The 288,358-nt window shown below is 43.0% G+C and overlaps 3 protein-coding genes, 3 long non-coding RNA genes and 1 pseudogene across 7 annotated transcripts; all 7 read left to right on the plus strand.

Moving 5' to 3' along the window:
* Positions 1-724: 724 nt before the first annotated feature.
* On the plus strand, positions 725-60,111 carry TEX35 (testis expressed 35; the record flags this gene model as incomplete). Its single annotated transcript, XM_082655748.1, is given in 11 exon segments — positions 725-763; positions 1,485-1,643; positions 2,147-2,215; positions 3,162-3,218; positions 3,924-3,983; positions 13,416-13,480; positions 13,708-13,900; positions 14,256-14,276; positions 14,278-14,300; positions 59,831-59,891; positions 60,052-60,111. Coding segments are annotated over 11 exon segments (807 nt in total).
* A 10,463-nt stretch (positions 60,112-70,574) lies between these two features.
* On the plus strand, positions 70,575-74,067 carry LOC309823526 (uncharacterized protein; the record flags this gene model as incomplete). The annotated part of the gene is made up of 7 exons (XM_082655878.1): positions 70,575-70,611; positions 70,912-71,010; positions 71,129-71,250; positions 72,112-72,233; positions 73,165-73,287; positions 73,725-73,847; positions 74,012-74,067. The coding sequence occupies 7 exons, from the start codon at positions 70,575-70,577 to the stop codon at positions 74,016-74,018; spliced, it is 633 nt and encodes a 210-aa protein (XP_082512004.1). The 3' UTR covers positions 74,019-74,067.
* A 219-nt stretch (positions 74,068-74,286) lies between these two features.
* LOC309837499 lies at positions 74,287-75,151 on the plus strand. Its single transcript, XR_014298259.1, has 3 exons — positions 74,287-74,413; positions 74,451-74,584; positions 75,027-75,151. It is a non-coding gene; the product is annotated as an uncharacterized lncRNA (long non-coding RNA).
* An 8,276-nt stretch (positions 75,152-83,427) lies between these two features.
* On the plus strand, positions 83,428-85,910 carry LOC309823591 (annotated as a pseudogene). Its single transcript has 3 exons — positions 83,428-83,574; positions 83,726-83,813; positions 85,403-85,910. The product of its transcript is annotated as an uncharacterized misc_RNA (transcript).
* A 7,208-nt stretch (positions 85,911-93,118) lies between these two features.
* On the plus strand, positions 93,119-134,163 carry LOC309824809. The gene is made up of 4 exons (XR_014296972.1): positions 93,119-93,223; positions 108,386-108,420; positions 132,622-132,793; positions 133,679-134,163. It is a non-coding gene; the product is annotated as an uncharacterized lncRNA (long non-coding RNA).
* A 43,450-nt stretch (positions 134,164-177,613) lies between these two features.
* On the plus strand, positions 177,614-186,854 carry LOC309837923. The gene is made up of 3 exons (XR_014298307.1): positions 177,614-177,724; positions 184,278-184,368; positions 186,787-186,854. It is a non-coding gene; the product is annotated as an uncharacterized lncRNA (long non-coding RNA).
* A 62,098-nt stretch (positions 186,855-248,952) lies between these two features.
* Positions 248,953-287,252, plus strand: LOC309823658 (uncharacterized protein; the record flags this gene model as incomplete). Its single annotated transcript, XM_082656137.1, has 5 exons — positions 248,953-249,150; positions 250,798-250,886; positions 269,459-269,592; positions 276,591-276,681; positions 286,566-287,252. 4 exons carry the CDS (start codon positions 248,953-248,955, stop codon positions 276,659-276,661), a joined length of 492 nt encoding a protein of 163 aa, XP_082512263.1. The 3' UTR covers positions 276,662-276,681; positions 286,566-287,252.
* Positions 287,253-288,358: the final 1,106 nt, after the last annotated feature.

Here is a 288,358-nt window from a genome sequence, read left to right on the forward strand (position 1 = left end):
TCATCGCCCGTCATCTGGGCTTTTCACCAACTGCACTGTCCACATACTGCTTCTTGCCCTAACGCTCTTCCAGGATAGTAGAAAAACCAGGAGGAAAGAATGGAGTTGGGTGTAGGAGGGGAGAGGGGACAGAGCCAGCTGTGCAGTCAGGCCTGGGCATCAGAGATCGTCCTGCCGAGACTGGCACCCCTCCCCCAGCACAGAGAGCCCCGGATTAGCACAGTACGTGCACCTTGAACCGGAGAGACTTCAGGGCATCCCAACCCAAAATAGCTTTAGGCTCAAGGAAGGGTCAGGAGAGCAGGTGTGTGGGCTTCCAGGAGAAGCTCGTTGTTGAGGGCAGACACCTCCTCCTGGTCTTTGGGTGGGTCCCTCTGGGAAAGGAGCCGGCAATTTTTGCTTCTCCTGGGGCGTCCCTTGTGCTTGGCTGTGGTCCTTCAGGGTGGGCTTTCCAGGACAGCCCCTCTCCCCTTGCAGGAGGGAGACTTCGTGGCTTTGGAACCCGACCTGAGGTCCTCTTCTCAGCGGCCGAGGCACCCCAGGCTCAAAGTTGCAGCGACACTGCGGCCAGCATGCAGGTTCTTGGCATTGTGACCTCAGCTGTTCCACACACAGAGAGGTGGGCATCCTGCCCTCACCTCAGCTTGTAACCTGCAGTGGCCTGGTCCCGGGGGCCCATTGTGGGGAGGTTGGGAAGTTGAAGAACACTCTGGCCTCCTCCATCATGTCGGCCAAGAGGGCAGAACTGAAGAAAACAAACCTGGTAAAGGAGAAACGTTGCTGGCCAATGTGGGGCCTCTTTGAACTCTCACTGGATGGAGTTGGGGGGTACAGAGAGTCCCCAACGAACCCTCGGCTTTTCTTTCTACCTCTGAGCATGACGTGGCCTCTCAGGCGGGAAGGAGGGTGGGGAATGGACCCCTGGGCTTGGGGTGGGAAGGACCCCCGCCAGGAAAAGGAGCACCGAAATGCCCCACCCCTATCCCGGCCACTCCGGAGCCATGACCCCAGCCAGGCCCGCATCTTACCCGCGTGTTTAAGGCACACAAGAACCTCATCAGATAAAGGTAATTATCATCCACAATTTACAGACGAGGAAGTGAAGGCTCAGAGAAGCTAAATAACGTGCCTAAGTCAACACAGCTGGTAAGGAGGGCAGCTGAGACTAGAATTCAAGTCTGTCTGTCTACCTCCAAAGTCAATGCTCCTGAAAAAATACTTAGACGGCTTCCTTGAGTTATCTTAAAGTGTCCCCGCCAGCCCTCACCCCCGCCAGCTCCCCAGGGAGAGGGCTGCCTGCCAAACAGGCAGGTGTCACTCATGAGAGGAGTAGAGCATGAGAAAATGTGAGTTATCTTGGCCCAGGCGCTGGGGGTATGTGGGCCTGAGCCTAAGCGCAGTTGGACAGGCAGGGTCGGGTGGGTGGAGGGTCCTCCCCAGTCCTGATGCCTGGCAGCCTGAATCCCAGCCTCCTGTCTCTGCAGAACAAGAACTACAAGGCAGTTTGCCTGGAATTGAAGCCAGAGCTGATCAGAGTAAGAAGCTTGTTTGAGGCCATACCGGCAGCCAGGCCTGAGACGCATGAGGAGGTGACTTGGAGTCAGGGGTCATTCGCTGTCCCTGGTGGCCAAGACTTGTCCCAGATGCTGGCGGATATATTGAGAGAGAGACAAGCTCTCTGCTCTCACAGAACAAAGCGGATACCTAAATAAATAAGGAAAAATTCAGCAGTTTTACCTATGATGCAGGGAATTAAAATAGGGAGATGTGACTGGGGGGTCTGCTGGGGGTTAAGGGCATCAGGAAGGCCTTCCTCTGAGCTGAGAGCTGTAGGACAAGCCTGCGGCCCCTGGAGGGCTGAGGACAAGCGCTGTGGGCAGAAAAAGCAGTGCGCACAGAGGCCCTGAGGTGGGAATGAGTATGTCTGTGGAGGGGACAGAAAGCTGAGGCCCAGTGGGCCAGGAAGGGAGTGGAATGAGATGAGCTCAGAGAGGGGAGAAGGATGGAGGAAACTCCTGCACAGGTGAGGCCAGGTTACCTCTGCGCTGACCCAAAGGGAGGAGCAGAAACTCGGGGTCATCCCTCCTGCCTCACCCTCCCACGCCTGCAGTTTCCAATATTCTGTGTCTCTGTTTCCAACCAACAGACATATGACTACAAAGGAGCTAAACAAGAAGGGCCATTTACCAAACCAGGAGGGACAAAGGAGCTAAAGGTAGGTGTGTGGACCCAGGAGACAGGAAGTTGGATCAGCCCAGTGAACAGGTGGGGCCAACAGAACAACTTCTGCAGCAGGTGAACTGCCAGCATCTACAGTTCTGCTCCAGCCCCTGTGACTCCTTTCCTTCTGGTTCTCTCTATTTTAAAATAATTTCAGACTTACAGAATATTTTCCAAAAAATGGTACAATGAGTTCTAGTATACCCTTCCCCCAGATTCCCAAATGTTGGCATTTTATCTTGGGTTTTTTTTCTCTCTTTCATATTCACACACCTATATATAACATATATATTTCCTGAACCATCTGCGAGCAAGTGGTTCTCTCAAATTTCGGTATATATTTCCTCAAAACAAGAACACTCTCTTACACAGCCACAGTACAATTATCCAAACATCAAAAGCAGGAAATTAATGTTGATACAGTTCTCACCTACAGCCCTTATTCTAATTTCACCAGTTATCCCACTAATGTCTTTCATAACAAAAGAGAAGATAACTTTTTTGGTCTGGGATCCAATCCAGAATCACACCTTGCATCTAGTTTCCATGTCTCTTCAGTCTTTTTTTGTCTGGAACAGTTCTTCGACCTTGTCTTTTGGGACACTGTCATTTTTGATGACAAATCATTTATCTTGTAGAATGACCCTGAATTTGGGTTGTCTGATGCTTCCTCACCATTAGACTTAGACCATACATTTTTCGGTTCTCACACCACAGGAGTGAAAGTATGACCTTTTCAAAGTGCATCACATCTGGAGGTACTGGATGTCTGTGTGTCCCACTATCCTATTTTCTTAATAGCATCCTTTCTTTCCTCCCTGCTGGCATCTATCTCTCTGCTCCTCTTTTGGCAATGCCCCAGGATCTTTCCTTTCCTCCTTTTGACTGTTTCCCTTCCATCCAAGACATTTCTTCACTCCTTCTCTATTTTATTTTCTCAGAATGAACTCAGGGAGGTGAGGGAAGAGCTCAAGGAAAAAATGAAGGAGATAAAACAGGTAACAGGATGAGACTTTTCAGCTCACGGAGAAAAAGTGGAGCTTCAAGGAAAATGCAATGCCTAACTTTGAATAGTAAAGAAAATCAGAAATTGCATGGAAAAAGCAATCAAACCAACTGAGCCCAAATCCCCTAGAATGTTTAAGTGTCAGCAGCTTAGGTTATCTGTTTCTTACTTGTTTCGTGCTTAAACCCAAATTTTGAATGATAAGGGCTCTCTAAGATATCTCATTGATAAGGGTGGGGAGATACAACCTTAGTGACAGAGTGAGAGGGGCTGACCTGGAATTGGGGGGCAGTCAGGGACCAATTCCATTGTCCTAATACTCCTCCCCTGAGCGAGCTGCAGAGCAAGAATCCTCTTCTTGTTTCTCTGACGGAATCACTTATAGCATATTTATGAACAAAGGAAATGCTCAAGCAAGAACGTGTAATTGAAGCTGTGGTCTGAGCTCCACATGGCAGCCTTGCAATGACCAGATCCAAGCTGTGCCAAGGCTGCTGCTGGTGTTGACTTGATGATACACTCACCCTAGTCCCTTCACAGACTCTTGGGAAGAAAGTGGCTCTAGTAGGCCATTATTAGAACATTCCTTAATCTTGATCTAGCTCATTCCAGGGGAGCAGCTGCAGCCCTTAGCTTAAAATGCCTGAAAGACAACTCCACATTCAGTGATGTGCTCTTTGCCTTTCTTCCTCACTAGATAAAAGATGTAATGGACCAGGAATTTGAAAAACTCCAGGAATTTGTGGAGATTATAAAGGTAAGCATTTACTGAGTGCCCTCCATGGGCCAGTACCATACGAGGAATCATGCAAGGAGATGCCAGAGCCTGCCCTGCAAGTGCTTACAGCTTAATAAGAGACCCAAACTCTATTGCAAAAAAGAATTAAATAACAAGTAAGTACCAAGCTAAATGATGACTGGTTGTCAACTAACCAGGGGTTTAGAGAAGTGAGTAACGAATGTGGGTTGGGGTAACCAGAAAAGTCCTTTTAGAGGAAGTGAGCCTTAAGGTGAGTCTTAAGGCAGCATTGGAAGTTTAATGTGAATCTAACCAAGAGCCCAGTAAGATTATTTTTGAACTCAATAATTACTAAAAGGATCATCTAGATTCTAGAATAACAGTTTACAGACGTTGGTGGGTTTCAGAATCACCAGGAGCACAAATATAGGAAACAGAGCTCAGGCCCTGTGTTGATGGGCCTGGCACCCTGGGGTTTTGTTCGTGTTCCCCAGGTAGAAGTTTGAGAACAACAAATGCAGAAGCATAAATAGACAAAAGCATTTATTTATAAATTTTTCAAGAGTTGTAAGGGGTCATTACTTCTACCAGATATTAAAATCGTAATGAAGCCAACTTAATAATCAAATTAAGGTGGTACAGCCCAAGGATAACCAGACAAATGAAGAAGCCAACATAGATAATCCTGTAACAGCCTCTCTGCCAGGGATGCACTGAGAATCACTTCGGAGGATTTCTAAAGTCCATTTACCCAGGCCCTGGCCCAGATGAACTGAATAAAAACCTCCAAGTTTGGGCACAGTTGCTCAAAACTCTTCAGTGCTTCAGATGCTTGCTCCTGATGAGAACCAGGTCCTTAGCACTTTAGCAGTAGTTATTAACATTGGCTATGTGCTGAAATCACCTGTACTGTGGATTTGAACAGCTCCTCTTTACACTTGGCTGCACCCCATAGCAATTATATCAGAACCTCTTAATATGAGGTCTGCGGACTTCCCTGGAGGCACAGTGGTTAAGAATCCACCTGCCAGTGCAGGGAACACGGGTTTGACCCCTGGTCCAGGATGATCCCACATGGCGCGGAGTAACTAAGCCCGTGTGCCACAACTATTGAGCCTGTGCTCTAGAGCCCTCGAGCCACAACTATTGAGCCCACGCACTGCAGCTACTGAAGTCCATGTGCCTAGAGCCCGTGCTCTGCAACAAGAGGAGGCACCGCAATGAGAAGCTTGCGCACCTCAACGAAGAGCAGCCCCGGCTCGCCGCCACTAGAGAAAACCCACGCACAGTAACAAAGACCCAACGCAGCCAAAAATAAATTAAAAAAAAGAAAGAATGGAGGCAAAAATCGAGACGATGCAAGAAATGTTTAACAAAGACCTAAAAGAATTATAGAACAAATAAACAGAGATGAACAATACAATAACTGAAAGGAAAAATACACTAGAAAGAATCAATAGCAAAATAACTGAGGCAGAAGAACGGATAAGTGACCTGGAAGACAGAATGGTGGAATTCACTGCTGTGAAATGAAATAAAGAAAAAAGAATGAAAAGAAATGAAGACAGACTAAGAGACCTCTGAGACAATATTAAATGCAACAGCATTAGCATTATAGGGGTTCCAGAAGGAGAAGAGAGAGAGAAAGGACCAGAGAAAACATTTGAAGAGATTATAGTCGAAAACTTCCCTAACATGGGAAAGGAAATAGCCACCCAAGTCCAGGAATCACAGAGAGTCCCATACAGGATAAACCCAAGGAGAAACACGCCGAAACATATAGTAATCAAATTGGCAAAAATTAAAGACAAAGAAAAATTATTGAAAGCAGCAAGGGAAAAATGACAAATAATATACAAGGGAACTCCCATAAGGTTAACAGCTGATTTCCCAGCAGAAACTCTACAAGCCAAAAGAGAGTGGCATGATATATTTAAAGTAATGGAAAGGAAGAACCTACAACCAAGATTACTCTACCTGGCAAGGATCTCATTCAGATTTGATGGAGAAATCAAAAGTTTTACAGACAAGCAGAAGCTAAGAGAATTCAGCACCACCAAATCAGCTCTACAACAAATGCTAAAGGAACTTCTCTAAGTGGGAAACACAAGAGAAGAAAAGGACCTGCAAAAACAAACCCATAACAATTAAGAAAATGGTCAAGGGAACATACGTATCGATAACTACCTTAAATGTGAATGGATTAAATGCCCCAACCAAAAGACACAGGCTCACTGGATGGATACAAAACCAAGACCCATATATATGCTGTCTACAAGAGACCCACGTCAGACCTAGGGACACATACAGACTGAAAGTGAGGGGATGGAAAAAGACATTCCATGCAAATGGAAATCAAAAGAAAGCTGGAGTAGCAATACTCATATAAGATAAAATAGACTTTAAAATAAAGAATGTTACAAGAGACAAGGAAGGACACTACATAATGATCAAGGGATCAATCCAAGAAGAAGATATAACAATTATAAATATATATGCACCCAACATAGGGGCACCTCAATACATAAGGCAATTGCTAACAGCTGTAAAAGAGGAAATCAACAGCAGCACAATAATAGTGGGAGACTTTAACACCTCACTTACACCAATGGACAGATCATCCAAACGGAAAATTAATAAGGAAACAAAAACAGCAGATTACACTTTCTTCTCAAGTGCGCACAGAACATTCTCCAGGATAGATCACATCTTGGTTCACAAATCAAGCCTCAATAAATTTCAGAAAATTGAAATCATATCAAACATCTTTTCTGACCACAATGCTATGACATTAGAAATCAATTACAGGGGGAAAAAAGGTAAAAAACACAAACACATGGAGGCTAAACAATATGTTACTAAATAACCAAGAGGTCACTGAAGAAATAAAAGAGGAAATTAAAAAATACCTAGACAAATGACAACAAAAACATGACGATCCAAAACGTATGAGATGCAGCAAAAGCAGTTCTAAGAGGGAAGTTTATAGCAATACGAGCCTACCTCAAGAAACAAGAAAAATCTCAAATAAACAATCTAACCTTATACCTAAAGGAACTAGAGAAAGAAGAACAAACAAAACCCAAAATTAGCAGAAGGAAAGAAATCATAAAGATCAGAGCAGAAATAAAGAGCAAAGATCAATAAAACTAAAAGCTGGTTCTTTGAGAAGATAAACAAAACTGATAAACCATTAGCCAGACTCATGAAGAAAAAGAGGGAGAGGACTCAAATCAATAAAATTATAAATGAAAAAGAAGTTACAACAGACACCGCAGAAATACAAAGCATCCTAAGAGACTACTACAAGCAACTCTATGCCAATAAAATGGACAACCTGGAAGAAATGGACAGATTCTTAGAAAGGTATAACCTTCAAAGACTGAGCCAGGAAGAAATAGAATATATGAACAGACCACTCACAAGTAATGAAACTGAAACTGGGATTAAAAATCTTCCAACAAACAAAAGTCCAGGACCAGATGGCTTCACAGGTGAATTCTATCAAACATTTAGAGACGAGCTAACACCATCCTTCTCAAACTCTTCCAAAAGATTGCAGAGGAAGGAACACTCCCAAACTCATTCTATGAGGCCACCATCACCCTGATACCAAAACCAGAGAAAGATACTACAAAAAGAGAAAATTACAGACCAATATCACTGATGAATATAGATGCAAAAATCCTCAACAAAACACTAGCAAACAGAATCCAACAACACATTAAAAGGATCATACACCATGATCAAGTGGGATTTATCCCAAGGATGCAAGGATTCGTCAATATATGCAAATCAATCAATGTGATACACCATATTAACAAATTGAAGAATAAAAACCATATGATCATCTCAATAGATGCAGAAAATAGATGCACAAAATTCAACACCCATTTATGATAAAACCACTCCAGAAGGTAACCTACCTCAATATAATAAAGGCCATGTATGACAAACCCACAGCAAACGTCATTCTCAATGGTGAGAAACTGAAAGCATTTCCTCTAAGATCAGAAACAAGACAAGGATGTCCTCTCTCTCCACTATTATTCAACATACTTTTGGAAGTCCTAGCCATGGCAATCAGACAAGAAAAAGAAATAAAATGTATACAAATTGGAAAAGAAGAAGCAAAACTGTCACTGTTTGCAGATGGCATGATACTATACATAGAGAATCCTAAAGATGCCACCAGAAAACTGCTAGAGATAATCAATGAATTTGGTAAAGTTTCAGGATACAAAATTAAGGCACAGAAATCTCTTGCATTCCTATACACTAATGATGAAAAATCTGAAAGAGAAATTAAGGAAACACTCCTATTTACCATTGCAACAAAAAGAATAACATACCTAGGAATAAACCTACCTAAGGAGACAAAAGACCTGTATGCAGAAAACTATAAGACACTGATGAAAGAAATTAAAGGTGATACCAACAGATGGAGAAATATACCATGTTCTTAGGTTGGAAGAATCCATATTGTGAAAATGACTATACTACCCAAAGCAATCTACAGATTCAATGCAATCCCTATCAAATTACCAATGGCATTTTTTACAGAACTAGAAGAAAAAATCTTAAAATTTGTATGGAGACACAAAAGACCCCGAACAGCCAAAGCAGTCTTGAGGGAAAAAAACGGAGCTGGAGGAGTCAGACTCCCTGACTTCCGACTATACTACAAAGCTACAGTAATCAAGACAATATGGTATTGGCACAAAAACAGAAATATAGATCAATGCAGCAGGATAGAAAGCCCAGAGATAAACCCACACACCTATGGTCAACTAATCTATGACAAAGTAGGCAAGGATATACAATGGAGAAAACACAGTCTCTTCAATAAGTGGTGCTGGGCAAACTGGACAGCTACATGTAAAGAAATGAAATTAGAACACTCCCTCACACCATGCACAAAAATAAACTCAAAATGGATTAGAGACCTAAATGTAAGATCAGACACTATAAAACTCTTAGAGGAAAACATAGGAAGAACACTCTTTGACATAAATATCAGGAACAACTTTTTTGATCCCCCTCCTAGAGTAATGGAAATAAAAACAAAAAGAAACAAATGGGACCTAATGAAACTTACAGCTTTTGCGAAGCAAAGGAAAGTACAAACAAGGTGAAAAGACAACCCTCAGAATGGGAGAAAATATTTGCAAACAAATCAACCGACAAAGGATTAATCTCCAAAATATATAAACAGCTCATGCAGCTCAATATTAAAAAAAACAAACAACACAATCCAAAAATGGGCAGAAGACCTAATAGACATTTCTCCAAAGAAGACGCATGAAAAGCTGCTCAACATCACTAATTATTAAAGAAATGCAAATCAAAACTACAATGAGGTATCACCTCACACCAGTTAGAATGGGCATCATCAGAAGATCTACAAACAACAAATGCTGGAGAGGGTGTGGAGAAAAGGGAACCCTCTTGCATCTTTGGTAGGAATGTAAATTGATACAGCCACTATGGAGAACAGTATGGAGGTTCCTTAAAAAACTAAAAATAGAATTACCATATGACACAGCAATCCCACTACTGGGCATATACCCAGAGAAAACCATAATTCAAATAGACACATGCACTCCAATGTTCATTGCAGCACTATTTACAATAGCCAGGTCATGGAAGCAACCTAAATGCCCAGCGGCAGACAAATGGGTAAAGAAGATGTGGTACATATATACAATGGAATATTACTCAGCCATAAAAAGGAACAAAATTAGGTCATTTGTAGAGACATGGATGAATCTAGAGACTGTCATACAGAGTGAAGTCAGAAAGAGAAAAATATTGTATATTAATGCATATATGTGAAACCTAGAAAAATGCTACAGATGAACCGGTTTGCAGGGCAGAAATAGAGAGAGATGTAGAGAAGAAATGTATGGACGCCAAGGGGGGAAAATGGTGGTGGGGGGAGAGATAATTTGGGAGACTGGGATTGACATGTATACACTACTATATTAAAGTATATAACTAATAAGGACCTACTGTATAGCACAGGGAACTCTTCTCAATACTCTGTAGTGACCTATATGGGAAAATAATTTTAAAAAGAGTGGATATATGTATAGGTATAACTGATTCACTTTGCTGTACAGCAAAAACTAACACAACATTTTAAATCAATTATACTCCAATAAAGATTAATTTAAAAAAAAAGAATATTGCCTGACTATATAAGGGAAAAGCTTAACTCAGTTAACACTATAAACTGAAATAGTATATAAAGTGAATTTTAAAAATAAAAATAAGAAGTATGTATTTAACTGGATGGTCCAAATATAATTACGATGGAAGAAATCACAAAGGAAATATTGTTAATGTTTAACAATACAAAAAATTTAAAAATTATAACAGAAAAGCACCATACACAGAGTGAAAAAGTAAGCAACAGTTTTGGAGAAATAATTTTCCACAAATATGATAGACATAGAAAAAAAGCTTTTTATCTGTAACCTACAAAGCTCACACAATCAATAAGAACCAACTAGGAAAATGGGAAAAGGGTATATGTGAACAGTCCACAGAGGGGAATCTTACTAAAAAGCAATAAATATATTAACAAGTTTTACCTCATGAGTAATCAAATAACTGCAAATGAAAACAATACTTAGATAACTGCCACATTCAAATAAGCCAAGTTGTAATTTATGACAATTATAAAGCAAGATAAGAATGCTCTTGTACTGCTGATTGGAGTACAAGATTGTACAAAACTAAAACGGAATTAGACAATAGGTATCAAAAATATCAAAACTCCATGACTTATCAACTCCTTGACTTCTCAGAATTTAACCTATGAGAATAATCAGAAATGCCAGCATGGATATATATAAAAAGAAGTTCATCACAGGATTATTTATAATAGCAAAAAATTGTAAACAACCACTATTTTCAAAAGTAGAGGAATAGCCAATAGAATTACGATACATCTATATAATGAAAATTCACTATAGGAGACAGAATTTAGAAAGAATACTTTTAATGAGAAGTAAAAAAGCAAGATGCAAGTAATATATACAGGCTGATCTCAACAGGTGAAAAGAAATTGGTAAGTAAATATATAGAAAAAAGACTGGAAAGAAATATACCAAAAGGGTTAATTGCTGTTATTGAAAGGTGATGAGATTAATTTTTTCTTTTATATTCCTCTGTATTGTCCAAATTTTCTGCAAAGGGCATGTCTTATTTCTATATCAAAATGCAAACACAGTAAGTGTTTTGTTAGTGGGTAGGACTGGGTATCACAAGGCACAAAGGAGGCTATTTCGGGCACGGGAACAGCTTGCACACAGCATGGAAGCAGGATGAACGCGAAGCTTCTCAGTCAGTGGGGAGATCGGTCATAAAAGAGGGATCATGGGGGGAAACTGTGAGAAATAAAATGGAATGGGCACAAAGGCGGTGGATAATGAAGGCTTCTGAAAGACAGGCAGACAGGTTGGACTTGGTTGTGTAAGCAGTAAGAGGCCTCTGGAGATTCTTAATCAAAGAACATGCTAGGAGCAGCACTTCAGAAAGCTGAGCTGGCAGCTGCTTGCAAGGTGGCCTGGGGGCGCCGGGGGAGTCGGTGGGGGCCGTCTGGAGCAAGAATATCAAACTGGAAGCCGCATCTCTGCTCAAGGTGAAGAAAGCTGGACCAAGTGTAGAAACAGAAGGAAAAGGGTAAAAATCTGAAAGATGCAGCGAAGGAAAGACAACATTCTTGGTGATTGATTCAGTATAAAGAATGAAGGAGAGGCAAGCGTGCATGATAACACCAAAGTTTTAATCTGGATGATTAGAAAAAAGTGGTGACAGTGACAGGCTAGTTGGGAAGCAGCTAATTTAGAAGAGAAAGTGAAGAGGTCAGTTTGGAACGTGATGAGTTTGAAGTGATGGTGAGACTTTTAAGAATATGGGACGTTTTGACTCTGATGTTTTAGACCCGGGGGAATATTGACTTCAAGGATATTTGACTTTATTTACAAATACAAATGTCTTATTCAAAATGTATACGAACATTTTTAAATGCTTTTCAAGAAGATATTTTTTGGAAATCATTTCCATCCTGACGGTGTAAATCCTTGATCAATTTTCTACCCCAGATCAGTAAACTCTCCCCAGATCTTTCATTTTTTATTAAAATGGTTTTCCTAGAAGCAAATTATTATTATTATTATTTTTTTTTTTTTTTTGCGGTAGGCGGGCCTCTCACTGTTGTGGCCTCTCCCGTTGCGGAGCACAGGCTCCAGACATGCAGGCTCAGTGGCCATGGCTCACGGGCCCAGCCGCTCCGCGGCATGTGGGATCTTCCCGGACCGGGGCACGAACCCATGTCCCCTGCATCGGCAGGCAGACCCTCAACCACTGTGCCACCAGGGAAGCCCCAAAGCAAATTATTTTTCATTTATATTTTGTGATATTCAATCCAACCCTGTTTTTGTCCTTAACAGATATTGTCACTAATACTGTCACCATCTTAGAAGTTCTTTGTGACCACTATTTCTATCCAATTTTTCCAGGTCAAATTTTACGGATCTAAGATTTGCCAAGAAGATTTTATTATTATTTCAGTTCTTAATAATAACTGTGAGGTGCCATTTGAGCTACTGTCTACTTTATTTTGCGTTGACCATTTTTGCCAGGAGTTGGGTAAAATATGGAACAAACGCAGATACACAGGATCTACGTACATGGCAGGGGTCAAAACACTGGTGTCAGAAACGTCTTTGGGGGGGAGGTCACGGGGTTTGTTTTCTTTTTATAAATTTGTTTACTTTATCTATTTATTTTTGGCTGTGTTGGGTCCTTGCTGCTGTGCGCGGGCTTTCTCTAGTTGTGGCGAGCAGGGGCTACTCTTCGTTGTGGTGCGTGGGTTTCTCATTGCAGTGGCTTCTCTTGTTGTGGAACACGGGCTCCAGGAGTGTGGGGCTTAGTAGCTGTAGCTCGCAAGCTCAGTAGTTGTGGCTCCTGGGCTCTAGAGCCCAGGCTCAGTAGCTGTGGCACACGGGCTTAGTTGCTCTGTGGCATGTGGGATCTTCCCGGACCAGGGCTCAAACCTGTGTCCCCTGCATTGGCAGGCGGATTCTTAACCACTGCGCCACCGGGGAAGATTGCATAGGCATTGAACCAAGGCAGCTAAGGGTTTTATTCAAGTGTGAGATCAGGTAAAATAGATCCTGGCCTCTGACTCACATGGAGACTTTGGACAAGCCCCCAATGACTCTGCCTGTGCTTCAGCTTCACTATGGAATGGGTGAGGTCACAGGGAGGGGTAGCACGTGTCAGGCACATCCTGATGAGCCACCCTACCCAGGGCTGGTGAGGATTCTTGAGGAAGTAAGATGCTGCGGTGGTCTCTGAGTGGTCTGCAGAGTGAGGCAGGAAAAGGAACTTCAAAAGCCCTTCATGATGATGATTTTAGCTTTGAATTCTCTCTTGAAGGAAATGCAAAAGGATGTGGATGAGGAGATGGATGTTTTAATAAATATACAGAAGAATAGCAAGCGGTGAGTGTAACCTGCACCCGTCTCTCCTCAACCCTAAAGAATCTCCTCCCTTCGCTTTGCAAAGTGTCCTCGGGGTTCAGTGGACTCCCAGACCCTTCAAGGAGCTCTCTTGGTTTCTCTTCCCCAGTGGCTTGTAGTCAAGGCCTTCCACGGCCAACCATGCTACCGGTTATCTCCTTTCCTGTTGAAAATTATCTCCCCAGTTCTGCCCCTCCCTGACTCCCCAGTCCTCTCAGGAGAGGACCAAAGGAGCAGCAAGAACTCAGGCTGATAGGAAAGATGGACACAGACCCACAGATCCGGCGGAAGAAAATGGATGGAGCTGATGGAGTACCACTTGCCCTTCACAAAAAGATGACGGCACTACAACAACCAAAAAAAGATCCAATGGATTCCCTTCACCAATGTGATACCTGCTGTGTAATGAAGCCCTCCCTGCCCCTGCCCCAGTGTTACACCCCTGGGTTTCTGTTCCCCCCGACCTCCCCTGGGCTCTCTCACTCTCTTACCTCTTGCTGTAAAGCACTGGTTCCACTCCTCTCCTGGCCCCAGGATGCCTCCCTAGTCTTGAGTCCTCTCTGGGGTCTTGCCCTATAGGCCTGGGGTGATTCCGAAACCATGACCAAGTAGGACTCCACCCTGGATGCACCTGTTCCCAAGTGCAACTGTATTGTTCTGTCCTTTCCTATAGCAAGACCTGATGAGGTGCCCAGCAGCCTGGCCATCTTGGACCAGGGAAAAATGATCTTTCTGGTGCCGCTTCTGTCCTCCATAGGAGAAATGTTTGTTGTGTGCCCCCAAAGAACAACTACAATCAGCGGTAGGTAGATCCATGGAAGCCCCTTATCTCAATCCGGTGCCCCGTCCTCCCAAAGGCAGTGTGCTCAGGGGTGCATTCCCATCAAATCTCACCCGTGATTATGGTTATGCAGTCTCTGCCCCACATCACATCCACTCAGCCTTAGAGGACGTGGCACACGAAGGAGGACTTGCTTAGCCCAGCCTGGAGGCTGCTGCCTAGAGGCCCCCGTGGAGTGGAGGGTGCCTTGCCAGTTGCTGAGCTGACCTTGCCTCAGGCTCCTGACTTTCTCCCCACATAACAGGCAACTTCCATACCAGGCCTGGGCATCCTTTTCACCCTCGGCATCTGGACATGCTTTCTGATTTATCTGTGCTTCAACTCCTGTGTGACTGAGGACGTAGTTCCAACTTAGTGTCACCGCAGGACCTATGAGCGGCTCCGGTTCAGCCTCTCCCCACTCCTTGAGCTGCACAGCAAATGCTTGCTGCCCTCTTGCATACCACCCTGCCCTTGTCTCCCTCTACCCAGAGAGTAAAATCTTCATTTAAAGCCAAAGCGGGAGTCAAAGTGTTGACTATCAGCCTGAAACTTGAGTGTGCAAGGAGTGTCACTGTTTTGGATTGAAATCAGTGTATTTCAGACTCCAACCTCTCTTCTTGCTTCCTGATGGTTTGGTGGAAAATTCTTCAGGTCATCCTTAGGGTCTTCCTAAGGATGATCCTTCCCCCCTCATCCCTGCTTCCCTCCTCTTCACCTGGTTCTGAAAATGTCCCAGGTCAAAAGAGAGGAAGGGAGGCCCTGAAGATATCAGATGCCATTCTGCGTGATCCCAGAAGTGTGCGTGTGAGTGTGAGTGTGTGTGTGCGCGCACGCGCGCATGTATGTTGGACAATGGGAGGAACCCCCGGGCCCAGGGTCTTGACCACTGGACTGCCGGGGAATTCCCACACGTGCCAGTTTTAAGAACTGAGACAAGGTCATCAAGGACACAGGGCTGTCAGGATCAGTTGAAGTGCTGAGTCTTTTTTTGTGCAAATGATGGTACACTGCTAATCAAGCCCCCAAGGACTGGTGGCAGTGGTCTCTGCAGTCCCTGTCCCTTGACCCTTTCCAAGCTCCCCCGTGCCCTAGTTCCATGTCATCCAACTCAGAGGCAGCAGAAGGACGACACTGTGTGTTGGGGGGGATAGTTCTGCCTGGCTGTCATGTCTACCCTTGGGAATGGATGTCTGGGGAGCCACAGCCTGCCATTCCTGCCAATGTGCTCTTGGGCCAGCTTTGCTGGTGAGCTTGTGCTTTTTCTGTAGGTCTCAATGTCATGTCATCTGGAAGGGAATTATACTTAACCTTGTGTCTTCTCCCAAAGATGCTATTCCTGTCCCGCGTACAGAGCCTCTTGGGGGGCATTGGCCTGACCTGGGCCACCATTTCTGCTTTGTGCGGCAGCATCCAATTGATCCAAGCAAGGTGGACAGGCAACTCAACTTGCCCAATCGATTTCTTTCCCTGGGAATTTGAAATTGGAATTTGGTGAGACTCAGCTGGCCCCCAGAACTGGACTTATAATTGGGAGCTGAAGAGGCCTCTGCCACCATTGGCCAAAGACGCAGATCTACAGAAAAAATAAATAAATCACTTTGCAGAGAGAGAAGAATGAAACAGAGGGACTGAGAGAAGTGGAGACTCGTGCAGTTCCGCAGAGGGAGCTGGGAGAGCCACTGTCTGGCTCAGGCCCTGCTGGGCTGGTGCTGGCCCCTGCCTTGGCTTCATGAAAGCCTCTGGACCCTTGGACCGAGGTGCACATTTCTGTTTAAGCAGAGTGGCTTTCTGTTTCCACCTAACAAGCCTGAGCTGAGGCCCCACGGTTAGAAGGAATGTCAGAGATTGGTCAAATCTCTTCAATTTACAGTGAGGATTCTGAGGCCCAGAGAGGTGCAGTGAGGTACCCTCAGGCACACAGCCCATTTATAGCAAAGCCAGGACCAGAACCCAGGTTTTCTGACTCCTGGGCCAGTGCTCTGTGGCTCTCTGGGGCTAGCTGTATTTCCAAGGGCAATAAGATGAGATAGAAGGCAGTCAGCTGGATCTGGACATGAATCAGTGGCGTGGTCGCAGGTAAGTCACTTCACCTCTCAGATTGCTTTTCCATCTGGAACGTGGGCATAACCACACCTAATTCAAAGTGGGTGAAGAGGGCATAACCACACCTAATTCAAAGGGGGTGTAATGAGAGTTAGATGAGAGCACATGCAGAGGAATTCAATTCTTTAAAAAAAATTGCTCTGAGAACAATGATGATGAGGTCAGAACTGTGTTTTTCAGATTAAAAGGCTTCAATTCTCCATCCTGCCTCCAGTCAGAACCAGGTCTGCAATAAAATGAATTTTGATCTACTCCGATTTTAAAAAATAAATGTTCTGAGAGGAGGAAGGATGTGTATATTAGGAAATCAATCAACAAGAAATTATAAAAATGGTATGGGGATTGGGACTGCCTGTTCTAGAGTACAGAGTGGTCCCTTGTAACACAGCATCCCACCCTGTAACCTCGGTGTCTGATTCCAGCAGGTGAGGGGTAAGCGGCTTACCCTAGCTCACGCGCAGGTAACAGGTGCTGCAGCCCCAGGCCCTGACTCAAGCAGTCACCAGAGAAACAGGAGGGTGCGTCATTTAGCAGCCATCAGGCAGGCAGGGCTGGGCCCAGGAGGAGGCCAGGCTGTGTCATCCATTCCCATCACTGCCCTGGGCCCTGGCATGACCCCCACTCACAGCTTCCCTTCTCTCGGTCACAGGCCGCAGCCAGCCCCAAAAGGTGGGTGAGGATGGGCTCAGGTGTCCACCACCACAGACGGGAGCCCCATCTCTCTCAGATGCAACAGGTCTGAGTATATCCATTTCCATGACAATGGGTTACCCACCCATCTTCCTAAGGGGAGTTGCCCTGTCTGGCTCCAGGGACCCCTAGAGCCTCCCTGAACCCCCTTCAGTATTTGAAAGGTCATTTACCCTCCTATACGTGTGATCAATGGGACTCTTTGGTACTTCCCTCTATATTAGATCAAAACACAACCAAACAGAAATCAAATCTCACTTCTGGGGCTTCCCTGGTGGCGCAGTGGTTGAGAGTCCGCCTGCCGATGCAGGAGACGCAGGTTCGTGCCCCGGTCCGGGAAGATCCCACATGCCGCGGAGCGGCTAGGCCTGTGAGCCATGGCCGCTGAGCCTGCGCGTCCGGAGCCTGTGCTCCACCACGGGAGAGGCCACAACAGTGAGAGGCCCGCGTACCAGAAAAAAAAAAAAAATCTCACTTCTGGAGAATGAACAATGAGTCTGAAAGCCCAACCCCAATTCCAACTCTAGAGAACTCAGAAGGTGAAGAATATGCCTTCAGCAGGTGATGGAGCAGAATGGTGCAAGGTTCTGCCCACCTGACACTTTTTTATCAATATCAGCTTTTAAACGTGACCAAGAAGGTTTTTTTTTTTTTATGGATGATGAGTTTGTGGGGAGATGAGCAACTCCAATATGAGTCTAATCCATACAATATTTCTGAGGGCAATTAAGTGATACATATCAGATGCTTTAAAAGATGGGAAAACATTACAGATGGTCACTAGGATTTAGTTATAAGGATACTCATCATGGAGTCATTTATGATATACATATTTAAAAATCAGAAACAACATAAGTGGACACCAGTTGGTTAAATAAATTGTGGCACATCTATAAAATGGAATGCTCCACTGATATTAAGAATAATATGTTGTTGAAATATATTTAATGCCATCAAGAGACGTTAATGATATCATGTTAAATGAAAAAAAGCAAGTTATGAAATAAAGTATAAACCCATTTTTGGTAAAAATTTGGTGTGTGTGTTTGTGTGTGTGCACATAGGGAGGCCTGCATGAACTGAAAATACTTAGAAGGATATATACAAGGATAGAGTAACAGCAGTGGTTTTCTCTGAGTAGTAGGATTATGACAATTTATGTCATATTTTGTGCCTATCTATAATCTCTAAAGTTTCTACAAGGAACATGCATTGTTTGTATAATAAAACTAATAACATTTTTCTTTTTTTAAGGAAGAGAAAGGTGGCCCAGGAAGGACCCTTACGAACAAAGTCAGGTAAGATCTCCCCAAATCCTTTCTGATGGGAAGCACCTTGGACCTTTCTCTTTCCTGGGAGTGGCCAGTGAAGTCATGCCCTGGCTATGTGTTCATCCAGAGGAAGGGGACGAATTAACACCACTAAAAGGACAATTTAAAAGGACAATAGAAAACAAAATGAAAATGGCTTTATGTTTTTACCCATGAGTGACCCTTATTCGATACGTATTCTCCCACCACTGCTACCAGGGGTCTCTGCACACTCCTCTCTCCTCTGAGGAATTACAGTGGTCTGGAGTAGAGAAGGAGCCCCTGCAGTCTATCCCCAACAAGCCAAACTTGTCCTTTTAGAATGTCACTTAGATCTCGTTGCTCTTATGCTCAGAATTTCCAGTGTTCGCCCATTTCTCTCAGAGCAGGATCCAAAGTTGATACTTGCAATGGCCTGTGGCATCAACCCTGCTACCTTCACACTCACATACTATTCTCCCCCTTACTTTCTGGGCTCTAGCCACACTGGCTTCTTTGTTCTTCTTCACACATACCGTGTACACTCTTGCCTCAGGGCCTTTGCACTCACAGACATTCCTGCCCACTTCCTCAGCTATCCGTGTGGCCGTCACCTCAAAGTTACCTTCTCAGTGGCACTTTCCCCATTTGTACAAACAACAATATCCCCACCTCCAGCGTTCCTTATCCTCTTTACTCTGCTTTATTTTCCTCTCCAACTCACTTAGCACCGACTTACATACTATCCATTTCACTTGTGGTCTGTCTTCTTCTGCTCGGATGTGAGTTCCTTGAGAGCAGAGATTGTGTTTCCGTCACTGCTCTACGGCAGGGCCCAGGGCAGTGCCAAGTGCATAGCAGGGAGTTGACAGGGACTTGCTGAACGGACACATGAGTATAAAGATATTTGCCATGTACTGGGCACTGCAGGCTCTGCACTAAGATCTTCACCTGCACTGTTTCATTTTATTCTTACGATTACCGCATGAAATCATTCTGTCTGTCTTTCTATGAAGTCATTTAAATGGTCATCCTCCCTATTTTGTATAGGTTGAAACAGGCTCAGAGAGAGAAGGTAATGAAAGTAATCTGTCTGAGGTCACAGAATAAGTGGCAGAGCTGGAGTTTGAACCCGAGCATTCTGATGTCAGAATCTCCCCGTGTGTCCCTGGGCCAGCAGCATTGGCATTACCTGGGAGCCTGTTAGAAATGCAGAGTCTCAGGCTATATGCCAGGCCTCCTGAATCAGGACCTGCATTTTAACAAGACTTCTCAGGTGACTCCAGTGTCCATTGTAGTCTGAGAAGCAGTGCTCTATGCTGGGCCAGCAGGTGTATGGAAGATAGGGGGCTTCATTGAGCAAGGGGCTGCCGCAGTTTGGGTTAGTGGCCTTGGGTTCTTTACCCCTGTGGGTGGTTCTCCTGCCTGCTACCCCTCGACCCAGGAGCTCTTTAGTATCTGCTGGGCTTTGGGGGGAACCAAGGTTCGTGATGAGGAGGGAAAACTCAATGCCACCTCTGTCCAGGAGCCAGTCCTCCTGTGGGCACTGTTGCTTCTCTTTCTTGGAGGAAGGTCTCTCAGCTCACTCAGGGAAAACCAGACCTGTGCCTCTTAAAAGCATGTGAGAGAACCCATTGGCATCAGAGATGCAGCACTGAGACTGAAGCAGAAGCTAGTTCCACCTGACACTTAGGCACTCGGGCCAGGGAGGTTGTTAAAACAGAAACAAAATGTATTGTCAGGGCTTCCCTGGTGGCGCAGTGGTTGAGCGTCTGCCTGCCGATCCAGGGCACACGGGTTCGTACCCCGATCCAGGAAGATTCCATATTTCGCGGAGCGGCTGGGCCCGTGAGCCATAGCGGTCGGAATCTGTTCGGCTGGAGCCGGTGCACCACAACGGGAGAGGCCACAACAGTGAGAGGCCCGCGTACTGCAAAAAAAATATAAACCTACTGTCAATTAAATTATTAATGCCTGGGAGCCCACCCTGACATCTATTTTTATCACTGAGCGCCACCTTCAGTCTTGACATTCATGAAGAGTGGGCCTGGAATAAAACCAGAAACCCACCCTTCCAGCCTCTCCCAAGCCCATTCAAAACAAGAGTAAACATAAATGTAAACCCAAGTATGTAAAAACCGACTACAAAAACTGACCAGCAGAGGGCACTGTGACCCCATCAGTCCCTGCCCCACTGACCTCTCCAGAGGAAAAGCTGCAAAGACACAAGGAAGGAAATCACACAAGATTAGGGATCTGGGTCCCGGGTCCCACCCCAGCTTCATCTTTGGAATCTTGTGGGAGCCCAGGACACCTGACACCTCTGATCTGTGCCCACCAGCAAGCCAGTGATCACCCACATAGGGATCGGTTCCAAAAGGCCACCACCCAGTCTGGCATTTGGGATTCACAATGAAGTGACTTTCCTTTACTCCCTTATTTACTTAACCAGCATTGGTCGAGCACCTGCTGAGCCAGGCACAGGGCTAGACCATGCAATTTTCCCAAAAAGTGGTGGCATAACAATAGTTAGATTCTAAGGCTAGCCCCCTAAAGACTTTCAAATCAGAGAACTAATGAGATTACTTTCTGTTCTAGGGTCAGAGGAAAGAAATAGGGGAAGGGTAGCGTGGAGGAGAGGAAAGAAAGTGTGGGAAGAGCGAGGGGACCCCGGGGAAGAGGAAGGCAGTTTGGCTTCCAACCCCTGCCTGGTGCATATAAAATATGGAACCTTAAAAAGTTCGTTTTGGCTTCCTCCCATTTCCCTTTCTAGACCCTGACTTGGGACTTAGCCTCTCCAGAGCCCTGGACTGCATGGGGCATTCCCAGAGCTCCTGCAGCACGCCCCAGCCCACGCTGCCCGTCGTGGAGGCCATGCTCCAGAGTTTTCTACCCCTCCACTCCCCGTCCACACCCCCAGGCCTGCAGCTGCCCTTCTCAGCTCCGTGTTGGCAGCTGAGTAATCCATTAAGCTAACGCACCCTGATATATGGCAGATTGATCCTCCCAGGGACATGTGTATCTTTTCAAGATTACCCAAATTCACCTCTGAGTGGTAGATTCCCAGACAGTGGGCTGGAGGGACGTGACAATTTCAGGCTGTTTGTGGTATTTCGGGGGTGGTATTTTGAGAGAAAGGCCGGAGCACCTGCCAAGGGGTGTCTCACACAGTCTCTTAGAGGAGCTGGCAGGAGGGACTTCCAGGGCGGGGGTGGGTGCTAGTATGGAAAGGTCATTGGCAATAAAAGATTTGCAGGTCAGAGATTAATCTCTCTGAGCAGTTTTGAGTGCGTGTGTGTGTGTGTGTGTGTGTGTGTGTGTGTGTGTGTGTGCGTGTGTGTGATTCCCTGTGTGTGCTGGGAGAAGGCCAGAGGGAGAAGGCCAGTTTAGGGGAAAAGGATGGACTGCAGGGCTGGATGCAGGAGAACCACTGAGGTAGGAGAAAGGGCCTCCCGGGGCCGGGGCCTCACTGTGGCAGCACCAGGCCTGCCTCTGCAAGGGCCACCTCCCGGGAGCATCGCTTGGCCGAGCACACTCTGCAGATTCTAGCCGCAGAACAGAAGGCTGTGCTGCCCGCTGCCCTGCATGGTTCCCTGATGGCCAGAGACCTGCTCAGAAAGTCCTGCCTCGGCGGCTATGGGCGGGCTGGGGTCTGGAGGGCCTGTTGGTGGGAGGTAAGGGGACACTAAGGGGGCAGGGAGGATGGTGACAGGACCATTGCAAAGGCAGACTCCTCCATCGCAGCCACGGGCCACACAGCAGGCTTAACCAGGGTGCTTCGGGCTGAAGTTGTCCTTCAGAATGAATCTTGGGCATCAGGCACATTGCTTCCTCACTTCAGCTGCTCCCGAGGCTCCCAGAGGATCCCAAACCTGCCACTTGTTATTCCTCTGAAAGGGTCCACTGGCTGTGCAGGAAGTGAGGTGAGGAGGGAGGAAACCTCTTTGCTCACCAGGCCTTGGTACAACAGGAAGAGGTGCGTACCTGTCCACATGGAAGGATTTAAAGCTGGATTTAAAGCCCTGCCTGGTTCGTTGTGGAAATGTTTCCCCAGTTCTACCTCTCAAAGTCCCAGCCATCAATGGTGACAGAGGTCAAACTAGAGGTTCAGTCAGGGGAGGGTTCTAGAGTGCTGATAACATCCTATTTCTTAATCTGGGTGGTGGCGATATGGGTGTGTGCTATGTATAAAAATTTATGCATCAAACTGCAGATGTTAGATGGTGCAGCTGCTTTGGAAGACAGTTCGGCAGTTCCTCAAAAATTTAATGGAGTTACCATTATGACCCAGCAGTTCCACTCCTAGGTATACACCCCAAAGAATCGAAAATATGTGCTACACAGAAAACGTGTGTGTGAGTGTTTATAGCAGCATTATTCATAACAGCTAAAAGAGAGAAATAACCCAAATGTCTATCAGCTGGTGATGAATGACAAACAAAATGTGACCCAGCCATACCATGGTATATTACTCAACCATAAAAAGGAATGATGTACTGATACATGCTACAGCATGAATGGTCCTTGAAAACATTATGCTTAGTGAAAGAAGCCAGTCACAAAAGACTATATATATAATAGTATGATTTTATTAATAGGAAAAGTCCAGAACAGGCAAATCCACCGAGATAGAAAATATTGTAGATTAGTGATTGCTGGGGTCTGGGGGAGGGGGAAGTGGAGAATGAGTGCTAATGGATATGGGATTTCTTTGGGGGTATGTTGAGAATGTTCTGGAATTAGTTAGTGGCAATGGTTATACAACTCTGTGACTGTATGAAAGATGACTGAAGTGTATACTTCAAAGGGGTGAATTTTATGGTGTGTGAATTTTATCTCAAAAACTGGATCAAGCGGTACACTTATGATTTGTTCCCTTCGATCTATGAATGTTATACCTTAATAATAATTTTTTTTAATTTAAAAGTGAAGATGCCACTTCTCTGTTGCTGTGGCTCCTGATTTTTAAAAAAAGTCACAGCAAAAATGCCACCTCCTCTATGACGGCTCCCTCACCCCTGCTCTGAGCTCCTTTAGCATTTAGTGCTGATATCCCACTTACCGCTTATTGCTTGTAGAGCCTGGCCGCTCAGAGTGCGACCGTGGACAAGCATCCCTGTATCCCTCGGAGGCTTTTTAGATGTGCAACATTTCATGCCCCGCGGACCTGCTAAATCAGACTGCCTTTCAACAAGATCGCCAGGTAATTCGCACACACATTAAGATTTGAGAAACACTGCTCTAGAACAGGGGTTCCCAACACCCCGCCCTGGCCGTGGAAAAATTGTCTTCCATGAAACTGGTCCCTGGTGCCAAAAAGGTTGGGGACCGCTGGTCTAGAAGGTTTCCCCCACCTGCCTCCCCCTCTACCTGCTGCCTACACCTTACGACTGTCTTTGTCTCTCCCCACCTAGTGAGCATCAGCATTTGTGGATTCAGTGCTAGTGGCCTCAGAACTAAAGCCAATACCTACTCTAACTCTAAGACCAGGATAGAGAAACTGAAATCTGGGAACACTTTGGTCAGATAAAAGAATATGTCAACTTTGCATGTCCAAAGTGAGGTCTCCAAATACCATTTCCCACCGAAAGGCATCAGAGCTTTGGGAGAAATGGCTGATTCTAGGTCTAAGCAGAAAATGTACAAGTCTTCTCAAGTAATGTTTAAAAGATTCAGGAGCCAACTGGAAGAGACTCCCGCTGATCAAAATGGGGCCACTTGGGCTTCCCTGGTGGCGCAGTGGTTGAGAGTCCACCTGCCAATGCAGGGGACACGGGTTCGTGCTCCGGTCCGGGAGGATCCCACATGCCGCGGAGCAGCTAGACCCGTGAGCCATAGGCCCGCGTACCGCAAAAAAAAAAAAAAAAAAAAAAATGGGGCCACTTGAGCATCAGTAAGAATATTAACTGCAACGAATTGAAACACATCAAATGTGTTAAAAATCCATGAATTCATAGTAATACTAAAAACTAAACTAAACTCTGATTGTTCACTATTGGAGGATGGTAAGAAAGCAATTCATTGTTTTGAAAATGGTAAATAAAGGGAGGAAATCAAGCAATTATCCTGGGTGTCAAACAGTAGATAAACAGTAATATCTGATTCTATTATTCCTCCTTTATTTATAAGTAGGAATACTTCTATGAAGGAGAAAATGATAGAATCAGATATGACTATTTTGAAAGAGTGATATTTCAAAAGATTCAGGCATTGAATCTGCAGCATCTAATATCACGGAAAGAGACAAACAGACATCAGGTGCCTCCTGTTGGAAAAAAATCCCACTACTGCAACCAAACCTGAATATGATTAAGCTCTAGATCCAAGTACCAATTTACAGGAAAAATAGGGACAGAGATCCTGTAAAATTACACCATAGGAAGGTTATCAGCAAAATCTAGATTGTGGACAAATCTACAGAATAAGCAACCCAGTGTCTTCAACAAACAAATTGAGAGAGGAAAAAAAAAAAAAGACAGGAGTAACCTATAGATTAAAACAAAAGTTATAGCAGCCAATTGCAACAGGTGAACCTTATTTAAACCCTGATTCAAACTGTTTTTCTAAAAATCCATTTATGATAATTTTGAGACAATTGGGGAATTCGAACACCAGGAATTACTGGTTACGATACAAAAAGAGTTCTTTCTGAGTGATTTACTAAGACTTTTACAGATGAAATAGTATGATATCTGGGATTTGCTTCAGAATAACAGAAGACGGGCTAAATTGTTGAGAGTGGGGGGGATGGGGCCAGTTTGGACGTTGCTGGGGTTTGACGGGTGTGTGATAGCTCATCATAGCATTCTGTCTACTTTGGTGTATGTTCAAAAGTCTCAAAAATTAAAAAGCTAAGACAGACAAACAAAAGATTTATAACAAAGTGTTGATGTAAGAAAAACATATAAGCAAAACAAAACAGAGTGTAGGTAAAGGATCCGTAACTGTCTAAGAACAATAAGCTGACGTTTCTTGTTTCCTTCTCAACCTACTTTCCCATGACTAGATTTTTTTGTAACGTAATAATTTGCCTTCAGAAGTGTTCTATAGAATGAGACTCTCAACTCACAGTCCAGAGAATGAAGCAGAAACATAAACGTTTTGAAAACTGAAGGAGAAAGAATTGGATACAGAGACAATTATGGGGGACTTCCCTGACGGTCCAGTGGTTAAGACTCGGTGCTTCCACCGCAGGGGGCGCAGGTTCGATCCCTGGTTGGGGAACTAGGATCCCACATGCCATGCTGTGTGGCCAAAAAAAAAAAAAGAATTATGGGTCAGAAATGAGCATAGCTCAGTTCACACCAGAGGCCCACCAGCCGAGGGCATGGACCAGGCTGCAGATGTGGTCACGGCCGTGTTGGGGGTGGAAATAGTATGTCAGTTTAGCATCCTTCTCCCCAACAGAATCAAATGTTAGAGTCATGGGTTTCAAACCTGGCTGCACATTCGAATCACCTGGAAAGCTCTGGAAACACACAGATGCACAGGATTCCACCCTGGCCCCATTAAATCTCTGCAGGAGGCCCGAGGCTTCAGCGATTGCCAAAGCTCCCCCAGGTGACTGATCCTGACACGCAGCCAGAGTGAGAGGATTTTAGCCAGCCTGCCCACATTTAAATAGCTGGATAAACCTGCTGGGTAATGATGGCAGTCACTGCCGGCTAAATGACAAAGCGAGCTGGTAAGTGAAACACCGGGTGTTAACTTCATTCTGTTGTCTTTGAGTCACTTGAGGTCATTGGGAGCCACTGTGTCCAACCTGAGTCACTTTTCTCTGGGTCTTTGGGGTGTGGCTGAGATCCAAGGAGGCCAAAGGTTGGCTCCTGTGGGCTTGGCTGTGGGCTCCCGGGGCTCCAGGTTTTGGTGGCACGTAGCAGGTACCAAGGGTAAAGAGCTGGCCAGCAGAAGTCATGGTCTGGCTCAAGCTGGGGAAGGAAAGGTTTGGGGTCCACAAGGATGTCCTCCTGCTCTGGGCTGGGCTGTGAGTCAACCCCAGGAACACCCAGCGGCCAAGCCAGCAGCGCCAAGCCCAGATTCCATCTCCACGGCAACGACATCCCTCCCTCGGGACCTGGGTCTGGCGCTGAATGTTGACCTTCCTCGGTGCCACCGTAGAAAGTTCAGCTAGCTAACTGACAGGGAACAGAGAGATTTAAAGTCATCGTGGGAGGGAGGCCCACGAGGGAGGGGATGCATGTATACATACAGCTGATTCACTCTGTTGTACAGCAGAAACTAACACAACACTGTAGAGCAATTATACACCAATTAAAAATATATGGAACGAAAAAATGAAGTCTGTGTCAGAAGCCACTGATCCCTGGCAGCTGAGGAAGGTAGTTTCTAAGCAATCATGTCACATTATGGGAAAATGTGATTCGAGTTTCCAAAGTTCCATTCCCAGGTATCCACCGTGGCGCAGAGCAAGGCCCAAGCCCCACCCCCATGCAGGGGTTGAGACTCAGCTGATCACCTACCACACCTCCTTCTGCTCTGCCTCATTCCACTCTGGGTGTGACCCACCCTTTGACCTTCCGCTTGCCTCAGCCCCACCCGTGTGTACCTGCTCTGACCGCTGGCCGGCTCAGCCTTGTTTATGGCTCCTAGCCCTGGAGTTCTTCCGGCTTGGCCTCTCTCAAGAGCTTCCCTTCTCAGGCCAGTCCTACTCGCTATGTCCTGGCCTTCCTGGGACCTTCCCCTCTTTGGCCCTGGCCCAAGAGGTCCTGGCATCACTTACCTGCCCCCAGGTAACAATAAGACAGGAATCTATATCCCGTCAACTGGGCAAGGATAAGTTTAAGACTCTCAAGGATCTTCATATGGTCCTTGGGTCCATATGAGCCTGGAGGAAGGCAGTGTGATGTGGGTATGAGGGCAAGATCCGTGGCCTATGGGATCAGGACAGTTCCCTGGAGAAGGAAGGACTTGAAGCAGGTGAGGAAGACAGGCTGGCTATTAGTTTGGGGGTGAGAAGTAGTGGGACTGCGCAGTCGTGTGGGTGGTGACTGGAGACACGTCAGGAGAAAATGGGCTCTGAGAACCCCTGAGGGCCGGGGTGATACCCCAAATATTTAACCACCAGCCCAACCCTGCGTCTGTGCCAGCTGTGACCCTCCAGTTGCTGGGTTATGGGGAGGTCTGCAGGGTCTTGGGGGAGGACCAGGGTAATGATGGGCAGGTCACAGTTGGGTTGGGGGGTGGGCTCAGAGGAGCAGCTGTTTACCTCCCAGGATGGAAGTGTTTCGGGGTTTCAACAATCCTTGGGGCCATGAGTAGCATGTACCAGGGAAGCTCTGCCCAGCCCGTGGGTGGGGCAGTGGCCACGAGATGTGAGCCCAGCATACAGACACTACGACTGGACACCTCAGCTGCATACTGTCTGCAGGAGGACACAGTCGTGAATCGGAAGCTGCTGGGTTTCCTTCCTTCTCAAAAAGGATGGTATATTCCAGCACAGTGCCGAGGACCCTGCAGTCATCTGCTGCCTTTGGAAAAGCTGTGACATCTCTATCCTGACCCAGCCATCACCAGCCATAGCCCAGGCCCCACTCAGGAGAAGCTGGGGGCCTCCCAGCGTAGTCTCCGACTTGGAGGCTTGCAGCCTTCCTTGGGAGGAGGACTACCAGTCTCAGCTGGTCTTGTGAAGTCAGAAAAAAATATCAGGGACATGAGACTGGGAGGTTTGATGACTCATATAGAGCCAGGAATGTCAAAGCATTGTCCCTGGGACATGACAGCGGTAGTTATAACCTTTATGATGGGGGCTGGCTGCTACCTACATAGGGGCTCTCGCCTGCAGAGGCTTCGCTGGGATAGAAGCCCTCCTCCTGTGAGGCACGGGCATTCAGGGACACGGGTGGGGATCTGGCAGGCGTTGCATAGCAAGGCTTTGACAGGCTAGGAATCCTAATGTCAGGGACCGGGAGAAGAACCCCAAACATATTACTGTAGGCAGAGCGAGACGGCATCTGAAAGCTCGGCACAGCCACTCCAGCAGAGCCCGGGTGGCGGGGGGCAGGGAACTGGCTGACTGGCTTAAGCACGGAAGGAGCTTCCTCAGTGGATGTGGGGATGCACACAGATGTCATCAGCGGGGAAGCTGGAGACCCACACTGGGGAGACGTCCCAAGGCAGGAGACCCAGCTGAGGCCACGCTACGGTTAGGATGCCACTGCCAGGACTGCTGCCACTGGGCACGGAACGCTGCCTTCACAGATGGTCTTCTGGTCGAGCTGCCACGGCCCCAGATGAGTTCTCTTCTGTCCCTGCGCTTTTCCCATCCTAGGTCAGAGCCCCCAGTTGCCTGGGCCAGGACGGGGAGCCCACAAGCTCCGTGGGGGTGGGGAGATGGGGGAACACCTGGGCCTTCAACTCCCAGAGGGCCTGATGGATCCTGCCTCCTGCCGAGACTCACACAAGGGGGTTCCCTCCAAAGAGGAGGTGTGCTGGAAGCTGGGGCAGCCTAAACAAACAGCAACAGCCTCCAGGGCCCACGATGAGCTACTCTTGTCTTTAAACTTAGAGAATATCCAGGTTAATAACATCACCTAGAGACGAATGAAAGAGCAAAAGACTTCGTGTGGGCACATCCTCCTATTCCACATGGGGTCGTACCCAAAGCAAACATTTATAGATGCAACACCTGCGGGAATGGAGGGGTGGGTGAGGAGCTCTGCCCTACGTAGCCATTCCAAAATGACTCCATTCTTACCCTCCAGCGAGTCTGCTTTTCCAGTGGTGCAACTGCCACCTCACGCAGCCAGAGAGGCTGCTGGGACCTGTGGAGACTTGGTCAGAGGTGCTGTCAGACCCTATGGGATGTGGTAACATCTGGTTGTTGCTGATGGGTGAGGGGAGGTTTGACAGTAACACCAGAATGGCCCATGGATGGCTCCTGAGGGCCCATGGACACCCTGAAATTGTGTGGAAGATGTTGCATGTGTGCACATGCAGTTTTTCTGGAGCAAGGTCAGAACTTTTCATGGCATCTTCAGATGAAAACAAGCACTGCTAGAACAAAATTTCCTCAACACCTTCCTGATGCCCCAAAGGCTTGATGGACTGCACTGAAAGATCAGTTTCCATCACCATCCATTCAAGACCTCTCTTCTCTCCTTGCCACGGTTAGTACTCCAGCCCCAAGTGCTCCCTCCCTGTCTCCAGGACCAGTGTCATACACCTAACTTGGACGTTTGAAAGGCATCTCCTCTGAACACATGCAAGCCAGAACCCTGGATTCATACTCCCCCAACACCCCATTCCTCCCCAAGCCTTCCCTATCACAGTTAATGGCATACTTCTTTTTTTATAAAGAGGAAGAGCTGTGCAGTAGTTAAACACTGAGTTCGTTCAAATCCGAGCTTTTCCACTTGCTAGCCATGTGAAACTATGCAAATGGATTAAACTCTCTGTGCCTCAATTTATTCTTCTGTAAAATGGGGACAATAATAACACCTAGTTCATAGGAGTGTTGTCAAGTTTTTTTAAATTTATTTTCATTTGGTTGTGCTGAGTCTTAGTTGCAGCAGATGGGCTCCTTAGTTGTGGCAGGCAGGCTCCTTAGTTACGGCATGTATGTGGGATCTAGTTCCCTGACCAAGGATCAAACCCGGGCCCCCTGCATTGGAAGCATGGAGTCTTATTGGCTGCACCACCAGGGAAGTCCCCTGTTGTCCAGTTGTAATGGCTTTAAAATATGCCAAGGGTTCAGAAGAGTTAGCCTGGCTAACAGTACATGTTAGGAGTTGTCATCCATCCAGTTGCTCAGGACAAAACCCTGAAAAGGATCCTTTATTTCTCTCTTTCCCTCACACATCATATCCAAATCCATCAGCGATTCCTGTCCATTCCACCCTCAGATACATATCCCAAATCTGACCTCCTCCCACCATCTCTATTGCTACTGGCCTAGGCCAAGCTACATCGTCACTTCCAATGGCTTCCTAACCAGTCTCCCTGCTCGTGTTATTGCCATACTCTCCTCATCAGTTCTCCAAATGGCAGCCAGAGTGATCTTTAAAAAATGTAAATCAGAAAAAAAAAAAAAAAAAGTAATACCCTGGTGGTCCAGGGCTTAGGCCTTAGTGCTTTCTTAGTTCCTGGTCAGGGAACTAAGATCCTGCAAGCCATGCAGAGCAGCTAAAAAAAAAAAAAAAACGTAAAATCAGATCACATCCCTCCTTTTCAGACTCAGAACATAAGTCACACCCCTTACTATGGCTGTCAGGACCCCACCTGTTTTGGCCCTTGGCCACACCTCATCTTCTACAACTTCCTTCCCTTCCTTGGCTCTGAGAGTCAGTTGTTCCCTCCATTACCCTGTTCTACCTAGAATAATGCCAGAGTAGAGGAGGTGGATCAGGGGCTGTGGTCCTAGGGTGGTGAGGGGAAATTTCTCTGGGGAGACATGTGGGCACACTTGAACAAGTATTGGGGAAAGTCATGCAAGTACCTGGTGTGAGGAAGCATACATACGTACATATATACACACATGTCTTCACAATGACTTGATTTTCTACAAATGGTGTTCAGTGAGGCTCCCAAACCCCACTGGGGAGGTATCCAGAGTTTCAAGGCAGCCTCAGGTGTGGGAATGCAGACCTGGTCGGCTGGAGGAGTCCTGCTCTGGCTGCCAGGTACCACTGTCCTATTCCCACATCAGCCAGGGGGCCATGTCAAGGGCTGGTGGGCGGAGGACAAGCCCGATGGATTCAGGTGTTCTATCACCTCCCGGCTGGAAGCAGCATCCTCAGGGCAAGGAGGTGAAATCCACAACACCCTCCCCTTCTCTTCCCCTCTCTGAGCCTTTCTCTGCCCCCACAGGTAGGAGAAGTTGCCAGCGGAAAATATCCCTTTGTTTTTCCGAGGCGAAAAGATAAAAAGCACCGAGACCCATAGGAGAGCTCCCCGGGCCGCAGAAGAGGGTGCAGTTTCCTGGGTAGCTTCCTTCGGATTTCAGGGACTGAAGTTTAAAGGACAAGGGCAGCTCAGTGAATAAATGAATGCTTCTAAGACATGGACCTCAAGGTCCCCAAGACATAGACTGGTAATAGTCCTGCAGACCTCTCACTTCTGCCACGCGCTGTGATAGAGTCCGCTGGCCCAGAACGTGACCCTGGGGAAAATTTCAAGCGCCGCCGAAATAGTAGTGTTACTGTCTTCGTCCGCGCTGTTGATATTACTGCCATTCCGGTCTCTTCTTTCGCTAAAAGTGGATTCGTTCCTGGCACAGGAATGACAGCAACCTAACACCGCGCACTACTCGGCGCCAGGCATTGTTCTTAACTGTCTCGGTGTCCAGCGTGAGCGGCGGGAGGGAGCCGGGCTCGCGGGGTGCAGTTCCCGTGGCGCCCACTGGGTGGCGCAGGCATCGCACTCTGTCTGGAGCCGGGAGCCAGCGGCGGGCTGACCTCTCTAGGAAGGGTGTCCCGGGAGGAGGAGGGCCCCTCATCTGTGACAGAAGACCCCGGCGTCGCAGCCCCGAGCTGGGAGGTCCGCTGCGGCCTCACCCCGGCTCGGGTTCCGACAAAAGCCTTTTGTTTGCTTTCCAGAAACTTTTCTCCTCAGGGATTCGCATCCCGCAGAGCAGGCTCCAAGGCCACGCACGGGCTTGGCCACAGATGTACGGGAACGGGGGTAAAAGGAGGGGGTGGGGCGGAGCGGGGAGAGGGAGGAGGGGGGCTCTTGCTGAGAGAACTGAGGAGGCACAAGGTAGTCAGTGGTCAAGGCCAGACCCGCGGTCAGCCTTCTTGGTTTGCTAGTTAGCCAGCCTGCTGCGTCCTGGTCTTGGGGTTCTCCTGCAGGTGCTGGGGCGGGACTGGGAGGTTCTGCCGGGAGAGGGGAGCCAAGAGGGGGAGAAAGGGGCAGAGTAGCGGAGAGGAGCAGGCAGGGCCCAGGCCCGCTGGCATGAAGTGGGGCCCTCCCCTGCCCCACCACTTCGTCTCCCTCCTGGGTACAGCTGTTTAGCATTTTCTCCCGAGGTTCTCTGATACTTGTGGGAACCTGCCCTCTCGCCCTGCTTCTGACTTGACGCTTCTTCCGCGTCTGGGCAATGCACCATCTGCCCAATTTGAATCTGCTTTTTGCTTGTGAGAAGGGGAACAGGTGAGGTGTGAGGCTCTGGAGCAGCACATCCACACCACTCCTGGGATGTTTCTCCACACACAGCGGGGACCTGGTGTTTATTGTCCGACTGCGTAAGAGGGCACTGGAGAGGGACGTGAGAATAACGTGCCCCTGGGCTATGTTATAAAATGCACATTCCACCTTCTCATTCCGAAAGGTTCTAATTCGGGAAGACAAGGACGGGTCCCAGGAGTCTGCATTTTAACAAACACCATCCCAAGGCATGGTGGGTAGGCCACACTTGGAGAGATAGCAGCCAAAGCTTTTGGGCACTACTGTTCCAGGAGGAGACACTTGTAGTCAGCAGTTCCTCCTTCCTTTCTGAGCATCGCCGCTGGCTTGGTGTGGCTTCAGGTTCAGCAGCTCTTTGAGCATTTTGTCCCCTGCCCTCAGCCTCGTCGTCAGCTTTCCCGGGCCTGGTTTTTCTTAATTTTCTTTTTCCTGACCTCACTGGAACATTGAACCCCATTCTTTCAGAAGGTAAGCTCTTTATTAGCATCAACCTGGACTTTTAGGAATCCTCAAACAGTTGTGCAGCATTGGATTAATTCTGTAAGAAATGACATTTTCATTTTCCAGCCGTTCTTATAGAACCTGCGTTCTGCAACCACGTCATTTTCTTTTCTTAAATGGTTCTGATTTGAGCCTAAAACACACCCCCTCCACTCCCACCCCCATTCCTCTGAGCCTCCTGAACTCCAGGTCTTTGCGCTGTCAATCACAATTTCTTTCATTCTTTTTATTTTTCATGGAATTAGGGAGGCCAAAAAAAAATTTTTTCTTTTTAAACAAAAGATAGAAAATGTCTAAATTTCTTGATCTCCTGGAAGAACTTAAGGTAACTAAACTTCTCTGGGGTTTGTTTTCCCTCATGGCTCAACCTTCTATTGTAAAAATAGAAAGTTGGCAGACAAATAAATTATACAGAGAGTCCTCAAGGTTGGGTGTTTTATTATTGCATTTTTAAGAGCAGTATTTTGTAATTGCTCTGATAATACAAGCGATGATATTTGTGAGAGTGAGCCCACAACACCTTCCCTGCTGGTGTCTGCCCTCTAAGAACCCTGTGTGATGGATACACAGCACCAGGAGCAGACCATCACAGAACATTAATAAGGAGGAAGGTGAGTGCTGGCGCCTGGAGAGACAGAAAGCAGTAACTAGGCCACACAGGCCTGTCATTTTTGCACTTTGAGCAAGAAGTGAAAAATTGGAAATGGTCCCTCTACCTTCCCAGCAAATACAGGGCCTGGCTCAGAATTTCCTCTGACTTTGTGTCCCCAAGACACTGGCTGCCCAATTACGTGGAGCTGGATCCAGAGGGAAACTGTTCGTGAGAGTTCAGGAAAATGAAGGTTCCCTCAGCTCCGTGAGGGCAGATGGGTTCTGGGTGAGATGAGAGATCTTGGGGAAGGTCATGACTGAGCTCCCGATGCATCTAGAACCCTTTAAATTTTCATTTTTCTAAAATGTTTGTCCCTTTCTAGAAATTATATTTTCAAGTTAGATTCGGTAATGTGTTTTCCAATATTTAACAGGGCCTCAAGGAAGAGATAATGCAGGACTTCCCTGGTGGTCCAGTGATTAAGACTCCACGCTCCCAATGCAGGGGGCCCAGATTCAATCCCTGGTCAGGGAACTAGATCCTGCATGCTTGCCACAACTAAGAGCCCGCATGCCACACCTAAGGCCTGGTGCAGCAAAATAAATAAATAAATATTTTTTAAAAAAAGAGATAATGCATTTCTTTGTTGGGTAGAAGGGTGCTAAACTTGCAAGAATCTTCTTTTTGTACTACAGAAATGGCAGTTCCGCTACTTTGCTAGCCACGGAGAACTTGCTCTGCAGCAGCTACAGCCAGTGCAGGGCCCCCAGCCCAGGATGAGAACAGGACCACACCTGGCTCCTCCAGGCAGCCGCTGGACTCCAGGACACTGACTCTGCAAGATTTATTTTGACCACGTAAGTGCCCCATGTGCTGTTTCCACTTCTTACATTTCCCCATTCTCCCTGAGAGGGGTCTGTGTCATTGCCTATTTACAGAAGGGGAGAGGGAGGCTGAGGGAGGCTAAAAACCTGGACCCAAGTCACAGTCCCCGACTGAAAGTGGTGCCGCCCACCTGGGCATCCCGGATGCCTCGACCACCAAGGGCTTCAGCAAGTGCATGTGCAACAAAGGACAGAAGAAGGGCTCTGGGATCAAGCCCAGTTGCTCTGATTCACATTCCAAATTCTTTCCACTTCATCAAAAAGCTAGGACAATGATCTTCAGCTGTTTCATTGAAGACCTGAGAAATCTGTGTCCCCACCTTCTCTGCTTTAACTCTGGAGCTGTGTAAGCCGATCATCATTTCATGCCCTAAACCAAAGAATAAACTCTACAGTTATAAACATGAACATCACATGAACATCACAAAGGATGCTCTCTGGCCCATGGGGAAGACAAGTACCTACAGGACAGCTACACGGAGCCTTGAGATTTATTTCCTAAGTCACCACCAGGCCATCCCAGAATGGCATTTTGGAGATAGACAGAGAAAATGAAAATGTTCACACTCTGATTTGTTACTTGTAATGACACCAAGCAAAGGACTGAGGGGACGATTCTGGGCGAAACTTGGAAGGCCAGGAGGAACACGCCTGTGTCATGTAAACATGATCCAAAGCAGCTTGTTTCAGACAAACATTTCGCTTCTGAAACTCCTGAAACCTTCTTGGCCTTTGAATGTGGTAATTCATCTGAACATTTTATTTTTGCACTCCGTGCTTTTAAAAAAAAATACATTTATTTATTTTTGGCTGCGTTGGGTCTTCGTTGCTGCACGCGGGCTTTCTCTAGTTGCAGTGAGCAGGGGCTACTCTTTGTTGCAGTGTGCATGCTTCTCATTGCGGTGGCTCCTCTTGTTGAGGAGCGTGGGCTCTAGGCATGCAGGCTTCAGTAGTTGTGGCATGTGGGCTCAGTAGTTGTGGCTCACGGGCTCTAGACTGCAGGCTCAGTAGTTGTGGTGCATGGGCTTAGTTGCTCCACGGCATGTGGGATCTTCCTGGACCAGGGCTCGAACCCATATCGCCTGCATTGGCAGGCGGATTCTTAACCACTGCGCCACCAGGGAAGTCCAATCTAAACATTTTAGAAACTATTTAACCACGTGCCGTGAAGGCAAGGAGTGGGAGTGGTGATCTTTAAGGAGTTGTCTCCATTTTGAGGGACACACAAAAATGAGATGGGCAGAAAACTGAGGTCTTGCCAGGGTGGTTTTCCAGACAAAAACTTAAAGAGGAAAAATGTCTAAGAAAATACATGATATGACTGATGATGTCATGAAGTGAAAAGGCCATCATAAATGCTAATAAAAAATATAGTGGACAGATGTTCCCCAGATGTTCATTTGAGACCTGGTTCAGGTCTCCTCCAGGGAGGCATTTGTAGCAACACTAGCATCTAAACTAATTCCCTTCTTTTTTTTAAAAAAATAAATAAATACATTTATTTATTTATTTATTTATTTTTGGCTGCATTGGGTCTTCCTGTTGCCCATGGGCTTTCTCTAGTTGCAGCGAGTAGGGGCTACTCTTCGTTGCAGTGCTCAGGCTTCTCATTGCAGTGGCTTCTCTTGTTGTGGAGCATGGGCTCTAGGTGCACAGGCTTCAGTAGTTGTGGAAGGCTTCAGTAGTTGTGGCTCAAGGGCTCTAGAATGCAGTCTCAGTAGTTGTGGCGCACGGACTTAGTTTCTCCACGGCATGTGGGATCTTCCTGGACCAGGGCTCGAACCCATATCGCCTGCATTTGCAGGCAGATTCTTAACCACTGCGCCACCCGGGAAGTCCCCAAACTCATTCCCTTCTTTAACCTCATCTAAAGTTTTATAATGAGCAGAATACACCACAGTATTCAAAAAAAAAATCCACTTATATTTGACTGGACTCCTTTCTCCAATACCCACTTTGGGGTCAGGAACTACCTCCTCAATAAGAATGATAATGCCTAGTAAGCACTGCCTTTAGATCCAGGCAAGAGGAATCCTGGTCCTGATGCAGCACTTTCATGGGATAAGCCCACATCCTCCCTTCTGGAATATTTCCCAAGTACTTGGGGCCACATAAGCCCCTTTTCAGGTTTGTTTTTCCTGGATAGACCATGTTGCCAGTTCCTGGAATGGCCAAGGGGGAGCTGTTTGCAGGGGGTCTGCTTGGACACAGAGCTGGGTACCCACCTGCCTCATGTGAGAGCTTTCATGCCACCAGAGCCTGCTGGGAATAAAAGGGGGTTGGATGGCAGGCCGGGCAGCAAGACTCTCTCCCTGTGCCACTGCATTCTAGTACCGAATTCCAAGGAGGCCAAAAATTCTATGTCTGAACTGGACTTTCAAGCCTTGTGTTGCTCTGAGGAACTTAACAATCAGAGAAGAAAAGGAAATAAAAGGAATCCAAATCGGAAAAGAAGAAGTAAAGCTGTCACTGTTTGCAGATGACATGATACTATACATAGAGAATCCTAAAGATGCTACCAGAAAACTGCTAGAGCTAATCAATGAATTTGGCAAAGTAGCAGGATACAAAATTAATGCGCAGAAATCTCTGGCATTCCTATACACTAATGATGAAAAATCTGAAAGTGAAATCAAGAAAACACTCCCATTTACCATTGCAACAAAAAGAATAAAATATCTAGAAATAAACCTACCTAAGGAGACAAAAGACCTATATGCAGAAAATTATAAGACACTGATGAAAGAAATTAGAGATGATACAAATAGATGGAGAGATATGCCACGTTCTTGGATTGGAAGAATCAACATTGTGAAAATGACTCTACTACCCAAAGCAATCTACAGATTCAATGCAACCCCTATCAAACTACCACTGGCATTTTTCACAGAACTAGAACAAAAAATTTCACAATTTGTATGGAAACACAAAAGACCCCGAATAGCCAAAGCAATCTTGAGAACGAAAAACAGAGCTGGAGGAATCAGGCTCCCTGACTTCAGACTATACTACGAAGCTACAGTAATCAAGACAGTATGATACTGGCACAAAAACAGAAGGATAGATCAATGGAACAGGATAGAAAGCCCAGAGATAAACCCACACACATATGGTCACCTTATCTTTGATAAAGGAGGCAGGAATGTACAGTGGAGAAAGGACAGCCTCTTCAATAAGTGGTGCTGGGAGAACTGGACAGCTACATGTAAAAGTATGAGATTAGATCACTCCCTAACACCATATACAAAAATAAGCTCAAAATGGATTAAAGACCTAAATGTAAGGCCAGAAACTATCAAACTCTTAGAGGAAAACATAGGCAGAACACTCTATGACATAAATCACAGCAAGATCCTTTTTGACCCACCTCAAGAAATGGAAATAAAAACAAAAATAAACAAATGGGACCTAATGAAGCTTCAAAGCATTTGCACAGCAAAGGAAACCATAAACAAGACCAAAAGACAACCCTCAGAATGGGAGAAAATATTTGCAAATGAAGCAACTGACAAAGGATTAATCTCCAAAATTTACAAGCCGCTCATGCAGCTCAATAACAAAAAAACAAACAACCCAATCCAAAAATGGGCAGAAGACCTAAATAGACATTTCCCCAAAGAAGATATACAGACTGCCAACAAACACATGAAAGAATGCTCAACATCATTAATCATTAGGGAAATGCAAATCAAAACTACAATGAGATATCATCTCACACCAGTCAGAATGACCATCATCAAAAAATCTAGAAAGAATAAATGCTGGAGAGGGTGTGGAGAAAAGGGAACACTCTTGCACTGCTGGTGAGAATGTGAATTGGTACAGCCACTATGGAGAACAGTATGGAGGTTCCTTAAAAAACTACAAATAGAATTACCATACGACCCAGCAATCCCACTACTGGGCATATACTCTGAGAAAACCATAATTCAAAAAGAGTCATGTACCAAAATGTTCATTGCAGCTCTATTTACAATAGCCAGGAGATGGAAACAACCTAAGTGTCCATCATCGGATGAATGGATAAAGAAGATGTGGCACATATATACAATGGAATATTACTCAGCCATAAAAAGAAACGAAATTGAGCTATTTGTAATGAGGTGGGTGGACCTAGAGTCTGTCATACAGAGTGAAGTAAGTCAGAAGGAGAAAGACAAATACCGTATGCTAACACATATATATGGAATCTAAGAAAAAAAAAACGTCATGAAGAACCTAGGGGTAAGACAGGAATAAAGACACAGACCTACTAGAGAATGGACTTGAGGATATGGGGAGGGGGAAGGGTAAGCTGTGACAAAGCGAGAGAGTGGCATGGACATATATACACTACCAAATGTAAAATAGATAGCTAGTGGGAAGCAGCCGCATAGCACAGGGAGATCAGCTCGGTGCTTTGTGACCACCTAGAGGGGTGGGATAGGGAGGGTGTGAGGGAGGGAGACGCAAGACAGAAGAGATATGGGAACATATGTGTATGTATAACTGACTCACTTTGTTATAAAGCAGAAACTAACACACCATTGTAAAGCCATTATACCCTAATAAAGATGTAAAAAAAAAAAAAGGCAATGAGGTAGAGGCACTTTATGGGCAGAGGTTGCCTGGCTTGCAGTGGGAGGGGCATGGAGAGGTCTTCTTCTTCTAGGCTCCACACATATCTGAGGCAGCCTGGGCATGTCCTGGCTAGCTCAGTCCCTGAAGGTTCTGTTTAATTCTCCCCATGCTATTGCTGTCACCTAACTGGAGCTAAGAAACGAGTCATCAAAATAATAAAATGCCTAGTTAAGCTTAAAAACAAAACTAGGGGACTTTCTAAATAATAAGTTATAAAAAACAAAGTGGAAACTGCAGTTCCCCATAATGAATTCAAAGACTCTGTTCCAAGATGGAAATAATGTTAAATAAGGGAGTTTAAGGCAAAGGAGGTGGTTAGGAGAGAAAGGTGACTGACATGGAACTGAGAATATACCAAGGCTCCATCTCAAAAACAAATGTGTATCATTTGTAGCAATGGTTCTGTGTGTTGCTCTTTTGATTTAAAATATAGCATAACTTCACTCTTTTAGATGCCACTAACCTAAAATATGGATAAATGTACATGGTGAGGATAGATTGACACTTTCTTCTACCCCACTTAAAAGATTTACTAAGAAAATTCAGCGGACAAACAGGAGTGCAAGGGGAATGTCAGGTTTAATTAATAAATCAGCTCTTTAAAGGACTTTAGCACAGTAATTGTTGGTATGCAAATGGTGCTGTGAACTATAAATGGGTCATCCATTCTTTTTTGTTTTTAAAGGGTACTAGGGCTTTTATTATTATTTTTTATTTTTTATTTTTTTACATCTTTATTGGGGTATAATTGCTTTACAATGGTGTGTTAGTTTCTGCTTTATAACAAAGTGAATCAGTTATACATATGTTTCCATATCTCTTCCCTCTTGTGTCTCCCTCCCTCCCACCCTCCCTATCCCACCCCTCTAGGTGGTCACAAAGCACCGAGCTGAAAGGGATCTCATGGAAGGACTTGGGGAGCCTTTCAAGTTGTTGAAAGGTAGCAAGTTGCATTTCATCCCCATTAAGCAGTAATGATTGAGTCCTTTTAAGCCTAACAACAATAGGTAATATCGTCTAGGTGTTTACTACATACTAGGTCCTTGGTTGAGTGCTTTCCTAGCATTTAGCCCTCACAACAAGCCTATGAAATGTTGTGTACTAATATTATGGCCGTTTTACAGATGAGGAGAATGAGGCACTGGGAGGCCAAGGTCCGTGCCCAAGTTAGCCAGCTAAATACTAGGTATACAAAGACAGGTACAATCAGCTCTCTGCCTTTAGGAAGTTTGCTATCTAGTATTTTTTTAACGTTATAAATTTTGTAATTTTAATAAGCTCAGATCAGCTTCATCTTCCAACTGATCTGAATAGGGTACGTTTCACTATAGTAAAACAACATGAGATATTTTTCTAACCAATTAACTGTTGTCATAGATTATAATACGAATGAGGGGAAAACTGTCTGATGGAATATCCAGTCCACACTTGGGAACTGACTGCTTGAAGAACATTCTCATTTCCAGATTGGAACATGGTATGTATTATGCCTGAACGATGACAAAAAACAGTGCTGATTTTGTAACAAAACCTCAGGGAAGCTATTAACAAGTTGGCATTTCTAATTCATGTGGAAATGATCATTTTATTTATCAGAAAATTGCAGCAGTGGTATTCATTTAATTAAGAATCTGGTACTGTGGAAGGGAAATTTTATGAAGTTTGTAATGTGGCAGACAAACGTGAATTCAGACGCAAAAGAAAATTGGTTACATATCTAAGGGTCAGCTTCTTTTCCTTTGACCGTCTCATTTTACATGGTTTGAGAGCTGCTTAACAAAGGAATATCATTATGTTGTATCATTTTATAAGATTTTTTTATGGCAAATTCATCCAAGTAGTAACTGTACTAGGCTCCTAAAAACCAGAAAGAAAAGTGCTTCCAACGTTTGACAACAGCTAAGGAAACTATCTCTGTGCATTGGAAGGCAGGTTAACATCCAGCTGCTTTCTCAATTGTAAGTAAAGCATTGGCATATTCAAATCTAGTTAATAGGCATTATAAAATCAAAAAGGTAAGAAAGCAGGTTTGAATGAGACAGAATCTGAGAAAAGCAGAGAATGGGAATGAGATGGAAACTGGAAGGGGACGAAGAGTTTGGAAAAGGTGGCAGAGGAGAGCACCCACTCTTGGTGGCTGACACCCCACTTTCGCCAGGAAACACTGCTCACCTGTCGAAGCCTTAGGCCCGCTTATCTCCTGGATCCAGCTGCCTGCCAGTGGGTGTGCCACTTCCATGGCCCAGCCTTCCTAAGCCGCCTCACCTCCAGGTCTGGATTCATTGTTTACAGTAAGCATTTGTTGAGCACTAGTTATGTGCCAGGTGCTGGGCTGGGTCACACCCATGAACAAGGAGAACAGGTCCCTGGGCTCTAAAGCGGATGTTCTGGTCGGAGGAGACAGCTGTAAACAAGTAGATAAATAATTGTGAGAGATGCAGATGGCAATCTGTGCTGTGATGAAAATAAAGCAAGGTAAGGGGATTGAGGGTGATGGAGGAACACAGGTGATTAGGGAAGGCCTCTCTGGGGTCGTGACATGTTAGCAGGGAAGGAGCCAGCCATGGGAGGCTCCAGGGAGAGAGCACTCCAGACAGAGCAAGTACCAGGGCCCTGGGGCAGGTAGGAGTTTGTTGTATCTGAGGATGAGCAAGAAGGTGCCAGTGTAGCTGAACTGTAGGAGGGGAGAAAGTAGGAGATGGAGGTGGAGACGTCACAGATCCTTTGGTCTTCTAGGCCAGGACCAAACTCCTGGATTCTCTTCTAAGTGGAATGGGAAGTGATTGGAGGATCTTAAGTAGGGAGGTGATAAGATCGATTTCCATTTTCCAAATATTATTCTGTGGAGCCTGGGTTATAGGCAGATGAGAGTAAGGAGGTGAGTGAAGAGAATGACCAGTCATAGCATCCCTCTTCTTCCCCAGAGGTGAGTGCAGGAGTGGGTCTGTGCCCCTGCTGGGGGCCTGAAGCCCATCCATAGGATGTTTCTGTGGAAGTTAGAAGGTCAGACTCTCCCTCCTCTCTTTGATGTTGAGCCACAACTTCTGCCACTTGAAGGAGCCAGAGAAAGTGATAAGGGGCTGAGAGAGGGCAGCGTCAAGGCCACAGCTGCCTTCCCTGAGGTCCCAGGGCTTCCCCGGGTTCCTCCAGCTCTTCCTTTGATTCCAGAGCTTTTAGCTGAAGGAGTTCTAACAAACACACAGAGGTTAGAGACGGAAAGCAGATGGCCAGGAAGGAGTGGAGGAAAAAAAGAGGGGGAGATCAACCTTGGCCTTGAACGTGGGTGGGATCCAGGAGGAGTGAAGCAGAGATGCGTGAGCTTTGGCCCAGATCTCAGGCAGTGAGGACTCTGTGATCCTGGCAAGAAGACAAGTGTGTGTTTTCTGTCCAAACATCCAAGTTACTCATTTTCCCAGGTGACGCTGCAGCTGGGAGACCTGTGAACAGTCCCACAGCTAATAGCTCACAATTCTGGGTTTAAAAAAAACAGGATGGGGGCTTCCCTGGTGGCCCAGTAGTTGAGAGTCCACCTGCCAATGCAGGGGACGCGGGTTCGTACCCCGGTCCGGGAAGATCCCACATGCCGCGGAGCGGCTGGGCCCGTGAGCCATGGCCGCTGAGCCTGCGCGTCCGGAGCTTGTGCTCCGCAACGGGAGAGGCCACAACAGTGAGAGGCCCGCGTACCACAAAAAAAACCCCAAAAAACAGGATGATATTTAAACCAAGAAACAAGAAAACAAACAAGGGCAGTGCCTTAGTGTGTATAGCACAGGGGGTAAAGCAAAATTAATTCACAAAGATTTCCCTTAAAATATAGGGAAAGAAGGTCCTGACATTTTTCTGCAAATTCTAATGGAAATTAATAAAGATGAGCAAAAATATCACAAATATTGTCATTAGTCTATGTGACATCCTGTGATTTTATTGTAGTGAGTGCGAAGTGTTTACAAAGGATCTAGTAGCTTCTCTCTTGCCTCGACCTCCTGCTCTCCATTTTTCTGGTAAGGGTTTAAGTTCCTCAATCACCAGTTGTCTGACCAGCCACAGAAGTTGCAGCCTAACCCTGTGCAGCGGGTAGAGGTTAAGTTTGGAATGACTTAACCTGCTTCGGGAAGAGGTTGATGAATCTAAATGGGAGGTAGAGGTTATATGTGGGAGGGGAGGAAACCTTCGTTCTAAAGCAGGACATCTGGTGTCCCTTCACAGGCATCGCTCCCATTCAAGCAGTCCTCGTGTTCTCCAGCCGGGCATCATCGGCCACATGATATCCTACGGGGCTAGAGTCACCCTTTGGAGAAGTGGGAGAAATGCCCTCCCAAAGGGGCCTCTAAAAAATGCTGCTGCTGCTGTGTATGTGTGTGTGTGTGTGTGTGTGTGTGTGTGTGTGTGTGTGTGTGTGAAAGTTTAGTGCAATGGTCTTTCCAGCTTCTACTTACAGCTCCCTCTCTCCCTAGGTCAGGGCCAGGCATCCATTCGGTGTCAAACACCAACTTTTCCTCAGCCTTCACTGAGGCTTGCACTCCTCACACAGTCAAGGTTGTCTTGCCGCCTCTCTTAAGAGGAGCTCTTTCCCAGGCCAGGCAGCACCTCGGTCCCTCACATAAGGAGACTGTGGGTAGGCCAATCCCACCAGTTCACCTGGCATTTCTAGACACACCCACCCTCTTCCCATCCCCCACTTCAAGTGCCTATACCAGGTGGGTGCAAGGAGCAAATCTGTGTTTAATAAGATTAGACTGGCAGCCAAGGACAGGATGATTTAGCCTGCAGCAGAATCTTCTGGAACACTTGTTAAAAATACGGACTCCTGGACCCTACCTGGATAGTGTCATTCACTAGGTCAGGGCAGGGCCTGAGAATCTGCATTTTAAACTCCTGCATGTGTCCCACCCTCACCTCCACCCCCATGATTCTGATGTATTGACTGTCAGACTTGGCTGAGAGGGGAGCAAAGCTGGAGATCAGGAGGTCAGTGTGGAGCTTACATTGTACAGGAGAGATGCCTGAGACCCTCAGCAGAGAGGAAGGGAAGGAGACGGACACCAGGGACACAGTGTGGAGGTAGAGGAAAGGAAGCCGGGAGGGAGCGGGGTCGGTCGCTCCCTGGTCTGCATCCAGGCCAGAACCCACTTTTCCAGCAGGATGCGGCTCTCACACGTGTAGGGAGGGGGCCTGGGCTGTGTCACCTCCTTCTGGCTCCAGCTGGCTCTGCTCTCCTGACAGCAGCTCTCTCCCTGGGGACAAGCCAGGGCCACTCCCTGGGAAGGCTCAGGTTACAGCTGTGCCCTGGCCTCAAACTCGGCCTCTGCATGGCCCTGCCGGGTAAAGTTACCAAATGCGAAGTGTGACAGATTCCTGCAGGAGGACAGAGTGTGGACACCATGGCTGATCCCAAAGTGTTTTCTTTTATGCCCCAAACCCACTTGGGGATAACAACGGCACCTGACATTTCCAGAACCCTCTGCTGGGGGCTTTAAAAATGCCTTGACTACATGGGGATCGTGATCCTGGGACTTTTTTTTTTATGTACATAATGGATTGTTACGTACAAGGGTCAAGGTTATTTTTCTTCTTCATCTATTCACTATTTAAGTGGGGGGGAGCATTAATCTCATTTTATAGACATGGATCATTTCTGGATATAAATGGCTCCCTAGTTTTAGAGATTCTAACTTGAAGCTCCTCTTTTCTTTCCTTTTTTTCTTTTTTAAAATTTATTTATTTTTTGGCTGCGTCGCGTTTTTGCTGCTGTGTGCGGGCTTTCTCTAGTTGTGACGAGCAGGGGCTACTGTTCATGGCGGTGCATGGGCTTCTCATTGCGGTGGCTTCTCTTGTTGCAGAGGACCAGCTCTAGGCGTGCGGGCTTCAGTAGTTGTGGCACACGGGCTCAGTAGTTGTGGCTCATGGGCTCAGTAGTTGTGGCTTGCAGGCTCCGTAGCTGTGGCTCACGGGCTCTAGAGCGCAGGCTCAGTAGCTGTGGCTTGCAGGCTCAGTAGCTGTGGCGCACGGGCTTAGTTGCTCTGCAGCACGAAGCCCCTCTTTTCTTACAGAGCTGTCTCATTTGTGTTAATGAGGGCCGTTCTTTGTGGGTGGTCCCTGTGGGCCTTAGAGAACCATTTTACCCAGGGAGCCTCACCTGAGAAGTTGCCTCCAGCTGGCTTTGTGTTCATCCAGAGCACCTGGTTCAGGCTTCCGCCCGGAATGGCAGCTTTGTAAATGCTGCTGATCCTACCCTGGATCTAGACTTCACCAAGGGAAGCGGCCCTGTGCCTTTAGTCCAAAGACTTCGCGGAGATGATGGGATCCTTCCACAGACGAGGTAGGAAATGGGGGTTAGGGTCAGAGGGATTACCTCAACTTCCTAGAGAAAAGTATCGGGGCAAAGTTTGTGTTGAGGCTTAATTGGGAGGCGCAATATCAAGGCATCCAGGGTGAGGGGAAAGGAAGGAAATGTCAGGCTGCACAAGATGATGCAGCCTTGAGCTTGGTCGCACAGGATGTCTTCCAGACAGGCCAAGGGGGTCCGTCCACAGCTCAGAGTAGGAAGAGGAAGAAAAAGGACTTTATCTGCGGGCTCCTTCCTGTCTCCTGTCTTTCTCTGGTCACAAGATTCTCTCCATGGCGTGTTAATTCCTCCGCAGTTCTGAGTGTGTGACCTGTCTCCTGTAAGCAGTCACCGGGGAAGCTGGACCCCGGACCCCATGCTTCATTCATTCAGATTGGGCTTGGTGTCAGACAAGTAAAAAACATGCAGAAGCCCAGTGTTCACCCCAGGTTATTAGCAGTAGCTGCTGAAGCCAGAGGACAGGTGGGCGAGCAGACCTGCGAGACACATAAACTGAGTTTGGTTCGGTGATAAACAAGGAGTTAGGGATTAAAGAAAAAAAAAAGTTAGGCTTCTTGTTTGTTTGTTTGTCTTTCCACTGAAACTTTGGCCCTACTAGACCTCCAAGTGACATCTACAACTTACTCCTCTCTTGAGACTGGCATCTGCCTTTAGCAACATATGACAGTGGAAAGGAGAGTCCTGGAGAAGTTGTGAGGGAAAAAGATTCAAATGTCCTCATGTCCCAGACTACCCCACCTCATTTCTTTGCCATGCTCTACTACTGACTGTGTGACCTTGTGAAAGCCGCTTAACCTCTGAACTGGTATGGCAATTTCATGAGGGTCAGCGTAATGCATACAACACAAGGTCCTTTAGAGAAGTCAGTGAAATAACAGATGCATAAGCATTTTGAAAACTCTGGTGTGCTCTCGAAGGCAACGGGCTCTTGTTAGCACTCCCCTCTCTTCCTGTAGCCCCACCTACCATCCCTCTTGAGACACTCTGGCTTTTCTCGGGCCTTCCTGGGCTTGGTTCCAGCTGCGTTTCTAGCAAGAATCTCTTCAGTTCTGGCCCCAACCCCATTTGCTCCTTCAAGCTCATCTATCCCTTGAAACAACCTCGCCTTGGCACAAGGGAGAATTCTGACATTCATATGAGCGATCCTACTCTTTTAGCTATAATGGTTTGCTAGAGCAACGATTTCACAATTTCACAATAAAAGGAGCTTTCTTTTCAAACAATGAGTAAGCTCTGCACAAGTACTAACAAGTCGGGAACCATGACAACTTGCATGGGAAAAGCTGGTCTGACTGTATCCCGGAGTCTATATTCGGGCTCAAAAGAAATGCAGGTTAGCTTGTTTGTTTCACTGCTAAGCCTTTTCTCGCTCAACACCCTTTCCTTCGCATTGTCTCATTTTAGCCTCCCAATGACCCCTATGAGGTAGGAAGGGCACCTCCATTTTTACAGTGGAGGAAGTGGAGGAAAAAAAAAAACCCGAGTGATTTTTCCCAAGGTCCCAAACAGCCAGTCTGAGGTCAGATCAAATGAGAAACTGTGTCTTTTAGTTCCTAGTATTTTCTGTTGAATATTGCTGCCATCATTTTCACCTGTCCCTCTTCCCTTTATTCTTGATTTTCACAAGAACTTCTGTCTCCAGGGAAAGCGTCCTGGCTTCTAGCAGGTGATTGTATTCTTGGTAACACGATTTCTTTGATTCACCGCAGAACCGTGTGGCCACTAGAGACCAACCCAAGACCACACGGCCAACCTCCTCCCTTGAGCTCAGGGGAGGCCTGAACCAATGTTTCCTAGCTGGTTGAGGGAGCCTCGGGGTGCCATGATCTGCCCCAGAGTTCAGAGCTGAAGAAAGGGCCAGGGTCACCCCGAACTCAACCTCATGTTTTGGGGCTCCCCTCGTGGGAGTCTGAGGCTTACCCTCCACCTCCATCCCCAGAGGCTTGATGGCCAGATGGGGGACCTCCAGATCTTTTATTATGCTGAATGTTGTTCTGCTGGTTTGTTTTTCTCAGGGGACTGTGCAAGGTGGTGGCATTCTGAGAGGGAATCTGGGGGATGGAAGTGGAGTGAGCATGGGCTGGAGAGGTAGAAAAAGAGGTTGGGAGAGGAACTTCAGAGAGGGGGCAGAGATGCTAAAGGGGATGGACTGTGGCTGAGTGGTGTGCATGTACCCTTCTTTGCTTCTCCATGAAAGCTTCAGTCAGATTTTTGTTACTAGTTGGTGCTTTTGGAGTTAATGGGGTGGGGGGAGGAGTGGCAGAAGTGGGATGGGACTGGTTGGGCATGAAAGGAAGCAGCGGCAGCCCAACTGTACTTAGTCACAAGCAGGTCACACATGGAGGATTTCATCACAGAAGAGGGGGTCTGTGGCTGGCCTAACTCATCAGGGCATCGGTTTCCAAATCTGAAGATAAGTGTTTATCAAGAATTCTTCCTTTATGCCTATTCCAAATCATTCCTCTTTTAGCTCAAATTCAAATCCATTTCTTCTGGTTTGGCTCAAGCTGAATCCTTGCCAGTGTCCTAAACTTTGGCTGACAACATCCAGAACTGTAGGGAAAGGGGTAGCTGGCAAAGGAAGAAGGCTCTGGCCAGAATCAGTGGAAACCGTGGGCCAAGCAGTTTGGGAAAATGAATTGCACTAGTACAGAGGCTAGGACTGTAGCCATAGGAAGGCGCTGCTATTGTTCTGCAGAAAAGATAGTGAACAATTTCCACTTGGTGAAACAAATTATAAGGAAATCCAGAAACACCTGGCTCTTCCAGTGGTATAAATTCCAATGTTAACAGACACCAATCTGAAGCAGCCAAAGACATTAACCACAACGTGGAATACTGGCATTCATTGTTAGTCCATGTGTATCCAAAATTTGTCAAGCACTGTTTAATGTCCTCAACCCTCTCCTATCTCACATGTAAGTCCATCTTCTGTCTTTACAGTGTGATAGCCAGAGATAAGCCCATGTCTAACTTTCTCAGCAGTGAGGCTCTTCCTTTCTTGTTAACACAGCCCCACCTTGTTAAGCTAAGGGTGTTTTGTGTAGAAACCCACCAACTGCTTGTCTCAATCCACTCAGCTGCTATGACAGAATACCACAGACTGGGTGGCATATAAACAATAGAAATTTATTTCTCACAGTTCTGGAGGTTGGAAGCCTGAGATCAGGGTGCCAGCATGGTCGGGTGAGGACCCTCCTCCAGGTCAGATTTCTCTTTGTATCCTCACATGGCAGAAGGGGCTAGGTTATCTCTCTGGGGCCTCTTTTATTAAAAGGGCACTAATCCCATTATGAGGGCTTTGACCTTCCAACTTAATCACCTCCCAAAGGCCCCACCTTCTAATACCATCACACTGGGCTTTAGGATTTAACATGAATTTCGGGGGGCACAAACATTCAGACCATGGCAGTGCTATAACTTGCAAACCTAACTAGTGTCTGCCCCTATGCAGGGCTCCACCTATAGAGATAACTAGAGGTTTTGCTGTGTATTTTTTTAAAATAAAGATGCAAATATTTATCCATATTCACATATATTCCTATGTAGTATTTTAACCTATCAAAGACAGGGAAGGTAACCAAGTCTTAAATGACTGTATCTATTTTTAAGGACCATGGTTTTTATCAGCCATTTAGATTTCAGGGCACATTTTACTTCTCATTTCATTTGACACATGAGAAAATTGTTGCAAGCTAGTTGAGCTGTAAGGTGAACTTGACTATGATAATGGGACACAGCTCAGCAAAGACAGCAAGGTCAGCTGACCGGTGTTCTGTTCTCCTCTGCATGCTGTATCTACTGACCTGGTTCAGGATCACCTTTTTGTTCTCCAAAGAGCTATTACATTAGCACCAGGGTGGCTCAGGAATGTCTTTTATACAATTAACCAGTAAGGATGCCAACAGATGTATGTGGAATGAATGGATTCAAAGAGACTGATTAATATTTGTAATTAATCCTAGAGAACCAACTTTGCATTGAACTATCAGCCTAAATTCCTTTTTCTAAATGGGTCTAGAAATTCTTGGGCAGGTGGGAAAAATACCTTGTATAGAAAATGTCTGTTTAAATCTCCAGTCCAGCTATCTCAACTGTGTTGATCAGGATAGGCTAGATATGCTATAGTAACAAACAGCCCTCACATCTTAGGATTTGTGCAACAAAAGTTTATTTATGGCTCACACCATATCTGAGGTCTGAACAGTTATCCAGAGCAACTATCCTCACATGTTGACTCAGTGTTCCATTTGATCTTAAGGCTCTTCCTTATCAATGCATGTTTCCCTGATTGCCACAGCAGAGAAAAAGCAAGGAAGAGCAAATAAATGGAGGTGGCATGCGTCATATTTAATTTGCAAAAGCAAGTCCCATAGCCACACTGAACTCTGAGCAGGCAGGTGTATCAGATATTGGCTCCTGTAAAAAACAAAACAAAACAAAAAAAAAACCCCACTGCAAACTTATGATTTCAATAACACCGTTTATAATTTCTTGGGATTCTGTGAGTTGAATGGGCAACTACTTTGCTGGTTTTGCCTGAGCTTACTTGTGCAGCTGTACTTGGTTGGATCGGCTGGGCTGAAAAGTCCTAGATGTCCTCATTCACATGTCTGGCATTTCGTGCTGGCTGTTGGCTGAGGTGCCTCAGGTCTTCATGTGGCTTCTCATCCTCCAGTAGACTCAGCTGACTTCCTTACATGTTAGTCTCAGGACAGTGGTCCATGAGGACAAAGGCAAAAGCTGCCAGGTCTCTTGAACCCAGGCTCCAGAACTTGCACAACACTTCTGCCACATTCTATTGGTCAAGCAAGGCCAGTAACAAGGCCAGCCCAGATTCAAGGTATGGGGATATAGTCTCTTGGTGGAAGGAGTTGCAAATATTGTAGCCATGTGTTTGAATCTATTACAGCAGGATACATGAACATTTGATTCTTGTTATTTATGGTAGTAACGTTCTATAAAGTCATTGCAAATAGAAAATATTAAACCATTGCTCCTAGGGGAAATACAAGGTTAAGTTCCTATGAGCCTCTGGATACAACATTTTAATCAACTGATCAATAATAATGTTGTTTTATGAGAGTACCTATTTAAAGACACCTTACTTAATATATATTGTTGATTCATTAACATTAACTCATGGCCAACAGCGCTATAACTCATGCCTGAATGAAGCTTATCTAATACAATGTGTTTTCTCCATAAGGCATATCACAGCCTTCATGTCCTTAGAACACTAGACAGCACTTCAGCATTATACTTGGGAATCATTTAAACAGTGAAATCACCAACAAAAAGCACAAAAATGTGGGGGAAAAAATCACTAGATAACCCCCCCACAAAGGATACATGTTTATAGTATAAGAACTGAAACAAGAAAGCTTGTTTTACCTCAGCTGGGAACATGTGTGTCAGCCAACTCAAATGTTTTACCACTCTCCTCATGTCCATGAATGAGCATGAAAGCAACATGAGTATTGATTTGTGGATTACAAATAAATTTTAGTAAGTAGGTGAGTTTGCAAATATGGAACTCACAAATAATGGGGATTGTTATACATAGAAGAGGGAAACCAGATTGATGAACAGTGGTGATTCTTTCCCACTCATTCATGGGAAAACAGAAGAGAAATGAACATTGCTGGAGTACTTACTATGTGCTTGCCTTTTACATTTACTATGTCATTTAATATATATTATAAAACATAATTTAATATAATCTTTTAATATATTGCTGGATTCAGTTTCCTGTTTGTTTGTTATTTTTCCTGTGATGTCTTTGTCTGGTTTTGGTATCAAGGTACTACTGTCCTCATAGAAAGAGTTAGGAAGTGTTCCTGTCTCTTCTATATTTTGGAAGAGTTTGTGAAGGTTTGGTGTTGACTTTTCTATAAACTTTTGGTAAAATTCACCAGTGAAGCCATGTGGTTCAGGGCTTTTGTGTGTGTGTGTGTTGGGGGGGGATATTTAATTACCAATTCAATCTCCTGTCAGGTCTAGTCAGATTTTCTGTTTCTTCTTGAGTCAGTTTTGATAGTGTCTTTCCAGGAATTTGTCCATTCATCTAGGTTATCTAATTTGTTAGAATACAACTGTTCATAGTATTCCCTTATTTTTATTTAATTTCTGTAAGGTCAATGTAATCCCTGTCATCCCTGATTTTAATAATTTGAGCTTTCTCTCTTATTTCCTGATCAGTGTAGCTAAAGGTTTGTCAATTTTTTAGTCTTTTTAAAAAACCAACTTTTTGTTTTGTTAATTTTTTTCTTCTCTATATTTTATTTATTTTCACTTTCATCTTTATTGCTTTCTTCCTTCTGTTGTGTTGGGTTTCATTTGTTGTTTTTCAAGTTTCTTAAGGTGGAAGATTATGTATTGATTTGGGATCTTTCTTTTTAAAATATTTAGTTACAAATTTCCTTCTATGAATGTTCTTTGTTGTAGCCCATAAGATTTAGTATGTTGTGTTTTCATTTACATTCATATCAGAATCTTTATTCTAATTTCCCTTGTTTTTTCTTTTCTTTCTTTCTTTCCTTCTCTCTCTCTCTCTCTTTTTATTTTTTCTTTTGATCCATTGGTTATTTAGGAATATGTTGTGTAATTTCTACATATTTGTGAATTTCCCAAATTCCCTTCTGTTACTGGTTTATAATTGCATTCCATTGTGGTTGAAGAATTTACTCTGTATGATTTTAACCCTTTTAATATTATTGAGAGTTATTTATAGCCAAACATGTGGGCTATCCTAGAGAAAAATCCATGTGCACTTTAGAAGAATGTGTATTTTGCTGTTGTTGTGTAGAGCATTCTACAAATATCTGTTAAGTCTAGTTGGTTTATACTGCTGTTCAAGTATTCTATTTCATTGATCTTCTGTCTCATTTTTATATTTATTATTGAAAGTGAGGTTTTGAAGTTTCCAACTATTATTGTTGAATTATCTATTTCTCCTTTCAATTCTGTCTTTTTTGCTTCATGTACTTTGGGACTCTGTTGATAAGTACATATACATTTGTAATTGTTTTATCTTTTTATAGATTAACCCTTTTATTATTATAAAATTTTCTTCTTTTTCTCTAGCAACAATTTTGTCACATATTAGTATAACATAGTGTAATTAGGGCTTCCCTGGTGGCGCAGTGGTTGAGAGTCCGCCTGCCAATGCTAGAGGACACGGGTTCATGCCCCGGTCTGGGAAGATCCCACATGCCACAGAGCGGCTGGTCCCATGAGCCATGGCCGCTGAGCCTGCGCGTCCAGAGCCTGTGCTCCACAACAGAGAGGCCACAACAGTGAGAGACCCGCGTACAGCCAAAAAAAAAAAAAAAAAATAGTGTAATTAATTTGTGTAATGTTTTATCTGATATCAGTATAGTTACTCCAGCTCTCTTTTGGTTACTGTTTACATGGTATATCCTTTCCATTGTTTTTCTTACAACTTATTTGTGTCTAAAATTTGTCTCTTATAGAAAACATATAGTTGTATCATGTTGGTTTATTTTTATCCATTCTGCCAATATCTGCCTTTTAATTGAAGTAAGTGTTAATTTCATTGAAGATCTTTTGTATATGATGAGTCAATTCTCTCTTGCTGTTTTCAAGATTCTCTTTTTGCCTTGGCTTTTGACAGTTTGATTTTGATGTGTCCAGGTGTGGGTATTTTGAGTTTATATTACTTGGAGTTTGCTGAGCATCTTGAATGGGTAGATTGATGTTTTTCATCAAATTTGGGATGTTTTCAGCCATTATTTCTTCAAAGGTTCTTTTGCCCTTTCTCTTTTCCTTCTGAAACTCCAATTATGCATATGTTGGTACACTTAATGGTGTCCCACACATGTTTTTGAGGTTCTATCCATTTTTCTTCATTCTTTTTCTTTCTGTTCCTGAGACTGGGTAATTGCAATTGACCTATCTTCAAGATTGCTAATTCTTTCTTTTGCCTGCTCACATTGTCTTTTGAGCTCCCCTAGTGAATTTTCCATTTCAACATCAGAATTTCTATTTGGTTCTTTGTATGTATGTATGTATGTATATGAAATTTCTATCTCTTTATTAATATTCTGTATCTGGTGATACATAATTCTTATACTTTAGTTCTTTTGGTGATATATAATTCTTATACTTTAGTTCTTTAGACATGACTTCTTTTAGTTCTTTGAATATACTTAAAATAACTGATTTAAGGTCTTCATCTAGTAAATCCAATATCTGGACTTCTTCAGGGACAGTTTCTATTGATTGCTTTTTCCTGTGTATGGACTGTACTTTCTTGCTTATTTACTTGTCTGGTAATATTTTGTTGAACACTAGATATTTTAAATAATATAATGTGACAACTCTGGAAATCAGATTTTCCACCCTTCCCAGGTTTGTTTTGCTGCTGCTATTTGGTGTTGTTTGTTTGTTTAGTGGCTTTTCTGAACTAAGTCTCTTTTCTTTGTTAAGTTGGCCACTGCAGTCTCTGCTTAATTGGCTTAGTGGTCAGCTAATGATTGCACAGAGATTTCTTTAAATGCCTAGAACTAATAAGTCTCCCAGTCTTTGCTGAGGACTCTGTGTGAATGTTGAAGCACACCTTCAATACTAAAACAGGCAGTTGACAACTCTGTCTTAGCCTTTACTTCCTCCTTTTTCAGAGCTTCAAGGTCAGCCAGAGGTGAGACTTTAGGGCCTTCTCAGGTATTTGCCGAACATGTGCACAGCCCAACATATGCACGTGACCTTGTAGATTCCTGAGAATGTGTCAGGGTTTTTCAAAGCTCCTATAAACATTTCATTCCACAGTTTTTCCTTTTAAACTTTTTGCTTAGCTTATTGTTTGCCCCACTGTTACCCATTGCTTTAGGTAGCCGTAAAGTTAAATAATTGCCTCTAATTGTTGTCAACAAACATATCAGAGTAAAAGACTTTTCACACTGAGTGAGCTCCAAGGTAGGTCAAATAGAGATAGCCTTGCCAGTGGGGTTTTTCAGAAAATCACCAGACAACTCAAATAATGACCATTCTCTGGGAATGAGGTTTTAAAGGTGCTTCAATCCTGTTTTGCCCACTCCAGTGGCTGGCAGGTTTCTAGTTTTCACCACGATTGGAAGCTTTTGGTTTTCACGGTCACCATGGAGCTGGAGAGGGGTCATGTTAAAATGTCACAAAGTTTGATGTTCTTACTGAGATCCAGTGGTTTTTCTTGAATAAATACCTATGGATTGAATAAATAGGCTAACCAAAACACCTTTTGTTAATTTTCAGAGTTTTGGAAAGAGTTGATTCTGACCATTTTGGCAAGTTTTCTCATTGTTTTTAATGGAGGAAAGAGTTTTTGAAGGTCTTTTTTCATTCATGTTCCTTGGTAGCTATTTTGATCCTTATTACAGCAGTTAGGATTAGGTTCACATACATGTGACAAAAAACCTGAGTTAACAGTGGCTTAAATACACAGGTTGTATTCTCTCACATTAAAACTTAAAAATAAGTTCAAACTGTTCAGGGACAGCAGCTTCTTTCAGCTTTCAACTCTGCCAGCCCTAGAATATGGCCCTCATTTTCTTTTCTTTTCTTTTCTTTTCTTTTTTTTACTATATATAATCTAGGTATATTATGTATAGAATACCTACAGGTGCACATATGTAAACACACATACATTGTTAGGGTTAAGCTTCGGGTTAGGGTTTTTGTGTCTTGAAGGCTTGCATTGTGCAATTTCTCGGTCTGTTTTCCAGATGATCCCCTGTCTCAGTTACATCGTTTGCAAATCAGTATTCTCTCACATTCGCTCCACTGCCTTTTCGTCGTGCGGCTACTTTGCCTGTGCCGTCGAAAACCCTTTTCAGTCTCCTGGAGCCCCAACTGGCTTTATTGTGCTTCTGTTTCCCTTGCCCGAGGAGACCGATCCACAGACATGTTTCTAAGACTGAGGTCCAAGAACGTACTGCCTATGGGTTTCTTCTAGGCCTGGCCTGGCTTTAGGTTTTATGTTGCAGTAGTCGATTTAGTGTCAGGTTCTTGTTGTAGGTGGCACGAGAAAGGAATCCAGTGTGATGCTTGTGCATGGAGCAGTCCAGTTTCCCCAGCACCGTTCATTGCACAAGCTATCTTGTCCCCATGGGACCTTCTCACCTCCTTTGTCAGAGACGAATTGACCACACAAGCGTGGCTTTCTCTCTGGGCTCTCTGTTCCCTTCCTTGGATCTATGTGGATGTCTTGTGTGCCAATACCATGCTGTCTTAATGATGGTAGGTTTGCAGTCTAGTTGGAAATCTGGCAGCGTGGGACATCTGAAATCTGCACTTCTTTCTGAAGAGCATATGGACACTCTCTAGGTTCTTTTGTGTTTCCAGACACATTTCGGAATTCTTGGTTATACTTGTCTGAGAAAGTCTGTGGGTATTTTGAGAGGAATGGCATCCACTCTATGGATTGCCTCAGGGGCATGGAATCATTTGCACGAGACGGACTCTTCTGACCTATGAGCATCACCTATCTTTCCATGTTGGGTGTGTGTTGTCTTCATTTTCTTTCATCGATATGTCTCTCATCCCATTTTCTGAGTTTCGGGTTTTGTAGGTCATGGGTTAGATGGACTCCTAGGTATTTTCTTTGTGTTGTTACCATCATTGTCCATGGGGTTGTCTTCTTCCTTTCTCATTCGGATAGTTTGTTGTGAGTGTACAGAATGGCAACTGATTTCTGTAGTATCGATGAGGTTTGTACCCTGCAATTGAACTGAGTTTCCTGAGTTTTGTTTTGTTTTCTTTTGGTGGGGTATTGCCTTCAGCATTTTCTGTGTAGAGAATTGGGTCAACTGGAATCTTTCCTCTGCCATCTGATACTCTTCTTTCTTCTTTCCATGCCGTTATTATGGCGAGGACTTTCTCTGCATTTGTGCTCCGCCTTGGTGGGCTCCAGGTCCTCCAGCTGACTAGGGGAGAAGCTTGGCATGGTGCTCCAGGTCAGAGCTGGCAGTGCTGAGCTCTTTTCATAGCCCAGGATTGGGCCCCATGGACCTCTGGGCCCTGGTTCCGGACCCTCCATTGGCCCTCATTTTCATGGTCTAAGAAAACTCCTTAGCTCCAGCAATCATATCTGCATTCCAGGAGACAAGAAGAAGGAAGAGGTGAAGAAGAGCACACGCCCTTCCTTTAAGTATGCTTCCCAGAAATTGCACATGATATTTTAGAAGGTAGTCACATAGCCACACCCAGCTACATGGGAGGTTGAAAAATATGGTCTCTATTTAGAAGGCCATGTGTGCAGCTAAAAACCAAGAGTTTATTACCAAGGAAGGAGGGAAACTAGCTGTGACATGTATTTGACAGGTAAAGAAACTAAGGTTTAAAGAAGTTCAGCAATTTATTCAAGGACACCCAGGCAGTATGTAGTGGTGCTAGGATTCAAATCAGGTGGTCTGATCCTAAAGCCTGTACTTTTTTTTAATGTTTATAGAGCACATTTTATTTTATATAATTGAATCCCATTGATATAATAACAATGCATTGCTGGTCTTTTCTGGGTGAAATATACAAAGTTCACAAAATTTCTCTCCCCTTGGTGCATATCATACTTTTTTTGGTTTTTAAAAAAATTTTTTTAACTTTTCATTTTATATTGGATCATAGTTTATTAACAATGTTGTGTTAGTTTCTGGTGTACAGCAAAGTGATTCAGTTATACACATACATGTATCTATTCTTTTCAAATTCTCTTCCCATTTAGGTAGTTACATAATATTGAGCAAAGTTCCCTGTGCTATACAATAGGTCCTTGTTGGTTATCCATTTTAAATATAGCAGTGTGTACATGTCAATCCCAAACTTGCTAACTATCCCTTGCCCCCACCCTTCCCCCGGAAACCATAAGTTCGTTCTCTAAGTCTGTGAGTCTGTTTCTGTATTGTAAATAAGTTCATTTCTATAATTTTTTTTAGATTCCACATATAAGCAATATCATATGATATTTGTCTTTCTCTGTCTGACTTACTTCACTCAGTATGACAATCTCTATGTCCATCAGTGTTGCTGCAAATGGCATTATTTCATTCTTTTTAATGGCTGAGTAATATTCTATTGTATATATGTACCACATCTTCCTAAAGCCTGTACTTTTAACTGTTTTGCCGTACAGATTCAGAGAAGTTAAATAACTTGATGAGGTCACAGAATTGGCAAGTGCAGATCTGTCTGGCGCCAAAACTCATCTTTTTGCCATATTTACCCCAAGCCATCTATTTTACTCTGGTGGGCCATCAGGAGAGTGAAAAATATAAACCTCACTGTTCAACCTGAAGATTCCTGATAGAGGTTTATTAAGATATCTAAATAAGGTACATCAAGTGTCTTTTAAACACAGGGCAACAATGAGTGCTTGAAGGACAGCAAATGAACCAAGATGACAGATAATCAGAACTAGAGCTATTAAGAAACATATGCTGTAGAACCTGCTTGCTTTCTGAAGTGGGAATAAAGAACTAGTAAGGTACAGGTTGTGAAATGCTATTAAAAAATCAGTATTGAAGTTTGCAATCTTGAACAGAATGCTAAGTACTAAGTTTATTTTGTTTTTCTCACTAATCTCCTAGATTCCTAGCCCCACTCTAACCAGTCAGTAGGTTATTATCAGTCCCTTCCACTCACATCTGGCTCTGGGATGGGGTGAGGCCCAGAGTAAGCCCAGGTCTTAAGGTTCCGCTGAGCTCACCCAAGGTCTAAGAGAACAGACTTCAGTGCCTGCCTTGACTCACCCCATTTCTTTTCTTTCTTTTTCAACTCTTTCTTCACTGTGGATTATCCTAAAGCTGAGTTAATTGAGGCCTGAATAAGGAAGGTCATATTATAATTATAAATTCAGGACAAGTTTGCAATTCAACCTGAGCTCCTCTTCATGTTGCTCACAGAGAATACACTCATGGAGAGGGTATCAGTGGAATTGCAGTTTGATAACCAAACAGAAACACAATTGAAGCTGTGGTGACTAATACACAGCCACCCAAAGATAATCCACTGTGGTTTGAATCCATCACACACACACACACACACACACACACACACACACACACACACACACACACACTCACACACACGGAGAAAAGGTTGGGTTCCAGCAGCTGGAGTAATTTTAGCTCTATCTAATGGTGTATGTTTGAATTACTGAAGTTAGAAAACTCATGGTTGGGGCTTCCCTGGTGGTGCAGTGGTTGAGTGTCCGCCTGCCGATGCAGGAGACACGGGTTTGTGCCCCGGTCCAGGAAGATCCCACATGCCGCGGAGCGGCTGGGCCCGTGAGCCATCGCCGCTGAGCCTGTGCGTCCGGAGCCTGTGCTCCACAACGAGAGAGGCCACAACAGTGAGAGGCCAGCATACCACAAAAAAAAAACAACTCATGGTTAGAACTTGGGCACCATTGGGAGCTGTCATCTGTCCCCCTCCTTTGCCTCTGGAAGCTTCCTCACTGGCATGCAGCAGATCCCTATTTCTAAGAGCTCCCTCTTCACCCTGCCCTGGAACCCCAAAAATAACCTCTGCTGATACCTTCCCTTGACACACACACACACACACACACACACACACACACACACACACACGTGCAGGAATAACTCCAGCCTCTGCTTTTGTCTTCCACTTTGAACTTTTTCCAGGCTGTGGCGCCTCTCCACTGGTCTTTCTATAGCGGCACATCTGAATTCTTTCTGTCTACAATAAGGTTAACAGATGCCTATTGTGAGAATACCAGATTGCATTTAATTTTAAAAATTTAATTGAACACTTTATTTTGAGGTAGATTCACATGCTGTGGTAACAAATAATACAGGTAGATACCATGAGAACCATCTAATGAGCTCTTTGCCCAGTTCTCCCCAGTGGTAATATCTGAGAACCTGAGAACCGTCGCCGTTCCGTAAGGCGGGGCGCCTGCTTCAGAATGTAAATCACGTGTCCGCTCTATGGATACGCTGTTTAGTTTACCAGGCAAGACTTTCTTGGTGAAAGAAGCAGCGTTGGCTTGCATTCTCGAGCAGGCTTCTCATCTGGCTGTGCACTGGTACGCTCTCTCTGGGTGTGCTAGTCCGCAGGGCAGGGCATCCCCTGGGCAGGGTGGAGCGTGATCTCTGCGGCCTCGTCCTGCAGCTCCTTCCTTTCATTCTCAATCATCCTGCCCACGGTGGCCTCCTCTCAGGCCTGCATACTTACAACGGCGCATTGCCCGTGCTGCCCCTCTGCAGGAAGTGTCCCTCTGTTTAGTTTGCAGCTGACTGATGCCGCCTCACCCTTCTCATCTCTTCTCAGGTGTCACTTGGTCAAGAAAGCGTCCCCTTACCTACTCAACTCATCATGTCCCCCTACCGTAGCTCACGTGACACCACGCACCTCTCGCTTATGGCCGTCGTCGCCTTTCGCATCCAGTTTCAGGTAGGTAAGTTTACCCCGTGGTCCGTGAGGAAGAAGAGATCACGCCTGTTTGGCTTACTCTTGATTCCCAGCGACTAGCCCGGTTACTGATAACCTCTGTTAGAGGAGAGAAAGGAATGCACCCAATCCCTGGTGAAGCCCTGACCGTTTTCCTTTCTAGTGTCCCTCGTACTCCTCCCTGCCATCTGTGTCGCCCTTGCTCCGCGTCTACCGTTTATGAGTTTACACCTGGGTTACGGTGACTGCTTCGGAGAATCGCATGCCTTTCTACCTCCCTCGCTGCGACCTCTCCCACGCCTCCCAGGGCTCTTGGGTTATGCCCTTGCCCTCTTCCGAGCCGTCCGTGGCACCCGCTGTCATCCCCATACGGCCAAGCTCCTAAGACTGACACTCGAGGCCCTCCGTAATCTGGCTTCAGTTTCACTTTCTAGACGTTTCAAGGAAGAGCGGGGTCTAAATATCTGTGCACCTCTGCTCCGTTTCATATCTACCCACGAGGTTAATTTTTTTGTTTCTTCCAGTCCACCTATTTTGCACCTCCTTCTCTGCGAAGACTTCACTGAGAATCCAAGCGATTTGTGGATCCCTTCTCTCCCCTGAAGCTGTAAACAGTTTAACAAGACATGTGCGGAACTGCCGTAAGGTAATCTACATCTTGTCTCCCTCTCTGGTATCTAACCTCCCTGCGAGTGGGGGTACGTCTCCGTGTTCTGTGCGGTTTTCAGCACAGTACTCTCTACACGTAGTGGATGTTTGCTTTGGTAAGTGAACGAATAAGTGAATGAGTCACCAAGATAAGGGTATTGTCTCATTCTTTCTCGCTTTTTCCACTTTCAAGTTTCTTTAGTTAGTTTCCTCAGACAAAAGGTTTCTTTGTAGCTACACAGTGGCCAGGTCCACAGAATGTTGCAGACAGCTGCTGAAAGCATCCCTCCTCCACTTGAGAATGGCTTGCTCTCCCTCTCAAGCGGAGAGAGCTGGGATTCGATATTTAATTAAGTGCCTCTGTTCACTTGGCATTTAGAGGCACTAGGGGGCGTTAGTGCTCTACACCCGGTGAAATGCCTGTTTCGTTTGTGATTTTCCTTTGTGGAAAACAACTATCCACAGAGTGTTTTGTGCCAATTTGCCATCCTTTTAGATTGTCGGAAAGCATTTTACCTACGTAGAAACAGAAAACGAATAGAAAGAGCGTTGCTTTGCGTTTAATAAAAGCTTAGGGCGGTCTGGGTGGTACGTTAGTGAAGTTATCTGGGGACACCTTAGCCACGTACATTGTGTTGGAGAGGCACCGAGAATTCGGGAGTTCTCAAAGTTCGAGGACACAGTTGCCTTACACGTAGGCTCGGTGGCAGCCGTGGACATGGCAGCGATTTGGAGAATGTTGTATTAGTCGGCTCTTGCTGTGATAATGCTTTGCAACAAATCTCCCCAAAACTCACTTACGTAAAGAAGAATCTAGTTTTCTCGGACCTGTGGGCTAGCTGCAGCGGCTCTCTTGTAGACCTCTCGATGGCGGGTGTTGCTCCATGCCATGGGTCAGTTTGAGGTCGGTCCCGCACACCTTACCGTGGAGCCCAACTGTGAGGCTGCAGGTCCCCGTCTTCTCGCAGAGTTCACTGAAAGGTAAGAGGTGAGCCCAACCACACAAGGCCCCGTAAGGCCTCTGCGACTCATTGAAGGCCATCATGTCTTCCCTTGGCCTCCTGGGAACCCCCTGGCCCCAGGATGCAGCTTCCGTAGCCCAGGGCAACCGGCGGAGGGGGGCGGGCGGGGCTGCAGGAGGGTGGAACGCCGAGGTCACAGAGGGTGTGGGTGTGGCCACCTCTGCTGTGACTGAACCAAGGGCAGGGGGGCAGGGGGTCCAGGGCAGGGCCCTCAGAGCCCGGTAGGCCCAGGGGGGCAGCGCAAGCACCTAGGCCCAGGCCGAAGAGCGCCTTCTTGGTCTGCCGCGGCAGGCCGGCCTCTCGCCTTGCCACTCAGGCCGCCCTCCCACTTGAAGTGTGTGTGGCACGCGTCCACGGAGTACACCTCGCTGCACAGGTAGCCGTGGGACTGGTCGTCGTAGCTTCCTGCGGGGCGGCCGGAGGTCCCGCAGGCGGGTGGGTCCCTGGCACAGACGCGCGGAGCGGCTCCCGCCCGGCCCCCCTGAGAACCGTCGCCGTTCCGTAAGGCGGGGCGCCTGCTTCAGAATGTAAATCACGTGTCCGCTCTATGGATACGCTGTTTAGTTTACCAGGCAAGACTTTCTTGGTGAAAGAAGCAGCGTTGGCTTGCATTCTCGAGCAGGCTTCTCATCTGGCTGTGCACTGGTACGCTCTCTCTGGGTGTGCTAGTCCGCAGGGCAGGGCATCCCCTGGGCAGGGTGGAGCGTGATCTCTGCGGCCTCGTCCTGCAGCTCCTTCCTTTCATTCTCAATCATCCTGCCCACGGTGGCCTCCTCTCAGGCCTGCATACTTACAACGGCGCATTGCCCGTGCTGCCCCTCTGCAGGAAGTGTCCCTCTGTTTAGTTTGCAGCTGACTGATGCCGCCTCACCCTTCTCATCTCTTCTCAGGTGTCACTTGGTCAAGAAAGCGTCCCCTTACCTACTCAACTCATCATGTCCCCCTACCGTAGCTCACGTGACACCACGCACCTCTCGCTTATGGCCGTCGTCGCCTTTCGCATCCAGTTTCAGGTAGGTAAGTTTACCCCGTGGTCCGTGAGGAAGAAGAGATCACGCCTGTTTTGCTTACTCTTGATTCCCAGCGACTAGCCCGGTTACTGATAACCTCTGTTAGAGGAGAGAAAGGAATGCACCCAATCCCTGGTGAAGCCCTGACCGTTTTCCTTTCTAGTGTCCCTCGTACTCCTCCCTGCCATCTGTGTCGCCCTTGCTCCGCGTCTACCGTTTATGAGTTTACACCTGGGTTACGGTGACTGCTTCGGAGAATCGCATGCCTTTCTACCTCCCTCGCTGCGACCTCTCCCACGCCTCCCAGGGCTCTTGGGTTATGCCCTTGCCCTCTTCCGAGCCGTCCGTGGCACCCGCTGTCATCCCCATACGGCCAAGCTCCTAAGACTGACACTCGAGGCCCTCCGTAATCTGGCTTCAGTTTCACTTTCTAGACGTTTCAAGGAAGAGCGGGGTCTAAATATCTGTGCACCTCTGCTGCGTTTCCTATCTACCCACGAGGTTAATTTTTTTGTTTCTTCCAGTCCACCTATTTTGCACCTCCTTCTCTGCGAAGACTTCACTGAGAATCCAAGCGATTTGTGGATCCCTTCTCTCCCCTGAAGCTGTAAACAGTTTAACAAGACATGTGCGGAACTGCCGTAAGGTAATCTACATCTTGTCTCCCTCTCTGGTATCTAACCTCCCTGCGAGTGGGGGTACGTCTCCGTGTTCTGTGCGGTTTTCAGCACAGTACTCTCTACACGTAGTGGATGTTTGCTTTGGTAAGTGAACGAATAAGTGAATGAGTCACCAAGATAAGGGTATTGTCTCATTCTTTCTCGCTTTTTCCACTTTCAAGTTTCTTTAGTTAGTTTCCTCAGACAAAAGGTTTCTTTGTAGCTACACAGTGGCCAGGTCCACAGAATGTTGCAGACAGCTGCTGAAAGCATCCCTCCTCCACTTGAGAATGGCTTGCTCTCCCTCTCAAGCGGAGAGAGCTGGGATTCGATATTTAATTAAGTGCCTCTGTTCACTTGGCATTTAGAGGCACTAGGGGGCGTTAGTGCTCTACACCCGGTGACATGCCTGTTTCGTTTGTGATTTTCCTTTGTGGAAAACAACTATCCACAGAGTGTTTTGTGCCAATTTGCCATCCTTTTAGATTGTCGGAAAGCATTTTACCTACGTAGAAACAGAAAACGAATAGAAAGAGCGTTGCTTTGCGTTTAATAAAAGCTTAGGGCGGTCTGGGTGGTACGTTAGTGAAGTTATCTGGGGACACCTTAGCCACGTACATTGTGTTGGAGAGGCACCGAGAATTCGGGAGTTCTCAAAGTTCGAGGACACAGTTGCCTTACACGTAGGCTCGGTGGCAGCCGTGGACATGGCAGCGATTTGGAGAATGTTGTATTAGTCGGCTCTTGCTGTGATAATGCTTTGCAACAAATCTCCCCAAAACTCACTTACGTAAAGAAGAATCTAGTTTTCTCGGACCTGTGGGCTAGCTGCAGCGGCTCTCTTGTAGACCTCTCGATGGCGGGTGTTGCTCCATGCCATGGGTCAGTTTGAGGTCTGTCCCGCACACCTTACCGTGGAGCCCAACTGTGAGGCTGCAGGTCCCCGTCTTCTCGCAGAGTTCACTGGAAGGTAAGAGGTGAGCCCAACCACACAAGGCCACGTAAGGCCTCTGCGACTCATTGAAGGCCATCGTGTCTTCCCTTGGCCTCCTGGGAACCCCCTGGCCCCAGGATGCAGCTTCCGTAGCCCAGGGCAACCGGCGGAGGGGGGCGGGCGGGGTTGCAGGAGGGTGGAACGCCGAGGACACAGAGAGTGTGGGTGTGGCCACCTCTGCTGTGACTGAACCAAGGGCAGGGGGGCAGGGGGTCCAGGGCAGGGCCCTCAGAGCCCGGTAGGCCCAGGGGGGCGGCGCAAGCACCTAGACCCAGGCCGAAGAGCGCCTTCTTGGTCTGCCGCGGCAGGCCGGCCTCTCGCCTTGCCACTCAGGCCGCCCTCCCACTTGAAGTGTGTGTGGCACGCGTCCACGGAGTACACCTCGCTGCACAGGTAGCCGTGGGACTGGGCGTCGTAGCTTCCTGCGGGGCGGCCGGAGGTCCCGCAGGCGGGTGGGTCCCTGGCACAGACGCGCGGAGCGGCCCCCGCCCGGTCCCCCTGAGAACCGTCGCCGTTCTGTGAGGCGGGGCGCCTGCTTCAGAATGTAAATCACGTGTCCGCTCTATGGATACGCTGTTTAGTTTACCAGGCAAGACTTTCTTGGTGAAAGAAGCAGCGTTGGCTTGCATTCTCCAGCAGGCTTCTCATCTGGCTGTGCACTGGTACTCTCTCTCTGGGTGTGCTAGTCCGCAGGGCAGGGCATCCCCTGGGCAGGGTGGAGCGTGATCTCTGCGGCCTCGTCCTGCAGCTCCTTCCTTTCATTCTCAATCATCCTGCCCACGGTGGCCTCCTCTCAGGCCTGCATACTTACAACGGCGCATTGCCCGTGCTGCCCCTCTGCAGGAAGTGTCCCTCTGTTTAGTTTGCAGCTGACTGATGCCGCCTCACCCTTCTCATCTCTTCTCGGGTGTCACTTGGTCAAGAAAGCCTCCCCTTACCTACTCAACTCATCACGTCCCCCTACCGTAGCTCACGTGACACCACGCACCTCTCGCTTATGGCCGTCGTCGCCTTTCACATCCAGTTTCAGGTAGGTAAGTTTACCCCGTGGTCCGTGAGGAAGAAGAGATCACGCCTGTTTTGCTTACTCTTGATTCCCAGCGACTAGCCCGGTTACTGATAACCTCTGTTAGAGGGAGAAAGGAATGCACCCAATCCCTGGTGAAGCCCTGACCGTTTTCCTTTCTAGTGTCCCTCGTACTCCTCCCTGCCATCTGTGTCGCCCTTGCTCCGCGTCTACCGTTTATGAGTTTACACCTGGGTTACGGTGACTGCTTCGGACAATCGCATGCCTTTCTACCTCCCTCGCTGCGACCTCTCCCACGCCTCCCAGGGCTCTTGGGTTACGCCCTTGCCCTCTTCCGAGCCGTCCGTGGCACCCGCTGTCATCCCCATACGGCCAAGCTCCTAAGACTGACACTCAAGGCCCTCCGTAATCTGGCTTCAGTTTCACTTTCTAGACGTTTCAAGGAAGAGCGGGATCTAAATATCTGTGCACCTCTGCTCCGTTTCATATCTACCCATGAGGTTAATTTTTTTGTTTCTTCCAGTCCACCTATTTTGCACCTCCTTCTCTGTGAAGACTTCACTGAGAATCCAAGCGATTTGTGGATCCCTTCTCTCCCCTGAAGCTGTAAACAGTTTAACAAGACATGTGCGGAACTGCCGTAAGGTAATCTACATCTTGTCTCCCTCTCTGGTATCTAACCTCCCTGCGAGTGGGGGTACGTCTCCGTGTTCTGTGCGGTTTTCAGCACAGTACTCTCTACACGTAGTGGATATTTGCTTTGGTAAGTGAACGAATAAGTGAATGAGTCACCAAGATAAGGGTATTGTCTCATTCTTTCTTGCTTTTTCCACTTTCAAGTTTCTTTAGTTAGTTTCCTCAGACAAAAGGTTTCTTTGTAGCTACACAGTGGCCAGGTCCACAGAATGTTGCAGACAGCTGCTGAAAACATCCCTCCTCCACTTGAGAATGGCTTGCTCTCCCTCTCAAGCGGAGAGAGCTGGGATTCGATATTTAATTAAGTGCCTCTGTTCACTTGGCATTTAGAGGCACTAGGGGGCGTTAGTGCTCTACACCCGGTGACATGCCTGTTTCGTTTGTGATTTTCCTTTGTGGAAAACAACTATCCACAGAGTGTTTTGTGCCAATTTTCCATCCTTTTAGATTGTCGGAAAGCATTTTACCTACGTAGAAACAGAAAACGAATAGAAAGAGCGTTGCTTTGCGTTTAATAAAAGCTTAGGGCGGTCTGGGTGGTACGTTAGTGAAGTTATCTGGGGACACCTTAGCCACGTACATTGTGTTGGAGAGGCACCGAGAATTCGGGAGTTCTCAAAGTTCGAGGACACAGTTGCCTTACACGTAGGCTCGGTGGCAGCCGTGGACATGGCAGCGATTTGGAGAATGTTGTATTAGTCGGCTCTTGCTGTGATAATGCTTTGCAACAAATCTCCCCAAGACTCACTTACGTAAAGAAGAATCTAGTTTTCTCGGACCTGTGGGCTAGCTGCAGCGGCTCTCTTGTAGACCTCTCGATGGCGGGTGTTGCTCCATGCCGTGGGTCAGTTTGAGGTCTGTCCCGCACACCTTACCGTGGAGCCCAATTGTGAGGCTGCAGGTCCCTGTCTTCTCGCAGAGTTCACTGAAAGGTAAGAGGTGAGCCCAACCACACAAGGCCACGTAAGGCCTCTGCGACTCATTGAAGGCCATCGTGTCTTCCCTTGGCCTCCTGGGAACCCCCTGGCCCCAGGATGCAGCTTCCGTAGCCCAGGGCAACCGGCGGAGGGGGGTGGGCGGGGCTGCAGGAGGGTGGAACACCGAGGTCACAGAGGGTGTGGGTGTGGCCACCTCTGCTGTGACTGAACCAAGGGCAGGGGGGCAGGGGGTCCAGGGCAGGGCCCTCAGAGCCCGGTAGGCCCAGGGGGGCGGCGCAAGCACCTAGGCCCAGGCCAAAGAGCGCCTTCTTGGTCTGCCGCGGCAGGCCGGCCTCTCGCCTTGCCACTCAGGCCGCCCTCCCACTTGAAGTGTGTGTGGCACGCGTCCACGGAGTACACCTCGCTGCACAGGTAGCCGTGGGACTGGGCGTCGTAGCTTCCTGCGGGGCGGCCGGAGGTCCCGCAGGCGGGTGGGTCCCTGGCACAGACGCGCGGAGCGGCTCCCGCCCGGCCCCCCTGAGAACCGTCGCCGTTCCGTAAGTCGGGGCGCCTGCTTCAGAATGTAAATCACGTGTCCGCTCTATGGATACGCTGTTTAGTTTACCAGGCAAGACTTTCTTGGTGAAAGAAGCAGCGTTGGCTTGCATTCTCGAGCAGGCTTCTCATCTGGCTGTGCACTGGTACGCTCTCTCTGGGTGTGCTAGTCCGCAGGGCAGGGCATCCCCTGGGCAGGGTGGAGCGTGATCTCTGCGGCCTCGTCCTGCAGCTCCTTCCTTTCATTCTCAATCATCCTGCCCACGGTGGCCTCCTCTCAGGCCTGCATACTTACAACGGCGCATTGCCCGTGCTGCCTCTCTGCAGGAAGTGTCCCTCTGTTTAGTTTGCAGCTGACTGATGCCGCCTCACCCTTCTCATCTCTTCTCAGGTGTCACTTGGTCAAGAAAGCGTCCCCTTACCTACTCAACTCATCACGTCCCCCTACCGTAGCTCACGTGACACCACGCACCTCTCGCTTATGGCCGTCGTCGCCTTTCACATCCAGTTTCAGGTAGGTAAGTTTACCCGTGGTCCGTGAGGAAGAAGAGATCACGCCTGTTTTGCTTACTCTTGATTCCCAGCGACTAGCCCGGTTACTGATAACCTCTGTTAGAGGGAGAAAGGAATGCACCCAATCCCTGGTGAAGCCCTGACCGTTTTCCTTTCTAGTGTCCCTCGTACTCCTCCCTGCCATCTGTGTCGCCCTTGCTCCGCGTCTACCGTTTATGAGTTTACACCTGGGTTACGGTGACTGCTTCGGACAATCGCATGCCTTTCTACCTCCCTCGCTGCGACCTCTCCCACGCCTCCCAGGGCTCTTGGGTTACGCCCTTGCCCTCTTCCGAGCCGTCCGTGGCACCCGCTGTCATCCCCATATGGCCAAGCTCCTAAGACTGACACTCAAGGCCCTCCGTAATCTGGCTTCAGTTTCACTTTCTAGACGTTTCAAGGAAGAGCGGGGTCTAAATATCTGTGCACCTCTGCTCCGTTTCATATCTACCCACGAGGTTACTTTTTTTGTTTCTTCCAGTCCACCTATTTTGCACCTCCTTCTCTGCGAAGACTTCACTGAGAATCCAAGCGATTTGTGGATCCCTTCTCTCCCCTGAAGCTGTAAACAGTTTAACAAGACACGTGCGGAACTGCCGTAAGGTAATCTACATCTTGTCTCCCTCTCTGGTATCTAACCTCCCTGCGAGTGGGGGTACGTCTCCGTGTTCTGTGCGGTTTTCAGCACAGTACTCTCTACACGTAGTGGATATTTGCTTTGGTAAGTGAACGAATAAGTGAATGAGTCACCAAGATAAGGGTATTGTCTCATTCTTTCTTGCTTTTTCCACTTTCAAGTTTCTTTAGTTAGTTTCCTCAGACAAAAGGTTTCTTTGTAGCTACACAGTGGCCAGGTCCACAGAATGTTGCAGACAGCTGCTGAAAACATCCCTCCTCCACTTGAGAATGGCTTGCTCTCCCTCTCAAGCGGAGAGAGCTGGGATTCGATATTTAATTAAGTGCCTCTGTTCACTTGGCATTTAGAGGCACTAGGGGGCGTTAGTGCTCTACACCCGGTGAAATGCCTGTTTCGTTTGTGATTTTCCTTTGTGGAAAACAACTATCCACAGAGTGTTTTGTGCCAATTTTCCATCCTTTTAGATTGTCGGAAAGCATTTTACCTACGTAGAAACAGAAAACGAATAGAAAGAGCGTTGCTTTGCGTTTAATAAAAGCTTAGGGCGGTCTGGGTGGTACGTTAGTGAAGTTATCTGGGGACACCTTAGCCACGTACATTGTGTTGGAGAGGCACCGAGAATTCGGGAGTTCTCAAAGTTCGAGGACACAGTTGCCTTACACGTAGGCTCGGTGGCAGCCGTGGACATGGCAGCGATTTGGAGAATGTTGTATTAGTCGGCTCTTGCTGTGATAATGCTTTGCAACAAATCTCCCCAAGACTCACTTACGTAAAGAAGAATCTAGTTTTCTCGGACCTGTGGGCTAGCTGCAGCGGCTCTCTTGTAGACCTCTCGATGGCGGGTGTTGCTCCATGCCGTGGGTCAGTTTGAGGTCTGTCCCGCACACCTTACCGTGGAGCCCAACTGTGAGGCTGCAGGTCCCTGTCTTCTCGCAGAGTTCACTGAAAGGTAAGAGGTGAGCCCAACCACACAAGGCCACGTAAGGCCTCTGCGACTCATTGAAGGCCATCGTGTCTTCCCTTGGCCTCCTGGGAACCCCCTGGCCCCAGGATGCAGCTTCCGTAGCCCAGGGCAACCGGCGGAGGGGGGCGGGCGGGGCTGCAGGAGGGTGGAACACCGAGGTCACAGAGGGTGTGGGTGTGGCCACCTCTGCTGTGACTGAACCAAGGGCAGGGGGGCAGGGGTCCAGGGCAGGGCCCTCAGAGCCCGGTAGGCCCAGGGGGGCGGCGCAAGCACCTAGGCCCAGGCCGAAGAGCGCCTTCTTGGTCTGCCGCGGCAGGCCGGCCTCTCGCCTTGCCACTCAGGCCGCCCTCCCACTTGAAGTGTGTGTGGCACGCGTCCGCGGAGTACACCTCGCTGCACAGGTAGCCGTGGGACTGGTCGTCGTAGCTTCCTGCGGGGCGGCCGGAGGTCCCGCAGGCGGGTGGGTCCCTGGCACAGATGCGCGGAACGGCTCCCGCCCGGCCCCCCTGAGAACCGTCGCCGTTCCGTAAGGTGGGGCGCCTGCTTCAGAATGTAAATCACGTGTCCGCTCTATGGATACGCTGTTTAGTTTACCAGGCAAGACTTTCTTGGTGAAAGAAGCAGCGTTGGCTTGCATTCTCGAGCAGGCTTCTCATCTGGCTGTGCACTGGTACGCTCTCTCTGGGTGTGCTAGTCCGCAGGGCAGGGCATCCCCTGGGCAGGGTGGAGCGTCATCTCTGTGGCCTCGTCCTGCAGCTCCTTCCTTTCATTCTCAATCATCCTGCCCACGGTGGCCTCCTCTCAGGCCTGCATACTTACAACGGCGCATTGCCCGTGCTGCCCCTCTGCAGGAAGTGTCCCTCTGTTTAGTTTGCAGCTGACTGATGCCGCCTCACCCTTCTCATCTCTTCTCAGGTGTCACTTGGTCAAGAAAGCGTCCCCTTACCTACTCAACTCATCACGTCCCCCTACCGTAGCTCACGTGACACCACGCACCTCTCGCTTATGGCCGTCGTCGCCTTTCACATCCAGTTTCAGGTAGGTAAGTTTACCCCGTGGTCCGTGAGGAAGAAGAGATCACGCCTGTTTTGCTTACTCTTGATTCCCAGCGACTAGCCCGGTTACTGATAACCTCTGTTAGAGGAGAGAAAGGAATGCACCCAATCCCTGGTGAAGCCCTGACCGTTTTCCTTTCTAGTGTCCCTCGTACTCCTCCCTGCCATCTGTGTCGCCCTTGCTCCGCGTCTACCGTTTATGAGTTTACACCTGGGTTACGGTGACTGCTTCGGAGAATCGCATGCCTTTCTACCTCCTTCGCTGCGACCTCTCCTACGCCTCCCAGGGCTCTTGGGTTATGCCCTTGCCCTCTTCCGAGCCGTCCGTGGCACCCGCTGTCATCCCCATATGGCCAAGCTCCTAAGACTGACACTCAAGGCCCTCCGTAATTTGGCTTCAGTTTCACTTTCTAGACGTTTCAAGGAAGAGCGGGGTCTAAATATCTGTGCACCTCTGCTCCGTTTCATATCTACCCACGAGGTTAATTTTTCTGTTTCTTCCAGTCCACCTATTTTGCACCTCCTTCTCTGCGAAGACTTCACTGAGAATCCAAGCGATTTGTGGATCCCTTCTCTCCCCTGAAGCTGTAAACAGTTTAACAAGACATGTGCGGAACTGCCGTAAGGTAATCTACATCTTGTCTCCCTCTCTGGTATCTAACCTCCCTGCAAATGGGGGTACGTCTCCGTGTTCTGTGCGGTTTTCAGCACAGTACTCTCTACACGTAGTGGATATTTGCTTTGGTAAGTGGACGAATAAGTGAATGAGTCACCAAGATAAGGGTATTGTCTCATTCTTTCTCGCTTTTTCCACTTTCAAGTTTCTTTAGTTAGTTTCCTCAGACAAAAGGTTTCTTTGTAGCTACACAGTGGCCAGGTCCACAGAATGTTGCAGATAGCTGCTGAAAACATCCCTCCTCCACTTGAGAATGGCTTGCTCTCCCTCTCAAGCGGAGAGAGCTGGGATTCGATATTTAATTAAGTGCCTCTGTTCACTTGGCATTTAGAGGCACTAGGGGGCGTTAGTGCTCTACACCCGGTGAAATGCCTGTTTCGTTTGTGATTTTCCTTTGTGGAAAACAACTATCCACAGAGTGTTTTGTGCCAATTTTCCATCCTTTTAGATTGTCGGAAAGCATTTTACCTACGTAGAAACAGAAAACGAATAGAAAGAGCGTTGCATTACGTTTAATAAGAGCTTAGGGCGGTCTGGGTGGTACGTTAGTGAAGTTATCTGGGGACACCTTAGCCACGTACATTGTGTTGGAGAGGCACCGAGAATTCGGGAGTTCTCAAAGTTCGAGGACACAGTTGCCTTACACGTAGGCTCGGTGGCAGCCGTGGACATGGCAGCGATTTGGAGAATGTTGTATTAGTCGGCTCTTGCTGTGATAATGCTTTGCAACAAATCTCCCCAAAACTCACTTACGTAAAGAAGAATCTAGTTTTCTCGGACCTGTGGGCTAGCTGCAGTGGCTCTCTTGTAGACCTCTCGATGGCGGGTGTTGCTCCATGCCGTGGGTCAGTTTGAGGTCTGTCCCGCACACCTTACCGTGGAGCCCAACTGTGAGGCTGCAGGTCCCTGTCTCCTCGCAGAGTTCACTGAAAGGTAAGAGGTGAGCCCAACCACACAAGGCCACGTAAGGCCTCTGCGACTCATTGAAGGCCATCGTGTCTTCCCTTGGCCTCCTGGGAACCCCCTGGCCCCAGGATGCAGCTTCCGTAGCCCAGGGCAACCGGCGGAGGGGGGTGGGCGGGGCTGCAGGAGGGTGGAACGCCGAGGTCACAGAGGGTGTGGGTGTGGCCACCTCTGCTGTGACTGAACCAAGGGCAGGGGGGCAGGGGGTCCAGGGCAGGGCCCTCAGAGCCCGGTAGGCCCAGGGGGGCGGCGCAAGCACCTAGGCCCAGGCCGAAGAGCGCCTTCTTGGTCTGCCGCGGCAGGCCGGCCTCTCGCCTTGCCACTCAGGCCGCCCTCCCACTTGAAGTGTGTGTGGCACGCGTCCGCGGAGTACACCTCGCTGCACAGGTAGCCGTGGGACTGGGCGTCGTAGCTTCCTGCGGGGCGGCCGGAGGTCCCGCAGGCGGGTGGGTCCCTGGCACAGACGCGCGGAGCAGCTCCCGCCCGGCCCCCCTGAGAACCATCGCCATTCCGTAAGGCGGGGCGCCTGCTTCCGAGTGTAAATCACGTGTCCGCTCTATGGATACGCTGTTTAGTTTACCAGGCAAGACTTTCTTGGTGAAAGAAGCAGCGTTGGCTTGCATTCTCGAGCAGGCTTCTCATCTGGCTGTGCACTGGTACTCTCTCTCTGGGTGTGCTAGTCCGCAGGGCAGGGCATCCCCTGGGCAGGGTGGAGTGTGATCTCTGCGGCCTCGTCCTGCAGCTCCTTCCTTTCATTCTCAATCGTCCTGCCCACGGTGGCCTCCTCTCAGGCCTGCATACTTACAACGGCGCATTGCCCGTGCTGCCCCTCTGCAGGAAGTGTCCCTCTGTTTAGTTTGCAGCTGACTGATGCCGCCTCACCCTTCTCATCTCTTCTCAGGTGTCACTTGGTCAAGAAAGCGTCCCCTTACCTACTCAACTCATCACGTCCCCCTACCGTAGCTCACGTGACACCACGCACCTCTCGCTTATGGCCGTCGTCGCCTTTCACATCCAGTTTCAGGTAGGTAAGTTTACCCCGTGGTCCGTGAGGAAGAAGAGATCACGCCTGTTTTGCTTACTCTTGATTCCCAGCGACTAGCCCGGTTACTGATAACCTCTGTTAGAGGAGAGAAAGGAATGCACCCAATCCCTGGTGAAGCCCTGACCGTTTTCCTTTCTAGTGTCCCTCGTACTCCTCCCTGCCATCTGTGTCGCCCTTGCTCCGCGTCTACCGTTTATGAGTTTACACCTGGGTTACGGTGACTGCTTCGGAGAATCGTATGCCTTTCTACCTCCCTCGCTGCGACCTCTCCTACGCCTCCCAGGGCTCCTGGGTTATGCCCTTGCCCTCTTCCAAGCCGTCCGTGGCACCCATTGTCATCATCGGCTGTCAGCAGACTTGCATGCAATGTTCCTTTCTTTTCTCTTTTCTACCTTACGCCACTGGGCCATGCAAAGGGGTGAAGCCCTGACACTCGCTGCCACGTGGATGTACCCTGAGAACATGATGCTGAGCGAGAGAAGTCAGACACACAAGGGCACACTGGGTGTGACACCACTGAGGAGAAACGTCAAGAACAGGTAGATCCACATATTCTGTGGGTTCCTGGTTTTCAGGGGCTGCCGAGTGGACGGGGTGATAGCTAAGGGTGTTAGGTACATTTTGGGGTGACAGAAGTGATCCAAAGCACGGCAGTAAAAATGGCTGCACAGCTCAGTAAACTGTCCCCATGCTCCCATTGCAGCCTGTGATAGCATCGCTCTCAGGATGAAGGCTGACTGCAGGAAGACTGAACACGCAGTGAGTCCTGGGCCCAGACCCTGAGCTGGTGCTGCCCATGTGGGGAAGTCACTGGTACTTGCAGAGCCTCCACAGAGACTGGCAGCACCCCCAGGGACTCACAGTTCATGGCACACCCGGCCCAAGGGCCTTCCCACTGGTTGTCATCACCGGCTGTCACCAGACTCGCATGAAATGTTCCATTCTTTTTTTTTATCTTTTCTCTGTCCCTTAGCACGCAAAGGGGTGATGCCCTGACACTTGCTGCCACGTGTATGCACCCTGAGGACACGATGCTCAGCGAGAGCCGTCAGAAACAAAAGGACACACAGGGTCTGACTCCACTGAGGAGAAACGTGCATGCAACGTTCTTTTCTTTTATCTTCTCTGCTTTACGTCACTAGGCCATGCATAGTGGTGAAGCCCTGACACTCGCTGCCACTTGGATGCACCCTGAGACTTCTACGCTATGGGAGAGAAGTCAGACACAGAAGGACACACAGGGTGTGACCCCACTGAGGAGAAACGTCCAGAACAGGTAGATCCACATAGGCAGAGAGTGGGTTCCTGGTTGTCAGGGGCTGGCGAGAGGATGCAGTGATTGGTAAGGGCCTGAGGGATATTTTGGGGGTGATGGAAATGATCCAAAGCACGGCAGTAGGGAGGGCTGCACAGCTCAGTAAACTGTCCCCATGCTTCCCGTTGTAGCCTGTGAGAACATCGCTCTCAGAACGAAGGGCTAACTGCAGGAAGACTGAACGTGCAGTGGGTCCTGGGCCCAGACTCTCAGTTGGTGGCTCCCCACTTGGGGTAGTGACTGGGAGTTGCTGAGCCTCCTCAGAGACTCGCAGCAGCCCCAGGGCCTCACAGGGCATGGCGCCCCCTGCCCCAGAGCCTTCCCTCTGGTTCTCATCACCAGCTGTCACCAGACTTACATGCAATGTTCCGTTCTTTTCTTTTATCTTTTTTCCTTTCCTCAGCATGAAAAGGGTGAACCCCTGACACTCACTGCCACCTGAATGCACCCTGAGGACACGATGGTTGGTGAGACAAGTCAGACACAGAAGGACACACAGGGTGTGACACCACTGAGGAGAAACGTCCAGAATAGATCCACAGAGGCAGAGAGTAAGTCCCTGGTTGTCAGGGGCTGCCGAGGAGACGGATTAATAGCCAAGGGCGTGAGGGATATTTTTGGGGTGACGGAAGTGGTCGAACAAGTGGCAGTTGTGATGGCTTCACAGCTTAGTAAACTGTCTCCCGTGCTCCCATGCGGCCCGTGAGAGCATCGCTCTCAGGACGAAGGGCTGACCACAGGAAGACTGAACGATCAGTGGGTCCCTGGCAAAGATGCCCATTTGGCGGCCCCCCACTTGGGGTAGTGACTGGGAGTTGGTGAGCCTCCAAGGAGACTGGCAGCAACCCCAGGGCCTCACAGGGCCTGGCGCCCCCAGTCACAGTGGCTTCCCTCGGATTCTCATCACCAGTTGTCAGCAGACTTGCACGCAATGTTCCTGTCTTTTCTTTTTTTTCTTTTATCAGTCCTTCTGCATGCAAAGAGGTGAACCCCTGACACTCGACGCCACGTGGATGCACCCTGACACGATGGTCGGTGAGACAACTCAGACACAGAAGGACACCCTGCGTCTGACCCCACTGAAGAGAAACGTCCAGAACAGGTAGATCCACATAGTCTGAGAGTGGGTTCCTGGTTGTCAGGGTCTCGCAAGGTGACGGAGTGACAGGTAATGGCATGAGGGACATTTTTGGGGTGATGGAAGTGGTCCAAAGCACGGCAGTAGGGACGGCTTAACAGCTCAGTAAACTGTCCCCTTGCTCCCCATTGTAGCCTGTGAGAACACCTCTCTCAGTACAAAGGGCTGACTGAAGGAAGACTGAACGAGCAGTGGGTCCTGGGCGCAGACAATCAGTTGGCAGCCCCCCACTTGGGGAAGTGACTGGGAGTTGCTGATCCTCCACGGAGACTGGCAGCTGCCCCAGGCCCTCACAGGTCACGGTGCCACCAGTCCCAGAGCCTTCCCTCTGGTTCTCATCACTGGCTGTTACCATACTTGCATGCAATATTCCTTTCTTTTCTTTTCTCTTTTCTCATTCCCTCTGCATGCAAAGGTGTGAAACCCTGACACGCGCTGCCACATGGATGAATCCTGAGAACATGATGCTCAGCAAGAGAAGTCAGACACAGAAGGACACACAGGGTGTGACCCCACTGAGGAGAAACGTCCAGAACAGGTAGATCCACAGAGTCAGAGATTGGGTTCCTGGATGTCAGAGGCTGGCGAGGGGATGGAGTGATTGATAAGGGCGTGAGGGACATTTTTTGGGTGACGGAAGTGGTTCGAAACACGGCAGTAGTGAGGGCTGCACAGCTTAGTAAACTGTGCATATGTTCCCCATTGTAGCCTGTGAGAACATCACTCTCAGAACGAAGGGCTGACTGCAGGAAGACTGAACGAGCAGTGGGTCCTGGGCCCAGTCTCTCAGTTGATGGCTTCCCACATGGGGTAGTGACTGGGAGTTGCTGAGCCTCCACAGAGTCTCGCAGCAGCCCCAGGGCCTCACAGGGCATGGCGCCCCCTGCCCCAGAGCCTTCCCTCTGGTTCTCATCACCAGCTGTCACCAGACTTACATGAAATGTTCCATTCTTTTCTTTTATCTTTTTTCCGTCCATCAGCACACAAAGGGTGAATCCCTGACACTCACTGCCACCTGGATGCACCCTGAGGACACGATGCTCAGTGGGAGAAGTCAGGCACAGGACATACAGGGTCTGACCCCACTGAGGTGAAACGTCAAGCACAGGTAGATCCACGGAATCAGAGAGGAAGTCCCTGGTTGACGGGCTGCCGAGTGGACAGAGTGATAGCTTAGGGTGTGAGGGACATTTTTGGGGTGACGGAAATAGTGCAAAACATGGCAGTAGTGGTAGATTCACAGCTAACTAAACTCCCCCGTGATCCTGTGCAGGCTGTGAGAGCATCGCTCTCAGGGCAAAGGGCTGATCGCAGGAAGACTGAACGAGCAGTGGGTCCTGGCCCCAGACAGTGAGCTGGTACCCCGAACGTGAAGAAGTCACTTGGATTTCTGAGCCTCCACAGACACTGTCAGCAGACCCAGGGCCTCACAAGTCATGGTGCCCGTGGCCCCAGAGCCTCCCCTCTGTTTCTCATCACCAGCTGTCACCATACCTACATGTTATGATCCTTTCTTTTCTCTTGTCTTCTTTACTTCACTAGGCCACACAAACAGGTGAAGCCTGGCAGTCGCTGCCATGTGGATGCACCCTGAGACCACTACACTATGTGAGAGAAACCAGACAAAGAAGGACACACAGGATATGACCCCACTGAGGAGATACTTCCAGAACAGGTATATCCACAGAGTCAGAGAGTGAGGTCCTAGTTGTCAGGGGCTGACAAGGTTGCGGAGTGATAGCTAAGTGTTTGAGGGACATTTTTTGGGTGACGGAAGTGGTTCAAAACACGGCACTAGTGATGGCTGCACAGCTCAGTAAACTGTCTTCATGCTCCGTGGTGCCACCTGTGAGATCATTGCTCTTAGGACAGAGGGCTGACCACAGAAAGACTGAACGTGCATTGGGTCTTGGGCCAGAGGCTCAGTTGGCGACCCCCACTTTGGGAAGTGACTGGGAGTTGCTGAGCCTCCACGGAGACTGGCAGCAGCCCCAGTGCCTCACAGGGCATGGCACCCCTGACCCAGAGCTTTCCCTCTTGTTCTCATCACCGGCTGTCACCAGAGTTGCATGCAATTTTCCTTTCCTTTCTTTTTTTTTCTCAGTCCCTCAGCATGCAAAGCGGTGAAGCCCTGACACTCGCTGCCATGTGGATGCACCATGAGAACACGATGCACAGTGAGAGAAGTCAGACACAGAGGGACACAAAGGGTGTGACACCGCTGAGGAGAAACGTCCAGAACAGGTAGATCCACAGATGCAGAGAGTAACTCCCTGTTTGTCACGGGCTGCCTAGGAGACGGAGTGATAGCAAAGGGCGTGAGGGACATTTTTCAGGTGACGGAAATGATCCGACAAATGGCAGTAGTGATGGCTTCACAGCTTAGTAAACTGTCCCCTGTGCTCTGGTGCATCCTGTGAGAGCATAGCCAGCAGGACTAAGTGCTGACCGCAGGAAGACTGAACGAGCAGTGGGTCCTTGGCAAAGATGCTCATTTGGCGGCCTCCCACTTGGGGTAGTGACTGGGAGTTACTGAGCCTCCACAGAGAATGACAGCAGCCCCAGGGCCACACAGGGAACAGCGCCCCGGGCCCCAGGGCCTCCCCTCTGTTTCTCATCACCAGCTGTGACCAGATTTGCATTCAATGTTCCTTGCTTTTATCTTCTCTTCTTTACGTCACTAGGCCACACAAAGCGGTGAAGCCCTGACACTCGCTGCCATGTGGATGCACCCTGAGAACATGATGCTCAGCGAGAGAAGTCAGACACAGAAGGACACACAGGGTGTGACTGCACTGAAGAGAAACGTCCAGAACAGCTAGATCCACATAGTCAGAGAGTGGGTTCCTGGTTGTCAGGGGCTGGTGAGGGACGGAGTGATTGGTAAGTGCGTGAGGGACAATTTTGGGTTGATGGAGGTGGTCCAAAGCACGGAAGTAGGGACGGCTGCACAGCTCTGTAAACTGTCCCCATGCTCCCCATTTTAGCCTGAAGGGTGCGGTGATGGAAATGGTCCAGAACATGGCAGTAGTGACGGCTACACAGCTTACTAAACTGTCCCCCGTGCTCCTGTGCAGCCTGTGAGAGCATTGCTCTCAGGACGAACGGCTGACCGCAGGAAGACTGAACAACAGTGTGTCCTGTGCCCAGACGCTCAGCTGGCGCCCCCCACAAGCGGAAGTCACTGGGAGTTCCTGAGCCTCCACGGTGACTGGCATCAGCCCCAGGGACTCACAGGGCACGGCACCCCTGGCCCCAGAGCCTTCCCTCTGGTTCTCATCAATGGCTGTCAACAGACTTGCATGCAATATTCCTTTCTTTTCTTTTTTCTTTTCTCAGTCCCTCAGCATGCAAAGGGGTGAATACGTGACACTCGCTGCCATGTGGATGCACCCTGAGGACACGATGCTCAGCAAAAGAAGTCAGACACCGAAGGACATACAGGGTGTGACACCACTGAGGAGAAACGTCCAGAACAGGCAGATTCACAGAGTCAGAGATGAGGTTCCTGGTTATCAGGGGCTGAGGAGGGGACGGAGTGATAGCTAAGTGGATGAGGGACATTTTTCGGGTGATGGAAGTGGTTCAAAGCATGGCAGTAGGGACGGCTGAACAGCTCAGTAAACTGTCCACATGCTCCCCGTTGTAGCCTGTGAGAACATCACTCTCAGGACGAAGGGCTGACTGCAGGAAGACAGAACGAGCAGTGGGTCCTGGACCCAGACACTCAGTTGGCGGCCCCCGTACTTGGAGTACTGACTGGGAGTTGCTGAGCTTCCACGGAGACTTGCAGCAGCCCCAGGGCCTCAGAGGGCACGGCGCCCCAGAGCCTTGCATCTGATTCTCATCACCAGCTGTCACCAGACTTTCATGCAATGTTCCATTCTTTTCTTTTATCTTTTTTCCATCTCTCAGCATGCAAAGGATTGAAGCTGTGACACTCGCTGCCACATGGATGCCCCCTGAGATCTCTACACTACAGGAGAGAAGTCAGACAAAGAAGGACACACAGGGTGTGACCCCACTGAGGAGAAACATTCAGAACAGGTAGATCCACAGAGCCACAGAGTGGGTTCCTTGTTCTCAGGGGCTGACGAGGGGGCGGAGTGATAGCTATGTGTGTGAGTGACATTTTGGGGGTGATGGAAGTGGTCCAAAGCACGGCAGTAGTGATGGATGCACAGCTCAGTAAACTATCCCTTTGCTGCCTGGTGCAGCCTGTGAGAGCATCGCACTTAGGACGAAGGGCTGACTGCAGGAAGACTGAACGAACAGTGGGTCCTGGGCGGAGACGCTCCGTTGGCGGTCCCCCACTTAGGGAAGTGACTGGGAGTTTCTGAGCCTCCACGGAGATTGGCAGCAGCCCCAAGGCCTCACAGGGCATGGAGCCCCCACCCCTATAACCTTCCCTCTGGTTGTAATCACCGGCTCTTACCAGACTTGCATGCAATGTTCCTTTCTTTTCTTTTTCTTTTCTCAGTCCCTCTGCATGCAAAGCGGTGAAGTCCTGACACTTGCTGCCTTGTGCATGCACCCTGAGAGCACGATGCTCAGTGAGAGAAGTCAGACACAGAAGGACACACATGGTGTGACACCACTGAGGAGAAACGTCCAGAACAAGTATATCCACATAGTCAGAGTGGGTTCCTGCTTTTCAGGGTGTGGCGAGGTGAAGGAGTGGTAGCTTAGATTGTGAGGGACATTTTTGGTGTGATGGAAGTGGTCCAAAGCACGGCAGTAGGGACGGCTACACAGCTCACTAAACTGTCCCCATGCTCACTGTTGCAGCCTGTGAGAGCATCGCTCTCAGTACGAAGGGCTGACCGCAGGAAGACTGAATGAGCAGTGGGTCCTGGGCCCAGATGGTAAGTTGCCTGTCCCCTACTTGGGGAAGTAACTGGGAATTCCTGAGCCTCCATGGAGCCTGGAAGCAGCCCCAGGGCCTCACAGGTCACGGCGCTCCCAGGCCCAGAGCCTTCCCTCTGGTTCTCATCACCAGCTGTCACCAGACTTCTTGCAACATTCCTTTCTTTTCTTTTTTCTTTTCTCAGTCCCTCAGCACACAAAGTGGTGAACCCCTGACACTCGCTGCCACGTGGATGCACTCTGAAAACAAGATGCTCAGTGAGAGAATTCAGACACAGAAGGACACACAGGGTGTGACACCACTGAGGAGAAATGTCCAGAACAGGTAGATCCACATAGTCAGAGAGTCAGTTCCTGGTTGTCAGGAGCTGGCGAGGGGACGGAGTGATAGCTAAGGGCATGAGGGACATTTTGGGGTTGATTGCAGTGGTCCAAAGCACGGCAGTAGTGACGGCTGCACAGCTCAGTAAACTGTCCCCATGCTTCACATTGCAGCCTCTGCGAGCATTGCTCTCAGGACGAAGGGCTGACCTTAGGAAGACTGAACGAGCAGTGGATCCTGGGCCCAGACACTTAGCTGGCAGCCCCCAACTTGGGTAAGTTAGTGGGACTTGCTGAGCCTCCACGGAGACTGGCACCAACCCCAGGGCCTCACAGGGCATGGTGCCCCCGGCCCCAGAGCCTCACCTCTGTTTCTCATCACCGGCTGTCACCAGAGGTGCATTCAACTTTCCTTTGTTTTCCTTTTTGTTTTTTCAGTCCCTCAGCCACGCAAGGGGGTGAATCCCTGACACTCGCTGTCACGTGGATGCACCCTGAGAGCACGATGTTCAGCGAGAGAAGTCAGGCACAGAAGGATGCACAGGGTGTGACCCCACTGAGGAGAAACGTCCAGAGCAGGTAGATCCACAGAGTCACAGAGTGGGTTCCTTGTTCTCAGGGGCTGACGAGGGGGCGGAGTGATAGCTATGTGTGTGAGTGACATTTTGGGGGTGATGGAAGTGGTCCAAAGCACGGCAGTAGTGATGGATGCACAGCTCAGTAAACTATCCCCTTGCTGCCCGGTGCAGCCTGTGAGAGCATCGCACTTAGGACGAAGGGCTGACTGCAGGAAGACTGAATGTGCAGTGGGTCCTGGGCCCAGATGCTCAGCTGGCGTCCCCCATGTGGTGAAGTCACTGGGACTTGCTGAGCCTCCACGGAGACGGGCAGCAGCCCCAGAGTCTCACAGGGCACTGCGCCCCCGGCACCAGAGCCTTCCCTCTGTTCTCATAATCAGCTGTCCGCAGATTTGCAGGTCACGTTCTTTTCTTTTCTTTTGTGTTTTTTAATGGCAACTCTTGCGTACGTGTATTTAATATGCAGGGAACCAGCCCTGACTCCTTGGTCTGTGTCTTCTAGCCTTTAGAGCCTCGAAGGCATCCATATCCTTTGTTTTTACACCCAGTGCCTGGGGTTTGATGATGGAAACTGACACCGAGGGCGTCACCATGTGTGGGGTGACGTCAGGGAAAAAATCCCATGGCGAGGGACTGCCTGAGGACCACGTGCACCTGGGACCTCCCTGCCCCCTGCCTGCAGCCCTGCACCTGGGAGCGGAGCTGATGCATCACGTGCCTGAAGTCATGGAAGTAGGTCTCCTGCTTATCATGCTGCAGCAGGGAAGGCAGGTTGTGCGTAGCCTTGGTGAAGTTGGCCACCATGGCCGCAATGGCAAACTGACAGCTCCCATCGTGCTGCAGGCAGCCCGGCTGCAGGCTGAAGCAGGCCGCGTGCCTGGACTTCCCCTCCCTGGGGAGGGATGCAGGTGAGGCTCCGCTTCCACAGAGGAGCCCCGGCCCACGGCCAACAGGTTCCCCCATGCAGGCACCGAGGATAGAAGTCCAGGTAGAACTTGCCGATGGACAACCTTGCTTGAGGCCGCATCCCGGACCATGTAGAGTCTCATGTCTTCGTGACACATGTTGGTGCCCTCTTCCAGGTCAAAGGTCAGCCCCAGCATCTCCTGGGAGATGCCCGGCAGCCCATGCGTGACCAACTGCATAGGGAAGGACTCATTAAGCAGGTACTGGTCCACATGGTAGCGCGTCTCCTCTCCCTGGTTCATGTAGTAATGCAGGATCAAGGTGTTGATGGGGCCGTCAAAGTGCAGGCCCCACCTCTGGCACTCAGCCTTCTTTAGCTCCAGGATCACGGCCGCTCCTGCTCCCCAAGGGGCTTCAGCTTCTTGGCCAGCTCACCTGCGGGTGGAAGGGAGAGGCTCGGCTACGTCCCTGGGGTGGCCCCCAGCCGCCCCCATTCCCGTGCCCCTCGAGGCAGAATGAAGGGTCCAGGAAGCTGACCCCCAAGGGCTGACATAGTGGGGTCTCAGGCAGCACCACGTCCAGTCAAGGTCCGCCTGACCCCGTCCCCACTGGAACTCAGGGGGAGGCGGGGTTACCTAGGACAGTGGCCACCACCTGCCTGGTCTTGTCCAAGTTCATCTCCAGCACAGAGTCAGCATGTGTGCGGAACCCCAGCAGACGGGGCTTCTGGGCCTGCAGCCTCACCAGCTCCCTGAGGATCACGCAGTTCTCCTGGAACCCAGAGATGGAAGGTGCTGGGGACCATGGGCAATGCCCTCCCCGTGGGCCCCGGGCCAGGTCTCTGCAGGTGGGCAGGGCTCTCAGGCCACTGGCAGGCACAGCCAATCCCCCTCCCTCCTCCTCCTGGCCCGGATTTCTAGACACATTGGTGCTGTCCTAACACATGGTCTTTATTAACACAGGTCCTTTTGGAACCAGAAATGGCATGAACCGTGATGGGCTCTAAGGACAAGGGCAGGAAGAAATGTGGCCAGGATCTCCAGGAGCCACCAAGGGGCCTCCCCGGGCTCAACAAGGCAAACACGGCTGCCGTGCAGACAGCAGCTCATCCCCACGGCGCCCGAACACCCAGCGCCTGGACGGTGAGACGCCTGTTGCTGCAGGTGACCCATGGCTTGCTAATGAGGCCCGGCCCCAGGCGTACGACACCTTCTCTGGGGCCACCTCTCCGGTCTGCGGGGGTTTCTCCTGGGAGCCCCCAGTCACCACAGAACCAGTGTGGCCTGTCTGTAGCCCAAGAAGGTGGGGACACAGGACTGTCCCCCATGCCCCCTGCATCACCCGCGAGGCCGAGCGACCACCAGTGTTGTCTGTGGGGAAGGTGAAGGGCTCATGCACAGCCCCCATCTACAGAAGCACAGACTGCAGCCACATGCGGTATGCAACAAGCACAAGTGTCCATGCAGGACCCGATGTCTGAATGTCAAGGCTGTACCCAGGCCACAGTGAGAAGGCCCATCCCCCATGCAAGCCACAGAGAGGGGATGGGGGGCCATCTGTGATTCTGAGCTCATTGGGCATCACCCCAGAGGGAGAGGGTGAGGGAGAGAGGTAGACAGAAGTACAGAGGGAGAGGGAGAGAGAGGGAGGGAGAGACGTCTCTCCCTTCCCTGGGGGTTCTCTAGTGCAGCCAAGGCTGAAAACCACTGCATTTTGGGAGATGGGTCCTCATGGAAAAGTTAAATAGTAGCTCATGGCATTATTGACACATATTAAAAAGGCCCCAAATCTTGGGGAGTCAGGGAGGGGAGTTGACGGCTGCCTCATAAACGAGGAGAGATTGGGCATCAGAAGAGGTGCCTGTGCAGCCTGCTGCCCAGGGCCCTGCAGACTTCATCTCCCAGTGGTGGTCCTGGGCTGGAAGTCAGCGGGGAGGTCAGGCTGTCCAAGCATCAACGTTGACTTCAGGGCTGATCTAAAAGGCGCCTGGAGTTTGTTGAAGCAGAAAAAAGAGAAAGCAGTGGGGACAGGATGGGAGTGGGAGGGGTAGGGAACCCCCCTCCTCAGCACTTCTACCTCTCTCCCTCCCTCCCTCTACTTCGCTGCCTCTCACTCTCCCTCTCCCTCCATCTCTCCCTCTGCCTCTCTCCCTCCCTCTCTCTCTGTCCCTCTTTCCCTGTCTCTCTCTCTCTCTCCCTCTTTCCCTCTCCCTCTATCCCTCCCCCTCTCCCTCTCCCCCTTTCCTCCTCCCTCTCTCCCTCTCCTTCTCTCCCTTCCTCTCTCCCTGTCCCTGTTTCCATATTCCGCTCTCCCTCTCCCTCCACCTCCTTCCCTCTCCAGAGGGGGAAGGAAGTAGAGGGAGAGAGAGAGAGAGGAGGAGAGGGAGAGGGGGGAGAGAGAGAGGGATAGAGGGAGGGAGGGAGAGACGTCTTTCACTCCCTCTATCCCTCTCTCCCTCTCCTGCTCTCTCTCCCTCCTCCCTACACCTCCTTCCCTCTGCAGAGAGGGAGGGGGAGAGGGAGGAGGGAGAGGAAGGGGAGAGAGAGGGAAAGAGGGAGAGGGAGAGAGGGAGGGAGAGAGGGACGAGAGGAAGCAGGGAGAAAAGAGAGAAAGAACACACCATCTACATTTCTGTCAAATGACACCAGGGATCCTTACACAACCAGGAGAAAATAACACAGCGAGGCTCTTTCTCAGCTGGAACTGGAACTGCAGATGGGGCCAAACACCACCAGGGTTGCCACGCATGTCCACCTGCCGCCCCAGCCCCATTAGCCCGGTCACCAGGGCTCTGAGTGTTTGCTCCAGGGACCTGGGGTTCACCCTGTCACCCTGGAGGTTGGGCCTAGACAGCAGGGCCCTGGGCTGGGCACATAGGGGGAAAAGAATCCCCACAGGACAGCTTGTGCGAGCAGATTCAGCTGCCAGATTCTAGAGGCCCGGGATCACCCTGTGGCCCGTGAAACCCAGGAGCCACGAGGGTCTTGCATCGGGATTCCTGTCCGTTGGATTGTAACGTTTATGTAGGGAATCCTGGAAACAGTGGTAACAAGACTGAATTCGAACGAGCTTTAGGCTATTATGGACCACTCCAAAGTGTGTGGGTTGCTAAAAACCCTCCCGGCTTCGCTCTTGTTGAAAATGAAGATCCCCGAGATGCAGTGGATGCTGTCTGAGAACTAGACGGGAGAACACTCTGTGGCTGCCGAGTAAGAGTGGACCTGTCGAATGGGGAAAAGAGAAGTTGAAATCGTGGCCACCTCCTTCTTGGGCTCGTTGCCCTCAAGATGATTATTGGAGGAGGAGTCCTCCCCCTTGTCACAGATCTCCAAGATGGAGAAGCTTCTCCCGCAGCTGGAGCAGGTCCCTTTCTAGATATAGGAGAAGAGAGAGATCACTGTCCCAGGAGAGAAATCACAAGCCGTCCCGATCTTTCTCTATGTCTCCTAGCTGATCCAGGTCAAATGAAAGGAAGTAGAAGACCACTTTGCAAGAGGAGTGGTGCACAGGAAATAACTTCATTTGACAGGAGTATGTACAGAAAATTCAAGTTTTGTTTGAGACTTCTGAAGCTTGATGCACTTTTTAAATGTTTTAGCTGTTCAAATTTGTTTGTCTCTTGGGACAGTGACACATAAAAGTGTCATTCTCTATGGTTTGAAATGGGTCATATGAGGCATGTAATATGAAGAATTGTTACTTTACAATGTTCCCTTAAGCAAAATTGAATTTGCTTTGAATTTTTGGTGTTGCCTAGACTGATAATAAAACTCTAACTCCTGCCCACCTAAAGTGTGATGTTTATTATTATGGAAACAACACTGGCAAACGTTGAAAAGACTTTCTGTAGCTGGGATATGGTATGCAGCTGTAGTTAAGCAAGCAGTCTTTAAAAGGTGCTGTGAACACAAGCCAGCAGGTAGAAATGAAAGCCGCACCCTTACCCTAGATTAGAGGTTTAAGAATTCCACTAGTCTTCACACTGGACAAGAGGTTGTCCAGTGAGTTTAGAATCTAAGAAGTTTCAAGGAAGTTAGTTTACCTTTGAGTTAGGTCATAAGTCCCCTCTGTGGTTGCTGTACATGAATACATAACTCTTTGTAATGTTTTTTGGAAGTTGAGATTATCAAGATACCAATGTCCTGCCATATTAAGAGTATATTGTAGAGCTGAACTTTGAGTTACTGTGCAATTTTTTTTTCATGCTGTCATTTGTAATATGTTTTGTGAGAATCCTTGGGATTAAAGTTTTGGTTCCAAAAGGAAAAAAGAAAAAGAAAAAAAGGATCCACCTGCTAATGCAGGGGACACGGGTTCGAGCCCTGGTCCGGGAAGATCCCATGTGCTGCAGATCAACTAAGCCCATGGGCCACAACTACTGAGCCTGCGCTCTAGATCCTGGGAGCCACAACTACTGAGCCCCCATGCCACAACTACAGAAACCCGCACATCTAGAGCCCGTGCTCTGAAACAAAAGAAGTGACCGTAATGAGAAGCATGTACCCGCAACGAAGAGGAGTCCCTGCTCACTGCAACTAGAGAAAGCCCGTGTGCAGCAACGAAGACCCAACACAGCAAAAAAAAAAAAAAAAAAAGACAATACTGGCCAGGTGATCAAGGGTAAAATTGTTTGTCACAAGTCCCGTTGATGGTGTGTATCCTTGATGTGACCTGAGGAGAATGGCATTTTTATCTCTGTCTAGATCTTCCGCCCCAAACCCCATAACTCCAGACCAACCATAAGAAAAACATCAGAAAACCAACAGAAAAACAAATTGAGGGACAAAATACCTGACCAGTCCTCTTCAAAACTTTCAAGGTATCAAAGCCCAGGGACGTCTGAGAAATGTCACAGCCCAGAGGAGACTGGGACAGAAAAAGGATGTTAGGGGAAAACTAGGGAAATTCTAATAAAGTGTGGACTTTAGTTAATAATAATGTATCCATCTCGGTTCCTTAGTTGGATAAACATGTCGTACTAACGTGTTGGAAATAGGGGTACTGGGTCGGGGGTCCACGGCACTCTGTACAGATCTTTGCAACTTTTTTGTAACTCTAAGCTATTCTAAAATTAAGCAACTACTAAACAGAGATAAGAATGTTATTTCCCTGATTTGAACATGCCTGAGTTTGTTTTCATGGTCACATTTGTGCTATCTGGATTTGTCTTGGAATCAGTAGCAAAGGAGAGTTGCCAGTCCCTGGGAAGATGCGGCTGATTTGCAGGTGGCTTGCTCTGGAGCTGAAGAACATGGTGGGAAGTCTGCAGCCTCGGGCTGCACTTAGAGCCATGGGAGGGGATGGGCCAGCTCAGTTAGGGATGGAACCTATAAATAAAACTTTTTCTTTTCCATTATGGCTTATCACAGGATATTGAATATAGTCCCCTGTGCTAGACAGTAGGACCTTGTAGTTTATCCATCCTATATTTAATAGTTTTTGTCTGCTAACCCCAAACTCCCAATCCAACCCTCCCTCACTCTTTCTCCCCCTTGGCAACCACAAGTCTGTTCTCTATGTCTGTGAGTCTGTTTTTATTTCGTAGACAAGTTCATTTGTGTCATATTTTAGATTTCACATATAAGTGAGATCATATATTTCTCTTTCTCTTCTGACTTACTTCACTTAGTATGATAATCTCTAGGTCCATCCATGACGTTGCTGCAAATAGCATTATTTCATTCTTTTTATGGCTGAATAATATTCCATTGTATATATGTACCACATCTTCTTTATCCATTCATCCATCAGTCGATATTTAGGTAGCTTCCACATCTTGTCTATTATAAATACTGCTGCAATGAACATTGGGGTGCGTGTATCTTTTCTTTCTTTCTTTCTTTTTTCTTTCTTCTTTCTTTCTTTTTCTTTCTTTCTTTCTCTCTTTCTTTCTTTATTTTTTTGTCACACAGCATGTGGGATCTTAGTTCCCTGGCCAGAAATGGAACCCATGCTCCCTGCACTGGAAGCACAGAGTCTTAACCACTAGACCATCAGGGAAATCCCAGGGGTGTATATATATTTTTGAATTAGAGTTTCCTCCGGATCTATGCCCAGGAGTGGAATTGCGGGACCCTATGGCAGCTGTATCTGTTCTCTGCACATCTCACATCAACCACCTGCACTCCAGTCCTTGCTCTCAACGTCATCTTTGGGGAACCCAACCTGCAACAGGGACCTTGACAAGAAGAAATGGCTCAGGGAAAAGCTACCTGCACAGGGAGGAGATAGAGGCCATTGACCCTGGGGTGCGGCAGGGAGAGTGGGCACAGAGATTTGTTATTTCATTCCCAATACTCAGCCCTCCTGGCTGCCCCACTCTAGGTCACCTCGGGATACAGAGGTGACCCGGTTAGAGTCCCTGCCTGTGCAGGAATCTAGGGGTATCAGCGGGTCTGAATAATATTAGTGCAGGGTCTCCCCCACGGCATGGCACGGGGTTATTTGGGGTGGGTTATCCTCTGCTGGGGGCCCCTCCTGGGCACTGTGTGGGGTCCAGCAGCATCCCTGGCCCCACCCATTTGATTCCAGGGGCCCCTCCTCCCTAGGTGTGACAACCACAGATTTTCCCCAGACATTACCGAAGAACTGGGTGAAGCAGGGATAGGATGGCCCTGGGTGAGGACAGCTGTGTTGAAGCAACCAACCTGGCTTAGGGCAAGGTCTGCCCTAATCCCGTCAGAGCCTGCATTTAGAACTGCCCCTTCCCTCTCCCACCTCCCCTGCCCTGCAGTGGTCTCCGAGACATCATCCCCATGTAATAAATCACACCTTCTCAGTTTACTGTCCCCAGCACCTAGAAGAGTGTCTGCTGTGTAGTAGACACTTCATAAATACTTGCTGAATAAAGGAGTTGAATAAAGGGATGAGTGGATGAATGAATGAAGGTTACCATGGAAGGAGGGGGAGATTCCCTTTCTGGCTCTCAGTGGTTGGGATATCAAGTGAAAGATCCGTCCTAAATAGGCTGACAAGCCTTCTGGGGTTCCCCGGAAATGAGGGTTTCCCCACAGTTCCAGCACTCAAACCTGAGCAGTCCTGGGCAAACTGGGGGCAGATGTTGGTCACCCTATGTAAACACAGTAACAATTCCAACTGCAATAGCAATGGCCAAGGACCTCTACGGTCTTATTGACCAGGCAGTTCTTTACCTGGCAGGGAAGGGTGGGCTGGGATCGGAATTCCGGTTATCCAGGGTGGGCAGGTGAGGGCACAACCCGGGCTTGTGTAGGGGAGTCCAGGAAGGTTCTGGAGGAAGTGACAGTGACACAGGAGGGAGGGAGGAGTCTAAGGAAGAACATCCCACATGACAACGTGTGCCAGTGGCCCTGGGCCCAAGGTCACACCTGACCAGGGCTTGCTTTTTTCTTTTTTTCTAATTTACTTTTTCCCACATGGATATGCAATTGTCCTAATGTCATTTATTGAAAACTCCTTAATTTCCCCACTTTCTGTCATATCAAGTTCTCATATATCTGTTTCTGGACCTTTATTCTCTACCATAGAGCTGTACGTCCCATCCCTGCACCACTAGGGCTGTTTCATCATTATAACTTTATTTTTTATTCACTTATTTCTTTGGCCGTGCCAGGCAGCATGCGGGATCTTATTTCCCTGACCAGGGATCGAACCCACACCCCTTGCAGTGGAAGCTTGGAGTTTTAATTGCTGGACCTCCAGGGAAGTCCCCAGGGCTTGCTTTGACATCCATCGAATGGTGGCGGGTGGGCACAGGGAGCAGCTGTCTGTGAGCCATCCTGTGTAGAAATGCAGGATGGTGGGCAGGACAGCTGGAGCCGGAGGGGAAGAGGTGGATGAGGGAGGGAGGGATGGTGGGTGGGTGAGAGACAGACAGAGAGTTTCCGGAGACAATAGCTCTGGCTGTGTCCTAGGGCAAGAAAGCTGAAAATAGCTCCTAGTGCCGGGAGCCTTGGAGCCAGAGCCTGGGAGCCAGGGTGACTGGCTCTCCTCCCTGGTGTGTGTGGTTGGGTGGGGGGGCTCTGGACTTCTCAGGCTGGGAATGGGGTGCACGGAGAAGGGATGGAGCAGGGACCCTTCTCTCTGGGACCTCGCAGGCCATCCTTAGCTCACAAAGCTGAGCCACTCCTGGCCCTATGAGTGGGGGGTTTATCCTCCCTGCCCCCTGGATCACACCCCCTCACACACAACTTCCTGTTGTGTGCTCCCAGAAACCAAGAGAATCCGTTTTTAAAAGATTTGGGGGAAGGTGGTAAACATACAAACGAGCAGAATGGATACATTTTCAGAATGGGAATGTCTCTGTGTAACCCCACCCCCAGGGTAACCACAGTCCTGACCTCTAACACCCTTGACAAGTCAGCCTTGGTCTGGGCTTGTGGACCCACAGAAGCTTCCTCATCCCCTCCTTCAGACCCCATCTCTCCCTCAGCATCTTTGTGAGAAGCACCCAGGGAAGTGGGACTGCTAGGCTGTACTGCTGCTACAACTCCACCTGGGCTCCACCAGTTTCCAGCCCCCCACCCTGTGCACCTCTCTGACCCTGAGGCACCTCAACTGGTAGGAGTGGCATCACCTTCCCTCCCGGGACTTGTGACACTTAAGGGAGACACAGAAAGGACAAGAGTTTGGCTCCCTGGCTGGCAAAGAGCAGGTGCTCAATTGTTATAAGTGTCCGTATCAGTGAGCATTCTCCAGACAAACAGAATCCATAGAGTGTGTGTGTATATACACACACACGTACATATGTACACGCATACAAAAATATACAGCTGTGTATATATGCACTATGCATACAGACATATACACATATAGTATATACAATACACACATACACATATACACACATATATATAAAATGCATGGTTTGTATATATACAGTATGTATACACACATATACACATAATATATACAATAGACACATACATATACACTATACATACACACATATGAAATGCATAGTTCGTATGTACACATAGTATGTACACATACGTATAACATATGCAATATACACACCTAGGTACGTCTATATCATACATATATACACACATACAAAGATATTTAGATGTGTATATATACAGTATAATACATACACATATAATATATGCAATACATACACGTACATACATATAGACACACATATAAACCTACATATAAAAGCATGTACCATAAAAAATATATGTACTGTATATATAAATTCGTCATATATATACAGACACATATCATATATATGATATATACACATACATATATGCAATGTACACATACACATATGTGAATATGTGCATGTACATACACATATAAATACATATGCAAGTGTGTATATATATAGTATATACATATATACATATAATACCTATACAACATATACACATACAGGTATACAACATATATACACACCTATATATAAATATACACTGTATACATACATACATACAGTGTACATATACTGTATATATACACACCCATATATCAATATATGGGTGTGTGTATATATACAGCATGTTCACGTTTATAATATGTATACTATTTATATACACATACCTACATGTATACAATATATACACACAAATATATAGGCTTGTATGTATACTGTATATAGTACTTACACATATACTACAAACGCTACAAACTTACTACAAACTTACACATATACTACAAACGCATATAAACATATGTGTATACATATATGTAATATGTATACACACATATACAAATTAATAGGTTTGTATATATTCAATATTTTTACATATATAATTTTGTTTTAAGGAGTTGACTCATGTGACCATGAGGCAGGCAAGTCAGGGCAGGACTCTGGGCAGGAGACACAGGGAAGAGCTGATGTCCCAAGGCCATTGGAGGAACAGTTCCCTCTTTCTAGGGAACCTCATTTTTCTCTCCAGTCCTTCAACTGATGGATGAGGCCCACCCATGCCGCGGCATTGACAATCTCCTTTATGCAAAGTGAACCAAATTCAGTGTTAATCTCTTCTGAAAAATACCTTCCTGGCCACATCTGGAATATTGTTTGTGGTTACCAGGACCCCACGCAGTGCGCACATGAGATTAACCATCCCCGTGACGATGATGACACTTTATTTTCTCCCTTGACCATTGTCACTACTATTCCAATTAAAATGGCAGTGCTATGAGGGCAGGGCATTTCCTTTTTTGCCAGTACTGAGCGTCTGTGGTCTGGTGCCTAGCATAGGCTAAATACACAGCATTTTTGTGAACAGAAGCCGGGATTCCAGCTGTCATATTTAATGAGGAATTATAGTCTTATTATTAGGGGGAAGGGTGTGTGTCACTGTACGTCAAGGTTGGGAGTCGAACCCGCCACCCCAGGCCCCGAGGGGTCTCCCCAGGTCCCCACTTCGGGCCGGTGGGGGTGGCCGGGGGCAGCCAAAGACTTGCATACATGCGTGCGTGCGTGAGAGTGTACGATTCCACGGGGCGAACCGCGCGTGCCGCGAGTGGTTCAGCCCGGCCCCCGGCTCATTGTGCTCGCCTCATGCCGGCCCGAGTTCACAGCAGCGCTTGAGGCCCCAGGCCTGTGACCACAAAGAGGGAGCCGGGGACCGACGGGAGCGCGGCGGCGGCAGCTGAGGCCCAGGCCAGGCCCCCTCCCCTCAGCCTCCCGCCTGCCTGTCTGCCCCGCCCCCGCCGGCGGCGCCGCGCCCCTCCCCAAACCGCCAGACTAGCACGGTGCGGGGGGCCGCGCGCGAAGACATCCGGGAGAAGATGGAGCTGAGGCTGGAGTCGTTCGTGGGGGCCGAGCCCGCCGTCTACCCGTGGCCACTGCTGGTTTACGTAAGTCCCGCCCGTCCCCTCCTCCTGGACCCCCACCCCTCTTCTCCCAAGGCGCGCGCTGAGCCCACCAAGAAACGGAGCGACTCGAGTCGCCAGACCCTCTTTGGATCCCCCCCTTCCCGCCCCGCCGTGGTTCTCCGCAGCAGTTTCCAGCCCCCGCGTGCAGAGTGGGCAGAGGAGAGCTGGCGCCGGCCAGGGGCGCAGACTCGGCCGTGGGGACCCCACGCTTCCGAGGGGCGCCCGAGCCGGTCTGTGGTTGGCTCTGCAGGGCTGGGGACCCTGATGCCCCCAGGCCTGGAATGCCGGCGGGCTTGCCCTTCTGTATTTTAGGATCTGACATGTAGGGTTTCTTTTTCCTGGAAGTTTATTCTTAGCGCTGTCAACGTGCTTAGTTCTTTTTTTATTTTTCAGGGCACCCTTTCCTCTCTCACTCCAGCTTTTTTGTTTCTGTTTTGTTTTGTTTTAGTTAGGCATTTTGTCCCTCTGATCTTGAGTGGGTGGGCTGGCAGGACACTTGGAGAGGAGGCGTTCTGTCCCCTGATCTTGAGTGGTCTTTGGAAAATGACATGCCAGACGGAAATTTACACAGGCGTCCAGTGATTCCAGAAATACAGGGTGTCCGGCTAGGTGGACGCCAGCCTCTTGTCCCCCGTGGCGGCGTGGTGTGCGTGTTCCTTGTCTCAGGGTTTATGCTTGGGCCCCGCAGCCCACCTTCCGGAGGGAAAGCGCAGCGGGCGCCTTGGGCCGGCGCCTTTGGGGCGCCCTTTCGTGTGCTCGGCTTGCGGGGGACCGGCCTCCAGGCGACCCGGCCCTCGCGCGGGCTCCGTGTGTGTCAGTTTGTGGAAAGTGTGTCGCGGCCGGGGTCGGGGTCGGGACGCTGGGACCGCCTGGGAGCCGATGTTGACTCCCGGGCCCCGGTTCTCCGCAGTTACCTGAGGTCCGAGGGTTTCCAGCCCGCCACCGCGCACTGGCGCTTTCTATTTTTGCCCTTCCTGTGCCCGGAGGCGCGGCTGAGCCTGGGCTCTGGCTTTTCCGGTTGGGTAACTCCGGGTGGCCCGGGTGGGCGGCCTGAGCAGTGGGCAGGGCAGGGAGACATCCCAGGGGAGGGAAACTGAAAGTGGGGAGAACCTTCAGAACTCCAGCTGATCCACTTGCCTCGCCTCCCCGCCCCTCTTACTGCACTTGTCATGCACCAGTTGGCTGGCCGGTGCATTTTTCAAAATGTAATAATTTGTTTATCCTTAGTAGCCGTGAAGCATAGTTCACTTGTAGTGCACAGTTGTAGGAGTTTTGACAGATGATTGCCGTCAGGCGGCAGAGCAATCCTGTCATCCCATTTGCTGCCCTTTGGCATCAGCGCACCTCTAGCCTCTTGGCCACTAATCTCTCTGTCCCTAAGGTTTTAGCTTTTCCAGAAAGCCAGATGAATGGAACAACAGCATGTAGCTTTTCGATTCTGGCTGCTTTGGCTCAGCAAAATCTATGTGAGATTCATCCCGGGTTTGTTTTTTTTGTTGTTGTTGTTTTAAATATTGATTTAGTTAGTTATTTACTTGGCTGTGCTGGGTCTTAGTTGCGGCACATGGGATATTCATTGGCACGTGCAGTATGTTTTAGTTGCAGCATGTGGGATCTAGTTCCCTGAGCAGGGATGGACCCCGGGCCCCCTGCATTGGGAGCATGGAGTCTTAGCCACTGGACCACCAGGGAAGTCCATCATCCCTGTTGTTGCGGGTATGAGAAGCCATTCCTTTTTCTGGCTGTGTTGTATTCCATGATGCATTTGTCCATTCGCCTGCGGGTGGCAGGACTTGTGGGATGTTTCCAGTTTTGAGGAGATCAGGAATAAAGCTGCTGTAAACACCCCAGGGCAGGTTTCCATGTGAACTTGGGTTTTTACCTCACTTGAGAAAATACTCAGGAGTGGGACTGGGATCTGTGCTAAGTGTATGTTTAACAACCCTTCTGCATCTTAGAAATTAGTATTTTTGAGTATTGGAAGAGTTTAGAAATGCACTGTGACCCAGCACCCAAGCACTTGAAACGAAGTTGAAAGTTCATCTGGAGATGGTCACGTTGTCCCCGTCTCTGTCTTTTATTCAAGGCAGAGCAAGGCCACAGATTTGTAACCCTTGTAAGGAAGGCCTCGTGTGTCCAGGCCCTGGCAGGACCTGGCTTTCTAGTGGTGGGCCATTCTGAAGTGGAGAGAGCGTCTTTCCCTTGCTGGCCAGACCTTGCTTGGCAGGGTGCAGGGTGTGCTGCCTGCCTGGCCGGGCGCTCTTTCTGCCAGTCAGCAGCCATTCCTGGTGTGTCTGTCCTACTACCAGGCAGGTGGTCAGGGGCCCTAGTGAAGTGCTCAGTGAGCCGCAGCCTTCCTAAAGCTTTGCGGGTAATGTCTGCTATCCTCCCATTTCCCTGCTGAGGAATTTTGCTTTCTCATGGGAAGTGAGGGGACAGTACTTTATAAGAGTTCATATTTTGTGATGACTCGATGTTGAATACATTAAGAAAATGGGCTCTTTCCAGAAGCTTAACTTCTTAGAAGGTCAGATTACTCATGTGACCACACGTTTGAAATGAGTGAGCTTGTTTGTTCATTGATTCATTCATTCTTCAAGCACCTCCTGGATATTTAGAGTGAGTGTTCCAGGGGGCGCGGAGGACAGTAGACAGTATTCTTTTTTTTGATTTTTGCATTTTATTTAATTTATTTTTTTATACAGCTCATTCTTATTAGTCATCAGTTTTATACACATCAGCGTATACATGTCAATCCGACTCGCCCAGTTCAGCACACCACCATCCCCCCCCCCGTGGCTTTCCCCCCTTGGTGTCCATACATTTTTTCTCTACATCTGTGTCTCAACTTCTGCCCTGCAAACCGGTTCATCTGTACCATTTTTCTAAATTCCACATACATGCATTAATATACAATATTTCTTTTTCTCTTTCTGACTTACCTCACTGTGTATGACAGTCTCTAGATCCATCCACGTCTCAACAAATGACTCAATTTCGTTCCTTTTTATGGCTGAGTAATATTCCACTGTATATATGTACCACAATTTCTTTATCTATTCGTCTGTCGATGGGCATTTAGGTTGCTTCCATGACCTGGCTATTGTAAATAGTGCTGCAGTGAACACTGGGGTGCATGTGTCTTTTTGAATTATGGTTTTCTCTGGGCATATGCCCAGTAGTGGGACTGCTGGATCATATGGTAATTCTATTTTTAGTTTTTTAAGGAACCTCCATACTGTTCTCCATAGTGGCTGTATCAATTTACATTCCCACCAACAGTGCAAGAGGGTTCCCTTTTCTCCACACCCTCTCCAACATTTGTTGTTTGTAGATTTTCTGATGATCCCCGTTCTAACTGGTGTGAGGTGATACCTCTTTGTAGTTTTGATTTGCATTTCTCTAATAATTAGTGATGTTGAGCAGCTTTTCACGTGCTTCTTGGCCATCTGTATGTCTTCTTTGGAGAAATGTCTATTTAAGTCATCTGTCCATTTTTGGATTGGGTTGTTTGTTTCTTTAGTATTGAGCTGCATGAGCTGTTTATATATTTTGGAGATTAATCCTTTGTCCATTGATTTGTTTGCAAATATTTTCTCCCATTCTGAGGGTGACAGTATTCTTATTCTCAAAACTTCTATTCTCAAAACTTATTCTCAAAACTTATAGGTGATCTATAAACACAGAAGTTCAGCTGAGGTGTAGTGGCCCGTATAAGGGATCAGCTGAGGTCCCAGAGAGTGGGGCTGCCAGATTTGCCCTGGGGGAGGTGTGGGTGGCTTCTCTGAGGAGGGAGCACCTGCAGGAGGAAGTGCAAACAGCCACAACCGCCTGTACGCAGAAATGTCCAGCCTCCAAGATAGGCTTTTGCGCAATTGACAAATAGGAGGGTGAGGTGCAGGGCGAGTTTTGTTCCTTCTGTGACTGAGAGTTCCCAGATATCTACTTATAGCTCACGGTGGCATTTCTAAAGCAGGATGGTCCTTCTCTTGGTGGGAAAACTGGGTCTCAGCTCAGGAGGAAGCAGGTGGTATCTTCGGCTGCCTGATGGCAGGGCAGGAGCCAGTGAGGGTGTGCAATGGTCCTTCCCCTCCGTGACTCACTGAGGCTGTGGGCATGGAGTGGCCCCAGCGTGACTGTCCCCGCCTGCTTCTGGCTTCCTCCTGAGAGCCCACGAGTCTCTGATGAATGCCCGCTGAGCAGTCACACCTTTCACTCCACAGTGAGTAGTAGCTGAAGTGGGCGGCTGAGTGAGCCATCCCTCCCCGTGACTCAGAAAACATTTTCTGATCTGACCTCTGCTAGTGTGAGTCCTGCCTAATCTGAGCTCAGGTGGAAGGCAGGTTAACCATTTGATGACTTTCCATGGGTGAAGTAGCCTCTTTAAAGAGGAAGGGATCACCGGAAAAGCCTGGTGTTCCATACGTACGTGGCTTTTGTACTTTGGTCCCTAACATCCAAATGCCACCTGTATACTCTGTTCCTGGTGGGAGGAGCCAGAGGCAGCCGGCCCTTTGGATATTCACTAGGTAGGAGGCGGCTGAGAGCTGCAGGGGACCCGCCCCCAGTCTACCTCTAGGAGCTGCATCCTTTTTTCCTTAATTAAATTAAACTTTTTATTTTGAGATTATCATAGATTCTTACACAGCCATCAGAAATGAGTTGGACACATCCCACGTTCTCTTTACTCAGTTTCTCCCAATGGTGGCATCTTACAAAGCTACGCACTGATGTAATGATTTCATTGGCATTGGTACAATCAAGATACAGAGTGTTTGGTGTCCCTTTTGAATTCGGGGACCTGTAGGGTGCGACTGGCTGTGTCTGCACATCCCTGGGTCCCAGACCCAGTGCACGTCTCCCAGGAAACCCCTCTCCTCCCTCTTTATTTCTGCTGTGTCCTCCTCTCGTGGTCCTGGCACTCTTCCCCAGTGCGTGCGCCTTCTCTCCCTGGCTGTGGGATGACAGTCCTGTTTCCTTCCTCCTACTCAGGGTGCAGCCTGGAGGCCTCTTTGGCATTTTCTCTTTCCCTTCAAGTTGTCCCTGCCGTTCCCACCAGCCGGGTCTTCTGCCATGCCTGTGGCATCGAGCAGTCCCAAGGGTGTTAACAGAAGATGTGCCGGGTGCCTGTCCATGGTCCTCCACAGCTCACGTGTGGCTCTGTAGTGCCTCCCTCACTGCCCACCTTTCTTGTTCCTTCCCAGACTCTCTCTCCCCACCCACGGCCACTGTCATGGTGCCTAGCCCGGGGCTCTGTTCCTCGGCGCCCCTGTGTCGGACCGGGCCCTCTTCCTGTCCAGGGCGCCTGGCAGGGCTACCAAGTCACAGGTTCCCGTGAGCTGCAGTTGGGAGATCAGAGGCTGTGTGCTTCACTGAAGATTGACCTTGGATGACGATGCCTTCTCATCTCTGAGGGGCTTCCATTTGAATCCCCTCAGTTAGTCATGGGGTGCATGGCCGATGTGGGGAAAGCATGTCAGACTCACACCAGGTGCATGGGCAGCCGGTGTGTGAGAGAGGTTACCTCTGAGAATGCTGGTCCTTTAAAAACCTGACGCATCTTTTCCTGGCTGTGTGCTGGGGTCAGGGGACTGCCACAGGGTGGTGCCCATGGGGACAGCGGGAGTCATGGGGCTCAGGGCGGGGAGCTCTCTGGAAGGATTTGCATGTCCCATGGTGGTGGTGGCTCACGTTTCCCCTGGTGTGCAGGTGGCTCCCTGGCGTCTGCTCTGTGCTCACCCTGTGGGCTGAGAGAGGCACCCACTGGGGAGCAGGTGCTGGGGCCACAGGACACGCTGGGCCCACACCTGGTCTGAGACAGACACCAGGTGAAGGGGCGGGACATGGGAGGAGGAGCCGTGCTGGGTCTTGTGGGTTTTGTGTCTTTTTAAATAACAGTTTTTCGAGATAGCATTCACACACCACAGAACTCACCCATATGAAGTGTACAATTTAATGGCTTTTACTTTATTCACAGAGCTGTGCAGCCTTCACCTCTGTCTAATACCAGAACATTCCATCAGCGCAAAGGGCCTGCAGTCCCCTGCCCCAGTCCCTGACACTAGGAATCCACTCTCTGTGTCTGTGGATCTGCCTGTTCTGGATGTTTCCCATCAGTGGAATCACACACTGTGTGTCCTTCTGTGTCTGGCTTCTCTCACTGAGCATCATGTTCTCAGGGTCCATCCACGTTGTTCTGAGTGTCAGGGCTTCACCCCTTTGCATAGCTGAGTGATGCTCCCGTGTGCGTGGCCCAGGCTGTGGGGTCTCGAGGCCCCTGGAGAGGCGTTCGTTTGGCTTGGTCCTGGGGTGGGGTGACGCCAGTTGCACTGATACGGTGCTAACAGGACCCCTTGCTGGAGTGGGAGACAGTTGGAAGGCTGGGGGCGCCGCTCTCCTTGGCCTTTGAGACCACCAGGTGGAGGCCGTGCTGCCACTTGTCGCTCAGGAAACGAGGGCAAGTCCTTCTCCAGCTGTGCCCCCTTGGAAGGGCTTCCTCCATCCCTGGGCTTTCCCTCCCTTGCTGTCACAGCCTTGGCCTCAGGCCAGACTGCTCTGTGGCAGTAAAGCATTTTCTTTGGTGAGGGCGAGAAAAGTTGTGGTGAACTTTTGGTCGTCGTGTTCCCCCATCCCACTGGGATCACTCCACGATGGCCCCTCCACGCACACACCCGACGTCAGGCACTCAGCACTTGCAGCGGCTCCTTGGGTGGCTGGGCAGCCTCTTAAAGGTGGGCTAGTTTGGATTAAAGCAACTGAAATGGTCTTGTCACCCCTGGAACCCCAGTGGTGCCCCATCTTCCTGTGGACATACCTATGCCTGTCCTGCAGAAGGACGGCTGCCTGGACAACAGGACATCCCAGCCCGTCCTGGCTCTGTGCAGACTGGCTTCCATGAGCTGCAGACCCAGGCGTGGAGCTCAGGTTCAGGGTCAGGTCTGGAAACGCTCCTGCAGGTTCGGCAGTAGGTGAGGGGGCACACAAGCCACGTGTGTGCCCTTGTGGGAGCCATGTGACAAGTCAGAAGGAGGAGGCGAGGTACGTTTTCATAGCATTGTACATAACTTGAGTATAGCCCAGACACGACGTTTTCAACATGCCATTTAAAGAATTACTGAAGGGCAGTGTTACTTTGTGGTTGCACGCACACCTTGTCTTAGAAATACGTGTGCATCTTGTGCTCATAGCACACGCCACTGGAGTGGGCCAGCACGCACAATTGCCCCTCATCCAGGTGGCCAGGGGCTGCTGTGGGCACAGTGAGGCTTTAGACCCCTCTCCCTCTTGGCGGCTCCTTCCTTGGACCCTGGTCATTGGGGCCCCTTTGTGCACAGCGGGTCCCACCCACCCGGGTCAGGGCCACGGGCACACTGTGTCCTGCACTGTGTCTGTGGCTGGGGATCCATGGGCCTGCTCCCTCTTCTCTCTTCCTCCTCCAGCTGGACTTTGGCCTCATGGGGTCCCAGCAGCCCCTTCCTGTTTTCCCATGTTGACTGCTCTTGCAGTGCCAGTCTCGTGGGCAGGGTTTTGCGATGCTCAGTCCCGAGACCAGCCTAGTTTGTCAGCCTGGCCCTGTGGGGAGAGGGCCGGATGGGCGGTGGGAGGAGAGCCTTCTTCCTGGCTCTCTCCTTTACATCGCTTTACCAGGCGGTTCCCATCCTTGGCCTGGCTTGTCCTCAGGTATGGTCCTGGGACCAGGCAGCACCCCCTTGCTGGGGACCTGTGGATGTCCAGGGCTGACTGTGGACGAGACCCGTATGATGCTCCACAGCCAGTCTCTCTGCCACCCCTGCCCCTGTGTGAAATGCACTCATTTTCAAGTGAAAACCTGTTCACTTCTTGAGTACTCAGGCCCACCGCAGGTGCTGGCCCTCCCCCTCTCCCTTCACCCTCTGCTCCCTCTCCCTGGTGAGTAGGTTCTCCCCAGTGGGGCTGCAGGCTGAGAGATGCTCCCCAGCGGGGCCGCAAGCTGAGAGGTGAGGCTGAATGCCTTCACTGGGCCTCAGGGCCCTCTGCTCACCCGCTTGGCTTGCCTCCCAGATGGAGAGCCTTCTGTGGATTTTCCACTCCTCCAGCCAGGTCTCTGCTCTCAAAGCCCGGCCCCTAGGAGAGGCAGAGAGACAGCTGGCAGACCTCCCTCCGTGTTCCATCTCCTGTGCCTTTGACTCTTCCCGCTGTGCTTCTCCACTTTGGGAAGCAGTGCGTGCATCCCACCCTGGCCGCTCTGTCCCACTTGCCTTGGTCCCCACCCCAGGGCTCCAGAGGTGTGCAGAGCTTCGGGGAAGAAGGCAGCTACCCCCAGCCTGCAGGCAGTGTCCCCTGCAGCCTGCTGGGGAGTGGGGACCGCGGGCAGAGTCCCAGGGTGCTGCCCCTTGGCACCTCCTGGGCACTCGTGCCCTCAGCAGATGGTGATAGAGCAAGAGTCCCTGCTGGCTTCAGGCTGGTAGTTCTCTGAGTGGGGCCCCAGGCCAGTAGCCTCCCTACCAGCTGGAACTGCTTAGGAATGCAGGTTCCTGGGTCCAGACCTGCTGATTCTGAAACTTTGCGGATGGGCCCCAGAACTCCACACTGAACAGGGATTATGATGCTCGTCCCAGTGTGATGCCCCTGCCTTGGAGGCCCCCTGGGTCCCGGCGTCTTCCTGCTGCAAGTGGGAAGAGGACGGAGTCCACGTCTTGTCTCCTCCCTAGTCTCTGCCCCCGCCTCTTGCCGTGTCCTCCAGGGACGACGTCTCCAGATGTCATGCCCCTGTCACCGTGAACCAGCCTATGTGCTCAGGGGTGGGCTCTGCCCTGGCAGCGAGCACCCAGGAGGCCTCCTGTCCAGGCTCCTCATGCCGGGCACAGGGCTTGCGGGGACGAGCAGGGGCAGAGGCATGCCTGTGGGCGTCCAGGTGGAGTTCCTGTTCCCACACCTGTCCTCACGATCAAGGAGGAGGCAGCGGCCTGCTGAGTGGGACAGCCAGACTCCCCAGCCCCGTGGGCGGCCCCCACCCTCACCTGAGCTGGGCAGGGGTGGGGAGCAGACAGGACGGGCTTGGTGGCAGCTCAGGCCTGATGACAGCCCCTGGCTTGCGCACAGCGTGCTTTTTCAGGTGGGAACGGTTGTGCTTATTGCAGCTCTTTTCCCAGCACTCCAGAGTGAGGCCACCGGCTCTGTGGTGAGCAGCATTCCACTAAGCCTCTGTGCAGCTTCCTGCAGAGGCTCTGAGGCTGTCAGTGAGAAGGGCCTGGGTTAGTCAGTGACTCAGCAAGCAGCCAGCAGCGGGCCGGGGCTGTGGCTGGGATGGGGAGGCCGGGCGTCCTGTGCAGCGAGACCAGGGCTGGCCTCAAACCCCGGAGTTCCAGGGCTCCCCCAGGAGAGGAGGTGTGGGTGCTCCTAAGTGCGGGCTTCCTCAGGGCTGTTCTCAGTCGGACCTTTCTGGATTGGCTTCTGGCGTCGCTCTGTTCTGAAGGCCTGTGAAGCAGAAGAGGCCACAGCTGAGAAGCTGTGAGAGCTTCTGAATCATCGATGGTGATCAGGGCATCTTAAATCATACGACTCAGGACAGTCACTGGAAGCTGGCCAGTTCCTAAAGCAGCATCCTGAGATTGTAGGAGGCACATCATAAACTGTTTCCTTCCTTTCGTTCTGGTTTTAAAGCTTGGGAAAGCTTGAGTTCATCTCATCACAGATGAGACCACATTCCAGGCCCCTGTCTTCCCAGGTCTGTGTGATGCGGCCTGAGATGCGGTGGCTCGGCCAGGGCTGCGGCCCACGTGCCGTGAGGGCCCCTGCCGCCCCTGCAGGAGGAGCATCTCTGGGGCACGTCCAGCCTCCTGAGGGGGCCGAGGGAGGGAGTGCAGTCCGAGCCAGCACGGGGCTGTCACGCGGCACACGCTCAGGCACACGCACGTGCTCACGGGGTCCTTCCAGAGCACGCACGCTGTTTAGTCACTCCACAGTGGTGACCAGAATGAAACTCTCCTGGGTGCTGTCATGTCCTCCCATGGATCTAAGACTTGTTCTTACAGACCGTGCTCGCAGGGTAGGGTATCAGCCTAAACACAGACATGAATTTAGGAGCTTGAGATGACGCACACTGATGACCTCCCGTGGTTTCTGAGGGCAGGGATTCAGAGTAGGCGGGCCAGGGGATTCTTGCCAAGGGTTCCTCAGGAGGCTGCAGTAAGGGCTTCAGCTGGGGCTGCCCCATCCAAAGGCCGAACCAGGTGGGATGCCTGGCTTCCAGGAGGCCCCTCCCGTGGCTCCTCTGCACATGGGCCCCACAGGGCTGCTGAGGCTCCTCAGTGCGCGGGGGCCGGCTCCCCTCAGGAGGAGTGTGATGCGGGAGAGTGTTGGTGGAAAGTTCTAGACCCTCCTCCTCATCCTGTGGCTACCTCAGTGCCTTGTACACTGTGCTCTGTGCGTTTGTCTCTGAGCAGACCCTGCGGGAAGCATGGCGTCTTCTCTGCTTTCAGTAGGTACAGGAGCTCAGGGAATTCAGGGCTGCCAGGACTGTCTGTCTGGACTCACTGAATGTTGTGGACCAGAAACAGAGTCCGTCGGCCACATGAGTGTCTTAGATGCTCAGTATTTTCCTACTGAGGTGGAGGTGATTTTAACAATACCTCGCATTTCCTCCTATAGACTGTGTTGTGGTTTTTTGTTTGTTTTTTGCCATGCCGTGCAGCTCGTGGGATCTTAACTCCCCAACCAGGGATTGAGCCTGGGCCCTTGGCAGTGAAAGCACAGAGTCCTAACCACTGGACCACCAGGGAAGTCCCTGTTGCTGTTGTTGATAGCTGTTTTGAGGTGTAATTCCCACACTCTTCACCTCATCCACCTAAAGCGTACCGTTCCCCGCTTTGTAGTGTATTCATTGAGTGCAGTTGTCACTACTACCAATTTTAAAACGTTCCATCACCCCGAGAGGAAACCCCATACCCATTAGCATCCCTCCCATCCCCTTCCCAAGCCCCTGACAACCAGGAACCCACTCTCTGTCTCTGTGCACTTGCCTGTTCTGGACGTTTCCCATCAATGGAATCACACACCCTGTGTATCCTCTGTCTGGCTTCTCTCACTGAGCATCGTGTTCTCAGGATCCATCCATGTTGTAGCGAGTGTCAGTGCTTCACTCTTTTTCGTGGATAGATAATATTTCAGTGTGTGGAGGGACACATTTGTTTATTCGTTCATCTGCTGATGGACATTTGGGTGGTTTCCACCTTTTGGCGGTTGTGAATCACGCCTCTGTGAACATTAATGTTCGGGTTTTTGGTGTGGTTTTTTTTCTTTTTTTGGCTGAATTGGGTCTTCATTGCTACCCACGGGCTTTCGCTAGTTGGGTGTGTGGGCTCTAGTGTTTGTTGCAGTGCACGGGCTTCTCATCGCAGTGGCTTCTCTTGTTGCAGAGCACAGGCTCTAGGCATGTGGGCTTCAGTAGTTGCAGCACGCAGGCTCTGTAGTTGTGGTGCATGGGCTTCATTGCTCCGTGGCATGTGGGATCTTCCCAGACCAGGGCTCGAACCTGTGTCCCCTGCATTGGTAGGCGGATTCATAACCACTGCACCACCAGGGAAGCCCAATGTTCAGGGTTTTGTGTGGACAAATATTCTCATTTCTCTTGGGCAGACACCCAGGAGAGGAATTGCTGGGTCATTTGCTAACTGTTTAACCTTTGAGGAGCTGCCAGACTGTTTTCCAAACCCAGCTGTCCTCACTGTTTTCTGCCATTTGCCAGGAGACCTTGGGGCTGATTGTTCCCATCAGTGGTTCTTCTCCAGGGTTTCTGGGTCAGCAGTGGCGCTGAAGCTTCGGATCAGTTCCCCCGTGTCGGGAACCACTGGTCTGCAGGGCTGTCCTGTGCTGGACTGCACAGACAGCACGTGCTTCATCTCCTGCCCCCGGCCTTGTCTAAGTAATATGTGTTCAATGGATATTTACTGCTCCATCCTTGGTAAGTTGGAGGATATTATTAAGAACGATAGAATATTGGTTTTTTCCTTTGCCTTAAAAAATAAGATTCTGGGCAAAAGGTCACATACCATAATTCTATTTACAAACGTCCAGAATGGGCAAATCCACAGAAACAGACAGTGGATTAGTGTTGTCAGGGGCTGGGGAGGGGATTGGGGCGCATCTGCTAATGGGGTGATGGGATGTTCTGGAACTAGATAGAGGGGATGTTTGCCCAGCTCTGAATGTATTAAAACCCACTGAACTGTATACTTGAAGAGGGTCCCATTCTGTGTGAATTATAGCTCAGTAGGGCTGCTGTTGCAAAGATGAGGCTTAGGACACAAAGGGTGTTTCCGGAGTTGTTTGACCTGTTAGGACCACTGCGCCATGGGGGCCCCTATCCTGGGAACTTCCAGGCATCCGTGCCCTGGCCCGTAGGGGCTCTGCCAGCGTTGTTGTTCTCCACTGTGAAGCGTGGAAATGGTGGCCTGGTCTGAGAGGGGCAGTCGCTGTCCCGGGGAAGGGCTGGCAGCTCTGGGTCTGACAATCTCACCTCCGGCTTCAGCCCGTGCTCTTCGCGGGCCCTCCTCTGGCTGTGCATCCTCCTCGAAGCCCCTCCTCACTGTGATAGGAACCTTCACTGGCGGGGCAGAAGTGCAGTCTAGAGTTACGGACCGTCCACACGATGTGTAATCCTCACTTGTTTTGTGCCGTGTCTTGGGTTAGCTGGCCGCCAAGACCCTGGCGAAAGGCCAGAGCAAACCCCAATGTGCTCCTTGGGGAAAGTGGCAAGGCCAGCCCACCGGGTGCAGTGAGGCCAGGAGAACGCCACCATGGCTGAGAAGGAGGACTGCTGCTCACCTGCTCCCGGTGGTTGCACGAGTGGTGTTTCCCCATTTTACAGATGGAGACCAAGGCCTGCGGTGGTTCAGGGACTCAGAGGCAGACCTGTGGCTTCCAGGCTGCAGGAGCACCCGGGGGAAGTCCTGGGGCAGGAGGGTCGGGGACTTCGAGTCCGTCCCGGTCCCTTCCCCGCAGCCCACTGGGCAGGAGGGCGCTGCAGGAACAGGCGCTCCCGGAGCCAGCGTGTCCCACGTGGCAGGACATGGCCTCAGCGGTGTGGGTGGAGCTCTCTGGTAGGTCCCGCGAGTCGAGTAGTCCCGGGGGCTGCAGCACCCGCCTCCTCTGATTGTCCCCATCACCGGAGCAGGGAGGGACAGCTCTGAACCCTGTCCAGGACGTTTAAACCCCACGATGCTGCTCACAAAATCATTGAGACCATACGGTGAGTGTGGTGCCTGCTGGCGTGGGGCCTCGGGGTGGGTCAGTCCTGAGTTCCCAGCAGCCCCCAGCCGTGCAGTCCCCCATTCCTCCATGCTGATCTGCGTCAGCATCACCAGCATCGAGGAGGCTTGGGAAGCGGGGCTGTGGGGTCAGGGGTCAAGTCCTCTGAGTGTGACCCAGGACAGGTCTTGGTGCTTCATGAGCTGGCTTCCTGTGGAAGAGGCTGGAAATCCTGAGTGGCCAGCTTCCCGAGGGACCACTCCCCTCTCCCCTCATCACCTTGGTTTACTCTTCTCCCGTAGGGTTTGGTGTGACCTTTGGGTTTGGGTCACTCTTCCCTCTGTGCACCTGCCCAGTGCTGTGGCGAGGAGGTCGGGTGCCCGGGAGGCTGACCCGGGCGAGATCTGGGAGGAGGGCCGCCTGCTCTGTTCTAGTGGGCTGTCTCCTCATGTGGGACCTGAGGGTCTGTGACAGCCTCCAGAGTGCCCTTGGGGGCCCATGCACAGAATCCTGCGACTGCTCTTGGCTTTAGAATGTTTCACATGTGTGACCATGGCCCTGGCATCTCGCTGCATTGTGCCTTAAAATCCTTAGCTGTGTAGACACTGCCTGGGCCACACGCCATTATATCTGCTTGGACCTGGGGTGGCCGGGCTGGCAGCAGCACAAAAGGCTGTTTGGTACATAGGTGTGGTGCTCCCCCCTCTCCGTCCTGTCCTTCCTGTGAGAGGTGAGCATGTATCAGTTTCTTCTGTATTGTTTCAGATTATATGTATATATATATTACTGTAGTATATTAGTATAAAATCTATCGTAGCGTTCTCCAGAGAAACAGACCCAGTGATGTCTGTGTATATGAGATTAATTTAAGCAGCTGAGTCACACGACTTCAGGCTGGCGAGTCTGAAATATGCAGGACAGGCCAAGAGAGACAGACCCAGGGAAGAGTTGATGTTGTAGCTCAAGTCTAAAGGCAGTCTGGAGGCAGAATTTTATATATACACATACAGATTAACTCCATATAATATAGTACAGAGGGGTCCTGTGTAGTTTACCCAACTTTCTCCAATGGTGACATCACACATAACTGTAATAGCAAAACCAGAAAATGGACATTAGCATAATCTACAGACTTTATTCACTGTGCATGTGTGGTCACGCGTATGCACGCATGCATTCTTGTAACCTCCACCTCTGACAAGACATGGATCGGTTTCATCACGACAATATTTTTATCCCTCTTAAATACATAAATACAGATATCCTGGAGATGGCAAGTGTTGTGAACTTAGGGAAGTAGTGTACTAAGGTATTCATAAGAGAAGAGCTGGTGTCCCGTCTAGGTTGTCACCATCACTTTCTGATGTGAATCCCAAATTACTCCTTTGGTTTTTCCTAGTGTTAACAAATCCCTGACATGAGGTGGAACTTTGACTTTACGTAGCATCACTAGATAACCTGTAGTGTGCAGACGTGTGCTGGGACAGCTCCTGGGCCTCTCTTTGTTTTGAGGGTGATGGGACATCAACACCACACTGAAGGTTGCCCAGATCTCCCCCAAACCGAGATTACCCCCAACCCCTGTTTTGAACCACATCAAATGTATTTATTTAATACTTTGACGCATGCTTTGTGTGTGTGTGTGTGTGTGTGTCTGTGTGTGGTACGCGGGCCTCTCACTGTTGTGGCCTCTCCCATTGCGGAGCACAGGCTCCAGACGCACAGGCTCAGCGGCCATGGCTCACGGGCCTATCCACTCCACAGCATGTGGGATCTTCCCAGACTGGGGCACGAACGCGCGTCCCCTGCATCGGCAGGTGGACTCTCAACCACTGTGCCACCAGGGAAGCCCTTTGCTTTTGGTTTTGATCTTCTTTTGAAATATTGTTTTTCTCTTTTTCCCTGCTCTCCACATAGGAGGAAAAGAGACGTAGAGTTACATCCAGAGAACGGTAAGAATAATAAAGCTTTTTGTCCTGTGCAATATGTAATCTTGATGACTGAAATTACTTTTCTGAAATCTTTTAGAAAGAAGAACTTTATAGTGAGTTGCCAGGGTGACCATAGATAGCTTAAGGATGCTGGTTTGCAGTCAGGTTATTAACCTTGTGATTCAGGTAGAATTCTCTTGCAAAGAGTGAATTGGGGGCAACTGTCAGTTATCAGAACTAGATCTAAAAGTTGTTCAACTAACGCTGAATGAATAACATGTGAACGCAAACAGTAGTGAAGGGCTTAAAATGAAATAGTCTCATCCCACTCCCACATCCAGCACTCAAGAAGCGACCAATTCTTTACTCAGGTTTTTAATTATAAAATAAGATATGTGTACTGAGAAGTGCACAGAACAAAACTGTCAATGTGACAAATAAAAAGAGAATACGTACATAACCAGTACTCGAATCTGAAAGTATTGATACTTATCAGCATCTCAAACCCCCCCAATATCCTTTTCCCATCACAATCTCCTTCTCTCTTCCCAGTTAAACACCATCTTCATTTCTTGACAATCCTTTCCTTTAACCTGCATGCATCCCTAACAAAAGAGTTTAGTTTTGTCAACATCTAACTTTATATAGACAATCATAGTATATGAAATCTTTTCTATCTTATTTCTTTCTCTCAACATTGTTTTAAAAAATTCATCCACATTGCAGCCTGTAGCTCTAGTTCATTCAATTTTATTGCTTGATAGTTTTCCCACTGTACGAATATGCATAATTTATTAAATTTTTGACTCTTAATGGACAGTTTGTTTTCAGTTTGTGCTAATGCAAATCATGGACAGGAAACCTGCTGTACCGGTTATTCTGGTGCATTTACACAGGGCGGGGGTGAAGGCTGCTGGCTCACAGGCTATTTATATACCTTCAGTTGATGGAGAGTGCTAAATGCTTTCCAAAGTAGTTGTGTCGATTTATACTCCAGTATAAGCAGGGTAGAAGATTCCCATAGTACTCCAGGTCTACAATACCTGATAGTACCACACTTTATTTATGTATTTGTCAAACTGATTGGCATGAAGTTTCATTGGTTTTGACTCACTTTTCTCTTATTACTTAATGAAGTCGTACACTTTTCTGTGTTTACTGGCTGTTTAGATTTCCTTTTTTATGAGGTTTACGTCAACTATTGTTATTTTTTTATTATTATTATTTATTTATTTTTGGCTGAGTTGGGTCTTCATTGCTGCGTGCTGGCTTTCTCTAGTTGCAGTGAGTGGGGGCTACTCTTCATTGCAGTGGCTTCTCTTGTCGTGGAGCACAGGATCTAGATGGGCGGGCTTCAGTAGTTGTGGCACGTGGGCTCAGTAGTTGTGGCTCACAGGCTCTAGAGCGCAGGCTCCGTAGTTGTGGCACACAGGCTTCGTTGCTCTGCGGCCTGTGGGATCTTCCTGGACCAGGGCTCGAACCCGTGTCCTCTGCCTTGGAAGGCAGATTATTAACCACTGCGACACCAGGGAGGTCCAACTGTTGTTATTTTGAATTCTTCTCCATTTCCAAGTAATACTCTTACATGACCATTTTCTGACTAAATTGGAGGCATTATCTGTTCACTTTCTATTTTACTAAGTAAGGGTTTATTTCCTCTACACTCTTCCTATGTCCACACTGCTCAGTAAAGTTATGTCATCATGAGTTATTCCACTGCTCATGATCTCTTTGACTTGTAGTGATATACTTAAAAACCTACATTGTTGATCAACTATAAACTCTCTCAACGTCATGCTTTGTAAAATGAGGACATTCATACCATCTTCCCTTTTTTCTACCTCCTGTCTACCTTCCAAACCTAGTTTTTACGTTGTCAAAGTTGAAATTTATATTCTGTTCTATGTGCAGTCAAGTCTTCTGTTATTTGAGAGTCAGTAGGGAGTAAAGTTTAAGACAACAGGCAGAGAACCTAAACTCAAAGCCTCGATCCAACCCTAATTTAGGTACAGCCTGGGCAAGTTCCTACCCTGTCTTAGCTTCCTCTTCACAAAAGTGGGAATGATATTAGCACCAACCTCCTAAGGCTATACAGTGGATTAAATGAGTTAATATATGCAAAAACACTTAGAACCTAATATATACTAAGTACATACTAGTACATTTCAGTGCATACCAAGTTAACGCAAATACATACTAAGTATAGTTTAGGTTAGTTATTTGTTATTACATGCAAGTTGACAATAAAAGCTGCAAACCAAGACAGTATTGCCATTATTACAATGAAATTAATATTGCCCACTGCAGATGTACTGTCTCTGTGTATAGACTACACCTCGTTCCATACTGTGTCAGTGTCACTGCCCTTGTGCAGGGTGACCACATACCCCAAGCCACCTTGGACTGTTCCAGTTTATACCTGTTGTCCTGATATTACAACATTAGAGCACCTCCTTACACTATTGAATTGTAAGGAGTTTGGACAAGTTCTGGTTTGGACAACAAATTAGATAGGTGGTCATTACCCCCGTGTGTTGCTGAAAAGGGGGACATCTATAGTGTCAAGTTTAAGTGGATTCTTCTCTTCCTCACCAATAGTAGGTTAAAAATCAACCATAGCTTAGTTTGCTTCACGTTTATGTCAGCATAGCCTTTTGTCCTCTGGAGTTCAAGTTCCTTCTCCTCTTCCTCTCCCTCCTCCCTTCCAAAAGTGCCTAATACCTAGTAAGTACAATATGCCTCAAGGTGTTTCTAAGCTCTCAATCACACAATCAGTAGAAGCCTCTCCAATCTAGACTAGTTGCTCTCTGCACTGAATCGCCTATTACCTTCCTTCTTGGTTTATTGCCTCATTTTGCTGGATTATTTCTATAAATAGCTTAAGGTGTAGCACAGGAGGTCAATTTTTCAAATTTCTTTGTGTATAAAATATGTTCTTCAGTCTCCACTTATGACTGATAGTTTGGCTGGATACAAACCCCTAGGGTGAAAATTATGTGTCTGAGAAACTTTGGGTATCTTTCTAATGCTTTCCAGGATCCATGGTGCTGAAGACAAGTATGATAAAGTCAGATTTTAACTTTTTTTTTTTAGGTGACCAGTATTTTTCTCTCTGGAATGGATGTATCCTGTCAGTATTTTATTCTATGTTAATTTATTTTTTTAGTATTTTAAAGTTTCACAATGAAGGGTGCCTAGGTGTGAGTCTATTCTTGTTCATCTTGCTCAAAACTTGAGTAACTATTTTCAATCTGAGGCCTGATATCTACTTTCAGTTGTGGGGAATTTTGTTGCCCTTTGACAGCTTTCCTCCATTTTTTTTCTGGGTCTGGAGTTTCTAATAGTTACATGTTGCATCTCCCAGATGCAGCCTCTCTAACTTATTGCTATTACATTTTCCGTTGTGTCTTTCTTTCTTTTATATAATGAGAAATTTTTTAGATTCCTACTGAAGTTATCTCAGCAACCATATTTTCATTTCCAAGAGATCTCTCTTGCTTTCTGACCATTCTCTTTTTAATTAACACCCTAGTCTTATTTTATAGTTGCTAGCTCTTTTTAAATCTCCCTCAGAATACTAATTAGGGTGTTTTCTTAAATTACTTTGTTCCCTAAATTGTCCCCAGTCCTACCAGGATATGTTTTCACACTTTCCCCCCCTCTCTCATGTTGTAAGCTTTACTCAACTATCATGCAAATGAGTTATTTTCTATTTAAGAATGAGCGCATAAAGCTCCCTGAAGTCAATGATTGATTGGTTTCTTATGCAGGAAAAAACGGGAGTAACTGTAATAGGATCCCCCCAAACACAATTTTCTAGGGTGTAAAAACTCATACTAGCTGCCCTAGTTCTTGCCAGTTTCACTGTTTTCAAAATGAAAGCATCTCATTTCAGGAGCGTGAGGGCGGGGCTGGGAGTCCGCTCCTCCAAACACAACCATTCAATGAGCTCCCCTATTTCAGTCACACTTTTAACTAACTCCACCCTCTCTCCTGCATGCGCATCTGAGCATGGGGCTACTTCTGCAGGTGGGGTCAGAATCCTCCTCAGTTGCAGGTGGTCCCTGTGCATATTCTAGGTGATGCTTTTCCTCTGTTCTACTGCCCCAGTTTCACACTCTTCCACTTGTCTTCCATCTTTCAAAACTATGTTGAAATCTCTTGATTGTTGTGGGCTTATATACTTAAACACTTTGATACCATCCTTGTAGTGTCTTGTCAAAATGGAGAAGAGCTGAAAGGGTTCTCAGTGCATTCTGAATTTGCTATTCTGTGGTCCCAGTGTGTAAATTTCTTGGTCTTCCCCAGTGTCTATCATTGCTATTAGAAATACAATCTCCTGGTCTACTCGTGAAGGAAATGAATACAACACATCTAAAATGACAAGGAATGCGGGTTAGATGCTCTAGGGTCTTGTCGTACTCTGCCATTTACTAATAAACCACTTACGTGCTACAAATTGTAGGTGCTTATTTATAAAATGAAAGAGGGTAACTCTACATGAACTATAAATTTCTCCTACTCTAACATTTCATAATTTTCTAAGTTTTTTTCTTAAAATTTCTCTATATTATCATTAATTTTAATGAAAAAATCTAACTTTCTCTTTTGAAAATCAAAGAGTTAATTTCCATAGTCCTACAATAATGGGATAATTAGTTCTGAAACCAGTAAAGTTCCATACGAAAAGAAAATCATATTAAATAATTCTTAAAAATTAAACATGGGACTTTGTAGCACAAAGACAAGGTCCCCCCCAAATGGCATTCCTTTATTTACTAGAAATGTTCAGCTCTTCATTAAAGTTGAAATAAAATAAATGTATTATTTTTATGTGCAAAATTTCTTATGAAAATCCATTTTTCTTTTCTGTCCATACAAACAATAGTATGCAATGACATTAGAGGTCAGGTTTATTTGGTAATGGAATGTAGCTTCTTGATATTTTTTATTTTAGGAAAGGAGAATATCAACATCAAAACTTTTTTCAACTTTACTTTTATTTAAAATGCGGCCATATTTTCCTCTTGTAAAAGGAGAGTTCAACTAGAACTGTCAATTTTCTCATCTGTAAAACAAGAGCACTGAATCAGCTGACTACATTCATTCAGAACTCAATTTATCTTATGATCACTAAGGTTCTCCCTTATTTATATATAACATTATTTATAAACATCTCTCACTGTTCCTTAGTCTAAAACAGGCAATAAGTAAAAGTACAGTAACTTATTTTTGCTATGTTACTGTACAGACCTCTGTTGTACATGGTTAAGATTAGTAATGGGAATTGCCCATATTATTTTATTAAGTTTCTTTCACAGAAGCCAAGGGAAGATCCAAGGTAACCATTTTTTCTCAGATCAAATTTAGACTGCAAATGAAAAATTTATTTTTCACTATCAAACAAAAACAGTCTGGAAGAAAATGTAGTTTTTTGGAGGAAAATACATCAGTAAAGGGACTGATAAACAAACAGAAGAATAATCAGAAAGTCAACATATCTAAGCTGTGTATAATAGATGTTAGAATTTAAAAAAGTAAATCACATACACATACATAACTAAAACTGACCCATCAAAATTTCATCTTCTCATCACCCTTAAGCCAAAACTAGGGTAACAGTAATACAATTCTCCTGTCAAGCTTCACTGCCACTGCAATGTTGTTCAATTGGACATTTCCAAACATTTAAAACCTGACCTGGTCACAACCCCATAAAAGTCTACAGGTCATAAAGAAGTGTGCTGGGATTATGTAACTACACAAAAGACAAGTCACTAGGACATCATTTTGACAATAAGCAGCAAACCTGCAGCATAGGAAAATCCCAACAGGAGAACGAGGTGCACACCCTTCTCTCTGAACATGCAAGGGCAGGACTGACACCCAAGATGCTCTTCTCTCAACCTCAGCAGTGGTGCCTTTCACAGAGCAACTATGCAGTCTCCCAGAACCACTGGGAAGGAGAATCTGATACTGACAGTATTAGCTTGCCATGAGGCCAGAAGCAAGGGAATGTGTGTGGCCTTGGTGAGAGAGCAGAGGTTTGGGAGATGTTGCTTTATATTGGCTTTTTGATCAGGAATTTGTACATATAGCCCACAAACAACGTTTCTTGAAAACATATGAACATTCTTGAGTATGACAGCTCCACGTGAGGGGTCAGAAATGGCAGTCAAGTTCGTTTCACTGGGTAACAGCTGATTTGCGGACTGGAGAACAGGCTTCCTTGTTTACAGACAACCACAAGGCTGCCAGTTGTGTGCCAAATACACACAACTACACAGTTGCATTGGGAGAGCGACCAAACATGTTTTACATGGATTTATTTCAGAGAGGGAAATGCTTCTTGTAAGGCTCTGTCAGTTTAAAAAGCAATAAGAATGACCATCCACCTCTCCCAATTCAAGCCCTACATATCATAAATATGATAGCTACACACCAGCAACTGATTACATACATCACGAGCTTTGATGAATGGCAAGCCCCTAAAAAGATATCAACAAAACGAAGTTAGATCTTGATGTAAATACATCACCAGTTAAACCCAGTTAATACAACTATTTAGTATTATGTACAGTAACCACACAGAATTGTGTATAAAAATAAATAAGCTCAAAAGAAGGACCTGGAAGGCTCTGCTACAGAGAAAACTGAGCAGAATTCAGCCGACTGGCTTGGTAATAACTCTCTGAACTGCTGAGAGGCCCCTTCAGTTCCTATGTTCAGGATGCTTGAGATTTCAGTCTCACTTCTGTAAATGGTGATATTAATCGTTCTCTAATTTACCACTCTGTGTGACGAGGATGGACCTGAGATTAAGCATCTCAGGAAGAAGATAGAAAACCACAGAGTTGTTAAACTCAAGTGCAAAGACTGGGGATTCCACACTATACTTTATGCAACAGCAATTCACATTACCATTTGGTCAGATTCTTTCAACAAAACAGAAGCTGCACTCACATGTATTAAAAGACAAAAATTAACTGCCATCTGTATCAATATGTTAATGTGCTTCAAGCACATATGTTTTCATGAAAGTTTAAACATAAAATCACCTTTAAGATCTAGGCCATGTGATCTGCTCCCTGCCATGTCAAATTACACTCCGTGAAGTTTACTGTCTTAAGAATGATAGCGTTCTTTATACCTTGACAAGTAACTAAAAGGAAAAAAACCACACACACACAATAAGATGAAGAGCCTATACATTTGTCAATCTTGACTTATTTGCTTTTCTTGAGTCATTTGGAGGTTTACAGCCACATTCTTAAAATCATTAACTACAATCTTCCCAAACAGGTAATTGATGAACTGATGCATTCTAAAACTTGTCAGTAACAAAGTGTTATTCCAGTTTACAGCAACAGTTTAATTCTATTCAGTACTAAAACTGAATACACTGGATACTGCAAGCTTTCTTCCCAACAACTCAGTAAAGTACTACATAATTTTGAGACAAAGGGAAAAAAAAGAAAAACCGAAAAAGCATAAGACTCCTCTGATTTTCATTTCCAATGATACATGCCAATCTTGATGATCAATCAGCGACTTAAATGTCAACTATAAACCCAGTATTTTATTAGCTGCTATGCAGTATACTAGAGCAATAGAAGAGAGAGGACCTCAAACCTTCTGTTCCTTTAAATTGAAAGGCAGCCTTACTGACCCCTCCAGACCACTACTGGACACAGGGAACACACACTAATGTTTCAGGACCCCAACCAACAGTCACCTGCTTTGTGATTACTTCCATGACACACCCTCACCAACACCACTGAGTTTGCTGCTCCTACAGGACGTTACATATATTTCCTATTTTAACACATACCACAGTGCATTATAATTATGATTGCAGATACATGTTCTAACAATTTAAAGAGAATGATGACTTTTTTGCTCTTTACATCTTGCTATTTCCCTTCCCATAATATTTCTTGAAGAGAAACCATAAAAATATAGACAAACACAAAAAAGAGAAAATATACAAAACGTGGTTTGTGGCTTAACAAAAACAAGTAAGATTAATTCTGACAGTATCCAGCATGACAAACTTCCATGGTACAAATGAAAATGGACCAAGGTTTGAGCAGGTACAGGAGAAAATCCAGGCATGAAGAACACCAAGAAAAGGTAGACGGGAAAAGGTAGACAGACATGGTGTGTAGGAAATCATGAGACCAGTCTGATGGGAAGAGACTTAAACAAGACTGAAACTCACTTTCTAAACCACCATCTCCAATTGGACAATTCGCAAGACACTGGTGCCCCAAAGTGGCCGATTTATTCAATCCCTTTAATGGGGAGGAACAGTTTAAAATTTTGCCCCTTTAGTTTGCCCCAAAAGCAACTATCAAATGTTGGCAGGACACAATGAAGGCTTACCACCCTTGTTAACATAGTTACGTCTCTCTCTCTCACAACTAACCCACTTAGCTCCAGGTTCCTTAGCGCACCCGACGCACTTACACAGCATCTAAGAGCTTTACACAACTGGAAGGTCACATCTTTATTTCTTATTGCAGGAACACAACTTCTGGAAACGTTATTTCTGTCAAAACCTAAAGCAAAATTATTGTAAAATGAGTGATTTAAACCATATATTTTATCACCATTAAAAAGCATCTTAAAAGGAAAAAAAGCATCTGCTCTGTGCTAAGGATTAGAAACGACTCCTGCCCTTAAAGCCTCATTAAGGAGGGACATATATAAACTCAAAATTTCAATCACATGAGATAAAGAACCATAACCTTTATGCACAGAGGTTCCTATGGAGGCAAAAAGTTATGTCTAAGTGATGGCTTCATGATAACCCTGAAGTACAATCGAGAAAGATGAGGCTATGCAGAGTTGGAGGAGGAGGTGCATTAACTGCAGAGGGAGCACCTGTGCAGACACTCAAGCCTGACTCCTGCTGGGCACTGTAAATACTGCAGGTGGGGATAACTAAACGCCAGGGGTCCAAATGTGAGAAGGGAGAGAAAATAGAGATGTTGGTCGAATCAAGCCTGGGAGAGAGCATGGCTTGTATCCCACAGGTGATGAGGCCTGGGGCTACCACTGGCTGAGTAAGGGTGCCTCCGCTGATTAGAGAAAGGCACCCCGCTGCTGAAGGACCAATTAGATAAAGGGAGTGATCACAAAAAGCTCCCCTTCCTCAGGGCCAAAGAGCCCCAGGAGGCTTTGTAGAGCACAGTTCAGACTACACGCCTCTGGGCAGAGCACAGACTGGGAGGCTAGTATGCACTAACTCTGTGTGGGCAAGCCATTAACAGCATTATTTTAGGCGTATCTTTTCATGTTAGAAGGTCACTCAACCCCAGTAGGCAGATGAACTTAGAGGAACTGAGTCCAGGGGCCGCGAAACCACCCAGGAGTTGGTTCCTACACCTGAATGGGATGCAAAGAATAATCTGACTTCTCTTCACCAGGGGATGAGTTGAACTGTCCTTGAAGAAGAGATAACACATGGTGTGAACCCCAGATCCTAGAAAAGGGCCAGGCTCACGATAAGTATTCCACTTTTTGAAAACAAATGAACAATCATTTCCTCTCCTAGATCTTAACACCCTTTCTCTGCTGCTTACTTTCTTTCAGCTTATAAACATCCTCAATATACTCACTTAAAAAGCCCTCAGACCTATGATTCTTTGGATCTTCTTGTGGGTAACCTAAGTATCTCCCATGCCTTCAAATACCTGTCCTCCCAAAAAGCCCAGATCTGTACCTTGGGCCCAGACCTGTCTACCAGGCCCCTCTAAAGCACTGAAGATGAAGTAAGATCCTCTCCCCACCCCCAATCTCTTCCTACTGTGCTCTGTATCTCACAAAAAGATGCAGCTGTAAACTGTCATCCTTGCTTGCTGCCCTTCCTTTTCTAACTGGTCACCAGGCCTCACCCATTCCCTCTCGGATCTGCAAAATCCATTTCAACCTTTTATAACTTAAGTGGGACCCTTAGATTACAATTCACCCTGCACCCAATCAAGTGCCTTCCACATGGAGGTCTGAGTGAGTCTCTAAACCAGAAGTTCATCTCACTGTTCTTTAGAGTTTCCCACAGCCTTCAGGATAAACATCTAAACTTCTGACAGGACAAACAAGGCCCCTTTCTGTTGGGCCCCACTAGGTTTCCAGCATCAACTCTCATTTCTTTCCCAAACCCTGAGTTCCAGGCCTGTACCTTAGTTTTGCCATATTTTCTTACATTTCTCAAACTTCAACACACACTGCTTTCTCCTGCCACCCCAGGAGCTTCTACATATCCTTAGAAAGGATGGCACCTCCTCCAAGAAGCCTACCCTGAACTTTCCCCTCCAAGATTCTCTGCTCTACAAAGGGGAAAGGTGGTGGGGAGGGATACATTAGGAGTTTGGGATTAACATATACACACGACTCTATATAAAATAATCAACAAGGAACTACTGCATAGCACAAGGAACTCTACTCCATATCCTGTAACAACCTGTACAGGAAAAGAATCTGAAAAAGAATGGATATATGTATAATGGAATCACTTTGCTGTACACCTGAAACTAACACAATATTGTAAATCAACTATGCTCCAATATAAAATAAAAATTAAATTAAAAAAACAAGATTCTGTGCTCTGTAGCACCGGAACTCACTTCTTCCAGAGCACTGACTACTGTGCTTGTGTTTACTTGCCGCCCAGTAGAAGGGGAGATTACCTAGGGCAGAAGCATCATCTCCAGCAGCCCTTGGTTCTGACAACTCATTCAAGTGCCAGGATACTTTACACACATAACCTGCTTAATTCATTCTAAGAACCCACAGAAAGGGTGGTTTTTAATGTCATTTTACAAGTGTGGGGATTGTAGTGCAAAAGAAACCTGCCCAGGCCACAGAGAGCATAAACTCTGGAATTCAAACCCTAAGCTGCCTTCACACTGGTGCTCTTTCCACGATATGATAGGACTATTGAAAAAAACTTTTTTTCCTGAACCCTGTTTTAATGAAAAGGAAATGAAGCTGGGATATAGCAATTTCCTAATCACTTTGGTGTGTACCAGGCAAAGTCTTTCAACAGACCAGGTAACATCTGTGGAATAATGAACGATGTTCCAAACTGTGCCAAGTGTTCTACACTGTAGAGTCTATAAGCTTTAACAGAGTGTGACCTTGTAACTGCCATAGAGAGTGAGTCCTGTTAAGCCCATTCTACAGATGAGAACACTGAGACCTAGAAGCCTTAAGGCACTCGGCCGGGGTCACCGAGCTGGCAGGAGTCCTAGGCCACATGCCCCGTCTAGTGCACGCACACCCGGGCACTGGGCACCGGTTCTAGTGCCCACCTTCCACCTTGTACTATCTAAAACTCCGCTTCACAGTGCCAACACGAGAGCCCCTGGAAGTGGAAAGTACAAACCTGTCTCACCAAGCCATGGCTGGAAGAAGCTCTGGATACAGATCGGGGGCAGAGGGTGCTCAGGGGCGGTGCCCAGTCCACCCCGCACACAGGCAGTAGGCGTTGAAGTTCAGCAGGTCCTCCTGCAGGGAGGCACCCACGGCGGGCAGAGGCACCAAATCCTGCAATGTGCACAGGTCCTCACAGCACCAGAAAAATGTCGGCCATGCTGTCGCAGCGCAGCTTCACTCAGTGATGATGGGCCAAGCGCGGCCTCAGGGAAGCTGTCTGCAGACACGATGCCCACACACACCTGGAAGCCCCGGCTGGCCTCCCGGCCCCTCAGGTGGCCATCGCAGTCCAGGGAGTGGTAATAAGGATCAAAGTGGTAAAGGTCCTGCATTCTTCTTGCATTATTTCAAAACCGGCATCGCTGGCGTCAGGCAGTCCGGTAACTGGGTCCGGCGGACCGGTAATTGGGTTCATTTGCCTCTGCATTATCTGCCTGCTGTCTGCTTCCTGAAATGCAAACAGCTACACAGGGTGATTTGCTACAAGACGGTGCAGGGAGCTTAAGCACCAGATGCAGGATGTAATTTACATTGACAGCTAGGGAGTGATAGGAACAGGATGTAATTTAGCTTTGTGAAACATACATCTAGTTACAGACACTACAGATTAGTAACAAGTTAAATAAAACTAGGATTGATTAACACTTTCAGGCCAGTTTGTGTGTCTTCTCTAGCCTGTTCACTGTCCCCTTTACTTTCCTTATTTTCAGGAGAGGAAAAACTTCATTTCTATTTTTGCTGCAACACTGTTATCCTTAGTGAAATAAGTCAAACAGAGAAAGACAAATACGGTATGTTATCACTCGCATGTGGAATCTAAAAAATAAACAATAAATGTAACAGAAAGGAAATGAACGCACAGATGTAGACATCAAAGCAGTGGTTACCAGTGGGTAGAGGGAAGGGGGGAGGGGCAAGATAAGGGGAGGGGAGGGGATGAAGAGACACAAACTACTATGCATAAAATAAATAAGCTATAAGGATAACCAATGTTTTATAAAAACTTTAAATGGAGTATAATCTATAAAAATATTGAATCACTGGTTTCTAATATATTGTTATTACAATATAATACCGTAAATCAACTATACTTCAATTTAAAAAATGATCACCACAGTACGTCTAGTTAACATCCATTATCATACATGGTAGAAATCTTCTTTTCTTGTGATGAGGACTTTTAAGATCTACTCTCTTAGCAAATTTTAAATATGCAATACGGCCTTATTAACTATAGTCACATCCCCAGGACTTATTCATCACTGGCAGTTTGTACATATTGACCACCTTTACCCATTTCACCCACCCTCCACCCCCTGACTCTATAAGGTTTTTAAAAAATTCCATATAAAGTGAGATCATATGGGATTTTTCTTTCTCTGTCTGACATATTTTACCTAGCATAACACCCTGACGGTCCATTCATGTTGTCACAAATGGCAGGATTTGCTTCTTTCTCATGGCTGAATTATACACACACACACACACACACACACACACATACATATATATATATATATATATATATAATTTGGCATATATATATATGCCAAATGTCCTTTATCCATTTATCCATCAATGGAACACAGGGGTTTCTAAGTGTTGGCTACTGTAAATAATGCTGCAATGAATATGGGGGTACAGATTTCATTTTGAATTAAGAGTTTCTGTTTGCCTCATACAAATACCAAGTAGTGGAATTGCTGCATCGTATGATAGTTCTATTTTCAATTTTTTGAGGACCTCCATACTGTTTTCCATACATTCCTACCAACAGTGTCCAAGGCTTCCCTTTTCTCCACACCCTTGCCAACACTTGTTAGTTCCCGTCTTTTTTTTTAACATCTTTATTGGAATATAATTGCTTTACAATGGTGTGTTAGTTTCTGCTTTATAACAAAGTGACTCAGTTATACGTATATATATGTTCCCATATCTCTTCCCTCTTGAGTCTCCCACCCTCGCACCCTCCCTATCCCACCCCTCTAGGTGGTCACAAAGCACCGAGCTGATTTCCCTGTGCTATGTGGCTGCACAAATTTGCATGTCATCCCTGCACAGGGGCCATGCTAGTCTTCTCTGTATCGTTCCAATTTTAGTATATGTGCTGCCGAAGCAAGCACATTCCCATCTTTTTGATATTAGCCATTCCAACAGGAATGAGGTGACATCTCTTTGTGGTTTGATTTCTCTGCTGAGTAGTGATTTTAGGTGCCTTTTTAACTATCTGCTGGCCATCTCTGTATCTTCTTTGTAAAAATGTCTATTCAGATCCTCTGCCCATTTTTTTGTTGGATATTTTTTCTACTATTTTTGTATGAGTTCTTCATATAATTTGAATACTAACCCCTTATAGGATATATGATTTGTAAAAATTTTCTCCCATTCGGTAGGCTGCCTTTTCATTTTGTTGTTGGTTGCTTTTTAGTTGGATGTTGCCCCACTTGTTTATTTTTGCTTTTGTTGCCTTTACTTGGATCAACGTCTTTGCATAAGTTCTGGAAACAACTGTTTCATAGTTTCCATGGATCATTTTTAGGGGAGAAGGTGAGTTGAGATGAACTACTAGTGAAAGGAGGGTCAATGGGTCGAACTATAGCCTCTGTACTGTAGGTGGCCTCAAGGCCACAACTGATAGTCATTGTCTCTCTCCTGTGCTATCCATTCTCAATTCCCCTCATCCTTGGATAATATCTCTGTGAAAATGGATGGCTTACTTCGTGGAGTAACCCTCACGCTCGTCCCCGAGTGAGTGTTCTGAGCCCTGGTCATCATTTCTTTCTCAAACCATGGCTGCTGTACTTGACCATTTACTGTGTACTTGACCATTTACTGTCAAAATTGGGAAAGCCAGTACCAAGAAATACCCCACAGGCTTGTTTTTAATCAATCATTTTCCAATTAAAAAATTTTTCCCCCCAGACATTTTTATCACCCCAAAAGGAAACTCTGTACCCATTGAGAAGATAGTACTTCGCTCTCTCTACCAGGCCCTGGAGACCACCAATCTGCTTTCTTTCTCTATGGATTTACTTATTCTGGATATTTCAGATAAATGGAATCATACAGTGTATGACCTTTGTGTCTGGCATCTTCAACTTAGCATGATGTTCCTGAGAGTCATCCACACTGTAATATGTATTAGTATTGCATTGCTTAAAAAAATGTTTTTGGCCGTGTAACTGATATTTAATTGTTCCATTCCTTTTTATGACTGAATTACTATTCCACTGTATGTATAGACCACAATTTGTTTATTCATTCATCCAATGATGGACATTTGGATTATTTCCATGATTTTTCTATTGTAAATAGTGCTGCTATAAACGTGTGTACGTAGATTTGAGTGTTTATTTTCAATGATTTAGGAGTGGAATTGCTGAGTCATATGGTAATTCTATGTTTATCCCAAAAAACACACTCCAAGAAACTTCCTGAAAGTCTGTACTTGTCTCAGAAGCAGCTTTTCAGGAAACATGACATGCAACAGTATGGACAGTGTCCCATGAGAGCTTATTTGTGATGTCTGGGGGTCTGGAGATGGAAAGGGCTTCCCTTAGGAAGTGGCAGCTAAACTGAGGGCAAATTCAATGTTTTTTCCTTCCTTCCTTCCTTCCTTCCTTCCCTCCTTTCCTCCTTCTTTCCTTCAGAGGGATGACATAGGTGTTTTACACAGTATATCCTTTTAAAACTTTTGCATCTGAACCCTGAACTTATTCATAAGACAAATGAATGATTATTTTAAGCAGGGTATTAGGGTTCAAATTATTAATATCATAGAACCATTACAGTGACAACTTGGATTGGAAACAATTTATTAGGAAAAAATATGGAAGCTTTTTTATAACAATTTTGATAAATAAAAAACTTGACAAATCAGTGTATAGAAAGAATATTGGTTATTTGGGAAATTGTATCATAAAATGGATGGGCTCCACAAATTCTTCAATGTACTTGAAGAAAAGAGTGCTAAGTCAGTTTGGGCTGCTGTCAAAAAGTACCATAAATGGGGCAGGGTGGGGGCTTGTAAACAACAAAAATGTAATTCTCAGTCCTGGAGGCTGGAAGTCTGAGATCTAGGTGTCGGGATCATTGCCTTCTGGTGAGGACTCTCATCCGGGTTGCAGACTGTCCACTTCTCATTGTGTCCTCACAGGGCAGAGAGCAGAGAGAAAAAGCCAGCTCTCTAATGACTCTCACAAGGATAAGAATCTCATCACGAGGGCTCCATCCCGATTCGCTCATCAAATCCCAAAAGACCCACCTTCTAATACCATCACATTGGAGGTAGCGTGTCAACATGTGAATGCTGGGGGGACCCAAATATTCAGTCTATAACAAGTACTAATGGGGAAATGAGAGCTTCTCTTGAGGATGTTAAGGGCTGCTACAAAGATCAACGGTACCTGTGTTTCCAGAGAGAACTACAATATAGAATAAGTTCTATAAGGCTTTCACAGAATAGATTCATCTTTCTTCCCGAAAACAGTCCTTGGTAACCAGGGACCCATTCCTGGAAATTCACTCTTGCTCAAGGAAATCCATCCTCTCATTAAAAAAAAAAAAAATCGTATGAAGCTACATGAATGACACAAAGGACTTTTCCCAGCTCTAAGATTCTGTGTGTAAAACCTGTTAGTCTATATTTATTTTCAAAAGATAGATCCTCTGCGGGGTCTGCTCCTGCGGGGAAGGTGGGACCCCCACTTGTGTCCCAGCACCCAGGTATGGCTTCCTCAAGTTTGGGTGAAGCCCCCAGCCTCCTTGGGCTCTGCAGCCGGGCGGTGGGCTCGGGGGAAGGAGCACGGTCTCCGGGGTTTCTCAGCAGGAGATGCCAGGGCTGCCGCGCAAGAAGCCAGCAGCCCTGGGTGGGGCGCAGACTCGCCAGGCCTGGGTGTCCCTGCTGCGCACGGCTGTTGAAAACAGGCTCCGCGACGAAGCTCTGCCTGGCAAACGGGGACGGTGGGCGGCTCCAACCTCCCCTTCGGTCGGCACAGCCCCATCGCAGCCCTCTCTTCCAGCAGGCAAAGCCTGTGACCTGCGGCCGGACAGCTCCACACCCTCACGCCCCAGTGCTCGCCGCACGCCGGGATCAGGCACAAGCCCTGTGCTGGCCTCTCCGGACGGCTCGAGCGGGATGGCTTCTTTGGCGTGCCCGTCACCTACCCCGAGCCCAGGGGCTGGCAGGGAGGTCTGAGGGCCGCTCGGGCCCGGGCGGGGCGGAGGCACGGGCTTCGCGGCTAGGCCGGCCCTCCTCGCCGCCTCCTGCCTCTGCGCCCATGCCGGCCCGGGATGGGCTTCCCGTGGCCCCGTCTCCTTCCCACCCCCGTCGCGCCTCTTGTCCCCCGGGCCGCGGGCTCCACCCGGAGCAGCACCAAGTCGTGAGGGTGCGGGAGGGCGCCCGCACTCGGGGCTTCCCCGACACCTACCCCCTGAGGAGGGTCTGACTGGCACCGTGCACGAAGCGGCCCTGGCGGGAAGGAGACCAGGGGGGCGGGGTCGGTGGGGAGCTTGACTCGCAGTCACTTCCGAGGGGATGGTGAGCCCCCAGGGCTGGGGGCTGACCAGCCTCAACACTCCCACGAGGGGGTTGTCAGGAAGCAGGGACCCTGTCCCTGGGGCCCAGGGCTCTCCCGGGTCAGGCAGAGTCGCCAAGTGTGTCAGGCGCCGTGGACAGCTGAGGCACATTTTGCCCAAAGGTAAGTTCCAGCGCATCACAGATAGCAGAGGAAATACACACGGTGGTGAAAACTCCCTGTAGCTAAGGGTTGAAACGAGCCAATAATTCCTCCCGTTTCTCAGGGTGTTCCGTTTGGCTGTTAGTGAAATGTATTTCCAAGGAATGCAGGCATGTGGCTAAAAAGGCCAGCAGTGCCTAGGGGGTCACAGCGAGACCCTCCCATCTCGCTCCCCTGGGCCATCCTGTGCTCCAGGAGCAGAGCTCTCAGCCAGAAGTGAAACATAGTAGCTTCCATATCCGGATTCTAAGATTTTCTAAAGCCCTTTAAAGGCCCCCTTCTCTGAGTGGTGCTTGACCTGCTGGTGTTTGGGGCGGGAGGCTGGGCTGGGTGGAGGGTCTCAGCGCCAACCAGAGGGAAGGGCTTTGGAGGCCTGTGTGAGCCTGAGACCGGGGCCCAGTGCCCATGGCCGAGGGGAGGCTAGTGCTGACTCCAGCCATGCTGAGCCAGACGTCACCCTCCTACTCGACAACCCAGCAAAGCCTGTCACTCACATTCCTGGCTGTGCTGCTTACACTTGCCCTCTGAGAAGGCCAACCTGGCAGAGCTCTGTTCCTGCCCTCTGGTCTGCTGGGAACTGAGTACCTAGCCTGGGTGCTGGAGGGGAGGAGCCATAGATGTTGGAGGCCCAGTCCCCGCCCAGGGTGCTGTCCCTCTGCTGAGCTGAAACTTCTAATCAACGTTCTAATAAAACCAAAAGGGACATGATATTGTTCTACCACCTGTGCCCAACCAATGTTAGCCCTTTGTCATATGGGGCAGTGCTGTCTAATGGTAAAGCTTCCAACATCAGATCCCCAATCCCTTCTGCTACCCCCTCCCATGGGGGTTCAGTGGTTACATCTGTATTTCATAGAACCTGAAACTCTGAATTTACAAAGGAGCTGGAGGTCTGGAGAAGGAATTGGTCTGATCTCAGTTAAGAATGCAACTTTATACCTGGACGATACTAGAGCACTTTAGCACCTCATGTGTTTGAAAAGAGATCTTCACAAAGACCTCATGGGCAGGAGACACAGGCAGGAGAGGGGACAGACTGAAGCTCTGGAACTGACTGATCAAGTAGCAGAGCTCCAGCTGGCTTCCAAGCCTACCGCTGACTTACTATCACCAGAGCCATGTAACACACCTTCCACATAGAGAACCAGCAGAAAAATGAGTTTGAAGAGCATTTTAGCTAAATCCAAGATCATTCTGATCATTAGTGAAAGTCATTCTGTTCCTACATGCTGCCCACACCCTGATCCCCCTTCCTAGAACCAAATGGGTTTTGAGATTAAAGTGCAAGTGACATACCTGGGAGTGACCAGGCTTTACTTTATCATCTCTTTCTTCTTTCACGTGTGTTCCTGGTCTTACTCTTCCTGGTTCTTCTGCAGGGAGCGGTCCAGCAACACTGTCAAGCAAAATCACACACCTTAAGGATGACTTTCATGGACTCCTCACGTGGAGACAGTTTTCAAAAGGTCTTCCTTCCTACCTACACCCACCCCCCCCCCAAAAAAATCAACCTTCATCTCAGGAGCCCTAAAAGGCACATCTTACCTCAAGATTTAATATTTAATATGCTGTGTACCAGGCACTCTTCTAATTTCATATGTGTTTTAACTCATGTAATCCTCACAAGAGCTGTGTGATATGGGAGCTTATCTCCATTTTATACATGAGGAAGTTGAGACCTAGAGTCATAGAACTTATCCAAGGTTATATAGCTAACAGGTAGTGCCAGGCCCATTTGCCTCAGAGAATCTGAATTTTTACAATATAATCTAGAAGAGAAATTTAATTGCAAATTATAAGAAAAAAATTGCACATTAAAGAAGATGACAAGTTTTCATCTATCCCGTTAGAGAAAAACACACTGTCTTTCACACACGTACATCTTGTATTGGCAGGGATTTTCCTTATTAAGCAATTATTTATTGACCACCTACATTGTGCTAGGCACAGGTGCTGGGGATAAACACTTAATAAAATACACCCCCTATCTTCAAATAACTTGCACTCTATGTGAGGAAATAAGCCAACAGTTGTAGTAGAGGTTATATACCAAGTGATACATCGTTGATGGCAGTATAAAATCTCAGAAATCTTTTGGAAAGAAGTTTGGAGATAGCTACCTCAGAGCCTTAAAAATGTTCATTTGCTTTGACCTCAAACTCATTTTTATGGATTTATTGCAAGAACGTTATTCTCGATATGGAAAAAAGCCTTCATGTATAAAAACAGTTATTTTGTCTTATAATATTGAAAAGTTGGAAAGAATTTAAATGTGTAAAGTGGTTAACCAGTAAACCCACTCAGTGGAATATTTTGTAGCCCACACAAAAAAATCAAGGTTATGAATCCCCTGATTATGTGAGAAATGATTGATTTCAATGTTAAATGGAGAAAAGGTGAACAAAAAATTTGATATCCAATATGATGGGAGCTTTGTCCCAGAAAAATCACCCTAGCTAGTGTACAGAAGGGAGGAAGGGAGAGCAGATGACAGGAAGGAAAATTATTCCAAAGTCTTATCATTAGTCTTACATATTTAATAGAATATCAAGCAATTTTACTTTAACTTTTTTCGTTCCATATTTCCATGTAAGGGACATGAATTATTAATACTTTGTGGGAGGAGGGTACACTTTTTCACAAAAATTTAACACTGTGTTCTAATTCCCTCCACTAGAGGGAGAAACTGTTTCATGTAATTGCACTTTGATGTGCTATGTAGAACCAGTCAGGAAGTTTTACTCTACTTTCCTCCGACTGTGGTGAGGGTTTTTTTGTTTGTTTCCTAATTTGTTTAGACATTCTTTGAAATCAGTTTTAGAAGATTTATTAAACGTATATTATATTGAAAGTAGAGGAATTTTTCCATTTTTTCCCCTTTTTCCCCCATTGAAAACTTGGCTGGCTTTAGTAATGAAACATTAAAGAATTTGAAGTTCTTAGACTGTCAGTTTTTTAAACATGATCTGAATATAAAAGTATATGTTCATTGAGCAAATTTTTGAAAACAATGAACAACTCATTGAAGGAAATAAAAGCCACCTCTGCATGTACACACACCTAATCTGCTCTTTTGTCTGAAAAATGTATGAAAAATATTTTGTCTTGTCACTAAATAATCTTCTACATCAGAGAATTTGATTAAGCTTATGCACCATCTCCCAGGAAAAACGCACAGATGTATTTTGAATGTAGAACTCCTGAAGCCCATTCATTAACTCTGGTTGAGACCTGTTGTCATTCTTTTCTTAGTGGTTTCATAGCGCATTCCTTAATACGGTGAGCTGTTTTTGTTTAAACCAATCCCAATTTGGAGGCTCTTAGCTTTCTTCTAGGGTTTGGTTATAAGCAATCTTATGACATCATGTTGGTAGATAAATCTTTGCCCACATCTTTGATTTCCTTAGGGTAAACCCCTGATGTAGGAGTGTTGTTAGGTACCAAAAGCTACTCTCCAGAAAGTGATACCAGCTCCTCTCCCAATGATGGCATATAATAGAGTTCCTCATTCTTTAAGTGATTGTTCAAAGCAGCTAAAATGTATAAATATACCTTACTGTTTTCATAAGTGTAGGTATTCTGATTATTTATCGCTGCATAGGAAACCACCCTGAAACAGTGGCTTAAAACAATGAAAATCGTTTATTTTGTTCATGAACCTGGAGTTTGAGTAGCATATTAATTCTTTTACTACACTCTTACTGACTGAAAACAATACCTATTTGACTAGCTCACAGTTCTGTAGGTCAGAAGTCCAGGTACAGCGTGACTGGGTTTCCTGCTCAGATACACACTGGAACATGTGGGTTCCCTCCCAAGAGTGTTAAAGCACGTGAAATTTAAGTGTAAGACATTGAGCCCGAAACGTTGGATGTTCACCATAGTTTGTGTGGGTCACAGAGCTGAAATCAAGATGTCAGTCTGGCTGTGTTAGCATCCAGAGGCTCTGGGAAAGAATGCCTCCAGGCTTCTTCGGCTTGTTGGCATAATTCAGATTCTGCAGTTGCAGGACAGAGGTCCCCATTTCCTTGCTGGCTGTCAGTCGGGGGACAGTCTCAGCTCCTAGAGGCCTCTCGCTTGCCTTCCCTGCTGCAGCATTTGACTTCTTCAGAGCCAGCAATGGAGAGTCTCCCTCTTGTCCCTTTTGTACTTCAATTCGGGAAGAGTTCAGGTACTTTTCATGGGGTGCCTGAGTAGGTCACATCCACCTAGAATAATCTCCCTATCTTAAATAATCAACTGATTTTGAACTTAATTCCATCTGCAAAATCCCTTCACTGCAGCACCTAGATTTAGAGTTTGATTGGGTAAGTGGAAGGTTTGTGTACTTCAGTAAGTAGGAGTCTTAGGGGCTCTGTTAGAATTCTGCCTATTGCAAGCAGTGTCCCCACTTCACGGACCAAAGTGTCTTATTTCCTGAAACTCCTAAGGGAGTTTATCAGTGTTCATTTTATTTCAGTGACCTTGGTGAATGGGAAGACCACCACCTCCGTGAGCAGGAATGGCACCCAGCGTCCTGAGTCCACAGTGTGGCTCTGCTACTTAGTGGTGTGACCTTGGCTGTGCTGCTCTACTTACTCTACTTCTCTGCCTCTGTTTCCCTCATCTGTAAAATAGGGCTCCCCTGGTGGCGCAGCAGTTGAGAGTCCACCTGCCGATGCAGGGGACATGGGTTCGTGCACCAGTCTGGGAGGATCCCACATGCCACGGAGTGGCTAGGCCCGAGAGCCATGGCCGCTGAGCCTGCTTGTCCAGAGCCTGTGCTCCTCAATGGGAGAGGCCACAACAATGAGAGGCCCATGTAATGCAAAAAAACAAAAAGAAAAACGTGGAGTTAGTGATCATTCTTTCCTCGTAGGGTTTTTTGTTTTATACATTTATTTTATTTATTTATTTTTGGCTGCGTTGGTTCTTCGTTGCTGCTCGCGGGTTTTCTCCAGTTGTGTCGAGTGGGGGGCTACTCTTCGTTGCAGTCTGGTGGCTTCTGTTTTTGCGGAGCACAAGCTCTAGGCACGCAGGCTTCAGTAGTTGTGGCACGTGGGTTCTAGAGCATAGACTCAGTAGTCGTGGCACACGGGCTTAGTTGCTCCACGGCATGTGGGTTCTTCCCGGACTAGGGCTTGAACCCGTGTCGCCTGCACTGGCAGGCAGATTCTTAACCACTGTGCCAGCAGGGAAGCCCCCTTTTAGGGTTTTGATGATTAGATTATTTAACACCCAGGGAACTCCAGGAACAGTGCTTCACTGTGAATTGCTTTAAAAGTGATTACTTTTTTAAAACATGTTTTTGAATCTGCAATTAGGCAATTCAGGTATGTTAAGTGTGTTCATTAATAGGACTTCCTGCTATAAAGAGACCCACAAATAAAAATTGAATTTTTCTTTCTTGGTCTTAACTTCTTATTTCTGACTTAATATGTTATACGCATATGTCTTTTATGGTGGGCTGCCACAAATTTATGTTGGAAAGAGTGGAATTTAAATAAATCTTACCTATGTTAATTTGATAGATTTTGATAATTCATTCCACTAGCATTGTATGATATTACTAGTAGCAGAAAATATTGGTGATTGTACATCTAATAAGTTGGGTTGGGTATGATTTAGGACTTTTAAATGTAAGCATTAGATATTTTGCTCACTAAAGTTAATTCTTAACATTCAGCAGAGCTGTAATATGTTTTATTCAAATCAGATTCTATATTTCATTTTCTAATTCAAGAGAAACTTAAAGCAGGTAATTTTCTAGTGTGGAATGAGGCTCCATTATGAATTGAACTAGTTAGAAATGTGATCTTTTGTGAAAGAACATTTATAAAACAATAACTTTGGTTTATTTATATACCACCTAAGTGTTATATAGGAAACTTTGTTGGGTACCTGTGGGTTTTGATTATTATGTGATATGGTCTCTGTCTTTACTGGTGGAGAGTTAGGTTAATTACAATTAATTACATTTTGAGTGTTTTAGTTTTGTTCCTTGAAAATAAGCAGGACTACTTTTGATGACAATGAGAAAAAATCATGTCAGACATTTTATAGCTGGAACATGAAAATGCCCACTTAAGAAATATGAATTTCTCTTTGTCTGAAGCCCTTCATGCCCACTCATTGACAAGCATGATCCTGGATGATGAAGGTGTTTTGGGCAGCACTGAGAATTCTTTTCAGGAGTTCCGTGCTTTCTTGGATCTCCTTAAAGATGCTGGGTTAGTTCATTTCTCTTCATGGCGTTCTTCTCTTTGCAACTATAATGGTAGTTTGCTGAGGAACTGGAGCAATTTTCATCACTTCTGTGGCCATATTTAGTGTAATTATAGGTAATATATTTGATTTTTTAAAATGAGGAATTAAATTTGTTAAGAAATGCAAATAAGGAAACCTGCTTTGGTAGAGTGGGGAGCTCATTATAAAAGAGTAACCTGTAGATAGAGTAAGTAGTAGGTGTAGTTTTTTGTAAAGACTAAATTGAAGGCAGTTTTCATTGAAAATATTCGGGAATGCATAAGAATTTTTCCTATCTTTCACTTATTTTGCTTGTTTGATAAGTCTGAATTCAAGTTATTTTTGCCTTAGACATAAATTATTATTAATCTGCAGGGGAGATATAGGTCAGTGGTTCTCAACTGGGAGCAATTTTGCTGGAAGAGGGAAGTGGAGATTGATAGTTGATGGAGTGGTGTTTTCTCAGTGTGTTAGTGTTGGGAAGGAAGGAACAAACACATTCTTGGAAACTGGAGGAAAGTTGGTAAAGAAGTGTGGGAATAGAGGTGTGAGAGGTAGTGGACGAGGTGCGTGGCAGATGTTGAAGCTGCTAGTCAGTTTTTTAAATGGAGCGGTAATAGGTAAGGAGATGGGATGTGTCCTAGAGGATGAATCTAGAAAGGGCTGAGAATTTGGGGGAGAGAGAGGCTTGTAGTCTGGAGTAGGATGTTGGCTTTTAAGAGTTTAGAAGTATTTCATGATTGTAGGTCTGGGGAAGTCTAAACTGCTCTTATGTGATTATAATAACCTTTGTCTTTTCTCCTTTCCTGCTCTGGTCCAGACTTGGGCAGCTGGCCACAATGGCTGGTATAGATCAGTCAGATTTTCATTTACTAGGTCGTCCCCAGATGAATTCTACTGTTAGTAGTCCACGTAAAGAAGAAAAGAAGACACTTGAAGAAGAAAAATCAGAATCAAAACAGGGTGCCCCAGGACAAATGCAAAATATCCAAGTAAGTGGACAGAACAGCACTTAATGATTCTAAGAGTGATTAGCAAAAAAGGAAGTAACCAGGTCAGGGAGAAAACAATAATGATTAGCCTCTAATTGTTCACATGCTCAGGAGCTAGAAGACTCTGGAATCCTTTCCAAATCAGAGATTAGTAAATGTGTGCCCATTTCATGACACTGTATTTTTGTAAATAAGGAGACTGGAAGTTCTCTAGAAAATTTATGAGTTAAAGCAAACTATCCATAATGAAGAAAGAAAACATTAGAGAAAATATTCCAGATTTTAAATTGTATAAATGTCTTTTCTATTTGTATGCAGTCAGCTTACAATGAAGGAACACTAATGAAGGTACACATACTGTTATAATTTTTAAAATAAGTAATCCAGACATAGCTAATAGGTAACATATTACAGTAAATCACCTGGTTATGAGAATGGGAGGGGAAAACCCATCAGCTTTTCCTCTAGCCTTACTTGGAGCTCCCATCAACCAATCTCAGACTGGTGTTGAGAACTGACAGTTTGAGAACACAGCCTGGTCACAAACTATATACTGTTTGCATGTGCCTGGAGGACAGAAAAGAAATTAATTACCTTACAGAATAGGGTTTTATTTTTAGTGAGGGAAAGGAAATGGGTAATAACTACCCCAGTCACCAAAGTCTGAAAATGTAGCGGACATAGCCTTGGATATAGCTAGGTTAAGCTGAGAGTAACTTGGCAAGATATCATTAGAAAAAAACTGGCTCTGAAATCTTCTGAATAATCAATTTACTGTGTTAATAATAAGATCACAGAGTAACATTGAAGTTTTGAATTCTAATTTTTAATGGTTGGCTTTGTTCATCACTGAATTTTTGTCTTGTCTTTTGTTTTTCCCTCCAGTTTCAGAAAATTACAGGTGATGCTAGGATTCCTTTGCCTCTCAACTCCTTCCATGTCCCAGTGTCTACTCAGGAGGCCTTAGAAACTTCCAAAGACAACCTGGGGGTCCCAGTCACAGAGCAGTGGCAGGAGTCTTGTGAAGATTTCATTGCTAGAACATGTTCTCCCTTCAGCAGACGTCATTTCTGGAACTGGAAGTCAAAGAAAAGAAGATGAATTATCTAGAAATAACAGGTATTCTTCAGAGAAAATGAGCAAAGCAGGTGAATATACCAAAAAACACTGCTAGGAAACAACCTGGGAAGGACCTGCATTCCTGCTCTGACTCACCTGTAAAGCAGAAAAGCAAAGGAATTGGGCAAAATTCTTTGGTTAATAAACCAATTAAAAGTGAGTCTTCGGAAAAACACATTTCTATTAAGAAAGAGAGTAGAATAGTGACTGTTCCATCAAAGAAAACTAAAAGTAAACTCAATCTACTAGAACATTCTGAAAGTGATACTCTTGGATCTGATTGTGAATTTCAGGAAAGCATCCATACTCTATCATGCCTAACATAGGTCTAAATCTTTTAAAATTATGTTTTTGCCTTCAAATTTTAATAAATTACTTATGTTTTTATTATAGCATATGGTGGTTTCAGTTACTTGACTGGAAGCCATTAAGAGAAAGATTTATCTATACTTTTTTATTATAATGAAAGTTTTGGTGTACTTTTCCATGTGACACTTTGCACCATTCATTCAGCTAGTGTTTACTGAGGGCTTCATATGTACAGTACTTTTCTGGGTGCTATTGTTTTCAGCAGCGAACAAAATAAAGCCTTTACTCTCCTGGAACTAGCACTCTGTGTTGGGAGAAAACATAAACAACAAAGCAGGGTAAGGGTTAAAAAGAGATGGGAATTATAAATGGAATAGTTTTACCATTTGGTTAAACATCAAACTATTATAGATCACATGGCCAGAAGCCATTGAGGTATTTTAATTCACAATAACCAGAGAGCCTCAAACATTTACTAAGGCACTTATCTGTGTTTATGGATTACAGCAACGCTCTGAGGTAGGGAACTGTTACCATCCCCGTTAATAGATGAGCAGTCTGAGGAGACATTATGTGAGTTGCCCAGAATTACACAGCTGTAAGTAAGTGGGAAGCTGCGATAAGACCCGAACCCATGCTCTTTTTTTTTTTAATGTATGGACTTTATTATGTTTCATTTGTTTCTGATTTATGTGAATTTTTTCTTTAAAGATTTTTTCTGATATCGACCATTTTTAAAGTGTTTATTACATTTGTTACAGCATTGCTTCTGTTTTATATTTTGGTTTTTTGGCCGGAAGGCATGTGGGATCTTAGGTCACCCACCAGGGATCGAACCTTCACCCCCTCCATTGGCAGGCGAAGTCTTAACCACTGGACCACCAGGGAAGTCCCCCTTCTGTGACTATTTTTATGGCAATTTTTTTAAATTTTATTTTTTATTGACGTATAGTTGAATTACAGTGTTGTGTTAATTACTGCTGTACAGGAAAGTGACTCAGTTACACATTTATCTACATTCTTTTTCATATTCTTTTCCATTACGGTTTATCACAGGATATATAGTTCCCTGTGCTCTACAGTAGGACCTTTTTGGTTTTTTTAAATACATCCACTTTTTAAATAATAAATGTATGTATTTTTTTATTTTTGGCTGTGTTGGGCCTTTGTTGCTGCATGCAGGCTTTCTCTAGTTGCGGTGCGCAGGCTTCTCACTGTGGTGGCTTTTCTTGTTGCAGAGCACAGGCTCTAGGTGCATGGACTTAAGTAGTTGTGGCATCGGGCTTAGTTGCTCTCTGGCATGTGGGATTTTCCCAGACCAGGGCTTGAACCCGTGTCCCCTGCATTGGCAGGTGTATTCTTAAACACTGCACCACCAGGGAAGTCCCATGTAGGACCTTTTCATTTATCCATCCTGTATATACACAAGTTTGCACCTGCTAATCCCAAACTCCCAATCCAACCCTTTCACACCCCCCTCCCCCTTGGTAACCACCAGTCTATTCTCTATGTCCTTGCTTATGTTTCTGTTCACAGATAGGCAGAACCCAGGCTCTTAATTAATTTGTTATCCTGTTTCCTTGTTAAGAGAGGAAGGGTTTAAGGAAGGCACTGAGAGAGAAGACAGTGAGCACTAGAAGTGCAAAACAGTGGGGCTGTCGAAAGCACACCTGTCTCCTTCCCCCATCGTGAGCAGAATTTTTAAATGGCAGAGTATGTAAGAGTATGTGATGACACATCTCTGGATTAAATTATGTCTCCCTGGTAAAACATGTACAGATAAGTGTTTAGTTCATTCAGACTGAAAGGTGAGAGCAGAGAACAGCTGGAGTGTCAGATTTCTTCTAGAAGGTCCTGCCTGATTGTTACTAAGAGGGCTACTACAGTACTAGTTAGTTCATTAGTCATGGATTGGGTGTTAGAGGAGTGAAACAATGAGCAAGATGTAGCGTTGGCCCTTTAGCAGTGGAGTGAGAGGGTAGACGCACTGCAGATGTCTCATCCTGCACGTGACATGCTGTGACGGGCATATTCAGGGTGTTTGGTCAGTGTTTGTGGAAGAAGAGGGGGAGCTGTGAGGCAAAGAAAAGTCATCGAAAGAGGCAGTCCCTAAGCTAAGTCTTAAAGGACTCATGAAAAACTGGTGAGTCAGCCGGTGAAGGGAAAGGACACTCAAGGCAGAGAGGACAGTGGAAGTCCAGAGCCGTGAGTGTGTGAGGGGTGTGTTACGGAGCCAAAGGCACAGGCTCTGGAGGATCAGTGCAGTGTCACCAGGCAGTGACATGTGCCCCTAAAGGAGGCCGCGAGGAGGAGGAGAGCGGGTCTTAACCACTCATGTGCGTGGAGCTGGTTTCCTAAGAAAACAGCTAAGAATGGAAAGGACAAGTTCAGGTGGCATTTTAGACCACTGACATCTGTATGGATGAGGAATTTGAAGAAGCCTGGAGACAATTATGCCCCACTCTTCTGAGGAGCAGTGTTTTTTATTTTCAAGTGGGACATTCATGCTGCCACCTCCTCTCCTGTCCCTACTGAGAGGTTTATAGGCCGGCAGAAGGGAGAACCTGGCTTAAGTAAAGTTAATCAGGTTTCTTTATGGTACAGCTCCTCAGGGCTGCTGTAGGCTAGTGTTCATTCTGGGTCGTCACAGCAGGCGTATGGTATACAGCCATCCTCAAAGCTATTTGACTCTAGTGTCCTTTTTTAACAGAAGTGTCTAACAACTGGTTCCACCAAACAGCAATTTGGTAACTTCTAGACCAGGTAATAGCAAGAAGAAAGGGGTCTGAAATAAGGTATAGATGAAGGGAGGAAATAAGTTTTAATTGTATTTGGGAAATTACAAGCAAGACTTGATCTTGGGAAGTATGGAAGAAGTAGGAGGCGGAGGCTGAACCCCCATCTGTGTGACTAAGGTTGGGTGGTGGTATCATTGAGTTTGGAAATAGGGGATAAAGAACTGAATTGGGAAAAAGACTTTAGTTCTGGACATGTTGAATTGTAAAGCACGTGTAGAATTCAGGAGACACACTGGTAGATAACTGGACATGCACGTGAAGACATGGAAAGATAAAAATTTGAGTGTCATCAGCACATATCAGCAGTCATTAAAATCATGAACATGGATGAGATTTCAGAGAATTGTGAGTACTGACAATGTTTAAGTTATAAGCAGAGAAAGAATTCTGGGAAGGAGAGAGGTAATAGAGTTTCAAGAAGGAGGAAGTAGATGACAGTGTCATCCTTCAGAGAATGTGAGTGTCCATTGGATTTGGGCAGTTAGGTCCCCAGTGACCTTAGAGCAGTTCAGTGAAGTGGTGGACAAAAAGCCAGATGGCAATAAATTGAGGGTGTAGGGCTGCCTGTGGGGGCCAGGCGGGGCTAGTGAAGACAGTGGGAATAGGCTACTCTCAAGGAGTTTGGATGAAAAGAGAAAATAATTAGCAAAAAAGAATTTTTTAGAATGAGAAGGACTTATATTTTATATGTTGAAATGAAGGAACCGATAAAAGTGATCCTGAAGATGTAGATAATAATTTAGAGAACTGGGGAATCATGGACATATGAATAAGAAAAAAACTTTGCACAGTCTATAAAAATCACTTGTATCCTTCGAGTTGGATGGATACTGGTAAGTTTGGGAGGAAATAAACGTAAGAAGAGATAGAAGTTAATTGAATTTTCACTTATTTGTAATAAGTTTATCCTTAGGAGGATACTTTCATGGTGTTTGATCACAGATGAGTTTGGGCATTGCTATCACTCAATAGTGTTAAGCATCTGTCAGGCTCTCTCCTATACTATATATTAATTTTTTCTCTGTGAAGCAAATATTTATTGGCAGCCTGTGGGAATAAGATACACCTAGGTCCTCTTTCCTTGGTATATTCACAAAAGCCTCGGAAACTAAATTTTGAAGTCAGGCCATACTAAGGCCTGGCATAATAAGTTTTCATCGTTAACAGTTTTTTTGTGTTTGTGGGGGTTTTTTGTTTTTATTTTTTTGAAGCAAGGATAAGACACTGTCTTAACTCAGTAGTTGCCCATTGATTAATAAATCTGAGAAGACATTGATGAAGCATGGTATTTTGAATATCCTTTCCACAGCATAGGTAATGGGCCATCCTGAAACTCTGGTGAGATGCTTATCATTTTCAGATTTTGGAGTGGCAGAGAAAACCCTATTACACATTGAATTATCACTAGAAACATGAATTCAGCCAAATAAAAACAGTGCCTCTGCCTACTGAGGTTGTCAATTTCCATCTTAACAAAAGTGAACATTTCTCCTTTAGATTAAAATCAAGAAAATCCCCTCTGTCCAGGATTCAATAATGGGGTGCAAGAAAGAGGAAAACTGAAGCTATTCCCTCTTTACACCTGAACAGTGAATTTATTCTGATATCAAATATTTTTTATGATTCTGTTATGACCAGGTGCTTTATTGTGTTTAGAGATCAAGTTACTGTTCATACTTGGTAAGTAAGAAAAATCCATGTTTTAGGACTCTGAATAGTAACTTTATATATTGTATATATATATTAAAAATAAATATATATATTATATATAATATATATTCCACCTATTCAACAAAATTGTAATTTTCATCATCTCTTATGAATGATGAACTGTATTCACTCTTTGGAAAGGGCTTATAGGGAATTAAAGTCTCCATATACTTTCTATATAAGACCATAGAAACCAAATTCTCAACTGGGAGCAAACTTAGGTTTTTGCTATGAAGGTTTATGCTTGCCTGGCCTTAGAGTGACAGGCCACGAACTCAAGGTGGAGTATTTTTCCTCTAAGTTACTTTTTCACTGATGCCACCCTGAAAAAATTTGGAGGGAGTATTTTTTGAAATAGCTTTATCTCAGTAACCCTTTAAAAATGCATCAGGGTATGGGGAACATAACTGTCAAAATGTTCAAGCAACTCTTGTCGATTTAAGTGTAATTGATCAGGAGTAATTCAGGAAGGAGCTGGGTACAAAAGACAAAAGACTCGAGGCTATTTCATGTATTGTTTTTGGCTTATTGTACAAAACAGAGAAAGTCTCATACACTCACGCAGTCAAGGTCCCCTACTGTTCTCTCCTTTTAGTAGAAATAAAAGAGAGCTAGTTTCTCAATAGCAGCATTCTATCCTTAAGCGGGTACACAGTGATATTCTAATGGTCTCTGGAGCAGAGAATAATTCCGTGGCAGGTCTGACATCCAGTCACCGGCTTCTCTGTAACTTAGTCTTTCATGGCCAAGGACTATAATCATTATTTCCATTTGTATTTAGCATCTCAAAATTGAAAGGATTCCATGGACAACAAAACAGTAAGTGATTTCATGAAGTGTTTTAGTATGCATAAAATAATAAACTATAAAAATACAAATCATCAGTAAAACTTTTTCTTTCCAGAGAACTATATTCAGAAATTAATGTAAGCATCTAAGGTGCGCATGTTTTCTCACCCATGATCATGTTTGTGTGTGTGTGTGTGTGTGTGTGTGTGTGCATTCCACTGCTACAGGAGACATGCAAAATAATATCAGATTTGCTACTATATGAAGTACTGGTTTCTCCCAAAAACTGTGCACTCGCAGGTTTCGTTCAGGAAGGTGAGTGCCCTACCACCACATCACAGTCATATCACCTTCGGCAGGAATAATTTACAGTTTAACCTTACATGCAGGCATATTAAATTAGTATTACTCATCAGAACTTGCTTATTAATAAAACAAATTGAATTAGCCACTGGAGAATCATGTTTGGAAATTCAATGACAATTTTACATTTTTAATAAAGGCTCAGAAATATTATTGCAGAGCAGGTGGTACAAAAAACTGTGGTCAAATTTGACACTCATTAATAATTGAAGTGTGGAACGTAACACGTGAAAATTGATATTGATTTCTTTCGTCTAATATTTGGAAGAGTTCTAAAACGTAAATAAAATGAGATAACAAGACATATCAAGTCTCAATGATTTGTTTGATCACCTCCTTCCCACATATCACTCATTCACCTACCGTGTTTTGAATAATTCAATGCCATAGTCTTTCCATTTCAGTGCATTATAAAACACACTCAAGCTGGGTTTCAATCATATTAGACTGAAAGCTGAACTTTTTATGAGGATTATTTAAAAACAACTGTGTCTTGAGCCCAACAGCCTTTGAAACCAAACAATCCTGGGAATTCAGTAAGGAAATGTCAACACTGTGGAGAACTTTTGGATTCAGAAAATTCAGTAATCCTACTTGATGTATGTTAACCGTATCAATATTAACAACCTTCTGCTTGATTTCAGCACTGATTTGAGAGCTGAGTTACTACCGGTCTTGTATTTTAACTAGTTGTGAAAGCACTGAGAGGGTTGTTCTTGGGTTGAACTTGACCTGCCTCTGGGAATGCTCTCTGTTCTATCCGTCTTGAAAAGCTGCATAGAAGTGCATTTCTCTGCCTTCCTTCTTCTCATATGCACCCCTTGGGAAAACGAAAGATGCTCTGTTTTGCAATGGTGTCTTTCAGCTTCCCAAAGAAAAATTATGTTGCTGACCACCCATTTGACTGAAAAGTGACTCATTTTACTGACAGATATCTGGCTTGAGATGCCAAAATAAGTAGGTCATTTCAAATTTCCTTTTTAATTTTAAGTCATAGCTTTGTGTTGCAACACTACTTGTTCAAAAGTTAGATCATGAAGTTTCCTTCCTATGACCTCCAATTAATCAAATTGTTCTTCAATAGGCTATATAAAAAGCAAGCAGAATATTCCTAATTATCAATCTTTCTCTTGAGTCATATAGTTCTTGTAATTTCAAGGAAGAGAAAACTCAAATGTAAAGTGTTACAATAGCCAAGCCTACCAGCACTGTTATCTAACCATTCAGCAATTTTCTCTGCCAAGTCACTCTGAACCTTAGACTACTGAGAATGTGTTTTTAAATTAATTTTTCAGGTTCTCCTCTTTTGAGTTAAAAAATGGTCACAATTTTTATAAGTAAAATTAAAGAAAAAACACAAAATAGAACATCTGAGATATTTCCATTAGGCATTATCTATATATAAACATATATATATATATAATTTTAATACCTCTACATATATAAAGGCACTGGGATAAATCTCCATCTTCTGTGCCAGTGGGACATAGGTCCATTATCTTAGGAATAGGGAACTCCTTTCACAATGGAAGTGAGGAAATTGGCTGGACCATCCTTCTTGAATATAATTCCATGAAGCCACCATTTAAGGTCGTCTGGATCTTGGTTCCTTCTAGCAATCTACTACTCCAACAGTGTGTAGTTCATCAAATTCAGGTCTTTCTGAAGCCAGGCTAGAAATACAAAGTGAGGTAGACGACTAACGTAACTGACCAAAAAGGAGGAAAGGAAGACGAGCAAAACAATTTCCCAATTTCATTTTTTCCCATATTCTCTGTGTTTGACAAGGGAAAAAATATTCGGGTCTGAGTTCCTCTCATTCTTAGCCATTTTTGGTTCAAAGTCTGAGAAAAAAAAAAGGTAAAAACGAAAATATGGAGTCCAGAATTCCGTTAGCTCTCTTGCATGTAATATCACAACTTAAAAGTCCTTCCAAAATGGAGGGATAAACTTTAAAAATTATAGCCCAATCTTTTCAATCTAAACAAGTAAACACTAAAAATATATTTTAGAAATCCAACAAACACACTAACCACAGTCAAAGCAAAGGAAGGCTTATGGCTTACCAAATGACAGTGGCTGTCTACAAGAGAGAGAACGAGAATACTCCAAAATTCTATCTGACCTGGCAGAGCTCAGCACAGCTACTATTCTTCTTTCCTAAATCATGGCATAAAGAAATTGAATAAAACTTGCCAAAATGTCACCCGGTGCTTCCAAAAGCAGATTAAAGAAGGGAGTGTCCAGAAATGAGGATGAAGAAAACTACTTAGAGAAGTCCCTTCTCCTATCAGTGGGTCACCAGGGTTTATCTGGGTAATAAAATGATCTTTTTGTCATCTTTTTATAATTTATACATTTAAATTTCAGTTAATATTTTAAAAATATCCATCAGAATGACAGGCATTTCCAGAAGTATGAGTTTTTTTAATCCTCACCCTTTTACAAATGTGAAAACCGAGGCTCAGTATAGCTGTCAAGGGATTTTCCTAAATCATTGAAGCTGTAAATTTGGGACCAAAGTCTAAATCAGTTTCTCATTTTATCTTGGCTGTCATCTTTTTAAAATTCTATTTAGGGACATGGGGAGGGGGAAGGGTAAGCTGGGACGAAGTGAGAGAGTGACACGGACATATAGACACTACCAAATGTAAAATAGATAGCTGGTGGGAAGCAGCCAAATAGCACAGGGAGATCAGCTCGGGGCTTTGTGACCACCTAGAGGGGTGGGATAGGGAGGGTGGGAGGGAGATGCAAAAAGGAGGGGATATGGATATATATATATATATATATATATATATATATATACATATAGCCGATGCACTGTTATACAGCAGAGACTAGCACAACATTGTAAAGCAATTATACTGCAATAAAGATGTTAAAAATATATATAAGAAAGCTGTACTATAAAATAGATACAGTGATAATATATCTGAGAGGTGGAATTATGACTGCTTTTTATTTTTTTAATCTATTTTTGGAGTATTTGATTACATGATTTCTCTATAAAGAATATGAATCTCTTGTGTAATAAAAGTTACTCAAAACCAAAAAAACAAAACAAAACAAAACAATTCTATTTAGGAAGAGAGGATAGAATGAAGGTTTGAGCATAGAAATCATTCTGGAAATCACTGAAGATAGTGGGTCTGTAGTGCAGTTTCATTTGTAGTGGGTTTGGCTTACATTCTCATATTTAGTTTTGTTTCTATACAACTATCAAAGAAGGAGAAGGAAGTTGGGTCATATTTGCATTTGCAACTATTCAAAGCAGAATTGCTTTTAGCTTTAACAAAAAGATCGTTCTGTGATCTCAGATTAACATCTTTATTCTTAAATGGAGCATAAATAACATTTATTGGCTAAGATTATTTGCAATAAACAAGACTGTTTACTGTTTACCACCTAGCAGATGACTATTTGTAAGTCTCACTGAGATGCTAAAACCTTATACTGAGCTCTCATTTTACCAGAGTGAATTTAAATTAACTTCAGCAGCCAGAATTAATGAAACCAGGTAAATGATGCAAAGATATTCCACAGGGTATTCTGTTTTAATTAGAGATAGAAAATGTGAGTCATTAGAGGTTTTAAAAAATGTTGCATTGTATTACTTTCCATATTTTGAATCTAGGAATATAGATGAAAACTAAAACATGTTAGCCACTTCAGTTCAGTTTTAATGTATATCAGCTCTGAATTTATATTGAGTGAATAGTAAAGAGTGAATGAAGGGCATAATCTGGAGGCATTCAGGTACAAGTCCTCAATTTTATTAGAAGTTGAGTGTCTGTTAAGTAGCAGGCAGCTATATAACTTAACTATAAAGTCACTACAATTCAAACGTTGTAGCACTACTACATGAATGAACACATATACAAATTAAACAGAAAAGAATATCCACAAATAGTTATTAGTACGTCTGGGAAGTTTGATTGTGATAAAATCCAGTTATAATCTTTAACATTGATGCCTAGAAAACTACATACCCATTTAAAACTAAAGTCTGTACCTCACACTACATACCAAAATAAATTAACCAGTTGCACATGTAAGAATCTTGCAAGTTGCCACTTTACCCTAACAAGATGCGGCTTTTACAAATGCTTTCTCCCACTCTGTGGCTTGTCTTTTCATTCTCTTGATAATGATTTTCACAGAGCAAAATTTTTTATTTTAATGAAGTCTACCTTATCAATTCTTTCTTTCATGTAGTGTGCCTTTGGTGTTATATTTTAAAAGTCATTGCCATACCCAAGGTCATCTAGGTTTTCTCCTATGTTATCTTCTGGGAGTTTTACAGTTTTGTGTTTTACATTTAGGTCTGTGGTTCATTTAGAATTAATTTTTATGAAGGATATAAAGTCTTTGTTTTTTTTTGTTTTTTTTTTTTTTTTACTGTGGACATCCCGTTGTTTCAGCACTATTTGATGAAAAGACTATCTTTGCTGCATTGTATTGTCTTTGTTCTTTTGCCAAAGACCAGTTGATTGTATTTATGTGGGTCTATTTTGGGGCTCTTTATTCTGTTCCATTGATCTACTTGTTGTTTCACCAATACCACCCTGTCTTGATTACTGCACCTTCATAATAAGTCGTCAAGCTGGGTAGTGTCATTCCTTCAACTGTGTCCTTCAATGAGGTGATAGCTATTCTGGGTCTCTTGCCTCTTCATATGAACTTTAGAATCAGTTTGCCAATATCCATAAAATAACTTGCTGGGATTTTGATTGGGATCGCACTGAATTTCTATAGATTAAGTCGGAAAGAACTGACATTTTGATAATAGCGAGTCTTCCTATTCATGAACATGCAATATCTCTCCATTTATTTAGTTATTCTTTGACTTCATTCATCACGGTTTGTAGTTTTCCTCCTACAGAGGTTGTACATATTTTATTAGATTTATAGGGAAGTATTACATTTTTGGCAATGCTAATGTAAATAGTGTCGGTTTTTTTAAACCTATTCCACTTGTTCATTATTGGTATATAGGAAAGCAATTGCCATTTTTATATTAACCTTGGATCCTGCAACCTTGCTATAATCACTTATTAGTTACAGGAGTTTTGGGTCAACTCTTTAAGATTTTCTACATAGATGATCATGTCACCTGTGAACAAAGACAGGTTTATGTCTTTGTTCTCAATCTGTACACCTTTTATTTCCTTTTCTTGCCTTATTGCATTAGCAAGGACTTGCAGCACAATATTGAAAAGTTATAATAAAGGAGGACATCCTTGCCTTGTGCTTAATCTTAGTGGGAAAGCATTGAGTTTCTCTCCAGTAAGTATGATGTCAGCTATTGGTTTTTTTGTAGATCGTATTTATCAAGTTAAGAAAGTCCCTCTCTATTCCTAGTTTACTGAGAGTTTTTCTCATGAGTGCACGCTGGATTTTGTCAAATGCTTCTTCCATATGTATTTATATGTTCTTTTTCCTTTATTTGTCTTGGTTGGATTATATTAATTAATTTTCAAATGGTGAACCAGCCTTACATACCTGACACAAATCCCGTTTGGTCATGGTATATAATTGTTTTTATACTTTTTTGGCTTCAATTTGCTAACATTTTGTTGAGAATCTCTGACACAATTTTCATCGCATTTCTACTATAAAAGGTTTGGGATTCTAATGAATTTAAGCTATTAATTGGTCTTATCAAATTGTGCTTTTTATTCAAAGATACACCATAACAGAACCCTGAGGGAATGGATGGTGAATGGTAAGGCCTGAATTTACACTTCTTTTATTCTTTATACCTTGAATCCGTCTCTCAACAAGTGTTCACGGTTGATGTTTATTTTTTTGGAAATTAGACATAGCTCACTCCATTCATTCATTCAACAGATTCTACAGCAGAAGGGAGGCTTCTAAGGACGTAGGGTGTATTAGTGGGGCTGCAGGTTATTACAGGGAATCCAAGCAAGGCCTCATAATGGAGACGGTGGTATCTGAGAAAAGACCTAAAAAAGTGAGTGGATGAGTACTGTAGATGGTAAAGACAAGAGCAATTCAGGTAAAGGGAACAACAAGTGAAAATGTCTTCCTACTATACTTATTGAACATCAAGGACTAAAGATTATAAGGTATTTGGAAAAGAGTGAGGAAGGAGTAGAGGTGGAGGAGATGAGATCAAATATATAATGTAGAGGGTAATCATGTAGCAACTTTCCAGCATTTTAAGAACTTCAGCTTCAACTATGATGAAGGGGAAGACACTGAAGTCACATAATACTTCTGACTTAGATTCTCAAAGGGTTCTCCAGCCACTGTGTTAAGGATACAGTTCAGAGAGATAATAGTTAAGATGACAGACAACGAAATCTTAATCCTGAGTGGTAACAGTGGAAAAATCGAGAAACTGTCAAATTCTGGTTCTATCTCAAAGATAGGGCTGACACATTTTGCTTGTGTATTGGATGTGAAAGGAGAGAGAAAGAAAAACGTCAAAGATGAATCACATTTTGTAACTGAGCACCAGGAAGAATGGACCTGCGCTTTTCTGTTTTGGAAAGTCTACAGAAAAAGCATGAGTGACTATGTGTGTATTTAATTGCAAGATATATTAAGTTTGGAATATCTATTAAATGACAAAACAGAGATATTCTGTTAGTAACAAGTCTTGTTAGGTGGACCCAGTCCATAAAGGACAACCATCAACTTAACTAATCTGCTCAATTTGAAGCCCCATAAAGGATTTGGGGGCATTAGTGTGAAGAGGGCTTCCTTTTGCGTTTGTGTGTATGTGTGTCATTTGCTTTGACACTGTGGTTAGGCTAAGGTAGCACTATTCTGGGCTTTCATCTTTGGCAACTTTTTTCTCACCAAGAAGTTTTTTTATTGGGTTGATGCCAAATGAGTATTTGCCTGATTCTTCATGTCCTGATTCTTTAACTATTTTCCTAGTTTGGACAGCCACAAATTTGGTTAGTATTTGTTAATTTCACCCTTCAACTTGGACACACTTGAAGTGAAGTGAAGTCCCACCACACTGATGGTAGACTCCATCTGAGCATGCTCAAAAGGGCACAGAAGGTTGTCCACGGGGAGGGTACTATCAGAGGCTGATTGACAGCATCTGTGTTGTAGACCAACTTAAGGGCAAACACATACAGTTCTTATGCTTTCCTGCTCCTATTAATAGACAATGGCAGGCTCTGGATCACAATGTTTTAACCCAACAGGAATAGTGTTGCATTATATGTGGCATGACTATGATAAGGGGTATATACGATATCAAGCATGTATCTTCGTTTTTTATGTTACACAAATACAAGGCTGTCACTTTCTGAGACATTAAACTTTCTCTGGCTGTGACAGATTAAAAGCAGATGCCAAGTTAGAAACGTATCTGAATTTTCCCTTTCCATTCTGCCTCTCTTTTCTGCAGCCCACCATTTACGGCTTCGGGTGTCAACGGTGTTGCAGCAGGCAGCACCTCTGACCCTGAAGCTATGGACACCACACCTCCTTCCCAGGCTATCATTTTCCGTTCTACCCCTGTTTTCCCTTTCCTTTCTGCCCCTCTTTTCCCCAGCCCCTGCTTTCCGGCTTAGGCTGGCATCAGTACTTCAGCAGGCAGCAGCTCTGACACCAAACCTATGGACACCACACCTCCTTCCCAGGCTGTCATTTTCCAGTCTGCCCTGTCTCCAAGTAGAACCACTACCCATTTCACACGGCTGTTCCTAGTTCTGGGAACACACCACTCACTGGTAGCAATGCCTTAGCCCATGCCTCGACTCATTTACCTGCAATGCTGGTCAACAGATAGACCAACATTTCAAAGTTATGACAGAAAGTTCAGTAAGTTATACGCTTGGAATTGCATTTATTATTATTAACAAGCACAATTGTAGTGCTTAGACTATAACAAGTAATATTCTAAGTGCTTAGGAAATATTAACTCATTCCTCATAATGGCAACCCTATAGGTAGGTAATATTCATAATATTCACCTTTTTGCGGTGAAACTGAGGCCCAGAGGGGTTGAATAGCTTGTCTAATGCCACACAGTAAGTAACGGGCAGAAACCAGACCAGACCGTCTAGACTTTCATCACTTTGCTGTGTCACCTTAATAGATGTTGTTGTTAGGGAAGGGACTAAACTGACAAGACTCTGAACTAGAGAAGGGAGAAATGAGAAAATGACTGATCCTAGAAACTAGAGAGGATTTCAGCTCAGAAATTTCTGGTGATAAGCCCCGGAAGAACAAGAACATGGTTGGAATATTAACTTGGGGTAGTATCTGAATCCATTGAGAAATGTTTTTTTTTTAACTTAGGAAGGCCAGTTGGATGAAGATTAATGAAAAAAAAAAGTAGAAAGAAAAAGAGGAAGGTGCCTGAAGTAAGACATAACCTCTTCCCTGTAAGTACTAGGGATGGGCATCCTGTGGGAAAGGATGGAACTCTCTCTACAGGTTTGTCACCAGAATGAACAAGGAGAAACATGGCAGCCATTGTACTGGTTTTGATGATCCCTCAAAACCAAGGCTTCAGTTTCCAAGAACTACCTACAGTAGCATACCTACTGTGTGTCAGACATGCCACCAAGTGTGTTTCCAGTCACAAGTTTTAACTGGAGAAATAGTTCCTATGAGGTACACATTAGTTCCCTATGGTTGCTGTAACAAATTACTACAAATGAGCTTGCGTAAAACAAAACACACTTATTCTCTTATGGTTCTGGAAGACAGAAGTCCAAAACCAGTTTCCCTGGGCTGGAACCAGGAGTTGACAAGGCCGTCCATCCACCTTCTAGAGGCTCTAAGGGAGAATCTGTTTCCTTGACAGCATTCCTTGACTTCTGGCCACATCAATCCAACTCCAACCTCATCATCACATTCTCTTTGGAGTAAAAACTTCCTCTGCCTCTCTCTTACGAGAACACCAGTGGTTACATCTGGGTCTATCCAGGTAGTCCAGAAGAATCTCCCCATCTCAAAACCCTTACTTTCATCCCATTGGCAAAGTCCCTTCTGCCATTTAAGGTGACATTCACAGGTTCTGGGGATTAGAAGGTGGACATTTGGGGGCAACGGTATTATTCAGTCTACTACAAGGTAGATACTATTATCTTTCTCAGATGTAGGAAGTGACGTTTAGGGAAGTAATTTGTCTCAGGTCTACAATTTCCAGAGTAGAGATTTAAATTCTGCCAGTGAGACTTTAGGACACACTCTAAACAACTTTAACCTGTGTCCTTAATTACTGCATAATCCTTGGTTAAGAGTCACACTTAGGTGTCAAGACCCAATTGAATATAACACAAGTACTGTCTCCTCTTTCACTGTTTGCCTGGTGTATTTATGAAACTTGCCCAGAGCAGAAGAGTTCAGAAAATTGTTATGCACGTTTACTAAGAGAAAGCATTTACTGTTTGATCTGCATGGAGTAATGGAAGGCTATTTAAAATAAAATAAAATATGCCACCAAATTGTCAAGTGTCACAACAGAGTTAACACCATGGGAGTCTTGAGGAGACTAAAATTATCTCCAATTGTCCAGGTGAGAAAAGTTTCACTAAAGGCAGGGGTAGTTCAGCCAAGCCCTACGGAACAGAAGTAGGAATTTGGATATGTATGAATGGGATAAAAGACAATTTAAGCATGGGAAACAGTTTATTGAAGCATGGATGAGAAATATGCATTAGCCCTTTCTAAATCAACTGGGTTATTGATTCAGTAAATCAGATTTAGTCGGTCAAACTAGCTTTAGCTGATTACTTATCCAGGGCATAGCTGTTCAGAATAATTTTTGTCATAGAACAGTACATAAAATTGCTGAACTATAGCTTTAGGCTTGCTAAGTGAAATAGATTGCTCTAGATGATTCTCAAGTGTCTTACTTGGTACTATTCACGAAATTGGGGGTTAACAACTGCTTAAGACAACATAGAGAATTGATCTTAAATAGTACTTGAAGTAGTTACTGTGTAAAGTGCCTGTTCAGTAGCTCATGATAAATGGATGTTTATAATCCCCATTGGACAACCAACTGCTTTTTTGCAAATGGTAATGTGAATTGCTGTTGCATAAACTATAGTAATGACCACCTATCTAATTTGTTGTCCAAACCAGAAATCTTCTAACAATACTGGTCTCCTAATAAAAATAAGCACGAAGCTAACACACACTGGGTGTCTCCCGTGTGCCTGTGCATACATGTATATCTCACTGAACCCCCATAACAGCCCCCAAGACAGGGACTCTGAGTGTCCCCATGCTGCTGGTGGAGAAACAGGCACAGGAAGGTCCAATAGTCTATCTACCTAAGATCACACAGAGGGTGGGAGAGCCCGTTTTAAACCATAATCCTCCAATTACAGGTGCCAGAAGCCAGATTCAACCTACAGGCCTCTTCTGCTCGTCTGGAGGTGAAACCATGTGTAAGGATTAGTCAAATCCTGTCTTCACCCCTCAAGGTAGCTTGAACACTTGCACGTCCTCCAAGCAGCATGTAGCATAAGCAATAAGATGTTTGCCCCTGGTATTGTCCAGGAACTTGGAATCAGCTGTGTCTAGTTAAGCTGAGCTGGTTAAGACTGGAGAGGACCACTGATCTTCCACCTGGGCCAGTGCCTTTTGACCTCCTGCCATCAGAGGGCCGAAAACTACAGCCTGAGCATGTGCTCAGCCCTGTAGCCTAGTTACGCCAGTTCAGAACAATGATGAGCCCTTTTTCCAATCACCTTTCCTCATGCTCCCCATGCCTCATACTGCCCTGCTTCTTTGTTCTTTATCCCATAGATACCCCAAGCCCCTTGCCTTTGGGGAGGCGGATTTGAGACCTATTGTCACGTCACTTCCTCGCTTGGCTGCCTTGTGAATAAACCTCCTCTTTTCTGCAAACCTCAGCATGTCAGTGTTTTGGCTTGCTGCGCCTCAGACAAAATGGTAGGGAGCAGTGGTACAGGTCCCTTGCCTGTGAGGGAAGCTGGTTACTAGTAGTCACGTTGCGGATGTTTTCTCCTCCTGGGGGGCAGACGTCCTGCTCTTCCAGAAAGAAGGGAGAAAGGCAGGAGCTGGACCCTTGCTCTCAGGGTCACCGTCACCTAGGAGTTCGTTAGAAGCACAGAATCCAGGGCCCACCCAGAACTACTGAATTACAGCCTGCATTTAACAAGATCCACAAGAGAAGCATACCCATATTAAAGTTGGAGAGGCACCAAGCTGGAGTCCATGTAGCTCATCCCTAGGGTCATCCTATTCTCCGCAGCTAATGAAAATGAAGCAAAGATTCATCCTGAGCCCACTCTGCCTCAGTCACCTGGATATCACATGAGCTCATTTAATCCTCCCAAAAGCCTGCAAATGAGAGTGAGTGTCAGAGTGGTCAAGCACCCAAGGTTCCATAAAAGAACATGACCAAGGTCACTGGAGCCCAGACCTCCAAAAAAGAAGACCCCTGCTCACAGCATGGCACCACAGCAGCCCAAACCATGAGCCTGGAGGGTAGGCCAGGGTTCCCACGCAGAGTTCACACCATTCGACAGATGCCCACAGCAGACCACAAGGCAATATGAGAAGTAAGTTCTGATTGTGGAATCTCTGAATTTTGAGATTTAAAGAAAAATGTCTGGTTAAAACAGTTCTACCAAGGAATAAAGAGAGGGTATCTCAAGGCCCCTTCTGGACTTAGACTTTAATGCCTATTTATTGAGAAATGCTCCATGCATTTGCTCAGTCCTACGTCAAGATGAAGTTCTCTGTGCCCTAGAAGCTTAAGTTCTAAAAAGGCCACAGAAATGGGTGAGACCTAAAAAATGTCAGAACAATGTAACGGCCTTAATCAGACTGTCTTTGCTTTGCTTATAAGTCACTGACTTTAAACTGAATATGGTGTCATGTCTTTATTTTTCTTGAAGTATTTTTTTTTTAAAGATCGTATAAGGATTTTCTTCCATGGTAAGACTTTTACATTGTATTTTGCTTCAAATGGAGTGTGGTACATTTACCCTCCATCAGATGATTGCTTATAACTCAGATTGCTTATAACTCACCTTGCTTTATTAAGAATACCGCTAGAGGCTTCTATGCCCTTAGTAATAAAAAAGCATTTTCAGGCCCATTCAAACAAATGAAAATCCAAGTTTACAGAGCACAAGATAATGAAAATTCTCTCAACCGGCATCTTTTACTACTTTCAATCTGTTAACAGACCTTAAGTGTCTCAGATGAAATGTACTGTAGCGGGAGTTGCCATCGTTAACAGCATTCCATACAGGGAACTCTTGATTTTTCCAATTTCTTAAAAATTTGGACACTTTGACTGCCTCTATAACATCTCTAGCGTGTGTGAAAGAAAAAAAAGAGGCCTGTACAATTTATTTCTCAAAATATACACAGAAAGATTTTGCACGTACAAACAGGGAAACCTTATAAATGTATGAGGAGCGATGTAATGTTGATAACGGAACTACTCATTTCGAAAGACAATACTATCACCAAGTGTCCCCTTACCAGAACTGACTGGGAAGTGGAGATTTATAGGAACCTGGGATGTTTGAAAAATGGTTTTGGACGACCTCCTTGAAGAAGGCACCAAGCCACATCCCAAATTGCAAAAATGACTCCAGATTGACTCCTTGTGTCCTCACTGTTTGCAATGTGACATTCTAACTTCTCTCATCAAGAGGCAGAGTTGATTTCACCACCCTTGAAGTTAGGTGACTTGCCACTGCCAATAGAAGGCAGCAGAAACAATGGTGTGCCAATTCAGAGCTAGGTCCCATGATGCTTCTACTCTCCCTCTCAGAGCCCTGCTAAGTTACTAGCTGGGGCGTAAGAGGTATGTGCCCCAGTCAGGACCCCGGCCTGGCTACAGCCAGCCCCCAGATCACCTCACAGATGTAGCAGCAATTCCAGCCATGATAAGCAGGGTTGTGACGAAGAATTAAGACCATAAGCATATTCTATAATTTATAAACCACTCTGTCAACCTACGACATTATTGTTCAAAAGCATTTTTGTTATTTTGAATCCCTGCGTGGACATATTGAAAACTGCACTCCAATGATTGTTGGAGAACAAAGGATGCAACCTGAAATTGAGAGTAAAATATATTAGTTTATCCAGGTTCACATATTGGTATAAATTACTAGAATATCATCTGAAGAAAAACAGACATGAATGAAGAAAACAGTCCAAAGAACACGGGTGAAGAAATATGTCAATTTAACACCAACTAGTACATCAAACATGTAATGGAAAGTGTATGTTTGGTTCTCTGCATAATGTATAATTTTCATCACAAAAGCATTATTTGATTTGTACATACTTGGAAGAAAACAAAGCATTAAGATTATATGCTGGTGTGAAAACTGGCCCCTAGCTTCCCTGGTGGCGCAGTGGTTGAGAGTCCGCCTGCCGATGCAGGGGACGTGGGTTCATGCCCCGGTCTGGGAGGATCCCACGTGCCGCGGATTGGCTGGTCCCGTGAGCCATGGCCGCTGGTCCTGCGCGTCCAGAGCCTGTGCTCTGCAAAGGGAGAGGCCACAGCAGTGAGAGGCCTGCATACCGAAAAGAAAAAAAACAAAAATAAAAAACTGGCCCCTATACACAGGCAAAGTGAGACTGGAGAAAGAAGCAGCCTGCTCCAGACTAGTCAGTGGCAGTTTTAACAAGCAAGGGAACCTGCTTACAAGGCTTGCCTTGGTCAGCTGAAAGACGAATAGATCTCAGCACCCACCCACCAGAATCTTGAGTTTACACAGAGATCTTAACAGGGTTCAGTCACGTATACTGTCCACATCGTTTCAAGAACACATTACTCTCTCAAGGCTGAGTCCTTGAACATGGTTCCCACTGTGGGAACGGTGGATGGAATGTAAATTCCAAGGACAGGGGAGGGGGTGAGGATCTCTGATTGCCTGGGTCCAGCTCTCAGGTCAACTGGTGGTTATGCACTCTCAATGGCCTTCTCTGACATTTCAGCAAGGAAGGATGCCAGAAAAGAGAGCCTAGGGCAGAAACCACTCAACTTGTTATCACGAATGCCAGGGCAACACAAGCAAGTGGATGTACAAGCCTACGTAGGGCCTGGAAATAGGAAGCATTTGGGGACTACACCTTGGCTGGTACTGGCCTCCCTCCCCCAAAGGGATAAGGAGAGCAGAAACCTGGATGGAGTCAAGAGAGAGAACAAAGGCAAGGCTGGATATGGAGCAACGTGTGGATCCAGGATCATGTGTCTCAGAACTGCTGGGGCTCTGCAGACCAGCTGCATCCTCATTCTCCTTGACCCTCATTGGTATAATTAACTCAAGGTGGGCTCACTCCGGCTGTCAAGTCACTTCCACCTGTCCTTGGAGTTGACAGTTTCTTGCTCACCGTGAACCAACCTCCCTGCACCTAAGAGCTATTGCAGGAGACCGTAGTGGAGAACAAGGTGACAACAACGACCAGATGAGAAGTAGGAAGAGACGCTCAGTGGACCGACTGGGTGGATTGATGGTGTGGGGTTAAGTCTGCAGAGCTAAAGGGGCCAGATGTAGAAAAGGGAAGGGGAGCTATGAGGATATGGTCAAGCCCCATCTTATGGATATTTCATCCACATTTTGTATACAAATTCCATTAAATTTGCTCTGAATGAAAAGGAGAGAACAAAATTATGCTTTAAACCATGTCAGTAACTTTATTTACCATCTTTTTTGATGAGCTCATAGCCCAGGTTCAGAGGGAAATGGGGCCTGTGAATCTGCCATCTCTCGGGAAGTCTCAGGCCTCAGAGGCCCCACATAGCCAAACTACCTCACCTTTTGCACTTTTCAAGCAACTTTATTCCTAAGTGCGAGTCACCCTCTTCATTGGGTTCTCCAAGAAACAGCAATCTCTCCCAATGAGAGAGGAAAAATGGGCTACTTTGGCTTTTTGAGGCACAATATGTAGTTCTCCAAAATGGTACCTGTCTGGGGGATTTTTCAAGAAAATTAACCATCAGTGGTGATTTGTTTGTCTTCACATAACATGACCCAGATGTGCTGAGAAATAAGAAAAGGACGAATGAATCAAGGGCAGCTGATCCAAGAAGGAAAGGGGCAACTTCCACAGCCTACGTGGAAAGCTAGAGAAAGGGAACATCCAGCTGGTGGAAGCTGAAGACAGGGGCCAGTCCTCCTTGGGCTCGGGATGCCACCCTCTCTTCCTACATCTTCATGCTCTCCTTCTCTGTTGGTCCCTCCCAGCCAGAGATAAAGAGCCACAAGGAAATGCCCTCCTCCATTCTATTCTCCTGTCCTTCATCCATCCCTCCCTTCTTTCCCTTTGTCGTCAATTTCTTGACTTGTCCCCCAATTGCTCCCCTCCCGTCTACACTGTGATCTGGTTTCTGTCCCACTACTCTCATGAAACTGATCTCCTTGAAGCCCCCAATGATTTCTCCATTGACCAGTCCAAAGGACTACTTCTCAATCCTTATCTATGTGACTGCCAAGCCGACTTAGATCTTCAACAACGTCTCTGTCTTGAAAAATCTCTTCACTTGACTTCTGCACCACCCTACCCTCCTGACAGCTTTCTGTCTCTCGGCACCCTCCCAGTGTCTTGCTGAGCTGATCTTCCTTGGGGTATTTCTCGGGCTTCTGTATTAGGTTCTCTGCTCTTCATCCTCTATGCCATCTCCCTGAAGGACCTCATCCTATCCCCTAGTTTCAGTGACCAGCTAAGTCTGTCTCCATCTAAAACCACTCTCTGCACTTTTCAATCTATATATGACTCCCTGTAAAATGTCTCCATTTAAATGTCTCATAAGGCACCTCAAATCCAACACGTCCATATTACTTAATGTCCACTCAGAAAAACAGCCCATGACAGGTAGTTCAATATGACAAATTTCATATGGTGATGAAAAAGCTAAAAGGCCAAATGGGATGGTGAGATATCCCAGAGAGTCACAGCAGAGGAAATCACACCCACTCCACTGCTGGGCTGGGGGGCAAAGAAGGAAGTGGTGTTGCCACAGCTGCCAGGCAGGAGCTGGAGACACAGAGGGAGTGGCATCCTGGTGGGGCAGCCACTCAGAGCAAAGCGGCGACCTTTCTCTTCCCTCATCTCCCACATATACCCATCCATCCTCTAAGTAGCTCATCCATTCCTCTCTCTTCCTCACAACCACCGCCATCACTCACTATTGTTACTGCAGCAAGCACCGCTCTGCCTTCTCCTGTCTCCAGACTCCCTCTTCTAATCAGTCACTACACTCCAGCCAGAAGGATTTTTCTCAAATGCATATCTTATGTCACTCTGCTGCTTCAAGTCCTACAATGGCTGGCCTGTTGTGCTTAGGATCCCGTCCACATTCCATGGCAAGACTTCATCGCGTCTCCAGTCTCCCCTCCCCTGACATACTCCTCCACCCTCCACATTCCCACATCCTGAACCTCAGGCCCCTGAATTTCCTGGGGCAGCTCTCAAGTCAGGGTCTTCACACATGCTATTCTCTATCTTCACAGAGCCCTCCCCTATCATGCACCTCTTCTGACTGAAGCCCTCTCGTGTTGGCCTCAATGGCAGTGCTTCTAGGAAGACTTCCCTGGTCCTCCTCACCTGTGTTCACTTGCACCCAACACTTTCCCTGGTGGTAGTGTTATCAGATTTAACAAACAAACCACACAAGTTTAACCGGGTGTCCTGTATTTTATCTGCAACCCTACCTGATAGGCACTTGTCTCAGAGTATACAATTGCATGTGGACATTTTAATTTCCCTACTAGGCTCCAAATCGCTTAAGGATAATGATCTTGTCAATACGATTCCCCATTTTGCTAACTAACTAGGTAAGGTGGGATGAATGGATGAGTGACTTGCGGATGGGAGTTTTTACTTGAAATCATATAGAACTAGACTTCAGCCCTAAACAGGAGAGATGCTTAAGAGACTAAAGGGAGGCTACTGACAATTACTCACCCTAGTGGAGTCTCCAAGTGGAGTGGGCCAGCCTCTCAGGGTGTAAGCAAAGAACTTGGAGGCGAAATTGTACACTAAAGGGAAATGACCAGAAGACATGACTGGAAATGATTATTTAAAGCTTTCAGCCTGCACAAAGCTAACAGACTAACTTCAGCTGGTTTGGGGATTGCTCTGGCTCAGTTCTGAGTCCTTCACACAGCTGGAAAGTTTATGCTCCTGCAGCTGGGGTTAAAACAGTGGAAAAGGCCAGAAGGGTGATGCCAAGGATCATCATACTCCTTTTACCTTACGATGGTTTCCTAATAGAAAGCTTAAATCTTGCTATTTTCAGACCCGGTACCCAAGGGCAAGTACGTAACAAATATGAGAAAAGTGAGAAAGGTGGAAGAAAGGCAAAATAGAGCACACCATCTAAAGAGGCAGCCTCTACTGGCTGCAGACAAACCTCCATGCTGAAATGCAGGCCCAAATTTTCTCCCCCTTCAAGAAAAGACAGGAATAAAGATGTTAATGTTTCATCTCAAGATTTTTTTTTCACGTGCCCATTAAGTCAATAAGTATTAAATGGTTCAAAAAGAACACAACTATAAGTTTATTACTCTGTGTGGGCTTCCAACACTGTATCGTGGAATCAACATGTGTCTCCAGGCTGAGATTCCCCTCAACTTGCAAACCTCAGGCAGATGTTGATTCAAATCCCAGAAGCCTCTAGTTGAAAATCAACGTCTGAGATGCTCTGTGGAATCTAGGGAAGCATTTGCTAATTTGCTCTGGGGTGAAATCTTCTATCAATATCAACCAGGCATGAATGTAGATAATTTCCCCATGCTATCCATATGTTTAGTCAACATTTATTGAATATCGCATAGGGAAGGTTTGGTGGTCAGTAAACAGTGGAGAGAGGCCAGAAAAAAAGGGGGTACACTCAGGCTTGAAATCCAGCAGGTACACGCCTATGCTGCCATACCAGTTATTTATATACTTATCTACTACTTCCATCCTAGTCGGTTAACAGTCTCTGCTCCAGCCCTAGCCCTGTGGGCCTCAGACCCCAGCAGTGGGCCACTCATCTGTGGCCACCTACAGCAAGGTGGTGCTTTCCTGTAGTCATCCTCCTTTGGCCACTTGTACTTTTGCCCTCTTTAGGGTACCATACTGGTTGTTCAATATTTTGAGCAGCACACACCAACTCTCCTAAGAGAAAGTAAAGTGATAAATGTTCCCCCAAATGCTCACGTGGCTTTTGTCTCTCCCTAACCTCTTTTCTTGATTAACTCCTGCTCAACCATTCAGATCTCAACTCAAATGTCACTTCCCATTTCGCCATCTGGACTGTGTCTCCCTGACATTTACTCTCACAGATCTGTTCTTTCACTTCGTATCTTGTATCCATTTGCTTATTTGTTTGCCTCCCTGATAAAGCTGTAAGCTCCATAAGGGCAACAAAAAGCAGAACTAATTTGGCAAACTGCACAGGCTTCTATATGGTTTACGTGGGATTGGCCACCTACTGGGCTCCAAGGATGGGTCCTGTTGTATTCCAGCCAGTTAGCATGTCCTTTCCTCCAGGTCCTACTCACTGGCACAGGAAGGAGAACCTGACCTAAGGCAGCCCAAGCAGAGTGAGGTTGGACACTCTGGCGATGAAAGCAGAGCTACAGATCTGTTCTGAAGAGGCAATATCACCAATGTGGTTATCATGAAGCATGACATGAAGGGGGACAGAGAGGCAGAGTCCCAGAAAGGTGGCTCCAAAGAATACACACCATGTGCCTCTGGAGTAAACCAGATCTGGGCTGGCCCTTGTCTTTGGACTGTTCAGTTACATCAACCAATATTTTTTTTTTTGCTTGAGCCAGTTGAGACCAAGGTTTCTATGTATTGTGACCAACAAAATCAACTGATACATCTTTCCCCTGAATCCGCAAGAACCTTGCCCATGGAAGACACAATATCTTGAACAATATGTCATTGGGAGAACTGGAGATGACTTAATGGGGGAGGCGACTGGGTACCATCAGCTGGAGCCTTAATTTGAACATAGTTCTTTAGCAAATATATTAGACTGCCCTAGATTTAAATTCATCAGAAATTCAGGAGTATTTTCCCCGGTGTGTTTTATAGCAGAATTGTTCCTACCTGAGGTTATTAACCTGCTCACCTGTAATTTCCTAAGAACTCCTAAAGATTTCTGCTTCAACCCCTGGACTTTCAACCTAAAGAATCTATGGTTTTAAACTGGGGGAAGGGAACAGGAAAGAACGATTCAGCCTCTAGCTGCTTTTTAGTTTACTGGATAAGATCATTATTTTTCCCCCCAGAATGACCTGTAACTACCTACATTTCTTACATTTCAACTTCAAGTTTCATTTCTCGGGATGCCTACAGCTTTTCTCCTGGCTAGGTGGAAGCCAAAATTTTACTTTTCTCTTGGGGATTATTCTGCTCGGCTAGAGTCATTAGAAGCAGAAGCAACTTTAACTTCAGGTTGTTATATATATCACATCTTTTAAAGCATAATCAGGCTATGTGGTTCATGATCTGGTTATTAGATTAAAGGTCTGTGTGGTCAAAAGGTTGTACTTCTACAACTATTGAGAAATAAACAACCTTCACTAGACAGGGAAGGAAAAGTCTGCAAGTTGGTCCATATATCGTGATCAGGGGATTCTTTTCCTCCTTCCCTGAGTCACCAAAAATCACACTTGCCCATACTGTTCACATTCTCAAAATATGTTTGTTACTCTCGAGCTCCTGGAATATATATCCTCCAACGGTTGCCTTTTGTCAATGAACTGTTCTGCACACTTCTGCTGCTTATATTTTAAGATTTTTTTCCTTTGGGAGAGAGAAGAGTGGCTTGTAAAACTACTAGTGGAAAGTAAGCATTAAGAATCACTTCACCTTCTTCATCAAATCCACCTGAATTACTGGTTCTATGAACCAGTATGTAATTCAAATGTTTGATGAAGAACAGAATACTCTGAGTCTCAAAATATCTCTCCATAAATTACTTATTAACTACAAAGGGACAAATAATAAGTTGACCATGGAGAAAGTTCGTGGGCACCCCCTTAACCAAGACGCTAATGAGACAGGTGACCATCAGGGGGCTCCTGTAAGGATACACAGACAGACACACCATCACCTCTGTGGAACCCCATCCAAAGCACATAACATGAAAGAACCATGCGGAAACAGAGGACAAACCCAGACTGAGAATCATTCTACACAACAACCAGCCTATACTTGTCACAAACTCTCAATAATATGAAGAACAAAGAAGCTGAAGAATTATTTCATACTTAGACCAAAGTGACATGAGAACTAAGCGCAATGCATGATTGTAGACTGGTTCCTGGTCTGAAAAAATCCATTAAGGATGTCACTGGAATAAGTGGCAAAATTTGAATATGGATGGTAGATCAGTCAAGAGTATCAATGTTAAATTTCTGACTTAGATCACTGTGCTGTGGTTTGGTAAGAAAATATTGTTTCACTTAGGAAGTAATCACTATTTCCAGGGAAAAGGGCACAATGTCTCCTTACACTTAAGGGGTTCAGGAGGAAAAAAACATGTATATATGGAGAGACAGTGAATGCCAAAGCAAATAAAGCTAAATATTAATAATTGATGAATCTAGGTAAAGCACATACAAGAATTCTTTGTACTAATTTTGCAACTTCTCTTTAAGTTTGAAATTATATCTATAACTATATATCTACATCTATATAGATATATAAAATCAACACATACCATTCAAAATAAAATGCATTAACCTAAAATCCAGCCTATTCTTCAGGTATTGTTGGTAATCTGAAGAGAAACAAAGGCTAGAATACCAAAAGGGATTGGGTCAGTAGATTCATTCATTAGGACCCTGAGTATATTTCTACTAACTTAAATTATGCTTTCATTTGAATAAAACATTTTGGACTGCCTTAAACTTAGTGCCAATTACTTATACATTTAAACACTCAAAGTATGAATTCCATACTTTTCCCCAAGTGAGGAGCAAGGCTGTCAGTATTCTCGTGTGCTAATAAGTAAGCAAGGCCAATTTCTATAACCTAACTATAGGACTTCTGGGTACATAAACTTTTTCTCATATGCCCAGTTCCCTATTTTCTTAGAAAATCCAATTTGCTCTGGGATTTCAAATACCACAGGCTCTTCTTTTTGTCACAACAAATGAAATATTTTGTTCTTTACATTCTTAAAAAGAAATTCAATGAATCTTTGCTCACTCCTATCTTTTCTAGATCTCTCCCAATATCTCTTTGATCAAGCTTTTCCACCCACTCTGGAATAATCCAGGGGTAATTAGAACTTCTTACCTTCTTTAGTCCAAAAGGAGCCAATTAATCACAAGCTGTCATGGATTCTGATTCCAAATTACCAAGAGCCCAATTACTAACAGAGGCAAGGAATCTTATTTACAATTAAAGTGATTGATTTCTTTGCAGACGCAGTAGCATTTCACTTTTTAATTATGCTCATTCGATTCGAATGTGAGAAAATTCTTCCTCATTTTATTTTCCTTCCAAAGAACACGATACAACAAACATTAATCCCAGAGTGATACAAGGCCAGAACTGAAAGGGCCTTAGGCAGAACTGGACATCTATTTTATTTTTTTTTTGTTGCAATGGTAAATGGGAGTGTTTTCTTGATTTCACTTTCAGATAGTTCCTCATTAGTGTATAGCAACGCCAGAGATTTCTGTGCACTAATTTTGTATCCTGCAACTTTACCAAATTCATTGATTAGCTCTAGTAGTTCTCTGGTAGCAGTTTTCTGGTAGCATCTTTAGGATTCTGTATGTATAGTATCATGTCATCTGCAAACAGTGACAGCTTTACTTCTTCTTTTCCGATTTGGAGTCCTTTCATTTCCTTTTCTTCTCTGATGGCTGTGGCCAAAACTTCCAAAACTATAGAGAACAAGAGTGGTGAGAGTGGGAAACCTTGTCTTGTTCCTGATCTTAGTGGCAATGCTTTCAGTTTCTCACCATTGAGGATGACGTTGGCTGTGGGTTTGTCACACATGGCCTTTATTATGTCGAGGCAAGTTCCCTCTATGCCTACTTTCTGCAGGGTTGTTAATCATAAATGGGTGCTGAATTTTGTCAAAAGCTTTCTCTGCATCTATTGAGATGATCCTATGGTTTTTCTCCTTCAATTTGTTAATGTGGTTTATCACATTGATTGCTTTGCGTATATTGAAGAATCCTTGCATTCCTGGAATAAACTCCACTTGATCATGGTGTATGATGCTCTTAATGTGCTGTTGGATTTTGTTTGCTAGTATTTTGTTGAGGATTTTTGCATCTATGGTCATCAGCGATACTGCCCTGTAGTTTTCTTTCTTTGTGACATCCTTGTCTGGTTTTGCTATCAAGTTGATGGTGGCCTCGAAGAACGAATTTGGGGGTGTTCCTCCCTCTGCTATATTTTGGAAGAGTTTGAGAAGGATAGGTGTTAGCCCTTCTCTAAATGTTTGATAGAATTCGCCTGTGAAGCCATCTGGTCCTGGGCTTTTGTTTGTTGGAAGATTTTTAATCACAGTGTCAATTTCAGTGCTTGTGATTGGTCTGTTCATATTTGCTATTTCTTCCTGATTCAGTCTTGGCAGGTTGTGCATTTCCAAGAATTTGTCCATTTCTTCCAGGTTGTCCATTTTCCTGGCACAGAATTTCTTGCAGTAATCGCTCATGATCTTTTGTATTTCTGCAGTGTCAGTTGTTACTTCTCCTTTTTCATTTGTAATTCTATCGATCTGAGTCTTCTCCCTTTTTTCCTTGATGAGTCTGGCTAACGGTTTATCTATTTTGTTTATCTTCTCAAAGAGCCAGCTTTTAGTTTTATTGATCTTTGCTATCGTTGCCTTCATTTCTTTTTCATTTATTTCTGACCTGATCTTTATGATTTTTTTCCTTCTGCTAACGTTGGGGTTTTTTTGTTCCTCTCTCTCTAACTGCTTTAGGCGCAAGGTTAGGTTGTGTATTCGAGATGTTTCCTGTCTCTTAAGGTGGGCTTGTGTTGCTATAAACGTCCCTCTTAGAACTGCTTTTGCTGCATCCCCTAGGTTTCGGGTCGTCGTGTCTCCATTGGCGTTTGTTTCTTGGTACTTTTTAAGAGCCTCTTTGATTTCTTCAGCGATCACTTCGTTATTAAGCAGTGTATTGTTTAGCCTCCGTGTGTTTGTATTTTTTACAGATCGTTTCCTGTAATTGATATCTAGTGTCATGGCGTCGTGGTCGGAAAAGATACTTGATACAATTTCAGTTTTCTTAAATTTGCCAAGGCTTGATTTGTGAGCCAAGCTATGAGCTATCCTGGAGGATGTTCCGTGAGCCCTTGAGAAAAATGTGTATTCAGTTGTTTTCGGATGGAGTGTCCTATAACTATCAATTAAGGGCGTCTTGTCTAATGCATCATTTAAAGCTTGTGTTTCCTTATTTATTTTCATTTTGGATGATCTGTCCATGGGTGAAAGTGGGGCGTTAAAGTCCCCTGCTATGAATGTGTTACTGTCGATTTCCCCTTTTATGGCTGTTAGTATTTGCCTTATGTATTGAGGTGCTACTATGCTGGGTGCATAAATATTTACAATTGTATCTTCTCCTTGGATCGATCCGTTGATCATTCTGTAGTGTCCTTCTTTGTCTCTTCTAATAGCCTTTATTCTAAAGTCTGTATTGTCTGGTATGAGAATTGCTACTCCAGCTTTGTTTTGGTTTCCATATGCATGGACTATCTTTTTCCATCCCCTTACTTTCAGTCTGTATATTTCTCCAGGTCAAAGTGGGTCTCCTGTAGACAGCACATATATGGGTCTTGTTTTTGTATCCATTCGGCCAGTCGGTGTCCTTTGGTGGGAGCATTTTAATCCATTTACATTTAAGGTAATTATCGATATGTATGTTCCTGTTCCCATTTTCTTAATTTTTTTTTTAACAACATCTTTATTGGGGTATAGTTGCTTTACAATTGGTGTGTTAGTTTCTGCTTTACAACAAAGTGAATCAGTTATACATATACATATGTTCCCATATCTCTTCCCTCTTGCGTCTCCCTCCCTCCCACCCTCCCTACCCCACCCCTCCAGGCGGTCACAAAGCACTGAGCTGATATCCCTGTGCTCTGCGGCTGCTTCCCGCTAGCTATCTACCTTACGTTTGCCAGTGTATGTATATATGTCCATGCCTCTCTCACGCTTTGTCACAGCTCACCCTTCCCCCTCCCCATACCCTCAAGTCCGTGCTCCAGTAGGTCTGTGTCTTTATTCCTGTCTTACCCCTAGGCTCTTCACGACATTTTTCCCCCTTAAATTCCCTATATATGTCTTTGTCTTTGCATACGGTCTTTGTCTTTCTCGTTCTGACTTACTTCACGCTGTATGACAGGCTCTAGGTCCATCCACCTCATTACAAACAGCTCGATTTCGTTTCTTCCTACGGCTGAGTAATAGTCCATTGTATATATGTGCCACGTCTTCTTTATCCGTTCATCCTATGATGGGCACCTAGGTTGTATCCATCTGCGGGCTATTGTAGTGCTGCAATGAACATTTTGGTACATGACTCCTTTTGAATTACGGTCTTCTCAGGGTATATGCCCAGTAGTGGGACTGCTGAGTCATATGGTAGTTCTGGTTGTCATTTTTTTAAGGAACCTCCATACTGTTCTCCATAGTGGCTGTACCAATTCACATTCCCACCAGCAGTGCAGGGGTGTTCCCTTTTCTCCACACCCTCTCCAGCTTTTATTGTTTCTAGATTCTTTTTGATGATGGCCATTCTGAGTGGTGTGAGATGATATCTCATTGTAGTTTTGATTTGCGGTTCCCTAATGATTAATGATGTCGAGCATTCTTTCATGTGTTTGTTGGCCGTCTGTAGATCTTCTTTGGAGAAATGTCTCTTTAGGGCTTCTCTGCCCATTTTTGGATCGGGTTGTGTGTTTTCTTTGTTATTGAGTTGCATGAGCTGCTCGTAAATTTTGGAGATTGATACTTTGTCAGTTGCTTCATTGGCAAATGTTTTTCCCCCACTCTGAAGGTTGCCTTTTGGTCTTGTTTATGATCTCCTTTGCTGTGCCAGAGCTTTGAAGTTTCATTAGGTCCCATTTGTTTCCTTTTGTTTTTAGTTCCAGTTCTCTAGCCGGTGGGTCAAAAAGGCTCTTGCGGTGATTTATGTCATAGCGTGTCCTGCCTATGTTTTCCCTCTAAGAGTGTGGTAGTTTCTGGCCCTACATTTAGGTCCTTAATCCATCTGAAGCTTATTTTTGTGTCTGGTGTTAGGGAGTGATCTAATCTCATACTTTTACATGTACCTGTCCAGTTTGCCCAGCACCACTTATTGAAGAGGCTGTCCTTTCTCCACTGTACATTCCTTCCTCCTTTATCAAAGACAAGGGGACCGTATATGTGCGTGGGTTTATCTCTGGGCTTTCCATCCTGCTCCACTGATCCTGCTCCATCTTTCTGTTTTGGTGCCAGTACCATACTGTCTTGAGTACTGTAGCTTTCTAGTATAGTTCCCTGTGCCATAGAGGAGATCCTTCTATCTATTCTATGCCTTCTTTGAATGACCGTAGCACTTGTTGTCTGTATCATTTTTATGTCTGTTGTTGCTTTGTGACTGAAAATGAAAAATTTCTATTTGTCCATGTCCTGGCCCTTACATAAAAATGTGTTCATTTATCTATTTCATATTTATTGACTACATCTTAGACACGTGTTAACTGCTGGTTCTAGATGTTAGTAAAATATAGACCTTCCTGCTCAAAGGGTCACAGTATTTGTGGGAAAACAAAAAAACGAACAACCCATGTCTCTAAGAGCTTTGTACTTCCCAAAGAGAACACACCTCGTAGGTACAATAAATCCATGTGTCATACGTAAATGTATAAATAGTTAATGGGATTATACACCTGAGATAACTGCTATTCGATTCTGAGGAAATGATGATTATATTTCACCAGGAGCTCAATACCACTCTGAGAATGAGGGCTTAACCCCCGACTTGACTCACTGCATCGCTTTCCTATATAAAAATACACAAGTCTGTACATACGCTCTAGAAAGAGGCTTACCTGGCATGAATTTCAGAGAGCAAGAAGAAAACTTCAAGAGGTTCAGAGAAGCATCCAGAAGCTCAGGTGACTCTCTGGCACTAATACAACTTGCTTGACAGGAAAATAGAGCTGTAAATCTCACAAAATTAGATGATCTTTTAAGCATTTCAAAACCTCCTGCTATTAATTGGAAATCCTAGAAGAATAGCTTCTTTTAAAATGTACTGATAGTATGCTTTACAGCTCAATATTCAGAAGCCTATGTTTTGGCTAAGTGAGCTTCAGGAAGGAAGGAAATTTGTGGTTTACCTCCACTTACTTTGGAACCGCTGGTTCCAAACATCTACTTCTATGCACAGTCATCTTATCATCGGTAAAATGCAGGCAACTCTAAGACAACAGAGCTACAGAGATGTTGCACAGCTTCATGTGTCATTGTCTTCATTGGTTTCAGAAAACCAATAACATCTAAGCTACTACTGAAAGAGTGCTATATTATTTGGGGTCATCTAGTGCAGCTCTGTCAAAGTAAAGAAAAGGGACCTAGAATGACTATAATTTTCCCAAGAGGACACAATTATTTTATGGTAAATCTGGGACAAGAACCCTGATCTCTTTGATCCCATTCCATTGTTCTTTCATTGGGTGCTGAACAACCCAGAGAAATAAAGAGAAGTAAAACTCCTGTGTGCTGTGTCACTGGTACAGGACTTGGCAAGATTGGAATTGGAGCACTACATGTTAAGAGGTACCTGAGAAATTCTTCAAACTAATTGAGATATATACCAGGTACATAGAAAACAGTATGTTTTATGAAGATGATTCTGTGCAATGAACAGAACTGGTAACACACACTGGAAGGTGAATTCTCATTTTCTGGCACCTTGAAAACTCCACCTCAACATACACGTTAAAATAAACATTTGACCTGGGTCATATTTAATTCTGCATGCTCTTGTAAGTCAGCAAAATATTCCATATATCATTTAAGTTGTCACTCACTTTTTAACTTGACTTTCAATTTCTAAAAGTCTTTCCAAACATAAAACAGAGGTGGGAAAATGATATATGGGAAGCTGCAGAGATGAAATAAGCTTATTTCATTAGGCATAAAGATGAATATCCAAACAACTTCTTCATGACTGAAAGTGTCCAAATCTACTGTCTTCATTTTGTAGTCAAGGCTTCCGGAAAAATATGCTAATGGATTCCTTATTATCCAAATGCCCCATATCAGTTTCAGTAGGTATCATTATATATTATGGACATTTTTCTCAGTGACAGTGAAAGACATCCTGGCTGAACATCCCCCTGCCCATGACACAGAGATGATGGTCTCAAGCTATCTTGAAGGCATTGGAGCCCACACTATCCGTTACTAATATTAATGGAGGATAAGACTTCATATTCTGTTTGCTCTATATTTGTTCAATCACTTCTTCCCTTCATTAAACTGGATGGCCCATAATTGAGTCTGTAGTGTGTCTATCATTGGAAACTGAACAAAGTTTTGTTGGTTTTATTAATGTCATACGTTTCTAGGGAGGGTCTATTCAATAACTAAGTCTAGTTTCACAGTTACAAATAAATTATGATGTAACTTTGAATAAATTAAGCTCATCATAAAGGAAGGATACTGAGAGTTGCTACTACCCCTTCCTTGAGGGGCTCTCGTAAAGCACTAAGTAAAGTAACAGAGGTGTATATGTATGCATATATTTTCAATGATATTTGTACAGACTTAAAAAGAACTCTACAGAATGCATTATAAAAACCTTAATGCTGTGTGTCCCTAGTTCCCAGCTCTCTCATTAAAACTACTTAAATGAACACAATCTTATCTGTTAGGATAGCTATCAGAGTACTCCAAATACTACTTCTTGCAGTACCCTGTCCCAACCATTTGCCATCCTCTTCCCATTAGTCCTCAAGTCAGAAGCCCCGAAGATCTGTTCATTAATTTATGAACACATTTCTTCATCCAGCCAAGAAAATTGATTGATCCCTTACCAAATTTCAGGCACCATTCTTCAGTATGATTTATAGGCATGTTCAGGAAACACAGCAGTGATTAACACAGATGAATATAGTCTCTCTTGAGCTGAGGGGGGAGACAAAAGTAAATAAGCAAATATAAAATCATAAGTATAGGGCTTCCCTGGTGGCGCAGTGGTTGAAAGTCCCCCTGCCGATGCAGGGTACACGGCTTCGTGCCCCGGTCGGGTAGATCCCACATGCCGCGGAGCGGCTGGGCCCGTGAGCCATGGCCGCTGAGCCTGCGCGTCCGGAGCCTGTGCTCCGCGTCGGGAGAGGCCACAACAGTGAGAGGCGTACCGCCAAAAAAAAAAAAGAGCTATGAAAACAAAACCTATGGATGGAGACCTACATGAAAGATGGAAGAGTATAATAATGGCCAGAGTACATTACTGTGGCAGAAGCAGCAGCCCTTAAGGAGGACAACTTTATAAATTACAAATTGGATTTAAATAGACAGGGAATTGAAAGTGGAGACATTATTTTCTGCAGAAGATGATGGACAGGGGAGAACAAAGAAAATAAAACTGAGATTGTTAACAAAATACAATGCTAAGCATGTAAGTTAGGACTGAGTCCTTAACTTTCATTTTTATTAATGACTGGGTGAGTATAGATTACTGACTACACAGAACCAAGCCTGGGAACACATTTTATATTTATGATCTTTGTGCCTAAAACTAGATTCTCCTGCAATTTAATATGACACTAGGACAATGACTGGCCAAGTTTTAGATTAATCACTCTTACACAAAGATTTTTCATTCATATAATCTCAAACAAATACTGCGTCACCAATTAAGTTCCAGATCCTATGCACTCTGGCTGAAGATATAAATATCTTGCAAGCCCAGCATCACTTTCCTCTTTCTCTGGTAACAAATCACACTTTCTATTATGACAATGGCCCCAGTTATCGGCCCAGGAATAAACGCTTGACTCAGGAAGAGCCAATTAAAGCCCTCCTTTAGAGTTGATCGAGAGCTTTAAGGTTAGAGTATTTCAATCTTATGAAATTTCTGTAAAACAAAGTTATTTCAAAATCTACTAATTATTCTTTAAGTTCTAGAAACTGCATTCTGTGACTAAGAGGACAATTTATTTGCCGTCGTTTCTGCTCTGCCCACTTTATGTTTCTGTTATTGTGAGATAAAGGCAGTGGGGAATGGCAAACCAATTCTGATTCATTCAACACATGAGTGCTTCTTAGGTACAAAACACCATTCTGAACATTGTCCGAGGTAAAAAGATAAATAATACCTAGCCCCTTATAATACCTAGCCCCTTACCCTCAAGGATCTTCCAGCTTAGCAAGGGAAATAAAACATGCACACAGATGACTGCAACAAAAAGAAGATAATGATTGCTGCCAGATGTTTGGGGAGAATGAGTAGAGCAAAGAGAGAACACAGAATAAGGCAACATTCAACAGTCAGCCAAGAACTATTTGTTGAGCAATTGCAAGCTGTGACCTGGAAATGGAAGAGGAGAACATAGATCTTCACATGGGCAGGTGAAAAATCAAGTGTTATTACTTGTAACACAGCTCTTCAAATATATTTTTTGGCACCAAGTGCCTACTAAATAGCCTTAAATTAAAAACTAAATAAGGATACAGTCTCTATCAAATATAGCCTGAGGTACTGATGCCTAAATACTAGGATCACAGTATTTGTGTTCCCAAGGATGCCTTTCTATTGCTTTGCTTCTTTCCCCCTTTCCAAATTAGCTAATGCTGCCTTAACAGGATATCTATTTCACTTGTTCCAGCCTTTTTGATCCAATGTATTGAATAGCAGAATAGGTGAGTTACAAGAGGATATTTTGACTTCAAACAACAGAAATAAAATACTCTATAATTGAAAAAAAAAGAGGCAATCTTTCAGGCACATGTGGATCCAGGAGTTCACGTGTTTTAACCAGGTCCCTCTCTCTCTTCCCCACCCCTTCTTCTCTCTGCCTTTTCTCCTCTCTGGTATCTCTCATTAAGGGATTCAAATATTTCCCTGTTTATGTGGGAGCTTCTGGCACAGCTGCGGGCTTATACGCTCGCAGCTCCAGGGCTGGCTGGAAGGGGCGGGCGCATCACAGCATAGGGTTGCACAAGGTGTGCACTTATATAGCAGGGCATCAAATCTATGAGTGACGGATGATCACATTGTATACAGGGGTAGCTTCGCATAGTTTTTACATCACTTTTCTTGAAGATGGCAGTAAAATGGTATATTTTTACAAAATCAAATAGTGTAACATTGTCCAAAAGATATACATAAAGCATTTAGAGGAAGGAGGCTCCTTTTTCTTTTAACTCCAGCACGGATTGTCTATTGGACAGTGGTAACGGTATGTCATCACCCTCGTTACTCCAGCAGAAGTCCAGGGATTAGCCCTGCATAACTCTTGTTAGCCTCTATTCCCTTCCGTGAACACTGTAGCCAGAAGGTTTTTTTCCTCCTCAAACCTTAAGCATTGAAACCTGGAGGAGGGGCATGTCTGAAAAGAAAATGATGGACTGGACTCTCCCTAGAAGGAAGATAAATGGGTGGTCAACAAGAAAAAAAATAAAATCCTCTGTACCAGGAAATGTTTGAAGTGTTTTTGGGTATCAAAAAACGGGTGCCCTACACATAAAGCAACAAAGGATATTGGTCTAAAAAGAACACCATGGCCAAAGGTGCATGGCCTATTTCAACAGAGGATTTGAAAGTTAAAAGTTAACCTGTAAAACATTCAATTCAATGTCATCATTTTACAGATGGGCAAAGTAAAACTCAGGCACAGGAACAGAAGTGCCAAGGTCATACAGGTGGTTGGTGGAAGAGACAACCAACTTCCCAACTTCTGACTTTTTAGGTGCGTGTGTGTGTGTGTGTGTGTGTGTGTGTGTTGTTTTGTTTATGTGCAAGGACATTTTTCTTTAGTACACTAACATTACAACAGAAAGTATAGTCTTGTTTTGGTTTCCTCTGCGCTCTCAATTCTGTATAAGACAGTTTCGCTGCACTCCAACAGAAAGGCTCAGCAAGAGTAGAGACCTCCATAAGCAGTACACGTGGGCACCAAGGGCAGATACATTGCCCTTCCTTGTGTAGGAACTAGGGCCACTTGTTGCTTTAATGGGCCAAGTTTGGGCTGGACCTGCAGGAGGGGACACCTTTGAAAAACAGCTTCCTAACTGCACTACAACCTGCTCTGGCATCCTGATTCCACTCCCCAAGCCCCCCAAATCTTCAGCCAGAAAAAAAAAAAAGAAGAATGGATCACTGGATCACTGGATCGATGGGGAGATTTCTGTCTGCTCCTCCTACTGCCACCTCTTTCTTGCTATTTCCTGCCCGAGGAAACCTGACATCAGCCCAAAAGCATCTCTGGAAATGGGTAGGAGGGAGCCTTACACCTGTCAGCGCCAGAGAAGAAAGTGCGCTCTGCAGAGTTCTCAGTTGTTCCATCTCTTGCGATGAAAGGAAGAAAAGGAGCGAATCCGCCACAGATTTACTGGAGACCAGGGTTACTTCATCCGGCTCCGGCCACAGTAACCCCTGAAGACCAAAGATGCATTTCCATTCCCAGCATTTCTTGTTGGCGTCTTTCCCTACAGGCTAGCCCAGTGCCTGGCCCCGGAGAAGTCTCTGCGTAAAGGTTCTTTAGGTCATAAATCAGGCTCCTGTGTGTATGTGTGTTTTTCTTAGGAAAAACTGGCACAGACGAATTAGCAGTAGAGACTGGGGTCTCCCTACTACCCTTCATGCTTGGCGGCATCACCTTCGACTACCTCGCATTCTCCCGGCGCTGACAGCCCCGGCTCCGGACCTCAGGGTTGGAAGCAGTCAGCCCCAGCTAGAACCGCCCTGTCCGGGGCTGATGCCACCCTGTGCCTAGAATGTGCGTGTGGGTGCAGGCGGGCGAGCGAGCGGCTGCTACAGTGAGACCGAAGCAGGAGCTCAGCCTTCGCCTGCGACCTGCAATCCCCAGATTCCCTGGGGACCTCGAAACTCCCAATCAGAGGTACTCCCCCCCCCCCACAGCCGCACCCATTCCCTCCCCCCTTACCTCAGCACGCAGCCCCTCCCTGCGTGATGATGCAAAACCCTGGGGAGGGTGGGCGCTGGGAAGGGTGGGGAGAGCCTGAGAGCGAGCGAGGGTGGGAGGGAGTGGGCGGAGGAGGAGAGGGAGCCGAACGCGCATTTAAAGCGATAGCCATCCTCGCTCTCTCCCCAGTGCTGGGCTGTTGGAGAGCTCGAGCTGCAAGCCACCGAGCGCGAGCTCGAGCGCGGCGCGCTGGCCGGGGAACCCAAGAGCGCACGGCGCCCCAAGCTGGCAGGCGCCGCGGGACCCCCCCCCCACCCTCGCCGGCTGCCCTTCCCCGGGCGCCCCTACCCTCCTCGCCCGCAGGAGACCCTGGGCTTTCCCGGAGGAGCTCACCCCAAGGGGCCAGGACTCCGGCGAGCCCGCCACCGTCCCCTCGAGTGCCGCCGCCACCACCGCAGCCGCGGGAGCAGCATGGTCCAGCTGGGGAAGCTGCTCCGCGCCCTGACTTTGATGAAGTTTCCCTGCTGCGTGCTGGAGGTGCTTCTGTGCGCGCTGGCGGCGGCGGCTCGCGGCCAGGAGATGTACGCCCCGCACTCCATTCGGATCGAGGGGGACGTCACCCTCGGGGGGCTGTTTCCGGTGCACGCGAAGGGTCCCAGCGGAGTGCCCTGCGGCGACATCAAGAGGGAGAACGGGATCCACAGGCTGGAAGCGATGCTCTACGCCCTGGACCAGATCAACAGCGATCCCAACCTGCTGCCCAACGTGACGCTGGGAGCGCGGATCCTGGACACTTGTTCCAGGGACACTTATGCGCTCGAACAGTCGCTCACTTTCGTCCAGGCGCTCATCCAGAAGGACACCTCCGAAGTGCGCTGCACCAACGGCGAGCCTCCGGTTTTTGTCAATCCCGAGAAAGTAGTTGGAGTGACTGGGGCTTCGGGGAGTTCGGTCTCCATCATGGTAGCCAACATCCTGAGGCTTTTCCAGGTAGGGGGGCGCTCCCTCCGGGGCAGAGCGCGCCGTAGCTCCCCGCGCTCTTTATCCTGAAGGCTGGCTTGGACTCCAGGGGTGCGGGGTCTGGTCAGCCTTCGGTCATTTCCACCCTGGAGATCCTGCCGAGTCCCTCCCACCTCACCCGAGGAGGTACTTTCCCTGCTTGATTCATTTCCCTTCCATCTCTCCCCTGTCCGCGCTCCACTCCATTCGGCTTGACATTCTGGATTTATGGCCCCATTGACAAGAAACAGTCTCCGAAAAACAAGGTGATGATTTAAATGGGTTTTCATTAGAGTGAAATATGGTTCCAAAACAGGCTTGTAAAAGTGCCGGGCTCCTGTGAGAGCCACTTAGGCGCAAGGAATATGGAAGATGAGAAGACGCCTAGAAACTAGGCATTTCTCAACTCCCCAGCTTCCCTGCCCCAAGCCGCCCGACAAGCTGCAGCTGCCTTGGAAAATTTCGAGAAGAGCTTAGGGAGGCAGTTCTTAAACCGAAGGCTAGGTCTTCACCTACATTTGGACGTGAATTGCCCATTTCGCTCGGGTTGGATTTCCCGACCTGTAACCTGTCTCTGCGAGGGCATGGGGCGGAAGGCGTGGGGACTGTCCTCAAGCGGGGAGAAGCCACCGGCAGACGTGCCCCCAGGTGATTTGCTCTGGGCAGTTGTTTGCACCGTCTAAACTGCCTTTGCGATCCGGCCACTGGCAGGAGCCGGGCGATCAGCTTTCTACTCCTGCCAGCTCAGAGCCCGGAGGTGAGCTCATGCTAACTGCGAAACACAGTCGCTTTTTCTGCACCCACCCTGTGCCCATCCTTTCCCACGACCTCCCTAACGCAGCCCCCAACCCCAGTCCTGGGTTTTGAGGACGATTCTCAGAGCCAGACAAGAAGGCGCCTGGAGGGAGGCAGTAGGGTGCGCTGAGCAAGGCCGGGCGGTCCTCTAGCTCCGGGTGCAGGCGAGCAACGGCGGAAGATGCGACGACGGCGGATCGGGCCCGCTGAGCGGTGGGCGGTGCTGCAGTGCTCTCTCACCGCCTGCTCCCGCAGCCTCGGCCCCACGGCTCCTGTGCCGCCCTGGGGTATAGATGGATGGCTTCTGGATGAAGAAATTGAGTTTCAGGGTCTGCGTGACTATGGGTTCTCTTGTTTCTCTGTCTTTCTTCCTGTGTGTCTCTCTCCTTGTGTCTCTTTCTCCCTGCTTTTTTTTTTTTTTTTGTCTCTCTGTTTTTATGTTCTCCCTTTCAATTTCTGCCTCTCTTTTCCTTCTCTACCCCTATCTCCAAGTTTTTTGTTCACCTCTGTCTTGAAGTGATCCTTTCCTAATGCACAGCTCTCTCCCTGCCTGGTAGGACCCAAGCTCAGTTAGTCCCTTCTCCAGATGTTCTGGCTGACCCTTATGCTCCCCGTAGCTAAAAAGTTGGCTCCCTCTCAAGTGCCTTTCCTGAAGCATGTTGGGTTTCTGGAGGGGACTCCTTGTGAGATTCAAGCTGTCACTACATCAGCACCCAGGGGTATGAAGTTTGTGTTTGTGCCAGAAGGAGGGGTGCCTGTCTAAAGCTGCAGCCTGGTATGGCCCCTCTGAGCCTCTGAGCGTCCCTAGCACCTGTTGAGTATGCCACCTCTAGATGTTTGCAAGGCCAAAAGTGCTTCTGGGCAGCCTTCACTTTGAGGTAATGCTTTCAGGAAGAGCCTGGGTTGTTGTAAGCAAAACCCAGAAGCACTTCCTTTACCTCTGAGCTTAAACTAGAGAACCTGAGGAGGCAGCGCTGCAGGGAAGATGAGGCCAGAGGTCACCTGAGAACCACAGGGGCAACTCACAGTATTTTTACTGAAGCTCTGGGGGTTGAAGGCACATTTGCTGTTTGACATTTTAAAAATTATTTTGGTGCCTTCACTTGGAGCTTGGGAGCTTGCAGATGGGCCTGCCTGTCGAAAAAAGAGTGAAATCTTAAAGTCAAGAGAGAGCTTGCCGACTAGGCTGAAGGATTGTGTTTGCTGAAAAAGATTCCAGGGGGAGCTGATTCCTTCTCTGGTGTGTGGATCTGAGGCACTTGCAAGAAAAGAGAACGCTTGCCTTATGCTTAGTTCCCCCGTTCCCTGGGCTGGGAAGGAAAGGAACTGAATGCCAGCATTAGCAGTGTGCGTTGGGACCAAAACCATTCAGAGAAAACACTGTCATTTTCCTCTAGTTTGCAAATTGCAGCTATTCATGTTGGAATGAACAGCTGAGGGAAAAGAGCCCCCAGTTTTCACCTGCATTTATTGAGAAGAGGCTGGTAGTAGGAGGGATGCACCAACTTGTAGCTTGTGCTGCAAGCTGGATATAAGCTTGGTGTGAGCATCCTGGTTAACCACTGCCCATGTTCAAATATACAGAGATAGATTCCAACAATCTCTTCCAGTAGCCTTATTTTTGCGTGTGATCTTAGAAGCTCCTGGCATGTAAGTCCAGTCCCCAGCTTCCCAGCCTCTGTAAACCTGCAAAATGAATAGAGAGAATAGTGGGACACAGACCCATTGTTCAAAGACACAGTCACTTTAGGGAAAGAGGAAAAGAACGGGTAGGTGAATCTTCTCTGGGATTGCAGGGTTCAGCTCAATGAAGACTGTCCTGTATAAAAGAAACTCCTCTAAATGGTTGAATTCTTAGCTCTCCAGAGATTTGAGTTTTCTTTTCCCCAGTCCCTGTGGGTTGCTGTGGGGAATGTGCCAAACCTATCATTTGAGATAAAAATTTATGGTGAGGTAAGCTTCTAGGCTGGGGGAAGGAAGACTTAGTGACTGAAATGGGGGATGCTAAGCACTGGGGGGCAGGAAGGAACAAGGAGCTAGTAATGGATGTAACAAATGCTGCAGCTGCCGGCGAAGCCTGGATTGAACTTCCTTCCTGAAAATGAGAACCCGGGCAAGAATGACCACTCAGATGTAAACAGTGTCTCTGACTGGGAATTCTCATCTGCCTGCCGGTGGGCCAGAGCTGAGCAAGTCCTTTCTCTCCTCTGTATGCACACTGAATTGGTTAGTAAGTGACATGTCAGAGGACAGGAATCATATTCAGTGGATCTTTCAAATCCAGGAGTTTGAGGCTAATGAAATTAGTGTGTGGCCAGGGCTCTGCCAACTAGAATTAAGTCACTGCAGCCACCCTGCAATGCATTTTCAGCCTGAAGGGAGCATCAGGGAGGAATTTCGGGAGATTTGTTTCTGAGCCTGTACAAAATAATACTCTCCTAATGCTAAGAAAGATTAAATGTAAATTAATATTGACTACGAGTAACATATTTAAAAAATAATCGCCGAGTGGGGGATGGCTTAAAGTGGAGAGATTATATAATATGGTGTCCAAAGAATAAACCTCCTCTGACCACTGTTTCATGGGCTATAAGTAAGATCTATTACAATGGAAAGTAATGGGAACGTTTTTATTCAAGGCTTCTCTGCTATTGACTTGAGAGCAAACACTCTGAGAGTATAAATTACTCCTGCTATGTGCTGACTCTGAATGAACAATATTTCATGTGCAGTGACATGGTCTAAGCTATAGACTTGGAATTGAATGGCATCTGTTTCCATTGTTTTGTTCTCTCGAGAGCAACTAATAGAAAAAAGTGGTCAATTTGACCCTTGTGGGAGCGTGTTGCAAATCTAAACCTGTGTCCCTCATACCATAAATGAAATACATTTGTAAATTTGTAAGTGTTTTCCTTCTGTTCATTGATGCTTGCGTATAATCTCAAACTTTGGGAGCAACATTTTATACATAAGTACTTGGTTTTCTTCCTTTCTTCTTTCTCTTTCTCCTCTCTCTCTCTCTCTCTCTCTCTTTCTCCATCTTATGTAATTGGATAGAACTGGGCACCTAGGATGATGTGGTGTTACTATAGTGGGATTTAAAAAAAAAAAAAACAACTCTAACTTACCCTTTTAAAAATTTCATAAATACAGGTGTCAGTGTCATTTGGAATAGTCTCTATAACAATTTCTGTCTCCACATTTACTGTGTTTCAGCAAATTTACCTAACAGATGGTGAGTGGGCAATTTTTAAAGGGGCATTTCTTAAAAGAGCGGAGAGGGAAGGAATAGAGACAGGCACATACTATATTTGAAGTTACCTCCACGTGTATTTTATGTATGTATACCCATACAATTAAGAAGTCTTGGATGTTTTATCTTCAAGAATAATTCAGATAATGGATTACTTGAGTATCATAAACATTTAGGGTTTAACAGATTTGTTACATATAGACGTTGTATCATGGATTTAAAAGACCATAGCCAGCGGGCAGCGGCGGGCGGAGCGACCGAGGGGTGGCGCGGGCTGGGCGGCTGGTGCGGGGGTCCGTGCTTCTTCGCGGTGGAGGGCTGGGGTTCGCCGGAGACGCCGGGTTGCTCCGCGTTGCCAGGTTACCGAGCGCGTGCCCCGCGCCCGCTCTTCCGCCCGGGCCGCCCTCGGCGCCGCCTGAGCCGCGGTGCGGGCTGCGCGGGGCGCCGCTTCCGCGGAAGCCTGGGTCGGGCGCTGCGTGCGGGACTCTCGTCGCTCGTGGACGGGGCGCGAGCGCGCGGGGGACGTAGGACGCCGACCTGGGCCTCCCCGGCGCTCCGGCTCCGCTCAGGGCGCCCGCTCAGGGGCCTCCGGCGCGAGGCCCCCTATGTGGTCAAGATGGCGGCGCCCAGGCGGGCCGCGCCGAGGTGAGCTGGAGCCGGGCCCGGAGAGGGGCGAGTCTGCCACGCCGAGGACTTGGACCCCGGGCTGGTCTCCCGTCTCCCGGGGAGCGGCGGGTGAGTGGGCGCGGCCGCGCGTAGGTCCCTCTCGTGGGGTGGTCAGCTCTCCGTGCGTCCGCAGACTTCTGTCGTCTGATAGTCAGATCTGGGGTGGCCCAGGTTGGAGGCGAGGGTGCTTGATTGGGGAAACCTGAGGGGTTTAAGGACTCTATTGGGATCGTTTCAGACCCCAGCAAGAAGCTGAGCAAGTTTCCTCCTGACTCTCTTCCCGGCTAAGTTTTCTCCCTTCTTTGAAGGCGCCAGCTTTTCTGAATCACCTTGTTACCCGGGGGGATACAGTTGGTGGTTCTGACCGTGGAACGTAGGACCCGGCGCGGGGAAGCCTGAGCTGGTTCTAGTTACTTTGTTTGCAAAGCACTTGTCTTGTCTTTGGAACCTTTGTGTATGTAACCAACGTTGGGAAGAGTCAGCGTTTTCTCCTCCAAAACACTGCGAGGGGTAACTTTATACGTAAGAAACAAGTGGGCGTTCACATCCATCTCTTTTCCAACCACTGAGTTTTGGTTGTGTTTCCTTTCTTTAAGTTTGTCTCGTTCTGAAGTGATAACAAAAAAAACAAACAAAAAAAAGACCATAGCCAATTACACAAAGTATACTCTAGTCTCAGTCCTGCCATTAGTTAGCTTAAGTCATTTAATTTTTCTAGGCCTCATTTTTCTCATGTGATGTTTTTTCTTTGAAAAAGTAAAGTTTCTAGAAGTCTCTAATCTCTGTGTCATAGTTCAGCTTGGAGAAAACCTGTTCTTATCCAAACTCCATGACATTGTATTTCCAGCTCCAACTTTGGACTTTGAGTGAGTTGGGGGCAAGTTTTTAAGGATATTTTCACACAGCCTTTTTAGTTAATATCAGTCTAGCTGACTTGTCATACTCAGACTTTCTCCCATATTCTTTTACCAGTGTGTTCCTTAGTCATATATATAAAGACTGTTGTGGGAAAAATGACCTCCTGGGTCAGCTTACTGCATGGTCATCGACACAGGGCAGGGAGTAAGATTCTGTGGATTTTACAGAAGCAGATACAGGTTTCATTATCCATGTCCTCTCCCCTTTCATCTTACGAAAACAGCAGGCTTTTCTTGGAGAACTGCCAGATAATGCCATCCTGCCTCCTCACGGGCCCCGGGGATGAGTCGCCCAGGGACTGAACTCCAGTAAAGCAGGTGATTGGCTCATGGGTAGGCATCTGACCTCGGCTAAGTCTATCAGACTCCTCCCCAGGACTTTTGTCTCAGAGAGAAATGGAAGAATTGTCTTTTCTCTCTGGAATTTCTAAGCTGGGGAGATATGACTCTGGGACTCCCAGTGACCATCCAGCACAAGAAGAGACTTTCTGTAAAATAAAGTCTTGCAGAGGTAAGCAGGGCTGAGCGATGGAGAGAGAGCTGGAACCCTGCTGATACTCTGGAACTTCCAGATCCAACTGTATCTGAATATGGCTGCATCCCTGAATTTCTAGTACTTGTTTGTTGAGGTTGTTGTTGTTGTTGGGTTTTTGTTTGTAAATTTCCTTTGACTATTTTGAATTTGTTTTCAGTAATGTGCATTTGAAAGCATCATAGCTAAAAGAGCTAATTTCCTACATTAATGTCAGGTTTGCTGACTGGCATTCCTTAAGTGAAAAATCATATCCGCTATTTTCTTTAAATAAAATCCTTCTAGCTCAGGTCTGAGATATTCAAAAATCTGCCTTCTACCCCCGCCTCTTTCCAACATTTACTATATCACCTTGAAGCATTTGTGACCACATCTTTCCCATCTAGACGCAGTTGAGAGAGAGAGCAAATACTTCTGATATAAACTGCAACCTCTACGCCTCCTACCTGGAAGCTTTAGAACATACTTGATTCTTGTCATTAAAGCAAATCTTTTGTTGTTGTCTCCAGGGCACAGAAGCATTTTCATGGCATAATGGAGTACAAAGTACATTAAGCCTAACTCTACTTCTCACCCTCTTTTACTTTAAATAGGCAGAAAAGAACAATCTCAAACACATTTTCCCAACAAATAAAATACATATACGATTATGTTTAGAAGACGTTTATGCAACATATAGTTAGACTGATTAATTAATGGACCTTTCGCCAATTGGCACAGTAAATATATATGTTCAATGTGCTTAATTAAAAAGAAGACAATAACATATTTTTACAGGTTAATTATCTGAGAAGAGTATTGTGCCAGCACACTTGATACTACAGTATTTCATGTTTGACAGGTAATCTTCTTTCAATTATATTTACTGCTAAATGTTTCTTGGATCAAGCTATTAAATTACAAGGTCAAAAGTAAAATGATATGAAATTACAATGATAAAGGGACACATATCCCACTTTATGAGAATAGAAGTTCTAATTTCTTTTCAATACTACTAGTAGTGACCACGGTACTAATTTGAGCCCTTACTATGAGCCACTGTGCCCATATACATTTAGTTCTTACAGTAGTTCTGCAAAGGGCATATAATAATCCACACTGTAAAGCTGAAGAAAGTGCTTCTCATAGCTGAAAGTCACATAGCTGGTGAGTGGCAAAGTCTAGATTCAAACTTAAGTCGTCTGACAATGCCCAGGTTGTTGACCACTATGTACACTGCTCAGTTGTTGCACCAATAAAGAAGTGCTTGAAATAATTATAGATTTGCCTACCCTGAAACTGCAGTGATTTAAAGACATCAAAGTTGCCAGTTGCTTAACCACATCTACTTACAGTAAGAAATTACATTTTATTTCATTTCTAAAACAAGATTAATTCTGCAGGCCCATCGAAACTTGAGCACACAAATCCTACCTGCAAATGAAAGATGCTTGTTTTCCATTATTCAACAGATGGCCCTGTACAGAGGCAATAAATATATAGTAGAATTTTCATTCAAATAAATGAGAAGAGAGGTTTCTTCTTGTCCTGATTCAGTGCCCATCATTATGGATTATGATGGCTCTTCCCAAACTTTACTTCAGTCACTCCACTCTTTCTACAAAACTCCAGTAATGGAATCCATCATTCAGATATATGTGCAAAGCGAAAGGACTGTATTAATACAGTTGCTGAAAGTCACGTTGATAGAGCACAGGAAATAGATCCTAATAAATGCAGCATTAATGTGTGTGTGGGCCTTGGAGTGAGGGGTAGAAGAATTTTCAGTTTAATGGAACATTTTGCCTCTTGCTATGAAAGTGTGGCTTAATAGTCTTGTAATTGGTCATTTACAGAATCCTCCATCTCTGGGTTTCATGCTTTCTTTACTCTGCGGCTGTTGATTCCTTCTCTTGTTCTGGATGGAGGATAGCAACGAAGCCACTTCAAAGGGCTCAGCCTGCCTTTTTGTGTTATTGTTTAGATGAAGATATTTCCATTTATTAAAGCACCCTATTTAAACATTTTTATCATGTTTCAAACTTGACTGTGTTCTGAAGGTATGAGCACAGGCAGACATAATGGGGGATGTTTTCCAGGAGAGAACATACCCTTATCAAAGGAATTATCAGAATTTTCATGTATGGATTGAGAATCAAATTCTGGAGTTAGGTCTGAATTTAAATTCATACTCACAACTTATTACCAGTCTCATCTTGATCAAACGGTTACCACACTTCTCATCAATTTCCTTATCTTTGAAAGCGGAATAAGAGAAGTATGCCTGGTGGAGTTACACATAAAGCTCATCTGATAGAATATTCATAAGGATTTTGCACAAAATATACATGGAAATATTTTAGCACCGAGTTTAGCATGCGATTCGTCTTCAATACATTTAAGAGCTATTATTTTATTATTATTATGCTATCATTAAATATCACTATTACTTAAATGTCATTATTGCTAAAATTGCTGTAAAACTACCGCAATAACACATGATGAATTCCCCTCTTCTGTTTCCTTTGTTTAAATGGAAAATATGTATATAAATCTAGACAGAGAACACTTTAGTGATCCTATTCAGTGGAGTGAGAATTTCCATGGCACTGATTAAAACAAATCCTGAATTGCATGGACTTAAGATAGCAGAGAGGGGCTTCCCTGGTGGCGCAGTGGTTGAGAGTTTGTGAGCTGATCTGGGAAGATCCCACATGCTGCGGAGCGGCTGGGCCTGTGAGCCATGGCTGCTGAGCCTGCGCGTCCGGAGCCTGTGCTCTGCAACGGGAGAGGCCGCAACAGTGAGAGGCCTGCGTACCGCAAAGAAAAAAAAAAAAAAAAAAGATAGCAGAGCGGCTAAGAGATTTGAAGTTAGACATCCCCAAGTGTGAATTCTACTGTGACCCTCTTCTAGCTCTAGAACCTTGAAGAAGTTGCTTAAACTTTCTGAGCTTTACTACTAGTTTCCTCATCTGTATCTTTTTCAGGACTGTTTATCAAGCATCTTCCTGTTCTCTATGCTTGGACGTATCAATGAATAAATTAGACAAGAGCCTTTGCCTGCGTGCTCCTTCTTGCGTGCTTTCTCCCTCCTTACACTCTCGTGTGGAAACGGATGTTATAAATAAATTCTATGCTTTGTCACAAGTTGATGGGTGCTACGGGATAAGGAAAAGGATGTGAAGCTCCCTGAAGAGGCTTGGGTTGGGAGTGCTGGAGGAGTGTACAGGTAGGTTCTGATTTTAAATAGGGTAGTCAGGGTGGATTTTATAAGTTGACATTTGAGCAAAGACTTGAAGTGAGGGAGTTGTCAGAATGTATGATGGGGAGACCACTCCCTGGGAGCAAGAATAACCAGTCCCAAAACTCTTAAGGCAGAAATATGCCGGGCAGCTTGGAGGAATATCAAGCAGGCCACCCTGGCTGACTTAGCCAGTGGGGAGGAAGAGACAGCAGGAGGGCTGGAGGTCGGATATGTGATGGGATGGATGGGGTAAGTCCTGGGAGGCCATCACATGCATTGTGTCTTTTACTCTAAATGTAGGCAGCCAGGGGCAGGATTTTAGCCAAGGTGTGGCATGAGCTGTCTCTTGTTTGAAAAGCGTAACTCTATCTGTGGCCTTGAGGATGTGGGGAGAGAGTGGAGTCAGGGAGAATCTCGGGAGGTGGCTACAGGATCCTCGAGGTCTATGTTGGTGGCCTGCACCAGGCTGCTAGCGGCTGGTAATTCTCAGAAATGGCACATTGGGAAGGTTGTGACAGCATTTCGTGGTAGATTGAATGCAAGAATGGAAAGGAAGAGGGGGTCAAGGGTGAATTCGAGATTTAGGGCCTGGGGAACTGGAAAGGTGTGGTTACTGTCGCCTAAGATGGAAAAAGTTTGGGGTAGAGCATGTTTGGGGGATTAAAGACCAGTTTTGGAGGTTTAAGATTTGAGATGTTTTCGTGACGTCCAAGTAGAGATGCTGAGTACACAGTTGGATACACAAGTCTGCAGTTCTGAAGAAAGGTCTAAACTAGAGATACACTTTAATACAATGGAGATATTAAGAATAATTACATGGAAGCGCTATTTTAAAGATAAAATGAAGTAATGCAATTAGCACTCTGTCTTCTCAAAACATTTAATAACTGTTAGCTAAAATAATTACCTGAAATGAAAAAATACCTATAGTTTGTTTTGTTGTTTGCAGTAAAAGTGAATAAAATGTCACAATTATTTTAATAGTATTTGTGACACAGTAGTTTTAGTTAAGACACCATGACTACAAACATTTACAGTAAACCTTTCAGTCTCCTACTTTTCACTCTGATAGGGTACTTGGAGCCATATTTTGTAAGGTTTAAGTTAGTTGTCATAGGGTACCTCTTTAATTAGAAGTAATTCTGAACTGTCTAGTTCCATGCAGTTTTATATACATATATGTATAATTATTATTTTATGATTTATCAAACTCAGTTGAAAATTTGCATCAGTGATATACATTAGAATTTAAGCATTTACCCAGGTATTCAAGGAAAAAAATGTACTTGTCTTGTAATTTCCATAGGGGTACTTACTTTCACATCTTCCCTTCACTTTGCAATTGAAAACATGGCAGGGGAAGTATTATCTTACTGGTCTTTGAGTTTCCCTTAGCTATCTGCAAGTCCTTAAACAGCCTTTGTGGCTTAACCAAAATTCTCTTCCATCTTCATTCTGCTAACAGATATTGGTCTAAGCATGTGCTTATACTAAAAAATGCATGACCACGTTGTCTCTGCACATCTATAATTTTATGATAACACTATCATTATGTAAGCTGTACTTTAATTGTAATTATAACAGATTTTATGTCAACACACATCCATTTCTAGTGTTCATCTGGTGTTCAAGGGGAGAGCAGCATGTCGTAAATTTTATCAAAATATAACATCTGAAGAATAGAACAGAGGGTAATTGTGTAATTCTGTATTCACTCTAATTAAGTTCAGTGGAGTTGGCATAATAGAATTAAGATGGAAAAAAAAAAAGACATCGAGGTACCACGGCTCCCTCTCCTAACACACCCTTTTCGTATCCGAGAGCAGAGACTCAGCACCTTTCTGTACAGAAATGGAGACAGGAAGAGGCCAGAGGATGAATGACAGGCACGAATGAGGTGGAACTTTGAAGAGCAACATGGAAATGAAATACTTCTTTTGTATTTGGTAGGTGGGGAAAATGTACCAGCGTGTATGCCTACTGGGACCACGTTTTCCAGAACAGTTAAGCCCAGTGTCAACTGTGCTGTCCCACCTTCCTCGTAAGTAGGAACATACTGTTACTTGAATCTTTGCTTCCTGTTTCTTGATACCTGGTTGAGAAGATTATCACAGGAACTGCATCTTCTTAGCAAATACACTGTTTTGAAATGATTGACACTTACTGAAGAGTGGCAACTCCAAGCTTGCTCTCTCTTGATCTTGGACTATTTAAGTCTGGAGTGCAGGAGTGGGTTATGGGGAAAGACCATTGGAATTCTTATGTCTTCAGCATAATGGTTATAGCATAATGGTTAGGAGTGTAGGTGCTGGTTCAAATCTCTGCTTTCCACTTGCTAACCATATGAGCTTGGGCAATTTACCTGATTACCTGAACCTCAATACTCCTGCCTATAAAATGATGTTAATAATATTTCATCCCCATAGACTTGTTTTCAATGTTAAAATGAAGTCACTTACACCAAGCACTTAATACAGTGCCTAGAGCATAGTAAAGTCTATTATTATTACTATTACTACTACTACTACTATTATTATTATTACTGTCACGATGCCAGGTGCTATTTTTCCTATGCCTTATTCCATTATCTTCTGCCCTGTCCCCCCATTTCTGTCTTGTTTCTGTACAAGGGTAGGTTTGTCACAGAGCATTTTCTTTCCCTAGTGTCTGACTCTTAGTCATCAAGGTGACTGGTCCACGACCTGGCATTCATTGCTGCTCATTGAAGCAACCCATTTTGAGAAGGGGAGTTGGATATTGATGCCAAGTTGGGTCAAGGAGAGAGAATTTTCTCTCTTCTGCACTCAGCTAAGTGAAATATTCAGGCCTCAGGAGGAGAATCAGGCAAAGGGCAACATGCTTAATTTCATACCTTAGTGATTAAGAACAAGTCAGACAGGCTGGATTTGAACTCATTTCCATCATGTACTGACAACAGGATCTTAGGTGCTTTTGTAACCCGTCTGAGGCTCAGTCAACATCTGAAAGAGACGAATAACATTATCAGGACCTAGCATATAGCCTCGTTGTAATAAGTGAGTAAATCCTTTTAAAACGTTCAGCACGTTGTTTGGCATATAAACACTTAATAAAATTTAGCTTCTTTGACTACTACCGCTGCTAATATTATTAAGTAGCTGAGCAGATCCGAGGCCCATTTTTTTCTTAGATTGCACATAATCATTTGGACAACCAGCTCACATTGATCAACCGTTGCTTATATATAAACCCCCATGAACCCAAAGGTGCTTTAACTCTCTCCCAGTCAGAGCCTGTTCTGGGGGCAGAAGCAGCACCGGCACTACCCCCGTCATCTTTGCCTTTATTGTCACTACACTCGCCTGCCGTACTGAGCACTTTCTGTTTGCCAGGCGCCAAATTTAGCCCTGCGTATGCACTATATCATGTAGTTCTCACACTCAGGTGGGAGACATTATCATCATCCCCAATTTTCAGATAAAGACGCCGAGGTGTTGGAAAGGTAAGAAACTTGACCCACAGCAAGAGATGGAGCCGGAGTATTCAAACCCTTCTCCCTGACCTCAAGAACCCTTAAATATTAGCATACTACTACATGACATCCTGGTAAGAAAATCTGCTTCCAGCCACTCTGGTGAGAGTAGAAATGATTCTCAGTCCCCACATTCCTCTATTGCCCATGCCACCCTAGCCTCAGGACTAGGGGGGAAAGGAAGTGATCTCTTCAAAGAGCAGCCAAAGGGAACCTACTCCCTTCTGCCTTTTCGTAATCAACTAACCAATATTTTATTTCCTTCTTAAGAGTCCCCACATGTTCCTTTTGGTACTTAGCTTGGCCTTTTAGAATTCTGACATTCTGTACATGACTCATCCACTGTATTTCATGTTAATTTATTGAGGTCAAGTATAGGGTCTTACTCATCCTGAAGTCCAGTTATCCCCTGTCACATCTAACTCTGTTTTCTTCTTGTAGGACATCTGCAGGTATTTATTTGAATTTTGTTGAATTGTTCTCATCAATAGTACATTAGAAGTTATACAGAAAGTGCCTTCTTATAAGGAAAACCATCTAAATAGATTTCTAGCTCTTTACTTTTTATAGCACTATTGTAGAGATTATAGATCTCCAGGTAATATTTTTTAGATTGAGTTCTTCATATCATCTTATTTTTACATATAATGATAAATCTGAATTTTCTCTATCAAACCTCCGAGACTTCACTGGCTTGTAACTTAGCTTGTTGATTATGTGTTGTTGACTTTTCCATTTACAATGATATTTGATCCTGGTAAGGATGGGGCTGGGTGGGAAGGTACATCTTAGGGCCATAAATTGGTTTTGTAGAGAACTAACGTAAAGATCTAAAGTCTCATATTTCTGCAGAACTCATGAATCATTTTATTATAATTCCATTCATTCAGGGAGTATAAAACCATTTTCAAATTGTTATTCCTAATTTGTTCATCTTCTCTTCCTTAGTCTTAGTGAGAAGAGAGCAGGCTGAATGGAAGAAAGTCATTATGACCACTGGGGCCACTAAGGTAGGCATCAGTCCCAGAGTTTTGTTTTCATCTCTCCGCTATTAATATTGGCTAATGTCTTGAGTGCTTACTTGGTGCAAATTACTTAGCCGACCATGGCAAATGGGTTGTGTCATTTCATCCCCTGATAGTCATACAATTAATGTATGTATTATTATGATATCCCATAATGCATACATGGAACAGAGCCTCAGAAGTAGTTATTTGCTCACGAAAATATGGTAGATGTGGAATTTGGACTCAGGTCTGATAGACTCCTAAATCACTCCTAGTGATTTTTACCACTAAATTAAAGTTGTGTACCTCTGGAGAGTAGAAAGTTTCTAAAATTTCCTCAACTCTAACGTTTTATAATTAAATTTTTGTCTGATGGCAAGCTTAACAGTTAAGATGGGTAGGAAGGAATGCCAGCCGTTGAATGGAATTTCCCTCAAATAAGCCTGTTTTATGACACCAGTTCACTCATTCATTCACTCAGCATGTATTGAATGTTTGCTCTGTGCAAAGGCATTTTAGGCATCACAGTGGAGTGAGCGCCCCTTCCATAGACTCTCCTGCAGCACTCAGAGAAGTCTTGGACTGGTTTGCCTGTTATGGAATGGGGCTTGGTGATAGAAGCCTGGTTTGTCCTCCACTGATAAAACTAAGACATACTCATATTAGTTTATAGGCGTCTTGAAGCCGTGGGATAGTAACACACATGAATCTTACCATTTTTGCCTGGGATTAATGATATAAAGGCTTTGGATTTGGGTATGGAAAATGGGTGCAATTATGGGCGTGTTGGTTCTACATATATATGGACATCACGTGTCATCAGCCTGCAGCTACCTGCCATTCCTCACTACTCCTTCTTTTCACAAACCAAACAAGTACCTTCTTATCTCTCCTGTGGATAAGCTCTTGACAGTGGCACTAGGGCCTCCCTCAATAAGTACATCATTGGCTAAACCAGTGGTTTCTCAGATAGCTCATTGAACAACCCTTAAGGTGGATTGACATTCCACTGCCTAGAATAGAATATGGTGTTCTTTAGGAATCGGGGGGAAAAAATAGGCCACCAGATGTACTTTCTTTAATTTAAATTGTATATCTATCTATCTATCTATCTATCTATATATATATGAACAATTGTTATATATGTGTATGTATACTTGTTCATATATATGAATGATTTAAAATTGAAGAGATATATATATACACACACATATATATATATGTATATTTAAATTTTGGCTTCTGTTAGCAAGTAGTAAATTAAATTATTAGCAGATCCATACTGCAGGGAAATAACCAATCAGATTTCATTCAATAGCTTGCTTTTTTGTAGATTTATGGTTGTGATTTTATATTTGCAGGTATGTTCGCTGAAGAAAATATTTCTACCACTTTACACAAAATTAGATTCATTTAATACCAATGCGGCATGTCTCAAATGTCTTAATACAGTTTTAGTCTTTAATCGCATCAGAAGTATGAAATTAGAAACATACCCCAAAATCATTTGAAGATATAATTACTTTCATTTCCCTTATACTTTTGAGACTTTTGAAAAATAAGTATTTAGTTGTACTTATCTCTTTCTGTCTAAGGATAGCAAACACTGAAACACAGTTCTTTTTAAAAGTCAATATTAAAAATATATTGTCCAAGATGATCAAAACTAAGGAAGTGGCAAAGAAATTCAAAAATTTAAACTTTCAAAGGGTGCTTTTTTTGTGAATGTGTAGTACTTGTTCTTCTGAAGGAATTAATCTTTTAAAAAATTTAATTAACTTATTTTTTATTGAAGTATACTTGGTTTACAGCGTTGTGTTAATTACTGCTGTACAGCAAAGTGACTCTGTTATACATATGTATATACATTCTTTTTCATATTCTTTTCCATTATGGTTTATCACAGGATATTGAATATAGTTCCCTGTGCTATATAGTAGGACCTTGTTGTTTAGCCAATCTATATATACCAGTTTGCATCTGCTAATCCCAAACTCCCAGTTCATCCCTCTCCCACCTGCTTCCCCCTTGGCAGCCACCAGTCTATTCTCTATGCCTCTGATTCTGTTTCTGTTTCATAGATAGGTTCATTTGTGTCATATTTTAGATTCCACATATAAGTGGTATCATGGTATTTGTCTTTCTCTTTCTGACTTACTTTGCTTAGTATGATAATCTCTAGCTGCATCCATGTTGCTGCTGCAAATGGCATTATTTCATTCTTTTTTTATGGCTGAGTAGTATTTCATTGTATATATGTACCACATCGTCTTTATCCATTCATCTGTTGATGGACATTTAGGTTGTTTCCATGTCTTGGCTATTGTGAATATTGCTGCTGTGAAGATCAGGGTGAATGTGTCTTTCTGAATTATAGTTTGGTCTGGATATACGCCCAGGAGTGGGATTGCTGGATCATATGGTAGGTCTATTTTTAGTTTTCTGAGGAACCTCCATACTGTTTTCCACAGTGGCTGCACCAACTTACATTCCCACCAACAGTGTTGTAGGAGGGTTCCCTTTTCTGCACACCCTCTCCAGCATATGTTATTTGTAGACTTTTTAATGATGGCCATTCTGACTGGTGTGAGGTGGTACCTCATGGTAGTTTTGATTTGCATTTCTTTAATAATTGGCAGTGTTGAGCATCTTTTCATGTGCCTATTGGCCATCTGTATTTCTTCTTTGGAGAAATGTCTCTTTAAGTCTTCTGCCTATTTTTTTGATTGGGTTGTTTGCTTTTATTGTCATCAAGTTGTATGAGCTGTTTGTATATTTTGGAAATTAAGCCCTTGCTGGTCGCATCATTTGCAAATATTTTCTCCCATTCTGTAGGTTGTCTTTTCATTTTGTTTATGGTTTCCTTTGCTGTGCAAAAGCTTGTAAGTTTGATTCGGTCCCCTTTGTTTATTTTCATTTTTATTTCTATTGTCTTGGGAGACTGACCTAAGAAAACATTGGTATGATTTATGTCAGAGAATATTTTGCCTGTGTTCTCTTCTAGAAGTTTTATGGTGTCATGTCTTATGTTTAAGTCTTTAAGACATTTTGAGTTTATTTTCGTGTATGGTGAAAGGATGTGTTCTAACTTCACTGGTTTATATAAGGCTGTCCAACTTTACCAACACCACTTGCAGAAGAGACTGTCTCTTTAACTGAGGTGTGTGGGTTTATTTCTGGGCTCTGTATTCTGTTCCATTGATCCATATGTCTGTTTTTGTGCCAATACCACGCTGTTTTGATTACTGTGACTTTGGAGTACTGTCTGAGTCTGGGGTGGCTATGCCTCCAACGTTGTTCTTTTTCTTCAGGATTGCTTTGGCAATTGTGGGTCTTTTATGGTTCTGTATGAATTTTAGGATTATTTGTTCTAATTGCGTGAAAAATGTCATGGGTAATTTGATAGGGATCGCATTAAATCTGTAGATTGCTTTGGGTAGTATGAGCATTTTAACAATACTAATTCCTCCAACCCAAGAACATGAGATGTCTTTCCATTTCTTTGAATCATCTTCACTTTCCTTTATTAATGTCTTACAGTTGTCAGCGTATAAGTCTTTTGCTTTCTTGGTGAGGTTTATTCCTAAGTATTTTATTTTTGGGGTTGTGATTTTAAAAGGCATTGTTTTTTTACATTCCCTTTCCGATATTTCATTGTTGGTATAAAGAAATGCAACCAATTTCTGTATGTTAATCTTGTATTCTGCTACCTTGCTGAATTCGTTTATCAGTTGTAGTAGTTTTCATGTAGAGTCTTTAGGGTTTTCTCTATATAGTATCATATCATCTGCATCTAATGACAATTTTACCTCTTCCTGAAGGAATTAATCTTGAAGTTCTACTAAGACTTTTGGGATACCTGTTTTAATGAGCCACTACTTCCTGCCTGAGATTGCACTATGCACCAGAGATTCTAGAATTAGCATAATAAAACTAATAATGCAAACAACAGCAACAAATCTTCACGAACCTTCCTTGCAAGGAAGTAGAGTCCACTGGAAAAACAGACAAGTGAAACACACATTCAAAATGGCAGTGATTCTCAAACATTTATGTGCTGAAAAATCATGCAATTACTAGACCCCTTCTCCAGCTGGTCAGGTGTAAGGTCCTGTAACTCTGTTTTTGGTGAATGCCTCCAGTAGAGTCTGAGACAGATGTTCTCAGTTGTCGTCAACCTTTAGTGTGCATCAGATTTGCCTGAGAATATTGTTAAAACACAGATTGCTGGGCTCCAGTGCCAGAGTTCTAACCAGTTCCCAGGTGTGGCTGATATTGCTGGCCCAGGGACCACATTTTGAGAACCACCTTTCAAAACTCTGCAGTATGCGGTTGTGTGTGTTGTGAATGAGACGGGCCCAGAGAACCAAAGGAGGGCAAAGGGACTCTGCCCTAAATTAGTCAAAGGTAACAATAGCAGCTAGAATTGATTGACCCAAGAAAAACTTATAAGAACTTTACCTGCATTTGCTCATTTAATCCTTTCAGTAAGGTACATAGGTGCTACTTAGTGTTCCTCTTTTACAGGGGTGTCCAGAGAAGGTAACTACTTTGCCCACGTCCTAAACTGGTAAGTAACAGATTAAGAATTCAAGTCTAGGAAGTCTGATTCCAGAGCCCACACCTCTACCCTTTCTGCATGTAGAGAGGAGTAAAGGGTTGTCAGTGAAGCCTTCCTGGGGGCCCTGGCCTCTGAGTGTAGATAGAAGGATGAGTGGACATAAAGATCATTATTTGTGTGTGGTGGGGGTAGGGGAGGAAGTATGAGGGCTTCCAGAAGAGCCCGCCCTCCCCATACATCTGCTGTAAGCAAGTCTGATGATCAGGAGTCCGGAACATGAGTATGACTATGGCATACTGAGAAGGGTTCTAGAACCCTGAGGTTAGAGTTCTGGATCAGTTAGTAGGTAACAGAAGGTGAATGAGTGATATTTACCTTACTTTCCACGGGTAGCAGGAAGTTTAGAGATAGTCCCTCTAGCGTTAGTCCAGCTGCTGAAGGGCATCACCAGGGGACTGGGTTGCTTCACTCTTCCAGCTTCCACATCTCTAGCACGTCCACATAGCTTCAAAGTGACCCCAGAATCTCCAATAGTGTTCCAACAATTTGGGCAGGAAGAAAGAAAAGGAAAAAAAAAAGAAATTAAGTAAGAAAAAAAAGGAAGTGTCTAACTCAGAGAGCAAATTTTTTACCACAGATGGTCAGCAGACTTGCACTTAGATCTCATCAGCTCGGATTTTAAACTGGCCACCTTAGCCTTAAGGATAATGGGGTCTCCTAAACCAGGGCTCTGTTAGTAAGGAATAAGGAGAGAGTGGTACTGATTAGCAGTGCCTGCTGTCCCAAACAAATATTATCCCCAAACTATTTTTTTTATCCTATATTTTACTTTAAAGAATGGAGGGGAAACATTATGTATCTGTAAATAGCCTTTTAGAAAGGGTACAATTATATAGTTATACAACCCCCTGGAGGGCTCCTTTCTTCTAAAATCTCTTTAAAAACTGTTCAAGGTTAAGGACATTTTTATCTTAATTTAGTAACTTGCAGTCGATTATCTTGGAATGACATCCTCTCTCTGCAGATGTTCTGTCAGGCTTTAGAAAATTCTAGAAGTGGACAGAGAAGTGTTATGGTACATGTATTTGCAATATGCACGTCTTTGAAATGAAATCCATTTAGGGACCAAAAGGCATTTCATGTCTTTGCTATACATTTTCACATATTTGCCTTTCCAGAATTCCTTTGAGCAAATCTGTTAGATGTAACCCATCCGTTTCTCCCATCTGAATTCTTTATTACTAAACATTCTTCAGTATGCTCTCACTCCCCTCTGTCAAAGGCGTTTCTCTGGGTCCTCACCCTTCTCATCTCATATGTGAATGCGTATCTTAAACTGAAGCAACAGTCTGCTATGACTTCTCCATAACTTGAAGAACCCGTCTTTGTGGGAAAAAAAGTAGACTTACTAACTTAAAAGGTAAAATGCGCGCAATGTTTCTGAGAATTAAAAACTAAGATAAAAACATAAGCAATGGAAAAAACTTACAGTGGATCCTTTTCAAAGACTATTTTACAGAGAAGGCAACTGAGGTTTAAAGAAAAAATGCGTTAGTTAAACACTAAATAACGAACCTTAAACCTCAGTGGAGCAACACATGGACAGTTCATTTCTCACTCACTCAGGAGTGTAGTATGGACTTTGGTGGTCTGAGGGTCAGTTTTCTGCTCAGTTATTCAGGGACCCACCACCTTCATCAAGTGGCTCTACGTTTGTCCTAAAAAGGAAAGGAGAGAGGAAGCTGCAAGCTACAATTATCAACTCGTTATCCTTCAGACATAAACTCTTCAGGTCACCTCTGGTCACATTCTTTGGGATAGAACCATACCCAGATGCAAGCGGAGATGGAGAATGTTGTTCCTATCTTGGTCCTAGTGATGCCTCTACAGGCTGGAGGAGCTGATTAAAGTGTAGTCAACAGCTCGTTGTTTCTGCCACAATGAGTGATTAGCCTAAGACTGTGGATTAATTATGTGTGTGTGTCACATATACATATAATACACACAAACATATATATGTGTGTGTATATATACATTTTTTAGCATGAGTTGACACATGGGGCTTCTGCCGTATCAAAAGAGTACAAACTGCCTCTTGTTGCTTTTTCTTAATTGAAGTTGACTACTACTATCTATTTCCCTTCATTTTGCTATCTCCCCCCCGCCCCCGCGCCTTTCAGTATTATATGAAAATTCTGAAAGAAAGAATTTCAAAGTTTCCAGTGCTTTTAAAGGTAATAGAATACTCAGACCTTAACAATTTTCCTGTGTGAAACGTTTGCCAGACTAAAATAGTTAACTTATGAAAAGTAAATTTAGATTGATACAAAAGAGAAAATAAGCTGATTTTTTTTTTTTTTTTACACAAATACCCTGAGCCAGGGTGGAAAATAAATGGAAAACTGGAGGAATTTAGATCCTTTTGTTGTAAATTTAAATATTTTTAATTGTAAAAATAATACAGGCTCATTGCAGAAACTCCAAAATTGAAAGGATTTAAAGAAAAAAGGAAAAATAACTCAAAATCCCATTTCTGATAAATCATCTCTGTAACATTTTTGAGGGTATCTTTTGAAACTTTTTTGTGACGGGGTGCATATAAATACAATGCAAGTATAAAATACCTTTAATTATTATATCAAACTACAAAACAGTTCTATAACATTTCTATTTAGTAATATAAGTATGATTACTCATCACCTAATAAAAATCTGCAGCATCATTTTTAATGGTTGAACAGCATTCTATTATTTATTTAACCAGTCCCTACTGTTCAACATTTAGATTATTCCTGTTTTGCTTTGCTAAACAATGAGACAAGCATCCTTGTTCATATGTCTTTGAGCATTTGTTTATTTCCTTAGAATGGACTTCTAGAACTTGAATGGCTGGTTGTCAGTTCTGGTACATACTGACATATTGTCTTCCAGAAAGGTTACCGTGCTTTTTATTTCTACCAAGAATTTAACATCCAGTGTGGTTTCTTACACACACTCATCAGTACCAGTATTATCAATATCAATACCAGTATTATCAAGTTTTTTAAAACTTTGTCATTCTAGTCAGTAAAATATGACACCTGAATTATTTTATTTGTATTTCTTTGATAATAATAGCAAGGTTGAACATATTTTCATATCTTTATTGGCTGTTAATACTTTTTAGTTTGTGACTTTATGACATCCATTTTTCATCGATGTATAACAACCTTTTATATATCAGTGTGTTTATTTTGTTGTTTGTTGTCAATGCAATTTTTTTCTCTTTATTAATTTTTATTTTGTGTGTGTTGAACTTCTTTAATACTGTCAAGTCTATTCAAAAACCCTTTAATGAACACAACAAATGTGGAAAATCAGTCATTCTCCTGCATTTTGTAATCAATTTATTTCCTTTTGGGCAGTATGGAAATGTAAGTTCTTATTTCATCTTATGGTTGGAAAGAATCTGTTCCCTCGGAAAGGGATTATAGTCTCCATGATGCAGTAATGGGAGATTTTATAGGGTAGGCAGGGTCTACAGAAGAAAAAACCCTAAATCACACTCCATTGGTGGTTGCCTTATTTATAAAAATGGCATTTGAGGTTGTGTGACTGCCATTAGGCAAGCAAAATTAATTTTTAGCATGAAGTACTCCTATCAGCAAGAACAGCCTAGGATAGGCTAGCAGTAAGAAGTGAGGGGTTATGGGATTGGGGCATAGCCTCTGTTTCCTCCAATGCAGCTGGAAATTTAAACTCTGGGGCTCCTGCTTGATCCAATCAGCCCAGCTAGTATGTGTTGCCAGGTAGGGTGAATAGACTCAGAAGTACAAGAGCTCATCCTTGGTCCCCTCTGGAAATGAGCAGAGAATACTGTGTCAAGCAGAGGTGATCAGTCCATGGTCTGGAGACTTGGATCTCCTCACATAGTCCTTAAAGTCAGGGTGAGACAAAATGCCAATACAAATTATATTGATGACAGTATCAATGAGGTGACATTGAGTCCTTTGACCTAACGTGTGTCTGCAGTATGCCATCCATTAGTAAATGGGCAAAGCCATTTGACAGATCTATCTGATACAATGAATGAATCTGACACTCATATTTTGAAAAACTGAAACTGTATCCATTTGTCAAGAACAGTGGCTACTTGTTCTGCTTTATTCCCCCTGGTAGAACTAGGTAACATTGCAGGCAGTAAGACGTTCCGGCATTTCACCCTGGAGTAGCCCCAAAACTGAAGAAGCTGTCTTATCAGTAGTTAGCTCCTTGTCACCAAGAATATTAAAGTAGATTTGTATGATTAGCAAATTAAAGAGACTGTAGTGCCTACCGCTACTGTATTCACTAAGGCACCCAAGTTATTCTAAAGAAATCCTAATAATACATTAGGACCGTTTTGAATATTTTTATTCGACTAGCCGTAATCTTCTAGTTATAACATCCATCACCATTTTGACCACTGAAACTTGGCCTTCTTTTCTTACAGCCTAGCCCTGTGGTCTTGGGCTAATCAGTAACCTGCTTAGATACAATTTTCTTCTCTATGAAATAGAAACAATATTATATGCTTTGAAGGACTGCAGGAAGATGAGCTGTAATGTTTATCAAGTGCCTAGTAAGTAGCCTGGCCCATAATAAATACTTGGCTAATTGTAGATGTTAGTTTCATTTTTAGTTTTATTTCCAAACATTGCTCTTTACTTTTGGAACTCTAAAATTTGTTTTGAGAGTGGAGGACTTGTTGTTTGGATTCCTCCAACACTCTCTGTATATTCTGTACTTCTATCCCTACATCATTTATATTAATGGAATAAATGATCTTTGGTCTGGTGATTCCAAGGTGACGAGGAGCTAAGTGGAGGTTCAGTATACACCTGGAAGTATGGATTTTCATGCCCAGTGCAAATGTGGGAAAGGCATTATTCCCACATTATAAAGGGGGTAAAGACCTCCAACTTGAGGAGACTGTGGGTTGAGAGATGAGAGATTTACAGGTACTGTGTTTATCCTACAGGGTACCACAGGGGCTTTTATGTTCTGTAGCAAGAATTTGCACCTTATACCCTTGTAGTTAGAAGTAAAGCATACCACATAACTAATATCTAGTAAGCATTAGAGTTAGAATAAATACCATTTATTTAACGTTTCCTTTGTGTTAAGCATTTTACAGTTACAACATATGGATGGATACTATATTGTAATGGTTAAGAGTGTAGTTTTTTGAGCTGGATAATCCTGGATTGGAGTCTCATCTTTATTACCTCTTTTTTTTTCTGTTTTATTGAGGTATAATTGACAAAATTGTAAGATAGTCAAAGAGTATATCATGATGATTTGATATACATATGCGTTGCAAAAGGATCCTTCCCATCACGTTAATTAATACATCTAACAGCTCATGACACCTTTTTCCTTTTTTTCTGTTTTTGGTGAGAACACTTAAGTTCTATTCTCTCAGAAAATGTTAGTTATACAATACAGTATTATTGACTGTAGTAACTATGTTATACAGTAGCTCCTCAGACCTTATTCATCCTGCAGCCGAAAGTTTGTACCCTTTTACCAGTCTTCCCCTCTTTTCCCCACCCACACCCCAGCCCCTGGCAACCAGTTTTCTACTCTTGTTTCTATGAGTGTGGCTTTTTTTCTTTTTAGATTCCATATATAAATGATATCATTCGTATTTATCCTGTCTGGCTTATTTCATCAGCATAATGCACTCCTGTTTCATCTATATTATCACAAATGAAAGGATCTCCTTCATTTTTTTAAGGCTGAATAATATTCCATTACCTCTTAAATGAGTGACTTTTGGTACATTGTTTACACTTTCTAAGCCTCAGGGTTTCTTTTCTTCTGTAAAAAAAAAAAAAATATATATATATATATATATATATATATATATATACACTAACAGGTTATTTTCTGATATGTGGAATGTTTGTTGAATCAACAAATAATTAGTTGAGATCATAAATGTGACACTTAGCACTGTATTAACATTTATTAATACTCTCCCTGTTAATTTCTACAATAAATTGTATAATAAGTAACAATAATAATAGTACTACTAGTAGTTTTAGAAAATGCATAGGATGTGCCAGGCATCATATACTGTACTACCCTTCTTCATGTGTACCACAACTTACATGTGGATATCATCTTCCTCGTTGTTTCCTTTAAAGAAAATTGAAGCTCAGCAAGATTGAGTAGCTTGCTCCAGATGTGAACTCAGGTCTGAATCACTCCACATATAGGTTCTTAATGACTCCATGTCTTTAATTCCGCATCTGCATTTGTTTGTTGTTGTTGTTTTTAACTTTCCAAGCATCTGATCTGAAATTCCTTTCTCTTTGGGGAATTTTCCACTTTGTGGGTCTTGGTGAGAAACAGAGCCTTCCTCTCGTTATACAAGCTGAACATGTCAGATACACTGTTTACTCACATGCTCAGTCTCCCTTACAGATGGAAAACAGTCGGGCGACCTCGGGTTGGCCAACTGCACCCCTCTCTTGGATTTTGAATGACAAATAAATGATGTAAAGAAGCAAGGCCAGCAGTGCTGGGTCAACCTCCTGTTTCCTGTTCCTGCTTGGTAGCAAGGCCAGCTGGGACTTATAACATCACTTTGGCCTGATCCTATAATTGCAATAGCATAGCCTTGGCTTTCGGTTGTTTAATCTGCTTCTAGTTACTGAGACCTAACCATAAACTTCCAAAAGTTTCCTTTTCTGCTCAAATTAGCCGTATCTGGTTCCTGATGATTACAAATAAGACCTTTCCTGATATACAATGGTGACCTACTTATCCAGGCAGATATAACATCGTCCTGGCAGGGACAGAGGGCAGGCAAGTTCCTTGAACAGCTGAACAAGAAGAAAAAGACCTAAGAAGGAAGAACTGAAGCCAGTTCTGCTTGTGTTATAATTCTACCCGCAGCTGCCTCTGTTTCACAGACCACATGCTAAAGGACCGTGTCCCTTCCGCTGTAACAGACGAGCAAAGTAGACCCAGGCCTTCCAAGCCAGAGACCAGCTGAGCTGTACCGTGGACAATCTAGGATGTGAAAGACTTCACTCAATGTCTTTGTCACTTGACACATTGTTCCTCTCTTTGGGAAGTAGCTTCTTTGTGTGACAAGAATATGCTAAACCAACACTTAAGTGGACACAGGTGAAAGATGCCAAAATTAGCTACAGAAAAAAAGGCGTAAAGACTTGTATTTTCTGTTATTTGAAGGTGTTAAGACCCCACGTAGAATATGAGTCCTTTAAAGGAAAGTTGTGAATGGCCCAGGGAATGTTGAATTTCCATGTGGCAATATGTTCTTGATCGGTCATGATGATGATGATAGTAGCATCAGTAGCATTTATCAGTGTTTCCTGGGTGAGAGGCACTTTATCCTAATGACCTTTTATCCCCATGACGACCCTGTGAAGGAGGAAATAGTGTTTCAGCATCTTCAGGGTTTTTCTTTCTTTTTTTTTTTTTTAATCAGGAATTTATCCTAGATCACAGTTGGGTGGTAGAACGACCAGAACTGGACACTAGCCTTTCCTGAATTCCCAGAGTGTGATCTTAGCAGTTGTATTGCCTGATGCAGAGCCATGTAAATGTTGCCAAAGCAATGAAACGTGTACCTATTTCTAACAGATTCTAACTCAGAAGCTCTGGGGTTAAGTGCAGAGTTGTTGAGTGTGATCGTCTTTACAGACAGTAGACAACTTAAGAGAAGTTGTTTAAAAGTATATTTGCATATTGCACTACACTGTCATATCTGTGAGTGGTTAGCTATTGAGTAACTAACACAAATCCCAATCCCATCTCTAATCTCATTCATCTCTTGTATGATATTTGACCTAATTGAGGCAGTTTTTTTGTGTTCTTTCCCACAGACACACATCGAACATCCAAAACATTCTTACCATTTGTGAGCATATTCTCTTAGTTATTTAGGAGTTGAGTAAGAGTGAGAGAGAAGGGCTTCCCTGGTGGTGTAGTGGTTGAGTGTTCTGCCTGCCGATGCAGGGGACGCGGGTTCGTGCCCCGGTCTGGGAAGATCCCACATGCTGCGGAGCGGCTGGGCCTGTGAGCCATGGCTGCTGAGCTTGCGCGTCCGGAGCCTGTGCTCCGCAACGGGAGAGGCCACAACAGTGAGAGGCCCGCGTACCGCAAAAAAAAAAAAAAAAAAGAAAGAAAAAGAAAAAAAAGAGTGAGAGAGAAAAAGACACATAAATATGAAATACGGTCATCATTTTTTTAATATCCTTTATGTTGTTAATCCCTCTTAGCAATTACTGCCATTCACTCATTTGTATTATTTGGGGTATAGCAGTTTATTCGCACAGCATTTTTACGTATGGCTTATCATTTGTATTCTATTTTAATAACACTAATAATTATAGACTATTGACAAACTCATCAGACCCTACATATTTATTTCAAAATCATGAAAATAAGGTGGAAAATGAGGTGTAAAGTGGAAAATCTATGTGTGTGTTTTCATTGGTGGAATGAGGAGCTACCTGAATATCACTCCTTTAGCTTTTCCTTCAAATGGTGCACTTTTTCCTCCATGCATAGGAGTCACTTCCATTAGGTAAACAGTAGTCTTGAGGGCAAACCTCAGAAGTAGAAACAGGAGAACTTTTCAGTTATGGTAAAATCAAACATATTTTTCTTCAGTAGTGAAAAAAAAATTCTTCATGAGAAGTTCAACCACCATGAGTTCCATGGTGAATAACTTTCCCCTTATAGATGCAACTTCCCCCAGAATTCTGAGAAATGTCGGTAGTAGAGAGGGGTGTTGCATACACCTGTTTCATTTCCCTCTGACTTTTCCTTCTCCTTTCTCTATTGACATTAAAATCTATGGTGAAAGCACATAGTAAGCAGTCTAGGACAATTGATATGACATTTGATCTAAATCTCCAAAGTCTATTTTAGATGGGGATGCTATGAGAGTCACAGGAGGGGAAAAAATCTAGAATTATTCTTATGTGATCAGATGTTCTAAAATAACAAAAGCAAATCTTATTTCTAGCTAATAAAATAGCATTCCTTATATGATGTCATATTATGGCAGAAAAGAAATATATGCGTCTATTTCCTTCTATATTAAAACTGCTAAGGAGTGGGGACCAATGAACTAAATCAATTGTTTTGGGTTCAGGTTGTAGTTTTTAGTAGCCATCCTTCTTAGCAAGTTTTCAGAAGCAAATGTAGTTGGTTTACTATCACCACTAAATGTGCAATTGTGTAGATTTGTGGAAAAAAGTATTATCAAATATATATACTTTAAAATGACTTGTGTAAATTTATCTATTCATATTATTATTCTCCCCAAGTAAATCAAAATCTACTATATACTATGTTTTTCTTCTATAGCTTAATAGGGGAATGTATGTTGAAACTTATTCAAATATTTATTAGGTGTCTACTAAGTGCCAGGCACTCTACTAGGCAGTAGAGATGTTGTATTAGAGGTGGAAAATGTCCTTGACCTCCAGAACTGATACTCTTGTAAGAGAAATACTGGGTCAAACTAAGTCAACAGTTTCTTTGCTACAGAGCTTTTTACGAGTCTTGTGAATTATGAGTCTCTGATAAGGAGATGTAGTGGACAACAGATCCCAAATTTATTTGAAATCTTTTCCTTCATGGACTGTCTCATAGGATTTATGATCCACTGAACACACCTGGAGAGACACTAGTATTCTGCAGTGGTTAGTTAATTGTTTTCTATTAAACAACTATATACTGAATCCATGATATTATTATCTGGATTTTTTGGAGGATACAATGATGTACATGGCCACTGTGATGATAAGGGGGGTCCAGTTTAGTTAAGAAGAGAAACCACAGGAGTTATAACTTAATGTAACAAAGAAACACACACACATATACATATATTTATATGTAAATTACTATTTATCTAGTATACAATGTCTTCTGAAGAAGATAGAGTTTTTTGTAACTTGGGATCTCACAGGAGGTTTCACAGAGAAAGTAGACCCTGAGCTGGGCAGAATTTCAGTAAGTTAATTTGGTTCTGACCGTACGATAAAATCAGGTATCTGCACTGGTCAATCTGACCTTGATGGAACAGCATTCCATTTGCAGGGAATAGTGTGATCAAACATGCAGTGGTGGAGATTGCCAGCTTGTAATATTCCAGTACCTGGAAAGTGTTGGAACATCTGCTTTCTCCACGGTCTAGAAAAGTGAATCTCGAGTGAAATGCACGTATAATGGAGGCCAGTGCTCTTTGCTTTGTACACTGCTTTGATTCTACAACATGCAACAATGTAGTGATCTGTTTCATTTTGTCATTATTCGAGAGGGTTCTTAGTAACAGGAGTGGAAAAGGAAGACCTCTCTTCCTGTGTTTCTGCCCCATGCTCTTAAGCCAGAAAAGGTACCAACATCACTGACCTGACCTTGTCTCAGGTATCTATCAGGATCTACTAGAATCATTCTAGTGAAAGGTAACTAGACGTCCAAAGGACTTAAAAGATACACTATAACCTTTGTATACTTTATATACCTGGTGAAACAAAAATGTCACCTGAGTGGTCCCCTTCCCTAGAAATACCAGTATGTTTTTCCAGTGCATGGCAGAACTTTGCAGGTAAAACTGGGATAAAGGTGAAGAACAGTCTTAAAATTCTAGTCCTTGAACAGCACCTAACACACAACAGGTTTTCAATAATCTTAGCAACAGTATTCACAAATACTGACCATCAGCGTAACTGCTCTTTTGTGCCAAAATACATTACCATATTACTTTTTTTCCTTCAGCTTTACAACTTGGGTTCTATTATTGTTTCCATTTTACAGATTAGGAAAGTGAGGCTCAGAGATGCTAAGTCACTTGGGCAAGGTCACAGAGCTTGTAGGAGATAAACTGCACCCTTACTGTTGGATCCTACAAACCAGACCATAATTTAAGTCCTTCAAAATATACCTCAGAACATTTGAGTAAATTAATGAATAAATCCTTCTAGTCAGACTGACCAGATTATTATATCAGCTATAAGTGGAGGAAAGTCATAATCATAGTTAGACAGTTAATACAGTAATTTACTTGCTTTGAATTTTCTAAATGATGTTTAGCTGGTAGTTTCATGATGATAACCATCGAATAAAAACAGGCATATTTTGGTGTTTGGAATAAGATCTCATATTGAGTAAAATACATATTGATTCCTAGACCTATATGATGTGAGTAACAGATGACATTGAGATGCCATCTAGAAGTACTCCTGTGCAGTTCATCATGTCAACCCAGCTAATAATTTTAGAATGTTCAGAGTGAATAATATATGCAGCCATAAAGCATATTTCTAATCAATGCAAATAATATTTTTCCTATGCTAAACCCAGGGTTAAGTTATAACACGCATCATAAGATTAATGGGCCATTTTTTCTTCATCACTTTGCTAAATTACTTAGTCTGGAAACCATTCAGAAGGTTGCGAATTGGAGCTGAGCAGTGGTAGTGAGACTGTGCCTCTGATGATGAAACTATTTCCACCCCGACCCCTACCACTCCCTTCTTGGGAAAGAAGGCAACATTTCTCCTAGAAAAAGTCACAGGTTCATAAGCTGGCTTGTATAATACGTTTGGAGGAATAGTGTGTCTTTTAAGCAGAGCCTATCTCGGCATATAAAATAATTTTTACCTACCATTTAATGAAATTAACTCTCACTTTGAGGCTAGGTCTTTTGCCATTTGACTCCTGGATCACGTCTATGGATATATTTTTTTCTTGAGATGAAGTGTGAACCCAAAATAGTATCCATCATTCAGTCTATCTAGCTGATGTACATCATCTGAAGCACAAGCTCCCTGAGGCCAGGCACTTTATCTGCTCTATCAGTGTAGCCCTGATGCCTAGTGTCTAGCTTTTGGAGATTCTTAATAAACATTTGTACTGAATAAGGTATGTATATGGTGAGCAAAAGTTGGCTTCCCATTTTACAGTCAAGAGTATCCCACTCATGTTCTGTGAACACTGGATAGCAGAATCTTACTATGTTGTTTTTCTGTTCCCTTTGCAAGTTTCCTGAAAGGGCATTCCTGTCCTTAGAATGTCCATCTCCTCCTGTCTTCCTGGAGAATAACTCTTCTTTCTTAAATACTTAGTCCCATTATAGACTCTTTAAGATTGAATGTATTACCTCCTTACAAACAGAAAAATGCAGTGCTTTTTTTTTTGGACATTTATCACCAGACAATTATTCTAACACCTGAAATTCTGGACCTAAAATGCCTGGACTAGTGGTTCTCAAAGTCTGGTACCCAGGCCAGCACATCAGCTGCACGTAGGAATTTTTAGAAATGAAAGTCTTGGGCCCTGCTCCAGACCTACAGACTCAGACACTCTGGGGGTGGGGCCCACTACCTGTTTCAGCAAGCTCTCTTGGTGATGCTGATGCATACCCAAGTTGGAGACCCACTGCTTAGACCTAGAGCTTAAGGTTTAGGCTTTGGACAGATCTGAGTCCTAAACACTACTGAGACACTGGAGTGACCATGAGCAAGTTACTTCTGGGAACCTCTTACCATCTGTGTGCCTTGCTTAGCTAATAGTGATTTTAATTAATTAGAATAATGCACACGGTGTACTCAAGAGAGTAACCAAAGCATACTTTATGTTCCATAAGTTCTAGTTGTTTACCATTATCATCAATCAGAGCTTACTGACACATCCTGAAGACATTCTTCTAATAAGTGTAATAATGTGGTTTATAAAATTAACAGCTTAGAAGAGCATATTACGAAGTTCATCAGACAGGGTCTCAGCAGGAAATCAGGGGTACATCAGTAAGGATAAATTGAGCCCAATGTAGAGAATCAAGAGAGAGTGTAGTGCCCTGGGTTCAGTAAAAGTGTGGCTACTTTATAGGAGATGAAAGAGAAAGGAAGCCTTGCTGGAGAGAGAGTCCTGCCCAAAGATGCTGTGACGCCCCACAGAGAAGCACTATACGTTAGTTGGGGGATGCAGCCAACTCCCAGCAATTTGGCAAGAATTAATACCCTAACTTCACTCCCCTCCTTCGTTCCCTACAATCTTCTATTGGTACTCTTCATTGGTGAGCCAAAAGGAAGCCAGAGCAAGGACACTTACTAAGATAGGCCATGCAAGCCATCCATATAGAGTTGGGTGGAGAAAGGATGTGGAAGGGCAAAGAGGACATATTTCCCACAGGTGGTGAGTGAGCTGTAAAATCACTCGCCCTTCTAACATCATTGCCATTGCAGGAGCATGGAGGAGCAAGTGGTTAGTTCTGACTTGGCAGATCCAGGAGACTGCAGGACAGAACTGGTATATGAGTTGGGCTTTAAAGGTAGATTTGAATTTTAATGGAGAGTATGGAGTAAGAAATGGTGAAGAACCAAGGGAAAGGGAGATTCATTGCAAATGGAGAAAAGAAAAGTGGCATAAAGATAAGAAAAGTCAAGACTTATGGAAGAGATAGCAAATACTCTGCGTGTGACTGGAGCAGAGAACGGGTAGACGAAGGCTGGAAGTTAAGATGAAGTCATCCTTGAATAACATTAAAGTTTCCTCCTTTAACCTCAATTTCCACCTTCTACTCCCTTCACTAACATTGGAAAATTAAAAGTGAATTTGACTGGGTTGGTGACAATGGCAGTATGAAGCAAAGAGAGGAGAATAAGAGTGAAAAATTTAGTAGTACCTTGGTGAAGCTGGGTAAATGATGGGTGGTGGTGTCACGTCAAAGCATGGGCAAGTGATTGTGACAAATATAGGCTTACTTCTTGACTATATGACTTCAGTTAAGGTACTTAAGCCCTCTAGGCTGCAGTCTCCCAACCTGTAAAATGGGGATAAAACCTCACTTGCTCCAAGGTTTCTGTGAGGATCTAATGAGAAATGGAAGTAAGAGTTGAGTCCAGTAATCAGTTTTTAATACATATAAACTAATGTGAGGATAAGGGTAAGAATACTTGCTATCATTTATTGAATACTTATTATGTGTCCAATATTGTGCTAGTCTATTTACATATCTTTTCTCACTTAGCTTTCTTTTCTCTTATCTGCCTTTCTATAGGCAAGAGATAACTGATGGCTCAGTTATGAGGAAACCCAGTTGTGAGGAAAATGTCAGAGGGAAAATGTACCAGAAAGTTAATTCCTAATGGATCTGTCAGCCTTAAACAGAGCATGTCTGTGCTAAAATGTGTAAAATATCTGTGCTAAAACTACTCAGTTGGACAAGTTTTGATAAAGTATTAACTTAATGAATAGGCATAAACAGCTTGGAGCTTTCTGGAGGGTATGTGGTAATATTAGTATTGGTGTGATGACTTTTGAAAGTTCTATGGCGTATAGAAGTCAAAAAGAAGACCCGGAAAGGGGGAAAACTCTCTCTGAAAGTTATTGGGGAAGTCTGGCTAGTAAGACTCCCAAAGGGAGAATCAGTAAGAGGCCAGGTTATTCATAGGCCTTCTAAGAATGTGTCCATGAGAAATATTTACAATGATTGGATGCCGGAATAAAGGAGAACACTGGCTCCATAAATGGTAACTTATTTTATACAAACAGGCTAATGATAAAAATAATGAAAATCTGATGGATTTTTGAGAGTTTCATTGACCAAACTGAGACAAAAGTGCATAACAGCTAGATGCTCATAGTTTTAATCAGTTCACTTTGGAGTCAAGCAAAGAGAGCACCTGAAATGATAAGGGACGTTTATGCAAGGTCACAAAGATTTTTGGTGGTGCATTTGGGATATAAACCCATTTCCGTAAGAATTCTTTCAGAAGTCAAATGTTTGCTTGTCAAAAATAGCATGAACTTACTTCCAGGAAAAGTTCCTAAGAAAAAATAATTTGAGTAATGAAGAACACTGATGTAACAGTTAATTTAAGAACCCAGAAATAGAGGTAAAGAGTAAAGCAATTATGGGTTAAGAGTCTGCATAAATTCCCCTGGAAGGGGGATATGGTCAGAGATGGCAATTTGAAAACAGTGAGTCACCAAAAGTAAAAGTTTAAATTACAAGCTGTTTTGGGGGTCTTCAAGAGAGATTTTATAGATTGAACAACAACAGCAGCGAGGATAAGATATAACGCTCTCACGTAGACTGCAGCCTGAAAAGAAAGCATTGCAGAAAAGCCACATCATCCTGAATTTACACTTCCGTGCATTTGAATAGATTGGAGAGCAGTAAAGTTGCTTTAAGAGCGAGCGATTTAAGTCAGCCAGCTTGTGAATAATACGAGATATTTTTGCATTTACATTAACTTATGTCCATAAATAACGAATTTTAACAATGAACAAAATCCATAATCCTGATAATGCTAAGAAAACTGGAAAGATACCTTTACCTTGAAAAGACAGGATAAAGAAGACAGCATAGAAATTTAGGGAGATTGCAGTTTTGGAAAAATCATATTAACATTTATTAGCTGCTACAGCTTTGAAATGTGATGATTTAAAGAAAGAAGTAGACTCTTGATTTCTAAAAGGTAATGTGTTGGCTGAAAGAGAAGAGAATCTTGTTGAGACCTAAAGTGTTCTTTTAAGGATATATTTCAATGTCATTTCAAAAAATAAACACATTTCCCATAACAAAATAGTGAGGTTACTGGAATAATGCAGGTGAAAGCTTTTTGGCCCGAAGGAGTTCCATCCTTTGGAACAAAGTTTTATTGTTGAACACACCATGACCCAGGCCTGTGAGCGCCAGCACAGTGGCTGTTTTTACAAGATCTGGTACAGTATTCACAGTAGTTCTGGCCTTAGCACTAGGCAAGGATCATTCTTTTTGTATCTTCCTGATTGCTTCCTCTACAGAAATGGGATAATTCCTCCTCTTCTAAACTGGAAAGTAGTTTCTTCCCTCAATAAAACTAGTTTCTTCTCCAGGTTGAGCTTTTCCAACTCTTAGAGGTCTAAAATGAATGATATGAAACATACTATATTTGCATCTATTTTTATTTAAGAGTTATCTAAGGAGATTTATCTAATTAAATAGGAATTTCCTAACAGATGCCAAAATAAACAATCAACAAGTTTTCTTTAGAGATCATATATATTATATAACAAGATCCACCTAAGAGTTAAAATATAAATAGGTATAAAATTTAACTATTTGAAGATAATTTTTCTTCTTACCACTGAAGCAATAAGCAGGTAGTAGTACAATTTGGGGAAAACAATATTTCTGGCTTTTGTTTGTTTTATTTTAATTTGTGATATTCATGAGATCTTTTATGAAGCCTTTGGGTATATAGTAAAATTAATGGGTTTTTAACTTTGTATTGACTCGTATTTTTGTAGGTTTTAAATTTTTCTTCTGGCTTTAATTTATACTATCTCCTTTTACTTTTTCATTTAGAAATAACGTATTTTTCTCAGGATTGCAATCTCAGTGCAGTCCTCTACTTTTCTGTTTGTTGGACGTTCTCTTAGACGTCTACATTTTTGTCTAGTTAGTACATTTCTAGTTTTTTATACAATTGATAAGAACTCTTTAATCTTATGAATTCTTTATATTTTCTCTTTGGAGACAAGACTTATAGGGATTTCCTTGGGCTTAAACTAGAAATAAAAACGAATTTGCACATGAAATGTTGAAGGCTTTGTTACAAAGTGGGTTAACATTATATGTATGTTTGAAATAAACTACTTCAACCAGAGCACCTAGCTGTTAACCTCCAGATTAATATCTATCATAAAATATGTGCATGCCTCCAACACATGGCATTGCCTCCTATTACTGTATGTCCAGGAGAAATTGCTTTGTCTTGTAGCAAAAGACATTAGCTCTTTGCACATTTTTTTTTTTTTAATGACAGCTATCCAAAAATCAAGCTGAACCCTTGTATGTGAGGACAGAAAAGGACAATGTTTAGACAGGTCTAATATCCAGTTGTACCTTTCAGTCACTTAGAGAGAAGGCTTAGACCCCTGAAGCCCAAAGTCACAGGTTTTTTAGGATTATGGTGGTATATACCTCCAGTTTATAGAAAAGAAATGCGTTGTAGAAAATCCAAGTTAAATTAGGACTAAAATCCAAGTTAAATCTAGAACTAAAGTTTTACTGCCCCAAATACTTGTAAACTCTAGGTTACTGCTCTGTTGTCCATTTCATCAGTTGCAGAATATTCAAGTTCATCTTTCAATGCTAACAAGAACATAAAAATGCATTATGTCTAAAAGCAGAACATGATTGCCAAGCCAGATCTGCGCATTACCTGAGAGTCTGGGGGGCCACCCAAGCGGCATCTACTTGTTTGCTACTGACCTTCAGTTAGACTTGCTCAAGAATTGTTACAATGTAATAACATACACCCTTAGGTACTGGTGAGTTTATTGAAAACACACAGCAAATGTGCACACACACACACACACATACCCACCAGCACACCAGCATGCACCTACTCTAGAGCCTAGAATTTTAAGAGTCAGAACTTTTTATTTGCTTCTGGATTAAGATGGACCCTGTATTTCCTCAGCATGCTAATTAGAAACTCTATAAACAATTCAAAACCAGCTTCTTAAAATTCTGTTTTAAAAAAATTGATGTTAAATATTATCCTCAGAGAGTTCTACTCTGACTTTTCAAATTGTTTTTTTCTCCCTTCATGGGATAAACAGTTAGGGTTTCTTTTTGTTTGTTTTTTTATCTCTCATGTAAAAAATTCTATCTTAAAAGCTGATTTATTATTTCTTCCTTAGCATGGATGACATGGGAACAAAGATGATATTTCATCAGTCTTGTTTTTATTTAAGTTGAAAGGTTATATATTTCTACTATCTACTGCAATAATGCTAAATATTTTTATAGTGCTTGTAAATCTTATGACAGTATTTTTTTAGCTTGTATTTAAGGCGTTTACTCAAAAGGGACCATGTGCCTCAGTTCATGTCACTCTATCATCAGTGTGTATGGTCACTCTATTTTCTAATACTTTTAAGATTGGTTTTGGCCCCGACGTTCCTCTGCCAGATTTATTTCCTTTATTTTCCCCTATATAGCACCATTTGGACCGTTTAATATGTAATTTCCCAACTCACCTTTCATAGTTATTTTAAACATGTGTATATATTTGAAATACCGAATTGTTTTGTATTTTCTAATTTTTGCAAAAGTAGTATCGACTAAAAATCACATCTTATTCTTTTATTTTTTCTACACAAAATTATTGTTTTAAAATGTGTCTGTGTTGCTCCATAGAAATTATTGCTTCTGGCCACTGTCTAATATTCCACCATACGTTAATACCATGTTTTGCTTATCCATTACCCCGGTGATACATACTTAGGCTATTTTCAACATTTTATGTCCACCATAAAGCATTAATACACTCTTTCCACATGTCCCCTTGAGTAACAGTGCAGAGTAGCAGGGCAGCCGTGGAATGGCTGAGGTAGAAGTCATATATATGCCTTATTTCACAGATTCCTCCCCAGAATAGCTGTACCATTTTCCCGCACAAGCAATACTTGGAATTTCTCTCTTGCCATATCCTTTGTCACCACATGCTGTTAATCTGCATTTTTTAAAATTAATTAAGTTATTTATTTTTGGCTGCACTGGGTCTTCGTTGCTACACTCAGGCTCTCTCTAGTTGCAATGAGAGGGGTCTACTCTTCGTTGCGGTGCGCAGGCTTCTCATTGCAGTGGCTTCTCTTGTTGCGGAGCACAGGCTCTAGGCGCGCGGGCTCAGTAGTTGTGGCTCCCAGGCTCTAGAGCGCAGGCTCAGTAGTTGTGATGCGCAGGCGTAGTTGCTCCACGGCATAATTTGCATCTTAACTTCTGGAAAATTGGCGTGTGTGGATTCATAGGAAGTAAGGTGTTTTAATTCTGCATTGCTCTGATTCTAGAAAAGTTAGGTCTTCATATACTTTCTTGCTATTCATGTTTTCCATTCTATGAATTGCCTATCATGACCTTTGCTCATTTTTCTATTGAGTATTCTGTGTCTTTAGAGATGTAGAAGTTTTTGTATTCAGATGTTGAGTCCTTTATTGGGGTTTAGATAATGTATATGTCTTCTACCCATCAACTGTTTTTCAGTCTGACTTTGGTATCCTTTATTGTACATAAAATTCTAATTTTTTATTAAAGTATAATTGATTTACAATATTATGTTAATTTCAGGTGTACAACATGGTGATTCAATATTTTTATAGATTATGCTCCATTGAAAGTTATTATAAAATATTGGCTATATTCCCCATGCCCTACAATATATCCTTGTATCTCGTTTATTTTATACATAGTTGTCTGCACTTCCTAATTCCCAGTCTGTCTCTTGCCCCTCTCGCTTCCGTCTCCCCACTGGTAACCACGAGATTGTTTTCTATATCTGTGAATCTGTTTCTGTTTTGTTGTATTCTTTCGTCTTATTTTTTAGATTCTACTTATAAGTGATATCATTACAGTATTTGTCTTTGTCTGACTTATTTCACCAAGCATAATACCCTCCAGGTCCATCTATGTTGTTGCAAATGGCAAAATTTAATCATTTTTTATGGCTGAGCAGTGTTCCATTGTGTATATATGGCACGTATTCTTTATTCATTCATCTGTTGATGGACACTTAGGTTGCTTCCATATCTTGGCTATTGTAAACAATGTTGTTATAAACACTGGATGTGGGTGCATGCATCTTTTCAAATCAGTGTTTCTGTTTTCTTCAGATATATACCCAGGAGTGGAATTACTGGATTATATGGTTGTTCTGTTTTGTTTTTGTTTTTATTAACGTCTTTATTGGAGTATAGTTGCTTTACAATGGTGTGTTAGTTTCTGCTTTATAACAGAGTGAGTCAGCTATACATATACATATGTCCCCATATCTTCTTCCTCTTGTGTCTCCCTCCCACCCTCCCTATCCCACCCCTCTAGTGGCTACATCAGTTAACATTCCCACCAACAGTGTACCAGGGTTCCCTTTTCTCCACATCCTCGCCAAGCCTTGTTAGTTTTGTTCTTTTTTATGATAGCCATTCTGACATGTGTGAGGTGATCTCTCATTGTGGTTTTGATTTGCATTTCCCTGATGGCTGGTGATGTTGAGCATCTTCTCATGTGCCTGTTGGCCATCTGTATGTTTTCTTTGGAAAAATGTCTATTCAGCTCTTCTGCCCATTTTTTTAAATCAGATTTTTTATATTAATAAATTTATAATTTTAATATAGTTAAATTCATCACTCTTGCTTCATACAATGTATGCTTCTTTATTTTTCAAAGATCTAGTTCATCTCTTACCCTGAAATCACAAATATATTACCTTGCAATTTCTTTTATTCTCTCTAGATTTTATTTTTCACATTTAGATATTAAAACTATTGTATTTTAGTTTTGTACATTAGGTGGAATTATATAACATAATGGTTAATAGAATGATTTCTGTGGGGTTTAAGTTCCAGCTCCACCATGTACTTCTTAGGCTAGTCATTTTATCTCTCATACCTCAGTTTCTCCACCTGTAAAATGAGGATAATAGTTTATGCCTTGTGGATTTTTTTGTGAAGATTAGGTGAGCTATATAGGACTGGGTACAACATAAGTGATATCACTAGGTTAAGATCCAGTCTCATATCTCTTTTTAAAATGAGACTGTTTCCCCAAAAGCTGTAATTCAACTTCCTCCATTGGACTATGATTCCATCTCTTTCATGTGCCAACTTCCTATCTGTGTATAGCTCTATTTCTAGGCCACCTGTTTGATTTGTTTTCTTGTTTACCGTTTCCTCCAAGGGCATCACACAGTTCTTATCTATCATGACTTCCCAATATATCTTAATGTATAGGGCACATCCTCCATTTTGAGCTTATTTTTCAAAACTACCTTAGCTGTATGGAGAACTTTATTCTTCCAGATACATTTTATTTTTTTTTTATTTTAATTTTTTTATAGAAGATAGAGCAATCTGCTCTTTTTTTTTTTTTTTTTTTTTTTTTTTTTTTTTTGGCTACATTGGGTCTTCATTGCTGCGTGAGCTTTGTCTAGTTGAAGCGAGGGGTGGGGCAGGAGGCTACTCTTTGTTGTGGTGCACAGGCTTCTCATTGCAGTGGCTTCCCTTGTTGCGGAGCACAGGATCCAGGCTCGTGGGCCTCAGTAGTTGTGGCTCGTGGGCTCTAGAGTGCAGGCTCAGCAGTTGTGATGCACCATCTTAGTTGCTCCGTGGCATGTGGGATCTTCCTGGACCAGGGATTGAACCCATGTTCCCTCCATTGGCAGGCGGATTCTCAACCACTGCACCACCAAGGAATTCCCCCAGATACATTTTAGAATCACTTTTTTACGTTGTCCCTCAAAAAAAAATAAAAGAGCTTGGCCTTTTATTACAGTTGCATTTAATTTTATAGATTAATATAAGGACATTTATATTATTATAGTAAGTCATCTTATCCATACCTGTGATATATATTTCTTTTACTCATGTGTCCTCTAGTAAAGTTTTCATTATGAAGATTTTCTGCATAATTTATTAGGTGAAACCCCATACTCTCTATAGGTTTTGTTACTATGATAAATTCATCTTGTATTGTATCTGGATATTGATGCTATGGAGGAACACAATTGATTTTGGTGTATTAATTTTTTTCCAGCCCCTATGTTGAGCTCTTTTCTTAGAGTTAATAGCTTATTGATTTTCCTGTGTTTCCCATTAAATACATAATCAGAACAATCTATAAATATGACATTTTTATCTATATTCTTCTAAACCTTCTCTCTCTTTCTATTTCTCTCAATACACAGCTCCAAAAAGGTCAGTTCCAATAGACCGGTAATGTTAGAAATCTTTATCTCAATTCTCTCCTTAAAGGAAATGCTAATTTTTTAAAAAAATTAGTAGTATAATAATTTTTGTTAGTGTATACATGTGCCATGTATTTTTGGTATATAGCCTTTATCGAGGAAAGATAGTTATTATTTGGATCTAGTTTTATAAAATTTACCCTACCCAATAGATTTTGAACCTCATGGGATGCTTTTTATCTCCTCTATCTAAAAAGAATGACGATATGATTTTCTCCTTTTATTTAACTAATACAGTGAATCACATGAATTGATTGGCTGATACTGAACCAACCTTGCATTCTCAAGGATAAACCCACTTGACCAAATCGTATTATAGTATAGATCGTAATATAGTATAGTGTAGTATAGTATAGTATAGTATAGTATAGTATAGATTATAGTATAGATACAGCCTTTGCTGTATTACAAACCACCTCAAAACTTAGTGGCTTAGGGAGATCAGCTTGGTGCTTTGTGACCACCTAGAGGGGTGGGATAGGAAGGGAGGGAGACACAAGAGGGAAGAGATATGGGAACATATGTATATGTATAACTGATTCACTTTGTTATAAAGCAGAAACTAACACACCATTGTAAAGAAATTATCCTCCAATAAAGATAAAAAACGAAACAACGACAGCAAAAAACTTAGTGGCTTAAAATAGCAATTACTTGGCCATTTGGGACTGGATTCATCTGGGTAGTGTTTTACTTTTGGTTTTATCTGGGCTCCTTCATGCAGTTTTTGTCAACTGATGGATCAGCTGAGTGAGAGCTGGTCTGAGACAGCCTCACTCACAGGTTTGGTGGTTGGCATGGACAGTGGGAGCACCTGGTCCACTTGTCTTCAGAACCTAGTGGGCTAGTCCTCGGCAACTGAGCCATCAAGCTCTTTTGCTATTGTCTCATCATGTAGCTTGAGTATGCCAAAGCCCAGTCCTGCTGAAGTGGTGACTCAGGAATGAGGGTGTCAGAAGGGGATTGTACCATAATTTTTGAAACATCCTATCACAGTGTTTTTAATATACCTTAAAACTCTGTGGAATAATATCGTATTTAGGCTTTTGACTTATATTTTTAATAAGGAAAATTTGATTGTAATGTTTTTTTTATATTGCCCCTGTTTGGTATAATATTCTTCTTGCACCTCTAGCCCCATTATTCTAGCTTGGGTTACTTAAAATGTATTGAAGGGGATAGATATGAGTATTGCATCTTAAATAAAATAGTCTTGGACAAGTGGTTCCCACTTATCACTGAGGTTGTTCAAAAGGCTGCACTCTCACAGTGGACTATTGAACCCTTATGCACACCAAGCATTACATCTCACTTATACCTTACTAGCATTCTTGTGCTGGTTCCTTGATTTTAATTTAAAAAGTAATAAGTCCTTGAAAAAATACAAAGTAAGAAGCAAAAACCCTCCATCACCCTAGTCTCTTTCCCTCACAGGGGAAGCAACTATAAAGTTAAGATGTCAATTTAAAAATATATTTACAAGATGAAAATTATTCTTAAAAGTCCTTGGGGGCATTTAATCATTGAAGGGTATGCTGAAGAAGATAAGTAACAGTTTGACCTCCAATCCAGAGACTATTGGCAATAAGTGTAAACAGTGCTCTAACAACATGGCCTGATAGAACTATAGAACTAAAGAAAAAGCTAGGATTGGGATTATTGGGCCCGAATTCACATTGTTCCTAATGAAGAACCTTAAAATCATGAAATATTGACTGATCTCTAATTCTAAGTCATTTCAGAATGCTATTTTCTATGTCGAAGAGTGGAGTTTGAGAGAGAAATAAGAAGGAATAAAGTCCAATTTGGTTTTAAAGAATCATGGAGAAATGAAGATTATTTCTTTCACAATTTCCCTGTAGATAGAGCTCTTCTATGACTGACTGTTTCACTAAAGCAGGGAAATACAGGGTGTTATCCAGAAAATCATATCAGTTTACTTCAAGTCAGTCCTCTTCTGGGCAAACACATCTTTAACTTCATTTGTATTATATAGTATTTTAAATTATGAATTGTTTTGTCTTCTCAGGTCAGTTTCTTTTAGCCACGTGGGTTTGTTCTCTGTTTATTCCTTCCTCCTTCCCTCTGTTCCTTCTTCTCTCCTGTACTCCCTTTTTTATTAGTGAATTGGAAAGACGATTTCCTTATATATGCTCAACTATGCAATAGCAAAACCCCAAAATATAACTAACATTTTATGAAGAAGACAGTAACGAAAAAAATTATAGTGGAAAAATCTTAGGAAACTGGAAGGAATTTGGGGGTCTTTTCTGTCTCGAAGTAGATTTGGAATGTGAATTTCAGGTTCTCTTTTTTAATGCAGGGTTGCTAGTTGAGCCTTTATTTTGTTTCCAGAAAAGCAATCAGCTTACATATTTTTTTTAACAAGGTTTTCTTCACCTTTGGAAATTAGTAATGATTAAAAAGAATATTATATAGTTAAGTGATGTCTAATTTTTTCCTCATGAGTTCACCGTACTTCAGGTTATAGCCCTGATCTGTTTAATCCTCCAACAATCCTGAGAGGGAGCCAAGGGGCAGATATGTTCTTTCCTCATTTCACAGATGAGAAAACTGAGGTTCAAAGATTCATAGTGAGGTTAAGTGCTTCTGCCAAGGTCATTCTCTGAGGTGAAGCCGGAGCCGGGAATAGCACCTCATCCTCTTGTTTTCTCTCATGTGATTCTTCATCCGCTGACCCACTCTGACTATAAAAATGCACTGTACCAGTCCTCACACAGTCCCTGAAACGTCCTTTTAGTAGGACACCATGGTAGTGACAAGATTGAACAGATATAAAGAATGCTGTAAAAAAGGACCTGTCTTTTTTGTTGACTCCATTCCATAAAATTCCACAGCCACACTGCATGAGAAACATGAGACATCCATTAAGATCATGTACCCATTAGTTCCCAAAATCTAGCTAGAACTAGATTTTGCAGAAATTGAAGACACATCTTGTGGCCTGACTGCTGAAAATGAGTGTCTCAGGAGTCAGAGAGGCATTGCTGCTCAACGAAGTCAAGAATGCCCTTTGCTAATTGTTTCTCCTCCATTTCTGAGGGAATTTAAATTCATGATCGGCACCATATATTATACTTCAATACTATTCACCATCCATCTTGTACGTATTTGCAGGAAAGAATGTTGCCCAAGTCATTATATCATGCCATGATTCACAGTCGTATGACCTTAGGTGGCAGCTCAGCAGGAGCTTACCGGTGCCTTAAATCATCCCTGTTGTGGACATACAAGAGCGTGACCTCTGACTTCCCAAGCTGTCTCTTCATGAAATGAAAATGGAACTGCGAGTTTAGGGGAAAGTTTTGAAAGTGCCTGGCTCTTGTAGTCATCTAATGAGGTCCTCATTTCTAGCTGCTAAACATGCCCTTTAATTGGTGGTCACTCGAAAATCAATGATAATATAACTGTCCAACTCTTTGGAGCTATTTTTCTCTCTGCTTTCTATCCTGCAAGTGCACGATAAAAGAAACCACCCATTCAGCCATTATCTTGTGTCACTTACTATTCAGAGATCAGTCTTCCTTTATGTGCTCCTTCAGGAAAGACCTGGGTTGTATTTTTCACTTGCCTCTCAGGCAGAGAGTAGAGTCCTTGGCACAGATTAAGTCCTCAGAAATGTTAGATGGGTGGATGGGTGGGCAGTGGATTGCAGCACATGAGCAACTACAGTAACATTGTGATTTTTTACTGTACATGACAAGGAAATGACCTCAGTTGGGGAAATAAATGCCTAGCACATATGCCACCACTTTCCCCTTCCATCTTCATTACAGTCCTTACTAATCTATTATGACATTTTTTCCCATTGGGTCTAGACATGACCTCAGGATGCTTGTAGAATATAAACAGTCCTGTGCAATGTAAACCTTGTATAATGTAAACAATGCTTTACTGTTTGATTTGAGTTGGGACACGAGAATAGTCCTATTTTCCGTCCATAACGTAGACGTTGGAAATAATAGCTAATGCTTATGTAAACATATAGATTCATAGGATAGAAAAAATAATTTTTAAGAAATGACCTAGTACAGACTCAGGGGGAAAATATATGTTACCTTGATTATAGAAATTTGGTTCAGCCACTCAGCTTCAACCTTCAAAAATCATGTCACTTTTTATTTTAAACCAACATATGAATCCAAGGTATAGCAAAATAAACCATAAACCTTGCAGAACAGGGCCCTTCTAGATACGATCTCGTTAGGACCTGATCCTCCATGGTTGTATCTGCACAGAGGGGTAATGCCAGGTCCCCTACTGGGAAGTTGAATTGGAGGAAGAGATAGACATAGAGGTACTATGGGTAATTATAGACTGACATGGTCATCAAGAAGTCCTATGAAAAATAATTTCTGGTGAGTATAGAGTAAATCAGCAATGAGAAATGGAGAGGATTGGAATTAAGTAGACTCATCACTAGTCCGTGGTTATTACCAGTGTACCAGTTTAGCAATGAATTACTCAAGGTAATTGATGCTAGGTAGTCTAACAAACACTCCTGAAAGCCAAGTGTCTTAACTTAATAAATGTTTATTTCTCTTGTCAGAGACCAGTGTGAATTAGGTGGTTCATTCTTAGCAGATTGCTTTCAAATAGTGAATCAGGAACCCATGCCCCCTCCACCTTGAGGTGTTGTCTTAAATGCATGACTACCTAAAACTACAGCAGAAGGGAACATGGGCAATCATGCATAATATCTCCTGGCCAGGCCTGAAAGTGGTAGACCCGTGCCCTTTCAACAAGAATGCAAAAACTTGACCTCTGCCTGGCTCCAAGGGAGGTTAGAAAAGGTCATTGTTCTGTGTGTCCAGGAAGAGGAGAATGAAATGCATCTCACTGTCTCATCCATAGCTAAAGGCAGGTAATCTGTGAGAGAGAGCAATGTTTGCAGATGGTGATACATGAAGATTGAGGAAGATTGATTTCTCAATCATTGAGGAGTACTGTTCCATCTAACTGAGTTCTGAATGGTAATAAAGTCATCCACTGAAAACTTACCAATCTAGTTTGTGTGCAAGATATTATGAATTATAGTCTTACCGTTAATTTAGCAGACCCACAAATATTTACATCTACCAAGCACCGTGCTGGCAACTGCAGCTTACCAGTACTTCTTTCCTGGGCCCTGGATAATTTCCAGTAGTTGGTGTCACGATCTAAGCTATCCACTTGATGTGGACACTAGTCCCCTTGTAGCCCTCTCACAGGAGTCTTTAACCATTCGTGGCCAAAAACAAAGGAAATGGGAAGAGTTATTGCTCTGCTTATCAGAAAGTGTCTCCTAAGGTCTTGTCTCCTAAATCATTTTTCTGGCCCCTTTATAGTAATTCTTTCTTTATTCACATTTCTTGGCCTACTGAACACTATAATCAAATCCTCCCTCGATTTTCTTTTTTCTGAAGTATATAAAACTACATTTTCTTCAGCCTTTTTTAAAAAAATGGTAATTATCTTGTTTATTTGTATTTGGAAAATCTAATGAGATCACATATTTAAAAATCACATACTATCAAAAGATAAATAGTAGTAGTAATTCCTTCTGGAATATTTTTCCCCCTCATCCAACCAACGTTAGGTCCCTTACCCCCTTTCTTAGCAACTTTTATTAATTTCTTAAGTGTCTATCAGAAGTTTTTTGTGGCAAAGGTACACGTGTATGTTTCAGAGGTTACTGTTGTCATGAATTCACAGAAGCCGGAGCCTGGAAAGCATTAAGTGGTCCTGAGCACCCCATTCCAATGAGAGAGCGTAGCAGTGCTCAAACGGCTGGGTGTTCTATAATTCAACTCAATTCTGGCACTATCTACCTGTAGATAGCATCAGATCTCTCATGTTAAGGGCTCAGTGCAGCAGGAATGCACACACACACTTCAGGTGCCAGTCACCAAGTATATGTTGTCATCTGTGCTTCTGACGCTTGTACCACAGATCAGAGGTTCCAACGACCCCCTTCTTAGCTTTAATTAATTTGCTCAAGTGACTCATAGAACTCACAGAAATATTCTATTAACTAGATTAACCGGTGTATTATAAAATGATAAAACTCAGCAACAGCCAGATAGAGAACATGTATAGGACGAGGTATGGGGAGAAAGCATGGAGCCCACTCTCCCCAAATCTCCACGTGCTCACCAACTGGGAAGCTCCCTGAACCCTGTCCTTGCGGGTTTAATGGAGGCTTCAGTACACAGGTGTGACTGAATGACTCATTGGCAATGGGCGCTTGAGCTCAATCTTAAGTGGCTCTTCCCTGCCCTGAGGGCAAGGGGGTGGGACTGAAAGTTCCAACCTCTAATCACAAGGTTGGCTCCACAGGCTGCCTGCTCCCATCCTTAGATGCTTTCCAAAGATCACCTTGTTAACATAACAAAAGACACCATTATCATCTCATCACTTAGGAAATCCCAAGGGTTTTAGAAACTCTGTGGCAGAAACTGGGACAGAGACCAAAAATATAATTCTTATTACTCGTAAAGCACAGTTATCTAGGTAAATGTTTGTATCACCCCAAACAGGCAGTAGTCACCAGGGAAAATAAGTTAATTGCCAGTCTTTTCTATTACTTTTTAAAAATCAGATTTAAGAAGAGAATTTTTTTAATGGCCAGTGAAAATGTCTCTTACTTTAGCTCTTGCCTTTTTCTACTTATTATTTATTTTTTCAATTTTTAGTTTAGTTTTGAAAAGTGTCTTTAAGTTATTTTAAGGCTAGAACCGAACCTTCCAGGGTTAAAAAAGTATTGCGTCACTTGAAAGAGATTATTTTAGACTTAGTGAAATGGATTTGATGCTAGAGAACATGTGACATCATACATTTGACCTTTTTGAAATGATTTACATTATATCAGCTACATTTTAAGTCCAGCAACTGCAACCCAAAAAAAGAAAAAAAAAAACCCCTACTAATTAAGGAAACTTTGCAGATTGATGGCATTAGATTATCAATTAAGATCTCAGTTTTAAACCAGATTTTTCCTCTAAATAGGGATCCAAAGAACACTAGTTTTAGGGTCAGTCTAATTAGTCAGCCAGCCTTCTGATTGCTTAGTGCCTTCACTTGAAGTTTGTTAAATATTTTTGAATATCACCTATGCTCCCATGGGATATTAGTGAATGCGAAGTCAACAAAAAAGAAAAAGTAAGAAAAAGCATTTTGTAGTAAAATAAACTTGAGAAATCCTGGGTTCAGGAAATTTAAACATGTTTCGTGACTGGAGGACTTTTGAGATGTGGAATGAGCTATAATGTGCTCTGTGAATTTCACTAGAGTTTGGTCTGAAGTGTTTTTAAACTTTATTTGGCTCTACAACCCTTTGTCAGTGGAACATTTTAAAGGACTCTTTGTTTCTAGCAACTTTGGAAAATGCTGTTCTGGTCTCAGTTAAGCCCTTGAAATCTTAGCATTTGGAAGGAGATCCACATACAAGCTCATCCAATTTCTGGTACGGAAATCTACCATGTATCCATGCTATAGGCTCACTCAGCTGTGGATGAGTATTTTGATAACAAAATGCTCACTATCCATAAATCAGCTGATTCTATAGTCGGAATGCTGGTCTGTTTAGGAGGTTTTAACTTTTTAAGTGCCTTTTACTATTAGAAAATTTTAAGTTTTAAAATTTTGTCTATTGGACCTAGATCTGATCTCTGGATTAAGATAAGTCCTACTCAAGTAAAAGAATCCTTATTTTTCAAGGATGATTTGTACATGAAAAAAAAAATCCATATACTTAAAATCATCTGTAAATAGTGACTGAAGAGTAATTGAAAATACATTTGAAAATAATTTTCATTTGAAATTTATGTCAAAATATGTTATTATATAAACGAATCCAGTATATTTTCTCTTATAGCCAGTAAAATTTAGGTTAAATTTTAATTAAGCACAAGTGCTACAATTAAAAACAAGAATTACATTCTGTTTCGAGTGATTATTTCAGCAAAACTGGTTTATGGGACAGTAAACTGTCCTTCACTGCATGTTCAATGTTAGCAGCTGAAACAGGCTAATTCTGGTAAAAATTCGACAGTTTTCCAAGGCCTTCTCTTAATTATCTGATACTCAATTGTTTTTTCTTTTACTTCTATTGTATCTCTTTTTTAAATTGTTAACTACACATCCTCATTTATCAATGGCTTTGTATGTTTAACCCTGCAGATCTCTGGTATTATTTACAATGGCTTCATGATATTATATCTTTAAAATTCAGAATTTCACTTTAAAGTTGATTTGAATTTTATTTCTATTATACGGTATTATGTTTTTGTTATGAATCCATCAGTGAGTAATTTGCTGAAACAGGATGAGCAGTTTGCTGACTTAGAAGGGCTGGAATCTATAGACACCTTAAAATTAGGATGTAGATAACGAATAGTTGGATGACAAGAAACCCTGTTATATGAAAACAGGAATAATAATGAGTGTTCCAAATCTTATCTTTTCTGTTCTTACTTTTCTCCAAAGGTTAGTTCTAGAGTCCTTAATTCTCTATTCAGTATTAAATGATTGACTATTCGCAGCCTTCCCACCATTCTCCCCACTTCTAGGTCTGAGTTTGATACACCTTTTGGTTTCATCCTTTCTTTGTGAAGTAGTGTTCCTAGTCAAGCCAGAAGGCTGTTCCATTAAAGGTTTAGCATTTTAGTGATTTTAGTAGTAAGGGTAAGGATAAGTGGTCTTCAGCCCGTCACAGTCTTCCACCCAACCTTTCTTCGGATGAATTTCCTGCAGTAGAAAAATTAGACAACCAGGCTGAATGATTGAGTCCCTGACCATGACGAGCAATGAACTACTCAGCCCTGGCTTCCTGGGCATGCCATCCTTCAAAAACAGCCTGCCAGATGGAATCTCAGTCCCCTAGCTTGGCATTCAAGATACTCATACTCTAATCCACCAAAATCCACTTCCAGTAGTTCTCCCCACTTCTTTCATACAGCAAATATCCATTCACCCAACTGCATTCACTTATCTGGAGTACAAATTCTTTTCCTTATGTTCCAATATATCCCTATTTCATCTGCCTAGGAAGTCTTTCAAATTCTTCACAATCCTAAATCCTACATGGTCTTTACTTTCCTACCTTTACAACTTGACCTTAAGAAAATTTTTGCTTTCCAAGATCTATAAGTCAATCAATCAATAAACCATTAATAAGTTCATAGGCTGCTTCAATACAGTTCTCCTCAATACAAATATAGTTGTCAATCCTTAATAATAACAGCTTATATTTGATCACATAGAAATGTATTTTAACTCACATATTTGTTATCTGAAATGATAGTATAGCACTCTTCATTTTGTTGGTTATTTTCACATGTTTTAATGTCAGTATCACCTCTTTGAAGACTTAAAGTATATGTTGTCCATTTTTCCAGTATTTTAATATCCTGCCCTGTTTTACACTTAGTGGGTGTTCAATAAATGACTTCGACACTTCACAGAATGGAGAAAATTTTCCCTAATCCTACCTAATCCTACAAGCATTGACCCTGTCTGACTTTGCACATCACTTGTTAATGGCAGCTGGGTAGTTGTGTTTGATAGAAATTCAAGAAAAAATTTCTACGTGTTTCAAGACCAAAGCCACAGTCATATGAGGACCTTAGTCAGCATGATGAATATATTCTTAAACATATACAATGGAGAATTGCACTTTTATGATTTTGTGATGAATCACATGTAAAACAGTCATTCACATTTTATTTATTATTATTTTTAAATATCTTTATTGGAGTATAATTGCTTTACAATGGTGTGTTAGTTTCTGCTTTATAACAAAGTGAATCAGCTATACATATACATATATCCCCACATCTCCTCCCTCTTGCATCTCCCTCCCACCCTCCCTATCCCACCCCTCTAGGTAGTCACAAAGCACTGAGCTGATCTCCCTGTGCTATGTGGCTACTTCCCACTAGTTGTGTATTTTACATTTGGTAGTGTATATATGTCCATGCCACTCTCTCTTTGTCCCAGCTTACCCTTCCCCCTTCCTATGTCCTCAAGTCCATTCTCTATGTCTGCGTATTTATTCCTGTCCTGCCCCTAGGTTCTTCAGAACCATTTTTTTTTTTTTTTTTTTTAGATTCCATAAATATGTGTTAGCATATGGGATTTGTTTTTCTCTTTCTGACTTACTTCACTTTGTATGACAGACTCTAGGTCCGTCCACCTCACTATGAATAACTCAATTTCGTTTCTCTTTACAGCTGAGTAATATTCCATTGTGTATTTGTGTCACATCTTCATTATCCATTCATCTGTTGCTGGACACTTAGGATGCTTCCATGTCCTGGCTATTGTAAATAGAGCTTCAAAGAACATTGTGGTACATGTCTCTTTTTGAATGGTGATTTTCTCAGGGTATATGCCCAGCCGTGGGATTGCTGGGTCGTATGGTAGTTCTATTTTTAGTTTTTTAAGGACCCTACATACTGTTCTCCATAGTGACTGTGTCAATTTACATTCCCACCAACAGTACAAGAGTGTTCCTTTTGCTCCACACACTCTCCAGCATTTATTGTTTGTAGATTTTTTTGATGATGGACATTCTGACCGGTGTGAGGTGATACCTCATTGCACTTTTGATTTGCATTTCTCTAATGATTAGTGATGTTGAGCATTCTTTCATGGGTTTGTTGTCAATCTGTATATTTTCTTTGGAGAAATGTCTGTTTAGGGCTTCTGCCCATTTTGGGATTGGCTTGTTTGTTTTTTTGATGTTGAGCTGCATGAGCTGCTTGTATATTTTGAGATTAATCCTTTGTCAGTTTCTTCATTTGCAAATATTTTCTCCCATTCTCAGGATTGTCTTTTCATCTTGTTTATGGTTTCCTTTGCTGTGCAAAAGCTTTGAAGTTTCATTAGGTCCCATTTGTTTATTTTTGTTTTTATTTCCATTTCTCTAGGAGGTGGGTCAAAAAGGATATTGCCGTGATGTATGTCATAGAGTATTCTGCCTATGTTTTCCTCTAAGAGTTTTATAGCATCTGGTCTTACATTTAGGTCTTTAATCCATTTTGAGTTTATTTTTGTGTATGGTGTTAGGGAGTATTCGAATTTCATTCTTTTAAATGTAGCTGTCTAGTTTTCCCAGCACCATTATCGAAGAGGCTGTCTTTTCTCCATTGTATATTCTTGCGTCCTTTATGAAAAATAAGGTGACCATATGTGCGTGGGTTTCTCTCTGGGCTTTCTATCCTGTTCCATTGATGTATATTTCTGTTTTTGTGCCAGTACCATACTGTCTTGGTTACTGTACCTTTGTAATGTAGTCTGAGGCCTGGGAGCGTAATTCCTCTAGCTCTGTTTTTCTTTCTCAAGATTGCTTTTGTTATTCAGGGTCTTATGTGTTTCCATACAAATTCTGAAATTTTTTGCTCTAATTCTGTGAAAAATGCCATTGGTAGTTGGATAGGTATTGCATTGAGTCTGTAGGTTGCTGTGGGTAATAGTGTCATTTTCACAATGTTGATTCTTCCAATCCAAGAACATGGTATATCTCTCCATCTGTTTGTATCATGTTTAATTTCTTTCATCAGTGTCTTACAGTTTTCTGCATAAAGGTCTCCTTAGGTAGGTTTATTCCTAGGTATTTTGTTCTTTTTGTTGCAGTGGTAAATGGGAGTGTTTCCTTAATTTGTGTTTCAGATTTTTCATTATTAGTGTATAGGAATGCAAGAGATTTCTGTTCATTTATTTTGTGTCCTGCTATATAACCAAATTCATTGATTAGCTCTAGTAGTGTTCTGGTAGCATCTTTAGGATTCTCTATGTATAGTATCATGTCACCTGCAAACAGTGACAGCTTTACTTCTTCTTTTCCAATTCGGATTCCTTTTATTTCTTTTTCTTCTTTGATTTCTGTGGTTAGAACTTCGAAAACTATGTTGAATAATAGTGGTGAGAGTGAACAACCTTGTCTTGTTCCTCATCTTAGAGGAAGTGGTTTCAGTTTTTCACCATTAAAAACGGTGTTGGATGTGGGTTTGTCATATATGGCCTTTATTATGTTGAGGCAAGTTCCCTCTATGCCTACTTTCTGCAGGGTTTTTATCGTAAATGGGTGTTGAATTTTGTGGAAAGCTTTTCCTGCATCTATTGAGATGATCATATGGTTTTTCTCCTTCTATTTGTTAATATGGTTTATCACATTGGTTGATTTGCATATATTGAAGAATACTTTCATTCCTGGGATAAACACCACTTGATCATGGTGTAGGATCCTTTTAATGTGCTGTTGGATTCTGTTTGCTAGTATTTTGTTGAGGATTTTCGCATCTATGTTCATCAGTGATATTGGCCTGTAGTTTTCTTTCTTTGTGACATCTTTGTCTGGTTTTGGTATCAGGGTGATGGTGGCCTCGTAGAATGTTTGGGAATGTTTCTCCCTCTGCTATATTTTGGAAGAGTTTGAGCAGGATAGGTGTTATCTCTTCTCTAAATGTTTGCTAGAACTCGCCTGTGAAACCATCTTGTCCTGGGCTTTTGTTTGTTGGAAGATTTTTAATCACGGTCTCTATTTCAGTGCTTCTGATTGGTGCCTTTATATTTTATATTTCTTCCTGGTTCAGTCTCAGAAGGTTGTGCATTTCTAAGAATTTGTGTGTTTCTTCCAGGTTGTCCATTTTATTGGCATAGAGTTGCTTGTAGTGATCTCTCATGATCCATTGTATTTCTGCAGTGTCTGTTGTTACTTCTCCTTTTTCATTCCTAATTGTATTGATTTGAGTCTTCTTCCTTTTTTTGTTGATGAGTCTGGCTAATGGTTTATCAATTTTGTTTATCTTCTCAAAGAACCAGCTTTTAGTTTTATTGATTTTTGCTCTCATTTCCTTCATTTGTTTTTCATTTATTTCTGATCTGATTTTTATGATTTCTTTCCTTCTGCTAACTTTGGGGTTTTTTTGGTTCTTCTTTCCCTATTCACTTTAAGTGTAAGTTTAGATTGTTTATTTGAGTTGTTTCTTCCTTCTTGAGGTAGGCTTGTATTGCTATAAACTGCCCTCTTACAAGTGCTTTTGCAGCATCCCGTAGGTTTTGCGTCATCGTGTTTTCATTGTCATTCGTTTCTAGGTATTTTTTTATTTCCTCTTTGATTCCTTCAGTGATCTCTTGGTTATTTAGTAGCATATTGTTTAGCCTCTATGTTTTTGTATTTTTTACAGTTTTTTCCCTGTAATTGATATCTAGTCTTGTAGCATTATGGTCAGAATAGATACTTGATACGATTTTAATTTTCTTACATTTCCCAAGGCTTGACTTGTGACAGGTCAATATATGACCTGTCCTGGAGAATGTTCCATGAGCACTTGAGAAGAAAGTGTATTCTATTCTTTATGGGTGGAATGTTCTATAAATATGAATTAAGTCCATCTTGTTTAATGTGTCATTTAAAGCTTGTGTTTCCTTATTTATTTTCATTCTGGATGATCTGTCCTTTGGTGAAAGTGGGGTGTTAAAGTCTCCTCCTATGATTGTGTTACTGTTGATTTCCCCTTCTATGGCTGTTAGCATTTGCCTTATGTATTGAGGTGCTCCTATTTTAGGTGCATAAATATTTACAATTGTTATATCTCTTCTTGGATCGATCCCTTGATCATTATGTAGTGTCCTGCTTTGTCTCTTGTAATAGTCTTTACTTTAAAGTCTATTTTGTCTGATATGAGAATTGCTATTCCAGCTTTCTTTTGATATCCATTTGCATGGAATATCTTTTTCCATCCCCTCACTTTCAGTCTGTATGTGTCCCTAGTATGTGTCTGAAGTGGTTCCTTTGTAGACAGCATATATAGGGGTCTTGTTTTTGTATCCATTCAGCCAGTCTATGTCCTTTGGTTGGAGCATTTAATTCATTTACATTTAAGGTAGTTATTGATATGTATGTTCCTATTCCCATTTTCTTAATTCTTTTGGGTTTGTTATTGGAGGTTTTTTCCTTCTCTTGTGTTTCCTATCTAGAGAATTTCCTTTAGCATTTGTAGTAAAGCTGTTTTTGTGGTGCTGAATTCTCATAGGTTTAGCATGTCTGTAAAGGTTTTAATTACTCTGTCAAATCTGAATGAGATCTTTGCTGGGTAGAATTATCTTGGTTGTAGGTTTTTCCCTTTCATCACTTTGAATATGTCTTGCCACTCCCTTCTGGCTTGCAGAGTTTCTGCTGAAAGGTCAGTTGTTAACCTTATGGGGATTCCCTTGTATGTTATTTGTTGTTTTCCCTTGCTGCTTTTAATATTTTTTCTTTGTATTTAATTTTTGATAGTTTGATTAATATGTGTCTTGGCATGTTTCTCCTTGGATATTTCCTGTATGGCACTGTCTGCGCTTCCTGGACTTGATTGCCTATTTCCGTTCCCATTATAAGGGAAGTTTTCAACTGTATTCTCCTCAAATATTTTCTCAGTCCCTTTCTTCTTCTCTTCTTCTTCTGCGACCCCTATAATTCGAATGTTGGTGTGTTTAATGTTGTCCCAGAGGTCTCTGAGACCGTCCTCAATTCTTTTTATTCTTTTTTCTTTATTCTGCTCTGCTGTAGTTATTTCTACTATTTTATCTTCCAGGTCACTTTTCTGTTCTTCTGCCTCAGTTATTCTGCTATTGATTCCTTACAGAGAATTTTTAATTTCATTTATTGTGTTCTTCATCATTGTTTGTTTGCTCTTTAGTTCTTCTAGGTCCTTGTTAAACGTTTATTGTATTTTCTCCATTCTATTTCCAAGCTTTTGGCTCATCTTTACTATGATTACTCTGAGTTCTTTTTCAGGTGGACTGCCTATTTCCTCCTCATTCGTTTGGTCTGGTGGGTTTTTTCCTTGTTCCTTCATCTGCTGTGTATTTCTCTGTATTCTCATTTTGCTTAACTTACTGTGTTTGGGGTCTCCTTTTTGCAGGCTGCAGGTTCGTAGTTCCTGCTGTTTTTGGTGTCTGCCCCCATGGCTAAGGTAGGTTCAGTGGGTTGTGTAGGCTTCCTGGTGGATGGGAGTGGTGCCTGTGTTCTGGTGGATGAGGCTGCATCTTGTCTTTCAGGTGGGCAGGACCGCATCCTGTGGTGTGTTTTGGGGTGTCTGTGACCTTATTATGATTTTAGGCAGCCTGTGTGCTAATGGGTGGGTTTATGTTCCTCTCTTGCTAGTTGTTTGGCATAGGGTTTCCAGCACTGTAGCTTGCTGGTCGTTGAGTGGAGCTGGGTGTTAGCATTTAGATGGAGATCTCTGGGAGAGCTTTCGCCTTTTGATATTATGTGGTGCCGGGGGGGAGGGTCTCTCGTGGACCAATGTCCTGAACTTGGCTCTCCTGCCTCAGAGGCACAGGCCTGACACCCTTCAGAGCACCAAGACCCTGTCAGCCACACGGCTCAGAACAAAAGGGAGAAAAAAAGAAAGAAAGAAAGTAAAAAATAAATAAAATAAAGTTATTAAAATAAAAAATATTAAAAATTTTATTTAAAATATTAAAATTTTATTAAAAATTAAAAAGTAATTTCAAAAAAGAAAGAAAGAAAGAATAGAGCAACCAAACCAAAAAAGAAATCCACCAATGATAACAAGGACTATAAACAATACTAAAAAGCAAAAAAACAAAAGACGTACAGACAGAACCATAGGACAAATGGTATAAGCAAAGCTATACAGACAAAATCACAGAAAGTCCACCGCCTCAATTTTGGATGATTCATTGTCTATTCAGGTATTCCACTGCTGGGATAGATTTCCCTTTTTCTTCTTTGTTTGCACAGCTCCTGGCGCTCAGCTTTGGATTTGGCCCCACCTCTGCGTGTAGGTCACCTGAGGGTGTGTTTTCTTCACCCAGGCAATACAGGGTTAAAGGAGCAGCTGCTTCGGGGGCTCTGGCTCACTCAGGCCGGGGGGAGGGTGGGGTATGGAGTGCGGGGCGAGCCTGCCGCAGCAGAGGCCAGCGTGATGTTGCACCAGCCTGAGGCGTGCCGTGCGTTCTCCCGCGGAAGTTGTCCCTGGAATTCGGGACCCTGGCAATGGTGGGCTGCAAAGGCTCCCAGGAGGGGAAGTGTGGACAGTGGCTTGTGCTTTCACACAGGATTCTTGGTGGCTGCAGCAGCAGCCTTAGCATCTTATGCCTGTCTCTGGGGTCCGCGCTGATAGCCGCGGCTCGCACCCGTCTCTGGAGCTCGTTTCGGCAGTGCTTTATTAATCCCCGCTCCTTGCGCACCCCGAAACAGTGGTGTCTTACCTCTTAGGCAGATCCAGACATTTTCCTGGACTCCCTCCCAGCTAGCTGTGGCACACTAGCCCCCTTCAGGCTGTGTTCACGCAGCCAACCCCAGTCCTCTCCCTGGGACCTCACCTCTGAAGCCCGAGCCTCAGCTCCCAGCCCCCACCTGCCCTGGCAGGTGAGCAGAGAAACCTCTGAGGCTGGTGAGTGCTGGTCGGCACCGATCTGTGCGGGATGCTCTCTGCTTTGCCCTTCACACCCCTGTTGCTGTGCTCTCCTCCGTGTCTCCAAAGCTCCCCCCACCTCCCCCAATGCTCCCTGTCTCTACCAGTGAAGGGGCTTCATAGTGTGTGGAAACTTTTCCTCCGTCACAGCTCCCTCCCAGAGGTGCAGGTCCCATCCCTATTCTTTTGTCTCTGTTTTTTCTTTTGCCCTACCCAAGTACGTGGGGAGTTTCTTGCCTTTTGGGAAGTCTGAGGTCTTCTGCCAGCGTTCAGTAGGTGTTCTGTAGTTGTTCCACCTGTAGATGTATTTCTGATGTATTTGTGGGGAGGAAGGTGATCTCCACGTCTCACTCCTCTGCCATCTTGAAGGTTCATTCATATTTTAAATACTCTTCAGAGCACAATTTTTAAACTTTTATTTCTCTAAACATAATTATTTAATAATTAAGAGGTGTCAAAATATTACAGTTGGTTTTTCTTGTCATTCTGTTTGTTTGTTTGATCCCATATTGTATCTTGGAGATTTGGGGGCAACTTACATTCTGTAGTAGTATACAGTATATATGCACAGTGTTTTAAAAATCTGATGTATAAATATTGAGTTTTACTGTCACCTAGATGGCAGATATGTAAAAAATAAATTCATTAAAATATTTCTAATGTCCTGGTTTTAAAATAGGGAGCACTTTCTCAATGTTCATCTCTTCACATAGTCATAAAGTTTCCTACTTTAACAAAAGTCACTTGGTTCTCTGCGCACCAATGAACTTGAATTTACAAGTTCATGCTAATGTGTTCTCTGCTAAAGTTGGGAAATTTTCTTTCTGTGTATCCATTGATATTTCACTATTTATCATGGTGGTGTAAATGCTTGGGTTAGCCTGACCTAAAGGCATCCAAATTCATGGGAATGGGACAATATAATTAAATATCACAATTAATGGGCTTGATGCTCCTATTTCATTCTTCACACAAACATATTAAAAGTAGATTTTTTTTATTACGTAAGATTTGGTTCTATATATAGTTCAGCCAGAAGTAAAATTATTCCTAAATCACCCTGTCTCCCAACCTAATGCGTCAGCTTCAGCCTGTACACATAATGACAGTCAGACCTTGATTGGCTTTTTTCTCTTCCAACTGGCGGTGTAGACAGCAAACAGGAACCCTGTCTGAGAAGAGTTTGTGTATAGACCCAGAGAAAAATTTTAACATGGCACTGTTGTTTATGTTATGATCAACCAAATTTATTGATCCAGTCATTTATTTATTTGTTCTTACAAAGTCCTGTATTCATCCATCCAGCACATTTCCTGAATACTTACCATGCACCAAATACTGAAACTACAGTAATAAGCAAAACAGACATAGCCCACGTAGTCCCGGATTTCATAATTTGGAAAGCACAGCTGGACTAGAGTTACCCTTAGGAAAAATACGTTCAAATATAATTAGATAATCACACAAATATGTGAAATGAATAATAAACATATGATGCTGTAAAAGCAACGAGACCCAGTATTTTCAGGAGGTCAAAGAAAGGCTTTTTTGTGTCAGTGCCATTTGAACTGAGATGGGAAGGACGCATTAACTAAACAATGGCGGTGATGGGGAAAGTAATCACTAGCTATCTGACCTCAGACAGGTTACTTAAGCAGTTTATGCGTCAGTTTTCTCATCTATCAAATGACAAGGTTAATAGTACCTACTTTATAGGATCTGGTGAGGATTTGGTAAGAGTTTAGGACTATGTTCACTACATGGGCTCTATGTAAATATTACATATTGTTGTTACATGGCATTTTTACCCATAGCTTGCTAAGTTAGAAACATACTGAAGAAAATAAAAATAATTAAATAATACTGAATGTTGATTTCAGATTTATTCAAAGTAAGATGCAAGTGATAAATAAAACTTTCCATACAAAAAGTCACAATTCAGGTAGGGAGAGAACATGGAAAATGTTGAAAGCGATGAAAATGATGATGTGAACTGCTTACAATAGATGCATTATGAAATGACACCTAGGAAAACTGGAAATCAATGAAGTTGTGTTAATTGCTATTTTTTTTGGAAAGGGAAGATGGATGCTTGCAATAAACTTAAATGAAAGATTTTTAAAAATGGTGCCCTGGGAAGAGAGAGGCACAAAAGCATGCTCATAATTTTGTGGCTTGGGCTGAAGCATTTCTCAAATGTCCTTGAAAGTTTCCAAAGACAGTCTTTCCTCAGGAAAGTATTTCTCTTGTGAGTAAATAATGTTCTTGCCTAGAAATGAAATGCAGTAATATATTACATTGCAAGTGAACTGTTAGCAAGACTGGCAGCAGAAATTCAGAAACAAATGTCGCATTGCAATCTAGAGTTTGAGGCTCTGTATCTGAACTTCCATAACTTCTAAAGGGATGCCCTTTGTATGAAATCAAAATAGTCCAGAGAAGAATTTTGACTTCTCTTTACTTAACTATTAGAAGGATTTATTTGGAATTATTATTGTGTCATGCATGTTCTGCCTTAAATTTTCTGTGGTTGAGTTGCACAATTGATAAGCTAAGGTTTCTTTCCACCATAAAAAGGCTCCTTTTAAGGAGTCCTATAATAATGACATTTAAAATACTTGCTTGCTTTTGAAGAAAGCTTCATGCTTTCCAAAGTGCTTTATAAACGCATTTCTACGAGGCAGGTGGAACGTGTCCTGTCAACAGTATTTTACAGAAAAGAAAATGGAGGCTGTAAAGGAAAGCTGCTTGGTCAAGGTCATTCAGTGCGTTAGGCGAGTTTTCATCACAGGAGTACTCACAGTTGAGCAGGGAATCCAGCAGGGAAAGCTTAAGGCTTTAGTCTATCTTTACACAAGTATTTTTGCATAAATGAAAAATTTACCCAAAGTGAAGTGCGTTAGGTACCTAATACTGCCTTCTTGTTCCTTGGAGTCCAGTGAGGGATACAGACTGAGCATATTCTATCCCAATGAAGATAACTTAGATTATTCTGAGGATGATCACCTGGGCTTCAGAATCTGAATTCCAGCTTGACCCCTTACATGAAGGAAGGCTCTTTCAGAGCCTGTTTCTCCATCCCTTAAATGGCAATTTTAATTTTAATGCTCTCTTATATGTTTATTAACTCATTCACTTAACAAAGCCCCTGCTAGATCTCAAGTACTCTGCTAAGAATGGTGAAGCTTTTCTAGGAAGCCAGAAGGCATCCTTCAGTGGATAGCGGAGGTCAAGAGAGGTTAGAGTTAACACTTGAATTTGACAGTGGGAGAAGATGAAAGGTTCACACGGCAAGGAAAAGAGAAAAAGACTATTATACAGGTTAAAGAGCTAGACCTGGAGATATTTGGAGTGACAAAATTTCTGAATTTTGATGTACCATACTTCCTGCCTCAGCTTCCACATCTTGGAAATGGGAATAATGATTAAACATGTTTCACAGTATTCATTTGGTAGAGATTAAATGAGGATTAAATAAGCATGGAAAGTGGCATAGGACAAATTTGATAATTATGTATGAAAGTGTGTATAAATAAAATCAATTGCCATGACCCCTCTTCGTACCAAGTGATCACAGCACGCTTTAATTTTCTAGCTGAGTCTGGATATGGATTCGTAACTTTATTCAAACAGTGTATCAGGCACCACTTAACCTTTGGATTGGCTGGAAATTTTTGCTCCTCTGCTCTAATACAATTTAATTTTAATTTTGGTTTTTAAGTTACATGGGTATAAATAAGAAGAGTGTTAAAGAAATGTATTTCAGATTTTAAATTCAAAAATGTAGAAAAACTTTCTTTTACTATTTTTCATTTTACGTTTGGACCAGCTACTTTTTCTTCTGCACCCAGGCAAAAGGGATTCTGAAGAAAACACTTTAAAATTTTGATTTCATATATAAGATAGTGGGAGCCTCTGCCTGCTTGATTTACATTTGTGCTCACCTTCCACTTTATGCGGGAGGGGGCATACGAATAAAGGAAATTTTTATATGATTTCAAGTTATTTAATTCCTGATATTATATTTATCCATGATAGAGTGTTATGATTTGCCTACAACATCCATCCTTCCTTTTCTTGTACCTTACCTTGTTCAGAGAGGACTTGTGCCTGTTCTGCTTTGAATTTCTCAACCAGTTCAGCTGCTAAAATCACAGGTGAAGCTTAGCTTCTGCTGATTTAATCCACCCAATCCAGATAGAGTTTCTCATTTTATTCAGCAAATATTTACTATGCCTTAAAAAAAGATTTTTAAAAAAATGCATGGTCTTATTTGCTGATGCTGCTGGGAATTAATTAATTAACTAAGTTTTAGGTTCACAGTAAAATTGAGCACAAGGTACAGAGATTTCCCACATATTCCTCTTGTGGGAATGCAATAAATTGGTACAGCCACTGTGGAAAACAGTACGGAGGTCCCTCAAAAGTTAAAAATAGAATTACCATATGATCCAGTAATCCCACTCCTGGGCATATATCCAGACAAAACTATAATTCAAAAAGATACATGCACCCCAATGTTCGTAGCATCATAGCGGCGTTATTTACGATTGCCAAGACGTGGAAACAACCTGAGTGTCCATCAACAGATCAATGGATAAAGAAGGTTATATATATATATATATATATATATATATATATATATATATAATTTAAATTTTTATATATATATATATTTACATACATATATATAAATACTACTCAGCCATAAAAAAGAATGAAATTAATTTTGCCATTTGCAGCAACATGGATGGAGTTGGAGGGCATTATTCTAAGAGAAACAAGTCAGACAGAGAAAGATAAATACTGTATGATATCGCTTATATGTGGAATCTAAGAAATAAACTAGTGAATATAACATAAAAGAAGCAGACTCACAGATATAGAGAACAAACTAGTAATTGCCAGTGGGGGAGGGGGGAAAGGCAATTTAAGAGTTGGAATTGGGGAGTGGGAAGTACAAACTATTGGGTGTAAAGTAGGCTCCAGGATGTATTATACAACAGGGGGAATATAGCCAATATTTTGTAATACATGGAAAGTAGTCTTTAAAATTGTATAAAAATTTTTTTTTTTAAAAAAGATACTTCTTAGCTGATAGAAGCTTTAGAAGTCTACAGAGGCAGATAATTTTAAAATTGCAGCATATAACTTCTGGAGCCTGGCTGACATTCTCATAGGAAGCCGCATGAAAATTACTTTCAAAGGCATTCATCACCTTAGCTTAAAGGAGTCCGTTCCTTCAGTGTGTATTAGTCCATGGTGCATCCTTACTTTGACTTATCTGTGAGGTTCACTTCTCGCCCCCAGGAACAAAACCTGCAGAGGGGCAACTTGTTTGGCTTGGGAGCCTGCCCAATATGAAAAGTTTGCAGGCAAAATCAGAAAGAACAGCTGCAGGAGGAGAGATGAGGGTTGCCGACAGCTAACGACTCAGAAAGCAATTTTCATGAGAGCCTTCTGTTTAACAGGAGGCAGCATGTGCTGGGCAATGGTTTACCATCCACTGCCAAGCTGGTTTCTACACCCTGAGTCCTCATTCCATCAAAACACATGTCCTGAGGGAACGCCCAGCCACCAGCTTCCACTTACCTGAGTTAGCATGATCTGCCATCTAGAATTTCAGAGAGCTTTTCATTTATTAACTCACATGAATCTACTTTATCCTGAGGCTCTGGATACTAGTCCCATGCAAACTGATTTAATAACAAACATTTAAGTGCAAATCCAAGGTCATCTAGATAATATTCTTTGACAGCTTATTGCATATGAGGTACTGCACTGTGCACTTTTTTATACCATATTGGACTTCATAACAGACCTCTGAAGTGGGTGGTTAAGTTTCCTGCCAAGGGAACCATACACAAGAAACAATAATCAGAAAAGACCAAAGTATTATTTATTACTAGTGAGCTAGCCGCTGTTACTTCATTTTGGAATTCTAATTGAGGCTTTCCTTCTCTCTTTCTCTTGCCCCCAAATCACAGATGACTAGGTCATGGGACAAGCTTAAGCTAACATGCCTTATTCTGTGAATCATAAGCTGAGCTACTGGGACAGAACCTTGTGACACGTTTGTCACTTTCAAATGTAATAATTCTACCCATTGCTCCATAAGTGTTCTAGTTACTGACCAATAACATTAACAATTCCTCTTCCAAGAATAGGATGGAGGGGAAAGGCACTGGATCTCCTATGCCTCCCAAACATGTGAAGGCCAAAGCATGGTGGGAGGAGAAGCATATCTCTTTGTAATATGTTTTATTCCCTGTTTTATAGATGTGCATATAGAAGATTAGAAAGGCTGAGTAACTTGTCCATGTCATGTAGCCCATGCTTTTAACTTTTTTATTATACCACTTATCCTTCTCACCTATCAATTTGCCTTTTATACTGATGTCCTGAGAAACAGACCACTGTATGGTATAGAAATGAACAACCATAAATAAGCTGGAAATGCATTTCTATTTACATTAACTAAGATAGTCACTTGTTTCTTTTACGTGAGGTCCTCCACCTTTTTAGGGACCTGAGTAAACTAACGATGTGCTTCCATTGATTAAACAAGAATTCTCCAATATTCCATAGAAGAATCATACATTTCTTTAAGCCCTATGTATGCTTCTAGGGTTTAGATTCTAAATCAAATAGGTTTCTGTTTTTCATTAAAAAAAAATGAACACAGGATTTCACTTGTAAATTTATTAACTTTTTTTTTTCTGTCTAGCAACAAGCACTGACTATTGTTGGGTTGGTGGACATAGTAGAGATGGCCATTCAGAAAATCACAAATTTTAGGAACTCTAGCATTCATGTAGCTCAGAACTGTAAGAAGAGACCAGAGGAAGATCAACATGCTTTAAAGTATATTACAAATCAATACTGAAATAGAGCTTAACATATAATTCATCTGGAAAGAAGCTCAGAACATGATTGCCAGTTATTTAATATTCTGGTCAAAGACAATGGAAGCACTATTAAAGTATGGCATTTTGACTGCCATTGGAAAGGTCAGGTTTCAAACAGCAGTGCACTAGTTGTGCTCAAAATGACTAAAGAATGATGCATAATTAAGTGAAGAGGAAATGGGAGACCTGCATTCTAATCTTGTTTTGGCCACTGATGGGAATCATGTGGACTTTAAGCCCATCACACAGTCATTTACCACCTTGGTTTTCTCACCTGTAAAAGGAGGGAGTGACTATAGTTATTTAATAATCCTTGATGATCTTTAGCTCTATGATTCTAGAAGCATCTTGATTTAATACAGTTTGACGATTTATGTCTAAAACTCTAGCAAGCAGAAAAATGTTCTTTTATTTCTAAAATGGACTTGACATTGTGTTAACAGAGCAAATGAAATCTTTTGAGGATTGTTCAAAGAATCACCAACTTAAAATTCATCTCCATTGTTGGTTTTTATTGTCTGTTTAACTTTTACTAGATCTATAATAGTTTTATTTATTTTCCTTTGCACCTGGACTGGCAGCCTGTGTGGTTGGAGAAACACATCACCACTTATTTTAGATACATTGTTATCAGAACCAACTCTGTAATCTTTGCTCTGCCTGTGAATTATTTATTTAATTTGATGTGTTTTTTCCTGGATTCATAGAATTTCCTTTTGTCATGATGCTTCTTTCCATTTATGGGACTGTAAATACAGCTGACTAAACCTCTCTAGTGGTCGAATACATATCAGGTCTTTTGTGTGAAGGATGCTAGCTAACCTTCCCGTTCATAGGCTGACTACATTTTTATTCATTTGCTTTTTTTCTACTCACCCCTGACAGTAGTATCTGTGGAATAAATAAAATAATGATACCTACTACTTATTTAAATCGGATCAGAAAACTTGACCTTTTCCTAATTTTTTACATTCGCTAGCTTTTTGGCAATATGCACCCCTATTTTTCTCTGAATCTCAGTTTACCCTCTACATGGGAATAATTATGCCTACCATACAACGTGGTGATCATAAAAGAAATTCTACCCGTCTACTACCATATTGGGGAAAAATATTTGGATTGACTTTTACCAGACTTGGAGGCACATGTTTGCAGTGGCCTGTTTGAAAATACTGACTACATGGGGTACAGTGGGATACTCTGAAGGCACCTTACAGAGGTAGATAATATCTCTCCCAGGGCATCAACACTAAAAGTGAGAAGCATTTTGATTTCTCATCAGGAAAGAAATGTTCTATGATGTTAATGGTTCTTAACTTTTGGTGATTCATTAAAATCTCCTGGGGAGCTTTTGATAATCTTAAAGCCCAGCCTGTAATTTATACCAATTAAATATAAATTTCTGGGGGTTGGACTGAGGCATTGGTATATTTTAAGGTTTGCAGAATGTAATGGTTAATTTTAACTGTCAACTCAACTATATCCTGAGATACACAGATATTTTGCTAAACATTATTTCTGGGTGGGTCTGTGAGGGTGTTCCCAGATGAGATTAGCATTTGAATTGGTAGATGGCGTAAAGCAGATTTCCCTCCCCAGTGTAGGTGGGCCTCATCCAATCTCTTGAGGGCCCCAAAAGAATAAAAAGTCAGAGGAAAGGAGAATTTGCTCTCTCTGCCTGAGTGTTTGATCTGATCCCCTGCCCTCTGACTGTGGCTTACGTCAGTTCTGAAAACTACAGCCCTGGATTTCCTAGTTTCCAGCTTATATTTAATATACAATATATTTAATATTTAATATGTTTAATATCAATTACATATGTTAAAGTAATTACATATATTACATTATACTTATTATATATCTCCTATTGGTTCTGTTTCTCTGGAGTATCCTGACTAATATGGTGCTTCCAATACACTGTAAATATTGAGAACTACTATATATGTTAAAATACTATGGCTAAGGTATTACAAAAGTGGATGCTCTGATAGTGTAGTTCTGCTTCTTAAATGGGCAACTCGATGAGGATAAGCAGCAATGTAAATTATTTTTTTCATTTTAAATGGTGGCCAGTCATATATATATAAACACTTTGGGAGGCTATAAGACACTAATTAAAAGAACTTATAGGATATAAGCACTAAAACCACATCGACTCGCCACTCAGAAGGAATTCTAGGCCCAAGATATAGAAACCTCCATACCTGAATCATTGGAAAAGATGTAGAAAAGACTCTAAAACTATTGAAATTTTCAGAGATCCCTTGTGACCCTTTCGGAGGTCATGATATCAGGACTCACTGGCCCCTGGGTCTTGTTTTGTAATACAGAGAGGGACCCACAGTTACATAGTAAATTGACACCTGAGACTTGGTTTTTTTTCAGCTAGAAGTGGAAAGGAGAAATATCTTTCACTGAAGCAGAGAGTAGAGGTATAAGTGGGGAAGACAAGGTAAAGAAAGAGAAAAGAAAATAATCCACTTAGAGAAGACTTGCTCTTGGGGCAAGCCCTGGACATATAGTCATTTATATATCCTATTTCAGGATACATTGCATGCTTTACTGTAAGTAATCATTTAATGATTTGTCTTCCACATACTTTGTTTCATTAAAGAGATCCACTTCTGCTGGCATTTTGTTTCATGGGATCCCAGGCCCTTAGCCTAGTCCGTTAGTAAAGTATTTGTGGAATGAATCAGTCAATATGTCCTCAAACTCAGTACCCTTCTCAAATCAGTTACCTGCTTTATACCATAACTGAGATTATATTATCATAGTGTTAGGACTCAAAGGGAAATATGATCTCGATTTTAGAAGTTGATGTCATCTGTTTTATCACCTCATCCAATGTAAGAATTCATGCTATAAAAGTACTGGTAATCTGGCCTCTGTTTGAGCACTCCTCGTATCTTGAATGCTCTACTTGGTGAGTTAAGTCATGCAGCATACGAACAGCTATAATTTCTACAAAGTACTTCCTTATAGTTGCCTTCCTGAAGCATGTCACCCGTTAGTCTTAGCTTGACCTGATGGAACTACAGAGAAAAATATTTGAGTTTCAAATACCCATGTTTGCACTTCACATCTTTGTAGTCCATTATCACACAACTGAAGTCTACTTTTCTTCAGGAAAACATCTAATGTTTTTTCCTAAAAATCCTGTGAAAGTATGTCTAGGCCCTTCCCCATCTTGTTTATTGATGTTTGTACTTGCTTTTGTTTTCTAAAATACTCCCAAAAAGGCAATGCTCAGAACTGGATCTAGTGCTTCTGACATGGTCCTTTTGAGACAGAATGAGACAACATATGCAAAAAAGGAAATCTATATTTCTACTAAGTATAATTGTCTAATTCTTATATCATAAAATCTACATGTGTTTGTTTCAAAAATAAAAACACAGAATAGTATAAATATACAATATTTTATATAATAGAATATAGATATAGAGTAGTATGGAAAAAAAACCCTGAAGTCATTCAAAATAACCCATTACCCAAAGAAAAGTACTTTCAGATCCATTCATCTCTGCTTTTTATCTCCCTATATTGTGTGTATGTTCATTTGTGTGAACATCACACAAACATACTAATATATACACATAGTTTAACCTAAATAAAAACATAATGTTTTAAACCCGTTTTAAAATTTAATGTAAGCATTGGACATTATTACATAGTTATAAATTTAATTCTGCATCAAAGTTTGCAAACTCTTGGCTGACTAGTTAAATTCAGCCCGTAGACATTTTATTTCCCACCCCCCAGTCCCACCCCCGGGCCTGCACAACATCTTTAAAGCCTAGGCATGTTGCAGCTTCTTCTGAAAAGTGGACAGTCTGGTGATACTTGGTGTGCAGCCTTACCTGGATGTGAGGGAAGTTGAAGCGCAGGGACATCTGATGCCCTGGGAGGTGTTCTCCAACGAGAGCTTCATCGTCAGCGTTTCCTGTTTGATGCAAACAGCCTGCAAGAACAGCCCCTCCTGGGTGAATCTGTGTTCCCGGAACATGATCCTTTTAATAGCTGTAGCTCTAGGCAGTGGTTGTACCACCATTCATTTCATAAATCCCCTTTCGGTAGACCTTAATGTTGGTTCCTTGTTTCTCCTATTATAAATAGTGTTGCAGCAAATATCTTTTTCACCCAGTTGCTTGATAGTCTTATGATGAGCTCCCAGACTAGATGTGGAATTGTGTGGCCAAAGTAGACTTCGAGGTCTCAGAACTTGTTTTAGTCTTTTAAACATCATGAGAACCACAAAAACAGCCTTTATTTTTCACTTGCACTCTGTTAAGCAAACACGTGACCACTCTATATGTAAAAACAATTTTAAAAAATAGTTGTTCAAAAATACATAGTAATTAAATTAATATTTTATGGTATAAAAATTATAAAATACAGAAAAATGTAAAGGAAAAATATAAATACACTTGCAGAACTCTGAGATAAATATTATCTTTTCCATTTTTGCATTTTCCCACTTATATATGCATATATATTTATATAAACATATATTTACATATATTTTATACATACATTATTTAATAAGGGTAAGATATACTGTTTATATAATTTTTATTTCTAGTACCTTTTCACCTAATGTTATCATGACAATTTCCCACATGATCTAATATTCCTCATTTAGAAATTTTAAAAATTATTTAATATTTCAACATATGATATCACTTATTTAAACAATGCCCTATTGTTGGAAACAAATTATTTCCAAGTTTTTCTTTTTTACAAATAGTATTCCAATTAATGCCATGGTACCTAGATTTCTGTGAAATCCTTAGAATAAATTTCTACACATGTACTCACTAGGTCAAATATCCAACTCGTGCAGACAATTTTTAAAAAATCTATATTCAGACCTTTACATTCACAACTATATTAAGTATATTGATTTCATTTGTTTTGCTCTTTTGTTTTCACCCTGTTGATAGATAGGTAGGCAGATAGAGAGAGAGATAGGCATTTCTTTTAATTTAATACGTCTCTCATTGATCTTGTTGCCTCATGTCTCTGCCTCTTCTAAATATTTTTGCACAGTTTTGGTGTTAACTTGGTGTTTTGCCAAAAAGTCAGTTCAGTGCTCCTCAGATAGTTGTTCAATACTGCCCGCCTCTTCAGGTGCTGAAAAAGGAAATTCTAATGATTTGTTAACACTTGTTAATATAGATAAGAGTAAGGCCCCAATTTTCTTATGAAAGCTTACTACTTGGGGCTGTTTTCACAGAAATATCATAACATTATATGCAGTCAAGTTGCACTGATATTCCATATGAGGAAACAAAATCTGTGAAAGGATTTAAATATGAAAATAATTATGTAAATGATAAGTATTATTTATTATTAAGTATAATTAGTAGTTGTCAAGCAGATCCTTTTCTCCCAAAGAGCCACAAATCTTTCAAAATGAATGCTTGCAATTAATAATATTTAGATAGGGGAAAAATGAGTTTTTCTCAGCTTTTCCATCATAGCCTAGATACTGCCAGGCAAACAACTTGATAGAATCAGTGGAAGCTTAAACAGGTGATAGTCTCCTCTTGCTCTCCAATTTATCACTAAATGGCTTTTCTGTGGATTGCAATCATTGAAAGGTTGTAATTGTAGCCTTCTGCTGTATTTACCATTAGAAAATTTCTTTTTACATGGAGCGTGCTGTTCTAATAAGCAGTGGGTTTTTCACAAACTTGTTTATCATTCACAATGATTAGGTTCCCCCTTATTTGAACTGGTGCATAAAATGCCACTTATGTTTTTTTTTTAATTTTTTAATTTAATTTATTATTTTATACAGCAGGTTCTCATTAGTTATCCATTTAATACATATTAGTGTATATACGTCAATCCCAATCTCCCAATTCATCCCACCACCACCCTCCCCTCGCCACTTTCCCCCCTTGGTGTCCATACATTTGTTCTCTACATCATGTTTTTAAATGATTTTTTCTCTTTGCCGTTCCTGTTAGTGTAACCGGAGGTGGGGTCTAGCTGCTCGCCGCTCAAAAGCAAGTAAAGAGGCAAGGTTGGTGGAAAGGAAAGTTTACTTTGTTTTGGGTGCCAGCGACCAGGGGGTGTGGGAGGGAGGACGCCTGTCCGAAGGCCAACTCCCTGCACCCACCCAATCAGGGGGCAAGAGCTTTTATAGGCGGAGGGAGGGGGGCTACACGCAGAAACAGCACAGTCAGCTCTGACCGTCATCTTGAAATTGGTCATCGGTGGTCTGACCAGTGTCATCTTGATTGTTTTAAGTACAGTTAGTCTTCAGTTCCAGGGTCGGTTCGTTCTCATTTCTTTGAGGCCAGTTCTCAGAATTGTGAATTGTGGCAGCTTATGTCATGCCTACAGTCTGGTCATCAGTTACTTAACTTCTTCACCTAGTGGGGTTTCACACAGCTCACAGGATATGGCTCAGAATATTATCTATAGCCACTGAGGAGGAACTAAAGGTCCTTAACTTTGCTTACTGATAAATTATTATTGTTTTGTCCTGTTTGACTGCTTTTATTTTTTGCTTCTGCATTTTCTCACTTCTCTGATTAAACTTAATTTTTGGCTAAAGTTTTTCCACAGACAAAAAGCAGGCAGAGGACATGGTTAGGGGAAAGGATCATAGGGTCCTGCTCTGTCTCATTAGGAGTCTCATTTAGGTGCATAGTTAATGTCTGCATCGCTTGGCCTCTGCTAGAAAAGGAGTGAGGTGCACAGGACACCCGCGGCCTGCTCAGAAAGCCTACACACATTGGAAAGGGATGGCGGTATCTGCCACACTGTCAACCTGTTCTACTCGGTGTGCTACTGCTGTTATAGCACATGCTGAGCTGTCAATAAAAATCAGTCAAAGCATTCTGTGTAGCCTAGGGAGGTGTGGGAAAAGGGGTCATTCCAGTTGCATAAAGATGATGCATCTGGTTGGCAAGAGGGCCCATATTCATGTTAAATCATGTATGGAGCCTCTGTCCTCCTTCCTGGTCCCCGTTACTCATCTGTTCAGGTCTCCCTGCCTCCCTGACCGCCTCCCCCATCTTCCCAGCTGCTCATCTCTATTTGATTCAGAGTATCTATGAGAGTCGGCACTGAGCTGCGGGGCCTGATCTCTGCAAAAATGGATTGGTCTGTCATGAGCCGCACAAAACAAAACGAAAATCAGGAAACGAGTGAAAGCATCTGTGAGCTAAAGTGGAATAATTATACCTCGGTACCCTGTTTATAAAGATATATAGCAGGCTTCCTGCCATATTATCACCCAGTAAGTGTACTTTTTTTTTTTCCTTTTAGTGAAGAGAGAATGCTTTTATGTCAATCTATTCATGCTTAAGACTCACAGTGCCTGTTGTCTATAACTGTGAGATACAACTCGGGAAGGATATAGATGGAGTATTTGGCTTCAATAAAGTGGGTGGAGCAGGAAATGGGCCCTACACCTGGCCCTGTTTACAACGAGTGACTTGTTAAAATGAGCATCTATACCAGGAAAAATTAATCAGCATATGTAACCATAAGGAAGGTGGAAAGTGTTGATCACATACATTGCTCAGGTGCTGTCAGAGATTCCGGGGCTGATGGAGGCTATACAAGCCCTAGCATCAGATGGGAACAACTCTCTCCCCCACAAGCTAGCCCGCTTTCCCCCTTCCTAAAGGCAGGCCCTTAAAAATGTGGTGTCTGGGGTGGTCCTCTAATTTTCCCTAATCTGTGTGTGGCTGTGGAATGAGATAGAGCTAACGTGCAAACAAAGGGTAGTGAAAATGACATGAGCTCTGGAGTGAGACAGAACTGCATCCAAATCCCATCCCTATCATTGATTTAGTTACGTAAATTGAACAAGTTCCTTAAATTCTCTGAACTGCAGTTGCCTTGTCTGTGAGGTAGAAATCAGGTCAGTCTTTACTGGGTTATTGTATGCATTATAAATAATATATATAAAAGGCCTAGCACGGCACTGACATAAAACAGACACTCAAAGTGGTAACTATTACTATAACTCAGGCAAACTACTCTGCCCAACATAGGCAGTTCTAAAGTGAAACAATATATAATAAAATCTTATTCAGAAGAACTTACAAGTAGGCAGTGGATTGGGTAGCTATATCCTATGGCTAGGTCTCAGTGCATCAATTCATATCCAAGGAGATTCTCAACATGTAGTAGATGCAACGTATTTCCAATTAATGTCATCATAAGAACTAAACCTTTGTATTTCTTTGGTTTCTAAGAAATTTTCAACCTTAATAATATGTTAGAGTACTTCTGGGTTTAGCTCTTACTAAATTATAAATGCTATCATTTTATACCTAAGATGCATGGTTCACTCAGTGCAGGTGGGGGAAAACTGAATGTTTTAGACTGGCTAACTCTGGCTTGCTGAAGTTCTGGTACACGGACTAAGTGGTGAAGTCAGTAAAGCTGATGAGGTTTCATTTCTAATTATACTAGGACTAGGTCAAGATGCTAGTTTCCAACTGCATATATCCTTTCTGATGATGATCTTTTTTTTTTTTTTTTTTGCTTGAGTGTAAAGATATTCTTTTCTCTGTATTTTTGAGAAAATATTAGCTTGGCTGTCCCAAGCTAACATATGACGTTATGAAAGAGTGACTTCAGTGACTCAGTGCTTCCCACTTGGTAATTTCTCTCACCCTCAGGAGTAGCCTCAAATGCTAGCTCCCATCAATTACTGGATGCCCCATATTTTCCCAGCATCATTATAATCACTCCTATCAATTCAGCACCTGTAATGAGCCAGGCTGCTTATCCATTTACAACCTTCACTGTTTTATATATATTAGCTCAGTTTGCTACCTCTTGTCCCCCTCAAGCCAATATCAAATGTTTATTAATTAGGTAAAAATGGTATTAACCGCTTACATCAGGAAGGGCAAAAGGGTATCATCTTGAGTGCCCATTTTGAATGAGTGGTAATGTTTGGCAGAAGCACTGAATTAAGAAAAAAATTTAAGCTCTGTCCAGCCTTAGGGGGGAAGGATGCCGTGATTGATTAGCAGTGTCTGCCTTGGTTAAAAGAAAAAAGAATAGAAATAGGTTGAGTGACTTGCAGGACGGAAAGGATGGGGATTCTCGGGCTCAATTTCCTTGCTGCTTATAAGCTTCTTAGAGACACAGGTGATGTTTCAACTTTCCATCATGTTGCCACAGTGTTCATTTCCAAATCATTTATTTCTTCATTCCTCCATTTATTCCTGCTGAGTTCTCCTGGACTCAGAAACTTCACACACTCTATTCCCTTATGTTGAGCCTCACATACTTCCAAGTGGCTTCCAAGTGGCCTCCAAGGGTGGCCTTGTCCTGTTTATCCCGAGAAATTCCCCCAGGTTAATATGTGTCGCAACGTCTTTGTCTTTTATATTATAGAACTTGTATGAATTTGTAATTATTTGTTAGAATGTTTTCTTGTTAATTTACCGTTTCCCTCACTGAACTCTAAATTCCATGAGCCCAAGAACCGCATCTCTCTTTTTGACAAGCCACCTTATTTATACCCAGCACACACATCTGGGAAAGAGTAGACATTTAATAAATATTTGTTGAAACAGCAAATCCACTAAACTTTGGAGATTCAAACTTAATAAAACATGGATCCTGGCTTCACAGAACTCATATTGTAGTGAAGCAGAAAGTTGATTAAGTAAATGATTATGATGCAATGTGATAAAAGAAACATAGATGTAAGGAAATATCACTGCCTGCCTGGATCAGGGGGCAGGTGTTGGGGACGCATTCTAAAAGTAATGTCAAGATTGAAGAGTAAGGAGTAAAAATGGACCTTTTAAGAAAAATCAAGCGCTGCAACTTGTGCGATTTGAATTTGATATGTTCCACCATTAAAGTTTTTTTTAAATCAAGCAGGGTATATTAACATGCATCTGTAGTATTGCCCTAAAAGCATTTTAAAAGAAATATGGATGTCTTACCTACAGAGGCACACAATTAGGCTTTTCCCTCAAGGTATTCTTAGTGTTAACCCTTTATATTGCTTTTTACTTGATGTACCCACTAATTGTTCTGATCCAGTGGCCTTTATGAAATTTTTGGTCATTTGCAGAAGTGTCAGTGGGGATTATGTGAGCACGAGTCTTTCAGAATTTTAAGTAGAAAATGGCTCAAGCATCTCCTACAGTTAGGGTACATGTGGTTACAGTAGAATAATTTAGAGAAGTGAAATTGGGTTTGTCTCTTTAGGTTTAAATATATGACTTGGGGATAATAAAGGAAAATCATTACTAGCACAACAAGGGATATTTAAAATAAAAGATGGTTTTAGGTACACCACTAACTTTCTTACAGCGTCAATGATAAATTGTTAGGTATTATATTGATGGTAGCAGGCAGTAACATGTCCCTTTGTAGTTGAAGCTTTTTTAAAAAGCTTATTTTTATTTTTTTAACAACTTTATTGGAGTATAATTGCTTTACAATGGTGTGTTAGTTTCTGCTTTATAACAAAGTGAATCAGCTATACACATACATATATCCCCATATCTCCTCCCTCTTGCATCTTCCTCCCTCCCACCCTCCCTATCCCACCCCTCTAAGTGGTCACAGAGCACCGAGCTGATCTCCCTGTGCTATGCAGCTGCGTCCCACTAGCTATCTGTTTTACATTTGGTAGTGTATATATGTCCATGCCACTCTCTCACTACGTCCCAGCTTACCCTTCCCCCTCCCCGTGTCCTCAAGTCCATTCTCTACATCTGCGTCTTTATTCCTGTCCTGCCCCTAGGTTCTTCAGAGCCTTTTTTCTTTTTTTAGATTCCATATATATGTGTTAGCGTACAGTATTTGTTTTTCTCTCTCTGACTTACTTCAGTCTGTATGACAGACTCTAGGTCCATCCACCTCACTACAAGTAAAGCAACTTCATTTCTTTTTATGGCTGAGTAATATTCCATTGCATATATGTGCCACTTCTTTATCCATTCATCCATCGATGGACACTTAGGTTGCTAGTTGAAGCTTCTTTTACAAATAAGCTGGGGGGTTTTTTTTGACTCGATTATATATTTATTCTTTTATAAGGCAGAGAGGAAGAAAGGGAGGGATAGACTAAGAAAGTATGGAGCAAAACATTTCCTTAAATCACATTTAAAATAAGGTAGAGTGTAGTAAAATACAGGAAGGTAGACTGAAAGGCAACAGTAAATTTTTTTAAAGAGCTTTTATAATTATATTACATCACTTGACAGAGCTGTAGTGCTTTGTGTAGGCCTTTAAAACTTCCCCCAAACATGTTCATTCACCTTGATTTAATCATGTGCACAGAAGAAGTTCCTTGTTGGGTTGGTAAAGCAGAATCATATCCAGGCTCTAGCTAGATCCAAACACTATTGCAGTTCTGTACAAACCTGTGTGGTATGTACAGATAGAAACAATGATATGTAAACCTGTTCCCCTTTGGTACATTGATCATTTCCTAAACTTATTTCACCAGTACCCACCACCCCTCCACACACACACACACACAAAGCACTAATACCCCTGTAAGATATATTAAATGTGTTGATTTGGATAACTAGAATTTGATCGACAGAATTCCTCCAGCAAGAGGGAGTTTTAGGTAGAATGGAAGAGAAACTCATGGAAACGCTTGAATGGTCCTTTCCTTGATTCCACAAAATGAGTAAAACTGATCGAGGCCCTTTAATATGCAGCATCCATATTGCATTTGTTCTTACATTTTATGCTGTAATTAAATACAGAGTAAAAGTTATTGAGTGAATATTAAGTTTATTGGGTAGCTGAGTTGATAATGGTATTTTATTTTTGTGCATTGGAAATCTATGTACATTTATATTGTAGGAATATGGCAATGCCCCAAGAAAAATGAGAAATTCACTGGTAATTTCCCACCCAAAGAGAGCCATTGTCAACGTTTTAATATTATATACTCTGTGTGTCAGTTTGTTTTTTAGTCAAAAATGGCATCTTATTGCTTGAATTTGCATTTCACTGATTATGTGATAAAAACTCCTTTTTAGGGCTTCCCTGGTGGTGCAGTGGTTGAGAGTCTGCCTGCCGATGGAGGGGACACGGGTTCGTGCCCCGGTCCGGGAAGATCCCACATGCCACATGCCGCGGAGGGGCTGGGCCCGTGAGCCATGGCCGCTGAGCCTGCGCGTCCGCAGCCTTTGCTCCGCAACGGGAGAGTCCACAACGGTGAGAGGCCCGCGTACCGCCAAAAAAAAAAAAAAAACCTCCGGTTTAATTTAATTTTTCTTGAGGTAACATTGGTTACCGCCTCTCAGCTCGAAATTCACTCTTTTGTTACTTGCTCTGTGAAAAGTGCTATGGGTCCTTTAAATAGTTTTTCCTTGGCCAGCTCGTGTGATGTTAGGCTTTCCTAATTGATGGCACCTGAGGAAGGTGTTGCTTCGTGATGCCCCGGTGCTTGCTGGGAAGGTTCTTGGTGGCATCTTCAGCACCCACTCACTCCTGCAGCACCGAGGGCGTCCTCAGCCCTGCTCCCGGGGCTCACAACTTCTCCAGTAGTCGGCTTCAGCAGTGCGCAGAGAGAGCAGTGGACAACAGCTTCCGTCAGCATCTTCTATCACGCAGTTTTGGAGTAGCGCCTCAGGTGAGAAATCTCCCCATGCATAGCTTTACTGGAACCCTAGAATGTGGATTTCCAGCAACTTACAGAGGGCATATTTCCAGAAAGTTCCACCGTGAGACACCACAGCAGCTTCTTTACCATCCAGTGAGCCACAGTCATGCCCTTTTCAACCGGGTCTGGACCTCAGTCCTGTGGGCAGGGAGGAGGAGGTCTTCTTTTCAACTGGAGGGTTAGCGGCTCTCCTTATTTCTGCTAACTGTGTGTTTTGGCGTTCTCTTTACTTGTCGCTGGCCATTCCTTCCTTACTCTAATCCTCTTTCATAAATTAATAGTTTTTTCATTACACTTTCCATGCTCAAATTACTGTTTGTTTTTCTTCTGGTTGGACCCAGAATAATAACTAAATAATCTAATATTAGTGTGTTATTGTTTTATTTTAAACCCGTTTTTCACATTTTTTTGTTTCTACATCATCATTTTAATGGTTTCATAGTAGTCCATGTAGTAGTAAATACTTCATGCCTATTGTTATATAGTTTATAATATATGTTTTCATTTTCACAATTGTAGACAATGCTTTAGTGAACATCTTGGTACATATCCTTTGCTCCTATCCATAATGATTTTCATTAATTCTCAGTCATTTGGACATTTTAGTCAGAGGCAAATGATGAACACACCACGTAAAGTGCTTTATATATTTCCAGGGGAATACTGAACATATTATTTAGTGCCATAGCAAAACATCAGAAAAAAGTGAGGAAATCATGATTTTTATTGTCTTCTGCCAAACTCTCATAGCAAGAATCTGAAAAATCTCTGGTGAAACACAACTGAAACTAGATTTGAGATTGAGCCATTAAATCCCAGTTATCACCAATCACTTCTGGCTGCTTCTGATTAAACACTTTCTTTGTGTTTACGATTGGGGAATCCACCTCATGAAAAGAATGGCAAATGGGAAAGAAGTAAATGATTCAGAATATCTTGGTCGTTCCTGGGAGAGAGTGCTCTGACCAAGCAAACGGTTTACCTGAATGTCTTAAGCAAACTGAGCTTGGCTGATTTCCTGTGCTTACAGAAAAGAACCGCTGTAGCTTCAGCTGGAAACCCTAAGCCAGTGGCTCAGTGGTTGTTTTTTTGACGTGCCTGCATCACAGGTATAAACAATCTGCGATGTTGAGCTAAACATACCTAAACTGCTGACGATCTTTCAGGTTAATTTAAACCAACAGGGAATGATCCTGACTGGCAACAATAGAAGATTCTCTCCCAGCAGGAAGTGCATGGGGGCATCCCTTCTAGATCAGACATGCTTCAGAGACTGCTTCTGGAAGCGGTCGTCTTAATTGAATGTCTGTTTCTGAATGTTTGTTGCTCACAGATGTTTCTCACCAACACTGTTGAGCCTTTTGGTGGTCTCTAAAAGAGGCTATGTTAATCTCAGAACAAGGAGATACAACATATATGACGTGTAATCACACTATAATGATAAAAATAGACACATGCCATCATTATTGTCATGGGCATTATCAACAACACAACACAATCACTGTAACTTATTGGGTACCTGTTATGCAGACAACATGTCTCTTGTCCATGGATTAGTGTAGTTAATCCTCACAAAGCTCTTAAGAAGTAAGTACCAATAATATCCCCATTTTACAGATGAAGACACTGAGGAAGAGAAAAGTTAAGAATTTGCCTATGATCTGTTCAGCCAGTACACAAATTACACTGCCCAACTCCAAGATCAGGTGAGTACAATGGCCTGAGCACCATGCTTTACTGCTTCCCACATATTTAGGAGCTAAAAGAAATCAAGTAGTGGACCTTAAAGAAAATCTTCCTCTACCTTCGTTCAACTCTTTTCGCTTTCATTTTGGTGGAGTCTGTGAGAGACTTAATGTATCATGTAGAATTATCAAGTTAAATGACTGCATTTTCCCCCTTAATTGACCATTTTGAACTGAATTGCTTGGATTTATCAGATTTTTTGTAATGCAGTATTACCAGCCTCTTTCCCACCATCACTACACCTGAAAAATAAAATTCACACATATGACATTCTATCATGTGCTTATCCAGAATTAATGCACAAAGCTGCATAAGTAAAAATCTGTGGTTTATGCACAGTTTCTTCCAGGCCAGTTGCTGTGTCTCCCAGTCACCCTAGGGTCTGCAGTTAAGGACCTGCAAGTCTAGAGAAACTGAGAGAGACGTGTTGGCTTGGCCAATAGATCTTGAGCACCTATAAAGTGCAAGGAGCTGGATCACTGTGGTGGACTTGTCGGGGATTTAAAAATAATAAGACAGCCTAGGAGACAGGCTTTGACACCACTGACAAAAAAACACTTCAATTACCAGGCAGTGAGAAAAGGAGGGACGTGGGTAGACGACCATGTCAGCAGGGTGTGCTGCGTGTGGCCCATCTTCAAGTCTCAGTTGAATTCCGCTGTTCAAATGTGGGCCACTTGTGGGAAATTCTGTACCATGAGGGTTTTGCTTAATGTTTAAAAAGTCTTACAAACAGATGAATAGGAGACATAGCAGGTGGCAAATCAGAAAGTTGTGTCTTGTAAACAGGGGGAGGTCAATCCAACCTCCAAATCCCAAAATATGTCAATATCCTATAATAGAGAATCACTATCAGGGAACTTGCTGTTTGTTTATTAGTGGCAGCATGGCATAAAATCAGGATAATTCAGCGTTTAAAATCCCTTTGTTTGAATTTATAACTAGTGTAAATACTTCTAAGATTATATACAAGTTGTGTCTTGTAAACAGGGAGAGGTCAATCCAACCTCCAAATCCCAAAATATGTCAATATCCTATAATAGAGAATCACTATCAGGGAACTTGCTGTTTGTTTATTAGTGGCAGCATGGCATAAAATCAGGATAATTCAGCGTTTAAAATCCCTTTGTTTGAATTTATAACTAGTATAAATACTTCTAAGATTATATACATTTAAATTTTTTCTGCAACAAGTTAGACAGGATCACAAATTCACATGATGCTCAAAAGAACACTCAGAAGTATTTAATGAAAATCTTCATTCTAGTGATGAGGAAACTCTAGCTCAAATAAGAAGCAAAAAACCATACTCAAGCAAACAAATCTGTAAAAGAGTTGTAATCAGAAATATCCAGTTGTCCTACCTCCTAATTTTGTGATCCATCTGCTTTCACCATCAGTCAAAAAATCTGATTCTTTGAATAAAGAACTTTGGCTTGGCTTTATAGAGTAAGATTAAAAAAAAAGAAAAAACCAAACACTTAGGCAAAGGAACAAACAGCCAAAATTAAGTAAATCTGGGATTTTTTTTAAACCAGCGTTGTCTGCATTGTTATTTTGGGCTCAGAGCGATAGCTTGATGCCAAATTTAAATGGAAAGCATTATCTACTCCATATTTATAAATCTTTAGATTCCACATGTGTCATGAAAAATGTAAGTAAATTTTATAATAGTAAGGTGTGTGGGATTAATTTGTATTCTATGTTGAAAAGCTCCACGGTAGGCAATTAATTCATGAAACACCAGCGATTGCTGCCTTAAGGGCTACAATGCTAGATAAAATTACAGACCTCAAATCTTATTATTACACTGGTATCTATTTTTTGGTGGGGTCTAGGGAATATATAATCTTAAATTGAATATTTACCTAATCAGTAGGCTAAGGGTATCTTCTGGGTTCTGCCCCCTTCGACTCTAGAACACATTGTCTAGTTGTGAATATTAATATGCTGCTTATATAGTTGGGTACTACTGCTTACTGTTTTCACTTCATGGCACACTTATTAAATGATACTTGTATGCTATACTAGAATAAACTAGAAGGGATCTAAATGGAGCTTGGTAAAAATTGTATAGCCTTTATATTAAACAATGATAAAGTAAAACAACTAATATAAATAAAAATTTAAAATAACAAGCCATAATAAAGTATAAAGTATTGGGGAAGATATCAAATACTTAATTTACATAATTTTCAAGTAATGCTTTTCAGGATTTTTAATGAGAAACTTGTAGTTGCTTCCACAAACATAAGTGTTTTTTGGTTTTTTTGTTTGTTTGTTTTGTTTAGCAGATCTTACTCTTGAAGTTGTGACTGTAATTCTAATCAATGTTTTAATAACATCTATTTTTGATCGTCACATTAGACAAAATTTTAATCATTTTTACGATCATTCAAAATTTTTCAAGCCAGTGTTTTTAAAAGAATCTAGTTTCTTCTTTCTTTGGCACACAAAAACTCATTGCAGTATCATCTGATGATGTGTATGAGACTGATTTCGTTCCAAGTTGGTGGTTGCTTTTATAAGGTATGTCCCAATAATGATGGTAGAAGGCACAGACTGTGGTAGAGCCTTCACATCCACTAGGCCGTCATATCTGTAGAAGGCACAGACTGTGGTAGAGCCTTCACATCCACTAGGTGGTCATATCATCTTTACATGAAGACAGAGATGGGCGGGTAACCACCTAAACCCATGCTGACAAGGTCTCCTGGGACTTCCGCCCCTGACCTGCTGTATCTTTGCTCTGGATCATTAGTTCTTGTAGCAGTCCTAGCAATATCTTGTTCACCATGAGCATTGGCATACTCGCCGCTGGCTGTTGCACAAGTTGATGCCCGTTGGTTGAACGGCGAGAGAACTTTGATGGACCCATGGGTGTGGCGTTTCTCACTGTGTCTGCCATCCGAGACCACTTTTGACCTTTTGTCTGACTCTCTCTCGGGTAACCTTCCTGGGAGACCCTAGAGAGGCTATTTGTGGCTGAATGTGAATAGTTCCAGGGTTCTGGGTAACCCAGGCTGTAGCAGGCAGCCCCAAGGGTTGAGGGGATCATTATCTCATGTCCCACTTACAAACATTAGATTCAGAACTGTATACCTAAGCAGACTGCTTGGTACCCTCTGATTCAGGTATGTGACTTAAAACAGCCTTGAAGAACTTTGAAAGTAATATAAAAAATGGCAAACTTCTCTATTTTACCCTTTCTTTACCTAGACTAAACGTGCAGCCTCACAGGAGCTGAGAACATATTTATTCTTTATCTTTTACTTAAGACACTCAGCAGGAAGGTAACACACTTTGAATGAAAAAGGACAATTCAAGTTAGGTTGGTGCTTTGCCTAAGCCAGAAAGGTTTAGGGAGAGAAATTGAGGATGAAGAACAAAAGAGACAAGCTTTTTCCTTTTCTTTTTTTTTTAACCTCTGATGGTTTGACTTAATTCTATTATTTGAAAGATTTTGAATTGATTTGGACACACCCACATTTAAATATAAGTTCAAAAATACATTCTAAAGTCAAATGGAAAGTAATTTGTGTGGTCTTGTTATGAAAATAATTGTTTTATTCTCTGTATACTCCAGTCTCTCCACTCATTTATTCATACTTGTATTCATCTATTTAAACATCATTCATATATTCACAAAATATTTGTTACTGTGGATACTATACCTGGTATTGATCTAGGTGCTGAGCTGGAAAGGTGAAAAAGTCATTATCATTACCTTGGAGGGTCTCCCAGTCTTGAGGGGAGTCATAGAGGTTACCACATAATTATTGTACAGTTGGACAAGTATCATTATAGTCTTATGAACAGAATATCAGGAGAAAAATATTTTATTTAGTCTTATTATGTATTTGAGTATTCACCTGCCCAAGATGGAAATCTATCTAATAGAGTTTGTGCTTTTAAGGACATAATCCAACATGATATTTTTTATTTGCTGAGATCTTTTCTCCATGAAGTGAATTAGGAGCCCAGGCTTCTTCTGTGTCCTGACTCTATTTCCTAGGGCCTCAAAGCCTTTGGAATGTAATTGGAAGACAGAGGAGAAAAGGGTGTAGAGGCTCTGCTCTTAATCACTCCATCCCAGAAGTGACATTCATTACCTTTGCTCACATTCCATTGACAGGGTATACATGCAGGAGGTGCTGGGTCCTGCAGCCCCGGCAAGTTAACATCTAGCAAACAGTTTTACACAGAGGAAGGCTAGTGAGCTCTTTGCTGAATTGCTCACATTCTCTGGACAAAAGTAAGGAAGTCTGTGGCTGTTTATCCCCTTCTCAAATATATGCTTCATTTTTTTCCATCTCTCTAACTCTAATCATGGGCAGCAATATTTCTTCAATATTTTATCCACTCACACTGTCCAGGGAGGTTTCTTCGGCACAACAAGCAAGGCACGCTGGGTTTATTTTTATAGCACACTTCCCACAGTCGTATCAGATAAATGCATTACATCTCACCAGGTGACTGCTGAATAATCTCACAACTGTGGCTTCCATGTGAAAGGCAGAGATGATTAGCTTCCAAGGTGTTTGTGGGCCAGAATTGCTCTGCTTCCCTTAACTAGGTAGGTTAGTACCTGTTCGAGTTCTTTGAGCTTTGTATACTGTTCCCTTGATTCACAGGAAGAAATCATAGACTTAATAGTCTGGTTGTGAGGATTAAATTAGATATTTTATATAAATTTCTAAGCATGGCTTTAGGCACATATAGAAAGCAATCCATAATTGAGGCTCTTGTCATTGCTAATTAAGGATAGGATATTAAGCGAAAATGGAAGTGTCCTTTTTGTGGAGGAGGATGATATACTGAAACATTTAAACGTATTATTTCCTGTAACTAATTTCTAATGAGATTTCAATGTGTGCTTGCTGTCTGATTCCCCAAGAGAATGGATTTTCTCCCTCACCTTATCACATAGATATTGCCTGAATAAGGTCCTAATACCTGTAACTGAATCCACTTTTAGGATTGCACTATCCTTTAAGAGGCAGCAAAATATATTAAAAAAGAGTGTTAGTTCTAAACTCAGATTTCAAGTTCTAGCTGGGTTACTTATCAGCTGTGTGACCTTGATCAACCTGTTTCTGAATCTGTGAATGTTAGCCAGTGATATTCCTTTCTAGGGACATTATGCTGGGAATGAGATGATTTATATAAAACACTTAGCAGAGAAGATGGCATAGAGCAAGTACCTAATACATGTTACTTTAATCGTGATGATTACACAGAATATTGGGATTGGGGTCAGATGACCTGAGTTTATATCTGTGTTCTGTTGCTTTTAATCTTACTGAGCCTCGGTCTCCTCATCCATAAAATGGGGCTAATAATATTCTCTTCACACAGTTGTTATGGTGATTTTAATGTATGTGAAAGTTCATAGAATCTTGCCTAGAACCTGTAAAATATTAAATACGTGTTAAAATTATTTTATTTGCGGTATCTGTGGCCCTAGGCAAGTTGATCTTCCTCTCATATTGATTATGCCTCCTATTTGGCCTGTTATAGTTAACATCAAAAAAAAAAAAAAAAAAAACAGGGCTTCCCTGGTGGCGCAGTGGTTGAGAGTCCGCCTGCCGATGCAGGGGACACGGGTTCGTGCCCCGGTCCGGGAAGATCCCACATGCCTTGGAACGGCTGGGCCCGTGAGCCATGGCCACTGAGCCTGCGCGTCCGGAGCCTGTGCTCCACAATGGGAGAGGCCACAACAGTGAGACGCCCGCGTACTGCAAAAAAAAAAAAAACAAAAAAAAAACCCAAGAAAACAAACCCTCAAGCAACTCTAAAAATAGTACTATATCTAACATTATTATTTAAGAAGAGGATGGCATTCTGTTCCTGAAGGATTTGGCCATTGGAATTGTGGAGGAAGACCATCTTGGGATTTGTGTGGTGACATTTCTTAAATGCATGGTATAGCATGGGTTGCTTTCATCACACAGTAGGGAAATACTAATATCAATAATTTTATAATCCCTAACCCAGATTAACTTTAAAGCCATTAGTAAAGACGAATTCCATTTTGATATTTAGTACCCTGCTAGAGTATCTCTCACTACAGAAGTTTAAAATAAGCATAAAAATAAATCCAGAAACAGATAAAGCTAGCCTGTGCTGTGGAACACCATATTCCCAGGCAGTCCAATCTGAGGTCCACAGTCAAAAAGGATTTTAATCTATGAACTATGTCTACAGTGGGTGTTGATGGGAGACAATTGACGCCTTTTTACCCTCCCTCTGTCCTGAGGTGGTTTCTAATTCAGGTTCGATCATTAGAGCATTATAGAGAAGCCCTGCTATGCTAGTATTTTTCTTAGACTTTGAACAAACTCAGACACCATAAGATTTTTTTTTTTTAACGAGGGAAACCTGAGAGCTTTCTGTGGTATCTCTCTTGTACGCCTCCTGTTCTCCTATGTGGATGCCCTTCTGTATCTTATATCACTTCCCCAGTTCAAGAATCCTTCAAGAGTAGCCTCAAAGCCCATCTCTTCTTTGCAAAGTTACTTGTTCCATATTGCTTACATAGATCTCTCTTCTTCCAACCCCCTTGAAACACTGTTCTTATCTTTCAGTTGAGTGTTGAATCACAGAATTTCTATCATAGTATTTAAGTATTTAAGTATTACTTAAGTAGCGCAGGGAGAGGCTAATCCTTGAAATCAGGAAATAATTATATCTTAAATTATAATTTACAGCTCCGTGGCAGTGAACACAGTGGCTAAATAAATAAAAATTTAATTAAAATGTTATGCAATGAGGGCCTTACAAAAATGCCGTTAAGAATAACATCGTTTGCATAAAACTGAATATCTAAAAACAGCTAGATAACTATTTAACTTTCCAATTGTATGCATAGATAAAGCACAAGGATTTGCCCCTTAGGATTTTATTTTCCATGGTAGGTCATTTCAGATGCTTTAAGTGACCCTACAGGCATCTTTTTAAGATTACCTTTGGACCCTGGTTTTTCATCTTGGGACTGCCGCCATGTACAATCCTAAAATGTTCCATAAAGGCTCAATCTTGCTTTTATTTCATGAGCCGTTTCCATTTAGTTAAAATTAAACTCTCAGCTACAGGACTATCTCCGAGGACTCAAAGCTTTCCCTTCTCAGTTAAAGCGTCTAACCTGCTAGCTTCCTGAGGGCAGTGAGCTCAGCGTGAAGCTGAATGACAGTGAAACCCCAAAGTGACGTGACATCGCTTCATTCCAGAATGGGTGTTCCCTGACGGCTGCATCTAACATATGCACAAAATCTCTCTCTCGATTTGCACTTCCAACACCATTCCTAAAATGTAAGCATTGTTCTTTGGTGTCTCACAGGTAGCATAAATTAAATGGGATAGTTTTTATATTGTGTTCCACCTCCATGTAGATTTTTCTTTACTGGTTTCTACATGTGTCTCAAGTTAAAGCACTGTTTCCTAACTATCTCACTCCCTCTCCTGTTTACCCTCCTGTCCCTCACTTGCATACCAGAGCACAGTAAGCAGACACCTTTCCTAGTATCCACCATTGATCCATCCCCTATTGCCCTGTCCTCATAGGACCTGATTTGATAGGAAAAGATGTTCATTCTCAGATATTTACCAGCATGAGTGAGACTACCAATGCTTCATCCTTTCATTCACTGTGTTAGGTTTGTAAGAGACACTTAATCTCTTTTGGCGCCCAGCTGGAAATCCATAGGGAGAGAAGGAGCAAACAGGTATGCTGCTAATTATCAAATAGGTTGTTATGATGGGACACAGAACAGGGAATGAGAGCTCACCTGGTTGGAAGCAGGTGATCAGGGGTTTGACTTTTTAATAACTTTATTGAGGTACAATTTACACACAATACATTGTTCATATTTAAAGTATACTAAATACTGTGAGTTTTAATATATGCGTAGACCCACAAACCCAGCATCCCAAACAAAATACCAAATATATTATAATTCCCAGTGTTTTCTTGTGCAGCTTTGCAATGCTTTCTTCTCTCTATGCTTTACTCACTATATATTAGTTTACATTTTCTAGAATTTTATAAAAATGGCATTATGCTTTTTTTTCTTGGTCTGGGTTATTTTACTCAGCATAATGATTTTGAGATTCATTCATGTCGTTGAACATATCAATAGCTTACTCCATTTATTCACTTACTTATTTATGGCTGAATAGTATTCCACTACAAGAATATACCACAATTTAACTCTGCACTTCCTGATGGGCATTTGGGTTGTTTCCCGTCTCGTCTTTTATAACTAAATCTGTTAGGAATATTTGTCTACAAGTCTTTGTGTGGATGATATACTTTCATTTCCTCTTGGTAAAAATTTAGAAGTGGCCCTGCTGGGACATACTATCAGGACTTCTGACTGATGGAACAGCATAAGAGGTTGGAATACACACAGTAATGAATTTTTGAAGGAGGAGAGTTGGGGCACCTTTTGGTCCCTTCCCAGGGGATAAGTATATACTTCAAAGGTACTTCAAATTTGCCAAGTTTTGAGTCTCAATTCTCGACCTTCTTTTTCAAATGTGGTCCTTTGTCAGTATTCCTTTGTTCAGTAAATTGTACCACCATCTGTGAAGTAAATAATGGCTGCACATAACTAATCAATAATCAGCCATTTTGTCCATATTTTCAAATGTGTTGGTATAAAGCTACCACAGTATTCTTTTGTAATTAAAAAAAAATTCTCTGTTTTATAGCTAGTCTCATCACTATCATATTTGCTAAGTATTGCTTATTTTATTGGTCTTTCTAAAGAAAAAGCTTTTGGTTTTATTTGTCAAGTTTACTGCTTTTCTTCTCGATTTTTGACTTTTCTCTTGATTAATTTTGTCCTTCCACTCTTTGGGATTTACCTTGTTCTTTTTCTATGTCTACTGTCCATTTCCTGTAGCTTCAAGAGCCATTTTCAACAACTCAACGAGCTCTGCCGGCTATGTCATGGCCACTTCATCATATGCCATTAAAACTTAATCTCATACACTGGGTGAAGACTCAGCAGTCTTATTTTGCTTTCAAAATTGTTCTATGGCCTTGGATTCTTCTTCTCCTAAATTAGTACTATCATCATGGAAAATTCTAGTGGGCCTAGAATTCTAGGCTTGCCTTTCCTGCAGTTTCATAATAAAAGAAAAAACATTTCCACTCTTTTTTGATGTTGATCGAAAATTTAGCAACACTTCTTTGCACTATATTCAAATCCCAAAATATAAGCAAGCCTTCATGCACACAGGCTCACTGAAATGTCATAATCTTAAACTACGTATGCCCTTGAACAATGACCTTTCCAAATACTCCACACTCTTCCTAGGTGTTCAGACTTTTTCATTCCTACAACATCTTTTACACATGGTCGATTTGTGTCGTAAGTTCTTCCTCACTCCCACTTCTGAGTATATATCCAAAGGAGACATCATCATTATTTGAAGATATCTGTACTCCCATGTTCATTGTAGCATTATTCACAAGAGCCAGAGTATGGAAACAACCTAAGTGTCCATAGTAGATTAATGGATAAAGGAAATATGGTATATATATACAATGGAATATTATTCAACCTTAAAAAAGAAGAAAATCCTATCATTTAAGTCAACATGGATAAAACTGGAGGACACTATGCTAAGTGAAATAAGACAAAGACAAATAGTGCATGATGTCACTTATAATGTGGACTCTAAAAAAATAATGAAATAAATCAACTCTTCCCTCCCTGTACATTTTCCTCAGCAGAATCTAGCAGCCTCTACTATGAGTCTTATCTTTTTTTCTTTATTGTTTGTACCAGATCACAACCTCAGGGAACCTATGTATTTACCGATGTATATCTAGATTATAGTTTACCATTGTTCTTTTTCTTTGCAATTCATTCCGTCCACTTCTGGCATCAGAACCTCATTTTTCCTTTGGAGAAGTCCTTGTGATTCAGGTAGGCTGTGTGTCTCCTCCCTAGGCTGTGTGACTTGGGGCTGGCTAGACACAGTGTTTTATATATACTCTATATGTCTTAAGTACTTATTTCTCTGTTTTCCATCATTTTCCCTCCAAATTTTAGTGTAGTTATTTTTTAATTGACATTTGTAATCCTTTTTTTTGTTTGACTAAGGTACTGTTCAACTGATCTTCTGAGTGCTTAATTTCAGCATTTTTAATTCTAGAAGTTTCTTTTGGTTGCATTTCACAGATAATTTTTGCTTAAATTGTACATGTTGTCCTTTTTTTAATACATTAATCATAATTTTAAATAATAGTTTCATTGAGATATAATTTACTTTCCATATTATTTAACGTGTACAATTTAATGTGTTATGCATCTACCACCACAATCAATTTTAGAACTTTCATCCACCCCCAAAAGAAAAAGAATCTATTATAGGTCACTCACTCCCCCATTTCTCCAAACCCTAGGCAGCCACTAATATACTTTGTCTGTACAGATTTGTCTAGACTGGACATTGCATACAAATGGAATCATACAATTACTTAGCATGTTTTCAAGGTTCATCCATGTTGTAGCATGCATCAGTACTTGATTTGTTTTTATGGCTGAATAATATTCCATGGTGTAGATATTACTATGTTTCATTTATCCATTCACAGTAAATGGCCATTTGGGGTATTTCCACTTTGGGGCTCTTATGAATAATGCTGCTGTGGTTGGATTTACGTGCAAGTTTTGTATGCAGGTCTAGATTTGTTTTTTAAATTAACAGACTATTTCGGAGCAGTTTCTGGTTTACAGAAAAATTAAGCAGAAAGGACAGAATTCTCATACCTCCTTACCTCTCTACCCAGTTTCCCCTATTATTAACATCTTACATTAGCGTAATACATTTGTTATAGTTAATGAACCAGTATTGATACATTATTACTAACTAATGTCCATGCTTTACTTGAGACTTCACTCTTTGTTTTGTACATTATATGATTTTTGACAAATGTGCAATAACCTGTATCCACCATTACAGAACCATACACAGGAGTTTCTCTGCCATTAAAATTCCGAGCTTCACCCATCCTTTTCTCCCTCCCCACAACCTCTGGCAACCACTGATCTTTTGACTGTCTCCACACTTTTGCCTTTTCCTAAATTTCATATAGCTGCAATCATATAATATGCATGTAGCCTTTGCAGATTGGCTTTTTTTCACTTAGCAGTATGCATATAAGCTTCTTCCGTGTCTTTTCATGGCTACATAGCCTTTTCTCTTTATTGCTGAATGCTATTCCTTTGTACCGATATACCATAGTTTGTTTATCCATTCACCTATTGAAAAACATCTTGGTTGATTTCAAGTTTTGGCAATTATGAAAGAAACTGTTATAAACATCCATGTGCAGGTTTTTATGTGGATGTAACTTTTCAGTTCCTATGGGTAAATACGAAAGAGCATGATTACTAGATCACTGTATGGTAAAAGTATGTTTAGTTTTGTAAGAAACTGCCAAGTATCCTCCTAGTAACAAATGAGAATCCCAGTTGTTCTGCATCGTCAACAACTTCGGTATTTCAGTATTTGGATTTTAGACATTTGAACAGGTGTGTAGTGGTATCTCATTATTGTTCTAATTTAAAATTCACTGATGACATGGAATGTGTAGCATCTTTTCATACACTTATTTGCCGTGTGTCTATTTTCTTGGTTTAATCATAGTTGTTTTGTTTTTTAACCAACCTCTATTAACTCTTGTCCTCCTGTGTCTATTTATATTGTCTTCTTTCTTTCTTTCTTTTTTTCTTTTTTGAGCTTTTGATCATTTAGTCTTTTTCCTGGTATGTCCAATTATTTTTTATATTAAAATGGGGCTTAACTTATTTTAGGAAACTATATAAATACCTCCACATTCCGGATGTTGTTATTGTTCTCTTGAAAAGATTTACTTTTGCCCATGGCAGACAGTTACTATAGGGCCTGGAAACCTTAGTCCATTCTCAGTTTGAGCTCATTCAAAGCCGTTTTTCAGTCTGTGTGACGGTTGCTCTATGTCTGTCTTGTCCTTCCTCTACGGGTGTTGCCCTTTGGGATTACCATGTGAACGTTTGGATTCTCCCTATTCCCAACTACCCTTGTATTTGTTAGGCTTTAAATGTAATGGTTCCCCCAGCCCTGTGAGACTAAGGATACGTGTAGCTTGTCATTCCATTAGTTGTTGCCTTCAGCTTGAGCTCTTGCCGTTTGGCTTCTGTGGTTAGAGTCTTCTGAACTCCTTGGCTTTTCAGCTCCTAGGCTGTATGAGTTGCATCAGCAAATGCCCCAAGGAGAAAAGCTGCACCAAATGTCAAGCTTGCGTCTGTGTTTCCCTTCTGTCCAGAACTTGGCCCACATGTCTCGGTGTCTCTCTAACATTCGGATGCTGGCGAAGAGATGTTTTCTTACTTTATCCAGGTTTTCTAAAATTTCTTTAGACTTCACCTGATCTTATGTTATTATTGAAGTATCATCTCAATTATCCCTAGAAAGAAAATTTGCAATTTTATGTTTTATTATTTTATTTTCTATATTACCGCAGTTTCTGTAGAGACCTTTTACCTGATTCTTCAGTCTAGTTCCTGTGTTACCAGTAAGATGGAGATAGGTGGAGGCTAAGAATATTGGGGGGAAAATCACTGATGAATGATATGTCTTGTTCTTTTTGTTTTTCCTCTCCTTATTTACTCTGGCAGCCTACATTTGCCCTTCTTGATTTAACCCAGTTGCCCAAATAAGCAACCCACTCTGGCAAAGACCTGACTTTACTCTCATAAATGTCTGCGTGTTAGGATTAGCTAGATGATGAACACCATGCCAAAGTTCTTTGTGTGACCAGTCAGAATGGCCATCATTAAAAAATCTACAAACAATAAATGCTGGAGAGGGTGTGGAGAAAAGGGAACCCTCTTGCACTGTTGGTGGGAATGTACATTGATACAGCCACTATGGAGTACAGTATGGAGGTTCCCTAAAAAACTAAAAATAAAACTACCGTACAACCCAGCAATCCCACTGCTGGGCATATACCCTAAAAAAACCGTAATTCGAAGAGAGACATGTACCACCATGTTCATTGCAGCACTATTTACAATCGCCAGGACACGGAAGCAACCTAAGTGTCCATTGACAGATTAATGATAAAGAAGATTTGGCACATATATACAATGGAATATTACTCAGCCATAAAAAGAAATGAAATTGAATTATTTGCAGTGTGGTGGATGGACCTAGAGACTGTCATACAGAGTGAAATAAGTCAGAAAGAGAAAAACAAATACCATATGCTACCACAGATATATGGAATGTAAAGAAAAAAAATTTTGTTCTGAAGAACCTAGGGCCAGGACAGGAATAAAGACGTAGAAAATGGACTTGAGGACACAGGATGGGGGAAGGGTAAGCTGGGATGAAGTGACAGAGTGGCTTGGACATATATACAGTACCAAATGTAAAATAGATACTAGTGGGAAGCAGCCACATAGCACAGGGTGATCAGCTCCGTGCTCTGTGACCACCTAGAGGGGTGGGATAGGGAGGGTGGGAGGGAGGGAGATGCAAGAGGGAAGAGATATGGGGATATATGTATACGTATAGCTGATTCACTTTGTTATAAGCAAAAGTTAACACACCATTGTAAAGCAATTATACTCCAATAAAGATGTTAAAAAAGCCAAAAAGTTAGAGAGTAAAAAATTCAAAAGAATTGCCCACACTTCTCCAACAGACTCTCTAACATTTAGCAGAACAGAATTCACAGTGAATCTGGTTTATGAGTAAAAGACAAGTCAAGTTTAAAGTGGATCACAGATGACAACATTTCTTTTCCATGTGCCTGCTTTGGAGCCATATTTCTGCTGACCGCTGCAAACCTTCCTCTTGAGTATTCTGTGATATATTAGAACCAGGAATAAGGGGTGTTAGTGCTGGAAGGATCAGCCAGTGGTCTGCGATTTAATTCACATATCCTTTCTGCACCAGGCTCTTTAAGATCATTGAGTTAGCCTAAGAATTTTGAAGCTGTAGAATTCAAGACAGTACATTACAATATGCCAATATTACTATTCTCCTGCTCTGACATTCTCCACTGATGGACAGATGAAGGAGAAGGAAGGGAAGTCACCAGTAACTGAGAGCAAATAAAACTGGAATATTATAATTCAGTATCATTTGAGTGACTGAATTGGCTGGCAGAGTGTTCTCCAGTTAAAGGTGAGTAAAGATTAATTCTGCACATGACACCATTACTGTATTTATACAAGTCTACTGGGACAGTTGTTTGCCTTGAATTGTTTTCTTCATTCATTTCAGTCAGACAGTTGTGTTGACTGATTTTCTTTTTTGATGTATGAAATGACTGTTTGACTGAATTTACCATTTAATTTCCACTTAATGCACTGTAAAAACAATACATTAGTGAAATTGGATTGGCAGGTATGAAAATGTTTACCCCAGAACTAGATAGAAATATAATATTTCCTTCTACAGAAATGTAAGTCATATGTCCTGGATTTGGGGGAAATGTTCCAATTTTAACTATTTTGCCACGTTTCAAAAATGTAGGGTCACTGATCCCATAGTAAAAATAAGAAGATCTGTGAAGTCCAGAAAAACATAGTTTTATGTGACTCTGACAATCACATAACACAAAAGAAAAAACTATTACGAGATAAATTTTACTGAGTTTCATACTTATCAAAACAAGTTTCACACTTGTTTCTATGTTAAACTTTTGAGTCTTATTCTAGAAGTTCTTTAGGGACAAACACTTCAAATATATTCATAGAAAACCCTCTTTATTTATAATTTCATTCTTCCAATATTTATACTTACTACGACAGGCCATTTCTCCATGTCCCATCCCATGATTCTCTGCTCCTACTGAACATTTGGAAATTGGTGGCATGAGCAGGAAAGTGAAGCAGTTTTTGAGATTACTGAATAATGCTGATTTTATAAAGACTGCTTTCTTCCATAGTTGACAAACTTATGATGGTACCGATGGTTGGATACTACTCTTAGAGATGAAAAAGGTCTTAAGGAATCTTCCGTATTCCATTCACCAATCTGTGTTCTTGTTCAAAGCAAAATTAATTCCTTTCAAAATTAACATATTAGCTTAATAATAATTTTTAATCTTAAAATAACCTGTCTGTGAGAATGGGAATTTTTGGTAGGATAAAGTGACAGAAGATGGGACAAAAAGAGAATTCATAGAAAGACAAAACAGAATTTTTTAAATGGTGGGTACGAACTTCTGTTTCCAACTCTATCAGTTTACCTTAGGAAAACATACTAGAAAGGCCAGATAAATCATAAGCAACATTTGACTGTGAGCGTTAGAAAGCTACTGAGGTAGCCATGACCTAGAAAAGTAAAATAGAGAAAGAAACTCACTGAAGTGAGAACAATATTCTGCACATGCTTTTCTAGCCCAGTCACTTAGAAACTACTGATGAAGAGCAAAAGTCTGAGAAACCAAATGTGACTCCTAAGAGGTAGAAAAGCCAGTAGATCTTAGGACAATGTCATAGGACTAAGGAAACCGGAGTTGGAATTGAGAAATAACAAGGCAGCTAGAGTTTTAAGGACCAAAATCACAGAGAGAGTAAAGATTCAGAGAACGGAGCTGGATTCAGCAACAGTGTTCCCTTGCAGTATTTTCCATGTATAATAGGTAGACAAGACAAGATGCTAAGAAGTCAAACAAAAGCTAACTGAAGTCAAAGCATAGACTTAGTTGGCTGATGATGCCGAAGAGACAAAATTGGGGTTCAGAACCTATGAAAGATTTGTGACCCAATGGAAAACTAATGATATGAATTAGGACATTGGAAGTCTCTACGGGTGTGTGTGTGTGTCTGTGTCTGTGTCTGTGTGTCTGTGTGTTAGGAAGGTTGATGCACCATCTACATTGAACCTTATAAAGAAGGAAAATGACTATGAATTTGGTCCAGTGACTGACGTGATCTTCCCCTCTGCTCCCTACCTAAGAATAGGAAATTCTCTTCTCAAGAAAATACAGTTGACCCTTGAACAATGTAGGGGTTAGAGACGCTGACCCCCTGTGCAGTCAAAAATCCACATATAACTTTATGGTCGGCCCTTCTTATCTGTGGTTCTGAATCTGAGGATTCAACCAACCACAGATCATGTAGTACTGTATTACTTATTGAAAAAAAAATCCATGTATAAGTGGATCTGTGCAGTTCAAACCCAGGTTGTTCAAAGGGCAACTGTAATGTCATTCAGATTCTCTACAACTTGTCATATCCCAAGTCTGGTATTCACTGAAGAACCACCAAGACTACCAAGAAAAGGAGAATTAGAATAAAAAACAAAACAGAATCAGAATCATAGATGACCTAAACATTAAAGTTCATACATATTTTGGTAAATATTATCAAGTTCAAGAAAATAGATGACAAGGTGGAGAATTTAACTTGACAACTAGAAAACATAAACTGATTGAAGTTGAACTGATAGAATTAAAAATTATATGAAATTTAAAACCCGGTAGTGGATTGGACACAGGTAAAGAGAGGTAAGTGGACTGGAACATAGAGTAGTAACAATATTAAGACTAAAGCACGGGAAACAAAAAGAATAAAAAGTACACAAAAGCGCATTTGAGACATATGGGCCACAGTAAACTTTTTTATCATATGTGTAAACTGGAATCCAAAGAAAAAAGGAGAGAGAGATTGGGATGAAAATAATATTTCAGAAATATTAACAGCTGAGAGTGCTCTAAAACTAAAAAGAATATATGGAGCCATAAATTCAATAAGCACTAAAAACATGCAACAAGAACAAATACAAAGAAAACCACACCTAAGATCACCACAGTACAATTCATGAATAGCAAAGAAAACATGACATTTTAAAAGCAGCCCGAGGAAAAAGAGATAGATTACTTTGAAAGGAACAATAGGATTAAGATTACAGCTTACTTCTGAGCAAAACTGACTGGATACTAATAAATAATGGAATAACATTTTTAAGTGCTAAAGAAAAGAACTGCCCATTGGGAATTTTAGAGGCAGAGAAAATGTTGTTTGGAAGGAAAGATGAAATAAGGAAATTTGCAGACAAAATTTAGAAAATATTTTCTCATCAGAACTGAATTAAATTATAAAGGGAGACCTGCTGGCAGAAGGAAGATTATCACAGATGAAAGTAAGGACTTTATAAAGAATTATGTATAACAGAAAGGATAAATAAGTGGATAAACCTAAATAAAATCTAACAACACAAAAGGGTAATAATAAAATATATCAAAAATGAGAATGCATTAAAACAAATGGAAGAGGAAAAAGTAGTAAAAGAAATTTAAAATCTCAGCATTGCTTGAGAAGCAGTAAAAGACCTAATAAGTCATGGTACATGTGTAACTGCTACTTATGTAAAAATAACAAGCTAATACAAGGGAAAATGGAATTTGAAGAAATCTCGAAGAAAGAAGAGCAAAAGGAACATAACAAGGTGGGACAAATAGTAAACAAGGAGTAAACGGTCTATAAGAAAATACATTAACTGTAAATACTCAAATTAAAGGACAAGGATTATTGAAACAAACAAAAAACCTAATTCTATGCCACCTACAAGAGACAAGAGTCAGATTGAAAATGAAAGGATTCAAAAATTATGTCATAACAACAATAAGTAAAATGGAAGATTTTTTAATGTTAACGTAGATTTGAAAGCAAAAAGTATCACTGGCGATAAGGCAGGATAATAAAACCCACTGTTACTTTACAAGGAATACATTATAAATCTAAACTTCAATGCAATATATGAAGGGAAATTCCAAAAAACTAAGTAGAAATAGAAACATCTAAATTACCTAGATCAGTAACATAGAACCACAACAATAAATCAGCAGATTAGAGAAGATCTGAATACCATCATTAAAAACTTTGGCCTAAATTTACATAAAACACTGCACCAACAATGATGGAATATATATATTACGCAGAAATTTTTAGGTGCACACGGCACATTTATAAAATTGACTATATTCTGGTTATAAAACAAGACTCTGAATAAGCAAGAAATTTAAAAATATATAACCAATATTTTACCAAAGAGTTGGATATTAAAAACATACTTCTGATCATTATGTAGGTCAAAGATAAAGTCACGATGGGAATTAGAGTTTTATTAATTGAATGATAATGAAAATATGCCATAACAAAACCTGGGGGTTGCAAACAAAGCTGTGGTCACAGAGAAGTTTATGTATTCAAATTATATTCTCTAAATGTAAAAGGGAAAGGAATAAAGCAACTAGAAGATAACCCATCACCCTGAGGTGGGCCCCTTCTGAACTGTACCTGGTGGGGAAGGCAGGGCAGAACTTCAGGAGGCCAGCTGAGAGCACGGTGAACACCTTGTCAGGAGCAGTCTCCAAGAAAGAGCATTTAATGTACAAAGGGATGACTAAAATATATTTAAAAGCTAGCACCCTGACTCCTCTTAAGGATGACTTACGTTGCTGGGGAAAATATAAAAAGTGCTCGATGTAGAAGGTGAATAGCTTTATAATTCCCAGGAGAACCTTCGTACCAGAACCACACAATGAAGAACTTGGAGTCCCCGTGGCTAATCCAGCAGAGAGAAAAGGAGAAACAGAGATGCGAGAGAAAATAAATGGAACTCTTGGTGCTGCTGCAGGCCCAAGTCCAGGTATGTGCTCTCTATCTCCACATCTTAAATAAAAGCCACCATGTTCCTCAGTCTTTCAGGTACTTAGAATTTCTCTTTAGAACCTGAAAATGGGGTCAGGTTTCCTGTCTGCATTGCTACAGTACAAAATAGAGGCAGGATGTTTGAAATAGTTCTCCATCTGGCAGAAGAGGCCTTAAAGCTGTGAGCCACTCACTGCAAACCAGCAGGACATGAAGGATTCTTGATCAGATCTGAAGCTACTGGGAGGCCTTTGAGGAGTTAAATCCCATAGTAAATACTGTACCTTCAATGGCCCCTTCTCCCTCTCTGTCCAGCCTTCCTGCACTCCCGTGGGGGCCCAAAGGGGTTAAATGAGCACTCTTTGACTTGTACTTGGTGGTCCCAGAACTTGACGTGGGCTTGGAGACTTCCATGAAATGTCTGCCTTCCATCTACTGGCTTGGGTTTCTTGGTCTCTCTGCTCCAGGCTAATCCCTTCAACCTACTTTTTCCATTTCTGCCAATAATCCCCCTCTCCAGACCTTCCTAATGCTCTTCTGGGGCGGGAGGAGACTTACTGAGGGCAATGTTTATTTCTAGAGGGAGAGGTGACCACATGACTTCATAGTGGTCGTCCCGTTGATTATTCAGTTTCTGTCTAGATTAGTCGTGGGTGTTTGTGCACCCCAGCCTCACCCCCAGGAGGCTTTAGAACACTGTGTTTATCTCAGCACTGAACCTCTCTCTAGCCTCCTTCCCTCTCTCTCCTTACCCATCTTTACCCCCAGAATCACAGGCTTTCTGCACCTCTGAGGAAGATAAGCACTTCACAGAACCTCTGCTACAGAACCAAACATATTGAAATGATTCTTTACGAAGATACTGAAACAAAAGAAAAAGAATACATGACGATTGTTTCTCCTGAGGGTTCAGTTACCTAGGGGGCCTTTAGCAAACTTTGATTGATAAATCTAACCTTTCCTTCCTTGGCAATAGTTGATCACACTGTGAGGAAAACAAGTTAGAGAATGGAAAAATAATATTTGGATTTCAACAAAATAATAAAGATGCAGGGACTATCTTTGACTTTTGCAAGGTGAGAAGAGAGTTTACATTTTGATTATTTGATGGCAGGAATCCCTTTTAAAACAGGGCCAGTCTGCATGATGCATTTAAAAATCAACCTTTTCAAATATAGCCATAACCCCCACGAGATTTCTTGATTTCTGCAGGGTCAGATAAACCATCACATTTCACAGTGGTGCCCTGTACATGAAAGTGATAAACATAATCTGGAAGCACGGCAGTGGCTAAAAATATGGAGCTGGTAGCCATTCGCTGAAATGATTTTTTGCTTTTAATTCATTGCATAAAATGCTAATGTCCAAATTCAGGCAGGTGGATCTTACCAACCATCAAGAGCTTCAACCCGGCTAACAATTAAGTATGCACTTTTAAACCCTAGTTTGACTGCTCCAGAAACTTACTGGGTTTCTTTAATGCCTCTGTTACTATTTCCTTTGTGTCATTTTGTTTTTCTTTAAACACATAGCTGTGTGATCTTGGGGAAGTTATATTATTTCCTTGAGACTTGGTTGCCTTCTCTGTGAACATCTGGGTATAATTTTAGTATTGCTCAATAGGATTTTTGGTGATAATGAAAATATTCTATATCTGTACCATGCATTACAGTATTCAATAGCTACATGGAGCTAATAAACATCTTTGAAATATGGCAAATGCAACTGAGGAACTGATTTTTTAATCTTATTTTTAAATTTGTTTAAATATAAATAATGCCACGTGGCTAGCATCTGTTGACAGTACAGATCTACATAATATTTTAAGTACACTCTCCACTCAAAAACTCTACCATTCATTAACTCAACCTAAATATTTTTGCCCTCTGACAAACAGAAAATAATTTATGCTTCCCTTGAAATTATCTGTCAAGACCTTTGTCAGTTTGGGGACATTATATTCTTAAAATTGACTTTGCTTTATGAAACTTTAATAATGTTGGAGTTTCCTGCCCTTGCTACCACCTTTGTGATGATGGGAAATATTGTGGATGATCAAGGACCATTTCAAGAGATCATGGAGAGAAATCTCCTTTTGGATTTAATTTCATTATGAGGATGTCAAAATGCTAAATTACGTAAAATAAAACCCGTACTGTTTTTATGCTAAGTTATATTCTACCTGTAGCTGGAAAAATGTGAAAAAGACTTTTAAAGAACTGCACATCTATTTTTGAAGCTGATTTGGCTGTTCAAGGCTTGCTAGCACTTTATCCATCTCAGTACTATTTCACTTAGTAAACAAATGCAGTTGCCATAATTGCTGCATATGTGTCTGTGTTCCCTTCTAGGCTATATGTGTTTGAAGTTAGAAACTATATTTATATCACAGCCCCTATGTATAGCACAATATCCATTGCTAATTCAGATTGTGTTTTAAGATATGAGACAAAATTTAAGACTTTTATTATAGTCATAAACATCTAGCAAACCAACCAGAAAATAAAAGCTAATTTTCAGTTGGTTGGCCAAGAACAGAAAAGCGAAGAATTCCTAGTGCAAAACCATATTTCTAATAACTGCTGTTGGATTTAGAGCACACACATGCTAAACTTATTTTAAAATATCTTCTTATCAAAGATTTGAGGTTGGACCTGAAAAGATATCAGAAGTGAAAATAGTCATGTGGTCTGACCAGCGTGGATCACACAAAGTAAGTGTATGCTATATATAAAGTAGATAAATTACGAGGTCCTACTGTATAGCACAGGCAACTATATTCAATACCTTGTAATAACCTATAATGGAAAAGGATCTGAAAAAGAAAGATATATATCTGAATCACTTGGCTGTACACCTGAAACACAACATTGTTAATCAACTAGACTTCAAGTAAAACAAAACAAAACAAAAAAGTAAGTGTAAAGGGAAGTATAGTTTTATAAATTCACCTCTGATATCCAATGGACCAACTGAAAGACAACAGAAACTACAACTTTCTAGGAGACAGGACATGGCCAGCAAACTAGGCCGTCACCCTCGGTAACGGTCATACCTGCCAAGAAATATACAGACTAGGCTGCATTCATGAATACATAGGAATTCTTCATTTATCTGGCATTATTAGGCAATGAGGTATTGTATGTTAGGAGAAGTTTTTTTTAAATGACAAATTTAAGAGGAGTTATTTTAACCTTCACTCGGTAATTTTTTTCTAAAATTAAGAAATGTATCTACTGGTGTATCTAATGTTTCCTTGATAACTCGGGGTCATCAGTTCCATCAACTTTTGCATGAATAATGTGAATGGAAACAAGACCGGCATGCTTACTGAAACTGAAAATGACATGGCACTGGCTGGAGTAACTGATGAGAGAGCAAGAAAAAAACAAAAATGAAAACAAACCGTGATCAAGAAACAATCAGTCAAGTTCTGACTTTCTGTACTTAGTTTCAAAAAGAGATACCACAAATCCCAGCGAGAGACTCCAGCATTATTAGCTGTCTTTGTCCTTTGTTTCCACCTTCCTTTTCTTTTCCTTCTACCCTAGATTGTTCCCGGAAGTGTTTATAGCTCCTTGCAAGACAAATTCTAATACTTGCTTTCTCTCACACAAACTTCATAATATGTCCATGTGATAAATGGTGTGGAGGTAAAAGACAATTCATCACAGGGACATCTCCTATGAAAATAAAATTAGAAACCAGCTTCTAAACATGCAGAGAGAAGGGCGTGGTGTCAGGCACTAATTTCCTTGAGAATTCCTCTCCATTTCTAATAGATGTTCTTCTTTACCAAGATCCCTTTTTATTGGTGTCCTATTCCAGACTGCTCCACTCCGCCCATCCTCATTCTGTAAAATACATTCACACTCTTTTGTGACCCTACTTATTTGCCCATTAAATAATCAATCATAGAACTGTCGGAATTATTTACAGAGTGAAATTAAAATGCTGGAGTCACTTGGAGGGTTTAAGCAACTCCACCAGAAAATACTGGGCATGGATCTAAAAGAGGCTGCGTGGGACTTGCTCTTGTCCAAGTTCTTTCTCAAGAAGTATCTGAAATAAGCCTAAATTCAGAGTTAATCAGACTGGCCTGCTTTCTCAGGTGGACTGGAATTCATTGATCTTTCCCCTCAACTCCCTGTTGTCAGTGGCACTTTCCAGAGAGGAGGTGGACTTCTCTGCCTACTGCAGAAGCGCAGTTCCCCCCGGGCCCACTCCCTGTCTGAATCCCATACTTGAGGCCCGATGCCAGCCTTCCCAGAACATTCGTGGTCTCCTTTCAGTTTTTGACCTGCTCAGATTGAGTCCCTATTGACTCTTCCTCAGCCTGAAACCTTATCTTCCACACCTTTCCCTGACCTCGATGCTTACCTTCCTACTTTAGGCCTCAGGTGCTTTAGCTATAAAATGATATATTTTCCCTTAATTCTAAAGTCTTCTTTCTAAAGCTCTACAATGTGTGGCTCCTTGAAAATGTTTCTCTTTGCTGGTTTTAATTTTGTAGAGAATTAAAACCCCAGCTACTCTAAAAGACAGTAAGTTACATTGGATAAGGAAAGTGTGCTTTTGTAGTTAGATTAACAGTGATGGAAGACGACTTAGTATGTTTTAAGATACTCATGATCCGTTCTCGTGAGAGTCGGGGGAAGAAGGGGAAGAGAGTTAATAAAATACCAAACGATTGTGACAAATTCAGTTCACCAAGATGTAGCTGATTAGTTACTACTTGAATAAGCCACACAAATCCAATTCAAGTTGTCCTTTATTTTTCTAAGAAGGGATCCCAGTGAACTGAGTCCCATGTTCAGTAACTCCACGTTCAGTGGCTTAGACTTTAAAAACTGTTATGTTACTGGAAGAAGAAATATTGTCCATCAGTCCTAATTGATGTTTAGTTGGTCATTGTGAGTATGCCGGCTGGGTCCATTGTTTACTACACATATGTAACTCCAGAGCTTCTTATACCCCAGAGAGGAGACATACTCTTGTGTGTCTAGGACAAGGGAAACATGTGTTGTTATTCAGAAACTGGAAGCTACAGCATGACAGGAAAGAATTGAAAAATCCTGGTGGGTCTACACATCACTTTACCTTGTTCGAATCTTGTTTCTGTGGCTTGCTTCATTGGAGTGTTTTCTCTCTCCTGGGACTGACATTGTGTGTTATATATCAGGCATGTAACATGTAGAAGTTTCAGAACCCAGAATCGTATAGATCAGTAAAAATTTATATATTGTAGTTTAAAATCTATTTAAAATAACACTGGGCATAATTCATATATTCCAAAAGTAGTTTGACCCTCTGCTCATGAGATTCTTTTTATGGTATGTCAAAGCAAATTTGGACTTCCATCCCCAATAAACTTTGAGGTTGGAGGGCACAAAAGCTTTTGCTCAGACCTAAATTCTGTCTGAAAAGAAAGGGTAACTATTATAAGCCCTTTCTAACCTCTCCAGGAGCAGAAATGATTTACAGCTATGGCATTGAACCATAATTTCTTGATCTCATTTGAGAAGAGTTCAGTAAGAAACAGTGTCTTGATTTTTGTTTGTTGGTTCCCTGTTTTCTTGTCTTGCTTACCAACAATCCACTGTAATACATGAGTGCGTATGGCAGCAGGCTGAGTGTTCCCTAGAGCTCATTAAATGAACTTTTTTTCCTAAAATGACTTTTGTCTCCTTGTTTTCAGCCCCTCTTCTTTCCTCTGCCCTTTACTATAACCAGAGCTCAGCAAAAGCTGACTGGCTTTGTGCAGACCCTACTTAGGGTAGTCTTTTCTTCATTATTTTATTCATGGCCCCTCCGTTTCATTGTTTGCCTTCTCGAAATGTGTTGAAATCTTTCTGTGGTTGATGACTTCCACAATGTCTTGGCTTTTATTGGTTGATTGATTTTGGTATTTCTACAGTTTTATTTAAACATGGTTTCAGGAGGACCAGAAAGTAAATATATTTCCTAGTCTGCCATCTTGAGCTGAAAATCCCTGTGGATTTTAGCATCCAATGTTCCCATGGGAAAAAAACCCAACCTTGGCATTAATAGATGTACACTAAAGATTTCAGCTTTTCTTGAGCAATCACTAAGGATTTAATATGCGGTCATTTCTAATGGGAAAATAATAACTATCTCATGGCGTTGATTTGAGGATTAAATTAGATAATGGACAAGAAAATGCTTTGTGGTTTAAAAATCTATAAAAATGTTTTTTGTTATTATTTGATTTGTTGCTATTTCAACTTTAGCTGACAGTTGATTATGACCTTGCTTATGTGAGAAAATGCCTTCTGGTTTATTGTTTTGAAAGCCAGATTATATTTTTCAATAGCTCAATGGAAATGGCATCATTTGTGAAGTTTAAGGGTGAAGGCATAAATGTTTCTTGACATTTGAATCCACTATTGGTCTTCTGGGGCTTGTCCTTATTCTCCTGCAGTCTCTAATCAACATGGCATCCAGAGAGATCCTGTTAAAACATAAGTCAGATCATGTCACTCAAGTCTCTTCAATGGCTCCTTCACAGGAAAAGCAAAGTCCTCAAAGTGCCTCCACAGCCCTAGAAATCTGGGCTTCTGTTTCCTCTCTGACTGTTTCCTTTTCGTCTCCACTTTGCTCCCTCTGTTTTCCACACACTGACATCCTTCCTGCTCCTTGGATACTCCAAGCCCACTCTTGCCTCATTGCCTTTCCATCTGACTGTTCCCTCTGCTTGTACTATTCACTTCCCAGATATGCACCTTGCTCCCTCTCACAACCTTAGGTTCCCTCTTAAATTTTATCTTCCGCAGAAAGCCCTCAGTGATCACTTAGTTTCAGATCGCAGCCTCCTCCTACCAGCTAACAATCTCCATCTCCCTTCCATTCTTGCTGTTTTTCTCCAGCACTTACCTGATATACTAGTTATTCTACCCATTCATTTATTCAATTTTTATTTACGTATTTACACTTATGATTTTATGTTTGCTTCTTTACTTTTGTCTCTCCCCTCAGCTCGAGAGAGGCTATATTCATCTGTGGTAATTACTGCTGTGTTTCCTGAACATGCCTATAAAACATACTGAAGAAGGGTGCCTGAAATTTGGTAAGGGATCCATCAATTTTCTTGGCTGAATGGAGAAATATGTTCATAAATTAATGAACAAATCTCTGGGGTTTCTGAATTAAGGACTAATGGGAAGAGGAAGGCAAATGGTTGGGACAGGGTACTGCAAGAAGTAGTATTTGGAGTACTCTGATAGCTATCCTAACAGATAACATTTTGTTCATTAAAATAGTTTTAATGAGAGAGCTGGGAACTAGGGACACACAGCATCAAGGTTTTATAATGCATTCCGCAGAGTTCTTTTTAAGTGTGTTCAAATATCATTGAAAATATATGCATGCATATAAACCTCTGTTACTTTATTTAGTGCTTTACAAGAGCCCCTCAAGGATGGGGTAGTAGCAACTATCAGTATCCTTCCTTTATGATGAGCTTAATTTACTCAAAATTACATCAAAATTTATTAGTAAGTGTGAAACTAGACTTAGTTATTTAGTAGACCCTCCCTAGAAACCTATGACTTTAATAAAACCAACAAAAATGTGTTCAGTTTCCAATGATACACACACTACAGACTCAATTATGTGTCATCCATTTTAATGAAGGGAAGAAGTGATTTAACAAACACAGAGCAAACAGAATATGAAGTTTTGTCCTCCATTAATATTAGTAACGGATAAAGTGGGCTCCAATGCCTTCAAGGTAGCTTGAGACCATCATCTCTGTGTCATGGGCAGGGGGATGCTCGGCCAGGATGTCTTTCTCTGTCACTGAGAAAAATGTCCATAATATATAATGATACCTACTGAAACTGATATGGGGCATTTGGGTAATAAGGAATCCATTAGCATATTTTTCCGGAAGCCTTGACTACAAAATGAAGACAGTAGATTTGGACACTTTCAGCCATGAAGAAGTTGTTTGGATATTCATCTTTATGCCTAATGAAATAAGCTTATTTCATCTCTGCAGCTTCCCATATACCATTTTCCCACCTCTGTTTTATGTTTGGAAAGACTTTTAGAAATTGAAAGTCAAGTTAAAAAGTGAGTGACGGGCTTCCCTGGTGGCTCAGTGGTTGAGAGTCCGCCTGCCGATGCAAGGGACACGGGTTCGTGCCCCGGTCCGGGAAGATCCCACGTGCCGCGGAGCGGCTAGGCCCGTGAGCCATGGCCACTGAGCCTGCGCGTGCAGAGCCTGTACTCCGCAACGGGAGAGGCCACAGCAGTGAGAGGCCCGTGTACCACAAAAAAAAAAAGAAAAAGAAAAACAAGTGAGTGACAACTTAAATGATATATGGAATATTTTGCTGACTTACAAGAGCATGCAGAATTAAATATGACCCAGTTGAAATGTTAATTTTATTTTAATGTGTATATTGGAGTGGAGTCTTAAAGGTGCCAGAAAACAAGCATTCACCCATCCTGTTTGGAACTGCAGCACACAGACACCTTCAGTTACCAGTTCTGTTCATTCCACAGAATCATCTTGGGAAAACATACTGTTTTTTATGTACCTGGTATATAAATTAGTTTGAAGAATTTCCCAAATACCTGTTAATATGTAGTTCTCCAATTCCAATCTTGCCACGTCCTGTACCAGTGACACAGCACATAGGAGTGTTATTTCTCTTTCTTTCTCTGGGTTGTTGAGAACCCAACAAAAGAACAATGGAATGGCATTAAAGAGATCAGGGTTCTTGACTCAGATTTACCATAAAATAACAGTGTCCTCTTGGGAAAATTATAGTTATTCTAGGCCCCTTTCCTTTTCTTTACTTTGACAGAGCTGTACTAGATGACCCCAAGTAACACTGCACTCTTTGCAGTAGTAGCTTAGACGTTATTGGTTTTCTGAAACAAATGAAGACAATGACACAGGAAACTGCAACATCTCTGTAACTATGTTTTCTTAGAGTTGCCTCCATTTTACAGATGATAAGATGGCTGAGCACAGAAGTAGATGTTTTGACCAGAGGTTCCAGAGTAGATGGAACTGAACCACAAGTTTCCTTCTTTCCTGAAGCTCATTTAGCCAAAACATAGGCTTCTGAATATTAAGCTGTAAAGCATATTATCAGTATGCTTTAAAAGAAGCGGTTCTTCTAGGATTTCTAATTAATAGCAGGCGGTTTTGAAATTCTTGAAAGATCATCTGATTTTGTAAGATTTACAGCTCTATTTTCCTGTCAAGCAAGTTGTATTAGTGCCAGACAATCATCTGAGCTTCTGGATGCTTCTTTGAACCTCTTGAATTTTTCTTCTTGCTATCTGAAATTCATGCCGATAAGCCTTTTTGTAGAGAGTATGTACAGACTTGTCTATTTTCATATAAGAAAGCGATGCAGTGAGCCAGGTTGGGCGTTAAACCCTCATTCTCAGAGTGGTATTGAGCTCCTGGTGAAATATTATCATCATTTCCTCAGTATAGAAAAGCAGTTATCTCAAGTTTTTAATACCATTAACTATTTATACATTTATATATAATACATATATTTATTGTACCTACAAGGTGTGCTCTCTTTGGGAAGTACAAAGCTATTTAAGACATAGGTTGTTCATTTTTTTTGTTTTCCCACAAATACTGTGACCCTTTGAGCAGGAAGGTCTATATTTTACTAACATCTAGAACAAGCAGCTAACACAGTGTCTAAGATATAGTCAATAGATATGAAATAGATAAATGAACACATTTTTAAGGAAGGGCCAGGACACGAACAAATAGAAAATTTTCATTTTCAGTCACAAAGCCACAACAGACATAAAAATGATACAGACAACAAGTGCTACAATCATTCAAAGAAGGCATAGAATTGATACAACAAGGATCTCCTCTATGGCACAGGGAACTATACTTAATATTTTGTAATAACTTATAAGGGAAAAGAATCTGAAAACGGAACCACTGTGCTGTACACCTGAAACTGACACGACATTGTAAATCAACTATACTTCAATTAAAATCAAACAGACAACAACAACAAAAAAAACCCAAAGAGGTCATAGAAGTTCTTATGAGATTCTAGAAGAGAAGAGAAGCCAAATGAGGACGGGAGAGAAGGCTTTTGAATCAGTTCAGAGGAGAAGTCACAGAGGAACTAGTCTTTGACCTGAATTTGAGATTAAGATTAAGGTGAATTAATCTGAATTAATTAAGGTTGCAACACAGGGATATTACAGATGAAGGTAATCACATAAACTTACTATACTGAAACTTGCAGAGGTTATGAGTGTTGTTCAAGATCCCAAAGCAAGTGCATTGTGGAATCAGAATTTTAAGTGAGGCCTAATGAACTAAAAACAAAGAAACACAGAAACAAGCCCTTCCTGTGACACCACGTTGCCTTTGAAGTCGTTTTTTTGGTTGGTTGGTAGAAACTGGTTCCAATGTTTCTTGCAGGAATGACTAGTTCTGTCCCCCTGCGGCCCCCCAGCCCCGAGTTGATCCTCAATGTTTCCTTTAGAATGGTCTTGCTAAAATGCAGACAAGCGAGTATTCATGACGCCTGTGTCCAATCATTTCTCCTGCCATTGCCTAGTTCACTTCTGGATTATATGAACAATTCACTGTCTTCATTTATGCTTTTCCCTCCTCCAAGAATTCCTTTCTTCCTATGGGGCACCTGGGAAACCCACTTCATTTTTCAAAACTCAATTTACATATTATGTCTTTTGTGCAGTCTTCTTTTTAGTGTTGTGATCACATGCTCCTTTCTGCTACCCTTGCACTTCTGCATGCCTGATTGTTGCACTCGCTACACTGTATTGTGATTGTATTTTTTACATATCTCTGTGTTCTCCTGGGCAACACTCCTTGGGGCCAGGGACTACCTTTTTTCATCTATTGATGTTGCCTTAGCATGTTAATTGTTGTGTAGTAGTTAGTTGTAAAAATGAGATTTGAATAAACAATTGTTATGTACATATTGCTTATTATCACTTTACAGATATAACAGGAAAAAGTATTAATGTTGGTGCTGACAGTTCACTTCTAGTAAATGGTGGTGGTACTTGACTCTACTTATAATATTTTTCCCACTATTTTATATCTTTCTACCTGATAGCTCTTCTTTATTTCCATCTATGTTTCTTTATTACTAAAGTAAGAAAAACAGGTATGAGGGTAGGGCTAGGCCATACGTGGCTGGAATAGTAAAGAAATTGTGTGGGGTTTTCGTGAGAAAATCCTGAAGCATACAGGTCTGCCTGTTCCCTTTGAGGTATGTGGAGGGGTCTGCTTCTAAAGAGTTGTATTAGCAACTAATCAAGATGTTTTTGCACAAGGCTCCTGATTAGCTGTTGGTATACTAAGAGTGAATCAGAGTTAGCATAGTTTCTGATTTCTTTTACATTGTCAATGTGGATGATCATTTTTTACTCCTGGGGGTGGTGGTGGTGAGGAGTGAGGGAATGTTCCTTTCCTGCTGCTGATGTTTCAGTCCTGTCAAGAGAGCTCTTAGGGTCATTTCAGCCCTGCTTCTTTACTGACTCTGCCCCAGGGTGATCAAGTGACTTCTATAGAAAGCTTGAAAAGAATTAAGTGAGCATGCTTGCCTTGACTAATTCTGTTCTCTCCCTTGAGAGTCTGAGTGAGTGTCTTCTGTTTGTCTCATTCTGTGTATTACTAGTTAGTAAATCTGCCCAATTCTGGGGTTCTGTTATGTGATCATTTCGTTGAAACTGGATTCTCAAGCCAGGGCTATCAAGAGTAACAGGAATATTTGGCCCTCCATCTTTTCACTTTTATCTTGTTTCCTAATTTATTCCAAACCAAATGGAATTAAGGCATTGTACTTGCTGGAAGGTAATTAAAAGACCCTAACACTTGGTGCATTACCTGGGAACACTGAGAAATAAAAAGAAAGGAGCAGACATCTTAGAGAGCAAACTGTCCTTGTGGAAGATATTTTGTTACTGCCAAGGAAGGTAGTCTAGTGCCTTGGTTTTTAATGTATGGTGGGATGTTGAGACCTTTGACTGTGTGAAAATATTTAGGTTTGTGCAGTAGACTGCTGAAGCCTAGAAAAGGTTTAGTGCATGCTGTATAAGTGTCCCGTGCTTGCTGGGAGACTAATAAACTTGGAGGCTTAACACAAGAGAAATGTACTATCTCACAGTTGTAGAGGCCAGAAGTGTGATATCAAGGTGTCAGCAAGGCTGCTCTCCCTACAGATGCTCTAGGGGAGATTCTATCCCTTGCCTCTTTCAGCTCTGGTGGCCGCCATCTTCCTTGGCTTGAAGCCACATCACTCAGTTTTTGTCTCTGTCTTCACATCACCCCCTTTCTGTGTCTGTATCTTCTCTTTTGTCTGTCTCAAATGTCCCTCTGCCCTTCTTGTATAATAAGGACAATTGTCATTATATTTAGGACCCATCCACATAATATAGGATGGAAATCCCATCTCAAGATCCTTAATGACATTTGCAAAATTTTTTTTTTTCAAATGAGGTAACAGTCAAGGATTAGGACATGGATATATCCTTTTGGGGGCCACCATCCAACCAGCCGTAAGACACTTTGATTTTGGCTGATGGCTGCAGCTTATGGTGTGGGAGAGTGGCTGTTTCTTTCGAGCCACTTAAGTAAAGGTCTGACATAAAGAAAAGGGGCATTAGGGAGTTGCAGGTGACTGAGCAATACCTGGAGCGGAATGAATAAGGCACCTGAAGGGTCTTTAGTATACAGAGACCTTTACCTGGCACTTGACTTGAGACTGTGCAGGAGTTTACAGGGCAGGAAAGTCTCGGGCAGCCGTCCACCTTGCCTTACTCTTCAGGTACAGTTTTTCCCAAGCAGGTTTGACTGAGACAAAGACTCAGTTGTAAGGAAAACATGTCTTGTAGAACTTGTCGGCATTGACACATATGGTCTACCGTAGGCTGAAGTGACTCCCTTTACATGTGGGCCCAAGCTGACACTGGATTTGTCAATTATGCTGGAGAAACAAATGTTCTCTTAAAGGGAGCTGCCTTTGGTCTATGCAATTCCATAGCAGGAGGCAGTGAAAATGGCCTTGGGGGCATAGGACTGTCAAATCTACGCATCAGAACTGGAGGTGTAATGTCACTTGACAGAACCCGTAATCAGTTCAGTACTGCAGTGTGAACCACAAGGTCATCAAAGAGGAAGGATAACTCAAGAGTCCATGTGTGACAGATGCTCAGGGCTGTGCACTGCACGTGGCAAATTCATAGTGACAAATCAACGTCAGGCTTCAAAGATTCCTCCTGGTTCGAAGTTTGCAGGTCAGAAATTTCAGTGAAATGGCAGACTAATGGACATCCTAGTGAGGCTAGAACAAAAGAGACTATCTTTCTCTCAAATGCCATTGAGTTTCTGCTTTGTTCTTTGGTCAAATTCTGTACTGGATTCTGGGCACAAAAATGTGCCTAGTTTCTGTCTTCTAGGAGTGGGGCATTGGCTTGCTTTTGAGATTGTTTTTAAATTGTGGGGATAGTGCTGTAAAATCAAATTGTATCTTAGTAACTCTTTAGACTCTTTAAAACACGGTTCATGAGAAACTTGATAAACTGATAAAACAGCCAAGGCCCTGAGAGACCCACACCCGTGTCAGTGACAGAAGTCCAAGCTACAGATACTGAAGGAGCCCTCAGTCGCATTCAGGAAATGAAAGCCCTGTGACTGAGAATGAACCAAATGTACAGCTGGGAGGATGGTTTATGGACATTTAGGACTTTGGATTTTTGACCCACAGTAACAAGGAAACTTGATTTCAAAATTGGGCTTTAATACTTTGGGACCTTAATTCATAAGAGCGTTTAATGTGTGCCCTTTTAATTTCTCTGTGAAGAATTTGATACTGGTGGAGGTGTACTTTCAAATTTGCAACATTTCTATGATTTCTGAATTGTATTACTGGATGCTTTTATGTATTTAATCTTAGTTTGTCATTTAACCTCATCAACTTTCTATGGTTAGCTGTGCTGTGGATGGCTGGTAAACAAAAAGTTGTTTCTGATCATTGGATATGAGTAGCCCTGGAGTTAATTTAAATTAAAGCAATTTCTCACCCATATCAGAGACTTCTGGGATGAAACTCTAAGTCGACCACCAGTAGTTCCCAGAGGCCACTAAAATGAGTAACCCCATAAAAGTGTGAGCAGGACTGTCCTGATAAAGGTCTTTTCTTTGTCCTGAAGGGAGAGCCATATTCTGTTAATTACAGGCTTAAAGGCATAGTTGAGTGGGTTAAGAGATTGAAAACAACAGGGAAACATTAGTGAAACAGGGAAGCATTAGTGACAGTTTCCCTTCTCGTTCCTAATGGTACCAGCATGTGAAGGGAATTTGAGTAGTATAACTTTTAACCTCCCTGCTCTTATATTCACTGACACTGGCTAGGTGAGGTGACCTACTTGACTGGCAAAGTTGGGAAGAATAACTGGCCATGCTTTGCTAATCTCTTCTTTCCTTCATCTTGGGAGTGAGTCTGGTGATAGAGAGACAAAAGTTCTCTGCTCCTTTGTGGACATGCCCCTTTCACATGGGTTTGCCTGGAACCAACTTGCTGCAACAAAGTGGGTAAGTCTGGATAATTCTAGAATTCACTTGACAGACTCACTTGACTGTCTCATGAAACCCCATTTTCCAACATGGGCTCTAAAAGTAAAAAGTGACATAATGTGTGGGCTCCAGTGCAAAATGAAAATATAGTGCCTCTTGTTCAAACTGCAAAGAAAAAGTGTTGTTGAAAGTATTTGCACTGGGGTGCATAGTGTCCTCCCCAAATTCACGTTCACCTGGAACCTGTGAATGTGCCCAAGTAAATTCTTTTTTCAGATAGAATCGAGATAAGATGACATCATACTAGATTAGGGTGAGCCCTAAATGGATTCTATGGGTTGTTCTCTCTTCTCTTTTTCATATATGTCATCTTTTTCAGCAGAAGTGTTTGGCTAATATTGGGAAGTAACACGAGTAAGAAAGGATATGATAAGATTCCTTGGACATTCTTGTTTTTTAGAAAACAACTGCTTTCTTTCTGAACTTACTTCAAGCTGGAAGTAAGTTCAGATTCAAATGGAAAGCATGGCCTCCTGGAGCTGTTAACACCTTCATTTAGCCTTGGATGTGAGCAGTAGCACAGAATTCTGGTGGAACTCAGTAAGACTCCAAATGGGTACCAGATAAGCGTGTCATGGAAAGCACACCATAAGCAGGGTGAAAACTAGTTGTGAATGGGGCCGCAGGAATGGTGGCAGACACACATATTGCACATGTCTTCTCTGCTCATGCGTATATTTTATTGTCCTATAAATTTTACTTACAGAACGTAAGTTCAAAGATAAAATCATTAAGAATTTCAAGACAGCGATAGCACAGCATGAAACCAAGCAAGCGTGGGGCCCTTCTGAGCATGGTTCATGCGGGACTTGATCGACTGGTAAAAGAGCCAAGGCTCTGGGATACCCACACCATGTCAGTGACAGAAGTCCAAGCTACAGATATTGAAGCAGCCCTCACTGCCACTCAGGCACAGAAAGGCCTGTCACTGAGAATTAACCAAAATGTAAATTTAGGAGGATAATTTATGGACTTTTAGGACTTTGGATTTATAACCCACATTAACAAGAAAACTTCATTTCAAAAGAGAGTGTGAGGTCTTCATGTTTGCTTTGGTTGTTGAGGGTCCTTTGTGGTTACATATCAGTTTTGGAGTCGTTTCTTCTATTTCTGCAAAAATAGGGGATTTTGATAGGCATTGCTTTAAATCTGTAGGTAGCTTTGTGTAATATGGACATTTTAACAATAGTTCATGAGCGTGGGATGTCTTCCCATTTATTTATGTTTTCCTTAGTTTCTTTCAATAATGCTGTAGTTTTCAGTGTACAGTCTTTCATGTCTTTGGTTAAGCTTATTCCTAAGTATTTTATTCTTTTTGATGCTATTGTAAATGGAATTGTTCTCCTAATTTCTTTCTCAGATTGTTCATTGTTAATGTGCAGAAATGCAAGTGGTGCGTATATGTTGATTTCATATTCTGCAAACAAACTTTGCTAAGTTGTTTTATTAGTTCTAATAATTTTTTTTTGAAATATTTAGGATTTTCTACATCTTTTTCAATAGTTTCCCTTTCAGCCTAAGTGTATCCTTAAATCTAGGGGACATTTTGACCTCCATCTTAGGCTTTCATCTTAATTCTCAACTTCTTCAGAGTCTTAGCTGGTTAGTGTTCTCCTCATTGTTTGCCACTTTGGAGAATCCAACAAAATGTTCTACTCAAGGGGAGCCCTCTTTTCTCTTCCACCTCTGAACCTGAATATCACTTATTCCTTACTTCATTCTCTTAGAACTTAGCATTCGAAGTTTAAATGGTGATCTTTCTTAAAGGAGGTCAATGTGCTCACCGAATTCAAGACCTCTGGTGAGTTGTGACAAGTGCGTAGGAATCATATTAACTTCTTGACTGTTACCCCCCTGGAAACATTCCTAAAGTGGCGTTTGAGCTTGATATTCAGGTTTATTGGACACCGCATTAAAGAGTTTAACAGAATAAGAGTAAGCTGGTCTTTCCTAAAGCAGACTTTATCCAAGGGCGACCTTGTAGCCACCTGCATCAGGCTCATCCTCGTTGAGTCATTGAGTGCCCTCAACCCCCCTAAACTGTAAACTCCTTATAGACAAGACTTATGTTTTACAGCTCTTGTTCCCCTTCCCTATACCTAAACATGCCTGGAATAGAAGGTGCCTCTACGAACAGGTGTTGCTTTATTATAAACTACAGTTAGTACATGTATATGTTCATTTCCCTCTGGGAAAGGAGGCTACATTCCACAGGATTCAAATATCAAGCCCACAGATATATAAATGGTTGTATAACTATCCTCCCTCTATACAACTGTAAGATGATCATATCAAAGTATGGTCATTAATTGTTTTTTTTTTGTTTTTGTGGTACGCAGGCCTCTCACTGTTGTGGCCTCTCCCGTTGCGGAGCACAGGCTCCGGACGCTCAGTCTCAGCAGCCATGGCTCACGGGCCCAGCAGCTCCGCGGCATGTGTGATCTTCCCGGACCGGGGCACAAACCTACGTCCCCTGCATCGGCAGGCTGACTCTCAACAACTGCACCACCAGGGAAGCCCCCCATTCATTGTTTTTAATTGCAAACAGATAATAAGCAAAGTGAAAGGAACTTCTTCCAACAAAGTAAATGCCAAAGTTCAAAAAGTCAAATTAATATGGGGTTTGTTACTATTCTAAATAGTAAAGAACAATGGCAAGAAATGTCACAGTGTTGGTTGCTATTAACATCTTTTCGTTTTCCATTACAGTTGTTTATATTATCTTCATGGGATATCACTGAAGTTATCAAGTTATCTTAATAGTCAAATTAAAAAACAAAATCCCTTGAAATGCCAATACAAAGAAAAATGAGTCAGAACATGAAAAAATGTTTTAGACAAGTTGACAGCATGTATTCTTTGTTCATATCTCTTTTTGAGAGAAGTTCCATCTTATTCACACCCACATGTACAATAGACTGAATAAAATAGAACCCCATCACTCAATGGTGATAAAAAAAGGAAAGTCAAGCTGGTTCCAGAAAATTCCTCTATTTATTCCTAGTATCTGGTTGCATCTGGCAAAAAAGAGCATTTTGAAATATTCTCTAAATTTTTGTATTATATTTTATAATAATTTGCTTATTTATCTCAATGTAAATATTAAAAACGCATGAGAAATATTTTAACGTTTAGCATTTGACAATTCCTGTCTATTTCATTAATGTTTCCTTTGCGTCCTATGATGATCTTTTGGGATAGACAGCACACACCACTCTCATACTCCCCAGACTCTACAGCCGCATACATGTGCAAAATAGCTTGTGGGTCTGCGTTAACATACTCTTGGTTGAGGCAGGAAGGCTGTAGAGTACATAGTTTTTACACCTGAACATTTTAAGTGTTTTTGGAAAGTAACCCTAGTTTGAGTGCAAGTTCCATCGATTTATCAAATGCATCTCAGGTATACCTAGGTATGTCCAGTAAAATGGTAAGGCTATATTACTGGGAGACTATTTACATGAGCAAGTGGAAAGACATCCGTGAAAGAATATATTATAACCAAGAGTCACATATAATATGTCAATCAAATAGAATGTAGATCCCAGAAACATATCCACACATATAAGGACATCTGATTATTCAACAGACCTGCAAAGCCAATTTCGAGGAGAAAGGATAGTCTTCTTGACCAATGGTGCCAGAAGCATATAGCACACGGATACTGTGCATAGATAGCCATATGCAAAAGTATGACCTTTGATCCCTACTTCACACCACATGAAGAATTAACTAAATGTAGATCAAAACATAAATCTCTAAAACGTGGACAAAATCCTTTTGACCTTGAGTTAAGCAAAGATTTCCTAGAGATGACACCAAAAACAAGATCCATAAAAGAAAAAAAGTGATAAATTGGGTTTCATCTTTGGAAGCCATTATTAATAAAAGAAAAGCCACAGGTTGGAAGAAAATATTTACAAATTATATACCTGAAAAGACTTGTGTCTCTAACACGTATAGAACTCTCAAAACTCAGTAATTAGAAATTTTTTTTTAAATTAACAACATGGGTAAAAATATTTAAAAAGAGATCCTGCCAAGGAGGTGTACGGATGCAAATAAGCACATGAAGTTGCTCAATGTAATCAATTATTAGCTAAATGAAAATGAAAGCCCCAGGAGATACCAC

Source organism: Grampus griseus, assembly GCF_964374135.1.
Source record: "Grampus griseus genome assembly, chromosome: 1".
Classification (NCBI taxonomy): Eukaryota; Metazoa; Chordata; class Mammalia; order Artiodactyla; family Delphinidae; genus Grampus; species Grampus griseus.